Source organism: Halichoeres trimaculatus, unplaced genomic scaffold (assembly GCF_033239565.1).
Source record: "Halichoeres trimaculatus isolate MK-OKI-2021-1 unplaced genomic scaffold, fHalTri1.1 fHalTri1_scaffold_5, whole genome shotgun sequence".
In the NCBI taxonomy this organism is placed as follows: domain Eukaryota; kingdom Metazoa; phylum Chordata; class Actinopteri; order Labriformes; family Labridae; genus Halichoeres; species Halichoeres trimaculatus.
In genome coordinates, this window is record NW_027437183.1 from 9,233,449 (window position 1) to 9,453,909 (window position 220,461).

The window sequence follows — 220,461 nt, forward strand, 5'->3', positions numbered from 1 at the left end:
TTCACATGTAAACAACTTGGCCATGGTTACATGTAGGATCCCCAGAAAAAACAAAGGAGCAAAAATAGTAAAAATATCACTGAAGCCACAAAAAGTTTGGTTTCTATGACCAACAAATGAGCCATACAAAGTAATGATCCACTCCAAATACAAAGATTACAAAAAGAGACTAAAAAATTCCAAGAAAGGACCAAAAAGAGAGAGCTGCTGCAAAAGGCAGACATAGCCAACAGGGCGGCGCCTAGCAATGGAAAGGAATCAAATGAAAAGAAATGAATAAAAAATTGAAGGAAAAATCTATGAAAACAATGAGCTGACTTGGGGAAATGGAAATCTGATCTCTAAAGTGTGATACTTTGTGTCCTGTGTGTGAGACTAATCAAGTAAACCTGTCAGCTGAGCCCATCTGAAGACAGAACTTGCCATGGTGATCATTGTTTACCAACTGCCATCAGAGGGTTGGTTGATGCTGTTGATTTTCAAGACCTTCTCAGTGAAATCATGGCATCAAACTGCCAGCACTTATTACAAAATAGTAAGAGCAATCAGAAAAACGACTGGGCTGTGAAAGTCCTGAGACCCCGAGGAAACTGTCCATGTTAGTTTCATGACTGTAGACCCAGAAATGTGGCTGTGATGGCAAGAGACAGATGAGTAATCCTCCACTAATCTTTGAGAAAGCCCATCAGGAATTAACACTGAAGTACAAGGGGTGATTTTTTGACTTTTCCCTTTACTCCGAAGGCTGCGGAGGCTCCTTGGCTCCTGAGGCTACGCAGGCTTCTTCTCTGTGGAGGCTCTGGACGCTTCTTCGCTCCTTCATTACGAAGGCTCCTTTGCTCTTGAGACTGCAGAGGCTCCTGAGCTCTGGAGGGTCTGGAGGCTCCAAAGGCTCCGAAGGCTCTGAAGGCTCCGAAGGCTCCGAAGGCTCCAAAGGCTCCGAAGGCTCCGAAGGCTCCGAAGGCTCCGAAGGCTCCAAAGGCTCCGAAGGCTCCGGAGGCCACGGAGGCTTCTGTGTCTCCTTTGCTCCTTTGCTTCTTCACTCTGGAAGAGCTCAAGAGGCTGTGGAGGCCCCTTTGCTCCGGAGGTTGTGGAGGCTCCTTCACTCTGGAGGATCCACAGCCTCTGGAGGCTCCACAGCCTCTGGAGGCTCTGCAGCCTCCAGAGGCGCTGGAGGCTCCAGAGGCTGTGGAGGCCCTGGAGGCTCCTAAGCTTCATGGCTGAGAAGCTTTGGGGGCTCCTTCACATCTACACTCCATCCCTCCTTCCCACCAGTTTCCTTCACTCTGGAGGATGCGGAGGCTTTTTCATTACAGAGGCTACCGAGACTCATAGGCTCCAGAGACAAACAGGACAAAAAGAGGAGACAAGAGGAGAAACAAACAGGAGACTGACAGGGGACAAAATGGAGACAAAAAAAGAGAAAAAAGGGGAGACAAAAAGCAGACGGACAGAAGACAAAAAGAAGACAAACAGGACAAAAACAGGAGACAAACAGAAGAAAAATGGAGACAAACAGGAGAAAAACAGGACACAAACATAAGACAATCTGCAAAACCTGGAGACACTTAGGAGACAAACAGGAGACATGACACACACACAAGAGACAGAAAGGAGAAAGTCCGGAGACAGACAGAAGATTAAAAAAAAAAAAGACAAACAGGAGAAGGATGGGACACAAACATTAGACAAAAGGGAGTCAGACGGGGGACAGACAGAAGACACACACGGAATTAGTCAATTAATTAATTTTCAAGTGTGCATGGATGGTTAAATCTCATTGAGAATTTCAGCTTTGAACAACAGACCCCTCAGGAAGCTCTTTTTGGATTTTAGAAGCGCGTGGACATTGAGGGTTACTCCCAGTCTGCCTGTGCTCATTTGTGAAGTGTGCAGCGATGGGTGAATCTGATATAGAATTTGAGCTTTGAACAACAGACCAGTCCAGGAAGCTTCTACAAAATACCCAGAGCTCCTGGAAGTTGAATTAATTCCCAGTCTGTCTCAACTGGGTTGTTGCTGTACTCTGCAAAAGTTGAAACCTGCTGAGAATTTCAGTTCTGATCAACAGACCCGCCCAGGAAGTTTCCACTTGATTTCCTGAGCCCCTAGACATCAAGAGTTGCTCTTCGGCTGTCTCAAATTGATTGTTGAAGTCTGGGGCAATAGTTCGATCCTACTGAGAGTTTCAGCTTTTATCAACAGACCTATCCAGGCAGCTTCCACTTGATTTCACAAGCATCTGAATGTTAAGGAATACTGCTAGTCTGTTTTAGCCTAAAAGTTGAAGTCTGCGGTAATAGTTGAATCCTCCCAAGGGTTTCAGCTTTTATCAATAGACCCATCCAGGCAGCCTCTCCCGAGTTTCACAAGTGCCTGGACATTGAGGGTTACTCCTGGTCTGTCTAAACCTAATAGTTGAAGTCTGCAGCAATTGTTTGATCATACTGAGAGTTTCAGTTTTATCAGCAGACACCTCCAGGAAGCTTTGACTCAATTTCATGAGCGCCTGGATGTGGGGGTTTCTCCCAGTCTGTCTCAGCTTGATTGTTAAAGTCTGTTGTGATAGTTGAACTTTAACTTCATCTGTAACAGCTTTTAAATTCTTATTCTTCAGACATTACTGATCTCAGTGGTGAGTTCATGTCCCATGTAACCAAAAGACTTCATAAATTCAAAGCCTTATTTTGGACATGATGTGAAAGTGACAGATTGGTAGTCATGGTGTATTATAAGATTCGTGACTAATTCAGTGTATCCAGGTGGTCAAAGAATGGGTGGGAAAGGCAGCTTCTGCCAATTTAACAAAAGCAAGACTTGGCCTTGATGAGGAAAACAGATCTCAAAGTTAAGAAATTCAATCATTGATATGAGGGAAAAAAAGACAGTTATAGAATAAGTTGAGATAATGAAAAAAAAAGAGAGAAAAAGTTGTAGTTGGGGCTAAAAGGGCAAATCAAATGATGAAAGATGAAAATATAACATGAAAAGTTGAAATTTTCAGATAAAAGTCCATATTTATATAAAAAGGTGAAACTATCAAACATTAAGTCCATTTGATAAAATTGTCATAAGCATGATAATTTAAAGTCAGATCCAAGAGATGCTAAGTTACCTTGTGGAAACAGGCTTTCAACGAACTACATAAGAACATACTCGTCAGAAAAGAGGGAGGGAATACTTGGTTATGAAACAGCACAAATCTTCCCATCTTTTGCAGCTGTTGTGATCTGACGTAAAGAAATTCAGGAGAAAAGCAGGAGCTGGAAGTTGATTTCCTGGAACAATGTTACATCAAAGGCCTGTGCAAAGCATGAAATGAAACCCTGTGGAACAAAACAGCAGCTACAGAGTCACATTCAAAACACTGCAGACTACAAAGAGAGCTGCAAACCCATGCAAAAAGCTCACAAATCCAACTTTAAGTGAAACTCAAGGTGAAAAGTGAAACAGCTTTAACTTTTAAATTGAAATTTAAGTTGCAAAACTGTAACTCGACTTAGTCTGTCTCAGCTGTGCTGCCTTTCTTTCCCATAAATCAAAGAAGTCACATATGGGAAAAACATGCTGACGTGCTTTTGGTTGTAAATGCATATAACAGCAGCTGTTTTGCATTACACACTCATATATGAGGGGCCCAACAGTTTCACAACAACTTGTCCCGGATATTTCTTGCTGATGTTTGCCTTAACAATATATAGTGTTGTGGATAAAAACATGAAACAGTGTTTTGAGGACACATTTCATCTATAGGCAATCCCAAAAAAAAGTGTTGGGAAATGCACAAAACAGCATTTTTAATAGTTTTGAAAACAGTATACTCTGGAAAATTGTTTGGATGATAACAACACTGAATTTAGCATCACCAAAATCTCTTAACTTGTACAAACCTCAGTCTACCAATGACATAATGATAAGATTATTTTAGATCTCTTTTGTTATCATTGTATTTCCAAATACAAAGATACTGAAAGAATTGTATAACCAGAAGTTTTTATGGATCTTAAGACATAAAAGTTACAGCCAAGGTAACTTATCCGACAGAAACACGACACACTTACTCTTTTACAATCAATACACACCAATGTTGAAGAAATCAAAGAGATCTGTGGTGAAGCTCAGTGAGTTAGCCCGGTGTTTGTAATAAGTGACATATTTTTTTTCAGCTGTAAATCATCTAGAGCAACTACAGTGGTGTGAGATGAAAAAGAATAAAGCCATGGAAATGGCATAGGCCCCCTCTTTAATTTAGGCTTTTGTTTGTTTTGTTTTAGCTGGGTCTGCTTTAAGTCAATGAGGTCCTTAGAGGGTGAGAAACAGACAATGACAATGAACTGAATTTCTGAATGGTATTTTTTTTTTATCAAAGAAATGTCAGTTTTAAGCTTTAAAAAGAAAAAAAGTGCAGTAGTTTAACTTTTTATGTGGTATGAGTGAATAAACAGCCTTTTAAAAACCTTTGAAAGATGTTTTAAAATCTGTTAGTGAACACCAGAAACGTCACACTCTCAGGTTTTAATTCTACATAAGGTTGTCGCAAATGATTTGTAGGTCTATTCGAAAACTTCAAACAACCTATTTACTACACACTTGTTCGCCTTCAGAAAATGTTCCCTGACACTTCCAATCACTGTTATAGGTGTCATATACATAAAGGTACCTTTATTCACTTGTTTTGGTCACCACATTTAAACTTTCTGGAAAGGGGTTTCTCTCTAATCCTGGCAAACAGTTTTCACTGACTCCTTCTTTCTGTTTATTTAACTATGCTCCAGACAATTCTTTGGACTCGGACACTACAACTGTGTTGATAATTCTTTTGTTTCTGGCTAAAAAATGTATTTTGCTTTGGTGGTCTACTCCCCAGGCTCCTACAGTCAACATGTGGATCTTACAGATCTCTGCTCCTGTTCTTCTTGAGAAGTTGACTCATAACCTTAATCAAAAATTGGACAAGTTCTGGAGGATCTGGGAACCACTGCTCTCTCTCTTACAGAAGAAGTAACATAAATCTGTATCTGGAGGACAAGGACTGTGTGCTCTTTAGTTTCTCCTGTATGAGCTATTTGATAACCTGTCTCCTGTCGTCTTTTCATTTTCATTCTCTTTTTATCTACTTATTTCTCTTGTGTATATGTACAGCATAGCGTGCTCTGTTCGTTTGGGGTGGGTTTTTTTGTTTGTTTGTTCTATTTTGCTTTGTGTCTTTTTATTTTTGTTCTATTTTTTTTAATTTAAAATTGAAAAATCAATAATAAAAAAAAAAACAATATAAAACAGAGATTAAATGTGTGTTAATTGTTACAAAAAAACAAAAATTGAAAGCTTTTTTTTACTTTTTATTTTTTTTAACTAAGTCAGTACACATGGGCACCATTAATTACACAAAGCACATCAAGACAATATTTAACTCTTTGTCATGTTTGCGCATCACTTGTAATAGCATCAGTTATCTTTTACTGTAGATCAGTGATGTCCTTCATCTTTGTTCGATACATCTTAAACATCATCCTGTAGTTTCACTGTGTCTGCTTATCAGTTTTGTTTTAATGAACCATGACACACATTGTACCTTTTTTTGAGGAGCCATTTAAGGGGTTCATTTAACAGTACCTCTGAAATACACAAATGCAGTGTGATTACAAACATTGGTTACTACTTAATACATATAAACCCGACTAAGATATCTCATCAATCGTTTTTGCTCTATATTCTAAATCAGTCATTCTCAAAGTCTGGGTCCTGACCCAAAGGTGGGACACCAGAAATTTTTTATGGGTCTTAATTTTCAGAATGTTTACACAAAATTCATGCTTTCCTTAACTAGAATAAGTTTCCCCTATAGCTGGTTATGTTTTCATTGTGAAGGGTCATTGCTACAATGTTTACTGTAACTGCTGGAAATGTGTTAACATGTTGTGCTTTTGTCTGTGAACAACACAACTCAAAAAGTAACAACGGATCTTGATGACATTTTCAAGAAATGTTCAAAATGGGATAAGGAAGAAGTGATTAAATTTTGGAGGTGATCCGGACATCCGTCTGGATCCAGGATTTTTTTTAAAGGGATTCTTTATCATTGTGAGATATAGGGTAGTTTCTATGTGTATATAACTCCACCATAAATGGACGGATTGCTTTGCAAAACAATACAAGACAATGTCACCATAATTTCTGACCGATGTAAAAGTACGATCCAGATCCTGGTAATATTCTGGATACTAAGATCTGGAATATGAAATGTACTGGGTCATCATCATTTTCAACACTGTCAGGAAACAAATTATTGTACAATCCTGCAACTAACACCAAATTGTAGCAGACAGTCTGCTGAAAGGAAGTATAACATTAAAGTAGGACTAAAGAGTTGTGTGACAATCACAATATGCTTGGCGGAGGTCTGCGCTCTCTGAGTGTTTTTCTAGTTCCTACTATTTCACAGCACTCAGAGGAAAACGCTGTCACTGTGTCACCATCACACATATGAAAGAGCTGACCTACTGATTACTTTGATCGTTAGTTTCCAAAAAAAAAAAAAAAAAAGGATTTGATGTCAGATTCAAAATCCCTTTGAGTTTGAAAGTCCAGAGTCGCTGCTGGATCTTGGACGGGCGCCAGCTACAGAAACGGGGCTGTTACAGCTTGTTACAGCCGTACAGTGACGTCACACTGAAAACTAGGCATGGAAGGATGCTGTAACCTTTTTTCTGGATAAACATTGCATCTTAATATCACATGACTAGGATACAATCCTGAAAAGCAAGCAGGCAAACAGCCCAACAGCCTAACAAAGCAGTAATGCATTTGTTAAACATGTTAGGCCTGTTAGCTGGTACAAAAGATGTGAGATGATGCAGAAACATGAAAGAACCCTTTTTCATCTTTGCACAGTTATCCTGCCAATTGGTTTACAGGGTCACCATGGCTTGTTACCCCAAAAAAGTGGGTCACCTGAAAAAAAGTTTGGGAAACACTGTTCTAAATTGCAAAGACACTTTGTAGACACCCTTTATTTTTTGTTTGTTTCTTGCTTGAGTTATTCATTGTTTGACACTGAAAGTAACATTTATAGAAAAATATATCAAACGTTCTGATAACTCAGAGTGAAATCAAGTTGACCTTACAGTTTATACAAGCTGGGTGTGAAAAGCCTCATCTGTTGGTCTTATTTTCATCCAACCTCTCCTGTTGAATGAAAGAGATGTAATCCAGTGTACAGTATGGCTTGCAAAGTCACCTCCAACAGATGGCGCTGTAGACTCAACCAACAAATCAGTTGATTTGGAGATAAATCTACAATAAGTTGCTGTTTTTTTGCGATGATATTTTAAAAATCCCGCAAACATTGTGAAGAAAGACGCTGGGAAAAATTTTAGAGACTTTTCTAGTATCTGCTTTATCTGCCTATTTGGATTAAAAATACTAAACAACATGCATTTTGTTTTGCATTGGGCCCAAAATGTTAATCTTTTCATGCAAAGATAAACAGAAGAAGGTGAACAAGAGTTTTCTATGCTTTCTTGTGAAGGACTACACACTTAATTTCCTAGGATCTCCTTTTACCCCGTTTAAAGCTTGAAACAGTCCTGTCAGCACTAATCTTTTAATTTACTTAACTGTGTGTGTCATGTGTAGTGTGCACGTTTTAGCTCTAAAAACTGATAGCCCCATCCTCTTATTGTTTATGATTAAAAACGTCTGGAGATCAGTGAGACTTCATATTGACCTGCTGGTGCTGTGACCCTGCCTGTTTGTGTTGGTGCCTTGGATCCATCAGGCTTAGGGCGTGTTGGGGGTGTGGGTAGGGGAGGGGGCGACCCCGCAGGGTGATGATGGCGCGGCAGAGGAGCAGTCTGACCTCCCACCGGAGGAGTGGCGTTGACAGAAGGATGGTCCAGTAGATAGAGGCGGCAGCATGCTGAGTGCAGTCGCCGCACAATGCCACAGAGAAACTTCTTCGAGCAGTGGAAGTAGACTTCTTCACCTTCATGTCACCTCAGGGGTGACAACACGAGCCGAACTCACTGAGCCTGAGAACTAAAGTACAGAGGTGAGTACTCTACTATTGGAGTCAGCGACAGCTTCATGAGGCCTGGTGTGCATGTGTGGAGACGCGTCTTTACACAGCGATCAACATGACATTCCTGTCAGTTTTACCACGTCGCTCTCAGACCTCCAGTGTGTGTTGTGCAGCTCATGCATGTTTTTTGAGTCATGCCATCTGCAAACGCACTAATAGGATCGAAAATGAATCATTTAACACCAGATTTGATGATGGCTTGTGCGTAAAGACGCAGCTGGAGTTTTGTTTTGTTTTGGTAAAGCGGTCTGACGGGTCAGTATGCATGATTTATGATGCTGTGTCAGACTCATATGCTGTTTACTGTTAGATTTCAGACACTTCTCAGCTGCTTTAGGCTATAAAGTTGTCTAAAAGTTTACATTATTGGTTCTTTTCAGTGTTGACAAAGATTATTTGAATTGTTCTACATCTGCAAGTTTAAGTCTTCTTGTAATTCCTTTGCTTTAAATCTTTTATGTGACTGATCCTCAAAGACTTAGGAAGGACTCAGTGCGCATACTTCGTGTGACTCTCCAGAGAGCAGAGAAATGACCTCTCCATGTGTTACTTTCTCAGGTCTAACATCAGCAGCGGCTCTGGTGATCAGCCCTGCTCAGCACCTTCAGTAAGGAGATTTATCACACGCAACCTGAAGACATGAGCAACAAGAAGTAAGTGTCTTGAATAAGCTCTGCAGGAGCACTTTTCTCTCTGTGCAAAACCGTCTCACCTTGTAATGATTCAATGAGAGAGATCCTTGAGTAAGGGAATGCAGAAGTCATGGTGAGCTGAGAATAAATGAGAAATAAAGTCTGTTGGAGCTGATAGAAACTGGCGCAGAGAATAAAATAGTTGAGAGCCATTATGAAATCAAAATTGTTGCATTAAAAGACCTGCTAGTCAATATGAAAGATAGTATCAACTTAAATAGTTGTGATGGGTCTCTTTAGGAGTGATCCCTTTTGTTTTTAAGTCCCAATCTGAGAATTTGTCCATGAAACCTACATGGAGCTAGACATTGAAAGTTTATTTCAAAGACAGGATTGGCCTTGTAATTTTTTTTACCTTGAGACAACTATTTGTTTTTTTTAATGCTGCACAATCAAGGCTGTCGTTGGAAAGCCTGACAGTAGTATTTATGGGATTTTCAAGGAAACCAGCTCTGTTTAATATACTTAGTCAAGTCTTTAAAGAAGACTTCTACTAATCTAAGGGATTTTTTTTTACTTTAGGGTAATTAAAGGGCCAGATAACACTGTGGATAGCTCACTGTTTTCTTTATTTACTTATTTATTCATGGATTTTTAAAACACAGGTCCACAGGAACATAAAAAATACAAAAGGAATAATAAATAGACCAAAACATCATCTGAATAAAATCTCGCTGACTTGGCTGCTGTTTGAAAGAAACCACAAATTATCCTTTGCTCTTTCTGAGAGGGTAAATATCTGACAGTTTAACTTGTAGAAAGTTGTTAAAAATTCATAAAGAAGAGTGTAAACAAAGTGATTCTGAATGTAAAGCCTGAGCTCTATCTGCTCTGTGTTGGCCTCATTCATTTTCAGAATGAGTGGAAACTTTTGGTGTGGTTTATGCGACAATTACTGAGACACAAAGCTTTGAATATCAGCCTCATGCACAGTGAAAGCGTCTGTCATACGAAATCCCAGAGTGGGTATTGTTTATCAGAGACTGTAGGCATCTCTTTAGTTTGTGGAGAGATTTAGTGGAATCTGATATCTGATGACATTTCGCCGTCTTTGCCTGAGAGATCACACTTTACAGACACGACTGGATACATGACCTGCACACATTCATTCATATCTCCTGCAGATACCGTACACCATAACATACTCCAGATGCCTTCAGGCTGTTTGATGCTTTGAACAGAGTCAACAGTTGCATCAGCTCGGGTACAGAGAACAGCCTCTCCTCTCTGAACAGATAGAGAACGTCGTCTACATGTAGATTACTGTACAGCCAGCAAGGACGGGGGGCACTGATACCTTATCTGTGAGGTGTCAGACAGATAGCAGCTAATGTACAATCAAGAGTGCAAAGTAACAGCCTGTGAAGTTTTGTTTGCTCGCACACCTTGTTGTGAGATTGTTCAGAAGTTTAGCTATTGATCTCAATTCCTGCAGAACTCAAGTGAGTAAAAATCAGAAAATCCACTGTCAGATACTTTGACGCTGTTAAAAGAACAGACGTTGCATGCATTCCTTTGTGGCTTAATGTTTTTTCAACTTTCTGCTGATGGTGAAATGTCATAACATCAAGAGACCGAACATTTTAAAGTGCAGAATTAGAGGATTATCAAGGAAGAAATTTGGAAACAGACAGTGTTAAATATTAGTTGCTGATGTCAGATTTGTAGCTTTTAGACTTCAAATCCCAAGAAAACAACAAAATCTAGTTCAAAACCTCCAAATGGTCCTGAATTTTGGCATCAAATCTTAAATGCGGCACTATTTCCTAAAAGTGGAAGTCAGTTTGCATCCACACCTGCATCCAAGGATCAAACCTTGAATGAATTAAAGCCTCATTTTATGTGCTGAAGTAAAAGAAAAAAAATCTACTTTTTTTGTCTTATTCTGGCACAGAAGATAACATAAAAAAACACACTCATCACTCTTTCTGTCTAGCCTGAATTGAACCTTTCAAAGGAAAGAAACTAAATTCAAAAATGCTGCATAACGGAACAATTGAAAACACAAGAGCCGTTATGTCTGGGCTGTAATTTCATTCTGGAGATAACAATTTAATCATGAAATCAAAAGGTTATCAATTTGGTAGCCTGTCAAAACCACAAAAGCCTGCCGGCTCATTTAGATTCATTTTATCTGCTACTGTGAAGGCTGCCCTACCTCCCCCCTGTAATACTTTATTCTCTTTATTGGCTGGTTGTTTCACTGCTAATGAAAAATGATTCCAGGAAAAGAAAAGTTGAGATTCATGGTCATCAGTATTCTTAAAAAGACAGCCTGTAATCTGTTTCTCTGCTGTGATTTGACAAAGGAGGGAAGCATTCTGGGAAAAGCAGGAAATCATTTTATTGGTTAGAACTCTTCATCTTTTTCTGCAGAAGTTCAGCTCAGTATTTTGAGGCATGTTTTTTAAATCCAACTTTGGGGTGCAGGGATGTGTGGGTGTTCAGCTCAGACTGAGGGAGCAGGTCCTGCTATGTCCTGGGTTGTTCCATAGGTGGCAATGGAGGAGGTGGTAAGACCGGCTTTGGAAAGAGAACTGAGACCTCAGCTCACTCTCATGCTGAATCATGGAGCGTTTCAAAGATACATGTTCAAAGTCTAAGAAGTCTGATACTATTTTTTCATATTTTCTAAAAGTGTCGCTCCTGTTCAGGCAAATTCATAAAATATGAAATTCATCCTGAAAAAAAGTTAAAAGAAGCCTTGAAACTAAAGTGGAAGTTTTGTAGAGACTAGGAAAACGTTCCATAGGTGAAACAATAGTCATTTCAATTCTCAAATTTTTTTGTTTTTGTTAGAAAAAATATGGAATCTTATTTCCATGCACAATCATTTTAATGCTGATGATTTTTCATAATAGAAGCATTGCAATTTTTTTATTATTTTGGTACTGACCATGTTAATGTCCTCACTGATGTGTACATTTTCTGTCAAATGCACAAACCAAACTGAAGTCTGTCTAGTAACGTCTCACAGTGCATAGGCCACTTGTTTGAAGCTGCAGCTCTATAGATTCTCAGTAATTCAACAACTCTTACAGCTAACGTCTTTAAATTAACGGATTTATCGTGATGTGAAAATGTGAGAGTTCAAAAAATACATTAGAGGACACAAGACAAGGCAAAACTCATGAAATGATGTCGAAGGGGGGCGCTCCTGAGCACCACACGGAGTAGACTCATTGCTGAGAGGCTCCGCCACATCCGCACTAAAACTTGCAAAATTTTAACACTTGACATATAAACCTTCTACTATGAGCATCTCCAGCAGAAACGCGCTAAAGTGGAAAACCCCCAAATTCCAAACTCAACTTCAAGAAAGATGGCACAGCTATTTCTCCAACGGAAATCGTCGCCGGTGCTAGCACTCACCGTGAGCTAGCTAGCGGGTCGACAACCGAAACTAACGGTAGCTGACTCTAACCACTCGCACCCTACGCAGGCTAATATCTTGGGAAAAAAAATGTTGTTTGTAGGTCAAAAAAGTCTGGGTATGAAAGTAATCCTGATAGATTATCTAGATAATCTTGAATAAATTATGAATTTCTGAGGCTGGATCTGATGAGGGATGCAGAGGTTATTTTTTAGCATTAACTGCTCGTAGCTCCAGTTCAAGTGATACCTGTAGTGAGAAATATAGGCTATGCTACATTAGCTTACCTGTGGCTGAACCAAAGAAATACGTAAAGCACTGTGTAGGTTATGACTTCCATAATAATTTTGGCAATCATAAAAATCAGATTATTACTCAGACTGTAATCCCACCATCAACCTCTCTGACTGTTACATCCTCAGACCTGACCCATAAATACTTAATTTTATTTTATTTCATTTAAAAAGTAGACTGAAAACCTCTTGACATTTCTGTTGTAAAACAGTAAAATGATGTTGAATTGTTTCCCAGAACAAACCACTTTGTCTGTGATCCCATTAAGATAAACCGGGGGCTTACGTACTGTGGTATTACTTCAAACATGGCATGTGTGGATTGTGTTATGTGTGTTGGTGGCAACTGTTGACTTTTTGATTGGAAATGGAAAGAACTGATAACCTCTTTTCATACTTACCAAGTTTGGGTTTTAGATATATTTAAATAATATGACAGAAAAGTTGTTTGTATTGTACAAAAAGGGTCGGGGATTTATTTTTCTTCTGTTACAGCATCCCTGATTCTGTAAATACATTAAAATCATTTTCTGTGACTTTACCCAAACATTTTACAAACCTTCTGCCTGTGCTGATTGTTGGGAGACTGGCCGCTCAGTGTGTTTAAGGTGAGGATGACCGAGCATGGAGGCGTCTTAGAGAGCAGCGGAGGCTCTGACAAGCCGACCCGCCATGGGCCTGTGTGTGTCTTGTCACTTAAGTAAAGCCGGCGTAATCCTGTAAGGGCGGATGAGTAGACAGACATGTGATGCCCCACTTGTTTCTTAGGTGGAGGGTGGTGCAGAGGGGGGCCGGCGGGCATTATCCACCAGATGGAGAGGCTTTGTAGTGTGTGTGTGGGTGTGGGACTGATTGGACGTGACACGTTGTGATACTATTCAAGATGTTTTTACCCCTTTAGTTATGAAACACCTCAAAGTGTCTGAGATGTGAATCAGACACAGAACATGGTCTAGATTTATTAAGGTCTCAGTCAGCTGTGTGTTTTTGCGCATGAGCAGCGCCAGTCAATCCGGCCATCACACTCAATTAGCAGAGACTTCCTGTCCTCTTCCTCAACCCCCCCTCCCGCCAGATTAAATCCAGTGCATCGTACCTTAGGACTACGCACTTTGCCCTCCTGAAGGACGGCACATTTCCTCACTAGAGCGTAGTTTACTCACCGGCAAACTGAGCCAAGGGGTCGTTGGTCAATGAGTCTTTAATGGGTGGAGATGAGCGCCACCAGCAGCACCAGACTGAGCCCCAGTCCGAACTTACTGCAGGTGAACGAGCCAAAGCGCTATGGCTCCACGCTGTCGCTGGAGGAGAAATGTGAGCAGTCTTTCTTCCTCTTTTACTACTACAGGATGGAGGATGAGGCGGTGCTGGACCGGGGGGCGTCCTTACTCAAGCACATGTGTGACGAGGAGGAGGTAGAAGGTAAGTTTGCCTCTTTCTTTACATTCAAATGAACTCTAATCAAAATACTCTGATTCCCTCAGAGCTCTGTCAGTCTCTATATATATAAGTCAGATTCTCCTCTTTTTCTGTACTGACCCACTTCCTCCTAAAAGTTTAAGTTCAAAGTAAGGCCACTCATTGAGAGAAACAGGAAGGGCGTCATTAAGCCTTTTAGAGGCTGCCAAATTTTGCTCACTTCCTGCACGTACACCGTGACGGCTCACCTGTTGTGTGAGCTGGCATGGGAAAGATGTAGAACACAGAGCATGTGATCCTGTGTTTACCTCACTAATCCCCACATAGACCTACAGAACAACAGAGAGAAGGAAAACAACCCACCAGTACTTAGAAATATCTCGAACGTAGTAATATTTTCTGTTTTTCAGTTTGTGTTTCTACGTTTGCCACATTTCTTGTAGAAAACCAGCTTTTATTGGCATGTTTGTTTTGGCCTTTCTCTCAAAGCTTTAATAATGCTACATTAGCTTTAAGCTAGCTAATAGAATAATTCAGAATTTGTTTACATTTTATTTCAGCCTTGAACACTTTTTTCTTATTATGACACCTCTAGTATCTGAGGAACAAGTTGAGGTTTGTTTGTTGGTATCAGCTGCCAGCACTCCACAGGTTTCTTACATCAGGTCCAAGAGATTAAAGTGGCAGACATCGTGCCAGGTTTATCGCTCCAAGAATCTCATGTTTTGACATTAGGCAATTGTACTTAACATGGATCCAGCCCCAGCTTTTGAAGTTATGCTAATTTTAGATCTTCTTTCCACCTTGGATAAAATCCAGAAATTAAAACAGACAGAATCATTCTGTTTTTATCTCACCTGCCGGGTGCTACAGATGAAAATTAGCCCTGTGGCTAACTGTAGCACATTTACAGGGGCATCTTATGTTTTAAATCGGTTTTCTTTTTAAACTTTTATCCATCTTCTTGTTTTAACTTTTGTTGAATGCTTTTAAACTATGTTTTGTACGGCGTCCTTAGGTGTCTTGAAAGGCGCCTTAAAATAAAATGTATTTTTATTATTGTCATTATTATTATTATTATTATTATTATTATTATTATTATTATTATTATTGTAGATGCTGGGCTGATGCTGCATTGTCCCTTTAATTGAATGAATAAATAAATAGATAAAAATAAATATGGAAAAATGAATTTAAATAGAGAAAACTCAGCAATACCTGCTCATCGTTTGATTCTTCATGGTTTCTGTAACACAAAATCAGCAATTGACTTCCATTACTTTCTTTAGAATCATTCATTTAGAAGTTATTATACTGTGTAACCTCTTAAGACCCAGTGTCCACATAAATGGATGTTGTATTTCTGCCTCTCAGACCCATGATACTTTTAGCCACATTTAGGGACACTGCCCACATCATCTTTTGGTGATATCACAACATAACACCCGCTTTTTGTAAAAAAAAAAAAAAAGAAGGATTTTAAGTACAACAACACTAATAACAAATCACTAATAGAGAACTCATAACAAAAATAATCAAACTTGCTGTACAAAGACGAAGTTAAGTCATTATTCCAAACAGGTTTTACATATCCCAAATTGCAAAGTGAATTGAAAAAAGCACACCTGACAAAAGCTTTGTCATTGTCCAAGTGAATATCATTATTTAAATCATCACATGGCTACGTTAAGTTGCTGATAGACTATCTAATCAGAACAAAAAGACACAGCAAAGCTCTGTTTTCTCTGGACAGTTGAACACTGCTGCAGAAAACAAACTGATTATGGACAAAGCACAATCAGAGACTCCGAAGGACTCACTTTTCATATCATTGCATCACAATGTGTTTATAAAAAAGAAAAGGGAAAGATATGAGAACTAGCAAATACGAGTTAAAAGACAGAACTTAATTCTGAAGGAAGAATTAACTGTAGAAGTAAACTCTCAGCGTAAAATGATTAGGGATACGTTAGTGTTTAGAGACTGATGAGTGTTAGGGATGGCATTTCAACTTTACTATTCAGTAATCACTGCCAAGTGTTCACAGATCATCTGAACAGTTTCCTGCCGATTTAGATCCATTTTATGACTCTGAAGTTGTAAATTTGCAATTTATTTATTCTAGTTTTAACTGTCAAAGTTTCCGCTTTAACTCAGTTTTTGTGTATTTTTTTGCAGAAGTCCCTCTCAGAACTCTACACCATGTCAGGAGCATTTTCCCTTAGTTTTGAATCTGACAGTGCTGCACCTGTTTTATCGAACAATGTCGGCTATGTCATTTTTAATGTTATTATGTTTCTGGCAAAAAGTAAACAGCTTTCATGTACCATGCAAACACTTTCTGGTGGTAAAAACAAATGGAAAACATCCCTTTCAAGAAAAGATAGTTCTCGCGTAAACTATTTAGAATTTTTAACATGAAAATTATTCAAACTGTCAAAAATCATGACTCTTTCATATTCAAAAAAGAGAGCAAAACTCAATCAAGTCCTGCTCAGATTCTTGTGTTTAACTGCACCATTAGCTGAAATGTTAACATTAAAATGTGAGTAATAAAAGTCGTTATCTTAATTTGAGAAGGTTACAGTATTAGCTTTTGTTGATGAAGCTTAATCTGTGGCCCAAACAAAAAGTCACTTTCAAATAAAACAGTCATTTTTAATTTCACATTTGGTGTAAAAATTGATTGCATAGCTTGGATTGTGAAATAACTTTTTGAAACAAGCTTGAGAAGTCTACTTTGGGTTTCCATACCATTAAAAAACTCACTTAAAGCTCACACTGGTCATAAAAGAAGGGTTTCTGTGATCTAAGTTAAAAACAATAAAACATGAAAAGCCGCTGGAAGGATTCTTTTCGTAACTCGTGGTAGACGTGATTCGTCAACATTGGAATCTGCACAGCAGTGTCCCTCTGGATGGAGAGGTCAACATTTTGTCAGGTGTCACCTCAGCTTGAACCCTGCTTCAATCTCTCCAACTTCCTGTACACAACCAGTGTCTCTGCTGTGTCTGCGTGTGTCCTCGTCTGCTCACTAAATCTCTCTTTTTGAGTCCCCTCCGAGGTCGTGCTCCTCCCCGCTGCTCGCTTGCTGCCGACAGTCTGATTGGAAGACTGGCTGACTGATAAAAAGAGCAAAAAGAGATGAGGTGGCTTGACATTTCTGTTTTTATACGAGATAAAAGTCTGTTAAGAGGATCTGTGGTCTGATGGCTGAATTATCTTTATCTGGCATGGATTAGTCTGTGGCGTCTTACTTAAAGAAAACATTTGAACTCTTGTCCCAAACAGTGTAAATGTCCACGATTGATAGTTTAATTATGTTTTTTTGACACAGCATTGGGTTAAAGTGATACAGATGAATATTCCTTTAAGATTGAAGCTAATTTAAAAGTAAAGGTGAGGAGTATAATCTCCTCTGACTTTATGTGTTTGAAGCTCTTTTCTATTAGCATGCTGTCAGTGCTGCTGTGAGGCTCGTTGCCACAGTACCCACTTCTCTGGGCAGGTCCCAGTGGCCGCAGTTACTGGGGAAACTGGCGGTGGCGTTGCTTCTCCTCAGAAATCTAGCGAGCTAAACAAACCTCCCGGCTAACACAAGAATTGCATTTCATTCAGAGTGTGCTTGGGGGCAGCTCCAAAAGAACTTCTTCTTCTCCTGAAAAAAGAAGAGGAAGTTGTTGCACAATGCTGCTCTGGCAGTGTGCAAATCTTCCTTTCCAGCACCTTGACTTGACTATTTTTTATCCTTCCTCCTCCATCACTGGGCCTGTGCAAACGTCTTCACTCTCTGCTTTATTGCTCATCTGTCTCCTCTAATAGCACTACGCTCTGTACTTCTTTCTCTGTGTCTTCTCTTTTGTTTTGGCCGTCCAGCCATCTGCTGCTGGGTCCTTTAATGCACACATGCTGAGGAGCAAACCCTAATGCGCTTGAAATTTATTTAGGTTCCTTGTTCTTGCTGCTGTGTAAACACTGGAGCGCTGCCACACCAAAACTTTAAAGGGTCTTTGAGGAGTTTGAAAGTGATCTTGAAAAAGTCTCGCTGCTAGATATATGTCTGACCATAATCCACACTTTAAAATGAGATTTTTTGCACCAATATTGCTGGTTACTGGTTACAGGACCGGACTTTATAACAACACCTACAGGTCTCTATGACAGCAACGCCCCAGCTGATTTAGTTTAGTAGTGAGAAGAGATTTCTCTGCTGAAACGATTTCTATGACTAATTTTGTAGTGATGGTGGACACATGAGCCTAACTGTCAGACAGAAAAGGGACAGAAGAGGAGAAGAAAGCTTAACAGGAGAGTGATACAGCCCGAGCTAAAGGCTAATTAGCCTGTAGCTCTGCTGTATCACTCTATAACACATGGGCTAAACTGTTTGTGATAATGTCCATTCCCACCCACAGTCAGCAGTTATTCTGCAGTGGTCTGTTCGAACTTGAGAGTCTATCAGTAAAATGAAGAGTGAGGTTACGTTAGCTCTGATTGGTAGATGACTGGCAGGACATAGCTAACCAGGATTTACTAATGTCACACATTATGGGCAAGTCTTAGAGCACCAGGCTGCTAGCTGCGCTGAATATAAACAGATAATAAACTACTTACAAACTGACAGTGTTAACTTGTTGTCACGTTAGCTTACAGATATGTGGGAGCACTGGGCTAACAGTGTCGCTAACATATAGCCTGCTAATACAACATTTGCTTGATGTCACGTTTCAAACCATAGAGCTATGTAACTGTACTGATAAATCCCTTACCTTGGTGCGTTGTATCCAGTAAAAAGTTGTCTTGAACAAAAAAATTTCTTTCGATCCAATCTTCATTTAATTCCAAAACAAACACACGCCTTGCTAAAAGTAATTTACGACAGTGTGTGGCGACTCCAGGCCAGAAGGTGATGAGGGAGTGCATTTAAAACAGATCCTCCTCATAGCATCTTAAACACTGTATCAGCAGGGTCCTGAAATAAATACTAATGACAGAGATTTCAAATTAAAGTGTTAAAGCTTTAAAGTTCAAAAGGTTAAATCCCAAAACTCTGAACTTTAGCTTCCATAGAGCTGTTACCTTAATGACTATCTTGTGGTTGAATCAGCGTCGCAATACTCTGATGTCACTGGGATGTGAGTTGTGGTCCTTTAGTGTTGCATTTACTGATTCTTATTAATCTTAATTATGAGCAACAAGGATTCCTGTTAAAACTGTTAAAAACCCTGAAAGGCAGTTTTGTCTGTATATTTAGTGTCTGAACTCCAAAAAGGCTGATGCTCCGTACCCCTGTGTGTGTGCCTCAACAGGCCACAAAGGGCCACCTAAAATACAGATGCAGGTGTTAACATCTAGAGTTATAGTTTGAACAGATTGTGTTTGTCTGTTTTTGTGACTTTGATGAATGTCAGAACTCATTTTATGACCAATTTATGCAGAATTTCAGGTAAAGGGTTCACATACTCTTTCTTGCACATGTGTATATATTTTTAAATCATTTCTTTTTATTAGAGATATTTTTAGAGATGTATCAATTTTTCAGCACAACAGTATTAATAAGGGATGTCCCAATACAGATTTTTTGACTTCTGATCCGATTTGATTTTTTTCATGATACGTTTTGCCAATTCCGACCCGATACCATCCAATATCAGAGATCTGATTTCTCTGATAAATCCTGTACTCTGCTGGTTGATGTAAATGTTGTAAATGACGAATCATAGTTGTATCAAAGTGAGCCCTGTTGGTGCCTCCTTGAAGAACACTCACTTTACGAATGTTGCAAGACACTGTTTTACTGTCATTGCTTTCTTTTGAGAAGTAGTCCCACACAGCGGACGTGTTAGCAGCATGGTTTGATTTACAGCAGCCGTAAAGCGTGACAGTGCTGAAAACACATGAAAACTTGATCAATCCCAATCTTGTAACAAAATCCAATGCTATATGATCCTCCAAAAATAGCCATATCCGGCGCCAGTGTGGATCAGTGTATCAGACCGGGAAACCCCTAGTATTAATAGACAAAGGCTAAAAAACTTTGGGTGATATGAAGTTTTATCTCTGATAAAGCTTTTTGTTAAGTTTTTTTGGGCCTTTACTCAGAGAGGACAGTGGGTTGAGCAGGAAACAGAGTAAGAGTGGGGTGTGACTTGTTGAAAAGGATAAAACCCTGAATCTTTCCCTTTGCATCTTGAGAGATGTCAAACTCAGTAGCTCCAAAATGTTTGAGTATATAAGACAGTAAAAGCATCAGGGTTCATTCATAATGTTTTATGCTTTCCTCTAGAAAACTAAAGCATACCTGCTGTGCTGAATCTCAAAGCTCTGTGCTGGGCAGCGCTGCACAACTTTTAGGATAAAGATCTCACTTTATCATGAAATCAACTGATACACAGCTGTCATGTAACAAGCCTCTACCTGTATTTTAAAGGACTTTAGCCTTTCTGAATGGAAACACTGTCAGGGCAAAGAGAAGCACATCTAAGTTAAGTCTTCTGTCTTATTTCCATTTGTGCATCTGATGCTCTGTGTTAGCATGGCATGCAGAAACGTCGGTGTCAGTGAATATAGATGAACCCTTAAAAAACAAGGCATTGTGGTACGAGTGAATAATGAACGCTCTTGTGCTTCAAGAGGGATCATTGTTTGTGGTGTTGAGGGATTCAGACACTTCCTGGTCGAGTCATGTGCAGTGCTTGGCTCAGCGTTCCCCGACGTCTTTCAAAAGCGACGTTTGACACGGAGCGCACAGAGCCTTTTGTTTCTTAGGGTCTTTTGATGTTTACTGTGAAAGGTTGAATTTTAGGGCTCAGGAAGGAGAAACACAAAACACCTGAACATTACAAAGAGTATACAGGTATAGGATTTAATAAAACTGACCTCTTCGTCTGACCTTATTCCTTCTAAATGACCAGTTTTAAGAAAACAGTCATGGTGGAGTAATTAAGGAAAAGTATCAGGCGTCTAACTTTGATTCTTTGATTCTTCCACCAATCTAAAACAGTCGACACGTTCAGAGACAGAGTTCATCTGCTGTGTCTCCCTTCACAGGTCACCACACCATTTACATCGGTGTGCATGTGCCCAAGAGCTATCGACGTCGAAGGCGTCACCGCCGGAGAGCCGGCCACAAGGACAGGAAGGAGAAGTTGACGGAGAACGCCTCTGACAAGTCGGACACGGAAAACAACGATGAGGCCAGCAACAGCATCCTCAAACCTCTCAGTAAGTTCTGATGCTCTCCACGTCAAGGCTGATTAGCGCTCACGTCTGTCTCTGCTGAGGGTTGCTCTCTTTTCCAGAAAAGAGCCCCTGTTACTCTCTGTGACCCCACTGAATCGCTGAGTCCACTCAGTGGGCAGGAGTGGCTGTGCATGTCCTGCTGAGTGACGTGTGTGTATGTATGTGTGTGTGTGTGTGTGTGTGTGTGTGTGTGTGTGTGTGTGTGTGTGTGTGTGTGTGTGTGTGTGTGTGTGTGTGTGTGTGTGTGTGTGTGTGTGTGTGTGTGTGTGTGTGTGTGTGTGTGTGTGGACAGAGCAGGGTGAAGTTTCCCTGGAAGCTGCTCACATGTAATGTCAGTGCTGATGTGGAGTCTCTTGGGTGCTGTGTGTTAGTGCATGCTGTCCTGCTCCTTTGTCCTTGGCTGTAGACATAAGTGTGTCTCTCTTTGTGTCGGTGTTTGAGCATTTATAATATACATTTGTGTGTATGTGTGTGTGTGTGCGTGCATGTTCTCTAGGCTTGCTGAAGCCTCCTCTGTCCCATAAAGTATAAAGTATGACTTGCCCTGAGGCTCGGCCTCTGCTGTCCTCAGAAGCTCAAAGGAAAGAGCTCAGGCCAGTGAGCGGGAACCTCGAGGAATAGATGGAGGAAGGGAAGGTCACGCTGGGTGACTGTTGGTTAGGACGTGAGCAAAGTCATGTTCAAGTTATAGAAAACATTCAAGCTTCATGATTCTATTAATAATCATTTTAAAAATAAGACTCAAAGAGATCCTTAAGAGGGAAAAAAAATCTATAAAATTCATGACTTTGCCTCCCAGCCTGGAAGTTGGGCACCTTCAAAGTTGTTTTTTATCCAGTTCTGTGTGACAGTTAGACAGCTGAGGAGGTAAGACAGTTTTTAGTGTAATTTGGCGTATAAGAAACATACGGTTGGACGTTGTCAGCATAATAACAGTAGAAGATTCCTCAAATGTGTCTAATTGTGGTAAAGTGGCAGAATATAGAAGTACAATAAGAGGCCCCAGCACAGAACCCTGAGGAACACCACATTAGGGATGGGTACCTTTCACATTTGAAACGATACGGTACTGATGCGTGGTACCTGGCAATCAGTATCGGTACTCAATGGTACCAATTTTTGGTACTTTTTTGTGTTTATGCGGCAAAAAACATCACTTTGTTTAATGATAAAATATATCGTTTTTTCATTTTAACATATTTATTCTTCAATATATGAACTTGCAATGCTGTGTTCATGCCCAAAATGGACAATCTCCTACTCTTTCACTCCGTCACAGTCACAAGGATGCATTTAGGTACTCAAACATGGTAGCTTTTGATTTTACAGGAATTGGGACCAGGTACTTTTGACAGAATTTGGTCGGTACCAATAAAAGTACCTAATTTGGTACCCACCTCTACACCACATCACATACAAGCTGTTGCAGACATGTAAGGATAAAATCCATAGACTGTATAAATCATGGACATAGTCTCCCCAACGTCACCCGTCTGATTATGAAACGGAAAATGAAGCACATCGGCTATAGCAGCCATATTGGAAATAGCAAGGGATCTGCATACAGCTATAGGGCGCCTGTTGGTTAAGTGACTTCAGCTGTGCCTCTGATTGGGTGAGCCCATGATCTGAATAACCTCTAAACTGCCGAGTTAGAAAAAAATTCACCCCCAGTACAGTTTGTGCTAACAGTAAAATTTGTGATTCAGAAGAAGTTTTTTGAACCAGGCTGTAAATATGTTAATTTCTGCTTTGAAAACAGCTTTTTTTGCTTGATGTGTATGAGACTCAAGTGGACGCTCAAGAAAGAGCCGATTTTAGCACTTCCGCATTGTCTCATATTCTTAGACCGGAGGTTGGCGGTTGGTAGAAGCACATTGAGAATGTACTTTTTTGTGCAGGATGCACCGATCCAACTTTTCTGATTCTGATTCCGATACCAGGGCTTTGGATGTTGACCGATACCGACCCTATACCAGTGTTAAATAATATCCTGCATGCCCTACTGTGGGATAAGACTGGAAATGATTTGGGTTAAAGCTGATACCGATCCAGCTTTGAGGTGCATGGATACACCAATACACTATACAATGATCGGTATATCACTACTTTTTGTAGCATTTTTGTGAATAAACAATGAAGAATATTTTAACGCCTGTAATTTTACTCTTTGGTTGAGCTACTGGGACCGTGTTTCTAGTAACGACTTGTCCGGGAAAGAGGAGAAAAGGGCAGAGCTCTTGACTGCATGTGTACAAGAGGTCCACGTAGTTTCTTTTATAAAAGCCTGAAATATCCTCCTGAATGGATTCGTCCCTAATACTCACGGTGAATTGTGCAATTTTACACACACTCGTCTGCGCATGAAATGACAAAGAGGACCAAAATGAGCTGGTGCTGGATTTTACAATCCAAACACATCGCTTGATGTGGGGATTTTCTTCGAGACATAAATCCAATCAGAGACTAGATTACAGCAGCTCCATCTGGTTGCTGCTGCTGCTGCTGTCTGTGATGATGCATATTTAACCAAAATTAGGATTTTGGAGCTTTTTTTCTGTCTGGTTTCTGATCACAGTTAAAGGTACTGAACAAACCTTAATATGCAACTCTCAGTTTTAAGCTTCCAAAGTGGTTGAAAGAGTGATTGTTGAAGAAGTTTTATCAGAGCTGATTCCTTTGTTCACAAGGAGTCTTTCATTTAAAATGCAGGCAGGTGAAACTGGTACAAATCCCAGAATAGATGGTTGTAAGAATCAGTGTGTATCTGCCAGCAGATCTTATTAGCCCAGCTTGTTTCTCTTTTTACTCCCAGTTGACCCATTAAACGATGTGCTCGTACCACTTTGTCTGATCTGTTCACACAGAAAAGGGTTTATAGTAATATTACTGTTAGTGGCATAAGCTGAAACAGGTTTTTGTATTGAAAAGCATATTATCACACAGCCACAATTTATTGCTGAGCCCCGGCGTTTAATTCCAACCCAAGCCCTCTGCTTTATGTAATACCCTTCCTCTCCCTCCATGTTTCCTTTAAAGCTGATTCAATTCACAGAAACCTTAAATCTGTAAAAGAAAATCCAGCGCATTTAGAGAAAGTGTTGCCTGTGTTTTGAGATAAGACGGGTCAAAGCTTGGACAGTATTGTTCTTTTTATTGTTCTTGTAGAGTCTGACCTTTCCATTTAGGGGTCAATTGATGATTGATGTATGAATGTGAAGGAATTGACTGATTGTTTGTCCCAGTCCGTATTTAGATTGAGACCCTTTATTTTGCGTTCATGAAGAAATCAAAGGTTCCATATGAAGGAAATTATGGTAACAGTCACTCAGTAGTGGCTAAATTGAGTCTTGTGCATTGTAGTTTCCTTATGGTCAAAACACAAACACACCCGACTAACTCTCTTATTCACAGCCTTTTTTTTTAAGAGCCCTCTGTTTTGGAGGAGAAGGGGGGAAGTTTCGTCTAAAATTGAGAAAAGAATCAGCCCAGTTTGAAAAAGTTTTGCTTGAATGTTAACATGAAGAGTTGCGGCCAACAATGTAAGCAAACAGCTGTATTACTCCAAGTGTATGCGGATTTGTCTCGAGATGATTACATCCAAAGCTTTTGATCCATTTTATCTTTGACTGTGATCTGTATAAGTCTGTCTCTGCCTTTGAGAAATGTAACTTACTTCTACAGACATCTGTCAGGCACGCAGAAACTGACAGGCATGCAGTGTACCTAACGTCCTCCTGTTGTTCACTGCCCTCCTCTGTGCCACTCTCTGCGGGAGATACGTCCGGCCTCAGGGGACGACCCATGTCTGTTGTCTGACTGAAATCCTCTTGTTTGGTCAGATGGACGCTGCAGGGATGACAAGTCCATCCTCCGGCTACATGTGTGTCCACTGCACGGCCGTTTGACCCCTGACTCGTTCTGATGAGCTTGTTCTTTTTTTTTAAAGCAATCCACTTTTTAGTCGGATCAACTGTCCTCTCAAAGTGGATTATAAAGATTACTTAGAAACTTATGCACATGAAAATGGGTTTCATTGTCATCAGATAGATGCTGACTGAGCACGTCTGTTTTAAGTGGAATGATACCTGCTTTTTACAGAACAGTGTTCGATATAAAGAAAAAGATCTGTTTCTTACTGTGTCAGTGCTTCCTGATGCTTCTCTCAGGTCAAACTCACTCAGACGATGAACATGAGCAGACATGAGTTAGTTGCCGTCATTGTTTTCTGATCACTGCTCTAAGCACAGCATGTTTGAGGCTGTGGTTTTACTCATTTTACTCATTGTCTGTGATGACTTGGGACTAATCCCAGTGTCTCTGGAGAAAATGAGATACCTGCTGTTTTGGGACTCTAGCCATGTGTGACTGAGTGAAACTGTTGCAGTGAAGAGAAGTTTTGAAAAGACTCAGTAAAACTGATTATTATATATACTTCCTGAATCAGACAGTTCGGAAATGAGTTTATGAGCAGGAATGGCCTCTTTCTGATATTTTTTCTGTTTGGCATGCTTTTTCACAGCAATTTTGAGCATGTTATGCTAAACTGAAGCTGATACAAGTTGCTGTTTATCATACAGAAACTATTATAAGGAATAAGGAAAAATAGGGAGGAGAATTGTCAGGGATAAAAAGTCAGGTTGATTATCACTGGATGAATGTTAATGAATACCGGAAATGTAACAATGGGAAAAAACAATCCCACTCGCTGGTCCAACTTTGAGGAGGTGCACATCAGCTTAATGAATTGGCATCGACTAAGGTCAGTGTTGGGCAAAATTATTTTTTTAAAAAGTCAGTTAGTTACTAACCAAATTACCCCTTCATATTTGTTATAAGTTACCAGGAAAGTAATTATTGTGTTACATTTTTGAAAATATTATTTCATACAATAGTCTAATACTTTGAGCTGGTTTTGCTCTGAAACATTATGAACATTTCACATTTCATTTATGCTTTTGCCTTTTACATTAAAGACATTGAAGTAGAATGGCAGTTATTACTCGAAAGACCGCTCCAGACTCCCCTTTGTAGCATCTAGCCCTCTAGTGTGGCTTTTTGTGGCGCTTTAGGGTTTGTAACAACAACTTCATTTATGCAAATTAATGATTGAACTCTGGGTCTGATTGGTTTACCATGAAATTGTACTCTACCTTTAGCTAATCATCATCATCACTTATGTGCGAGTCATCATCATTCATTTTTGCTGTGTTCCATTTGTACTTGTAACTGGGAAGTCGGGAGTGGGAATGACGTCATCTCCGAGTTTAGTGTTCCAGTTGCCAAGTCAGAAAAGCTTGCCATAACAGTAGTGTTTCTGTATATTAACATCAAACAATACTATGTATACAGTTGATTTACTGTGACAAACACTACAGAACAAGCAGTCAGAACTTCTAAAATAAAAAGAATATAACAGGAGCTCAATTACTGTTTACCACTGAACTCAGAATTTCCTGCTGGGAACTGGGGGTTGGTATGGGTGCTCTGACTTACAAGTCGGAAATTCGGACCTGGGGAGGGTGGGGTTCCCAGTTGGACCTCAGAAATTCCAACTTCTGAGTACAAATGGACGCACCACTTAGATAAACCACAAACGCTGGTCAAGACCTGTTTTTTATGTCCTACAGATTTCTTGAGCCAGTCTGAAGTTTGTTTCTACTCACCTTATCCTCTCCTTCCCACTCATTTGAACCAAAATCCAGCCAAAAATTAGACACCCAGTGGATGGAGCTCTAAATATTTAGAGTTTTCTTTTAGAGATTGGTCATGTTTTTCACTTTTAGACAGTCTACAAACACTATATACAACTTATCTCCAAATGACTCTGACTTTAATGTACAATTTATCAAAGCATTTGTCAATCAAACAAACTTCATGTCTTTTGTGCGGTTCATTCAAAACATAGTCTTAGGATTTATAGTTTTGGGGTTTTAACTTTGGCTGGTCTTATACAATGTATTTCAAGAGCCTTTCTCTTATTGAGACAACTGAGACATGAATTAAAAATGTCAAACTTTTGGTGATAATGACATTAGTTTTAAGACTTATTCTTGATTGATAGATAGGATGAGAAAGAAGATTGAATTCCTCCTTTAGAAAAATGTAACCACGTTGAAACTGGTCCTGCTGTGATTGGTTACATTTAACTGGGAACATGTGACTGTTCGTCTCATACACCTGCAGACTGCATTTCATTTCAGGCTTTGTCCCTTAAATTCTCTTCACATCTCCCTCACCTCGGCTATCACAACAAAATACCAGAGCTAGATGTTCCTGGTATAAACAGTGTGCTTTCAATGAATCCCCCTCTGGGTGATACTCTGCATTCAGCCCAGTCCCTGTTCTCTGCTGCCTGCTCGCTGCCCTGCATACTGAAATCTCAGACTTAGTGGCATGGAAAACATTTCCTGTATTCTCACTGACCCTCTCTTTAGTTTGAATGAGGTGATGAAGAGCCGGGTTATCACTGCAGGTACAGTAATAGACAATGAAGGAGCTATTAGATCCCATATAGCCTCTTACTGAGCACAGCTCCTCATAAAGGTCAGAGGAGAGGTATTTGTGTAGGATGCATGTCAAGAGTGGGACTAAACAGGCCTTTAGTGGCAGCCACACTAAGCTTTCTGCCGGGCAGTGGGCATTCTTCCTCCATCCCCTATCCCATGAGCCTCTGCTGCTGGGACAAAGTCCTCTTTGTATGCCCATGGCTCTTGGCTAGAGCACACAGAGCTTTGAAATTGCGTTTGAACGATGGGATTTTCATTTCTATCCCTCCTTTTCGTGCTTGCTCTCACCCCTCTTTGCTTTCACTCTGCGCTGAGCCTCACCCCCCTTCCCCCTTCTCACCCTTCTCACCCTTCTCACCCCCAGCTTTCTCTTAGCAACTGCTCGAGTGGGACAGTATTGCATTGACACCAACACTCTGCTTGTTAACACCTTCAGTATTTACTAGAAAGCATAGAAAGAGGAAGCATCGAATTATGAGGCAGGATTATGGTGTACAAGATGGACACATCAGATCATTGATTTTCATTTATAGAAATTAAAAGATGTTTTCCTGAAAAGTGGCCTTAAGACAGTGTTTAATTCAGCTATTTTGAATGTCTTATAAGGCCAAGAAATGTTGATATGGTGATACTCTGACACCTTGACCCTGGCCTGCAGTTATCATTTCACTGTGCCAAAAATTGATATTTGTATCCCGTGTGAGAAGATCAAGTGACGTCTTCTCTCTGTATTTTATATTAGGGGGTATATTGTGTCATTTTAGACAACAAAAAAAGGTGGTGTGTGTGATACACAATGTATTCAGAAGTCAGAAAGGTGAAATCAATCAGTCTTTTTGATACAGTGCCAAACTACGACAAACTTAATTTTGAGATGCTTTCCAAAAACATGGACAGGTGTAGACCTGTTAATGTAGCATTACTGCAGAGACCCAACATCAAGACAAGATCAGGAAAGTGTTGCAAAATTTTTATTGGGTGGTCAGTTGTTGAAACTTCTAAATGTCACTTTGGTGTGACTAATGTTACTCATAAGAAATCTAATATTGCACAAAACATGACTTTGATTATTATTTTATCAGTCTAATAATTAAACTTAAAGTTATTTTAAACTAATTGACCCAAGAATAGAGAGCAAACATTGATGTTCAAGGCATCAAAACCCACATTATCAAGATTGAGAATAAAATATTTTGAATATACTCTGAGAATATATATATATATATATTCTCTTCACGGCCATCTACCCCGGTGGAGGTGCAGAAGACTTATTTTACTTCCAACTCACCTAAAATATGATTTTTCATATTAAAAAAATATTGATATTAAGGGTGTATTCACACCTGGATCGTTTGGGGCAGTTGTTCCAAAACAATAGGCAGCCCCCCCAAAACCCTGGTTCGTTTGGGCATATGTGAACACAGTAATCGCTTTCAGATGCTGTACAAAACAAGCGGGTTGAGATGGCCAAAAAAGGTGGTCTCAGCTGGCTTCCATTCGCCCTGTGGCCCTGTAGCGGTTCCTTTACAGTGAGAACACAAATGCCCCAGCAAACATAACTGTTGCTCACACTGTAGTGATGTGAGCAGTAGAAGTCAAAACAGTAGAAGAAGGAGTAGAAGAATCAACCACAGCAGCAGAAGAAGAGAAGACCGAAGAACTGAGAAAAATGAGTTGTGGGCTAATGTGGAGTGGTAAAGAAATAAAGTGCCTTATGGAAGTGCCTTCATGCAGTCGGGACTCTTGAAAACTACATATGTTGATCATATAGCACACACTGTTACATGGGCCATAAACGCTTATTAGCCACGAAGATAAGGGAAACTCCCTACCTTTGTGGTACGATTTCTGAACGAGGGAAAAAAATGATCGCACGTGGCATTTGTTTACAACTTTGGACCGCAACAAACTTTTGCCTTGTGAACACAAACAAACCAAGTGACAACCACTAAAAATGTATCATTTTTGCCCCTGAATCGGAACAAAGGAAACGAGCCACAGGTGTGAATACACCCTAAAAGTACAAAAGGTACAATGTTTGGGTACCTAAACACATCCATGTGACTGTGAGAGAGTGGAAGAGTAGGCTGTTTTCCATGCTGGACACAAATATTGAAGAACAGATATGCTAAATTGAAAAACTTTGGGATTTTATTTTTTAAAAATTACATGAATTACCACATAAACACACAAAATTACCGAAAATTGGTACCATGGAGTATCGATACCAATTGCCAGGTTCTGGGCATTGGTACCTTATTGTTTCAAATGTAAAAGGTACCCATCCCGAGACAGACATCTGTTGGGGTTAGAGGGGGATAGAAGGAGATGCAGAGAGAGATGGGCAGAGTGTTTAGAGTGATGAGCCTATGGCAACATAACTTGGCTGATTCAGACAGAAGTCAGCTCTCGCTCTAAGCTTTATCAAACAGTAAAGTTTAGGCCAACACCGAGAAGTAGAGAGGGTGTTCCCCAAACCCCAACAGGTAGAAGAGGAGCTTGATAACTGAAGGCTCGACCTACCATGCTACTTTTAGAGACTGTAGGTATGACGAGCAGGGTGATATGGCATCATGAGCTAACAATTTGTCACCATTAGGAGCTTTGTAGGTCAGACGAAGGATTTTGATTTCTACTGTGATGTGCTTTCTCCTCCTATAGTCCCATTCAGTCCTGAATAGAGAACAGGACCAAGTTTAAGAGCTTATCTAGCTTCCTATCATTCACCTGTTAACGTGTAACTGCCTCCAACAACACTATGATGCAGAGTTGCCTCAACAGGTTGCTGTCAGTTGTGAGAAGCTTGTTTCTCTTAATGCACAGGTTTTATTTTTATTATTTGATTTACAAACTGTGCAAATGATCTCAGTGAACAGATGCTCTGTGTGTCTGAGGCTTTGATGCTCTTTCTGCATTGTTTGCATGTAATTTGGACAATACAGGTATTTCCAGCATGTTTGAACTGTTTACTATAATCAGACTAAACCCCTTTATAAATACATGTCAGCTAAATGTTTGAAACACACATGTAAATTATTCCACCTGGGCTGTTATTAAACAGGCTGCAGTGCACTTAAGCTAGTCGCACCTTGTGTAAACCTGTGTGTGTGTTTGTGCGTGTGTGTGTGTGCCAGCAGACAGTTTATCCCCCCACCCAGTAATCTTACAGCTGCTTGTCTGGCTCATACCTGCTGTTGTTGTTATTGTCATGCAGAACACGCAGGAGTAGAGAAGCTGCATGTCTTCACCTCTTTTACTGTTCAGTCAGGTTTTTTCTGACCACCTGAGTGAATGAATGACTCAGTGAGGTGTGTGGGGTTGGGTTAAGTGTAGATGTTTCACCTAGAGAGAGCACTTAAACATTCAACTCTAAAGTTGCCCATGTTGTTGTCCTTCCCCTGTGCAACAGATATACTGTAGACAGGACTCAAACTGTAACAGCAGAGTAGCACTTATTAATTCCCTTAATGCTAAAAAAACTGCTGAGAAAAAGTCTGGAGACTGACAGAAGTGAATGGACTTTGATGCTGCCTGTATGCTTCACTGTAAAACTAGCCTGGCACGTGTTTACCATCTTCAAATTTTGGAAGTTTTACTATTTTTTTGTAAACTGACAAGATTAAAGGCAGATAACTGCTCTGGGGATTAAAAGAATGATAACAGTAAAGTGTAGTAATAATCATCATCAAAAGGAAACTGTTATGCAATCTGATAAGATCAGGCTGATACCTTATCACTTTCGCACTCGTTATCTCTCAAATGGGTTTTTATTTGTATCTGTTTGTGTCAGTTTTGTCCAAAAATGTACCAAAATGACAAGATAGAAGCAAGATCTTCAATTAAAGGACTTCTTGGTGCAGGTTGTAGTTATACTGCAGTGGTCTGTTCAAACTTGAGAGTCTGTCAGTTAAATTATAAAGTGCAATTTCTATATGTTGAATTGTTGCACTCAGTATTTCAACATAATAAAGGGAGAGGCTATGTTAGCTCTGCGTGGTGAGGTTGGAGTTGGTAGATGAGCTCTTGAAGGACACAACTAAGATTCACTGAAGTTACATGTTATAGATACAGGGCTGTGAGTAACTCTAAACAGTCTGCTCACTTTCTGGACACTAAACTACTAACTGGGTCTAGAAAGTTTGATTGTTGTCACTTTTTTAACTAATAGTGCTACACAACTACAAAAAAAAGTACATTACTGTGATGCTTGCACTCTGCAGAAAGTTGTCTTGAATGGAGAAAAGTCGAGGTAAAAGAAGATCTACGATATGTTCATTTGGTACAAAACAGAGTCATGTTCTTAAGACGGTGGGAGATAGTGCTCATTGGAAAGGAAGTCAGACTCCTGGAAAAACACTATCAATTCTGACCACAGGTTTCACAGTGATCAACACAGAACAGGTAGTCCTCAGAGCGCCTTCGAATTAAGGACAATAACCCACCCAACAACAGAGTCTTCCCATTGGGATGGGTACCATCTCATTTGAAACAATACTGTACCAATGCCCGGGACCTAGCAATCAGTATCGGTACTTAATAGTACCAATCTCTGGTACTTTTGTGTATTTATGTGCTCATAAATATAAAATTGTTAAATAATAAAGTCCCAAAGTTTTTCAATTTAACATGTATTCTTCAATATATAACCTTGCAATGCTGTGTTCATGCCCAGCATAGAAAATTGCCTACTCTCCCACTCTCTCACAGTCACAAGGATGTGTTTAGGTACCTAAACATGGTACCTTTTGATTTTATGTGAACAGGTACTCGGTACACATGCACAGATTGATAGGTACTGATTTTTTTTTAATTTAGGGTGATCACTGATCGGCCCATCCTTACATATGAAACTGATCTTATATATCTCTGGGAAGGTCTGACAGCCAGCCATCGTTGCTTTTTGCTCTGAGACCTAAAACTCAGGACACTTTATTGGTTGTTTAAGTTCAAACATCAAGATTTTGTTGTTTCACAGGTATTGTTCAATGATTTTCAATAAAGTAAGATTGGAACAATGAAGGTATATACTGTCAGTTATAAAAATAAAAAAAAAAGTCAGTATCAGCCCAAATTGTTATCAGAAGATCAGGCCTTTTAAAGATCAGTGATCAGTGATCAGAAAATTGTGATTGGTGCACCAATAGTACTGGGTATTACAAATGGAATCGCTAGGTACCTGTTAAAGTACCAACCTGGGTACCCATCCCTACTTCCCATTGAATGAGCAGAATTCTCTGGTCAACATTTTTGATGGACTCCAACTTTAAATTATGTCATGTGAAAAATGTTGGTGACATGGCTACCCTTACTAGAGCTGCACGATTTGGGGAAAAGGTGCGATTTGCGATTAGGTGGAAAATATTGCGATTGTGCTTGCGATTTGATAAAAAAGGTTGTGTCATGATGAGTCTACAGATTTGCTTGGTTATCATGGAGAAAAATCTGAATTGCATGTGCTGACATTGCGATTGCGATTGCGATATCCTCTTTTGCGATTACGTAATTGCATGTGCTGACATTGCGATTGCGATTGCGATAATCGTGCAGCCCTAACCCTTACCTTCCCAAATTGTTTAATTTGGATTCAGCATCTTTGAAAGAGATGAGCTGGTTGAAAGTTCTGTGACTTTACAGTCTGGTACTTGGTTAATAACGTCTTTATTCAGCTTTTAAGGATGAGCAGTCCCTCCATTGAGGCATCATGCGATGGTCTTGTGTGGTCGTTTGCGGGGGACATAATTATCTTTGTGCGCAGATTTCTACATGCATGGGCCTACTTCCATGAAAGGGAGATCTGATTGTTTGTGAGCTCTCATGCAGAGTTCAAATATTGCTTCCACTCATTAGGACGAGCTTCTCCTGGTGTCTGGTCTTTCCAGCGTTCTTGAAAAGCTCTAAAATGTTAAATGTATGTATTAGTTCCTTTTGAGATTCTGTTTGTGTTGCTCTCTGAATATTCAAATGAGAAGACAAGAGGAAGGAAAGCCAAGCCTTGGCTGAAGAATAGGCCAGTTTGTGAACCATTTCCTAATTGTTAATGAGGGGCTCCAGGGCAGCCTGCCAAAGCTGGAGGGCCAATGGCGAAGGCCTGTTTGAACAGAGGGGGCTGAGAGGGAGAGGGGCTAGCTGTGGGGACACGGTCACCAAGGGGGACCCCCAAACCCCATTGGCCCCCTCCTACCTGGTTCACAAAGTGCTGGAGCAGGCAGCAGAGTGCGACTGTCACTTCCACCCGAGACTTTAATGAGGGTCTAGCTGCGTCTTTGGGAGCTTCTGTCGCTGACCAACTGTCATCTGAGGAGCTAAACCTGGCTCAGCTGATTGTGAGAGCACAGGGGGGTCGCTGAGCTCTTTAAGATGTCAAACAATAACAATAACCAGGAGGAGAAGGAGGAAAAGGAGGAAGACACTGAGGAGAAAGAAGATGAGGTCATGGTAAAAATCCCACCACCTCCACCTCCTCCTGAGGTCAACGGAATGAGTCCAGCTGAGGAGGAGACGCAGGTGCCCAAACCCTTACCCAACGGGCACCAATTCCAGCCAGTGACCTGCAGTATTTTTACTCTCTCCACAGTCTCACCCGCAGCAGAGAGGATTCGCTTCATCCTCGGGGAGGAAGATGATGGGCCAGCTCCTCCACAGCTCTTTACTGAGCTGGATGAGCTGCTGTCGGTGGATGGACAAGAGATGGAGTGGAAGGAGACGGCCAGGTAAGGACCTCGGTCTAGGACTGTTCTTTTAGTTTCTTAGACTGTTCCTTCGTTATATGAATGTGAAAAAGTTCATTGCTAAAACTTTAAAGACCTTGCTGATTTTATTTTATGGACAGAATATTTTTCCTTTTGCTGCCTTAGATCACTTGTTTGTTTCAGAACTAACAGCACAGACATCCGTCATCCTCCTCTAACGCTGGGGAACATGCTATGTGCTTTGAATTTGGAGCAGCCTAAAACTTGGTCTCACAGTGCTCCACAGGTTTCTCCTGTGTGGCCCACTAGTGGGATGGGACGGGATAGAGATGGGATGATTGTTTATGCATCATTAGTGTGGATGAGTGAAGCTCTCTCAGGGGGAAACTGGATCTCTGTGCTGCTGTTTGAGGCTCAAAATGAGTTGATTTGTTATAATAACCTCTGACCAAATGTACTGAAGATAGATGTTACTTTTTGGTGCACTAAATAAGTTGTGGAGGAACTTCATCTAAGAACGCTGTTGTCAAAGTCTATCAGTATACTGTGAAACAGCCATTACTTGTGCTAAGGGAGCTCTGAAAGGCTAAGTCTTCTTCAAGCTTAAAGCCATCAGCATCAATTTATCAACCAATCAAGTGTCAGATTTCACAGGAAGAGCCAGAATTCTCATATCTTGTCCGTGCTTTGAAACCCAACCACTAGAAAAACCTGTCAGTCAAAATGCAAATCAACAAGTAGATCGTGCTTTCACATGCTGGGGATTTGGGATTTATGTATCTGATCTTATCAGGTCAACCATCTGGGGAGAAAAGCACCTATGAAAAGTTAATCTACCTGGGATTGCTTTTCAAGGTTCCTGGAAAATACCCTGTGATGTAAAGTTTGCACGGGGGATAAAGTTACATTTTGTGCACAAAAAACAAAACAGAGGAAAAAAAAGTATCAAAACCGTTTCTGATTGTTTCTGATAAAACTGAAGAAGTAAGAAATGTATGAATGCGATCAGCTGAGGAAAAAGGCCAAATGCAAATGATTTTGTGATAGTGTTTTAAATGCTTATAAATGCCAATCTTCAACCTTTTCACTTATTATTCTGCAAATAGCTGCTGAAGTTTCAGACCTGGTCCAGTTTCTCACAAAGTGCACTCAGGGACTCTAAATGGATAAAAGCTGGGAGAAGTGCTGGGTAGTACTGGCTGTTTGCCAGATGAAATGCTGGCAGCCAAACAGGCTGAATAAAACCCTGCTATAGAATCAACTCAGTACCAGTTCACTTTCTCATCACCATGACTCTGAGGGCGGGTGGACGGGGGCTGATTAAAGGAAGACATGATGGAAAAAAAAGTGATGACAGTCGTCCAGCAGACATTTTTATACACCTTTTTTGGGGTTTATATTTGAACCACTGACTCTGAATACCTCACAGTACCACGAAGGATACTTACAATCAACAATCAAAAAGCCAACAAACCACAATTAATTGTAGTAGTGCTGAAAAATCATGAGAGCTGAATCTTAGACCTACTTACTCATTCTACCCCTGAGGGCAAAGAGGAGAAGGGTCAGCTTAAGTGCACAAGTGTTCCCTGAACAGATGAGTCTTCAGACATCTCGTTAAGTAGAAAGATAGAAAGAGACTATGTGGATCATATAGAGTTAGGTAATTCATTCCACCATTTGGGCACAATAGAGGAGAAGAGTCTGGCTAGTGATTTGGAGCCACGCTGGGCTGGGGGCACCAGGCGTCTTTCACAAGCAGAGCGTAGTGGGCCAGAAGGAGTGTAGACCTGGTTGAGGGACCCCAGGTAGGAAGGAGCTGTTCTTGTCAATGTTTTGTAAGCAAGAAGAAGAGCTTTGAATATGATTGGAGCTGCTACTGGAAGCCGGTGAAGCGAGATTAACAGCTGGATGACGTGTGCTGTTTTGGGCTGGTTAAAGTAGTCGGTGCTTGATATCACAAGGACCTGTACCAGAAGGTGCGTGGCCTGTTGTGTCAGGTAGGGTCTGATCCTCCTGATGTTATAGGGGGCATATCCACCGTGAAATTAAAAGTGCAAATTATAAAAACACAAACAATACCATGATCTGAAGCAAGTACAACCAGACAGTAGACCAACAAGAAAACCCAATCAACATGATTTTACCAGACAACATTTTAAACCAAAGCAACACAAGAACCCAACGACATGAACTGAGACCAAGAGGACCTCTAATGATGAGGATGATGAAGAGCAGGTTTAAGCACTAAAAACATTAGGATAAATGAAGATAGTTAAAGAACAGAGAGGATGTGCACAATACAGTCAATAATCAAAGCAATGAATCAAAAGCTCTAAAAGCAAATGAGGTTAATGAAATGAATCACGAGATAAAAACGGAGGTAAATGAAGAAAAGAGGTCCAAATCACAAAAAAAAATCTGAAATAGGTTTTAGGAACTTTTAGGAAAGATTATGTCAGTTATATAATTCTTGTTTGTCTGTGTCAGAAACTGGAACAGCAGAAAACTTTGAGCATTTAACAAAGTAGTGAGGACATTGTTTTGACTTTCAAAGGATTGATACAAGTAAATTAAAGCTTCCTGTTTCAAATGTCACCAATCAATGATCTTTACTCAGTACCATCACCAATTTTTTCAAGATTTAAGACTATAGGGCCTTTATAATGAACTTAATTTATGTTTTAAAACATGGTTACAAAGTGCTCTCAGAAATTAAAAGGAAAATAGAAAATGAATAAAAGAAAAAAGTATAAGTAAACAGTAACAGAAGATAATAAAGCAATACTGCAAATCCCCTAAAAAACAACCACTAGATAAAAAGAAATAAAACTTTAAAAAAGTAAAAAACAACACAGACTAAAGATTAGATAAAAGATTTCAGTAATTAAAAATAAAAGAAGGAAAGATGTCAAGCTGTAGATTTGCTGTCTGGGCTCTCAAACTCTGGAATGAACTACCTGCTGAAATGCAGTCTCTATTGTTAAAAGTCAAGCTTCAACATTTCACCCAGTCCTTGATCAGAATTTTCTTGGACAATTTGATTTAAAGTTCGCTCATGATATGAAATATTAATCAGATATCCTGATACACTATTTTCGGGGTGTTGTCATTGCTGACTTCTCATCCCTTCTCCTTCCCCTCCAGGTGGATCAAGTTTGAGGAGAAGGTGGAGAAAGGAGGTGAACGCTGGAGTAAACCCCACGTGGCCACGCTGTCCTTACATAGTCTTTTTGAGCTGCGCACATGCATAGAGAAAGGAACCATCATGCTGGACATGGAAGCTACCAGTCTGCCTCAGGTTGTCGGTAAGTTGACATGAGATTGATCGAGTCATTCCTGAACAGATTATTTTCTTTATTTTGGGAAACACAAGGAAACAAACTCCAGTTTGTGACTTTAAGATGCAAAAAACTCTTTAACAATTAGATTTGAATGTTTATCTATCCTGATGCTATTTCTTTATGAGTGATACACTTTTGATTTGACCCTTGGTACATATTGCAGCGAGTCTTCTTCGTCATGTTCTGCTGTTTGATACAGTGACACTGATAAAGGTCAGCATCCTCCTGCCTGTGTCACTTTGATTTCACATGCTCTGTGATGTACAGTGTTTAAGAGCTGCTCTGTAGCGTTGCGTGCAGGTTAATGGACTGATGCACATCACACACCGGGGTCAGAGGTTCCCTTCCTTTCTCTTCTTTGCTCTGCAGATCTCAGTGAAGTTCAGCCTCAGCTGTACTTTCCTGTATTTAAAAGTGAGCGATACAAACAGTAGTTGGTAAACGCTTCTATGAAAACTTCCTAATTTGAGAACAGTGAGACCCCGTTTTGTTTGCATGAGAGAGAAGGAAGAAGGCTCACTGTTCAGAGTGATTAATGTGAAGTAATTGAGTGTGCTGCATGGAGTGTAGCCGCTGAACAGTGCAGGGCCTCTTGCTTTGAGGTCGGCCAACTTGACGGATGGGCCATTAACAACGGTAACCCCCCACAAGAGGACAAACTCCCTGAGGCTGCTAGCTGTCAGCATTCAGGCTCCTGACCTCCTTTTCCATAATAGTCGAGACCTTTTTGATTAAGACGTTTCAGGATGCCACTGTCATGGAGGAGTGTTACAGTCTGGGGGGCACTGATTGATTCCTTACAAGAATGAAGAGAAATTTAATGATTTCAGAGAGATGTCTTCTCTTTCTAAGCTTATAGATGTAAAAACAGCCCTTACAATCTTTAGCACAGATGGTTAGAGATTCTCTGATAAAAACAAGATTACTTAAATTTTTTCTCTTCCTTCTTCAGAGCTCATCACAGACAACCAGATTGAGATTGGCCAGCTGAAGCCAGAGCTGAAGGACAAAGTGATGTACACGTTGTTACGGAAACATCGCCATCAGACCAAGAAGTCCAACCTTCGCTCTTTGGCTGACATCGGCAAGACGGTTTCCAGTGCAAGTAGGCTGTTTTCCAACCAAGAGAACGGTAATACTGATGCCAGTTTGGTGCAGTCTTCCTTTTTTTGAAACAACTAAAGAAAAGTTTTAAATAATTTATAAAAAAAGGGTATTTGTGACCCCGAGTGAAGAGCTGAGGTTCATTCTGAGGGCTGTAGAACAACCTCAGTGTTCAATAAAGGATCCAGTGCTGCCCTCCTCTGCATGGATCCATTAATGTGGCTCAAAAAGACTCTGAAATCATTTTACTTATTCCTTTATGTTAGTGTCACTAAACTTTTACTACTTCTAACAAAACCTGCAAGTCTTTGAAAACTAAAACTAAAAAACAAAAAAAAAGGCTCTCTGAGGACTTAATCAGTGATCTTGAAAAAGTCTCACTTTTATATATTTTCCTGTTTATAGTCAGTGATTTAAAATGAGGTTCTCAGCGCCAAAATTGGTTGTTTTTAAATGCTATTTTTAGTATCTGTGCTTGGGTGGAATTAGAATCTGTTTACTGCACATAGACCTAAATTCTCTTTGTTGACACTACAGCAGCTGGCAAAGTTAAAGGTCCCATATTATGCTCCTTTTCTGCAGTCTAATATGGATCATTGATGTCTTCATGAAATGGTAGTAACATGTTTTGGTCCAAAAAGCCAATAAATCAAGAACAGCAGCATTGTTTCCAGGCTCTCATAGCCCCTTTGTTCAGAACACTCTGATTTAGTGGGCGTGGCCTTCATATGTAAATGAGCCACTGCGGATACCGCCCCGCTCTTCCCCGTCACTGAGAGCCGCACCACAAGCTTTGAGTGGACAATGTTTAAAAAACAGCCAAGCTTGTTTACCTTAACATTACAGGCTAAAACAACAGGCTAACGGCAGCTAAAGTTAGCATCCTGAAGCTAACACGGAGACAAGAGGGACACTGAGGAAAAGCTCTTACATCTGCTCCACAGCACACAGCATTTAAAATACTCACATTTCCAGGGTCAGAGGTTTGTTGGTGGATGGTTGTTAATGCACCTGGATTCAGGACCAGTCTATTCACTAGCCCTCTGTTGTACTGTCCAAAGTTGGAAAAGCAGTCGGCCCTGAAGTGACTAGCACACACATGCACAGTTTTACTGAGTGTAGCTGGCACATTTCCTTGATAAATGAACTCTAGCCACTTAGTCTTGTCTTCTTCTGAGATGGGAAGCTTGTGCATGGAACTATGTGGCTGTTTAAGGCCAAAAACAAAGCAGTGATGGCTGCTGGAGCAGCAGCGGGAAGGGGAGTGGGCAGGGAGGGGGTTAGGGGGTATCTGCTCTGGTAGACCAATCAGGTCAGACTTGCTCCTGATTGGTCAAAAAAGGGAGTTGCTGACGTCAGCAAACCCCCAAAATCCAAACAGCTCGTTTTAGGTCAGGATTTTACATTCACAAGCACTACTAAGTACAGGTTTTGTCATTAAATATCACATTTTGTGGGCTGGGAGGAAAGCCAGAGACCCACAAATTTCACAAAAAGACTTAATAAAGTGATTTTTGCATAATATGGGACCTTTAAACAATGAGGAGCAAAATCTATCCTTTTTTTGGAATATAAGGATTTCTTAGATTTATCATGCTGTGCTTGTGGACACTGGAGCTGATCTGTCAAAAAGAAAAAAGACGTCAGAGCAGAAGAAAGCTAAACCTTACCTAACAATACCTTGTGGCTTTGCATCCTGGGAAAAAGTTGGTTTTGATAAAGAAAGATAGTGTTGGAGAAAAGCGTTGCTCTCCAAAACAAATGCGTGCCTTGGCCAAAGTCATGTCCTTTCGACATTGGGTGCTCATGGGAAATGTAGTATTTATTCCAGAAAACGCTGCCGATTCTAGATAGTCCTCACAAGGCCTTTAAAAATTAATGCAGACAGATTTATTGACAGAAAAAACCTAAGGCCTCTTGAATTAATACAAAAATTATCCAATTATGGTGAGATTAAAATCATAACTTAAAGTGATTAACATTTCTAACTTATATTAAGTTTTTAATTCCATTTTATTTCAGGAAATAACATATTTATATTTAGTCAAATGTAACTCTTGTGATAACAGACATTGGGCCATCACTTTGATTTGATCTGAGTTACCTTAAAGAAGGAGTAAACAAAAGAAATCAACACAAAAGCTGGTGTTTGTAAAATGAATGGAGTATGCATCAGTTTGCTCCATCCATGATTTGAATTCGTTTGGTGCCAAAACTCCTTCAGTCCACTGAATAATGAATGTCTGTCAGCAGCCTGCAAATAAAAATACTGTCAGAATATCAAAACAAAGTTTGGTCCCATGGGCGATGTAACTTCAACATGAGAAGTTTGAAACATAAACAAAGTGATGGCCCAACACACTGTGCTCTCTGACTGATGCTAACGTCACGTGTACGAGTGGTCTCACTGTAACTCGTTGATGTGTTTGAAATGTTTTTACGAGCCATGAGTCTTTGGAAAGTGAAGATAATCATTACCTGACAGACGGGTTTATGACTCTAGTAAAATAAGAGCTGCCTCTCTTCATGACCTGCTGTGTCTCAGTGCTCAAATGGAAACTTGTCCTAATAAAGCCAAGCCTCTTATCTGAGTTAGTCCTGAGATAGACGGCTCCATTAATAACTGTTATATCGCAACTTCTTCAGATAAAGTTCAACACCTGGTTTATTAATTTGACTCCCTTTCCGACGACTCATGGTTTAATGACACCACGCCTCTGATTGATAACATCTATGAACGAACGCTTTGTTTTCCTAATAAATCTCTCACTTGGGGCTCCTTAACTCTTCCTGTCACCTCCTCCTCTCCTTCCGTTTCTTCTCCCTCCTTTTTTTTCTGCTGCTCTGGATCGGGTTTGATAACCTCCTGCTGCTACTAAAAGCTCGCAGTCCTCTTGAGAACTCAGTGACCTGCCTGTCGGGTCGCATGTCCATGGAGGACTTGCATACCCAAAGGAGTTCCAGCATGGACTGGCTTAGTAAGTTCAGTGGACCCGGTCTATGTGCAAACTGCAGACAAGTCAGGAACTCTTTTTGAAACCTGACACTCTCCAAAGAAACACTATGTTTTAAACTATTTTTGTTTCCTTATAGATAATAGATCTTAAAATTTTGTCCAATGTTTCAGTTTAAGCTTTAAGCACCGAGCAGTCGAGTGACTTTGAGGGTAATTGGCAAAAAAGAGCTGCGTGTGTAGTGCAGTTAACCTCCAAATATCCGACCTGAAGTGCTGCAGTTTGAACCTAGGCACGATCTAAACTCATCTGTGAATTAATGTATCAGTTAGAGAAGAAGTTGTTTTTGTGAAGTAGTGTCTTTCTTTAGTTTTCTACCCTTGTTGGTTAAGACTATTTCTTCATTCTAGGTGATGATTTCAGATTAAATCCTTTAAAAATCCCCCTAAATTTTAGCTGTTTCTCACCCCGTACAGTTACATCACTTTCACTGGCTGCATCATACTGTCAAGCATGTTATTACCCAGAGTCCTCAGGGGGCAGACGCACGAACCTGAACTACAGTGGCATCAGATTTTGCTCTCATTGAGATTTGCGTCTCATCTCTGACAGCCGCAGCACTAAAGTAAGGTCACGTTCTGGCTGTCAGCTCGCCGCTGCTGGAGCTGACGAGCTGGAACCAGAAGTCAGCAGAACGTCTGTCAGGATGTGTCGTCCACCTGCTTCACATGAGGAGAGCTCTCAGAGGGAGAGTCTGATGTGTGAGATGGACACTTAGAGGATCAGGCTGGATTAGTGAGGTTGGACGTTTAGTATGATAATAGTGTTATGAGAAAGTAAATCTTGGATTCTTGGAAAACAAAGTTTTTTCCTCATTGATAACTCCTCTCTTGTTTTTGATTGGATGTTAAAACTCTTTTGAATATTTTCTTTTTTGACTTATAGTGGTTTTTGTTCCAAACCTGCAAGTGTTGTTATATATTTAGTTAAAATGATCTTTTTGGACTTTATATGAGCCACAATCACCCGACAAGTCCAGAAAAATGTCTGAAGTACAAACATTAAAAGCTTCAAGGATTAAAGGTTTTTATTTATTTATTTGCCAAGACTCATAGGAAATTGTGTGCAGGGCTCTCTCAGAGTCAAGATGTATAAAAGATTTAAATAGAGAAGATAAACACTTTAAATACATAATATAAACAATATACCTCTCTGGATCCCAAAACTGATTCAAAAACGCTGATAAATTACAGCTTTTACATTTTTTACACTACATAAAGACATAATAAAGTTCATCAGCTGATAGCCGTAGATGTCCTGAATCTATAGAGGAGCTGCACTTCACTTAATGGAGAAAAATGAGACCACAGTGAGTAAAATTATGACAGAAGCAGAAAGTGCTTAGGATTCTGAGGGTTAAACAAAGAACATAGAACCTGGCAATCCGTATCAGTACTCAACGATACCAATTTTCGGTACTTTTGTGTGTGCATTTGGTAAAAAATATCAGTTTGTTTAATAATAAAATGTAGTTCCTTTTTAATCTAACACATTTATTCTTCAATATATAACCCTGTAATGCTGTGTTGATGTCCAGTGCGGAAAATCACCTACTCTTCCATACTCCCTCACAGTCACAAGGGTGCAGTTAGGTATCTCAGCACGGTACCTTTTGATTTTACCTCAATCGGTTCCTGGTACTTTTGACATTTTGACAATTCTGTCGGTACCTATAAAAGTACCTAATTCGGTACCCATCCCTATTTAACCTCTTCAGACCCAGCGTACACATATGTGGACATTACATTTCTGCCTCTCGGACTCATGATACTTCATTTTTTTATACTTTGACCTATCAGCCACATTAAGGGACACTACCCACATCATCTTTTGAGGAAATCACATTACACCCATTTTAGTGAAGAAAACAACATATTTAAGTACAATAACACCACTAACAAACACATTATAGAGAACTTATAACACAAATAATCAAACCTCTCGTACAAAGACAAAGTTTAGTAATTGTACTTATTAGGTCTTCCTAATCTAAAATAGCAAGGTAAATTAAAAAATGCAGACCAGACAGAGGCTCGGGTTTTAAGAGGATAAGATAGAAACAAAGCCTGAATGGCTTGTGGAAAAATGTTTAAGCAGGGTAAAAAAACACACTTGTTTTGTTTTTTATATTAAGACATTATCCTCACTCTAAGAGACCTGCAAAGAACATGGTTCTAACTTCATTTTATTTTTTTACCCCTGCGTTTCAGCCTTAATTTCTTTAAAAAGAAAAACTTGAAAAAATACTTTTTTCTGGGCTTGTCGGCTGAATATGGCTAATATTAAGTCTGGGACAATTTTGACCAAGAAGCATGTTTTTTTTAAGCATAGATTTCAGTTTTTGCATTGTGTGAATATGTTTATGGTTTTAGGAGAGGCTGCATACTAGTGCTGCACGATTTGGGGAAAAGGTGTGATTTGCGATTAGGTGGACAATATTGCAATTGCGATTGTGCTTGCGATTTAATAAAAAAAGTTGTGTCATGATGAGTCTACAGACTTGCTTGGTTATCATGGAGAAAAATCTGAATTGCATGTGCTGACATTGCGATTGCGATTGCGATAACCTCTTTTGCGATTACGTAATTGCATGTGCTGATTTTGCGATTGCGATAATCGTGCAGCCCTACTGCATACATAAACTTACAAAGATATTGTCAGTGCTTTGAATTATGAGGAGTGTTTTCAGTCTGGAGGTAGATGCAAGTTTTTCAGCTGACTTCATGTTGCTGTTAAGAAACATTTAAGTGATTTGTCTTCAGGTTGCTTGTAGAGTTGTAGAAGCTTTGTTCCTTTGTGGTTTTGCTTTGATAGGATAAAGTTTTCTTCTTGCTTTTGTCTTTCAATTTTCATGAATTTCATGATTCTTATGGGCGCTGCATGTGGAGCAAACTGTGCCATTGTCTGTCTTTCCTCGGGTCTCTGCCGTCCCTGATTTCCATCAGTTCTTAGTTCTTGATGAGAGAAAATCATGATCTAACGGTTCAGTGTTTGTTTGTTGGAACAGATAGTCCAACCACAACTCACAAGAACCTGACCTCCAGCAGCCTGAACGACATTTCTGACAAACCGGAAAAAGACCAGGTGAGTAGACCTAAACATGCTCTGCTGGTACAAGTGTGTGTGTAAACTGTGTGCTACCTGTTGGCTGAGTTTGGCAACTAAAATCCTCCTGTGATTGTATCCTGTTTATACTCACTTCAAGATGATGATGGTATTGAAAAGAAAACAACACTAAACTTATGAGATGTATTCCATCATGTAATGTCTGACAGTTTCTCCTGAATCACTTTACCCCAAAATGTTCTGCCGTGCTTGTGGAAAAAACTTTGTCACTTTTAAATTCCCAAATTCTCATTTTAGGGTCTGAGTGGATTTATGACTTAAAAAAATTGGATTAGGCACAAAGAAAATTAATTTCACAGATCATGGTCTCCAACAGGAAGCTGCACTTGTCATAAAAATCTCTGCACGTTACATCAACGTTATTGGCTCTGTGGAATAGTGGGATTACCACAGTTAACAGGAGCCGTTTATTAATTTAACTTCATCCTGGACTGGGAAGAAGAAGAGAATTAGGTCAGACCGACCCAGTAAGACTTCCTGTGGGACAAATACAGTAAGGAGGCAACAAGACAGGAAGTGAATCTCCTAAACTGAAACTCTTTCACACCCACTCAGTCTATAAATACCGTTATATCATCCTTCAGTGGACACACGTCTGTCTTGGCACAGATGTTACATCGCATTTTACACAACATTTAGTTACGCTCTCTCAGGTTGTAAGACTTTAATCTTTGATTCAGAGAAACTTTCAAAACATGTAACTGAATGGTATGAGTATTTTCTCCAAAATCAGCAGAGTGTCAGATCCACTTTAACACAGATTATTAACACAATCCAAAGGACTACATGAGAGTAAAGACGACTGAATGCTGAAAAGACGATGAGTCACGAGTTTGATTTATGAGTCCAGTGTTGTCAGGATTAGCCATGAGCAGACAGTGGACGGGGTTTGTAGTTTTAACGCAGGTTTAACCTCAACACTTAATCATTTACAGACAAACCAAATGCCAACAGGGCTCAACAGCCTGTGATTGGATCTGTACGGATCCTGCCAGCTAAAGGTCAGAAGTTTATAGGATTTCAGCCCTCAAAGATTGAACACAGACATTTGACCGTGCATGGACGGCGTACGATCAATGCTGAGTGATCCAGAGAGAGCCATTAACTTTATCCATTTACTTATTTCACCATTATTCATTTTTGATCCTTAAATGATGAAAAATATGGTGGTTGTTCTTTTCAGTCCTGTAATCATTTTTTCGATTTTTAAATGATCAGAATCACAAAACTGCCTCCACAGCATATTTTTTAATCCTAGGATTGTATTCAAACAGACTGTTACTGACCTCACTCTGACCTGAGGAAATGTTTAGGATTAAATCCGTTTAACCCTAATTTTTGAAGCCAGATCTAACATCAACCAATCAACTGACTCTTGACTTGTTGCTCTTAATCTTTTCCCAAGTGAATTTTTTATTTAAAGCATGTGCCGCAGTTTCAGTTGCATAGAACTCTACTCTTAAAATACCATATTAGCGTAAAAGAAGCTGTACATAAAGAGGAAATGTTTCTATTTAGCGTTTTTGTTATTGGACAAGCTTGAAGTAAAAGGAACAGTCCTCCTGCAGTCTTAAAGGTTTAACCATGATCTGGAGTATCTTGTCAGGAGCACTTAATCCACTGGCACTTCCAAGCAGAGATAGTTTTTATGTGAGGAGTGAATTTGTCTCAGAAATAACCTTGGAAAACTATGATTTTTACACTTAAATGTATGTCTGGGCTGGTGAAATTAGGTTTTTAACAACAAGTGTTGATTATTATGCTCATCACACAGCTGGAGAGTGTCATATTTAGTACAGGAGTGATCAGAAAATTCAGATAACATTTAGAGCAGTGATATCTAATGCAGTGTTTCCTCAAATCACATCATGACATATTTGGTGACAATGTTTAGGGAATACAATTTTTTTTAAATGTGGTTTGTTTGGATTAAATCTCTGTTTAGGGATGGGTCCTTATGCTTCAAGGATGTCATTTAAATATCTCAGCTCAGTGTAATTCTTAGATATTTGCTTCTCTCAATTAGAGAGTGGATTTTCACTCCTGTCCTGTCCTATCCCACTCCTGGTAAAATGACTCCCACTCCTGTACTGCTCCCGTTTTTTATCCTTCTTTTAGTTTTTAGGCAATACATTGAATTTGATTTTATTTTCTCCCTCTTCTTTTTTAGATTACTGTTGGCTACTGGGAAGTGTCGTTCTTTTCACTTCCGCTAGAGTGTAGTCTTATTGGAAATCAATAATAAAGTTGACTTCCATCCCGGGGGACACAGGATTCCCGTGGGATTCCCACAGGAATCCCAAAAAAATGTCAGCCTTGACTCTCAATCCTCAGCTGAGCAAATGGGGCATAATGCATTACCTGTCACCCCAAGCTTTGTTTTCAGGCTATTTTTATGCAAAACCTGACTGTTTTTATAAAGTTGAATAGATTAGCATCATTAAAAAAAGAATAACTCCAAACTTAGTTTTCATTTCAGACTGACTTGTCAAAGAATACCAATATGTCCCTTTAATGCCGACTCGATGCTGCACCTTTATCCTCTGATTTCATATTCATACTCCTCCTTTAACCTCACCACAGTTTGACTAGCTGGTCACCTGTTAGCACTCGGTTAAAGCCGTCAGTTCCTGAAGATAAAGTGACATTGTCGTCAGGCATTAATTCCCTCAAAGGGTGAATCGTTAAAGCTTGTGGAGCTCAGCAGGCTCCTGGATTCTTCTTCATGAATCTCCTCATCTCCACGCCACAGAGACGTCCAGCCTTATTTAACAGCACAGGAGCGTCTGCGTTGGTATTTAAGCTGAATGGGCTTGTCCTCTTTGATATAGGTTGTTTATTCACTCTGCGCTGTCTTAAATTACTTGCTGGTGTGAACATGACATTAAATGTCTCCTCCTTTGTGCTTCCAGTTGAGGAACAAGTTCATGAAGAAGTTGCCGAGAGACGCCGAGGCCTCCAACGTGCTGGTGGGGGAGGTCGACTTCCTGGACTCGCCGTTTGTCGCGTTTGTTCGTCTGCAGCAAGCTGTGATGCTGGGAGCCTTGACAGAGGTTCCTGTTCCCACAAGGTAGATGAGATTCATGTCTGAAGTCCAGGAATTCATAAACAGTGGCTAAGCTTTAATGTAAGGGGGAGTTTCCATAGAGATGGTTACAGCTGTGAGGGCTGAACTACAGCCGCTCTGAACACACGATGTAGGCTTTAAGGAGGCTGACAGTGGATTCATAGTACGTATACCACAGAGACGTAGTGGTTAAATTCATAACTTTGCTCCCAAATGGATTGAGACTCGATCTCGAACCAGTTCTTGACACCCAAGGCTGCTCACATTTACATGAAAAAGTTGTGCAACGGTGGCGTCATCTGAAGGCTCTTCTCTCCAGTGTTCCCCCTTCCTCTACATCCTGTTGTAACCAAAAAGCCATGAAGTAATTTTATTGTCTGTACATCTTTCCCCATGCTGTGGGGAATTTTTCCACAGCAGTCTGATGAATGAGCCAGTGTTGTATAGAAGAATGTCTGTGAGGACTTTCTCAGTAATTATGACATGTTTAATATATCAAAAGCCATGAAGTGATTTTATTGTCTGTACATCTTTAGGGGAATCTTTCCATAGCAGTCTGATGAATGAGTCAGTGTTGTTTAAAAGAATGTCTGTGAGGATTTTCTCAGTGATGCGGATGTGTTAAATATATCACCGTAATGACCCTGCTAAATTTAAACACTTGTAACATTTTATTGTTTCATTATTGCATGGAAAGAACTTCAGAAAGGATGGCTGGTGGATGGCATGCAGCAGCTTCTTGCATCACTCTGATAATATGACTTTGAGTTTAACCTGAGCTTTCTATGATTTGTGAGTGGTTATGGAATTTGGTCGCATTGCGTATCTACTAACTATGGCTTAGAAAAATGAAAACAAATGCAGAAAAAGTTAAAGAATCCCAGAGAGACCGGGTGGCAATATCTACCTTGGCCATTTTCTCTTCCTCCTCAGTGTACTTGCAGAAAGAATTAGTGCTAAAACAGTCATAAAAATGACCCCATTCAGTGTTGAGTCTTGATTTCACAGTCGTACTTTGAATTCATGGTTCATTCCTTATTTCTCTGGTAAGGTGGGATCATGATTTTAGGAATAGACCCTAAAGTTTGTGCTGATTCTAGCGCCCCCTGTTGACTAAGCCGGGCCTCTTATCTCTTTTTCAGATCTTGTCCTGTGTAAGTTATGTTTTGAAATAGCCGTTCATATCACTCCCTCTGAATCTTTGCTGTGGTGAATATAAAAAAAACGTTTGATTTAGCAGCTGCTGTAGCTCAATTTGCACAAGAAGGACCATGTAACTTTTTTTCGATATTAAAATGAGATCAAAGTAACTTTAAAGTAGAAATAATCAATCTAAATGCTGATGTTTGCTCATAAAGAGGCACAAATGTTGATTTCTGTGCGTTTCAAAACAGATCTCTGAGGTTTTAGTAAAGAAAAAAAGGGTGTTTACTCCTAATATTGGAGGAAAAAGATTTTACAATACAAAACCTACCTTTAACTTTCATTTTAGACTTTAACCATTGTTGTATTTCTTTATGAATTTATTTTTCTTTATTATTCTTTACATCTAAAAGTAGGGATAGGTACCTTACACATTCGAGATGATACAGTATCGATTTGCGGCATCAGTACCCAACAGTACCAATTTTTGGTACTTTTTTGTGTTTATGTGGTAAAATATATTTATTTGTTTAATAATAAATTTTCAATTTATTCAATTTAACATATTTATTCTTCAATATATAACCTTGCAATGTTATGTTCATGTCCAGCATGGAAAACCACCTACGCTTTCACTCCCTCACAGTCACAAGGATGCATTTAGGTACCTAAACATGGTACCTTTGGATTTTAAGTGAATGCCCTGGTATTTTTGACTGAATTTGGTCGATACCTATAAAAGTACCTTATTCAGTACCCATCCCTATCTGAAAGTTAGTCTCTTCTACTAACAGAAATGTTTTGCTCTCTTTACAGGTTTTTATTCATCTTGCTCGGACCCAAAGGCAAAGCAAAGTCGTACCATGAGATTGGCAGAGCGATCGCCACACTGATGTCTGACGAGGTTCGTTTACCAATACCACACCTCATCTGTAAAAATGTTGAATATAAAATTTGATATTCATTCACAGTAGTCATGGAAATGTTTATATCTACGACCTAAAGAAATCAAATGACTTTCTTTAAAGTTTTTCAGAGTTTGTGCACATTACCTCTCACTATTAATATAACCTGAATCCCAAACTTTAGTCGGCTGTGTGTGCAGGATCCTGCTCTCTGCTTTATTAGTTGTCACTCCAGATATCACACTCTGCTGCTTGGTGAGATCAGATGCTTTGGCAGCTTTCTTTCCCACTCGAACACCTCGCCCTCTCTTGCTCTTCAGGTCTTTCACGACATTGCGTATAAAGCCAAGGACAGACAAGACCTGCTGGCTGGAATCGATGAGTTCCTGGATGAAGTGATTGTCCTTCCTCCAGGAGAGTGGGACCCTGCCATCAGGATAGAGCCCCCAAAATCCCTCCCATCCTCTGACAAAAGGTCTGAAAACAAGCCCAGCTTTGCACTTTGTGTTTGTTGTTTTTACCCCTTTGGAGATTTATAACAGAAATTCAGACGTCAGCTCTGTCTTTTGATATCTTGGAATAAGACATTTTTCTGGACTTTTTGGGTAAATATGGCTCATATTAAGTCTAAAAAGACAGTTTTTACTATTTTTACTTTTTACTTTTAACTTGCAGTCAGTTGTTCTAAAGACTTGTGTAAAATATGCAACAGGATGTCAAACTGATAAACATTTATGCTCACACTTTAGAGCCCTCCATTTTTTTCTGAATCAAAGTCGAGCAAAGTTTAACAGTTAGAAATTAATCTGACTCCCTGTTCATCTTTCTTTTCAATCCCTCAAATCTTTCTGTTAGCCTTTAAGCAGATCATGACAAGTGCCAGTAGTGAGGTTTAACCGCTTGAGAGATTTTAGTGTTGTGATCTTATGTGGACCCACAAGTGTTCACAGGTTCTACAACGGCCCCCGCTGGCTCTGCTGGTCATTCATTAAATGTATTTCTATATGCACACAAAGAACAGACTGCAGTAAAGTCATGCATGCATAAGCTGAGATAAGCTCTGTGACCTACACCTGTATATATGCATGTATAACAAGAGTTGGGCTGTAGAGCAGTGTCCTGTAGAGTGTGTTTCAGGTTAAAAGTTATCAACAGACTTGATTAAAAGTTTAGATTTAAGAACTAGTTTGTGGTTAAATCTTAAAAACGGATTGCCTGCAGCTCTGTCTGTGTTAAACATTCATGATGCCACCTGTTCTGCATGCTGCGTTCGCACTAACTATCAAGCATTATAGAAAAAGCAGCAGTTGCAGAATCGCTGAAGTGTGTCCATAAGTTCTGCACCATGTTTAATTATTAAAGAGGAGCAGCAGGTTTTATTTAAAGAGACAGTTTAACTCAGTGAAGTGACGTCAGAGCGCGAATCAATCAACAAGAAATAAAGAGAGGCATCATCCTGAATCTTACTGTTTATTCATCTGAGCATATCTGGATAACTCAGATAAGATAAGATATATATACTGGCTTCAAGTGATTGTTTTATGTTATGACTTGATAATCAGAGTTTTAAAGAGCCACTGATTTTAAAAAATGTGTGCATTTCAGAAAAAACATGTACGCAGGAGGAGACTCTCAGATGAATGGGGACATGCCTCATGATGGAGGTCATGGAGGAGGAGGAGGACACGCTGTGGGGGATGAGCTGAAGAAGACTGGAAGGTACAAAACCAAACATTTGATATACATGAAAAATACATTTTTTTCTTGAAGGTATGTTTATTGTTTTTTCAGTTACTTAAAGGTGTTAAATGGACAATAGTGTTTTAGAAACAGGCATATGAAGTCAGATATAGATATGTTTATCTTTAGCCAGTTTGCTTTAGAAGTTAATTTGTCCCTTATCCATATTAAAAAGATAGTCTTCCTTACAGCATATGTAAAAATATCACAGTCTGCTGGAGCAGGCACCATCACTAACACCTCGACACAAGCAACCCAAGAGCAAAGAGCCAGGATTCATACACAGAGCATGACCATGATTTTCTTTCTTACAATTTATTGAAGAATACCATCCCAGTGAGCTTGAGTTTTGGGACAAAACCAAATGTAGTTTGTTGAGGTTCCTATAGTGACACAGTTTATATACAGAGATGGATTTTGGGGGTTCATTTTATGTCTTTGGTTGGGAGAGATCTTCTTTGTATGATTCCATATCCTCACAAGTATTCACACACAGTTAGTTCTGCCATGTCCTTACAGCAGCAGCACATCAGTCTGACATAGGACTTTATAAAAACAGATCATCTACTTTTTGAATAATATTTTTGTATGATAAATCCAACTGCAGCTGTAGTTTGGTGGTAGAGTGGGTTGTCTCTACATCTGAAGGTTGACAGTTTTAACACAGCTCCTGCAGTCCACACACTGAAGTGTCCTAGAGCAGGACTCCCAACCTTTACAGGAAGTGTGTGAAGGCATATGAAGGAGTTGATTCTGATGGGCATTTTACAAAGTGTCTGCTGCCATCAGTTGGTGTGAATGTGGATTGTTAAATCTGATGTAGTGGGAGAGTGTTTGGATTGGTTTTAAGGACTATCATTGTACTTCATATGTCCATTTCCTGTCCATATTTTTGTGCCAGGGAGTCATGGGTTTAGATTACCTATGAAACTGTAGAATGGAACTCAACTTATTTGTTTAATTTATTCATTTGTGAGAGTGAAACATTTAATTCTTGGTTTTGTATGAAAATACTTGAGAAGAGAATGAGAAAAAGTTCATCAAGACTGCAGGCTTAACTCTACTTAACTAAATCGCTTTGAGTCTTCCATGTGTTGTTGAAGAAGTGTTGTGTTCCTGTTTCCAGGTTCTGTGGGGGTCTCTTACTTGACATCAAAAGAAAAGCGCCTTTCTTCATCAGTGACTTCACCGATGCATTTCACATTCAGGCCTTGTCGGCCATCTTGTTTATTTACCTGGGAACTGTGACCAACGCCATCACCTTTGGGGGTCTGCTGGGAGATGCAACAGAAAACATGCAGGTAAGACACATTTAGACCTTATGAGCGTAATAAAAGTGTTGAACATGTAGGACTCCCTGACTCTCCTCCTCGGTGTGTGCAGGGTGTGTTGGAGAGTTTTCTGGGCACAGCGATCACTGGGGGAGTTTTCTGTCTGCTGGCCGGCCAGCCTCTCACCATCCTCAGCAGCACTGGTCCTGTTCTGGTGTTCGAACGGTTGCTCTTCAACTTCAGCAAGTAAATGTTCGACTCCCTTTTTTTTAGGGGTCCAGGATGAAATCACAGAATTATCCTTTTTCTTTACCACTGACTTTGGTTGGTTTCTCTTAAAAAGCTTTTCTCTAGTGGGGTGAATTAAAAACAAAACAATCAAATATGTTTGAAATAGATTCCCATTTTTTTCACACACTGCAGATTTTTGGGAACATTTCTGAATCTCTGTCATGCTTTTGTGTTTCCACTCAGAGACAATGACTTTGACTACCTGGAGTTCCGGCTCTGGATCGGTCTGTGGTCGGCGTTCTTCTGCCTGGTGCTCGTGGCAACTGATGCCAGCTTTCTGGTTCAGTATTTCACACGGTTCACAGAAGAGGGCTTCTCCTGTCTCATCAGCTTCATCTTCATCTACGACTCCTTCAAGAAGATGCTTAAACTAGCTCACCACTATCCCATCAACTCTGACTACAGGATGGAGTACGTCACTCAGTACGACTGCCTCTGTATGGCTCCTACCGTCCTAGGTGAGAGGAAGCAGAATTTCTATATCTTTAGTCTTAATATGAAGGGTGTGATTCTACTGGTTGCATTTTGTTTATCACCTGACTTTTGCAGACTTTAATACGCTTTTCTTTGGGTGTTTTCTAAAATTGTATTTATTAAGGATGATTTAACGACAGCAAAATATTCATCTCAAGGTGGATACTTTTACAGTTTGATCCACAAAAAAACAACAATATTAAATAATGAATTAATTTAGCGCCAATTTTCCTCAAATGCAGTTCCAGGATACTCATTGAAAAAGTCATTTTTTCCAATACAAAGATTTCATAAATGACATTCAACTATTCCTATTATTACTAGCTATTTTTCCTTTATAGCAGTAAAACATGAATAAAAAGTAGATTTTATTATGAATATATAACTAAAAAAATAATAATTTATATACTTAAATATTTATTGTAATATATTAAAATAAATTGATTATAATATATTTTTATTTATGATTTATAGTTATAAAAAATTAAGTTTATTTCATGATATTACATTATCTTATATTATATTTTATTATATATTATATTATAATATATTATATTAAATTATTTTATATTGTATTTTATGCAATCAAATATTTTCTTTGTTCCAGTCTTGGTTGTTGAGTTTGAGGGTCAAAAAGTTTGTCCCAGTTGAAATAGTCTTGGTCAAATATGATCTCTAATTCTGCTCAAGTCTTACACCAATAAGTGTTTACTTTGGGAACAGTTTGATCCATTTTTTAATGAAACTGTTGGAAAAACATCCAAGAGCCTCTCTGCTAAAAAAATGGAAGTCTACCCAAGTGTTAATCTTAAATTTTGGAATTAAAATTGTAAAATAGACTTGATATGAGCTGTATTCACCTGACAAATCCAGAAAATTTCTCATTTCAAGATATTTAAAAACAAAAAGGACATCTGAATTGCTTTTAGAGAGTAAAAAGGGACACAGTTTCTGTTATGAAGACTAAAAAAAACACAATTTTTCTGACCTCTTTGGCAGAACTATTTACTTCAATTTTGACTTAATATCGTAATATCACTCGCTTGAATTTCTGTTTTTGTCGTTTTTCCTGAATTTGAGTCAGAGATTCGTCAGAATCAGGTCTAATGGAAAAAGCTCTGCATATAAGACTGTAAAACACACCAAGCCTCTTTAATTTCTTTTTAAGGTAAAGGATATAGGATGCTTAAGGGAGAGGGGGGGGCTAACTTACCTGTAATCCTGTGCTGGCTTCAAAAAACATGTTTGGCTGACACTCACTCACACTCACACATACATACACACACACCAATGTGCTATTCCCAGTGCTGCTCACAGGCTGGTGTTACTCAGACAGTAAATCAGAAAAACGTTACGTTGTAGCATCACCAATCCTGCAGCTTGTCTATCTGGATGTTACAGTTGATTTATTGGCTCAATTCTTCTTTTTGGAGTATCTAAATTGCCTTTGGTGCAAACAACGTACTTTTTAGGAACTGTAACGTTACAGAAACACCACACTAACGTGCTGACAGTGTATTCATACTGTATTCAACATCTGGTCCGCAGAGTCAACATGGATCTGGTTCAGGGTTTATTGAAAAGGTTTAAATCTTGTACTGAAATGAAGTTTGTTTGTTTTGCAGAGAACAGTACAGAGGTCATTGGTGATTCTTCAGAAGGCACTTCAATCTGGTACTGGAACAACACGGATCTGGTGAGTGTTTCTTCTGAATGGTTTGTATTTCTGACATGATAGTTCCTCTCTGCCAATGTGTTGTGTCTCAATAACAGCCCTGTTAGAGATTTAGATTCAACTGACGGCTCTTTAAACAACAGTCTGTGACTTTTATCTTGAAACTTTGACAAATCTCATTCAGTTTCATCCGTTTGTCAGCTCCACGATTAAAAAAGGACTTCTGATAAGCTCATTGGTTTCAATTTGAGGTCTCTGTGACCCTTTAAGTGTGTCGTCTAAAACAATAACAGCCTGATAAAGTTATCTTTATGCTCTTCTCTGCTTTCTTGGTGACAGTTGTTACATAACAACTCTAAATCTGAAATTATCAGCTCTTTTCCCAGAGTCAGTTGTTTCTGTCTCGGCTTGATTCTCATTGTTTCTGTGTAGCCGCCCAACGCCACGTGGTCGTCCCTCACGAAGACAGAGTGCTTAAAGTACAACGGAGAGCTGGTGGGGAAGTCCTGCGATTTCGTCCCCGACATCACCCTCATGTCCTTCATCCTCTTCTTCGGCACCTACACCTGCTCCATGTGTCTGAAGAAGTTTAAGAGCAGCCCGTTCTTCCCCACCACTGTGAGTCACAAAGCTGGTTTCACCTCAGTCGTAAGAATGAATACAAATTCAATACGTTTGAACAACTATTCACAGAGATACATCTCTCATGAACTGTCCTATAGGTGAGGAAACTCATCAGTGACTTTGCCATTATCCTGGCTATCCTCATCTTCTGTGGAGTTGATATTCTTGTAGGAGTCGATACTCCCAAACTCATAGTGCCAACTGAATTCAAGGTGAGGCCTGTGTGAAGAAATAGTTTAGGTGCATTTGGTTTTGTTTCGTAGTTTTCCTGTCTTTAAAGGCAAATTACTCATGATTTTTATGTATCTGAAGCTTTGAAAAGTGAATATTCTGTTGTGTAAAACCATTTGTGTCCTTCCCTCACAGCCAACAAGTCCTAACAGGGGCTGGTTTGTGCCCCCGTTTGGAGGAAACCCCTGGTGGGTGTACATTGCCTCTGCCCTTCCTGCCCTGCTGGTTACTATTCTGGTCTTCATGGACCAACAGATTACTGCTGTGATTGTCAACAGGAAGGAGCACAAGCTAAAGGTAGAAGACTGTTTACTGACAGGCTGTTTACGCTCATAATCTCCTTTCTGTGAGTTAAACATTGAAGAGTTGAGAGTTTATTTCACAGCTAGGGAGATTTTCACCACTACAATTGTTTTTCCTCAAACGTCATCATAACAAATGCTCCTCTAGGATCTTACAAGCAAATTAAACTCACTTTGGATGTTTTTACGGTCAAAAAGACGGAGAACCCTTCAACATTTCTTTCTGTCGTACCTGATTTATGTGAAGTGAGGATTTTCATGTCCTCCTCACAACAAACCACAGCTTGTACAGGACACAGTCTACCTTCACACTGGAGTTAAATATTGGAGTCATTCTTCCCGCCTGGGTGAGAGATGTTTTGCGGCAGTGAATAAACGCAGCTCGGTTCAAAAAGCAGCAACATGAGATGTTCAGAGGGAGAAAAACCTGAAGATGAGTGATGTGTTATTTGATAGCAGCTGTGTGAGAAGGATTACTCAGAAATCTGTCATAGAAAGAAGCAGAACTGCTCTTTTTGTGAACATACATGATGATTTTTGTGATGTTTAAGCTCTGCACACTGAACACGTGCTCTCTCCTGGTGTTTGTTGTCTGTAACAGAAAGGGGCAGGTTACCATCTGGATCTGTTCTGGGTGGCCGTCCTGCTGGTGGTCTGCTCCTTCATGGGTCTGCCGTGGTACGTGGCCGCCACAGTTATCTCTATCGCTCACATCGACAGTCTGAAGATGGAGACTGAAACCTCGGCTCCTGGAGAGCAGCCGAAGTTTTTGGGTGTGAGGTAAGACTGGGGTCAAATGTTACCACGATAGATTAATTTATGATCATGATTTTAGATTTACATTGGCATCTGAATCTCTATCAAGAAAATACACAAACAATCATGTAAATTGCCGTGAAAGATTTTAGATCATTTTCTCAAGAACTGATGATTTGCAAACAAAAAAACGCTTTGCAAAGGGAAGATACACAACCAAATACAAAGGAAAACGCTGCGACATGATGCAAACACCACAGAACACTGGAAGTACAGCAACAATGGAAGTTAGAAGAGGTCACCTTTAGCAGTTTAATAACCAACAATTATCCTAAAAGATACAGAAAAGTTATGAAAGTAAGAAAATAAAAACATGATTTTGTTTTTTAACCTACGCTTTAAAAGATATTTATTATATTTACTGGTCATGTGTCATCATATAGAAATATGAGTACCAGTCTCACAAGGTGAGACTCCCAAGAAGCTGCTTTTATCATAAAATACTGAGCTGCTGTTTGCATTATCATTATGTTGTGATACTGATGTGGCTTTTGCCTTCATATTGTTTGTGTTTTTCTTTTGTTTCCCTTTTGCAAAGTGTTTTTAATTTACAAATCATATGACACACTGTCATCCTCAGTAGAATCGGAAACAGATATTTGAAAAAGGGAGCAGATCACTAAATAAAACTGCACTTTTTACTTTAATTTGAGTAATATATTATAATGGGGGAGAACAAATTGATTGAGATTCAGACTCAGACAACTTTATTTATCCCTCAAGGGGCAATTCATTTTTGGCTTCCCAGTGTATATGCATTTAAACGGTTAGTAAACAGCATAGATAAATAATCATCAAGGAAACATATGTAAGCAGGCATGGGACGGATAGAGATGTCGGACATTATAAGTAGCCTACATATGCAAATCGTAGAGCAAGATAAAAAACAAAGTAAGATAAGATTTAAAAAAATCTATTTAAAAGCTTTAAAAACAGTGAGAAAGCAGATAAGGCAAAAAAAAATAATATCCTCTACAAATAGTCATTTAAAGTGGGTGCAGTCTGTATTTAGGAGCTTAATAGCAGAGGGAATGAAGGACTTTGACTAGCGATTCGTTTTCCTTTGGGGACACAGAATTGAACACAGAAACACAGAAATGGAAAATGATGAAACAAAGAGGAGCCTTGAGTTTACTAATTACTGGTGATTTGAATGTATATGATGTCTCTATAGCACCATCTGTAGGTGGGACGCCAAAGTGCTCAGTATCCTATGATCACTTTACACCTTACTCTCAAATCATGTAAAGTAACACCAACCTTTTCCAGAAAGAAGAAATCAAGTAGGAGAAAATGATCTGTGAAGGAATATAAGAGCTGTTTATAAGCTAATAGAGTTTTTAATTAAAGATTAGTTATAAATTATCAATAAAGTCCTCATTGTTGGAAAATGTTCCTCTGTAGTTTTGTACACAGCCACAGCAACTGCAGTGAAAGCCCACTTCTCTTGTTGGAGGTAATGACATGAACTGTTATAAGCTGATTTGGATTGTGAGTAAAGCCAAACTTGAAAAACATTTAAACAGTAGATTACAGCTGGGGCTGATAATCCGGATTTGTTGTTTACTGTTTATTTCTGTTTCCTGTGTTTTAAAATGCAGGTTAACTAAAGAAATGAAGTTTACTGGTTTACATCACCTGTTAAATCAAAGAAACATGACACAGCAGAGCTTGAACAGTCTCACTGCTCTGAGTACCTTCCTTTAATAAATGACAGGCAGTATTTTAACATGTTTCTCTGCTCTCTTCATGTTTTTGTTAATTATAGGAGTATAAAGACACTCTTCCTGTTTTTGGAGCATGTTCTGTTTGTGTTCGTGTCTGTTTGGTGATGTCCTCCACGGCCTCCTGATGTGTCAGCTGTAAGCTGAGCTAACAAACTGTGGTCTTACACGAAGCTGAAACATCTGTTCTGACTGTGAACTTCCTACAAACCTTGTTCCCAACGTCAGACTCTGGGTATAGTCATCTAAATCCTGTGAAGATTTGTCATGAATGATCACTTTTTGTCCCTCCTGTTGTTTCTTACAGGGAGCAGAGAGTTACTGGTGTGATGGTGTTTATCCTGACAGGACTGTCTGTATTCATGTCTCCTATTTTAAAGGTAATTCAGAGTGTTTTTATGATCAGTATCTGTTGATCAATATTGGGTATACTGTGAAGCATTATCAAGGTAATTTTAGGGCTGACTAAGGGTTCTTTAATCAATTGATAGATCATTTCAATCATATCTGTTTAGAAACTTTTTTTTGTGTGTGTTAGGCTGTGATGTTAGCTTTAACTGGATTGGGGGTTTAATTTGGGTTTACACTGAAGTGGATTTTCCTCCCCTGTGTGTTTCCTAGTTTATCCCCATGCCCGTGTTGTATGGCGTCTTCCTCTACATGGGGGTCGCATCTCTAAATGGAGTGCAGGTAACATTTGGATTGATTTTTTTTTTATTTTTTTTATTTTTTCCGAGGTCAAATAAATAACACAAACTATGATGGATTATTTTATGCCTATTTATTCTTCTTTGTGTCTGTAGTTCATGGATCGTCTCAAGCTGCTTCTGATGCCAGCCAAACACCAGCCGGACCTGATTTACCTGCGACACGTCCCCCTCAGGAAAGTCCACCTCTTCACCTTCATCCAGGTCCTGTGCTTGGCCCTGCTCTGGATCCTCAAGTCCACTGTAGCTGCTATCATTTTCCCCGTCATGGTGAGAGACATTTGTTAGAAGACTGCAGCAAGTAGATATTGTAAAAGCAGGAAATGACCAATGTGTTTTTATAATTTTATCTTTCCAGAAAAAAACTATGCTTTTAACTAGCGTTTAGTATTAATCTGTTGAATGAGACCCTGCACACTTCAGTCTTTCAGTATTTTGGCAATGCACTCAGAAGTTTGCTCGGCCTATGTTTTCAAAAGTCAAATATAAATAATTTTAAAGTTTTTTTTTCATAATTTATGTGTTGAGCAAAAACAGATTCATTGGAAAATCTCACAAGGTCTGAATAAACTGAAGAGTTCAGGAAAAAGTAGCTCACAGCAGTCATCCTGACCTGATCAGACTGAATTATGGCGATACAAAAACACTGTGACATATCAATGAAACTTATCCTTTGTCCTCAGAGGACTGTTACTGTCAGTGATAAGACACTGAGGCAGTAACGTTTTATATAACTACTGTTCAGGGTCATTAATCCCAACATCTTATTATACAGCTTACATGCTTTTGACACAGTCCAAAACACATATTTTACTACAATCATGACTGCATTTTATATTCCTTAAATCTCAACAAACAGTGACAAAACTGTACTGTTTCTACCTTCAGATCCTCGCACTGGTAGCCGTCAGGAAAGCGATGGACTACATGTTTTCCCAGCACGACCTCAGCTTCCTGGACGATGTCATCCCAGAGAAGGACAAGAAGAAGAAGGAGGACGAGAAGAAGAAGAAACGAGGGAGCTTGGACAGTGACGCTGAAGATGTAAGGAGTTAAAAGCATGAAGTTAAAAAAGCTGTTTATTTCACATCACCCAGTCTGTCAAGCTCACTGCCATCAACCTTCCTGCACTGCAACCATCAACATTTTCTTTTCAGCATGCAGATTATTTTAAATTAATTTTAAGTTACCTGTTGATCACCTTTATTCACTGAACTGTTTTTCAGGAGAAGCAGCTCGACATCAGTCTCTGTATGGTTCTTGAACTTGTTTTTTTGACAGAGAGTGCAAACTTGATGTTGCATTAGCACGCTGAGCCACTTAAGAGTCAAACCTCCTCAAAAAGGATCAAAGGGAGAATCTTATCCTGAGCAAGTTTGAGTGGCAGTATTTTTCTTAAGAGTCTGAAAAGTTTCCTGCGGTAGCACAGAACTGAAGAAGTTTAATACAACAAATGTCATCAGTGAGTCTGAGGAATAAAACTTGATCAAGCCTTTAAGTAACAAAACTATGCATGATTTATGCTAATATTTTATTTGATTGACATCGGTATCGGTCAATGCTTAAAGACAATGCAATGTTTTGCTCTTCTTGCTGGACGTGCTTCAGATCTTAGCCAGAAGTTTAGGTTTTCAAAAACACATACACAGTATTGTCAAAGATTTCAAACCATATATTATTATTAAAACCATAAAGTCATGGCTCTGCAGGTGGATGTACTAAAGTGATCTTCAATAAGTAGTACAGGGTGGGCCAGAAAGATTTACCCATCGTATATCTCCATTTTGTTTGCTTAGCTTTTGTCCTAGAAACTTTACATTTTGGATAGTTTCTCTTAAAAGGCATAGCTTTTGATGTTCCTGAGTTCATTTGTTTACTCCTAATGATTGTCGAGTATGGCATTGAAGGGTAAGCGTGACCAGACAGTGGCCTTGAAGGAGGCTGAACTGACAACAATGTATATCATGAAAAAGGTGAATGTTTGTTGTAAGACTGTCTACAATGTCATGAAACGATATAAGGAGACTGGCAAAACCACCAGCAAGTCAATCCCTGGAAGAAAACGTTCAGTCTGGACCAAAAGGGTTGTTGAGATGGTGAGGAAGAGAATCCCAATAGCAAAGGAACTGAACATCTTAAGAACTTCACTGAGAAGAATTGTCAAACAGGATCTTGGACTGAAAGCTCTAAAAATGCAACACAGACAACTGAATTCAGCCACTTCTTTAAAAAAACAGCTTGACAGGGGGAAAATGATGCTGCAGGAGATCCAGAGTGCCGCAAACAAAGTCCTGGTTTGGACTGATGAGAAGATCTTCACCGTTCAGGCAGTGGTCAAACCCCAGAGTGACAGGGTTTATGCACACAGTGCACAGCACCTACCCGAAGGCTGCAGAGCTCATTTTGGTCGTCAGAAGCCAGCTGGAGTCATGGTGTGGGCTGCTGTTGCATTTGATGGCTCAAAGTCTCCTTTGGTCTTCATTCAGGAGGGTGTGAAAGTGAACAGCCAGGTGTACCTTCAAATGCTTGAAGAAAAAGTGTTGCCTTGGTGTACCAACGCGTTTGGAAATCAGTTTGTCTTCACTCAAGATGGTGCACCAGCTCACACATCCAATGTCACACAGACCTGGTGCAAGCAACACTTTCCTGGCTTCTGGGGCAAGAACATCTGGCCCCCGTCAAGTCTGGACATCAATCCAATGGACTTTGCGATCTGGTTTATCCTGGAGAGGGAGGTCTCAAGAGTATCTCACAGCAGTGTCACCGCTTTGAAGACAGCTCTGATGAAGTTATGGTCAAAACTTGATGCAGAGACAGTGCGGCGCTCATGCCAGGCAATGCCAGGTCGTCTCTAAGCTATGATAAAGGCAAAGGGTGGTCATATTGAGATGTTAATCTTTTTGGTGACAGAGAATAAAGTATAGAAACTGTGTTCAATGTTTGTTATGTTTGTCTGCAAGCATTTTTGGATAGTGCTGAAAAAATGATGGGTAACTCTTTCTGACCTTATTATTTTATGTTTTCCTGTAAATGATAATATCAGTTCTCACTCCAGGTTAAATTATATGAAATTTTAAGTGTGTGCGCTGAAGCTTGTTCAGAAACATCTCCCAGAGGTCCCGTCTCAGGATGTGTGTTTCCTCTCTCGACAGTCTGACTATCCTTACAATGAGAATGTTCCCAGCATTAAAATCCCCATGGACATGATGGAGCAGGAGCCCTTCTTAGGTGATAAGACCTCTGACAGTGAGTAAACCCGATCAGCCTGCAGCACTGGAGGAACTTTACTGCTCCTTCTTGATCCTGTCTGACTCCTGCTCGGCCTCCTCATCCAGCCTCTCTAACCTCTTTCTCTCCGTCTAACAGTGGATGCTGTTACCTGTTTTTCTTTCACTCACTGCATGGAGCTGACTTTTATTTTCTTCTTTTCGTCTCTTTTGTTTCAAAACCTGCATGAAGTTAACTCATATTTCTTTTTCTGTCTTGGAATATGATGCGTTTCTATAAGATAACATGTTGCCTCTGATTCTGTCTCTGAATTCCCTCTTTGTCTAACCTCCATTAGTTTACAGCTTTAATTCTGAAGACACAACACTCACTGTGAGGCCTTTGGATTTGATTCAAGTGCTTTTAGTTGAATATTAACCACACCAGTTCTAATAATTTCATTAGCCACTCACATTAAATTCATTATTTGTCTGTAGTGAGTTATGATGCTCCTCCATGTGTTTCTGTGGGATGCTAAAGCTTGAGCTTGGGCGAGCACACCCTCTCCTGTCTTTCATGTGTGTGCATGGAAAGCGAAGGCAGGAAGAGCAGCAGCAAAGACCCCCAGAATTTAAGATCTGACACATTATTTCACCAACGTGCAAACTAAAGTCCTTTTATGTACTTTTCCTTCCACAGGAGAGAAGTCCCCTTCATTCCTTGAACGCCACACATCGTGCTGAGCAGCTTCGCTACTACCAGGCTAACTGTTTGTCCAGGTGAGATCATAGACTGTAAAAAAAAAAATGACATCCACTTGCTTGGCTCGAAGTGAGGTTTCCACAAAAACTGCTCCCCCTGGTGGCTGGCTGCAGTATAGGTTAAAAAATCCATCTTTCCAGCCATTCCAGATGGGCTGTGGTCCATCAAAAATACACCTCTTAGAAATATTCCCCACCCCCAATTGTTTTGGTGATTTGAAGATATCATTTGGCTGCCTTGTATTTAAGTTCTCTTTTTTCTGAAAAGTTTTGTTTTCATTAGTTATATGAGGTTAAAAATGAGGCTTTACTTACATTTAACGATTATTGACAGCTGCCGTTCTTGTGTATTTTTTTCAGGGAATACAAAATATGTCGGGAGGTAGAGTCAAGAAGTGATTAGACTCTCAAAGAAAAAAATATATTTATTATTTTTGTCAACCGGCTCCACTCAGATTCTCCCAGAATCCCTCATCGTCTCGTCTGCGCAGACTCTGACTGCACAACTGTAGAATGTCTGCGCCTGTGACGGGGGAATTTTGTCCTCAAAACTGTACAATGATAAATGGCGGAGCCACGCTGTCCACTCTATATACAGTCTATGGGTGAGATGTTAGCGAGCGATTTTAGAACCATTGATATTCAACAGGTTTAAAAGGTAAAAATATAACAAATCATAAAATAACTGGGGCTGGTTTTCCTTTATCTGAGACTTGACTGGTAGCAAAGGTCCCAAAAGGTCAGAAGACAGACTAACAAGCTCATGTTTGATGCTCGTATGAACTTTAAAGGCCATCAAAGATAATTTACTTATCGTTTATGTGGCTAAAGAGGAATTTTTCAGTGGCTGACAGTAAGGCAGTGTTTCAGCTCTGATGTATTTTGTCATGCTGCTCTCAAAGGTCTTGAAACCTGAATGAATCAGACGCTTTCAATCACTTAGGAGGAGCAAGAATACTGTCAATGCAGCATCACCATTCTGGTGTTTCAAACCTCCGAACCAAAAGCCACCATTGAATGTGATTTTAATACTTTTAGATGAGAAGTACACAACTTGTAAAATTACCACATAGTCATTGCTGACTAGATCAATGCAAAATTGTATTGCGTCATATTTACGCACTCTGCTGAAGAGATTTGAGCCTTAGAGGAAACAATCAGCCTTTAAGAGAGACAGAGCAAGCCTTGTTTTTTGGGCAGATATTTAGAGAGATGATTATGATGCACAGGAAGAGATTATGTTTCTCAAATCAAGCCCACGACCTCCAGGATCCACGGCTCGTACGCACGGGTCAGATTTTGTTACTGCCTTACCCTATCTGCTTTACGACTCTCATGGCAGCGCAGTCGGAAGAGGATTAGTGTTTGGGTCAATGTGTGAAGAGCAGCTGTGAGCTCAGCACATCTGCGATGTCGAATAACAAACTAAAGGATTTTCTTTTTTAATTGGTTGCCAACTGTGAGATCAACTCAAGAGTTTGTTTTTGTTGAAATTACTGGAAAACTTAAAGACAGAATGTATGTCAGCGCTGACTTCTTGAAAAACTCTTGTTTCTCGTATAAAAAAGAAATTGGGATGACACTTCATTTATAAAACGATCCTCCTGTTGTCACTCAGAGATTCTCTGTGGGTAAATATCTCTTCCACCTGAGCCTGATTCAAACAACAACAAATCTGAGTGAGTCAGAAATAGGACAGTTTCATCTCGTGCTTCTTCGAGGACCTTGGGCATAACAGTTGTTTCGGCACGTGTCTATTAGAGTCGGTAACATCTGACAGGGCATGAATCGCAGTGATGACATTACTAAGTAATCCTGTCTCCACTAAGATTGAAACCAAATTGCTTTGAACTCAGATGACCTCACGAGTAAGCAAAATGGTCGACTTTTGTCCTCAGAGTGCAAAACAGAAATTTTGTCATGTGCTCTGTGGCTGTTTTTGTCAGTCACACTCATCTTAATGTCTTCACGATGTAAAGCTTTAAGCTTACTGTTCCATATTTTTCTTATAGCGTTTTAGGTCGCATGTTCTTATTATTGTTTCAACTTTTATTTTCTCCAGGAATATCTTTTTTGTGATGCAAAATCTCTTTTAAAATTTAAAAACAAGCAGTGATCACAGAAGTTAATAAATTAGCAGCATCCAGCATCAAAACGTGCCAGTGCTCGTCAAGTCCCTGGATTTCCTCTTTGAGGGTCAATAAAGTATTATCTTAAATAATCCTTAATCCAGGTTTTAAGATCTTCTATTTACATCACAGTCACATCCGTGTCCTGACGCTGCTTTCTGTGTGTTTCAGCCCTGAGATGAGTCCGCTGAAGTCTGTGCCTCAGATTAGAATAGACATGGACCCAGATGATGATAATTCATTTTACTGGAGGAGCCGAGGATCAGAGACGTCTCTGTGAAGCATCGAACCCTGGCTGAGCAGGTGAATCCTGCAGCACCTGAGAAACAACTTCTTCCTTTTTCTTCTTCTTTTGTTTTTTTTTAATGTAAAATGTTGTTTTTAACTCCAAAATCTTTTCTATGATTGAGGGACTTTGGTCTGAAAGCAAAAAGAAAAAGGGAACTACCACAGACAAAACCGGTCTAACACAATGACATTTGGGAAAAATGCTGTTTTTCTATTAATGAAGCTATTTTAAACTTTTCTTTCCTCAAATTTTTCTCTTTGTATTTTTCTCACAGTCTCAAGTCTTACTCAAACACTCTTAGATATAACTTCCTCCTTCTCTTCTATGCAACTCTCCTCACGCGTCACTGATCCACAGTAAAGGCTGCAGCTCTCTGACCATGCATGGAAAACCCTCCCTGCTCTTTTTTTATGAAAACATATAAATATCCTCCATCTGAATTTTTATATCTATAAAAATACTCTAATAACATTTTCCTGTAGCAGGAAAATTATGTTTTTATAGCTCTACCTCTATGTTTTAGGATAAATGCTTATAATGACAAAATGACACGTTGATTTTTGACGCAGCATGAGGTTTTGATATTTTCTCTGTCATCTAGCAAAGAGTTAAAACCATTCAAGAGATTCACTGTATTATAGCTCGTACAGACGTGTGCAGGTAGATATCGTCAGTTAATTAACGGTGAATTAACAATGCATATATGTATGTGCAGATGAAGTACATATTTTTATGATCACTTTTTGATGCTTCAGCTTCTGAACTTTTCTTTCATGTCTTCACTTCAAACTTTTCTTACTCATTTTAATTAATCAACCATTCCTTTTGTTTGTTTGTTTGTTTCTTTTTTTTTTAAGAGTACATCATCTGTGTTTTTTTTCCTTGTTTCCATTTTGTTTCTTCATTTTGTGGGTAGCAGACAGTAAAGCATTTCATAATCATCTGATATTTTCAGCCAAACTGTAACTCTAACTAGGAATGCATATCATATGATTGCTTGTGCTGCACAAACTACTTTACCTAAGTGACTTATAAAACATCGAGCCAGACAGAAACTCTTACAGTAACGATCTAAATAGTAAAAAGGGAATCAAATCCATGTCCCCGTCATGCTGTCTTACAGTTTCAGTCCAGTCTCAGTTATCGTGATAACATTTTATAGCTTAGAAGAACTGAAATATATCTTGTAATGTGAGACTTTCAAGCCATTCTTGTACCTCGAGTTGTTGCTTACTGCTGGCTTTAGGTACAATCCATCCTATTTTAGAGCAATTACCAGAAAGTTATCAGTCAGCAATCTTTCATCTGTAAAAAAAAAAAAAAAAAAAAAAAAAAAAAAACACCGTCTCTTGTTTGGTAGAAGCTGACATGAAAACATTTTACACAACTTCATTTTTTGTACGCTGTATACCCCCTTTATTCCACAGCAGTAAAAGACTCTTGAAGATCCCCGGCAGTACAGGGCAGAGCGAGCACCAGTGACAAACATATGATACTGATAAAATCAGACATAACATGAAAGGAGGAGCTGGTGTGGAAGTGGGTTGTTAAGTTTGTAGGGCAAGCAAAAAGATTAGACAGGCTAAAAAAAAAGGTGTTGCTTAGGTTTTTGACGAGCATCAACACAAATATTCAGAAGATTTTGGGGAAGAGAAAGGAACACTTTTTTAAAAATAAAAGATCTGAGTGAAAAATAACCAGCATCAAAATACTCTGACTTCATGGCTCATTAGAAAATAATTTAAAAAAACACAGCTTAATTGATAACTAGAGGTTTGTTAATATTAAAGCAATGTGGTTACAGCTAAAGGTGTTTTCAAATTTGTCACACACAGTTCTATAAATGACTTAAATGGGAAAAAAAAAACATTAGTGTAAAAGACATCCTCCTTTCGGGATATTAACTTTTGATTTTGTACTTTTACCTATTGAATTCTTCCAAAATGATTTTTTTTTAAATACCATGTGTCCTATAGTTTTACAGGGTCATCACTTTAGAAAAATCCCAGTCAGTAAACAATAGCTCTTCATGTGCAAATGGCTTGCAAGCTTTGTGTTTATGTACTCATGTTAAAGAGGGGGTATTACGCTCAGTTTTTCAGACTTTATTTTGTCTCTCTGATAGCTTTGTGGTAGTTTTCACAATTTATGATTTTGGTGACTTTGAAAACCTTAATTTCAGCAATTGTCTCTTTAAGACACTTTAAAACACTCCGGAACCCAACATTCCGGAACCAAACATTCTGGAACCAAACATTCCGGAACCCAGCGCTTTGGACCACGGCATTGTGGAACCCTTTTAAATTGTTTCAGTACAATAAAGATGTATTTGAAACTCCAAATTTACTCTTTTAAGGAGATTCACCAACTGGCGATTTCGTGTTGATCTCCCTGAAATCTTGTATGACAGTTGAGACATCCAGCATATAATTAGTATTTGTTTGTAAAAAGCACGATACCACCTCTTTAATGTCAAATCTTCACGTCACAGCTAACACCCTTTGTTGTATTTAAGGTGCAAAAATCCCAACTCTGTTTTAACACTGTCAGTCAGTGAGTCGAGCTTCTTACATGCGACAGATCCACATTCAGCCAGTATTTCCTTCACAACAGTGAACCAGAGCAGTTTACTAGCATTTCAGTATCTCTGCTTTTCTCTCTGAAGGTACACTGAAGCACTTTCTCAGTTGATATTTGAGTGTAAATGTGTCACAGATTTCATTGTCGTCACCACTTTAGAAGGATCATGAAACGAGCCGCCTTCCTCCTCTGAAAATCATGTACATACGTTACAAAGGCATGTTGGCTCGAACCAAAATGCAACAACTTTTTTTGTACCATCATGTTTGTTGTGTTTTTTTTTTGTTTTTTTTTTAGTTTGTTTCAGATTATTAACAGAGACTGTTTCTATTTCAACACCACATCAGTGTTCAAAGCCGTCTATAGCAGAGTGGAGACAAACGGGAGTCTCACTGCGTCAGCCAGTCAGATGACAAACTACAACATTCAATAAAAATGTGTTAATTTTAGTGATCAGAATACTGATTTTTGTTATTTTATCGTTTTTGATTAACTTTTTGTGACTTTTAGAAGAAGGTGAGATGGTTTATTTTAGAGTTTATATTTTTCAAATCAAATGTATATTGAAAATAAACAGAATGATCAAACAATAATGTGTGAGCCTTTTTATTAATGAGGAAAACACTTATACTTGGAGCTGAAACAAATAAACAGCTCAGCTTAAAGCTACTGAGAGGGATTTTAAATGTGTGTCCACTTTGGCAACCCCTTGTGGATGAAATATGCCCTTTTAAATTTAAAGGTAGGGTCTGCAGGAATTTTTCTTACTTGTTAGTAAACATAACATTTAAACTAGGTTCCTCCTCCTTGGATCAGTGCCAGCAGCAGCCCACACCCACTGCCTCTAACCGTGACTACGTGGACACATTCACTAGCCCGGCAACCACCTGCAGCATTTTGGTTTGAATGATTCTGACTTCTTAATGGGTTCAACACGCCAAGGTAAGGTATTTATCAGTACAGTTACTCAGCGATATGATTTGAAAGGTGACATCAAGCAAACGTTGTTGAAGCTGCCAAATGGGGCACCATCGGCAGCCCGGTTCTCCGACGTATCTGTAGGCTAACGTGACGGCGACCTCATCCTCACTCTTTACAAACTCCACCTGCTGCAGCACTGGTAGGAGGTTGGTATCCTGCTCCTGATGCACTCCACCTCTTGAGCCTCCTTCCTTTCTCCGTACCGGCAGCTGTCAGGAGCACAGTGGCAGCAGGATAAAGCGTCAGCGTTGGCATGGCGAGCTCCAGTGGAGCTCCTCCACTTGGAAGGTGTATAGCTCCAGCTCTTTTGACAGTGCCCAATCTGCCCTTTTTGCTCCTTGAATGACATTAATCTCTGGAGGGCTGAGTGGTCTGACCTGGCAGTGAAAGGCAGGCCACACAGGTAGCAGGTAGTACTTGAAGTGGCTTATTCTCACAGTGGCCAGAAGTTCCCTGCCTGTCACACAGTAGCACCTTTCTGCTTTGTCAAAGGTTCTGCCAAAGTAAGCCACCACTTTCTCCCCTTCTGGTCCCACCTGGCTCAACACAGTTCCCATATCCACATAGCTGGCATCCGTGTCCAGGAGGAACAGTAGGCTGGGGTCTGGGGGGTAAGGATTGATGACTCTGTCAGGGCTTCCTTGAGGCAGCTAAAAGCCTGCACACAGTCTGGGGTCCAAGCAAACTTACTGTCTTTCTGCTGCAGGGGGAACAGGGGTACAGATATTCAAGAGAAGCCATGCCCAAACTGCCCGGTGTAGGACGCCAGGCCAATGACGCTCTTCAGCTCCCTCAGGGTGGTAGGAGTTGGCCAGTCTTTCACTGCTTGCACCTTTTCCTCCAGCGTACTAATGCTCTCGCCTCCGATCTTGTGCTTGTATCTACAGTGGTGTCCGATGCAAGGACACTAAAGCCATCTTGAAAGAGCTGCCACGGATCAAGATGTCGTCCAGATAAACCAGGCATTGCTGTTGAGGTACATCAGCCAGCACCTTCTCCATTAACCTGTCAAATGTGGCTAGGGCATTACACAGGCCAAAGGAGAGGACCAGAAACTGCCACAACCCCCTGCCAGTACAGAATGTGGTTTTTGGTCTGTCCCCTGGGCTTGGGGGCACCTGCCAGTAACCGCTGCGCAGATCCAAGGAGGAGATCCAAGAAGAGCCAGAGACAAAGACTAGAGATTCGTCAATACGGGGCAGCAGGTATGAGTCTTTTTTGGGCATGCTGTTCAATGATCTGTAATCCACATAGAATCTCATTTTTCAACCCTTCTTTTTGTTTACCATCCCAGCCCCCAAGACCCAGGGGCTGTCAGTGGGCTCAGTGATGCCAGCCTTTAGCATCCCGCTGATTGCACTGTTAGCAGCCACCTGATGCACCAGGGGAGGGCGGGAGCGTGTCTTAATGGGCCTTGCATCCCTTGTGTCTATGGATGTAGGTGCAGGTGAATTAGAGGAGCTGTTGGATGCAGATGTAGATGATGTTTAACAAGGTTTGTTTGGCAAAGAAGGCAGCCAAAAGATTCACAGCTACTTCGCTGTGTCATAGTGCAAGATAGATATCCTCTTTGGATACGAGAAGCCAGTGAACAGTTTTTTGCCTCATTTAAGCCCATGGCATTAAGTTTGTGGATTTTTTGACAAGTTGATTTGCCCATCAGCAGGCTCTTTCATTCTGAGTGGTTTCCATACAAAGCCACTCAATGATAGAATCTTACAAAAGTTGTTTACATTCAAATATTGCCTCCATAAGAGGACTATATTCACGAGAAATAACTCTAAACATTCAGCTTCTGGTTTAAAAATTCTACACATTTTTATGAAATTTATTTTCTGAACACATTACGTGGTGTGTTATTTATTCGACATACCACTTTAGGGTCAAAGCAGAACGATATGAGCTCTCACACCTTCAAAAGAGCTCCTCTGGTCTACCACTATGACTGATTCAGCAGCTCCCTCTAGTGTCTAAGCAGTTGTATCACAACAACAACAAATGTGACCAAACAAACATAAATACTTTTAATATCTAATAACACAGAGAAAAGCTAAAATCAGGCCCTGCAACTGAGAAGGGTTAATTCCCTTTAATACTTATGGAGCCCTAGACATCAGGCTCAACGAGAAACTGGAAGGCTCCAGGTCAGCTGACTGTGCGCTCCACTGGCCCACTCAAGCCAGTTTAATAATGCCTTTAAAATAACACATAATCACATTATTTTCATACAATAGCAAACTGTTTTATTGGGGATTGGTGTAAGATCATGCCATTATTGATTGATTTAACAATAGTTTCACATTTGTCCCTCTGCGTAATGAATGCAAGACACCGCTGCAGACAGCTCTGCTGCTCCCAAGCAGGGATTTCCACTACAGTCATATCTGTTCTCTAATGCATAGCTGCCTGAGGGACTGAAGATCATATCCATTTAGTCTCTGGGTTTTTTTGACTTGACCCTTTTGCAGAGATTTTTAAGATTCTCTGATTATTTAAATGATTTGATGGACTTTAACACAATGAAAACCACAAATTATCTGTCATGTTATAAGTAACATTGTTCTGTTTGCTCTCACAGCCTCTTTGGTGTTTGGTGAGTCTCTTCCCATCTTTGTAGTGTCCTTCTTACACCCACTCACGTTACCAACTTCATGATAATTAACTTCCTTAGATGAAAGATGCTTCTCCAGGTGTGTTTTAAAGGCATTTCACAACTTTGAAAGTGTTTTGTTGTCTCTGTCCCAACTTAAATGAAATGTTGCTGGCATCAAATTTAAAATCAACAAAAATCTTGTAGTTTTAAAATCTCATATGTTGTTTTGCACTTATTAAATATTGGCTTTAAAATAATTAGTATTGAACTCTGTTTCCAGTTTGTTTTTTTTCCCCAACTTTCAAGTCACATAACATCACAGTTTCTCTAGAAATGAGGCTGTTCACGGAATATTGCATTTATTTCCAGTCATGCATGGTCAGAATAATGACTTAACGTAGAAACTCCAGTGAAATCAGAATGATGGAGATGTTGTTTGTGACTCTACTCACTCAGTGGGTTGGTCTGTCCCTTCTCTCCTCCCTCGTCTGTTGATGTCACTCAGAGGCAGGACTTCAGGACTCCACTCTCAGAGCTGAAACTTCTTCCCACAGAGCAGAAAGAGAAGAAAAGAGAGTTCACAGGGGAGGAAAAGCTTCTCTTTCTCTGATGGTGTGGACTTTTCAGCAGAGACATGAGCCTGCAGTGACGAACCTGCTGAAACCAACAGACGGACAGACATGGACAAACAGAAAGGTACTGTTGCTTATTCTATTGTATACTTACATCCCAAAGTTTATGAAGATGGCTTCAGATCACTGGACATTCAAGACACCACCAAAACATCCACAAGTAAACAGAGAAATTTAAAGACATCTCAAATCTGGGATACACTTTGGATAATTTCCAAAAGTATTGTCATCACTAAAAAAATGTTACAAAAATTTAACGCATTTATTTCAACCTAAAAAATAAATAAATAAACGTTTTAATGTATAAAACTCAGGGAAATATAACACTTCCTCAGAGTTTATCATGAACTTTGAATTTTTTTTTTTCTAGGGTGAAAAAAAAATCACAAATTATTTTTCTAGTGATGTTTCCTGCTGTATCATGTCTGTATACTAGTATGTGTATTTATGCATTAAATTAACCACAGAAACTTTACCAATATATCTGTATATATGGAGCAATGAGTAAGGAATAAATACATTTATGGAGGAATAAATGAGAGAGTGAATAAATAAACAAATTGCTAAGTAAATATTTTAAAAAGACTTTAAAAAAACCTATAAAGAGATAAAAGGAGGACTTGGGTTCACATAAATAGATTAAGTATGTACACAGGAGTTTGAAAAAAGACTCTTTTAAAAGATGTCCTATTACAACTTACACGTCTGATGTGACTATATAGAAATTTTAAAAAAGCGACAAATTAAAACATTTCCTATGAGATTAAACATTTTCTTTTTCAAAACAAATATCCTCATTTCTGAATGCTCTGAATGTTGTTTCATTGTAAATGTTTTGTGGGGGATGTTTGTTTGTTTTTTTCTTGTTAAAACCACAAAGATTAAATATAACAATACGTTTCTGTTGATAGGTAAAAATTCAGGTTGATAAGGACTCTCACAGTTTCTCCGAATTAAAATCATTCCAAGAGTCAGAAAAATGATAAATAATCTCCCCAGCTCGTTGATGTCATGAGTTCCTCATCTTTATCTCAGTAGCGGTATGTAAACTGAAGCAAAAAAACAGTTAGAAAGGCCCGTCTCTCCTCCTCCATCCTCCTTCCTCCCTCCCACCCCTCCTCATCATCATTCCCACTTCCTCCCCCTGCTGCCCTCAGGAGACAGAGCTAATAGACTGTTTGGATTCACACTGGCAATTTGGCATTTTTCTCCACTTACATACGCTCTGACCAACTGCAGGAGCTGGATTTAGGAAAATGACTTCATGAGTAAGCTGTGTCCTTAAAGATAAAACCAGTGTACCAAGATCAGTTCTGTGCAAGGCCAAGACCCAGGAGACCAGGAGACCAGGAGACCAGGAGACCAGGAGACCGGGACAAGATGGTCTACTTTAACCTTTCAGACCCAATCACTGCAAGCAGAAAAGAAATACAATTTAAGAAATCTTGTTCAGACCTTTCATACTTTATCTCAAGAGATTGGTGCTCAAATTTTCCAAGTGGGCAAAATTACATCACACGACATCACATTTTAACTGTAGAAATTACTTTTGTTATCAGAGGTTCTTGTTTTCCTTAAATGAATGCTTTATTATTTAGGTAGTAGATGTCAAGTGTTGTCACATCTTAAGTCATATATCTTCATTTTTGTAAACACTGTGTTAAATGCTTGTGTTTTGATTGATAATACAGTATATGGCAGATTATAAGGGCTGGAATTTTTGTTTATTTCATTTTATTTTACTTTATAAGTTTAATATTTCTGACTTTTGAGGAAAATAAGTAAAAATTCAATTGACTGAGAAACCTGATAATTTAGCAGGATTCTGAGATCAAAGTTGAATCCTGGTTTTGTCAGACCTCTGAAGTTTCAGTGTTGCTTTCCCTTCCTCTGACTTATAAGCCAGAGTTCTGACTTTTTTCTCAGAACTCTGACTTTTCTAAAACATGCTTCATATTAGTTTAAACATCTGATTCATTTTCAACAAACCATGTTTTGTGTATCTTAATTTTAGAGCTAATGCAGGTGATCTGAGGAATACCATGATTAATACACCTACTAAAACAAACTGAATGTCACTGAACTTCCTAATCAATGTCTTTAAGGATTGATCTAACAAGAATAGTATCACAACTAAAAAAGATTTGGATATCATATTGTCAAAAGCGTTATTTAAAAGCATTCATTTTGATTTCATGGTTGTATAAACACACAGAACACAAAGGCTGAGGTTATCTGTCTTTCATTCAAATGGATGTCATTTTTCATGTGTGTGTGTGTGTGTGTGTGTGGGATGAGGGGGTACAGGCTCTGTGAGTGTGTACTTGTGTCTGTGTGTGTCCAGCAGCATCAAAGTCAGAGACAGGAAGTAATGTTGATGGTCAGATAAGCTGCGTTCAGGAACACAAACTCTGAGTATCTGAGTGCAGCAGCAGTCCTTTGTGCTGTGGAAACATCCCTGTGTCTCCTCAGCACACAGACAGTCTCTTTCTCTTTTTGTTGTTGTTGTTGTTCATGTGTTGTGGGTGTGTGAGGTATGTGCAGCTCAGTGTTTAAAACAGCAGTAGGCTGATAAACAGAGCTGTAAGGCCCTTAAAAGCAGCAGAGAAGAGTTAATCAGAAACTTTAACCTTCATCTCCCACTCTGCTCTGAGTGTGAATGGACTCGCTCTGTGTGTGTGAATGGAGCTGAAACACAATCAGCGCCTGTTTCTCTGCATGTCTGTCATTTTCATCCCTTCTGATGAGAATTAACATTGTTTTGACTTCATGTCAGTCAGTTTCTTGAAGTGATTCCTCATAAAATTTTGTGAAAATAAAATGTTTCCAGTTTTAGGGAAATTTCAAAGACTGGTGTTTAACCAATAACCGCAAGATTTTAGGATTATGTAACCTTATGTATACAGTTGACATCCAGTTAAACATTAGCAGCATTCAGCATCTTATCAGTGTGTATCCTGTCACATCAGTTAACATGTGTGAAGGCCACAACATCCTGGTATTTGCGATGGGAAACTTACCTGACAGGTGTGCTCATTGTGATGTTAGGATCTTTTTATTCACAGAGAACAAATCACCTTAAAAGACAACAGCTGCATTGATCTTGAACACACCTTTGGTTTTATATATAACACAGAAGAACTGTGGAGATGAGTGTCTATATTAACCCACATCTGGGGGAATATTTGGTTTATACGTCTATGGTAAATGACATGAAGAGAGAGGCCTCTTTAATAATTTCAGCCCTTCACTCTCCTGCAGTCACAACACGGAGTCAGTGTTCATTCAGCGCAGAGACAAAAGCTTCATTCATAACATGAACACTGACTTCAGGACAGCTCAGTGTTTTATCAACCTGCTGACGACAAACTGAACCTCACTTACTTTCTGTTTTTGACTCACGAAACTCACAGGACACATGCCAAACTTTTTTTTAAATTACTCATTTAGTCTTTTTCCTTATAATATATGGATACAAAAAGTTTTCTATAAAACATTGTTCTGAAAAAAACTAACTTAAATGTTTCAAGAAAGTTTGTCATAATTTGAAACAACTATTAAAAATGTAAACAGGTCAACATTACAAGATTTAGCGTATTAGCAGCCAAACATCTTCCACATATTGCATCACTATATCCAACTTAACCATGTTTAAGCTTATTTAAATATGTGCTCAATAGCATTAGCAGTCAATGCACCACATATAAACACATATACATTTGCACCATGTCACAGTCCTATCATTTAGGATATGACTGCTAGGCGCCACCCTAATGGCTGCCTGTTGCAGCAGCTCTCTCTTACTTGTTTGTTTCTGTTAATTTTTTTGTCTCTTCTTCGTCATCTTTGCATTCAAAGTGGGTCATTACTTTGTATGGCTCATCTGTTGGTCATGGGCACCAAACTAGTTTTGTCTTCAATCATATTTTGACTACTTTTGTTCCTGTGTTTGTCTGAAGAGCCTATATGTAACTACAGTCGCATTGTTTGCATGTGAAATCAGCTGTCAGCAGCCTGTAGCATGTCAATGCTAATTGGTGCAAGGCCTGATGTTTTCCCATAAGGTGAGGAGAAGGAGGTGAGGACGACATGCTGGTACTGAGTTGAGAGCTAAGAAGTGACGACATCGACCTGTCCTTCCATCCATCATTATTGTGAACGCAAGATCTATCTCCAATAAGATGGACAAGCTAGCTGTGCAGAGTAGCATCATGCTAGTCACAGTCGGCTAACAGACCTAACATAAACACCACATTGGAAGAACTTCCCCTGCTGTGAGCAGACAGGATACAAGAGTCTTTTTGCACTTTCTATACACTTTCTTACTTTTGTTTTCTTATATTGTTGCTGTAACTCCTTAATTTCCCCTCAGGGATAAATAAAGTATATATTTATTTATTTTAGTAAGTCGAATGAAAAAGGCTGGTGTGTGGAAGCTCACCGTATGTTTCTGGGAGCATAGACAATGAGTCTTTCATGAGGACAGATAGTGAGTGTGTAATCTAACATGACTCACAGCTCTGCCGCTCTGTCAACAGTCAGGTTCACGATGACTCAGTCGGGCTGAGATAAACTCTGACAAACTGTTTGCTGGTGGTTCTGTTTTAATTTCACGTCTTAATGAGTCCAAACAGACAGACAGCTGAGGAGTGTGAAAGTCCAGCTGTTCACCTGTCTGTCTAATTTTCTGTTTCTCTTTAGTGCTGACGAAGCTGATCTGTGACCTGCAGTCCTTCCTGTCTGTTCTGGATTCAGAGAACTTGAGTTATATCGCTCAGGCTCAGAAGAAATCCATTTCAGAGCTGCTCTCCAGACTGCAAACACACGACACTCCTGGTACTGATTCAGTAGTTTTTCGTTTGGTAATATCACCATAACATCATCCTATTTGTGCTATTACTATGAAAGTATTTCAACTGGGAGATGCAGGTGTTCACTGACACAGACAGGTTTGGTTGCTGTCTTTCTAGAAGATGCTGAGTACATGATCATGAGCTGTCCATCTTCATCATCCCCCTCCAATGAGCTGACAGATACACCTTTAACAGGTAAACACTGAGGGTATCATTGATATCCTATACAAGATACACAATTACATTGAAGATGGACCGGTGTTTGAATGTCTTGAAATGTGTGATATTAATGAATCAGATTTGTTTGTTTTCTCCAGAAAGTGTTGGGTCCTATGAGCTGGTCTCAAAGCGGGACTCTTCTGCGTGGCTGAGGAACTCGGTGAGTCAATGTACCAAATACGAACACATCCTTTTTAGTGTATGTAGATATTATACTGTGTAGGTATGCATAGCCTCCACGACATCACTCATTTGCTTATTGACAGTGAAAATGAAGCCTTGAGTCTCGCATCTTGTAACTAAAGGCTAGTCCCAGGATAGCAGCTCAGCATGAGACAGAAAACGAACTGTCACAATCTGTTGGTTCTCAGGAGCCAGGAATAACATGATCAGTGAAGCTAGAGCTCAACGGTCAATAACTGAGGCTAGATTCACAATTCATTAGCTTGTGAATTTGCAGTGCCAGAACAGTTGGTGATTGAAACATACCTGATAAGTAAGTCTCTTCTCTAGCTCTGAGAAAAAAAAACCCATAGACCATAAAAAAATGGACGTCCGCTTGCTTGGCTCGAAGTGAGGTCTCCACAAAAACTGCTTCCCCTGGTGGCTGGCTGCAGTATAGGTTAGAAAATCCAGCTTTCCAGCCATTCCAGATGGGCTGTGGTCAAACTTTAAAAAAATAATACTCCTCGTAGAAATGTCTCTCACGTCCGATTGTTGTGGTGATTTGATGTGAAGGTATCATTTGGCTGTCTTGTATCCAAGTCCTCTTTTTTTCTGAAATGTATGTTTTCATTAGTTATAAGAGGTTAAAAACTAGGCTTCACGTAAAGTAGAGTCAAGAAGTGATTAGACTCTCGAAAGAAAAAAAATAACTATTACTTTTTTTCACCCAGCTCCACTCAGATTCTCCCAGAGTCCCTCACAGTCTCTACTGCGCAGACTCTGGCTGCAATTGCTACCAATGGCTGTGCCTGTGGCAGGGGTATTTTGGCTTCAAAACCATACAATGATAAATGGCGGAGCCATGCTGTCCACTCTATATACAGTCGATGGGAAAACCCAAAATATGCTAGCTGACAAATACAATATGTACGTACAATGAAAAAAACACTGGAGGAGGCAATGAAGCATCTGACAAGTGCAGAATTTATCTCACTGACAAAGTTTGAGATCAGACTTCTTGGGTGGCCTGTTAGGGCTGTTAATCTTACAAATAGACAGTTTATTTGTCTGGATTTTCAATCCAGATATCCCACCAACAACACAAACACCGCTGAGCGATTGAAGCAGGAGGATTTTAAGAGAATGCACTGAAAAAACTGAAATCTTATCAAGTGTTTTTGTCTTATTTAAGGTAAAAATTGCCTTTTTAAACTTGACGTGAGCTACATTCAACTGATGAGGCCAGAAAAATGTCTTGTTTCAAGTTGTTTAAAGACAAAAATGAGGTCTGAATTGCTTGTAACAAGTGAAAAAAAAAACTGCCAATGGAACAAGAAAAATTTGCTTGAGACCAGAATAATGTCTTCATACTTCCATTGGCTAATATACTCGTATCTAGTCTAAAAATACATTTTCTACTGAAAATACGATGAAATTACTTGATGAGATTTTAGTTTTTTGCAGTGTGCAGCACTAGTGAGTAAGATTTTGGGATGAAGCAACCAAAAAAACAACAAAAACAAACAAATCCCTTCTTTGTGGCTGTGTTCTGAAGTCATACATTCAAAACACATCTCACTTTGTTATTTGAGAATTGTTGGTAAACCTGCAACTGGAATTATAAAAGTTTTTCTCACAGTTATAGCAAAAAATGTTTGGATAAACTCTTAGAATGACTCTCATTTGGGGCAAGCCTCGAGTGGCCACTTAAGGAACTGCAGTTTTTTTCTTCTCTTTTATTTTTTAATGAAAATTTCCAAAGCTTCATTTTCCATAGGTCTTAGCTTGGTTTGGACTCTCTGTCAGTGCCCTGACTCCCATTTTGGGTCTGAATACTTTCTTAACCGCTGCAGAGGAGCATCCTTTATGTCTTAAATGAAAAACACATGACGTGAGGTAAATTTAGCCATTCCTGAAGTTCAAACCAAACTTTCTCTGAATCGGATTCACTTTACACATGTTGTTTTTTTGCTCTCCTGCACTTCTTGACCCTTTGGATGGTTTCCCTCGAGGTTAAAGAAAAGTGGTCGGGAAAGAAAAAAGAGCTTTTTTTAAGATAACAGGAGGCGAAGGAGGAGGAGGTTAGTGATGTGGGTCAGTAATGACAGACTGCAGTCCTCCTGAGGTTAGGGAGGAGATGGCAGGGTTACTCTGTGTGTGTGTGTGTGTGTGTGTGTGTGTGTGTGTGTGTGTGTGTGTTGGAGGGAGTGACAGGATATTCAGTGTTTACATATGAGGCCATCTCTCCTCTATCTGTCGTCCTATTGGCTGAGAGCTCTGCTCCTTTTGGCAGAGAGAGGAAGTGGTCACTGATGGCGGCTGATTAGCATCTGGCCTACGTGATGGATGGACAAACTTGCACTCACAAACACACACAGCAACCTGCTCTCTTGGGAAATTTTGTTCATATGCATCTAATTAAAAAACATGTTGTGCTCAGTGAGCGTTTAGCTCCAGTTAAACTCTGGAGTATGACAGGAAGAGTTGGAGAAAGTTATTACTGATTTCTTCAGTGTATAATCGTGTTTTTCTAACGTTACTCTGCAGTGTTGTTCCCTTGCTTCTCCTCACCCCGCCTTGTTAACCAAATGTGCTCCAATTTGTTTTCTTCATACCAGAGATGACTTTTTGTCTCCTATGATTTTAGATCCAGGGTCCTGTAGTCCCGCCCCTTCCACCAGGAGGCTTGGGAAGTGATGATGATGAAGACACATATGAGGAAGCAGAACCTTATATAGCTGACACCACCACGTCTAACACTGGTATCTACACCCCCAATATAAACACAGACACACACTTTTTAAAACCATTTTTACAATAACGTTCATGAAACGTTCTCATCCTCATCTCAGAGAAGGCAGATTCAGACAGCAGTCACTATGAGTCTTATGGGGAAGATGATGATGATGATGAACCTGTGAAAGACAGAGCTCACTACATCCAATGGAGCGCCTCTCAGCCCTGCTTAAGGCCCGCCCCCGAGTCTCGCTTGTGTGGTTACCTGTGGAGGAGGAAGTGGCTCGGACAGTGGACCAAACAGCTGTTCATCATCAGGAACGACGTGCTGCTGGTGAGTGGAGGGAGGAACTGTTTTGTTGTCCTTAACTTGTATTGTTTCCTCTACTATTCCACATACCTTAATTCATATCACTATTTTGTTTTTTTTAATAAACACAAGTCAGGTTTAAAGTTTGGATTTTTAAAAGAAAGATTATTTTTATCTTTTTTTAAATCAAGGTCTTTTTTTATTGTTTTCTCACAATTATTCAAAAACTGACATGTCCACATCAATAATGTTGCAGCTTAAACTGAAAAACATAGCTCCAACAAAGCTCTTTTCCCCAACGTTCCTTACATAAAAAAGTGTAAATAAAACAGATTGACCAAGACAAATTGAAGTAAATACAAAAATGAGACAATTTAAATAAAAAAGACAAATATATGCATTTACATGTATATATAAATACACATATATACACGTAACTATACACACATATGTCCACATATACACATGCAATGTACAATAAGAGTTAAAAGATACATAAATGAGTAATCAAAAGGGTACCTAAGGTGTATAGGGTCATCAGCTCTAACACATTTTGCCCTTAGCATTCATTTTTCTATAAAAGTTAAAAAAGGCTTCCAGATGGAGTAAAACTTTTGGGCACTGCCTCTGTGGTGTAACTTATTTTTTCAAATGTCAGATGGTAAATAACATCATTTATCCATATTTTAAAAGTTAGAGGGTATTTCTCTTCCCATTTAAACAATACCAATCCACATGCTAGGAGAGTACCAAAAGCTATCATAATTTTTGCCTGGCGGCTGAGATGTAGATCAGGTGATATAACTCCAAAAATTGCTGTTGTTGAGGAAGGTTTTAAGGGTTTCTTCAAAACACCTGTAAAGGTTGTAAATATCAGTTTCCTAAATCTGTCTAATTTTGGGCGAAACCAAAACATATGTGAGAGGATGCCAGGTGCTTGTATGTGATCAAAAGCAGGAGGCATTTTACATAACTTGCATTTTACATAACTTGACTTTGGACCAGTGGAGACGGTGCAGGATCTTGAATCGAATCACAGCATGTCTTCAACAAATAGAAAAAAAGGGTTTATTTTTCCTAAAACATCATCCCAGACTTCCTCAGAAAGTTTTATCCCCAATTCTTCCTCCTAACAGTTAAACATTTTTTTTTAACTTGCCATACATTTAAAAAAGAAAAGAAAAGAAAGTTTCCCTGGCCATAATCATCTTCTGTGTGTTTCTGGTGTTTCTGACAGTCCTACATTCATAGGACCAGATTTTACAAACATCATCACATGTATCTTCAGGAAAACATGAATTCAATGATGATTTTCTTTGATAACTACCTGCTAAGGTCCTGATGCTGAGCCACCTCTGCCATGTTTTTTTTTCAAACAGACTTAGTGCTGATATCTTTTTGTGTTTAACAGTGTTATAAGTGTGCTCAGGACCTGCTGCCTCAGCTGGAGTTGAGTCTTCGAGGCTGTCAGCTCGTCTACAAGTCAAAGAGTAACAGGAAGATTCAGCACCAGCTCAAAGTGGTTCTGCTGGGCTCGGAGTCTCTGGTACTGGGATACAGCAGCTTCCAGCAGGCCGACGAGTGGAGGAAGGTCAGCCAACACAACACAGCTGGTGCACATATCACCTGTCAGATTTAATGTGTCTTTACATGTGTTAAATGTGACTGTGTGTGCAGGTGATGGAGGAGGTGAGTGCACAGGGTGAAGCAGAGACCCGAAGCTGCTCATCCCTGAACAAATCAGACCGGCTACTGTCCTGCAGGGTGAGAAACACACGCACAAACACTGTAATATCTATGCTGTAAGCTGATCACTTGGCATATGATCACAAATTAAATCAGAATGAAAACTTTCAGACCTCATTTGTACATTATTTTTCATATATAATGGATCGTGAGTTCACTTTGTTTTTTTCTGTGTGTGTGTCTTTAGTCCAGTACAGTCCTGTCTGAGTCAGAGGAGGAGAAACCTTCAGCTCCCGGCAGCCTCAACAAACACAAAGGTACTGAAAACTTTCAGCTGTAAACTACAGAGCTGACTGAAATTACTGTCAATGGAAAAGTTTAACAGGCATGACTTCTGCTGGAGAAAGATTGTTTTCATCAGAGAAGAGAAAGGACCCAAAGTTATAAAACAGCTCACTCCAGACACTGTCAAGGAATGAGGCTTTGAAAATATATTTGTCTAATCTTTCTTTCCTGAAAGTTGTTTTTTCTTTTTCAAAGTTAATTGGAATACTTTGGGTGTGCTAACTATGATTAAATCAGTGTAAAATAGGATGCTTTTGGGGTTTCCTGAGCATTAATGAGCTACATGTGGTGAGGACAATAAGGGCATACGAAGACCATCAGTCTTTCATTTGGAGAAATGTGCCACACAATCACAAACATGGTGAAGTCCAAAACCAATCCAACACAGGGAACATGCTACAGATACCTGGACAGGGCAGAATCAAAATCACACAAAGCCGGTAAAGAGCTTCACAAGTCACAGAGCTACGATCCAAGGCCCTGATTATTGAGCATGACATAGACTTGTACGGAGACTAGATTCTCAAGTTTGTTCCAGTGGTCAAAGTAAAACAGGTAAAGCTCTCAAAAAGCTTCAAACTCCTTGATTTTATCTCTTCTTCAAGGACTACAAGTAAGACTGGACAAGTGACCTCTGACCTCTGGCTGTGTTTGATGGACAGGTTTCCTGAGTGTGCTGATGAACTGTCAGTGGCAGAGCTTACGGTGTCAGGTGGAGGCCGATGTGCTCAACATGTTTGGTCAGGAGGAAGAGGAGAAGATGGAGGTGAAGACAGAGCGGTCACCCCAGTACACCGTCCAGCTCAGAGGGTGTGAGGTCAAACCTGGACCTGACACTGACCACTCCTATAGGATCACACTGAGCATGCTCGGTGACCAGGTGGCTGTGCTAGAAGTAAGATGATGCAGCGGGAAAGCAGAGATTTGTAATTTTCATCAGTTCATAAAGTTACTGTTTCACATGGTCATTCCTTTTCAGGTTGGCAGTTTGGAAGAAAAGGAGCAATGGTTGAAGCTGCTGCAGGATGGAGTTGCCAGTCACAGCCACCCTGACACAAACAACACAAAGGAGCACACAGGTGGAGCTCTCAGGTGAAGACTTTTCTTATTGGTGAGATCTAACTGACCCCTCCAGGTCACAACTGTACAATGTTAATTATAACCAGGATTTCACAACATTTAGATGAAATGTTTCTCAATAAGTCACTGTTTTACAACTTAACAGACTTAAATGTAATGTTCACAATTAGATACTGTAGCCTTACTGTGAAATCAATACAGGCACAGTAAAATACTGTGAAAGTAATGCCCCTAGTAGCCAGTGTTTTTTTTTTTCATTTACAGACAAAAATTTTACTGTGCAACTAGCTATAAACAGGTTAAAGAATTTTGCAGCAGCTTTACTTAAATGTTTGAGTATACGTGAATTACTTGTGCTTTCCAAAACATGTCTTTTTTTTCTTGATTTTCTTTTTTTTGTCAACAATATGAGGAAAAAAGTTTGACATTACTTGACTTAATCTAATATTGCACAAGAAAAGTTGAAATACTTAAAAGACAAGAAAAATGGCAGTTGACCAAGTATAGGACCCTGAGGTACTCCACATGTGATTGTATGTGTTTTTTTTTTCTTTTAAAGCTATGGTCTGCGATCTGAAACCCAGTTTGGTTGATGAGACACATTTGAAAAACGCAGCCCCCCCCTCAAGATCCTGCCCCCCAGCTCGTGTCGCCCTTCTTCGCCTCCGAACAACACGCCCCCTCTGACAGAGCAAGAAGCCGGCCGGCAGAAAATATAACAAACAAGACTGTCATCCTCCTTGTGACACACAGTGGTAGCTTTTTCAATTGGACCGACGCGATCAAAACCATGAATTAGCTGCCGAAGCAGGTCTGGCGTTGCCACTGCCAGCTGATCAGAGCAGAGCCGACTGTGGGCAAGGCTTTACCTTTCTCGGCGTGCCTTCACCAGCTCAGTTTACAATGCTAAAGATGTGTGGCTAACTTATGCTAAAATCTATTGACAGAGCCGACCCGTTCCGACCAGCAGCGTTCACTCATTAGCCAGTACAGGCACAGACTAACCAGAGTTACTCAGCTGACATCTCCCCCTGTAGGAAACAAAGTCATTACCTGTTCAACAGAAAATCAGCTGTCTCGGCATCAGTCTTCAGTCCCAAATCCCTCTGCAGCTTTTTCCACCGGTCATACATTTCTCCAATATTCAGTCTCCATTGGCACCTGTATAGCTCATAATTCTTCCTTGCTTCAGCCTTTTCCTTGGAACTTTTTCATTTTCTTCCCTTCGCTGTGGAGGGTAACAGAAACAGCTTCCTGGTTTTGGTCTTCTCTGGCTCTATGACACTTCGGTAGCTGAGCAGCTAGTTGACGTGAGAGGGGTAGTGGGGAAGGACGAGGTGGGACCATGGGCAGTACGAAGCGAAGCGAGGGAGACAGGGGATTGGATGGACTAACGCACAAATCCGAAATGAGGGAAACAGCGGTTCAGATTGGTTAATTATTAAGCCGTTTTTCAGCTGCTGTACTGAATGGATTTTTTTTCCGTTCTTTTTGGTTTTTATATTGCGTAGATCGGACCATAACGGCCTCAAAACAGTGTTAATAATAATTACCTAGCTTTAGATCGTAGACCATAGCTTTAAATGATGTTTGAGTATACGTGAATTACCTGTGCTTTCCAAAACATGCCTTTTTTTCTTATTTTTCATTTTTTGTCAACAATATGAGTAAAAAATGTTTGACTCTACTACACTTAATTAAATACTGCACAAGAAAAATTGAAATACTTAAAAGACAAGAAAAATAGCCGTTGTCAAAGTATAGGACCCTGAGGTACTCCACATGTGATTGTATCTGGGTTCAAAAGACAGTGGATAGAGCAGGAAACAGGGTGAGAATTGGGGAAGACAAAGAGGGAATAGGCCACAGGCTGGCTACGAACACAGGCCAGCCACTCATGGGGCGCAACCTAGGCTGCTATCTGTGCGCTGTAGCTACCATTATTTTTAGCTTATTTTGTTGTTTCCTCCTCAGTGGACTGCAGACTCGAAGGTTTCCCACTTCTAACACCTACATGGACGACCCTTTTCGTCTTGGTGGAGAAGTCAGAAGCCAGCCCATCTATTCCAACACCTCTATACTAGAGCACATGGTAAACACACTGAGACACGGGGTCCAAAATCCTCCATTTTCAGTATCAATTTGTACAATAAAATTTTCAGCCAAATGTCATAGATAAAATGCACTGTCCTGCTCAAGACAGGTGTTCACAGTCAGTATTTGTCATCTTTCAGCTCAGCAGCTCTCAGGAGTCAGTTCGCTGCGGCTCAGTGTCCTCCAGAGACTCAGTGACCTACAGCAACACTGTCTTCACCACCCAAAGTGAGTTTCATCTGAGAAACAAAACCTGAACAGAATACATAAAACCTCAAAGTGTCTTTACCTAACTTTTTTTCTCAAGAATAAAAGATATTTTTTACTGGAGTTGATGGGGTTAGAAGGAAAACAGTAATTCAATAAACCATCCGAGTTCAGAAAAAGATACTTATACTAGTCTGAGTAATGAATTTCGCAGGAGGATTTCTGTTTGTCTCCTGTGTTTCATAAGCTTTAGCAATATATCTATGGTTTTGACAGAGTTAAGGCATCTTGTACTTATTTGTATTGGGCTGTTTTCACTCATGTAACCCCTCCTTTTGATATGATTATTTTTTAAATATTGAATTGTTTTCCAAAATCCTCCTCGCCACAACTTCAAATTGTTTTTGCATTACAGGCAGGAAGTCAGCAGACGTGGAGCGAGCCGTTCAGAAGCTGGAGCTGACAGGGAAGAGGCCTGTTCAGCTAAGGGCGGGATCAGAGATCAACCTGACGTCTGTTGGGAAGCAGAACAAACGCACGTCTTTCAGACAGTCGCTGGCTGTCTGCACTGAGCGCGCTCAGGTAGGAAAAGAGAACCAGGTGGTTCCTGTTCAAATAACCGTCACGTCTATAAAAAGAGTCAACAATACATTTCATTAAGGTAAATCCAAATTTTACTGCCTGAAAAAGAAAGTCTACATTGTATTTACAATTAAGGAAAAAATTCACATACATCTCCACTACAGTATTCCTGCTTTGGATCAAAGGTCCATGAGTTACCTGTATGCGTGCACCATTTTAAAAACTAAGCCTTGTAATCTGCTCTGACCTCTTGTGATCCCTCCAGACGAGCTTCTTGAATCCTCTGCTGCGACGGACAGCTTCAGCAAAGAACTCTCTGAGACGAGCTCCTTCAGCGCTGTTCATCGAACATGGGAAGGTTTTCCAAAGAAGGAAGGTCAGAGTCACACAAGCTGCACTATTGAACACTCTGTTATCTTATTACTGACTCCTCTGTCATTGTTTTCACAGGAGTGGGAAACCAAAGCCGCCGCTTGATCATCAGATGGCCATACCAGCTTAGGTGCCTCTAAACCAGCATTTTTTTTTTAAATCAAACTATGATCTGTTTTTTTTTTTTTTATCTAAATATAAACATGTGTGGGTTTTTATTTTTATTTTTTGCCAGTTGATGAAATGTAACGTTTAGTGTTCTTTTAGATTAAAGGCTCTTGTTGGTTCTTTTTAAATAACATCCATCACTGTAATGTTTTGGTGCTTTAGAACTCAGTGTGTTATTGATGTTGATATCAATACACTTCATCTTCATTACCAACTTCATCAAAATATCTTTAATAGCTTCTTAGCCAATCAGAGAAGAGTGCCTCTGATTAGAATCAAGCAGGTGTCTATGCTGGTAAAAAAAAATATACATTTTTCAGTGTATTTCAGTGGTGTTTCAACTTGTTTCAGGACTTGATTTTCTAATATTGTGTTGTAAATCTACCTGGCAGCACATGAATCTAGATTTGTTCTGTCATGTCATTCATGCTGTTATAACCAGCCGTGGAAGATGTACTCAGATACTTAATTTCACAAAAACTTCTCTCATGCTGTGAAAACAATTTCACTGAAAATAAATTCAGCTAACATTGAAACCCTGAGTTGATTAAGGTACCTTTACAAAGTTTTGGAGTAAAAGTGAGGAACTACATTCCACCTCTTGTTTTATCTTAAATATTTCTGTACATACACTTAATCCATCAACAAGATGTGATTATACACAGCTGACTACAAATCTTTGATGATTTATGTTGATTATGAGAACAGTCACTTATTTGTATACTTTTTATATTTACAGTACTTTTTTATAATCTCAGGACATTTTTTCTGTGTTGATGTTGGGCTTAATGTTGTCTGTAAAGTATTAAAAATCGGAATTTAAGTTTAATTGAATTTCTAAGTTGTGCTTAAAGACAGAGGAAAGAGGCCAGAGTGCGGGACCAAGGTACGTTTTATCAGTCTGTTTCCTGGGTATAAAAGAGACAAGCAGAAACAAGAAATCAAGCTGTTTTTCCCTTTTTCTGTTTTGTGCAAAAAAAATAAAATAAAAATAGAAATAAAACAGGACACGACCTGTTTTTTTTTCCTTTTCACAAAAAAAAGGAAAGAAAAAAAAAGAAAATAAAATTCCACTCTTTATCTTATCCGATTCTTGATGACATATTCAGAGTCGTTTCGGGCATTCGAGAGAGAAGCGTCCGCTCCCTTCGTCCGCTTGGTGGCGGTAGTTAACTCTGAGTCTCGCGATGATTCCCTAGTTTCCTCAGCAGAAGAAGAGTTGGAGACGAGGGTAAAGATTTCCTGACGGCTCACCGGGCTAACTCGCTAACATAGATAACCATCAGTCTCATCATCAGTTTTATCCGGTTTACAGGTTAGGTAGACACCTGAACTAAAGGTAAACCAACAATATTTCATCTCATTGTGTTTGTGTGCTGAATTATTTCACCTTTTTTGCTGTGAACCTTGATTAAATAAGCCGCCTGCTGTTAGCCCGTTAGCAAGGCGTAGACTGGACTGCAGCTGTTAGCCGGTTAGCTGCAGAACGAAGCTAACAGGAGGAATTCAGCGGTCTCCTGAGTAGGGAAGTCAGCTGATAGTGTGAAATACTTCTGCTAAAGATGACTGCTTCTGCTGCATGACTGTCATGGTGTTTAACGGCTCAAACCAAAGCTGAGCTCAGAGTTTAGCCTAGCTGTGTGTTAGCAAAGCCGCCGGGTGCTTTCTTTTGTTTGTTAATGAGTCAAACGGTCTGTGCTTGGCTGCTTTTCACCGAGAGATGTCTGAGCAGGGACTGATTCGATTTCGGTTTTGAGGAAGCGTTTACTCTGTGTTTTATGACTCTAAACGTGTCAAGTATCCATTTAAATCAGGTGAATTTCCCTGTTTATCTCCCGTCACAGTATCAAGATGACAGCCGCACCTTACAACTACTCCTACATCTTCAAATACATCATCATCGGTGAGTGTCGGACTGTTTATGATAGTGAGGTCTGTTTCTCATTTTGAATCTATAAAAAATGGCGTCTGTGCTCTTAAGTCTCATAACGACAAAAAGAAAACAACATAGACACATAATCTGTGACTGCACAGTGTTAAATATTGTGTCCAAAGACTAAGTGAGATATTGTGTCTTAAATTTGAAATATGGAAAAAAATTGCTTTCTCACTTAATCTGGAGTCAGCAAAGTTTTTTGCAATGCTGGAAAATGTATTATGTAAAGTACATTGAAGGATTAATGAGCCACAGCTGTCTAAGCTGACTGTAATGTCACCACTATAACTTAAGGATGTATAGATGACCTAAGTAACAGCTTAAGTTATTATACATTTTTGTTAAAGCTGTATAATATATGATTTTAGCAAATAAAAATAAACAAATTAAAGAACATTCCTGTCTTTTTAAACATAATAAACTGAAAGAAATATTCAATAAAATAAATTGAATCATACATCAAAATAGAAAAAAAGATGAAAAAAGCAGTCTGGTCCCATCAGTGGAGAATCATCTCCTCGACAGTCATTACATCTTGTTTCAGTGCTGCATGTTTTAATGGAAATGATGTTTTCCCTCATTTTTTTGCATTATAGTTATTTTGAAACATAAATATCTAAAAAGGGACACAGTTTTAAACATCTGATTTCCATTTTAAAGTGTAGTAGTATAATTTTTTATGTGTTGTGTACAGGATGTATAAAATTAGTATAGAGGAATGCGAAGCCATGGGGTACTTCTTGGCAGTATTCTCACAGCATCAGCTTTTGAATTGATTTTCTATCCTCCAGACAGCGAGAGGTTGGAGCTTATTTCTATGAAAGTTGATTTGCAGACTTTCCACAGATCAGTGGTCCATTACAGGCTGACTTGTTTTCTTTTATTATCCTCACAGGCAGTCATGTGTATAGCTTACCACCAGACAGCCTCTGCTTCCCTTTCATTTATTCTTTTGATGCCTATGTGCATTGGAAAAAAAAGTCATTTTGGATCTAAACCATGGTCTCATAATCAAACTAATCAAAGGAGGAAGTGCTACATTAAAATCCAGTCTGACCTCTCGTGTTATCTCTCTTCAGGTGATATGGGCGTAGGGAAGTCATGTCTGTTGCATCAGTTCACAGAGAAAAAATGTGAGTCCTTTCTCCTTCTGCAGTCATGCACATCACACTTCCTTCTAGCCAGATTCAACAGTTTTATCTCTCTCCTTCTCCTCATCATATTCTCTGCAGGAGTTGTTCAACTCCTTCTGTTTCCACTGTTTAATTAGTCAAAACTGGCCCTTCTATGTCAGTTGTGTCTGTGTGTTGCTGTTGTTGATGACTGTCATGTAACGATGTATACTTTCTGCACAGTCATGGCGGACTGTCCTCACACCATTGGGGTGGAGTTTGGAACAAGGATTATGGAAGTCCACAGTCAGAAGGTGAAGTTGCAGATCTGGGACACAGCTGGTCAGGAGCGCTTCAGGGCTGTCACCAGGTCCTATTACAGAGGCGCTGCTGGTGCTCTTATGGTGTACGACATCACCAGGTACTGATGGTGGGAGGGGGTACTGGAGATCATATACAGACACTCTCTATGTTAATCAGAAAATTTAGATTTTTAACATTAATTGATTTATCTTTTGGTCTTGTCTGTGATCAGGAGAAGTACCTATAATCACTTGAGCAGCTGGTTGACAGATGCTAGAAACCTGACCAACCCAAACACAGTGAGTCAACACACACAAACACACCCTGTTTGTCTACTGAAGGACAAACTTAAAATCATTTGCTTATCCTGTTTCAGTTTCCACCACCTCTAGAAATTTAGTTTGTCAAAGACGCAAAAAGAAAAACATTTTTTTCTCTCACTGATTTAACTCGCAAATATGAACATTAAGGTTTTGTTAACTTTTTAAAGAGTTATCATATCCCAAACTGGGACTCTCTGAACACCAAAACTTTAAGGAAACACACAAACACCTCATTCTTCCAGTGTCAGGTCAAGTCACAACTGCAAATATTGCAGCAATTAAAAACTAGGGGGGAAAAAGCAAAACAAAACAGGCTTTATGCTGAAAAATGAACCTTTTTTTAAGTAGAGACTTAAGTATATCAACATTTTAGAGTACTTGATCTTGTTGCATGATTTGACTGATTATAGTTTATAGTTATCCAAGTATTTTAACTGTTTTTCCTTTCTAGTTTCTCATGAGTGTTTTTCTTTCCAGGTGATCATTCTGATTGGTAATAAGGCTGACCTGGAGGCGCAGAGAGATGTGACCTATGAGGAGGCCAAACAGTTTGCTGAAGAGAATGGTGAGGAGTTTGTCTTTGTTTGTGTGAAATTACAGTGCAAACATTGCAAGTTACAAACAATAAAAGAAGGCTGACTGTGGTATCCTCTTCACATTGTTGATTAGGTTTGCTGTTCCTAGAGGCTAGCGCTAAGACGTAAGTTCAAAAACCTTTTCACCTCTGGTACATTAAACACAATTGGCTGGTTGTGGTTGTGTGTTCCACTTTTGTAATTCATCGGTTTGTAATTTTTTTTTGTTTGTTTGTCTTTAGAGGGGAGAATGTGGAAGAGGCTTTTCTTGAAGCAGCAAAGAGGATTTACCAAAACATCCAAGATGGCAGTCTGGACTTGAACGCTGCTGAGTCAGGAGTCCAACACAAACCGTCTGCACCACAAGGAGGCCGCCTTAATGCCGACAGCCAGCCGGCAAAGGAAGGCTGCAGCTGTTAACCACAGACAGAAAGCACAGACCAATCAAATGGACGGACGAAAGGACAGAAATGGTCGTATACAGACACAGAATTCTACTCATCACACAGCACTAACATGCATCTTCTTTCCTGAGTGCAACACAAAGGATTTAGATGGATTCCATTTAATCTAACCAACCTGTTGGGCCTTGATTCAGGCTCCAGAGCAAGGTACAGGCATACTCCACTCAGCTGAACTTTTACTAACCTTTAACAATACAGGACACTTTTAATCAAGTACCAAAACCACAATTATCTTGTGTGCCACCTCTGAATCTCTCTCAAGTTTGGATCAGTATTTCACGGTTCACATACCAGGATCATTATGTTTACTCAAGTCTATCGTTTGGACCTCAAATCAGGCTTCGAGACAAGATATAGCTCTTTGAGTTGACTTGCTATGTCAAACCTGAGTTGGTCTGGAGCGCATCAACAAACATGTATCATCAACTTACACGAAAACCCTAATGATGGGACTACTCTCACTATCACATCCCTTTCAAGCCTGGACCAATCCGAAGAGTTGTCGACCAAATTTGGGACTAATTTTATCTGGAAAGACCCATTTCCCATGTCTTAAGCAACCATAAAGGATTCAAGACTCACACCTGCAGATTTTACTTAAACTACGCCTCACCAAAACCTGTTGCTGTAGGTAATATTTGGACATTGTGAAGGATCAAGCACTAGTCTTGGCTTTGGATTGTCTTTCACTTGTTCCAAATTCAGACCACCTGAAGCAAATGTTGAACCAACAGGAAGCAAAGCTGAAGCGTTCTGTGGCCAAAATGGGAAACTTCCAATCCAAGAAGTTTTATTCAGTTTCGTCCAAAACTGACAAATCCAGCAAGGTGTGCCCAAATTTTGGCTAACGTTTTCTGGAATGACCTGACATCAATGTCAAAAAATGGTTTGAGGCTTAAAACAAACCAACCTAAAGCTCTAAATGAACTACATTTCACTCAAACCTGTGCTCTTATTCCAAATTTGGACATTACCAAGGATGGAGCCATAACTTAGGCTTAGGATGGACCATTCCTGATCTCAACCAATACTACCCAAAGCTTCTCCCAAGCTTAAACCAAAGGAAAGCAAAGATAGGTCCAATCACCAAACAGCACTCTGGACCAGGACTTCAGTCAGTCAGTCACAAGTCATCTAAATTTGGACTGTTTTTCCCCAAACACAAAGCCCCAGGTCTCATGTGGTTAAAAACACACAAGTCTTAAATTTGGACCAACTCCAGTTTCAATGTTCCTCCGCCATGGATACCATCCATCATTCCGGGCTTACTTGGCTCAGATTTTTAGATATTTAAAATCAGAATAACACCATCTTTGGCTCATCTTCAGAGAACCATCTCTCTTTTCTCATGGCATGGACTCAATGCTGGAATTTGGACAAACTGACCTCCAAAAAGCACTACACTTCTTTCGAATTAGTTCCAATATTCAGATTCCTCTGGACGACTACAACAAGATGCTCTTGATCCAAACTGAGGACCAACTCTGACTCAAACTTTAAAATGTAGACCAGATTTTGTCATTATGTGATTCGCGGTAATTTGGTATCTCCCATGAACAACTTCTGACACTCATCCGTGGGTTTGAGGATTTATAAACCTTGTATGTGTCTTATACTTGTGTGATGTCTCATAATCCTTGTTCAGCTGAAAAAATTCTTCAACATCCATTATTCAAAACCCACAGATTTAACACAGAGTGGCCTGGACATCTAAACACACCTCTGGGATTCTCTACTGAACAGTTTGCACTTGATAGTTGGTAACGTGGAACAGAAGACACATTTATTCTGAGATTGTTCATGTGGAACAGAAACTATTCAAACCGTTGGTCCTCCAGTCTAAAACCTTTCGTTCTGCTTCGACTGCAGTCCAAACATCTTGAATGCAGAATAAAGAGGAACTCTGCTGATTTTGAAAATGAGGATCAGTTCACTCATCATGCTTGATACCACTCAACATCTGGAAATACTTGCATGATGAATGCTTTGTCTTCAAAGCTCACATTATGTCTGAAAAATGACCCTGAAGATGCATTTGGCCTGGTCGTCACGGCTACCCCAGACAGTAAACATGGAGCCTGTTGGTTCAGTATTCAAGGGGTTCTGCTTAGATTTTAGGACAGAGACCCAGTTGTTGAAAAGATCGGTCTAAAGAATCAAGATTTTGAAAACCCAGGACTAGGTAATCCACTTTTGTCCTGGTTTATAGCAGAAAAACTTGGATTGGATCATCAGACACAAAATAGAGAATATCAGTACTTTAAAATGCGCTTCATGCTACACGCTCTGTCCACAGGGGGCGCCATATACTAAACAAACTGAAAAATTCTTGATTTAAATTGTATCTTAACGTTTGATGTGAACCACTGTTTGGCTACATATTTTTCATCAATGTCGGTCTCATCCACTATGTCACTTTGGCGATTCAGCAATTCATAAGCAACACATAAGAACTCTTGAGTGTCCCCATCACTAGAGAAGCGATCTATTTGTTCGATTTGTCTGGAGTAGCTTAGCCTTACCTGACCAAAATCTGGAACACAAACTGGCCCTCGTAAAAAATACGCTGCAACTCTGTGCAAGCAAAATTGGACTGACATTGTTTCGACCTGGCTTTACTTAGAGCCTGGATTAAGTCTGGTTAACAAGCTAACCCGTAAAGAAAGCTAACAACAACATCTGTGGACAGGAAGTTCAAATCCTCCTGTTAACTTAAACCACAGTTTCTGCATCTCCACACTTTGCCTTTTTAAGATCTAATATATTTTAATTTACAAAGAACTTTGGCGTGTGTTTGAGTGATGATCTCCTTGTGGAGAGATTAGCAGCCAATTGATGAAGGTGATGATGAAGAATCTGACTTACCTGGACCTGAATGTCTCTACTGATCTCTATGCCGATCATGAGTTCAGGATAGGCTTTTTAAAAATTTTCTTCCTTTCTTCTAATGTGTTTCCAAAAAATAAAGGCCCTATAATTTCATTGTTGTAGCTCCCCTAGTGGCCAGTTTTATCATCCCTTTTGGTGAAGCACTTGCAGAGGGGGTAAAAATTGCACACATGGAAGCAACACATATGCTTTTAATTTATTTGTTTGTTTCTTCTGTTTTTCGATTGTTAGCATTAGGCTGCAATAACTGGTAACTTGAATGTGTTACTTTGGCGTCATGGATTTTGTTGCTAAATTGTGCGTTGCAGTGAAGACATGTCTTTCTTTTTCATGTTGCACGTAAAAACGTAACCAAATATTTGTTGTTTTTCAAAAGATGTAAGAAATAACTGCACATGTTGTGTAAAACAACAATCAAATTCTATTAAAAAAACAATTCCCCTGAATTCAGAAATAATACCAGAGTGGAACTTAAATATTTTCTTTTAGAAATAATACAGTTCAACCCAAATATCCAGAAAATTAATTGTTTTCAGACATGTTCCTGATATTTGCTTGATGCAGTTCCCTCTTGTGGACATTTTTTTATAAATCTCTGACTGACAGATGCAAAATGGCACAAGCTGAAGCAGCATAAATTCCTGTTTTTTTTCTGCCAGTTTCTTGTTTTGTTTAATTTTCTTTAGCTTTAGGCCAAGTAGTGCTTGCTTAAGTGTTCTTGTTTTGTCATTATCACCATGTTGTTGTATTGCAGTGAAGACACAACATATTTCTTTTTTGTCATACACGTAAAAACAAAACCAAATGTAAAAATAAATCTGAAAAATAAAACACTGTATTCCCTTAAATATACATTTCAGGAAATTGGAAAAATCTTTCTCTCCAAAAAAACTTAACTTAAAGAAAAATCATCAAAAACCCTGAGCCTTGGTTTTCTATGAAAACTGTTTGTTCATATCACAGCTTCCCCTTGTGGCCATATTTCCCTTGTGGTAAAAGGTTTCGTATGGTGAAAATGGCACAAGCATGAAGTGTAAAAGGTAATTTAAAATTTATTTCAGCCTTTTTTATGTGTGATCGTTTTTGTTTTAGAACTGCACTTTACATGTGCTACTCTAATTTCTTATGTTATGTTTTTGCGTTGCAGTGAGTATGTTGAAACTGAAACAAACATTTATTTATTGAATGGTAGATCCTTTTCTAGAGGTAAAAATTAAAGATAAACTTCCATCCCCCTAGCAAATGTTGAATTTAAAGTGGGTGCAGCAAAACAACTAAAGCCTTGGTTTTAAGAACTGCTTAAAGTTTCCTTTCAGATGTTAATAATTGCTACTAATTAGATGTTATATCAGTGTGGCCCCAGTGGTTTAATCGCAGTATAACCAAATTCAGTCAGTATACTTTGTTTTTTAATTAAGAGGCATTCCATCGCTAACCAGCTAATGTGCATAAACACACTAATGCAGCTTGTTGTTGTTTTTTTCTTTTACTTTTACACAAAGTGGTTTTCAATTTTGTCTGGAGATAGAAGAAAATCCAAAACTGGGGAACGGATGCGTTTAGTGTCCAATGTTATGTTAAAAAAATTGGGAAAAAATGATTTAATCAGCTTTATCTCTAACGGAAATTCCTCAAGCCTGATTTGTTCAAATGCAAAAAGAAAGAAAAGTCTGCCTGTTTGTCCCAGCGAGTCCCAGGATGGGCTTCAGATCACCTGGGTCTTAAAGAATGACTCACTACAAAAGGAGTTTTTTTTTTATATATATATATATAATTTTTAAACCGTATCCAAGAATTAATTAACTTTCCTGATTTATAAACTACTTCCAAAATTTACCTTTGTTGTTTCGTGGGTTTTCTCAGAGATAATCATCTGGCCATGCTGAATTTACTCATAGTTTCTGTGGTCATAAGAGAGATTTCTGGGTAAAAGTTAATAAATAAACATTGAATAAAATTAAAAGTGGGGAAATGTTTTAAAATGAAAAGTTAAACCAACCAGTGTACTTAAATTTTTTTTTCAGACAAATATATCGCATAGTGCAATTTTCTATTACACAGTTTTTTGCTCATAATCATGACCAAAAATTATTTCGTTTTATTTAGAGGGCAATTCGAATGAAGTAATGCTATGATTTTTTTCTTTTCATTTTTGTAATTTTGACTCGTGAAGAATTAATTATTGAACTGCTTTAACGCAAAAATTAACAGAACTATTACAACAGTAAAAAGAGCTCTCCATGCACCTTGGTACTTTGGTGCCAGGTGATTGCAGAAACTAATCTAGAAACCATCATTTGGACCAGTTGTTGTTTGAAAAAGCAAAAAGATAAATTATAGGAGAAAGGGTGGACCACAAGATTTGAAATCATCGAACTCTTTGTAAAAAAAAAATTGTTTCTTTTGCCATTTTACTTCCATCTGCCCGTCCTTTGAGATTGTGTGTACATATCAGTCAAAACCGAAGTGCTGTTTGTGAAACACCTCGACGCTTAAACCCAGAATCTTTGTTTTCTGTAACTGGGTCCACTTCTGTCCGAATGTGGCGTGATCATGTTTTGTTGTCCTCTGATTGGTGGACAGCGGCCTTCAAGAACTGAGATGCTTGATTTATGAATGGAGCCCCTCCTCCCTCGCTGTAAAAACCCTTCAGACCCACAGGTTTTCACATGTTCTGTTGCTTTTCACCACTTTAAAACCTTACGACACAAACACTGAGAGATAAAACCCGTCTGCATGATCCAGAGGGTTCAAGAGTTCATAAGAGGTCAGCAGAGGAGTCGCCTTAAGCTTCCCTCACCAAAGGAAAAAGAAAAGCATTTAAAACTTCATCTTAAAAATGTACTCAACCTAAAAAGACTCAGCTTTTGGACTGTAGGAGGCAGAATTGGTGCAGTGTCATCATTTCCTTAAGTCTCAGAAAAAAAAAAAACGTCCTTGCAAAGAGAAAAACGCTGCTGTTTGAAAATGTATTGATGCTTTTCACAAACTGATGGAGAGACTGAAATGTTGAACCTAATTATCACACTTCTGACTGTAACACTCTGTACATTTCATTCTTCATGTTTTGTCTCTTTACTTTCTGTCTGTGTGCTTCTTCATGAACATGATCTTTGATTATTTATACTCTAAATCTGATTTTCATCAGCTGTACCTGCATTGTACGACCGTGGGGATTCAGTTATTTGTAAATAAAGTATATATACTGTATATACTCTATGGACTAGACGCTGTGTTTTTTTTTTATTGTTTTTTTGAGGGGTGTGATGACTTTATTCAATAAGACACAGGAAACGTTTGGTGCTGAGTATTGAGGTCGTAATCCTTGCTGCTGTTTTGACTGAATGTCAAACCAAGGTCCTCATGAGTCAGAAAAATTATAAGTTGGGTAAAAATACTCTCAGAAAGTTAACTACTTTCCTTTACTGACACACAGGCTGACACCAGGACCTTAAGTTTGTAACACTCAAAAGATTAAATATTTCCCATGCTCGTCACAGTGAAGTTTTCATATCCATTTTTATTATCTTAACACAGCAGCTTCTCGCGCTGTCAGGGCTACAGCTGAGCCATCACAACTGTCATACAAACCACAACAATGAATCACAGCTGCCTGTCAGTATCAGGGAATAAAATAGTGATCTTATATTTAGATGTAACGTGAACAAATGATCAGGAAGTTATTCAATAAGACTTTCTTTTGTCTCTTTACCTCAGTGTTTGCTCTCTTGTTTGAGGTTCTTTCATTTTGCAAACAGCTATGTTGAAATCTGGACTAAATTATTTACTATATTCATCTTTTTTATTTCACTGATCATCTTAGTTTTTAAGTGACAGGTTTAACGTACAGTCTCTGAGTGGGGAGACCAATGACAGCTGCAGGTCTGAATTCACACTTCTGTCTAAGTTTGATTCTCCATCAGAGATCCTCTAATACGTTTTTAACATAACTTTTTCACACCTCAAGAACTAAACATGGACAAACAGTTCTTGAGGCAGACAAACAGGTGAAGTCATACAGTTTTACATCCATCTCTCCCAGTTTTCAATTCAAAAACTAACACCTTCCTCTTTTTAAACCCAGAGTCTGTTTTTCAAATTAAAATACCAATTCATCAAGAAACTTTCATTTTATTTAATCCAAAGATGAAAGGAAAAAAAGTGATGTATACTGACTGAATTTCTTCATTTCCTTACAAGTTAAATTCTTTTATTGTTCGACTAACAGGACGCGTTTACACGGACCGCAGGTGAGTGAAAACACCTGATTAGAAAATTCGACACAGTCTCAGTTTAAGAGCAAGTGATGAAGAAAGCTCCAAAGACGATGTGAAGTCTTCGACATGAACAGTTGACATTCAGAGTGTGTGATATTCCAGTGGGGGTGTGTCCTTAGCAGAGTCCTCTGACCTCATGCAAAGCCACAGTCTGATTGGCTGCAGAGAGTATGACATCACTACGTGGTTCTGTTCTTGGAAGCGGGCTCTGTCTCCTGCTCGTACTCAATCTCTACGTATGCTCGCTTCTTCCTCGCCACTGATCCATTGGCCGGTGATTTTCCTTTCCATTTTGCGCCCTTCTTCTTCTGTTTCCCCTCCACCTCCATCTCTTCCTCATCCTCCTCTTCTTCTTCACTGGACTCGTCCTCGTCTTGTTCTTCCTCGTCACTGCTGGCCCTCAGTTTGTTCATCTCCTGAAAGAGGAATCAACAAATTGATGTGAGAGGAATACTGAAACAATGACCACAGTTTCTTGTTTTATATCATGTTTCTTCAATTTCTGACACTAAAGCTTTTCTCTCCACATCTGCAATTCCAGTTTCTTCTGTTTGCTTCTGGGGATTCACACTTTGTAATCTGTCAGTCAACATTCTGGTTCAGTTTGGTACAGTTCCCAGTTAAAGTAAATCTGCAACAATGTGGATTGTTTTATCTAGCAGCTCTAAAAACTCTACTAATCTGAGTTAATTTACCTCAAAGTCACTCAGGTCACTTTCTTCTATTTCATCCTCAGCCACAAACTCCCTCTGCCCAACGTCCTGCAAACAGAGAGGAGACATGTTCAACAATTTCAGTCTGAAAATAAAATTAAACCAACAAAAGCATCAAGTGTAGAAGTGAGCACAATCAGCAGTTACAAGGACAGACTTCTTTACCTCGTCATCTTCCTCTTCTTCCTCCTCCTCCTCTGACTCACTCTCTTCATCCTGCTTCTCCAGAGCTTTGTCAAAGGCGTGGACAGGGAAGTTGTAGATGTCTCCATACTACGGGAAACGTAAACCTTTTAGTTCAACTGAATCCACGTTCATTGGAAGATGATATGAGCTCAAACAGCAATACGACTCATTCTTTCACACAGCATCAGCGTTACAAATCAGTGAGCTGAAATCCTCCTACCGTTCCCTGTTTGAGTCTCTCCAGCAGCTCCTTCTCAATGGCGTTATCCAGCTGTGCAGCGATCAGAGCTTTCTCCTACAAACACACAGAAAGAAGAGGTAAAGTCAGCTTTAATGTCCCTGACTCTGAAATATGCTAAAGATTCACAGCACGAGAAGAACACCCACCTCTTTCCTCTTCTCTCGCTGCTCCACCTTTCGACTGAGGGGAACCAACTTTCTCCTGAAACACAGGAACCAAGTGTGTTTACAGTTGGAGTAGTTCATAGTTGAGAACGTTTTTCATAAATGAAAAAAAAAATTAGCTTGAGAAATGGGCAGAAACATAAGATTAAAAATAATCAAACTCTTAAAAATCAACAGTAAGGGTTTTGGTGATATTTGCTTTTAAATTTGAGGTGAGAGGTCAAATTTATTCATAAACAATTAATTTCTGCAGCTGTTTTACCTTCATTTGCTTTCAGAAAGCGAAGCGTCATTTTTAGACAACAGGTGGGCGGATACAGACTAGTATTCTGCTTTAGTCTGTCTCCATTTTTAAATGAACTTGTCTGTTTGATGGCAGTATAAATGCATGAAAACACTGCTTCATGAAGTAGATAAAGTCACCCCCTGTAGTACTTACTGTCTCTTGAGGACCAGTTTGCGCATACGGATCAGGTACTGAGTGATTTTGGTGAAACGTTGTTTACATTTGTGTCGGATGAATCGAGGCCAGTAGATTAAATTCTCATCAATCTGTTCCAAAGCTTTCTCGTAGTTTTTACTCAGCTTCACCTGAAAACAAACAAACACACGGATAAAGGTTAAGTGAGCACACAGCATGTCTGTGAATCCCTAAAATATAAGCCCAAATAACTGCTGGCACCTGGTGTGATCTTTGTTATGTAAAAGGTAGATTAAAAAAAAAAAACTTGGTCAGATTAAAACACAATAATTTGTATAACCAATGAGATCCAGAGAGGGCATTCTACATCCTGCTCACCTTTTCCCACATTCTGGCGGGAAATGCTGCTCTCTCAATCACCTTCATGTAGAGGAAACACTGACCTAAGGCAGACGCAAAACAACTCTTAATTTCAGTGTTTCTGGAGGAGAGTTTAACAGACAAATAAAACAGAGTATTGTTTAGCAAACAATAATTGAATGCATCAAATTCTAAAGGAATCTGTGTTCACAAATTCTCAATACGTCAACCAGTAAGTTCATTACATATTTTGCTTTTGCCTAATTACTGTCTTTAAATATTGTTCTAGAGTATAAAAAGATTAAAAGTATCAACACTTGTGAGATGTCTATACCTTTTTCCTCTCTGATGGTGGCGTACTGACTGTTGGCCAGCGGGCAGGATGAACGGTTACACAACCCTGTGATGTTGTATTCATTACGACAGAAGTTCTGACCCTTTGTTCTGCAGAAAAGATGAGAGACGACATTCAATGGTTTGATATCCTTAGCTTTGGTATCAACTTTATATTTGATCCAAAACATTCCAAAACATTTTTTAGACTATATTATCTGTCCATAAATGTGATAAGTCTGATTATTGCATTAACGCAAGTAACATGCAAAGCACATTCAAGAAATATCAGGAATTAAGAAAACTAATCATTAAAAATAACACGTTGACTGAAAACATTTCAATATTTGGGTTCACATGATGCAAATCTTGACCAAACCATGAAGATGATGATTATAGAATCACTTTTCCATTTACTCCATCCCTTAACAGTATTGGTTATATCTCCCTTAGTAACTACAAAGAACAGTACCCGATAATTTGACCAAGAGTGGTGAAGTAAAATCATACATGATTTCCCAATACTGAAACATTAAAACAGACGGTTTAAATTTAGAAAGAGGGAATATGTATAGTATATTGATAACAAAGACTTACTTGACTTTGAAGGAGCAGAACTGTTTGTTTCCAATAATATCCCAGATCACCTGTATAAACCAGATGAAACACGTTATAATCATAACTTGAGCTTCACGCAGAGCCTTGATAGAAGTAAATATTGATGACATATATTCACACAGCCCAAATCCCCCCCCGTGGCTTTAGAGATTCCTAGTGAGAACTTTTCCATGTGTAACAATGTAGACTTAAAATACAAAGAACATGATGTGTAAGGTGTCAGAAAAACAGGGACCGATGCTGGACACGAAAGTTGTCGAAACCTGGCTGTAACCTAAACACAAAATCCACGAAACTAAATCATTGTGTTTCGGTCAAAGTCCTCAAGGGTATTTCTTTTCTTACAGTAAGGATAAATGATCTAAAATACTAAACTTTTGTGGCTTGATCTCGTGTACAATCAGACGTTTAAACAGGGTGCAACCAGCTAACTGACATGGTTCAAGTACAATTTGAAATGATAACGTTATAAAATTATATTTAAAGAATGTAAATTATTTGGTTCAAAGTTTACTATGAAATGAGTGGATGTACAAATTAAACACCTTACGTATTTTTTAAGTTGTTACCGGTAGGCTAACATTAGCATTACACCTTCTAACACTGAGGCAGCTTTGGATAAATATGTTTTCACACTTACGTCGTCGTGCTGCATGTTTGCTTCCTCTCAGGTGTTTCCACAGCTTCAGCGATGAAACTGCTGTATATTTGTGGCGATAATGTATAAAATGTAAGTGAATTCTGATTATTTTTTCTATCTACGAAGCCACATGGACGGTCAGGAAGCCACCATTTTTGTTTGCATGGCTGAAATCTCACGTGTCTCGGCGTCAACGGAAAGAAATCTCTCGCGAGACTTGATTCTCAGATACAGACGTTAAGAACAATCTGGTAGTTTTCATGTTTTTAAATCATACATTTTTTGGCTCGAAAAAGGAGGGAAATCGTATATTGATGTGTGGAATAAATCTGATTTCAAACCAAAAAAGATAAAACACTAAAGTGTTTTTCAAATTGTAACGAAAACTGTGTTTTCACATTAGTTAGTCAATAAATTAGTAAATTATTGAATTACTGTCCCATTTTAAACCTACTTCCTAGAAAAAAACCCTCAATTTGGCTGGATCCGTTGAAGCTGATTATTGAAAATAGTTCAGATTAATTTTAGAAAATTACTAAAAAAGAAAACATTATATTTAATCATTCAATTATAACTAATCGGCTTTTGTATGTGAAGTGGTGATTTAATAGAGATATATCCCAAGAGCCTAAGAATATTTGCAGTATATCACTTGTACCATTTTCTGATATTTTATTAACCACGGAATCAATTGATTCTTCAATGTCTTTCAGTCCAGGATCAGAAGGGCTGAGGCGCTCAGCGTAACAAGGTAAGGGCAGCACCTTTCACAGATAATCTGTGATTCAACCAATCATCACGCTCATGAACTGGAAGTGATCATGCTTTTAAGATGGCGCAGAAAGGTTCTGATACACCTCTCCACCCTTTTAGATCCTGGTGTCAAATTTATTCACAATGGCAATTTGTCTTCCTGCAAAAAAAGATAGTAACAAGAAATATTAAACAACCTATTGTCCATCTCTGAGTGTATCCTTAAACACACAACAGGAAAAATGAGTTTTTAAACCTAGCTGGAGAGGTGCATTGTGGGAACGAGAGTGGTAAAATTGAAAAACAGCGTCCCCCTGCGCCCCGGAAAAATACATTCAATGAATACTTTGAGTTAATGCAGTTACTAACTGCCCCATTGTTTTACTGCAGTTTTTTAAATAGTTATGAGGATGACAGACCTGTTCTAGCTTTACAAAAGAAACTTTATCTTCATTTCCTGTTTAAAATGATGTTAATGGGACTGAAAGTATTGATTTTTAACAGTTAAGAATCACATTCTACAACCTTGTACACCATGCACACTTTTCACAATTCTTCTGCAGGGGTTGAGGGGTTGGAAAAAACATTAAAGCAATTTTGTGTCTGTCCTCTGAAATTTCTGATTTGATTTTAAGAATCAGAAAAGTTAAAAATATTGTAAACTATTAAGAATACTACGTTGTCCATAAAAGCCATTAACTGTAACCGTGGTGTTAGTTGGCTGTTATTGAATAATACATGCAACAAACTTTGATATGAAAGTTGAAGTTTATGTTATGTTATGTTATCAGTAATTTTTTTGTTCAACTCTACTACTTTGTGGGTTGATAAACACAATGAATGATTTAAGATGATACTGTGATGGTTGCTTTGTTTACATTATCTTTATTTGCTATTTCCTCATATCTCTTTCACTGATAACTGTTTTATTTCTATGTTTCAGTGACATTAATTTGTGTAAACAATGGAAAGACACCTTGATATAAAAATGCACAGCCAAAGTCCAGAAATAACAGATGGAGCCAGAAGTGAAAAAACAGAGAAATGGTTTATTTCAGTAAACAGTGTGAGCTTCTCACTGCTATACAACACTGGCATCTGTAGTTGGCACTCTTTAAAGGGACAATCCACCCAAAAACAGACTTCACACCTGCCATCATTTATCCTGATAATAACTGCTGTCAGATTTGTTTTTAGGAGAATATTCTTCATTTTCTATTCTTTTTGCTTAATAACCCCTCCAAAAAACACACATAAGCCTCTGGGACACACAATACAAAATAACAGGGAAAGAAAACTAAAAAAGAAAAGAAAAGAAACATAAAAGGCACCCAAAGCCACAACAGACAGAAGTCAGCCGAACAACTCAAAACTACTGACATGCAACTCACATCAATTTACACTGAGCTAGAATATAGGCATGCAAAAACAACACTGCTCTGAACAGGGGCTGATCAACAGCACACACACACACGCACACAAGCGCACACACTCACACGCACACTTTCTTTCTCTTACACACAAACACAGATTGGTGTTTTTCTGTAAAATACCAACTGCATGTCAGCTCCTGATTGACAACAACTGATTTCCAAGTCACCAAGGCTGAGGATCCACCCAGACACAGGTTCTATTCCCCCCACACAAGCATCCAGGACTCTACCCACGGTTCAAAAACCCTGGAGCCAGATGCATTATGGGAAACACTCTCATAAGATCCAGGTCTATGATGAAGTTTATAAATCACTATCAGCTGATTTTAAACATGTTGCCTTGATGACAGTGAGGTGAGCAATTTGGACTGGTAATTCAACCTAGAATAAGAAACGCTTTCCAATTGTGGACTGAAACTGTTTTTAATACAACAACAGAAGTCTGGAGAAGACAAAACCAACTCAAAGACAGATTGTGAAGATTTCAGACCTCAGAGCTTTAACAATTTTGATCCTGGGTTATTCTAGAAAGGACTGTTGCAATGTCTAGAAAATGAATTTAGAATGTAGAGATCACAATGTCAGCACAAGTGTCCTCTGTGGCATCGACTTTCAAAAGAGAGTGTGTACGTACGTACCAACCAAACAGACTCTTGAATCAAAGATTTTTAAAAAATGTTCTAGAATGTTCTGCTCTCTGGGGTTTTATTTGTGTATCTTTAAGAGCGAACTCTAGAAAAGACCTGAATGTACAGGTTGTAGAATTCAGAAGTATTTGTGAACTTTTTTAATGCAGATTTAATCCAAAATAATGAGGAAAGGAGAAAAATCAACCACAGACTGGGAACAAGTACATCTAGAGCAGAGATGAAAATTTATTTTGGAAAATTAGTTGAAAATGCTAGACTCTATGATCCGGTCTCTGGACTAAGAGCAAAAATATCACAGCTGTTGTTGACTGCTCCAGTTAATAAAGAAAGCCAACATGCCCTTCTGACAGCTAAAAGCTTTGTGTAAAACAACCATTCAAACACTTCTGATTTAATGCATTCTAGAACTTAAAACTGATTCTTGGACAGTAACGTCTGATTAATTCTGGAACTGTAAGTAATTTTACTTGACATGTTCTGGAATGCTCCACTAAGGCTGTTCCCTCAACAACAGGGTGTGTTCTAGAATGAAAACGTGAGGGTCCAGAGATAAAGTGTTAGTCTTGTTAATAATCTTAATCAAAGATGAGAAGACATGAGGTAAACGAATACTAGATTCTAGAATAAGAACAAATGTTTAGAAACCAGATGTTGTGTGCTCTGGAAACGTGAAGTGTAACCTGAAGTAGTGTGTTGTCAATAAAGAAAATGAGTTCTTCTCCGAGCGTTGTTTCATGCAAAAATGGTCATTTTAGAAAATTAAAGTGATTCTAGAGCAAACAGGGGTTTAACAATGAGGATATTTTGCACAAGTTTTTTGCTCTCATTTCAGTACTTGAGCGGTTCTTTCAAAGAAAAATGTACCAGGGAACTTTTCAAAATGGTTTCTGTTAGTGAAAATAGGAGGCTTCTGGCTATTCTAGAAAGGATGCAGGAACATAAATCCTCCAGAATCTGAACTAAATGTCTAGAAATCAACACCACAGGCTGAGACCCTGGGGAATCTGTAAATGAGGGTATCATGGCATTTTATGGTATTAACAGAACATGTTCTCTTTCTAGGTATTCATGTTCTAAAAAAGTGTATGAATTCTAATCACGTAAAAGATTTAATTAAATTCCAGTGCTAATGACACAGACTCAACACCAGGATGTTTCTAGATTTGAGACGGTGCAGATCCAGAATGAGATTTCATCTGGTTTGAGAATTTTGACTCCATGACAAACATTGTGTGCAAGATTTCCGAGTCCCTTCAGGCACATGAGATGTGGATCAGGCAACATGGCTGTTTATGCTAATGGTAACGATGCCTACAGTAGTGGGTGGAGCTACATATTCGAGAAGTTAAGAAGTGTGAAGGTGAATTGTTATGACAAAGTCTTGTGAACCCACCCTGTTAAAAAGGAAAGAGGGAAGAGGAGGGTGTTGTCAGGAAGGTAAACCCTAATCCGTTGTGAGAAAGTATCATTTTCACAAAGGAATGCAGAGATTTGTCATTCAGCAAACAGTTTAAGAACAAAATGAATCACATACACCCATCAAACTGATTCAGGATTAAATCGTAAGTGAACTTGAATGTTTTTTTTTAAAGCAGCAAACAGCAGTTTTTGACAGCTAACCAGAATATAAACAGTATCCACAGAACAAGAAGAGGTGGGCTGGATAATAAACAAGGCGACCTGTGTGTCAGCTGGTAGAAACAAAAAGGCAGAGAGAAACTATACAAAACGCTGATATAAAAGTAAGAGAAGAGTGAGCAGCAGCATTGACCTTTACCATTTCTTGCCCATTAAAAGTGTTTGAAAATCTTTCATTGATGGGACAATTTTTCAACTGGTTTATCAAACATCTTAAACAGTTTTTGAACATTTTTGGCACAAATAAAAAAAAAATCATCCCAATCATCTGTTTTAATTCAAGATAAAAAAAGAGTTTGTCAGCATGTTTAACTCTGCTGCTCACACTGAACCTGAGCTACAGCCACAAGCGCTACATGTGGCTCGCAGCTCACTGGTGTTACTGGGAAAGCTAACAATGCTACCGGGCCCTTCAAGTGTAACTGATGCAGCAAAACAGCTCAGCCTGAAGTCATTCTGGGTAATATAGGAATTAACGTCAAAATGAGAAGGACAAATGATAAAAGAATTGAAAACAGAAAAGAGTCTGTGTTCTCTGGTTTTTCTGCTGTTTCCCTCTGGCTTTAAAGGAGGCGTGGTCAGGAAGAGGCTCTCTGATTGGATAAGAGTTTCTTCTTTGTGTCCACTAATGTAGTCCAGAAGTCCCATCCCTTCATTAACCCAGCAGACTCAGACGTGTTCATCTCCCTCCTCTGAAAACTGAGGTCTGTATCGGTCTGTCAGGGTTTCAGGAAAAGGGGGGAGAGCTTCGGAGTCCTTTGAGTTTGGTCCAGGAGGGGTGTCAGGATTGTGTCCTCGTAGATCTCTGGACAACTCTGACTTTACAAACTAAACCAGATTCTTCCTCAATTGGTTTTGGTGCGTTTCCCCCACAAATACTGTAAAATTAAACGCAGGTTTAAGATATTCCAAACATCCCAGGTCTTGGTCTTCTTCTATGTTGTTTGAAACAGTTTCAGCAGGCGCCAGGTGAAGAAATCTGGACAAAATCAATGAATGTAAAACGATCTGAAACACCTCACGGAGTCTTCTGCAGACTTGTAGCTGGAGGATCTGAGTTCGTGAGGCGTTTCATGAACAAAACAGTGACTATCTTAGACTTCAACATAGATCTTGTAGAGTCTGGATACTTTAGCTGTAGGTTTCTTTACTGGTGGGGACTTGGGGGCTGTAGTGGGTTTCACTGGGTCTAGGCAGGTCTCAGTAAGTCTTTTTGGGGCCTGGTTTTTCAGGTCTTAAGAGGTCTTGACCAGATCGTAGACGTAGATGTGGAAGTCGTCATCAAACTTGATGAAGTAAACAGATGGCTTGGCCTCCACCTGGTGGATGACCATTCCCGACCGCTTCCCGCCGTCCTCCTTGGCGTACTCCACCTGTTTACCCACCAGACTGTCCACCACCTCGCCGGGCTCCCGCTCCGTCGTCACACTGTCGTCTACAGAGACACAAACAGAAAGGGAGATGTTTAAAAATAAACTTATGCAGACAAAAAAGTAAGAGTGTTTCGAGTTAAGAAACTAAACTGAAGCACAGGAAGTTCCAGCCTGTTTTTCACTCACTGGAGTCGGGCATGATGCGGAGGTCTCCCTCCTTGTAGTCGTCCAGCAGCTGGTACATGTAGAGCACTGGGTCCTTCTCATAGGTGATGTAGAACCATGAGGTCATGATGGGAGCTCGAGCCAAAACCATCCCCCTCCACTCCTCCTTTGGCCCGTCTTCTGTCTCAAACATGTGCTCCACCGCTTTCCCGATCATCGTCTCTGCTAGCATTGAGTCGCTCACACGGGCCGGGGCTGCCCCAAACAAAGAAAAGTTAGAGGACTCATCAATTATAAGGGTACAGTTTTGCTTTTTTTTTTAGTAATTTAGACGGATGAAAGGACATGGAGGCTGGTTCTATAAGATGCCAGTGTTTTAGCTTGGTTGTTTTTAACAGTTGTTTCCTTAACGTGATGTTAATTCATTATATTGTGTTTTATTGACTGTGCTTTGTCTCTTGTTGTGTTTCCTGTCAGTAGCTTTGTGTTTTTGCTGCTACCTGTCTTGGCTAGGTCTCCCTTGAAAAGAGGTTTTTAATCTCAAAGGGACCAACCTGATTAAATAAAGGTTAAATAAATAGACATTTACTACAGCTGACATCCCAACATGCACCTCAACTTACTACAAACCTTGATTTGTTAGTGTTCGTTAAAGTGTGATGTTTTAAATGATGTTTTTTATCTATTGTAAAGTCTCTTTGAGTGTCAGGAACAGCGCTTTATAAATGTATTGTTATTATTATCATTATTATTATGTGAAGGAAGGTTTTTGTTGCCTTACCCACTCTGTCAGGCAGAACCTCCAACCCCACCACCCGCTCATCGCTGTACAGCTCCAGACCATAGATGCAATCAAAGCCGTCATATTTGATCAGGTAGAGTGAGGGGTTAACAGGGACCTGGTCCAAGACTGTCCCTTTCCACTGGGACGACTTACCTGAGTAAAATAAACAACAAAACCAGTTTAGTTAGCTGAACCACAAAACAAATAGAGGTTATCTTTTGTCTGTAGTGGCTTTAAACTGTTGACATCAAGCCTTAAAAACACATCCAAATCCAACTTACTGCCCTCCTTCCAGATGTGCTGGATCCTGCAGCCCACTATGTTCCTTCTGGGCTGGGCAAGAGTCTTACTGGGACCAACACTGGTCTTCTGTTTCCTTGTGGGAAATGACAGAAGACGATGTTAGTGAGAAAGGCACATAAAGGTAAGGATAAAAAAAAAAAAAATTCTCCAGTTCTGATTTTATGTTTTCATTTACTCCCCTTTTATCACAAAAAAATGAATATAAGTAAAATGTTTAAAAAAAGCAGACACATCCATCTCTGCCATGACACCAAATCTCCACTGACACATTGATCATTTTGTTGTGTGAAACATGAGAATTTGTGGTTGACCACAGCCTGGATAGGTTGCTTTTTGAGTGTTCAAATGTGTTACATGCGCTTAGTGAAGTCTGGATCAGGTATTGACAAGGCATTGTCAACCAGAAGCTACAAAAATGAGCGAATCAAGTCAGCGCTGCACCTCCAGTTCTTTTACCCGTCAGGGAGTGAAATTGCTGTTTTTGTCGATGTAGTCTGGTGGCTTTGAGGAGAGTGATGTAACAGCTGACAGATTGATGTCTCAGGTGTTGAAAAGAATGTCTCTCTCACAAAAAGGTGTAAATGTTTCTGCAGGGGTTTTTTCTGTAATGGTGTCAGACATTTCAAATAATCTGAGCCGGCTGAAGCCGTAAATAAGCACTCTGATTGGATATACTTGATACCAGAGGCGATACTGGAGCCTTTACAGCCTGTTTTCTTTATCGCAGCTGTTAAAATGAGTGAAGTTGCTTTAAATTGTCATGTCCTGTTAGATCCGAAAACATTTTATAGAAAGGTTTATAAACACTTGATTTCTGGTTTCCCTTTCATCAGCACACATCCATCAGACTTACTTGTGTGTGTTCTTTTTCTTCATCATGTTTGCAGAAACGCCTGAATGTCCTGAAACACAAACATCCGGCATTAATCACTGTCAGAGAAGGTGTGTTCAAGGACTATCTGACATCAGAGCTCAGTGAGTCAGGGGAATATTTCATTTTGACTCAGTGGATCTAGATATACTCTCAGCATGCTTCATCTTCATCCGTTTCATTTCATTTGTGAGTGACTCACCCCCGTCTGCTCTGGGCCGCGGGGCCGCTGGGCTCTTGAATGGGGTCTTCATTCATCCACCTGAGGGGGGCAGCCAGCCAGGCTGCTGGTCTGGGTTAAATCCTGGGAGTGGATGTGTGCAGCACTAGACCCGGGTTGAAGAGGGGGGGTGAGGATGGAGGGAGGGGCAGGGGGGAGGAGGGTAGGGAAAGGAGGGAGGAGGAGGTGATGGGAAAGGAGCACCAGGAATTAGGCTGGGCCCTGGGCAGACTGCATACAGGCTGGGGACAGACTAAGACCTGCGAACGGAGGTGACGTCTCAGCTGATGGACTGGATGAAGAAACAGAGTGTTCAACCTGGAAAAAAAAACAAAAAACAAACATCATCAATGCACAACTGTACAAAAAAAATGACCACAGTTCACTTATTTTGTTTTTAATTTCCTGTTATTAAGGACTGAAACCCACATTGTCACGACTGGACAAACTGTTAAAACCTGGTAAGTCATACTGTTGGTATAATATCACATTGTGATAACAGTATCAGAATATTGCGAGAATGTGTTGTGTACTAGTGTTTTGTGTGTCTTACAACATAGTAGCATAATAATATTGTAATACCACAAAGCACCAGTGTAGGATATTATATTGTGATAACATCACATTGGGAAATAGTATCACAAACATATTGTTACCTGATGACACTGTATCATGATAGTATCTGCTTGTGATAATTTAGAATCATGATTTATTGTATCCTCATAATATAAAGAGTCCTAATGTTGGATCCTGATCAAACTTACAATGTCAACTTTATTGTCCCCTGAGGGAAACTTGCTTTGCAGGCAGGCAAATATCACAAAAACACAGTCACATTCGGATATTAGAAGTGTAAAAAACATTGGTACAGCAATATATCGCGATACTTTGACCTATAATAAAATATTGATGTTTCCACACCCAATACCAATATCTTTGTTAAAATAAAAATTCATTTTTTAGGTGAGTTGGAATTACAATAAGTCTACCGCACCTCCACTGCGGTAGCTGGCGCCAAAGAGCTACTACTACTAAACTGTACAATAAATATAATCTCAAATTATATTTAAAATATTTTACTCCTTAACTTGATGATGTGGGTTTTGAAGTAGCAAATGTCAATGTTGTCCCTCTTTTCTTGGGTCAGTTAGTTAAAAATAATTTTAATTCAATTTTTAACAGTGTAGTAGACTGACAAAATAATAATCAGTCACGTTTCGTGCAATATTAGATTTTTATTTTACTTTTAGATTTTAAGTGTATACACACTTCATCTGACTTTTTTATTATTTCAAACACAATAAAATAAAAAAGTTTTTCAAACAAAAACTGTGTAGACAAGCGCAACATATCACAACATTTCGATATTGTGATATTATCGTATCGTGACCCAAGTATCATCATGTGTCATGTTTATTTGTGCAATGGCTTGTGTTATGAATCAGTTTTTCCTTCTAACTGTAATATAATATCATGTCATAAAACTACTTTTTAAACTATACTGTGATACAAACTATGTCATAATAGTTAAGTGTCATGACATGATTATTGTAAAAGTTGTGTAAATTGCTCTGCTAATACTGTGTACTGACTAAAGCCCTCTAATGGAAGCATGGTGAAGACTAGTGACAGCAGAACCTTAAAAGGCTTGACTATCAAAGTTTATTTATTTCATTTCATTTATTTATTTTTTAATCTCCAAGGCTTTTTTTAATCTCCCCTGAGTTTATCTATTACTCACAAGGCAGCCATTTTTGGGGCTTAATAAAGCCAAACATGAAAATACTGCAAAGAGAGTAAAAAGTGGGTAACAAAATATCATCAGAAATAAATAAAAAGCACAATCTTTTTTAAACTAGGAAAATTAATTCAAGACCAGAATTCACTAAAAGTCAGAACAACAACAAAACATTTCTTGTAATATCCTGGTCTCCATAAAAAACCAGGCACAGACACCAGCTCTTCAACTGAGGGTTTTCTAAGAGGTCCACTGTACACAATCCAGGTCAAATTCTGTGTATGAGACCATTCATGATTCTCCTAATGAGTTAATTATCAGTGAATGGTTTCTTTTCACAAGTCAGAAGTCGGCCATCTTTTCATTCATTCCTCATGACTGCACTTAAAACCAATCAGTGACGTTGAAAGAATATTTAGCCCATGTAGACATGTTTTTATTAACAATACTATACAGATGTGCTTTTACTAACTTGGTTGTACACATGTGCTCATTGTTGTTGGTATGAATTGCAGGACACTTGAGGGGGGCTGGGGATTCCTGGGATTTTATGGAGCACCCAGACTGTAGAGTGACCACAAGTGAAGTTAATGTTTATACCCAATAATAAAAAGAAGTAACTGTGTAACACGAATAACGCAAGTCAGCATTACTTTTTAAGAGTTGAGGTGTTTCAGTCAAAGTGAGGAAGGTAAACAATTAAAGGAAGGAAGGAAGCGAGATTTGTGTGTCTAACAGTTTCTCTACAGATAAGTGAAGGGGGGCTGATCACCCACTTGATGAATGCCAGTCACAGACAGAGCCAGAAGACGGCCAGCAGCCAATCAGAGGGGGACAACACCTGGAGAGCCAATAAGAAGATGACTCAACCTACATTCTTTAGAAAAACTCTGTTAGTGACTATATATTGGTGCTGAGAGAGAGAGTCGGGGTCAGTCTCATGAACTGTCTCTGCAACATGTAGGGAACAGGGAAATGAGGCTGCACCAGAGATCTCTGTAAATGCATATTCTTGACATATTGTTAATAAATTTGTGTTCAACTGAGAACCAGGACGCCTCCTGATCCTTCCCCATCAACGAACTGCGCGGAAAGAGGTGAGATGAGATTGGAGTCAGATTAATAATTTTAGTGTATTTTGGTCAGATTGATAGCGTCACATTTCCAATAAGAAGTAGTTTAAGTATTTGAGGAATTTAGAACAAAGACATCATTTGAGAGTGACAAACTATCTGTGAGGTACCCTGTCAGGATCGCAGTATGGGAAACTAACTGAGGTGAACAGTAAAAAGTACCCTGTAAGGCAGTGCGAAAATGTACCCTGTCAGGATAACAGTGTGGGAACATGACTTAGTGCACGGTTAAAGGTACCCTGTAAGGCAGCGTAGAAAAAGTAGCTCTGTCAGGATAGCAGCGTGGGAAGATACTGAGCACCCAGTTAGAGGTACCCTGCAAGGCAGTATGGGAAAGCAGAGTAGGAGTGACACTTAGATGTATGTCATACAACTCACCTCTTTTCCAACACGTTTAACGTTTGATCCAAGTTTGTGTATCAGGTTTCTTTTCAAAGAAGGGGACATTAAAGAGGTCTGAGGCAGCACCTGGATAAATTTTAATCTTTTCCTCCGTTGAGCTCTGTGACTAACAAGATTACTGTTTTACAAAGATGTCCTGCCCTCCGCTGCAACCACAGGTCACAGGGTCATAGGTCAAGCCTCCAGCTGAGAGCAGTGAATTTTTCAGCGTTTTTTGCAGAGAAAATCTTGCAAAGGATGAAACTACTTCCCCTAGAATGATGAATGGTGTATCAGTTGAATATCTGCAGCTGTGGCTTAGTGAAGACAGCTGTACAAGAGTCTGAAATATTACAGCTGGATCTCATTTCTCACTTGATTTTAATTTCTTATTTATAGTTTTTTATACAAGAGGGACTCATGCTGACAGAAGCTGATAAAAGCTTCATCAGCTCTCGTCTGCAGAGCTCTGAGTCGTGTAAAAATGGTATTTCACATTTTTAAAAGCAACAGAAGAAACCAACCAGAAAAACCAAAAGCAGAACCAGGATAAACTTTATCAGCAGCAGCAGCGGCAGGGAGGAATAAAATTCCAGATAACCAGAAACATATTCTGTCTGACAAGGTCACACACGCACAAACACTGCTGGGAAACAACACAAACAACATTAACAGGATGATTTCCCTCCGAAACACACTCCTGCTGTTGTTCTGCGGATAACGGCATCTTGTTGATAAAAAGCAGCGATAAACATGGGGGATTTTTGCCACTGCTGCATGCTGCAAGAAAATGAGCACAACTGCAACACAAACCACTGAACCACACAGCCTGACACACATGCAGCGTTGCAGTAACACACAACCCAACAGCCGCACAGGCTCTGATCAGACCAGGATCAGGCCGGGATCAACCAAACTGAGGGGGACACGGGGGAAGATTAAGGCCGGGGAGCCAGCAGGAGGTACAGATCTGATGTGAGGGATTAAAGCTCAGGACAGAGAAAACTGATCGTTAGACGACCCAAGATGTATAGATGCTGCTGCTGTGAGCAGTCACAAGACTACAAGGACAAAACTGTGTCAGACTTACTTATACTGCACAGTAACACGAGTTAGTTGAGCTTTATTTGTAAGCAGGGGCTAAAGCTTGAAATATTATCACTGATTTCTTATTATTAGAGCTGTAAAACATCAGAAATCCAGTGTCTACCCTGTTTAATATATGGCAAGTCATCATGATGTAACCCATTAGTTTTGAAGCTTGTCGTCCACAGGGCCATATCGGAAAAGCTGAACTCAATCTAGCTTTGTTTGAGATAGATGAGGCAAAGAGCAAAACTTTTAATAAAATGAAATAAAAGTTTTGCTCATAAAAGGGCAAAGCTGACTTGTCTAAAAATAATACACAGTTTGTGTCGATTGAGAAATGAGCTATTCAGGCCCAAACTGTTTTTTTTTTGCTACCATATATGTTTTTAACACCGTAAGAATCTTTATTTTGGTGTGTATGCAGTTTCCAGTCTTTCAGCAGGCAGCCTTAAATAGAATCTCAAAGAACTGCAGTTTTGAGCACTTCTGCAGTATCAGACTCTACCTGAACCTCTCATAAATTTATAAAATGATGTTTTGTCAGACAAAAGATGCCCAGCACATGGGCACACAGCACATGTATCATAGAGTCCCAAGTAGGGATGGGAATTGATTAGATTTTGTCAATACCAATTCTTTATCGATCCCCTTATCGATTCCTGTTGTGAATTTTCTTGGTAAAAAAAGTAGCTTTACATGTTTTTATGTGTCAACAACATTTAATTGAGTTTATAATGTAAGTGAATAAAATGTAACTGGTCCCTGAGTCTGGATAATTCTGGGCATAATTATACAGAAACAGGTAAAAATTGCACACAATGTGACGTTGGTGTACTGTGTTGTAATATATTAATAATTCAAATAGGCCACCTAGTGTCTCAAAGTGGTTACAGCAATGGTTTAAGTTGTTTGGAAGCTTTCCGTAATTATGAAGTCAGCCATGAGCTTTTCAATTGCCTGTTAGCTTTTGACATTTGAAATTCTCAGTATTTTTTTTTTTTTTACAAAGAGTTGATGTGATATGTTTCTGTGATGAAAGTTGAAATTCTATTCTGAAGCTGAAATTATACTGATGTATGCTAACTGCTAGCATATCAATGCAGTTTCTCAGATACGTTAGCATCAGGCTTGCGCTATTTTGTTATTTTGGTCAATAAGGTGATTTACACCATTTTGAATGTACTGAATATGAATCTCCTGAGAGAGGGTAATGTACATTTTTTATGAAGTCAGTTCTTCAGTAAAACTTAAAGCTAAAAATCCTGAATCAGAGTTTTCTTAGGAAACGTCATCTAACTGCTAAGCTAAGATAGCTGCAGCAGACTAGTCGACGTAAGGACTGGCAGCTCCGGCACAATGTAAAGAATTGATAAGGGAATCGTTGAGCACAAAGGCTAACGACGGATTGAAACATTTCTTATTGATTCTAAACAGGAACCAGTTTTTGATTCCCATCCCTAGTCCCAAGTGAACCAACCAATTTTTACCAACCCATTAAATTGCAAGTTTTTTGACAACACACATAGTCTTCACAGGCAATGACAAACTTTTGGGGACCCCTTTGGAGCAACAAGCAATTTATGCTAACAGGCTTTCTTGTCAGAACTTTGTTTTTGTTGTTTTTATCAGCTGTGAGTCAGATTGTGAACAAAGGCGGGAAGTGAGTTCACATTTGGAGGCTATATCTAAAAGCTCATCTTCTGTTCACTATTTGCATAGAGACCTCAGTTTTAACACATTAACCAAAGCTTCATTTTTGTGGAATAACAGCAGATGGGTTTCTGTTTAGCTTTGCCAAATTCTGGTTGAGTTAATTCTTTTATAGTTTCATAGCTCTATTGCCCAGGAAAAAACCCTTGGCTCCACCAGCTCAGTGTGCAGTGAGGTGATCATTTGGCTTCACATCTCGTAATGAGCTGAGGTGAGGTACAGTGTTCCACACAGTCACTGGTGTCTACCTGTAAAAAGAAGCTTTTCTTCTTCTGCTGCAGCCAAAGCTTGGTCATCAAGGATCTGTTGGGTCTCCACATGTATTGAGAATAATCTAGACTTGTTCTTGAGGGAAGTGTCTTTTCATGGATAACTCTGGTCATAGTCTGGCTTTACATTTATCACTTAGCTGAAATGAGAAGATGCTTTTTAAAGAACCTTCCTTGACACATTGGTCCAGCTAAGAAATCCACCATACCTGTAATCTGTCAAAAATCCCATATCAGAAAAAGGAAATGACTTTGGGCCATTTTTAGTCTGAAGAAAAACCATTAATATACTCTATGAATTATTCAGTCCTTTCACAAATTCATTTTTACATCAATATTATTCCTTAACAGAACAACTCTTTGTGTTCCAGGAGTCACATCCATTATGTGCGCTGGGCTTTAAAGCCAGTTTACACAGAGACCAAAGCATGTAATTACTGCCACAGACCTGTCACATGATCCACAGTCACAACAAGACGCTGTCAGGAACATCAGAACCCAGATCATCATCTGAAACTGTACACTACTCAAGAAGGAAATCTGAAGGAAGAAGTCACAAACAAGGATCCCAAAACTTGCAGCAGGGCCTTTTTGAAACTGCTGAGGGAACTACTCAAAATGTAAATAGATTAAAGCCTTTTCATGAGGCTGCTGGCTGCTATAAGCTTTTCATTTTGTGTGACAGGAAGTGCTCTGACATGTCTCGTTATGCAGATGTGATGTGACATAAAAAAGCTTTCTGCCATATTTCACAACCTGAAGTGTCCAATCATTCAGAGTGAAGCTGTGTCGTCTTCTGATGATGGATGTTATGGCTTTATTTGTGGCAGCTGTTAAACATGAATTCAGCAATCTGGAGACATCAAATTGAAACACATATCGCAAATCCTGTCAGAAGGGGGTACGGGAATTCATAGAAGTCAATGCACAGCCAGGTAACCCCTATTTCCTCCTTTATGATCACTTAAACGATCCGGAATCAGCAGACTACAAACTGTCCTTTGAAAACATATTTTTGTGAAATGTTATGAAATGCCTTTGACAAACTAGAAATAAATAATCATAAAGCAATATCTTTAATAGTATTCGGTAATGCAATGCCCGGGCGGTTAATTCCAAATTTTACTCACCACATGGCAACTCGTCATAGTGGTACTTGGGTCACTGACCTCGTACTTGACCTGAGCATCTTGTAATCTTCCAATAATGACATACTTACATGTATAGTTAATGAGTTGTCATGCAATTGGTCATACTGCTATTGTGGGCACTGTAGCAGGTAAAGTATTATGCTGTACAATATCATTTTGAATTGTAACATGCTGTTTGTAGATTTGATGTTAATGACATGATGAAAATAGAGCCAGAAAATGTTGCCTACAAAGGTAATTACAAAACCGATCAGTGTATAAAGTGTTTTCAGTGTTACCAGGCGAGCAGCATCTTGATGAATAGAAGGGGCTGGTCAAATTATCAATATAGTAGTATTTCGTAATCCTTGATTGCGCTACAGTGGCTGTACAGACGAAACTACATACTAATATTAATGTTTTCTGACACTGATCCCGCTTTTTATCTTTCAGGTGCATTTTTTTTCTATTTTCAGGTATTCAAGTAATATTATCCAGCAGTTTATCAAGTGCTGTGGTATGGTTGTATTGTGATATTATCATTAATATATGTATTGGTAATCAAAATAAGTTATCAGCCAGTATAAATAATACAAAAAGTCTTTAATTAAAGCTTTAAAGCTGTAAACAAAGACACTAACTCATTCATATTTGTTAATACCATCCAAATTAAAGCTCTCCAAAGTGACCTCATCTGAGTTTAACTGACACACACCTGCAGCTCACTGTCTTGCTTCTCCTGCATTTCATTGTTCAGTAGAGGCATTTCCTCCATACACATTTTACAGGGCAGCCTCCAATACCATAACATCAGGCTGTAAGTGATGCTACTCTAACTACCTCTGGTGTAGTGATGAGTTGCTACTTGTTTTGGATGATGATGAGGATGAAGATGAGCAGGCAGAGGTCACACTTTACCCTCCCTTAATTACCTGACGATCACATAAACAGCCCTTCTGATAACACGCTGTAGTATTAGCATAAGTGGAGACATAATTGGTCAAACCCCTCATCAGACGGCAGCCATATTGCGCCAGTATTTACAAAACCCGCATCGGAGCAAAAAAAAAAAAGGCGCAAGCGAACAAAGGGAGAGGGGAGGTCTGTGAGGGGGAGAAAACACTGGCGCTAGGCTAGCTGGTTTGCGGTAAAATGTGAAAGCAGAATACCGGCCCGGTAAACGGCTCCCTCGGTAGTGTCAGAGCCCGCAGATACTTACCGATGCAGTAATCAGTGTCGCCGCATAATCCCGATCAACCGCCGTAGCTCCAAATTGATCCACTCTGCCTCCGTTTGGTTCGCTGCTGCGTCAAGTGAGCTGTGCTGGGATGGAGTGGAAACGGAAGTGAGGCAGGGTAGTTTTCAAAATAAAACAAACGTTTTACATAGACCGAGAGAAAGAATGCATTCAATATGTTAAATAACGGTTTCTTTTTCCTGACATTTATTCGATCTGTTTCTAATGTTAGTCAGGTTTTTTTTTTTGAAACGCATACTGTGTGCTTGCATACCGTCAGCATCTTTTTGTAATACTGTTCTAACAAACAGTTTTTTACTTGTCTCTAATACTTAATTCAAATACTTTGAATGTACAAACGCAACTGTCAAGGAAAGACTCATAAATTAAAAAAAAATCATAAAGAGCGCCTGAAATTAATATACATTAATGTGAACATAATGGCTCAATCAAAAGATCATGAAAAAATTATATAAATAATTATATGTAAGATTAAAATGCACTCCATTTTACATTCTATCCTATTTCATTTTCATTTTTTTTTTTTTTTGTATCAATGGGTAACTGAACAACATAATTATTTTCTTCCTAGGTCAGCAATTTTACCCTTAAAATTCCACTTTGGCTGTACAGTACATACCTTGATGTCCTTTTTTCTGCAGTTATGGACCCTTTGTCAAAGTAGAAATATAGAATTTAGTCTGAATTGTTTCCTGCACACAACACGAACATATTTTGTTTTACAACAAAGTCAGATGGTGTGTGGTTCGTGTAACGTTTATTGTACAAGTCGACTTTTATTCTTTAAAAGTACTACCCGGAAGTGTAATTTGACATGCTGGTTATCTTGACAATAGTTGTTGTGCGGGTTTGCGAGCCTCAAATTCTTCCACCGCCGAGTCCCGCCTTTCTTCTCTTTGCTAAATAGTAATCCAGGTGGATAGTCCTATCGCTGTCCGTTCATGACAAAATTAAGACGGCATGTCAGTCTGTTACCCCTAGAACGGACGCCATACTGCAGAATCAAGCAGTCAACAAGAGTATTACTCCTCAGTAAAACACTGACAATTTTACAATTTACCGATACTGTACGCTTTACACGCTGCTAGGCTAATCTAATACTATCTGCATTGTAGTTTGAGCGGCGGCACGGCAGGGGGCCCTCTCGCCATAGAACGGCATAAAACTGTTTAAGTATGAGCCGACTCAGAGTCAGATATTTCTGCCTTGAGCTGTGTGTTACAGAATCGGAATAGCGGAGAGAGCTGATCTGGGAGCAGCCACCAGTCAAATGTGATATACGTCAGGGGAAGAACAGGAAAGGGCGCTCCTTTTCTATGACATAGAGCACCCGTGGGCGGTGTTCACTACTTCACCATAGATGAAGGAGTAGCTGAAAAAAATGCCGCCCGCTTAGTGAATTCTCGTGATAAAAACGAAGTGACAATTTGTTAAATTACAATCAGAGCAGAGGAATTTAGGCGAAAACCCGAAGCCAAGCCCCCTTCACAGTTTACCACTTGCATTAACGTAACGCACCGAGCTAAGCCGAACTCCATGGTAGGACATTCATAAAAGACGCAGTAAACCCTGGAACTGGCAGGAAAACGTTTGGAGGATGCCGACTTCTTCGAGTTGGATGTGAAAATCGTTCCGGCAAGATGTGAGATGAACCGGGCGAAATCAGCGACCGAGGCCAACGACATCATGTTGGTCCGGAGCTCGGTAAGAAGTGCGCTAGCTCGGTTCGTTAGCACTGTCGGCTAATGTGGATCTCCCGAAACACATTATTTAACGGATAGCTAGAGAGTTGACAGCTTCTGAATTGTGAAGGGCATACAGTTGTGTAAGAGCAGAGGTGTAATTTCCATGTGAAGATCGTTTCCAGCTCGAGATTATACTTGTATTTTAATGCTACTAGCTCAATCAGCTAACTAGGCAGAATGTAAGCGAATTGGATGTTATTTCCATAGATTAAATGAAAAACTCAATTAAACGTTCGTTTTTTTGTACTGAAGGCTTGTGATGATTACAGGTGACGCTTAACAGCGTTCACAGAAGTTATTCAGAACTGAAGTGTTACCTGGAGACAGTTTGTTCTCTCCTGAAACTGAATAAGTTTCTTGTCAACATTGAAGTAGAGACAGCAAACGTGCGGTCGAATTTTCGTTTTCAGTTTTTTTGTATCCTAGTGTGTGTTTTCCGTTATAAACCTTGGAGTAAAGGCTCCAATCACCTACAAAGTCTTACAACAGTTTAGATCCTTATTTAATCCTTGCATACTTAAACGAAACGCACGCTTAAATCAATGACAGATTCAATGTTTCATCCTCACCTTATTCAACAAGATTAACCGGTCCCCTGTAGGTATTAGTCACGACCATACACCAAGCTATCTTTTTCGTGAACTCTCTGTTTGTGTTAACTCTGACGCCCCCTGTGGCCAAAAAGACACCGCTCATTTCGTCGCTCATTTCTACCTGAATAGAGCCTCATAACTTGGCACTGCAGTTTGCTTTCTTTCTAAAATATCAATTGTGATATCAAAAACACTGAAAATAAATTCATAGACATGGTGTGTTTGTACATGTCATACCAATTTCTGACTCAAAGTCGTTTTACGTTTAATAAAACACAACATCTTTTTTACATCACTTGGTTCAGCCATTTGTCCGCAAATATACACAAGGCCTGCATCTCTACATTGTCATTTATCGACTGAACGTTGGCTCATAGTTGGCTAAAATTTGACCTCATTGAATCAGAACAGTATGAAAGCATGGCCATGAAACCCAGACTTATACATGAGTGAGATAACATTTGATTGTGTACCTGCCATGTATTCCTTATTTATTGCAATATACTAAGGTTTTTGTTGTGCGCTTACTGCATATGCTCAAACTGGGATTCGTATTTGTGGTCATGCAGCTATACCGTTCGTGTATTAGTTGTGTTTTTATTCAAAAAAAATCTCATCATGCTATCCATCAGCAGTCTTTCACTGTCAAATGTTTCAACCTACTGTAAAGTTCTTGATCTGGTAACTTCCTCCTTCCACCAGTTTACAAACCTTTAAAGTTACTTAACTGTGTACCTAACATGAAAAAACTTTGATAACCTTTACGGATTTGTTATAAGAGAATTCACTTCACCAGAATCATACCTCATTGTGACTTTTTGTTTGCCAACTTGTAGATAGAATTGAACGGAAGGGAGGGAGAGAAACAGACAAATAGCCGCTTTCATGCACACACTCCCGAGGATTTCAGGACAGGTTGTACTTTTTGAGATTTTTCATTGTTGAATAGCCCTACACATCCCTTACAGCAGGAGATTTTCCTTGTTTGTGGGGTCTCGGGGGGCAGCTCATGATAACGAAAATGACTGTGGTTTTCACTGTGTAACCCTTGCAACATGACCTGACTTCTTGAATATTTGTGGGCTGTGAGGAAAGTTTTGGATAAGGTTTGGGTGAAGAAGTCTGCCTCTTGCATTCACACATGCAGCTCATCAATTCTGGTGATTTTAGTAAAAGTTTTGTGCATGTGCTTGGACGGAAGGACCAACACAACTCATTTTGACATGTGAGTTTTGAGTTGTACTGTAAAAATCTGTAATTAGTGAAGGGTCAAAACTGGTGCCTTGATGTCTGGTTATCTCACATAAATGAACCCTCCACTGAGAGAAAGTGCCTTGGCAGATAGTGGTATCATACTTTTTCCCTCGCATGAGGCCATTTGTACTTCAGCGCATGTTTTTGTCTACAAAGGTACTCCCTTACATCAGTGAACAATGATTAACCAGCATGTCATTGATTTATTCCTCTGTCCTGTACATTAGTTCTGCATTTGAATGTTGGCTGAGGGTGAAACATGGAAATTAGACATTTTACATGACGCCCTGACACAGAACAGCTTTATATAAGGCCCCTTTGTTCTGTAGCTCATGTTTTAGTGATAAAGTGATACATATGAGTCTTTGAACTTTCAGTGAAAGCATCATGCAAATAACAGTAAACATGTCCACAGCAATGATCCAACTGTTAACAGGGATATAAAGGTTGTAATTCTTTCATCTGTAGCTATTACCCTCTGAGAGGAAGATGTATTCAGGTACCTTTGATCCCACAAAAAGTGAAAGGCCTAAAAATATTCATTTTGAATTAATGTTACTCAGAGACACAAGTAAACTCCTACTAGAGGAGCTGAGACAAAAAACGGACGGTGTGTCACAGTAAACAAGACATTCAGAAAATCATTACAGATCATTTCAGTCAACTTCAGCTCCTGAACACTTTCATTTTACCTTTATTTAATGTTTTATTTTGAACTGAACTTGGCCAGCTGCTCTTATAACAAAGAGGATTTTTATATATATCACTGACGGACTAACTGACTGACTTGCTGACTTGCTGTTGCTTGCCTTTAGTATAAACCAGTGTGACCACTTCCTCTTTTTACTCTAAAGCCACAAAGCTGTGTGGTGACTTTTTTGGAGAAGTTAGAGATACAGTCAGAGTGTGAGGATGTGTTGTTGTAAAGGTGAAGATGGTGGAATCTTAAATAACAAAATAAGATGTAAAAACTAAAGCACCAACCTAAGTGAAGCAAGGGGAAGTGATGTTGGTATGGCTTCGCATGTTTTCGACTTATTATCTCTATGCACACAGCTGTTGCTGCTCAGTTTTAATTTACAATCTGTGAGAATCCGTTATTTACTCTTTCTTTTATGACAGTTTACTCTTTAATTAACCATAATTAAATAATCATAACCATCATTATGCATCACAAACAGCCATAAATCTATTTGATTAATTGCATGAAATTACCAAAGATATAAATTATTTCATTTAACAAAGAGTGTTTTGCAACTCAAGCATATCTGGCTGCAGGCCAAATATACCATCATCTAAGCAACAACAGACTTAACCTGTTGATTTTATTGTTTTGGAGCAAAGAGTGTTCCAGCTCTCATTTAAATCAATGCAACACAACAGATATCTATTGTCTGCACCTTTTTATGATGCCTCACTATTGGCTGATAAGACGATATCCATCAAAAATAGATATACAGTGGATATTTTGATGCACGTGCATCCCAGGTTTTCTGAAGATTTTCTACAAGTGCATCAAAAACTGACTGAAACTTTTGCACACTTTGAGAGAAGTGTGTGCTCGGAAGATCTGAGTAGATGAGTTTTGCACAGGATGTGGGTTTTTGTCTCCTCGGATGAATACTTAATGCTTCTGCCTCTCTCCTCCCCGCAGCACGGCCGCGGCCGAGCCAGAGTGACTCATGCGGTGGTGGTGATCTTCCTGGAGTTCTTCGCTTGGGGGCTGCTGACCACACCCATGCTAACTGTGAGTAAACACACCTGATCATCAGCGTCACCACACACACACACACACACACACACACACACACACACACACACACACACACACACACACACACACACACACACACACACACACACACACACACACACACACACACACACACACACACACACACACACACACACCACCACCTTTATTTAGACAAAAGATAGGTTCACTGGTTTTCAGGATCTGATTTTTGGAGTCTCTACCTTTTTTCGGGTATCAGAGGCTCAATTAGCTCACTTTCAAGTGTTTCTTTATTTAGCACTCACATGATATCTTGAACATTTAAAGTTTTTGGTTAATCTGTCTGACTTCTTAAGTCATCATGGGGTCTCAGCAGTCACATTTAGTCAAAGCAAAGTTTTCTCTAAAATTAAAGTCCTTTATTCTGTTTCCATTGTGTGTTTCCTGTCAGGCCATGAAAGGTGGGCTGTCACTTTGGATTAATACTGTTGTATTATCGAACTCCAGATGTCTCTGTTCAGATTTTTACGGGGATTTTCCTGTTTTCTCACAGAATAAAAATCTTTCCTGTCAGTGTGAACGTCAACAACACCACAGTAACACCAGCACACATATTATTCTCTGAGTGTTTCTTTGAGACCGCCTTGGACTAGTGTGAATGTTTCCTTTAACAAGCAGACAGGATGACAGCGAACAATACCGGCCCTTGAAAATGAAGCAACAGCCCTCTGTGCTGCATTTTTGAACCATAAAACTTTGGATGATAATCTGATTGTGCTGTATGAAAACGTGTGCTGAGAACTTTAAATCTGTCACATGAAGCGGACCAGTAAAAACAGCGTCTGTTTTGTGCTGCTGCATTTCTGTGAAGTTAAACATAAACATGAGATGAATCAGATGTTTGCTTGTTGTGGGGAAAACCTCTAAAACTACTTATGTAAAGTTGCAAGTCGTGTTGCCTGGCTCAGAGTTTTTGATTCACAGCAACAACTGAAGGCAATCTAGCTCACAGGAATGGTTTGCTCTTGTTATCCCAGATTGTTTTTTATTTATTATTTAACTTCTATTTTTTTCTTTCTGTTGGAGACAATGTCATACTTTTATGAAGTGTCTTTAGCAACCGATCTACAGGGTTACTTTTAAAGGATTAAATGGTACATATTGAGAGGATTGTGAAACCTTGAGTTAGGAGCTTACTGCTCTGAGAATCACCTAAATGTCAGCATGTACTGTCACATTTGAATTACCCTGCTTACGTCATGATGTCAATCATGAGGAATGCTGCTGAGCAAATATTTGATTCGCCCGTGTTAGAGGTGTGCTGAGTACAGGATGTTTGATTACGCACGCTTTAGAAACGTGGGACTTAATTAGCTACTTACAAATAGTCTTTGCATGTCCATGACTGCAAAAGTAGAAAATAAATCCTTCAGTGAGAATTTAACCGGTAAAGTTTTGGAGTGAAATTGGTCCTTCAGCTGGACCTGATGATTAAAAGGCTAAGAACAGTAAAGGTCATTGAGTGTAGCTTCATCTGGACAGCAAACACATGAGAAACAGAGCTGGAGGCTCCTCCAGTGACATTTGGACCCCTCTTATTGGTTCAGTGTTCACGGCTATAGAAGAGAGCCACAAGTGTAAACTTATGGTATTGTTGCACTAAAATAAGATACAGTAAGTCTTTTGTAAAAAATAGGAAAACAAAACATGTTATATAAAATGTCAGTCCCTGAATGTGTTGAATAGTTGCAGCTCTTCATCTCTTTACAGCTTCAAATCATCTCAAAGCTGAGAGAAATGCTTAGTTTTTACTTTTTCTTGTATCAGCTTCTACTTTTTATACTTTTGATTATCAGTTTTGAATCCAATAATTGCTGTCGATATAAATTGTTTTCAAATTCAAATATTTTGGACTCCACCATGAACCCAAAACAGAGGCACAAACAGAAACGGTTCATTTTCACACATTGAGAGTTGAGGTCACTCTGTGTTGCTGATTTTAAAATTTGGGATGACTGCTTCTTCATTCATGTTTTTATGCTAAGCTATGCTTAACATCTCTCCTCACCCACCTCTGCACTCTCCTTAGAGATGAAACCAACATCTAACTGACTACATTTGTACAAGAAAGTAAGTTTTCCAAAAATGTCAGTCCTGTCACATAAGGTCTGTGACTTTTGTTCTGAGGTTAAATTGATAAATAGATCCGTTAGTGAAGAGGGCAGAGCTCAGTCAGTGTGTCCTCTGCTGACTCAGCAGTCTGTATCAGCTGAACAAAGGAGCCACATTATGTGATGTGAATGTGCAGAGGACACGATTAATGATGCTCCTCTCTGGTTTATCTTCTTATTCAGTCACACTACTTTCTGATTAGTATGCATTTTTGCACGGTCACTTGTGAAGTGTGTGAGCTCGCACTGAACATGTGAATGTGGGAGTTTGTGTTAGAGGTTGGACCGGTAAAATAACTGTAAGAGTGTTTGTAAGGCTTGACTTTGTGTTGTTGTTTCAGGTCCTCCATGAGACGTTTCCTCAGCACACCTTCCTGATGAACGGCCTGGTTCAGGGTGTGAAGGTACGACTACCATCACAACACCTGCTCAAACATACTATATAAAAACAGAGATGTTTATGTGACACTCAGATCCAACCCTTCTCTCTTGACTCTGACACCTGAATGCAGAGAGCCTGCAGAAACAGAGAAGTGACCTGACACCAGAGCTCTCTGTGTCCAGCATTTAAAACCTGACTGTGAGGGATTCACTTGCAGCTTTGTGATGCCAGGGATGCAGTGACCTGCTGTGACCCACTGAATGAAAGGAAACACTCAATTTTAAACTGCCAAAGAAACTTAATATGGTGTAGTCAAATTATGGATCTCAGAACAAGTTAGTCAGGATGTAATGTGTAACATTAAAAGACTTGAATGTGTCAGGGTCTTTAAGTTTTTTTCATCATCAAAATGTGCTCAAGAGTTTTGTGTTTTTCTCTCACCATTCATGGACTTAAAAAGAGATTAAAAGAGATCATAAAAGGTTTTGACACTAATCTGAAGAGTAAGACACGTTGTTCTGTGTTCCTGTGCAGGGCTTCCTGTCGTTTCTGTCGGCTCCTCTCATTGGCGCACTCTCAGACATCTGGGGAAGGAAGTCCTTCCTCCTCATGACGGTCTTCTTCACTTGTGCTCCCATCCCCTTCATGAGGATCAGCCCATGGTGAGTCACACACTGTGTGTTCATGACGGACGGGCAATTCTTTTGCAAGTGCATGAATAAATAAGAAACAGACAGTTATTTCAAACTTTGAAAGCCATGAAACATTGAGTTAATAATAAGCATCCTGGGTGTGGTGTTCCCAGATCTGATTTTAAAAGGTCTGTATTATCAGACATAGTGATAAGCAGTCAAACATTTTGTTAAAATCTCCTAACAAAAAGGTGATGCTTCCCCAGGTGTTCTTGCTGAATTAACTGATGATTTAATGGGCAGGTTATCTGCACAACACATTAGCAAACAAGATTGACTTTCACTTTAATGTTCTTGGCTTGAGTTCAGCTCTCACTTAATGGAGAGAATTTAAGCTGTAGCATTGATTTTGTGAAAAAATAGCAGCTAGCTAGCACACAACACGTATTTACTGCTAAGAGACAAAAACATGAGCAGATGCTTTTGTCTTTGTTCTGCCACAGCAGTATGTGTTTTTGAATTAAGCTCACAGATTCATTCCTCATTCATTGTCTTAGAAACCATAACATGCTTTTAAGTTAAGATATTTGAATATCCGAGATAATGTGTTTATTGTTGTAGTTGTGTTCCTTAAGAAAGGTGAACTCCTTTAGTAAAAGCCTGATGGATTCTTCACCTCTCCTGACACACCCTTCTTGTGTCTTTTATAATCAGATCTTGTGCAATCGTATATGTCTACAAATAGATCAATTGAAATATGTAAACTCTGAGATCACAACAGGTAATCATTTGATTGGATGGTAAAAAAGGGAACTCTCATATGGTTAGTCTAGGACACACTCGTGTAGTTCATTCTCCTCTTATTGATCTCTGTCAGAAGGAATCCCACGTCTTTCTCTTCTCTTGCACTGAGCTCATGCACACCTTGTCAGGTGAGAAAGAGTTTTAGAATTCTTTCTCATGACCTCCTTTCATAATAAAGGTTCCCGTGGAACCAAAACCAGGCCAAGTCTTTTCTGCATAGGTCATGTGGCCTTACAGCTTATATCACAGACACAAGTGAAAGTCTGGAATCTTCTTTTGTGTCTAAAGTGCTGCTTAAACAAAATAACTTTTAATTAGCTGAGTTTTTTAAAATGATTTTGGCTCCAACACAGTGTTTTCCAGTTTCCACGCTGTTGCCAGTCACATGCTGTTCACTGGGGGCTCAGGCTCTGAGAGGATCGCTCAGAGTTGGCAGAGTTAGAGGAGGCTCTGCTGCAGCTTTTTGGAGTTTAAACCGTCACATGTTGTTCATGTGAGCGGACGAGCATCAGCATGAAGGCAGCAGAGCGGGGCGCAGAAACAGCCAAAGCATTGAAACACACTCTCCACTCCTGCTGCTCTCTTACAGCCCCATCTATCTGTGTCGCATCCAGAGAGCACAGTGTATTCACTGTTAACTCAAATAGGTCTTAAAAATCCTCTTTCCTCCTCTAACAGATTACAAAGAAACAGCTCTTTACAGCAAGATGCCAGCTCAGGATTCAAAATTATCAAAATTATCAGGCTGAGTATTTACAGTGTAGTTATAGTCTCCCTATTTTTTGTAAAGCAGCTTTACAAAACCTAATGATGTTAAACACGGATCATAGGGTCAGTGAATTGTGCTTTACATTTTAAAAGTCCTGAAGGCAGAAAATGTGCTGAAGTTTTCTGTCTTTCAGTAAAAGGCCCAAAGACACCACAAACATCTAGTACTGATTAACAGGAGAATTATACACAAAAGAACAAAAAACTTTTTTTTTTTTAATGAGCGTTTATCTGCCGGAGTCTTGACTGAAGAAATGGTACAAATCACAATTCACTCACAAATCTTCTGCTCTAAAAACAACAGAAACTGTGAAAATAAATTTGTTTGGGAGCATTTTCAAGAAGAAGATGACATCAGTAGATATCAGTTTATTCTGCAGAGCAGTCCATAGTGGAAGTTCTCTACACAAAACCACAAAAGTACCATGGTCTCTAATACCAGAGCCAAAAAAACAATAAATGAAGTGTGGTTTTTTTCTTAGTTTTCTAAAACTTCTCTAATTTTTACTGCTCTTCTGGCAGTAAGTCTCCTCCTAATGCTGAACAGTGAATCGTGTTCTGCTTTCTGTCCATTTAAAATCTTTTCAGTCATATTGCCTGAAACAACTAAACACATTTCTCCAGCTCACAGAAAAGAAGCTGAAGATAGACAGGGAATCTGTGCAGTGAAAACACTGATGTAACAAATAACACTTCAGCTGATAGTCTGTGATATTTGATTAACTGTTGCTTGTTTTATTTTGAATGTTGTCAACGCCCCCTGTCTGGACCAGAAACCCAAACAAGTCTCCAATAAAAAGACGCAAATGAACATTATGAAAATCATGTAATTCTCCTGTAAAGTGTGTTTGTTGAAGCACAAATTTACATCTGTAACAAGCCTCTTTAGCTGCTGTATGGTCACAGACTCTTAAGATATTTTCAGCTCTGAAAAAGTCCAACAAAAACTTCTGCAGTTTTTTAGTGTTTTAACATCAGGTTCATTTTAAAGGTTCCTTCAATCTTTCAGACGGAGTGTATTCATTCTGTGTCTGTTTGTGTTTTTGTGCAGGTGGTATTTTGCTCTGATCTCAGTCTCAGGGATTTTCGCTGTGACCTTCTCGGTGATCTTCGCCTACGTCGCCGACATAACAGAGGAGCATGAGAGGAGCACAGCCTACGGACTGGTAACTATGCTGCTCATTCATAAACAAAGAGAAGAGACTTCAGCTTCCACAGAGCAGCACAAACTGAATCGGAGGTTCAATGTGGTGCTCTAAAACTAGACTGGAAGTGATTTAACGTTGGCCATGAAACTATGCAGCATGGCAGACCACGTACTTACTGTAAGCATATTGTGTGTGAATATAATAGAGGTTCTGATCTGTGCTCTCAGAGCTGTTTCATTGCGTTTCCTGCCATTATGACAGTCTGAACCAGGGTCAGAGGCAGGACAGGAAGTGCCGGTACAGATGGAGTCTTTGGTTGTCTGAGTGCTTTATGTAGAGACAGCATTGATCATGTCCTCACATTATTAAATCAAAGCTGCTGTTGCTGCAGTGCATTCTGGGCTCTTTGCTCACTCAGTTTAAAGGAGTCTTTGTGTTTTTGGCTCTGTCTGACCAACACATGCTTATAAGTCACTGCACACACATTTACATTAATTGGACCTGTTATGTTTAATAAGCGCCGTTGTTTCTGTGGGCACACAGGTCATGTGACGGCAGCGTGTGACCACAAATAAAAACTTCACATTGTTTGATGAATAAAAGGGAATCAAAGAGTCAGAGCCGCTTTGTGTTAATACATTAATGCTTCACATTTTAAAGAGTACTATACACACTCACACAGCATCAGCTGATTTTAACTGAGTCTCAAAGCATGCATTAATCAGCCTCAAACAGGAACTCTACAGGACTCCAGCAGTAGCCACTGATCAAATCATTATGATCATCTGTTTTCTTCAGAGCTGCAGAGAGAAACATGAGGGAAGAGGTGTTAAATTAAAAGAACATGGTGTTTGGTGCTGACAGTGGCAGCTGGTGCTTTTTATCCAGGGGTGGATGGTGGGCTGCAACAGAAACCAAAATATACATAACAAACATACAGGGTTCAGTAACAGTTATTGTGTTTTTTCAATTGAAATATAGAGTTAGGCTTTATCTGTATTTTCTTAGCAAGATTAACATCCTGAGTTATTTCCAGAGTAGGTTAATGAATCCTTCAAAAAAGTTTTGGGTTTACCTGGGGTGTACTCTCAGTGTGACACTTCTAACAGCTAAAATACACCAAATGCGTCTGCAGTGTGTCTCCATTCCGTTGCGGCAAACGGATCAAATAGGTTTCATTCAAATCAATGTGTCAACTCCCACTGGATCTGTTCTGTTGCAGTACGTCTGTGTGGCTGGTCCGTGGTGTTTCAGGTAGTACACAGCCTCCTACCTCTGATGGACATGGAGCTATAACCTGTAACTTTAGCGTAGGGAAGATTGATCGGGACAGGAAGTTGTGAACTACCTAAAAACACCCAGTGACTTTCAAAATAGAACAGACCGTGTCATAATCAGTTCGTATTTAGCTTCGCTATGATGATTAACGGACATAATGAGTGGAGTCAGACCAAGAGTCAACAGGTTTGAGGTTTTACAGCCCAACATGAATGAAGAGAGACTTATCAATGGAGAGGAAAGCACAGGAACTTCTTGGTCTATAACTCCAGCTGTCTGTCAGTCATGTAGCTTGTGGAACTGTCTTGTCGCACTGTAGACGTATCTGGTGTATGTCACAGGGTGTCCGTGGGGTTTTAAAAAGTATTAAAAGTTGATAAATCAATTTTGGGAAAATTAAGGGCCTTAAAAAGTATTAAAAAGTCTTAATTGTGGTTTTATGAGGTATTAAGTTTCATAGGTATTCAAGCTTTGACCCAAAAAATATCCATGAATATTTATTTTCCTCTTTGCGACTGCCCCCTGATTGGGACATTCAACATTCAGCCGATAAAGTTCTAAAATAGAAAAGAATAGAGTTACTTTATTGATCCCAAACTAGAAAATTGTTGTGTTAACAGCAGAAATTGATGGAGTCAGTAGAAAAATACAAAAAGACAAAAGAATAGAATAAAAAAAAATACATAAAGACTCTAGTTACAATAAGATACAACAATAAGGATTGTGAGCGGTATAAACACCAGCTATAAATAATGTAATTTCTAGTTCTATAAAGATAAATTAAATACAACATTAAAGCAAATCACACTATCTCCGGCACATGTCCTAAATTTTAAGAATGATTAAATAATTTCTCATTTTCTTCAGCAAGTTGGCCTTGAATAACTCCTGTATCCTGTTGTGGGAGTGTTGATAAACCTGCCTTTAGTTTCATTTGTTCTTTCAAGCTTTTTTCCTCCTTAGCTTACATCATTTCTGTATGTAAACTACAACTGTTAAAAAGTGGATGCCAACAACAACTGAAAGTTGCGATAAAGTCTTAAAACTTTTTTAAAGGTTTTTGAAAAAGTCTTAAAAAGGTATTGAAATCAACCTCAGTATTTTAGCATAGACCCTCTGTCAGGCACAAGAGAGGCTGGAGATGTCCTTATCAAATGCCCGTACCCCCTTCAATTCCTCTTATTAATGCAAGAAGCAATTAATGACGATACTAATGAATAACTTAAAATAATAGCCGTTCTTGCCTTGTAGATGAGCAGAAGTTTGATCCATGAGATCATAAAAGTTTGCTGTTTAGCTCCTTCTCTCCCTCTATGCTGCTTTCGTGCTGTGTGGTCTCACGGTTTACCATAAAACTTGTTTAGACAGTTCACATATATCACACTGAATGAATGACAATAAAACAGAAGTTTTATGACTTAACATAAAGTACAGGCAACTTAGCGTTCATCAAAGAGGGAACGTCAGGCTTATTAACTGTCAGCATTATCACGGCAACGTAACCAGACTCAATATAGCTACATGAATTACTGCTCTAATGCTGCTTGTTAGAAGGTAGTATGTAAATCATCTTGGGAACACAACCCACAGGAGCTCTTTTCTCTCAGTTAAACACAGAAGCAGTCTGAGAAGTAAAGCTAAAATCTGTCCTAAGATAACGTGTGAAATGAAGACATTTGAATTCCAGTATTTTTTCTATTATCTCCAGAAGTGTAAACTCCCTCTTTTGAACCGCTCTTGATGTCTTTTTTTATCTCAATGACTTCTTTTGTCTTTTGTTCCAGGTTTCTGCAACCTTTGCAGCCAGTCTAGTGACAAGCCCAGCTATCGGGGACTTTCTCTCTGCCAAGTACGGAGACAGCCTGGTGGTCCTGGTAGCCACGATAGTTGCAGTGGCCGACATCGCCTTTGTGTTTTTTGTCGTCCCCGAGTCACTGCCAGACAAGATGCGACTGACATCCTGGGGCTTCCCCATCTCCTGGGAGCAGGCTGACCCCTTCGCTGTGAGTTTGTTGGATTCATAGTATGACAGGGAGAGGTCAGAGGTCACTAGTTTGGTGGTTTGTTTTGAGCTTACCTCATCACACTGTAGGTCAAAGGAACATGGTGAAAATATCAGAAGATAGCGTCATTATCAGACTCGCCTTGTTTGGAAAGGATGAATGACAATTATTTTATCTTAACAGACAAACGAAGGAAACAATAAGTCAAGAGGAGAATGAAGGAGGAGAACGTATTGATTTTGTGAAGTGATCAATGTAATAACTGATTAACTGTCTGTAAAGGCACAGGGAATAGACAAGGTGACACATTAAGTCCTTTCAAAGCTGCTCTGACCTCTTCAGGAGCTTTGTGTAACTAGTCTTACAGGTCTCAGCAGATCAGCTGATTGATTGACAGGGTATTGATGAGCTGTATTGATTCTTCTTTTTCTGTCTGTGTTCAGTCTCTGCGCCGTGTGGGGAAGGACAGCACCGTGCTGCTGATCTGTGTCACAGTGTTCCTGTCCTACCTGCCTGAGGCTGGGCAATACTCCAGCTTCTTCCTCTACCTGAGACAGGTAACATGACCATATGGGCCAGGATTTGATTTAATGACTTTGTTTTGAACCAGAAAATGAATTCGAAATTCCATGTGTGCTTCCTCCACCTGTGAAATGTGTTTTTCATACGTTAAGCTGCTGTAAGATGTTTTTTTTCCGTTTTAGGTGATCGAGTTTTCACCTGCAGCCATCGCTGGCTTCATCGCCATGGTGGGGATCCTCTCTATAGTCGCTCAGGTAAACAAACAACCGGCTCACACAGAGTAGTCATGCAGGGAAGATATTTATTTTAAGTATTGCAGAAAGAAGTATAAACACAACACAAATCGGTTGAGACTGGCCACACCAACTCTGTGGAGGATTTTAAGCAGGTTTAGTGCACATTTGATCAGGGGGCATGATCTGATTCACTGCTTCTCAGAACAGATTATTTGTGTAATCCTGAGGCTTGTGGTGTTAATAGAGAGTACTAATTGTACTCCTCAATGAGTTTGAGCCTTAAATATTTGAGATTCCAGGTCATTGACGGCAATAACCAACGAGAGGAACAGACCTGGAAGTGTCATCAACCGGATGTTACAGCTCGCAAGCATGGCAGTGAATGTAAACAGAAAGAAAGATGCGCTTGTGGCATTATTTACCTTTTTTATTTTTAGCTAACAGAACACAGCCCAGGACAGCCAGCTGAAGACGTCAGTCGCTCTTTTGAAGTTATCTTTGTTGATACAAGTTTCTATGAGATCTCAGATCTGTGAAACTGTTACTGCAAACATTGAGTGTGTGGTCTGGTAGTTTTATATCATCTTTTGAGAGGGTTGTAATGCTATAAAAAAGATTTCTAGATCAGATTCTTAAAGATATTTTGTGTCAGAATAAGAATTGGAGAACTTCATGATTCCAGAGGTAACTTAGTTTAGCCAGCTCAGCAGATTAACAACAAATGACAGACGAAAACTATTCGTCGTAACATTCAACACTCAACATGTCGAAATTAGTTCATGCTGAAGAAATCATGTAGAATACATGAGTTCATAATCATTTTTGTTGGCAGTTTCCCTGGGACTATATTGTGACCTTCCTCTCTCTGTGTCTCTGTCAGACTCTGTTCCTCAGTGTTTTAATGAGAACCATTGGTAATAAGAACACGGTTCTTATGGGTCTGAGCTTTCAGCTCTTCCAGCTGGCCTGGTACAGCTTCGGCTCTGAACCATGGTGAGTAAGCATGTCTGTGTTTATCTTTCTATGAAATCTCTATTCCTCTTTGTATCTGGGTTTGGTGTACTGCTCCACTCTCTCAGAGCTCAGTTTGTTTTTAAATCTCTGTTTCAGGATGATGTGGGCAGCAGGAACAGTAGCAGCCATGTCCTCCATCACATTCCCAGCGATCTCTGCTCTGGTGTCTCACAGTGCAGCACCAGACCAGCAAGGTACGTCCACCTGTCTGTCAGCCCGTCTAACTACCAACCCATCAGTCTACCTGTCTGATTCCCTGAATAAGAATCAGGTCATGAAGATGTGTTTCCTCTTCTTTGGGTTGTTTTACTCAGGTGTGGCTCAGGGGATGATCACAGGTATCAGAGGTCTGTGTAACGGTTTGGGACCAGCTCTCTACGGCTTCATCTTCTTCGTCTTTCACGTGGAGCTGAACGACATGGAGCCAGTGTCAGGAGGGACCACACCGACAGACAACACAGAGGTACAAATACAAATGTTTATAGGGTGTCTGATCCAGTGTGAGTGTGTGGGGAAAAAAATATATGACAGTATAGTTAAGTTGTGTTCTAGTCTTGGCTTTTTCTCTGTTTGTTTTCTCAGGTGACCGTGACTGTATTTATTTTTCCACCTCCTCACATCCCGTCATCATACCCACACACTCACACACACCGAACTGACACTGACTTAATGCAGCTGAGATATTTTAGGAGTCAGTCTGCTCCACAGGGAGCAGCTGGTAAAGACTTGGAATTGATGATCTGCCTCTTCCACTAATTAAAACACACAGTCAACCTGATGAGAGAAAAACAGAGAAACCCTCAGGATTATTTTGTTTTATTTAATTCAATACTCTGACATATTTTTTTCATTTTCTGTGTCTGTCGTGTAGAAGTTGATGGTCCCCGGCCCTCCCTTCCTGTTTGGAGCATGTGCCGTCTTATTCGCTCTCCTCGTCGCCGTCTTCATCCCAGAGAACCACCAACTGGGTGACGTCAAGAACTGCTCCACCTGTAAATCCACCACCTCCATTGCACATGCTCAGAACAGCAACCCTCTGGCCTCGTCCCCCAGTGACACGGAGGACATCGAGCCTCTCCTGCAGGACAGCAGCTTGTGACTGACAGGCTAGCCCCGCCCCCTTTAGCATAGATGGCCTTTTATTTTTTTATTTCTTCAGACCCAGTGAATATTACAGAGTGAGGTAGGCAGCGATCACACTGACTAGCTTTATTTCTTCACATGATGGATTGTATCTAATCCCTTTGATAAAGTGGAAGTGCACATATAGCAGCCAAATGTTTCACTCAGAGCTACTTTTTTCTCTGTTACACCCCCTGCTGGTGGGAGACGTGCATAAACATTAACACTTTAATAAAGTTTAAAACCTTTTATTGAAAATTTGGCATCCTTCTTTGCACACCTGGTGCTCGTGGCACTTCTCCCAGGTGTGTTTGGGCAGGTGTAACAAAGGGCTTGGAACCCTTAGTGGGATGTACCTCAGCAGCAAGCAGGATGCCTCATGAAGTCTCATCACAGGAGAGAAGATGAAACAGAGCGCTTAATAATGAGCACTTTAGAGTCTGTTATTCATCACCATGATTTTATTTTGTTTTAGGGCCTTTCAGTAACAATTAACAATTTACTGCAAATAGTTTTTATTCTAACAAAGGTATTCTGTAATGAGTTGTATAAACACTCATGAGATTCTTGGAATCTCTTTAGGGCTGTGACAGTATCGTCAGTTTTGCAGTATCCCAAGAACAGTACGCTGTTGTGTAGCAAACGATTTTTAACCACAGAAAAGAGGTTTATTTTGTTTCTTTTTTTAAGTTAAGCATTTCACTTTTTAAGGACATTTTGTATTTCTGAGAGATGAGAATCAGCTTAAACGCTTGTGATTCATTTGAAGATTTTGTATCAGACAACAGGCTTTGAAATCACCCTTTATTTTTTTTATTATTATTTCTTTTAGTTGTCAGTCTGTTTGCCGCCTAAACAACTCGAGTCAGCTGTCCCTCTCTGTGTACCTGATGCACCGACCTCTACTCGTTAGGTCTGCGGAGGTCAGGAAGTCAAACGCTGAACAGGAGCAGCAGTGTGTTGAAGTCACTTCTCAGTCATAAAACGTCATAAAACTTGGACACACGTAGCATTGTGGGATATCGGATAAGAGATGTGACTGATGGGAGTCTGAACCCTGCAGGGTGTAGCGTGGTTGTGTTTGTATGTCCACCATCGACCTCAGAGTTCTCCTGAAGTACTGATAAGACGACGAAGACCAACACGCTGGTTACTCGCACTGAGCATGTGCAGGATGACCAGATGGTTTGAGAGCAGAAAGACTTTTAGATATATTTGGAAAATAATTGAAACAGTTTGAAGTGCATTTAGCTTTTTCTCATGTGGAGTCGGATGGTGTCATGTTGAGGAAAACGGATTTGCGTACTGGATTTACAACCCCCTGCTATTGATTTAACAATCCCTCTTGTGTCTCATGTCCTCACTCAAAGTTTTCTTATTTTTTTAACTGTTGTCAAAGTTTTGGAAGGTTAATGTAGAGATCATCTCCTCAGCGCTTGTTGCCATTAAGCTGATGATAGTCCAGAGTCAAGTTTGAACCATAAATTGGCAGCCTGTAAAACCATGCCTGAAGCCTCTTTCACATGACATTTTCTAGATAATATCAGGATTTTAAGGCCCTGATATTTGAAAAAATGTCCTTTGCACATGCTCCTTATGTTAAAGGATGTTATGTATCTCAAATCTGGAAATACTGGAGCGTGTAGGAGTTTCAGTTTTTCACTGATATGATTTTGACACCAAATCACATTTCATCCTGAATTCAACAGCTGGAAACAACTTCAGATTTCTATGATGATGTAAAATCCTCCAGGCTGATTTGTTTTCCCTCCATGACCCCCCGGCTCCTCTCGGCTGATCAGTCTCAGTGTCAGATCCATCACCTCTTCTTCTACATGAGTTTATACTTGAATTAGTTCATCTAGTTGGATCTTTCCCAGCTGTGGGACTTGAAAGTGCTCCTCCCACCCAGCCTGCAGACCCGGGTGGGTAAGACAAAGCACTCCTAGTTACTGATGTTCAAGTTGTCTGTGCAATGAAAGCTTTGTTGCTGACTTGATTTTAAAACCTCAGAGTTAGGATCACAGAGAATTTGTGTTCTCTGAAGCTGTTTAGGACAGAAGGTGCCATGTTGTTGTTCAGTTTTTCTAATCTTTGAGTATTTTACTGTTTTTTGTGTTCCTTTTAAGAAGTCAAACTAATCCATTCCAAAAAACATTGTCCCTTCCCAACAACGCTTCACCCAGAGATGAAATAGTTGATAGTTCTGCCAAAGGTCAAATGAAATGTCAGAGTTTCCATGTTTCACTGTGTTTGAACATCTTTCCCTTGGTTCTCCTTGTACGTCATAAATACAGCATCCGCTACAAAAACACCTGAGAGTCCTGATGATGAGGAAGATGATGGTGTGTAGCGTCATGAAGCACAATCATGTTACAACAGAGACAAATGTCCACCTTGTACACCTTTTGTTTTCATCTTCAGGATGTTTATTTACCTGGAGCCCCTTGTCAGCTTTTTAATTTGGTCTTGTGATTTATCTCTGGGCTGCTGATCGTGTTTCTAAAAGATGTCAAAAAACAGAAAGCTAGATCCACAGATATTTTCAAACAGGAAGTTAAAATCCTGCCATGTTGATTATAAGTCCCTGGAACCACCAGTGTCATAAATTGTATCTTGAATTTCTGATATTTGGTGTTTATTGGACCCTGTTTTCAAGCATTGATTCTGTTAAAATCCTAAATTCTCTTAAACTATTTTAGGTCCCTGACTCTTTAGTTTCTGCAAATTTTGCAATCAAGGAAAACTGCACATACAGGATCTTGTTGTGGATTAGTAGTTCAGTAAAATCCTGCTCGTGCACCAAAGAGCCCCAGCTTGCACTTTGATTTGTTCAGTTAGCGCCCAAACCAGAAGAGAGAAACGGCTCCTGATGCTGGAGTTGTTGATTAGCTCTGAATTCCTGTCTGATCTATCAGCCTGATTCTTGTTTCATGGTTTAAAGCCTCTCCACTTCTGACTCTTAAGTTTTTACCCACGTTTTATTTAGTCTGACCTTTTCAGCTGGGTCAATAAAACGACTCGGCCACCCGGTTTTTGCCACTAACAGAACAATGACTGAAGCTTTTTTCCACGTCAGCAGCTGTTACTGAATCCTAAGTTTACTGAGAAGACTTTAGTTAATTAGATAAAGTTACTTATGCAGTCTGTGTCTCCACATAACCCCCTCCCCCCGTCAGTGTACATGATGCAGGACGTTTGCTGATTTCTGCACTTTAATTTCTCTGAACGTGTGCCTCTAATCATTCATGTTCATATCTGTTTTTATAAAAACAAAGAGACGCTGGACGGCGTCGACGTGTTGTGTATTTGCAGTTGCTTTCTTTTATCTGGAGAACATAATTTTGAATAATATCTATGATGATAATAATAATAAAGAGAAATGTATGATGTAAAATGTGCACTTCATTGTTCTTATTTCCAGTTTGTTTCTCTTGCTCTGATGAAAAACAGGAAAATGCTTTATTCAAGTTACAAAACTTTATTTGTAAAAGTCGACTACAGCACAAACAGAAACTTAAGAAAATAAAATTTAATCAGACCCACTTCAATCAAAGCGGCACACAGAAACACACTTCAATATAAATCTACCATAATACAAACAATAGAAATACAAACTCAAACATATCAAACTTTTTAAAGGTCACTATTTGGAGCAATTGGAAATAAAATCAGCAAAAAGTGCTTACTTTCACAGTGTATTGCAGAAACTTATCAAACTCAATGATGAAACTGAAATTGCTTTAGTTTTTAGTTGAGTCAAATTGTTCAAACCTGTAAATCAGCTTATTCTCTGATAATCAATCTCATACTTCTTTGACGTTCAGCCATATTTGGTCACAGTATTTACATCCTTCAACCTTAAAATCCACATCATTACAAATAACCTGCATAAAAATCACCAAGCTACCTGCATAAACCAAAAACACACCAGAATGATTCTAAAATACCCGACAATCAATGAGGAACATGAAATTTTAAAAGAAGTTTTCAAATTGTTCAAGTCAAAAACCAAATGTGGAAAGAAAACAAAATGTTGTTTGATGGTACCTTTAATTTTCTTATCTGAGATGAAAACTTGAAAGGTAAGTAAAATCTGCACACCTTAAACTGCTCCAATGCACACTGTAAGAAGAATATCAAAACTTGGAGAAGCTTTAGCTAGAATTCAATTTAGGGCTTAAAATCTCAACATTTCAAATCAGAAATGTAATATTTCAGTAGTCTAGAACTCTTTAAGCTATTGCCTCAAAATAACTCTTGTTATGGTCACAATCTTTCAATTTTATTCTGAATAAAAGAACTTTAGTCTTGTTGCACACATTACTTATATGTTCATGCTTTCTGGTGTAATTTGAAATCTCACCCTTTTTTTTCCTCAATCCAGCCTCACTCTGCAATCTGTATTTCACAAATTTACAGCAGCTTTATATAAACGTTAAATCTTGTGAATACATAACTATTTTCCATTAATTCTTTTATTTAATATATAGATTGTTTTACTTTCTTTAACTTTATGTTTTAAAATCCCAGCTTGTATTCTTAGGATCCTCCATCATACCCTAATCTGTTTCCATCTTTGTTTTAATTACTTGACAATCTAGAGCAGGGGTGGCCAACCTAAACTGCATGTGGCTCTTTGCCTTTCAGTGTCCGGCCCTTCGATCCATTCATAAAAAAAATAATTCTAGATAAATATATAGTTATGAGTAGTGGTGTGCTGATCAATCTAAAATATTTATGTATTGATGCCTATGTTGGGATCAGTATTGATCAATACTTAGGTGATGAGATTGATACTTAAGTTTCGGTTTCTCTTCTCTACATGTGCTCCTCTCAACCGCTCATGTGCTCATAGCCAGATAGATGGATAGATGAATGTATTGCTTTTCATTTTATGTCATTTTGTTTCTGTGTGAGAGGAAGTTTGTGAGACCACGTGTGTGATGTGGCTCTTTGTTGTATCACAGTAATTTTTGTGGCTCTTGGTCTCTGACTGGTTGACCACCCCTGAGCTAGAGTTTTCTTCATAAGCAGAAATTTAAAGTTTTGGGGGGAAAAAAACAACAACCTTGAAAAGTGATTGAATGGCATCACTCTGGTGTGAAACTCTCCTGGTGCACACTCATGACACTTCCACAGAATCCACAGAGTTCCCCGTGTATGTTCATCATTATTTGATAAATGTTAATTGTTTAACTGCATAAAGTGCTTCTCTACCTGCAAAAAAAGTTTCTTTATAAATACCCACGTTGGGTCTGAAACAAGAACTTTGAGTATCCCCAACATTAAAAAGTGCTGCTTCAAAACATCCTCAGTCACTCACACTCTTCATCCTCTTCATCCTCTTCCTCACAGCACACAGGAAATGGAGACTTTTGTGGTAGAGTAGGGGACGGTTTCTGGGGAGGGACAAACAACATGTCATGTCAGCCGATTCATCTAAACATCATTGAAGAGTTAAAGTGATATTTATGACCTCAATTATAAAGAACACAAAAAATACAAAGCCTGAAAAATTATTTAACATAACAAAACATGACTTGACGATAATAAACAAGGCAGCAGTCTCACCTCTGTCCTTCAGCGAGCTGATGTACGCCTCCATAAACTCCTTCTCTCCGCTGTCTTTCTTCTCCTCCACTCTAGAGTCTCTCCACCTCCTCTTTTTCTCCTCTTCTTTCTTCTTCTTCTCCTCTTCTTTCTTCTTCCTCTTCTCTGCACTCCCCTGGTTGTCATATAGTCGGATAAACCTGCAGGAGCAGAGGCAAGACTCATTAAAGTCTCATTTTGTAGCTTTGAAAGTCAGCAGATCTTTTAAAATGTACAAAGCATTGCAAGAACAAAAAAAAACAAGTATTTCCTCAATGCAGTATCAGAAAAAAACATTGTTTCATGAGAAATACTCAAATTGTATCAGGAGGAGTTCCGCAAGGCTCATACCTGGATCCTCTAAACTTTGATTATTTTGTGCTATGATGAGCCGTCATAATTTCTGGACTTCAGCAGATGATGTTTTCAGGAAGTTCCCCTTTAGTCTTTATTTCTAAATTTTTAAAAGTAACCCCATCATGGTCCCAGCAGATGTCAGTCTACCATGAGTCTGCTATGTCTCAGATTGAAAGAATAGCTGTGTGCATGTGTTTGCGTACTTGATTTCAGGGCTGTTGCACAGTTTGGTTGGGATACAGTTGAGCTCATCAGCGCTGACAACAATCATTTTAAGCGTGGAGATTTTGCTGAGACAGTGGGGGAGGTATGTCAGGTTGTTCTTATGGATAAACAAGGTGACCAGCTGCTCCAACCTGCAGACACACACAAATCATGGCAGTATTTTAACACACAAGCAGCCCGTGGTTAACAAGTACAACCAATAAGAACAAGTGGATGATATAAACTGATTATGTTTTGATGATGTCATCAGTTTTTACCTGTCCATGTCCTCTGGTAGGTCAGTCAGACGGTTGTTACTCAGGTCCAGCAGCTGCAGACTGCTCATCCTCAGAGCACAGATAGGGATCGACACAAACTTGTTCTCTGCAATGTCCAGGTGGACCAGCTGCTTCAGGCTGCTCAGCTGAGAGTGACATCATCAACACAGGGACATCATCAACACAGTAATGTTAAGTTTGACCACAATGTATGGATAGGTGCCAAACCTCAAACGGAAGTTCGGACAGGTTGTAGTTTCCTGCGAGTTGGAGCTTCTCCAGTTTCTCACAGTCCCCGAGCTCCAGAGGGACTTTGGACAGACGGTTGTAGCTGACGTTTAACTCCCTCAGTTCTGTCAGTTTACCTGAGGACAGAGAAGAAGAGAAAGTTTGTTTATTCAAAATAAGTTAAAGTTTCACGCTCCCTCCCCATCTTGGTGGGAAATGTACACTCACCAGCCACTTTATTAGGCACACCTGTCCAACTGCTTGTTAACACAAATTTCTAATCACCCAATCACATAGCAGCATCTCAATGCATTTAGACATGTAGACATGGTCAAGATGATCTGCTGCAGTTCAAACTGAGCATCAGAATGGGGAAGAAAGGTGATTTAAGTGACTTTGAACGTGGCATGGTTGTTGGTCTGAGTATTTCAGAAACTGCTGATCTACTGGGATTTTAACCCACAACCATCTCTAGGGTTTACAGAGAATGGTCCCAAAAAGAGAAAATATCCAGTGAGCAGCAGTTCTGTGGGCCAAAATGTCTTGTTGATGCCAGAGGTCAGAGGAGAATGGACAGACTGGTTGGAGCTGATAGAAAGGCAACAGTAACTCAAATAACCACTGGTTACAACCGAGGTCTGCAGAAGAGCATCTCTGAACACACAACACGTCCAACCTTGAGGTAGATGGGCTACAGCAACAGAAGATCACACTGGGTGACCCTCCTGTCAGCTAAGAACAGGAAACTGAGGCTACAATTCACACAGCAACACCAAAACTTGACAATAGAAGATTGGAAAAACGTTGCCTGGTCTGATGAGTCTGGATTTCTGCTCCACATTCAGATGGTAGGGTCAGAATTTGGTGTCGACAACATGAAAGCATGGATCCATCCTGCCTTGTATCAACGGTTCAGGCTGCTGCTGCTGGTGTAATGGTGTGGGGGATATTTTCTTGGCTCACTTTGGGCCCCTTAGTACCAACTGAGCATGGTTTAAAGTCCACAGCCTACCTGAGTATTGTTGCTGACCATGTCCGTCCCTTTATGAGCACAGTGTACCCATCTTCTGATGGCTACTTCCAGCAGGATAACGCTCCATGTCATAAAGCTGGAATCATCTCAGACTGGTTTCTTCAACATGACAATGAGTTCACTGTACTCTAACGGCCTCCACAGTCCCCAGATCTCAATCCAACAGAGCACCTTTGGGATGTGGTGGAACAGGAGATTCTCATCATGGATGTTCAGCTGACAAATCTGCAGCAACTGTGTGATGCTATCATGTCAATATGGACCAAACTCTCTGAGGAATGTTTCCAGTACCTTGTTGAATCTATGCCACCAAGGATTAAGGCAGCTCTGAAGGCAAAAGGGGGTCCAACCAACCAGCCAATCAGAGAGATTTAAGAGAATTTAAAAAACTCAAATTAGACAGACTTCCTCTGAAATCCTGATCAAACTCTTCTTTTATCCTCACCAATCTCAGGTGGCAGCTCTGCAATGGAGTTTTTGGGAATCTCAAGCACAGTGAGCTGGGTGAACGCTGCCAGGTAGTCGGGCAGTCGACAGATCCTTGTGCCAGCAACATGCCACTCTTTCAGGTAAGTCATCCACTGCAGCTCTTTGGGGAAGTCCTGTGAAGAAATAAATCTCATGGTACCAGGTATTTTCTCACAGATTAGAGTTCTTAGAATAAATGATTCAAGCCTGAACTTGTTTACTTACCATCCAACGATCTCCTTCCAGCTTGAATACCAGCTTACTCTGCTCCACATCAGACTGATCCTGCTGGTTTTTCTGATCGGGCTGCTCTGATTCTGACAGATGAACGAAGAGGAAAAGGTAAACATACAACAGTGCATCATCTGCATAGACAAACATACAGCAACCATTTTGACCTGTGCAGGGCTGTATGTTTTGGTGTTACTTGTACACCAGTCTCTTAACTTTGGATCAGCTGTGTTTACCTGTGCTCACCTGTAGACATAGCTCCTCACATATGTGCACCTGCATATCAGTTAGCTTACCCGTGCAGGGCTGTATGTCAGTCAGTGTGGATCTCTCCAGGTATTGATGCAGCTGGGTGCGCTCTTGCGCTTTCAGTTTCTTACAGTAGATACGATACTGCCACTGCTGGTCAATCCTACACACACACACACACACACACACACACACACACACACACACACACACACACACACACACACACACACACACACACACACACAGAAGTGTTAATTGAGTGTGTGTAGACTTAAATTGGAGTCATGTTTGGATTCAGACAGACTGGATGTTCTTGTTCATTCTCCAAACTCATGACCTTTCTGCTGTCTGGAGGCCAGACACTGACCTGCTGTACCACAGCACTGATGTTAGGATAAAAATAGCCCCGTGTGTGTGTGTGTGTGTGTGTGTGTGTGTGTGTGTGTGTGTGTGTGTGTGTGTGTGTGTGTTTGTGTGTGTGTGTGTTTGTGTGTGTGTATGTTCATATTACTAAAATCAGCTGTGACTTGCTTAGTACATGACTAACAACATTCTGCAGAGCGTGAGTCTGACTCAGAGGTTAAAAAGCGACTCTTATTGCTCAGGATTTGTTGACAGCTGGTTTGGGGATTTGTAGAGTTGATGTTTTGGCTCATATCAGAGAGTACAAACTGATCACAGAGAGATATTCATGTGCATTTTTGTGATACAAACCTTTACTTCTACTTTTTTTCCTTTTCCATGTATCACACTTTTTCCTCTCTGTTTTACTCTTGCTGCTGTGCATCAGAACTTGTGTGAATGTGTGTTTTCATAACCGACAGTGACAGCTGACGTGCTGTAACTTTACTGCTCTGATCGTCTTACTTTGGAAGTGCGCTCTTCTCGATCCTCTCCTGCTCCTTCTTCTGTCTCTGTCGGTGTTTCTTCTCCCGGACCTCCCAGATTCCTCTGAGCAGAGCGAGGTCACAGACCGGGACGTCCAACTTCCTCCCCAAACCCATCTCTGCTCCTGGAGGATAGATGGAGGAGGAGCAGCATGCTTTTATCTCAGGATTAAGACCTCTTTAAATCATATTGTGACATTAGAAGTATGCTTTTGAAAAAACAAGAAAAATCCAAGTTTAGGGTTTTAATGATCAAAGTTATTCAAATATAAAAACTGAGACACTTGTTATTTTTTCTTACTTAGATTTCTATCTCTGCTTTTTCTGTAAGTAGTTGTAAAATACATACATTTTCCCCTCAGTGGCACATTTAACCAGTAGATACAAACGATATTGGAAGCACCAAAAGTATTGCCAATATGTTGACTATAAAAAGTTTTATTCTTTCAACATATTCACTTTAGTTCTCAGATCATTTTTTGCAATAATAAATCAAGTGGTTTAATTCTATCAGTAATAACATGCAGAAAATGTTCAGTTATATAAATTTAGTTTATTTTCATTAACATTTAAAGAGAGTTGATGACAATAAGTTTAATGTCTTTAAATCTAACTGATGAATAAATTCAATTCTACATGTGCCGCACACTCTCTCTAACCCCAACACAGCTGAGGCAGATGTCTGTCTAACATGAGTCTGGTTCTGTCCGATGTTTCTGCCTGTTAAAGGGAAGTTTTTCCTTGCCATCATAACTTGCTAAATGCTGCAAAGGTCTGTACTCATGGTGGATTAAGATGAGATAAGACTTCTTATCTTGTTTTGATGTTGGGTTTCTGCTAATCAAATTTTATTAACATTTACGGGTCTAGACCTGTGAATGTTTTTGTAGTGTCTTGAGATAACACTTGTTATGATTTGGCGCTATACAAATAAAGACGGATTTATTGATTGATTAAAGAAATAAAGTATGATGATAAATGCTAAATATGATAAAATATAATAATCAGATCATATCCAATGGAAAAAAGAAATAATCCCCAAAACGCTTACATTTAGAGATGATATCAATTTCTCTGCATCTAATTGAGTTTCTCCATATCTGGGGATTCACAAATGATACGCAGCCAAGAACTCATCCAGGAAGCTTCGGACCAGAACTAAGATACTCTTGTTTTAACCTCTTTGAGATATAAAGGTTGTAGCATCGTTCTAAACAGTTTAAGTTCTGCTGGCACAGTCGCTTCTTCAAGAGGTCTGGCACAAATCTGAAGGGGTAAAGTGTTTGTAGACAAAGCCTCAGAAAAGTTAAGCATTTCTCAAGTCCAAGTCAATATTCCAAACATTACTGCGTCTCAAAACCCTTTACTACATTAACTTTCTCTTCCCTTGTTTATTGCCTACACTGTATTAGCTTTGTGGTTTTTGTTTTGCAAAGTTATGGCAGCTCCTAACACCATCTCTTGCAATGAGGTGCATGTTTGTTCCCTTCAACCTAGTCTTCGATCCAGCCTAAAATTAAGTTTGTGGATCCCTTTAATAAACACCTGATAGAGCATAGATTTATTTTCTCTTTAATCTATGTGTAGGTAAACCTGTTGTCCTACTCCCTGTAAACCACTCTGACTGGTTTTTAGTTACAAGATGAAATTCATCAATGATTCCCAGAGGATAAACCACAGCAAACCGTGTTTCTTTACTGCTACCAAGCATTCAAACTATCCATAGATGTGTAACACCTCAGATTACATTGACACACCTCTGAAACACATAGTTCAGTAGGTGTGTCACCCTGAGAATGCTGCCCTGCTAACCATTAGCATTTTGCACATGCTAGCTTAAAGTTACAGCATTATAAAGAGAAAGATAAGTTAGCAATAGACTTCTCATGAATCCTCTCTGGTGTTGTATCCGCTGGCTGTTTATGAAGCAACATTCAGACTCTAAGAGCTGCTAATCCGTCACAAAGTCATGTTTCCGGTGTGTCTCTGTTTATTAAGTGACATCCCTAAATTTAATTCCAGTTTGAGGTTACAGTCTGCATATCTGACATCAAACAGGGATTTAAAAAAAAAACCCTCCTGTGTGTTCTTACCTGTGAGTCCCCTTTCACGTCCTGTGCTCTGTCGCCAGCTTGTTTACTGGGATCTCTGTGTGTGTATAACAGTGTGACACAACATGCTATTTTTACCTGCTGAGATATGACCTCTGGTGGGTGTGTGTGTGTCTGTGTGTCATATGATGCCCACTGCCTACTCACATTAAAAGCTTTTTTGTGTCTCAGTCCCATCATGATTTTGATTAAATATGATCTCAAATAAACGTTACTGTGAAGAGAAACTATCTCATTGGTTGATAAAGCTGTAACTGTGAGTCATCACAGACCTGCTAGGGACAAGTCTTTGTCTTTTTCAAAGAAGACCCTACTTATTTCTGTCCGACAATGTCAAACTACATTCTGCATGTTCTACAACAGAATGGCTCAGTAGTAGATCATAGACTGTAAAAATAAATGGACGACTGTTTGCTCTGCTCGAAGTGAGGTCTCCACAGAAACCACTCCCCCTGGTGGCTGGCTGCAGTACAGGTCAAAAAATCCATCTCCCCAGCCATTCCAGATGGGCTCTGGTCAAACTTTAAAAAATTAATGCTCCGCGTAGAAATGTTTCTCACGCCCCATTGTTGTGGTGATTTGAAGATATCATTTGGCTGCCTTGTATCCAAGTCCTCTTTTTTCTGAAAAGTTTCGTTTTCATTAGTTATACAAGGTTAAAAGCGAGGCTTTGCGTAACATTTAACAATGATTGACAGCTGCTGTTCTCGTGTATTTTTTTACGGGGATTTCAAAATATATGGAGGTAGAGTCGTGAAGTGATTAGATACTCCAAAGAAAAAAATAATTATTATTTTTGTCACTCAGCTCCACTCAGATTCTCCCAGAATCCCTCACAGTCTCTACTGTGCAGACTCTGGCCGCAAACTGCTACAATGGTGGCGCCTGTGATGGGGGTATTTTGGCTTCAAAACAGTACAATGATAAATGGCAGAATCATGCTGTCCACTCTATATACAGTCTATGGTGTAGATCATTTTAGACAAACTACTAACTCTATCTAATTTTAAGTGGTGTAAAAGTGTGAAAAAAATGTCCTAAACAGCCACCATAGAGAGGAAAAACTTCTTCACTTCCCACAAAGATATGTATTATTGCATCCAACTTTGAAACCTGCATTCTTCCTGGTGGCCAGCAGGGGGGGACTGTTCTGGCTGAATAAGTCTAAGGGGCCGTTTACACGACAATGGGTGAAATGCAAAAGTTTTGTTGCGTTTTAGCCTCGTGTTTACACGGAAACAGCGTTTCAGCCGACCTAAAACGCAAACTTTTGTAAACAGCCTCCAGAGTGGGATTTTTCTGAAACGCTCCTGACACCGTTGCCGTGTAAACAGTTAGCCGGTGTTTTCAGTGGAAACGCTGACATCACACTCTGCCTCGCGCACGCGCATTCAACAGGCCAACAGTACAGTTGTTACAATCCTCAAGAATTACCGTGTTGTGCTTGTTCTGCTCAATCTGCTGAATCTGCAGACTGTCTTTCAACAAAATCTGCATCTGTTGCTCCACTTTTTTAACTTAGTATTCCCCAATACACCAGATGACAGGCCCAACTCTACTTCAGTGGAGATCCCCCAAAAGCGGCTCTTGGACAAGACAGTTATAGCACCACCTACAGGCCTGGCATGCTTACTACGGCGTTTTCAGTCCATCAGCGTTTCCATGTAAACGCAGATTTTTTCCACTGCGTTGTAGTGTTTTCAGATGAAACGTTGTCGTGTAAACGGGGTCTTACTGTACAGAGGTCAATGAGAAAATTAGCCTAATCCTTACTGATATGTAAAATGGTATTATGTCTCATGTTCTTCCCCAGCATATTATCCAGCTCCCAGTCTCATAAGAGGATAAACAACATGTATTTGTCTTGTTTGTGAGAAGGTGGGTAGTTTCTTTCAAGATGTTATTGGCAGAAGGAGAACCAAAGCCAAGCTCAGATAGTTTGACTGTTTTAAAAATAAACTTGGATTACTTTTATGATATTTTATGAACAGTATGTTCTTGATGTTGTTTAGTGTTTGTTTCAGTAACAAAAATCCTCTTGACAGCTGTGAGTGATCCCGTTTGTGTTGTGTTTCATCTATAAATATCAGCATATGACATTAACTGTCAACAAAATGTACACACATGTACATCACATGTGGTCACTGTCTTTAAATACTTGCACCCTGTACATTAATTTACACACTCTCTGCAGTGCTTCAGGGACTAACTGTAGTTTTGTCTTAATCTAACCAGGGTTCTTTTAACTTTGAACATCATCAGCTGTTCGTACAATGTTTAAAAAATTGCATGACTTTTAACACTATCTACAGAAGATGGTAACACTTTAAACACTTTCTCTAGTCTTTAGACTCTACCTGCAGTTCTTGAAGCACTTTCTACAGCAAGTCACAGTATCAGTGGCGCTTTAAACAGTCTGCATTGCTTAAAAGACTATCTGTAACAATTAAAAATAATTTCATTAGTAACTCGAACACAATCTAAGGTATTTTGAAATGTATGATCAGAACTTTAAACACCAGCTGCAGTACTTAAAATGCTACTTGTGATTCTCTGACTCTAAACATAGTCGTAACTACTTGAAGCAACATCTTGAGCCCTTTAAGCACCATCATCATTTTTTCAAACTATATTATCAGGACTTTTAAACACTTAGAAGTACTTTCACCACTGTCTGCAGGACTTAAAACATTATCTACAGTACTAAATGACATCTGAAGAACTACAAACAATCTGCAGATCTTGAAAAAAAAAAACATTCAGTACTTCTAACACTATCTGTGATTCTTTAAATACAATCTGTAGTACTTGAAATACTATCTTCTGCCTTTTAAAAACCATCTATCAAGCACTTCAAATATTGTCTAAGGTATTTCATGAGGCGATAATACATTTACAAAACTGATACACTTCAATATTTTTCAGAGAAACCAGCATTAGCAGTTTGGTAAATGTCATTTGAAGCTCTGCAGACAATCATAAAAGTATTACAAACACTATTTAGTAGTAGTAGTACTGATGACACTGTTAAAGTATACCATTTCTGAACAGAAACATTTTACGATGTTAAAAATTTTAAAATATTTTTTGTTTAATTCTAGCAAGAATTTATGTCTGGAGCAACTTGTGAGTTAGCTCAGGTCAGAGGTCAGCGTCAGTCTACTGTAGTTCTTTGGTTTGACCACATGAGGGTGCTGCCACACAGACAGCTTTCACCCATAAGGTTAATAACTGTACCTGACCTGCCTTATCTGATGTTTTTTAACACTTACTCTATGGAGAGACTAAACAAAAGGATTTAGCTTAGCTCTTCTTTTAAGTTCCTTTGTAAATTTTGAACATATTTCTATGTTGTGTTGTTGTATAAGTTTGGCCAATATTTGAGCAAATTGTACAGAAATAAAAAAGAATAATCTTTGCTGTGTTCTTTTTGGCTGTCTTGAACAGTGCTGGGTTAGATTTCTGTGTGAAAGATTTTGTTTATTACCAACTGATTGAATATGAGAACAATAATTACTTTACTGTTGCCATGTCTTAGGCCTTTAGAGGGAAATGTTTGTCTTTCAGCAGCAAACTGCTCCTCTGTATTGACCAAGTTGTTTTCTTTTTGGCAGGCTCCATAAAGAGACTTTCTACAGCTTTACACACTATGAAAAAACTGTGGTTGAAAAACTCTGTGTGTGTGTGTGTATAACTTACCATAAAGCTCTGCTAAGCTGAGGGGAACTGCAGATACAGCCGATAATTCACCACAGAGTCACCATCACATTCTTACAACTTTGTTTTATGATGTATTGTTGTTACTGACAAACGCACAATGAGAGATTTGGACTCAGAGGCCACAGATCCCTCTTCTTCTGCTGTTAATCCAGTCAGCTCTACCAGCTCAGTATCTGTTTAATACAATCAGGGAGACAGATGTCTCACATACAGGACAGTGAGTTGAGCAAAGAAAGCTTTCTGCAGACCCTCAGACACACTGATATTAAAGTTGAACTCAGTGGAGTGGACACTTAAACTGAAGAAGAGCGACAGATGTTTGGTTTCACTCTTTGTCAGCGTGAAGTAGCAAACTTTAGAGGACGATGACTGAATTATCTGTCAGTCACAAAGAGAGGAGAGGTCTTCCTGTTGGTCAGCGTGGTCAGTGTCACATAGCACCAGTGTGTGTGTATGTGTGTGACACCCGTCCTATCATACCCCCCAAAGGATTGAAATATCAAACATGTGTTATCACCCAACTGTTGCACACACAGGCGCAAACACAAGCTCCAAAACACACACCCTTGTAAAATGGGTTCTGAAGTTCATGACATCATAGTTTAAGGAGATCACTTTCTGTTTGTACAACACACACACACACACACACACACACACACACACACACACACACACACACACACACACACACACACACACACACACACTCAATGGTGACATAATCAGAAACTCAGATCATTTGTCTGGGTCAGTTTTCCATTCCTATACAGTACTGAGAACCATTTCATCAAGTGAATGCAGGCGGACACACACACACGCACACACACACACACACACACACACACCCACACACACACACACACACACACACACACACACACACACACACACACACACACACACAGAAAGCAGAAACGTGTGTTATTTATCTTTGACAATCCAGGATTTGACAGCTGTCAGAGCGCTGACAGATTTTGCGTGTGTGTCAGTGTGTTTGCATTTTCATGTGATGACAGTGGTTGGTGTGTGTTTTCATACGATGACAGTGGTTGACATGCACTCCCCTCTGTTTGGGAGCTTTAATTTAAATTTTCTACAATGTCTGCTCCCGCAAGTTTTACAGAATATCAAAATTTGAACATGATAAAAACACATTTTTATGGGTACAAGAAACAAGAGTTATGTTTTGAAATAATTGATGGTGATCTTTTTAGGTACTCCAGCGTATTTTGCATTCAGAGATGAAGAAACTGCAAAACTTTCCTCTTTGTGTGTTTTATTTTTAAACATTCAAGTAAGTAATTTAAGAAGCTAAGATGTAAAAAATCATAGAATCACATCTTCGGATATTTCTGAAATGAGCTTTTTTTCTGTACTAGGTTCACTACATTCTTTTAAAGGAGCAAACTGTTTGTGGCAAGTCTCAGTTTCACTGTAAATAGTGATGTACACAGTGGCTTAATTCTCGTTCTGTGAACAGTATGGACCCAAAAAAGAAACAGCTTCTTTACAAATTTACTCTGACTGTGTTTTTCGTTGCATGAAGATCCAGTCGATCACTTCAGATGCATTCCAGGAAGCTAGAAAATCTGAACTTCAACTCTGTTAATCATGATTGATGTTGAAAAGATTGTTAGATTTTCATGCATAAAGATTACCGTTTACAAAAATAAGTAAATCACCCTCAGATAACTGTCAAACCCAGCTGGCATGTCATTTTGTTGGATTGTGTTCCTCCTACCTTTGCTCTCACAGCCTGATCATACCTGTATGGTCAGTTTTTAGTCTAAAATCCTAACATTACAGTAATATTTGTACACCATGGACACTGCCACTCTTCCTGTCGGAAACAAAGGTCAACAGGCTCTATTGGCCAATCAGAAACATGAGTTTAATCGAGTCAAGCAATAAAAAAATCTGATACTAAAATTAGGTCGTTCACACCTCTGATCTTTTCCTCCATCCCTCTGTGCCTCCATCACTCCCCTCCCCTCGCCCCGTCTCTCTCTCAGTGCAGTTAATCTCACATCGTGTAGGAGAAGAGATATGGACGAGAGCTGCAGACAGAACAGAGACGGACGGCAAGGCTTATAGACGCTTGGGTGAAGCTCTGAATCAAGGTTTGTGTTTGTTTTTCTTTAAGTTAAAAACATTTCAACTGTTAAGCATCAAAGTCAGTTAAAAGGTATTTCAATGTTAGAGTAATATTCTATGTTAAATGTATACTCAGCTCTGGTCTCAAATCTTTGGTTACAGCTCTGAGTATCACCTAACCCAAAGAGTGGTATATGTTTTTGCATGCAGGATCATGAACACATTTAATTGTCTGCAGCAGCTGTGAGAAGTGAGGAGATGTTTTTGAGTCTTGTAAATGAAACATTACTGAATATCAAAGTTATTTATTCACACTTTTTTATTTAAGGCCTGGTTTATTGATTTCTACCAAAGTAGTGACTGATGTTTTGTCTGCTGATAAACATTTATCAGTTAACTCCTGCATTTAGCAGATGGTTGTATGTTTCATTCGTAAAACATGCTACAAACTAGGAATAAGACTGTTAAAATGAAGTTAGTGGGCAAGATTCTTTCACTTTTAAGAACTGGAGCAATTCTGATGAATATCTGTACGTTGGACAGGTTGTTATTTTGCGTGTAATGAATATTTCAATGGCTTTCAACTAATATTTTACTTTAGCACAGGATCTTAAGCCTCTGGTATTGGAAGCGCTTAAGCTGTATTATCACCATATTTCCTGGATGATTTAAAAAATTTTGGGACTCTAACTTTATGGGATATTAGTTTCGCTCTGACAAGCTAATTTCATGTTTGGGTGCAACTTTATGGCAGCTTAATGCAGAGAATGATTAGGGCCACAGATTCTTTTTTAAGGTATCAGTTTGAATAAACATACTACGACTTTAATGTTAGAATTCTACAATTCTAAAATCTCAGAGTTCTAGAATTCTGACTCAAATTCTAGAGTTCTAAAATTTCAGAGTTCTAGAATTCTGACTTAAATTCTAGAATTCTGATTCTACTTCTGTTTCTTCTGAAAGGATGCTCCTCGAAAAACGCACTCCTACAAAACATTTACTTTCAAGTAACTAAAATGTTATGATTAAAACACGTTCACTCATAAAGTACACCTGTCTTCCATGACATCATGACACCTTGGCTGAGAGTGTGTACCCCCACCCCCCATGGGTCAGATCAGGACCAAAACAGCCGTGACCTGATGAGACATGGACTCCTTTATGACCTCTAAAAGTGTGCTCTGGTATGTGGCGCTAAGATGTTAGCAGCAGATCAAGTCCAGACCAAGTCAACGCTTTGAGCTCATCGTGTTCATCCATTCCTCCTTCTTCTGTTGCTCTGTGGTCCAGTCCTGATGGACACCATGAAAGAGCTCCAGCATCAGCTCCTTTGATGAAGCCTTCACACAGAAACACACATCTTTGAGCCTTGGCTGCTCATGACTCTGTCACCACCTCCCCTGGTGTCCTTCCTCAGTCCACATTTGGTAGTTACTGATCCCTGCAGATCAGAAACACGCCACAAGAGCTGCATGTTTGGATATGCTCTGAGCTAGCCGTCATGTTTGGTCCTTTACGTCTTCATCCTTTTCACCACCCTATACCATTAACCCTAAGAACAGACTGTTCTCTCTGTGCCGAACAGTTCAGCCCGCTGACAGGGAACGCTGTAGAGATATTATTCCCTCTATCTGTCAGGGGTCACAATGTTGGCTGATTGGTGTATGTTATTACAGATGAAATGCCCAACAGTATATACGGCTGTTAAAAATAACTGCACACGCTGATGGGTTGAGATTAATTGGAACAGATACAGGACAGATGGGATAAACTCTAAAAGACTTAAACCAGCAGAGCACAGTGAGACATCTGCGCTGAAGTTACCTCAGAATGGAGAAATAATAACATCATTGTTCTGTCTTCTCAGATGAATCTGGCTTTGATCCATGACAGGCTGCACATCAAGACCTTTTGGGAGAAAAGGATCGACAATGATTGTCATTATGCCGAGACTGAGGAGCAGAGGAAGAGCAAGAGTGCCCTGAGCAAGTAAGAAACAACACAAGACGTCAACCTTAGAGCACCAGAGTCTCAGGGTACTAATGAAATAAAACGTCAACACAGGAAAAGCTGTATTAAAGCAGGAGCACTCCAGGGCTGTAGGTGGAGCCAGGTATCACTGCTTCAATGTTGACTGACCCGAGAAGAAGACCAGAAAAAAACTTTTTTATGGCAAGGAAAAGCTTCATAGTGTAATCAGGCATTTTGGTCATTGTTTCAGCCAATGTTACCATCTTTAACGTCAGATCGAGCAGGAAAGTCTCCTCAACCTCCATCCTGATCAAATCACTGGAGCCTGAAAATTAAAGCTCTGTTCACAGTTTTACAGTTTATCAATCTTTTGTTGCAAAATTCCAGCCTTTGTCATGCCCCAGTGAAAACACTACACTCTTAAACATGTAAATATTTATTAAACATTGGAAATGTTATCACTTTCTGCTGCATTTGGTCTTGTATTAATTTTCGTTTGAATAATTGGCTGAAGGAGGGAAGACACTAACGATAACTTGCACCACTATTTCCATTGTGAAGGTTAAAGCAGCTAGAATCAACTGAACAGATGCTGGATCTGCTTTTGGCACCCAACATCAACAGCAGAGCTTCAAGCATGTCTCACAGATCTTAAACCAGTGGTCACTACTATCCTGAGCTGAGTTTCTCTCTCCTGGGGACAATGATCTGTGAAGATCCCTAAATGTGGCACCTGGGACCAAACTCTGGGTGACCATGGTCTCAGTCGTGGTGAACATGTGGCCATCTGGCCAATAGACACATCTAAAAACAGACCATCTCATTACAACAGCCTCTCATCTCTCAGCAAGCTGGAGGACATACCGTCGTGAGCACTCAGCAGACAGTCTGGTTGTTAAAGGTCTCAGTAATGATGGTCTCTAATGAGCTGTAACCTAAACTCATCGCGTAAACTGAACCATCAATAGTTCAAAGATTTATTGTCTGGAGAAGTTCTAACTGTTATCACACAACAAGAAGAGGAAAGAGCAGATTAAGTACACTGTGCTTAATCCTACGATCACTTTGACAAACCTTTTCTAGGATCTGATTGTCTGGTGAGCTCTGGGAGTGGTACGATTCCACCTTTTTGTACTTAAACACTGCACTGAGAAGCAGTAAAATAACACTGAGGAAGTGTAAGAGTCACAGCTTGTGACCTGGCTGACACAGAATAACAGGGATACCTTGAAATGGAAGTATGTAACAGCCATATATCGACTTATAGCGGATCCACAGCAGCAGGCCATCTGCAGCAGCAATCTGGAGGAGATACAAGCCAAGAGAGGCTGAAAACTCACCAAAAGACAAAATTATTTACATAGAAGAGCCTTGGAGATGTAGAGTTAGTAAGATGCATTAATATGACATACATGCATAAAATTAAATGGAAAGAGAGAGATGGAGAATTGACCTTGGGTTGTCAGGTCCCCAGCTACTCTAAACTTCTGAGCCTATAGCAATATGAAGAAGGGTTGGTTCAAATAAGACCATGTAACTATAAGCTTTATTGGAAAGGAAAGTTTTAGGCCTACTCTTAAAACTAGAGAGACCAGGCCCTGACTTGTAAATGATTTCAAATGAGATTTGTTGATAATCGAGAGCTCTACCTCCCATATTTTAGTAATCTGCCAAGCTTTCTTACAAAAATACAGCATTTGACTGAAGTTACAGTCCATTAACAGCTATAATAACAATAATATCAACAACACAAAAAACACAAGTTATAGCAGTTGGACTCAAACAGCTTGGGATGTCAGGTGTCTTGGTACTAGAAACTCTAGAGCCTATAGCAGCATAAATAGGATCTGGTCCAAGCCTGAGGCAGCCATAAGTGAAAGCTTTATCAGTATTAAGATTGTTTACTAATGCCTTTATTGTCAGGATAGGACAGCGAAAAGACTAATGAACTGTAAAGATAAAGTGGGCAAGTTTCCTTTACAATGGTTGGTAGATGATTCCAGAGAAGAGTCCAACAATTGACGGCCTTCCCTTCCATACTACTTTTGGAAACTCTTGATACTACAAATACATCTGCCTTCAGTAATGTACTGCACTTTAGGGTTTCTTCATGTTTTTATTGTGAGGAAATGATAGTAAATTGAGTGGGCAACTGGGAAAGCAAGAGTTCCAACGACTTTAGCCTCTCTCCACTGTTAGCACTGAGCTAACCAGCTCTTAAAAAAGAAAGCCTTCTCTTAAAGGTAGAGATGGTGTCAGTACCCCATACACAAGTTGGTGGATGATTCCAAAGGAGTACATCCTTGTGAATAATAGCTTCCCCTCCCATACTACTTTTGGAGAGTCTTGATACCTCAAACAGGTCTGAAATCTGGTGGTCCACTCTTGTGGTTGAGGCCTAAAACTGGTTGGGAGAGTTTTTGTGCTGCTTTCTGTTGTTTGAATGGGAAACAGTCTAGTCTGTAGTTATTGTAATGGGATGTTCAGGCCTATAGTAGCCTATATAACCTCCAATTAAACCTTCACCCCTTAAAGTTAAATCAACTATTAGCCGTATCCCTCTTAACTCCACTCTTCTCCTCCTCGATCCCCCTGAACCTCACACCACTTCTCCAGCCCCTCACACCTAATCCCCCTGCTATCCATTACTCTGTACCCCTAATCCCCACCCTATCAATACCGTGTATCTCTTAATCCTCTGGCTATCTGTTACCCCGTGCCCCCAAACTCCACAGCCATGGACTCCCCGATCGCCTCTAACCCCGGCTCTAGTCCCTGCTAATTGTGTACGTTATGTGTGACCTGGCCAGAGGCTGGAAAAACATGTTGCAGAGAGTGGAGGTGATAATCACAGAGCGATGACTGATGGAGGCCGGCTGACACACAAACTGCAGTCACAGATACACCGAGGCTCGAATTAGAAGATATTCTGTTCTTAATGATAACATCACGACTTCTTCAGCCAGGGGGGAGAGGCAATTAAATTCTTCACATTTCATTGATGCAAAGTTTCCATTTTAGCCTTAAGCTGGGACTTAAAATATATCTTTACTCATTAGGCTATATATGGAACTTTAAATGTGTGAGCTTCAAGGTTAAGCTGATGTAGGAAGAAATCTGCAACTGTTGTCATGTTATAAGAAGATAAGATGTTATATTAGGTTCCAACAGGAATACATGTTTTTTAATCAACAATCACATATTTTCTGGCTCCTTTATCTGAGGGATATTTTGGGGTTTACATGAAAGAAACTCCAGGTATAGTCTCTTTGGGATGTGGGATCAAAACCAGTCCTTTTTAAATAAAAAACAAAAACAAAAACATAAAATCTCTTCATGAAATGATGATGCAATCTTCCAGTTAACACACTAAAACATTTAGACAGGATTCTGCTGCAATAGCAGGTAAAACAGATCGTATAGAGAGCAAAAGAAGGAGGAACATGATCCATTTTTCCCTTTTAAAAACTTTTATGTGTTTTAATTTGTGTATCTCTTTTCTTTTTCTCTGCATCTGTCTCTCTCTTTTTTTTTCTATTCCCCTGGCTGGTGCCTATTTTGTCTTTTGTCTTTGAGTCTGTTGTCTCTATTTTCGTCCTTCAATTTTCACTCCATGTCCTTTTGTTGTTTAAATATTGTTTTATTTTTGTTGATTATTTGTGTCTGTCTGTTATTGTGTGTTGAATCTCTCTTTTTGTCCTTCTGTCTCTTTGTAGGTCTCCCCGTGTCTTTATGTCTGTCTGGTGTCCACCTCTCTGTGTGCCATTGTCTTTTGTGTCTGTCAGTCATTGTGTCATTGTGTCTCTCTGTGTCATTGTGTCTCACTTTGTCCTCTTTGTTGAGGTCAGGTGGATTGTTGGCAACTGATAGAACAAATGGAATAATCCAGAAAACGCGACAGGAAGGTGACGAAGAGACAGTGAGGACAGCTGATAGTCAGAGTTATATTACACACAGCACACAAACCCACAAATACACAAAGTGAGATGTGTGTTTGATCCACTTTGAAATAAAGAAGTGAAGAGAAACGCTGATGTGACGGTGATAACACCCCAGCTGTCACTGAGATACTAGATCTGCCTGAACTCAGCAGCACATAAAACACTAGATATGACCTCAAGGCTGCTCTTACTCTCACTGCGACGGCCAAAACATCTTCAGATTTACAGTTTCTACATGAAAGAAGCCTTTGAGGAACCTCTTTTTCAAAGGTGTTACAGGAATCTGTGATCTGACATTATTCATCTCTGTAGCTCTCTAAAAAGAGGGATGTGGATCATCTTGTGACGTTAAATTGTGATATTCATACTGCAACTTTATTCCTGTAATATGTCTACAAGAAACCAATCCTGGATTATTCTGTTCCACACTTGTTTCTTTATTTCAATAAAGCTGAACTATCTCTTGTGTCAGCTCTCCTGTATGTGTGTTTTCAGGCTGAGGGGGGAGTGGGTGGTCCGTTTGGAGAACCGAACCAAACACCTGAAACTCAACGACAACTACGTCAAGAAGGTGAAGACGGAGAAGCCAGCAGAGCCGACAGCTGAAACAAATGAAGAAAATGTGTCATCATAATGTTTAGAGAAATAAAGAGACTTTTTAGAAAATAAACGTATCAGCTTAATTTTTCCTTTTTTTAAAAAAGAATTTGCCAATCAATTTGTTTAAAGAGGAGAAAAGTTGTTTGTTTCCATAAAGTTTGACTCTGCAACCTGTAATAAAAGTAACCTCATCAAACCATGATAATTAACCACAGTTATGTGTAGCAGATTTTGATTTTCAGTTTTGAATATTTCTGTATTGCAGCTTCAACCATCTTGAATTTTGACACCATAAATGATATTTGGTCGATGGGATGGTGCTGTTGAGGGTTAGCAAAGATACTTTCTAAATTAGTTAGCTAAGTTACACCCTAATTCATAAAGATGTGATATTTTTTATTCCTTGGGATATGTTGTTTCATTGTTTTGAAGTTAATGCTAACATATAGTTGGTTCAACAACTGTTTATGGCAGACAAAAAACAGCCCAGTGTTTAATTCATACACTCAGTCTTCTACTGAAGGCACCTAGCTAGCTATTTCATTTTTTGGTGTGATCCAAACTTTGACACTAATTGTGTTTTTTAATTTTGTGTGTAGTGACAGTGAAACAGGAGACAGTTTCTGTAACGAAGGACTTGATCATCGGACATTGCTAAGCTAATTTAGGCTAACTCCTTGCTCTGGATTAAAACATTTCAACAGGCGACAAAAAACACGTTAAGTGTTTATTTAAAACATTTTAAGCATTATTTGTAAAAGAAAACAAATAAACATTAAGATTTATTGCTCTGTGTTCACATTTAAACTCGTACAACATTTTAAATAACCATTTCTTTCAGAATAAAATCTCTTTACATGATAACAGTTGGTGCAATATTTTCAAAATAAAAGTCCCCTTTTTTCATCCATTAAGTGACTACTGCTGTGACGTATTTTGGTCAATAGAGGCTGTGGATGGGTAAGATAGAGGTGTTTTTGGTCATTTCTAGCAGTTTCTCTTTAAGTGTCTGTTTCTGGATTTCACACCACACATATCGAGAGTTTTCCACAGGAGGAGGCCGTCCCGTCGCCTTCCTCTCCACTTTCTCTCCTTCCTCGTTGCGTTGGACATAATCCGGCACCAGGGCCACCAGCGTGTTGAGACACACCCCGTCTGTTTTCCCATGCTGCCGCCCGTTGTGCTGCAGGCTGAACACGCCCAGCGTGTTAACATCGTGGTCGTAATACGCTGTCGGCATGGCTTCCTGCACCACCATGTTGGCCGCCCAGGTTACTGCATGGGTCTTTAATGCAGCTGCCATGGGGAGGTGGATGGCTGGAGCTGCAGGAGGGAGAGATGGTCAGTTGACAGGTCTTAACAGATATTTAAACAAAAAGGAATAAAGAAATAGTTGCTACACAGGACAGGCTTTTTCTCTTGAAATATGTGTGTAAAAAAAAAAAAAAAAAAAAAAGTGGTGAGACTTGCAGCCTCTGTCGTAAATATCAATTCAGTCAACAGGACATGAGTTTATATCAGGTGAATAGTGACTCACCTTTGATGACCAGGACCCAGATCTTCTCGTCATTATGTGTAAACACCAGGACAAGTCTCTGCACCACGTGACGACAGCTCATGTCAATCGGTAAGGTGGTGGGGTGCCAGGGTTCCTGACGGTACCTGAAAGAAAGAGGGAGAGGCAGTCGTAACCTTTATCCCCACACTTCACATTTATAGCCCCTAGAGTCTAATACTTGTCCAGCTCAGCTCGACACAAAAAGAAAGTTGCGGAGAGTTTGATGTCATACTTGATTCCGCAGTCGATGAGTCTCAGGATGTCTCGTCCTCTCAGAGTGAGAGCGGACTGTCGGTCCCACCAGCACGCCTGAAGAGACTCTTGATCAGCTGCTGCTAGTGTCTTTAAACTCCCACCTAAATCACATAGAAAAACAGGTGAGTCTGTTTTCCTTTATCAACGGGTTAAAGATGACGTCTTATGTTTTATTCATAATTGTATGAAATAAACTACTTCAAACAAGTTGCCACTTCACAGATTAATGAAGTTGTTTGGGTTACATCAATGAGGATGAAAGCATGTGTGTGCACGTATAACCTCTGACCTGTGACCCTGGCCAGGAAGATGAAGCGAATCCACTGTGGTCCCTGCTCCTGGATCAGCAGCAAGGTGATTGGCTCACACTCAAAACCAGCCTCTTCTTTCACCTACAGGAAAACAGACATTTGAGTAAGTCTGAATTGGAGACTAAACTGCAAAGCATGCAGGCATCTTTTCCTGATCAAGTTCTGTTTATCTGTATGTCTCACCTCCCTCTGCAGCGCCTCCACCAGGCTCTCTCCCACCTCCATCCTCCCTGCAGGAAGATACCACTGCTTGTAACAGTCCTGCTTTGCCTCCTGCACCATTAGCACCTCTCCCTGAAAGAAGACACGCAGACACATATGAACAGGATTTACCATAATGCACTATCTTGTAGAGGGTTTTACTCATGTTGTTTTTTATACTATTTCTGAACTGTAACTTTATTACCATGTAATTTCCTCATTAGCTGAGTTAGGCTAGTAAAACAGTTGAAAGAAACAAGAGGACAACATACAAAGAAATGCTCTAAAAGTGAGTTTTCAGAAATGATTTCAATGGTGTTCCGAAGTCTCCTTTAGTTTTACATCAACGAACTGCACCTTCACACAGCTCCCTCTGGTGGCATTGAGGGCATACTACAACTTTTATAATGCACACTTATAACCTTGTCACATTTTGAAACCTACAATGAAAGACTTCACAAAGACATGAATAATAAAAAAAATTACTCCTCTGTAAACATGATACCAAGAAATTGGGCAGAAATGCAAAAATCCTAAAAATGTACATTAAAGTTGAACCACACCAAAGGACGACTATCAGGAATAAAGTCACATCCATAAAAATAATAATATCTGATAAATATAAACTCAAGACAAACAAACACTTATGGTTTCTACAGCTTATTTTCTTAATTTTTAGATGGATTTATATTCTACACAATCCCAGATGTAGATAATAAAAAAATACAGACACGGGACACAAACAGGCGAGTCAGGACAGGTAACCTTTTCATTAAAGATGACAGCAGCAACGATGTAGGTGACGTTCTTCCTCAGAGTTGCAGGTTTGCTTGCGTCCATACCAACATCACACAATGTAACCTCTGACCCCTGGCCGCTCAGCATCTTCTCCACCTGCTCCTCCACTTGCCGGCGCTCTCCTTCTGTCACCTCCATGTCTGCAGGGGCAAAGACATACAAAGAGCTTGCATATACCGGTAGTTTCTTTGTTGGCACAGTTAGAATTGGAGCTCCATACAGAAATAGTCATAAAACTGATGGGGACATAATTAAAAGAAGCACAATAATGAAATTAAAAAAAAAAACTCTATTTTCTTTTTATCTGAGAATTTTAATCAATTTATTGATAGGGTTTTTGAGAATATAAAGTGTTTTTGTTTATAAAATTTTTGGTGGGATTTTTTTTTTTATTTGAAAGGTGTACAGATGGTACCACTGTGCTGGTATAACGACAATAACTTGATCTATGTTTGACTTCTACCATTAAAACAATAATAAAAACATTGTTACGTGACGAACATACTGTCACTTTTGTAAGATTATCAAAAAGTAATATATTCCTTTTCTGAATCTCTCCTGGGCTGCATGGGCTGGTAAATCAGATAAACTCATTGAAAGAGGACTCCGACCAAAGCTAACGTCAGCTAATATAATCATGAACCGTTCATTTCCCTCTTATTGGATTTTTTCTTCAACTATATAAGAAAGTTTACGATTTTAACCACAACATGGCAAAAGAAATAAATTAGACTCACAAACCTCACTGTGTTTATAGATCGTGTAATGTTTCCATTCAGAGATTCTGGGCTGAGTGCTGCTGCTCTGTTTTGACATTTGACACCGGTATTCTGACAGGAAATGTGTATCTTTTCCGGTTAGGGGTTTTCAAAACAAAGGCATTTTTGAGGTAAAAACAGGTGCTGGACAGGTAGCCAATTTTAGATAAGAAACCAAAAATTTGACTTTTTTAAAAAAAAATAAAACTTTAGTATTTAATAACATTGACAAAATTATTCTACATTAAAATTTTCACCTGTTTGTATCTTGTCCTGGTCATGTGCTTTTTTAAAATATATATAATTATCTATTTTATTTTGGGGCTTGCTTAATTCATGTCCAAAAATTAACTGTCAAATCGGTAGTTATTAATTGAAATTCAGGAGGATGTGAGGTAAATCTGCTATTCAATATATTAAAAAAAAAACAACAAAAACACAACATTAAGAAGTATGACAAAATGGGAAAAAAATACATTATTATGAAAAAAAAACATAAACAACATTGAAAACTTAATGGACTTAAGACAGTGAACAAATAACTCCTTTTATAAGATTAAGCCCATAATAAGTAGAGAAATCTCAATACTTTGGATTTTAAAGATTAATGTTGGGGGTGAAATGGTACTTTTACAAAAAATAAGAAGTAACTTAAAACAAGATTATTTCAAAATAAAATTATTTTATTAGCTTACAAATGGTACATTTACAAAAAATAAGAAGTAACTTAAAACAAGATTATTTCAAAATAAAATTATTTTATTAGCTTACATTTCACTCAGTTTACTTTGTTGACAAGCACTTTGCAAACCAGTGTTATTTATAGTGCTTAATGAAGAAATTATCATTATTCTTGAAAACGCTGTTGAGGGGCAACGGATCCTCTCTTCAAGAAAAAATTTCGGTGACTGTTGGTAAAAAAAAAAATCTTGTAGAAAATAAAGAATGACGTGAAAAGTGTCAAATTATACTCATTCGCTTGAGTTATCTAGTGACAGCAATTTGCAATCTTATTTTGAAAATCAATACCGGAAGTTTTAGTTTTGTAGTCCTTTGCTTTAGAGTGGTGTCGTAACGTGGAGTAAGGTCAGATAGAGGCTGTTTAAATCAGCTAACACCAGTTTTTAAATGCAGTCAGCGTACTTTACAGCTTTATATCACTGACAGTAACTAACTTTTGAACCGCTGACGGAAACAAACTGCTCGAAGAGTCTAAATCAAAGGTGTCAAACAGGTAAGCTAACCCTGTTTCACTTTCACTGACCAGTTTACCAGTCCAGCTAACATTACAGTCAGTTTTATACTGTGGTAGTAACCTGACAGTGTCTGTGTTTTACTTATTTTACTGATGGTTTGTGCCATTTTTATTTACTTCAGCGGTCTTTTTGATATTAATACAACAGCTGCTATTATTGAAAACACACCCATGTGCTCTTGTACTGTGCTTTGTCGGCATCTCAGGTGTCATCTTATTTCTGTTTATTGGGATCTACTTTATTTCATAGATAGCTTGCCATTAATACCTATTAATTTTGCTTGTTGTTATGTCCTATATAACATTTTTCCAGTATTGTTATTGACTGCCTCTCCTTCTTATTTTTAATGCTGTTGTGAAGAGTTGTATGACTTTATTATTCAAACATCTACCAAAATAAAGTTAATTGGCATAGTCATTTTGGTTTTACAAGCCAAGACGAATGAGGAAGACGTCCTTCCAGTAATATTGTCATACTAAGGAAATATATCTATGTTTTTGTTTTATTTTGTAGAACTGCAGCAGTCGGATCATCTGAACTCAGTGTAACGTCTACTACAGTAGAACATCAGATCATCACTCCGTCCATCCAGCAACAACTCAGGGCCAAAACCTCCAACGAAACCTCGGACCAGCCCATCAGAGCTCTTCTGTACACCATCAATCAGACGAGCATGGGTCTTTTTTCCCTCTGGTGAGATCAGCAAAAAAAGAAACTTGGAAGCATTAAAGGGGTGCTTTGGGGTACTCCAGTTTTAACCCCTTGACTCATTCAGGATTCAAAGAGTCTGTGTATCTTCAGTCTACTCACAGTGAGCAAAACCCTCCACAGTCACTACCACAGCAGCACCTAGTGAACATTGGAGATCCTCCAGCTGAAGACACTCTGCCCCTGACTCAGTGTTGTGTCGTTGCTCTCATTTCCCTCTCAAAGAAAAAAAATAACCGAGGCAGAGTTTGTGCAATGGTTCGGCACAGTAAACTACAGAAGCAGGTCTTGGCTCTGTATCGTCAGTTCCTGCGAGCTGGTGTTGACAAACCAGGTTTCATCCCTCGAATCCGGGATGAGTTCAGACAGAACGCTCAAATCAAGAAGACTGACGTGATGCACATTGAGTATCTGTACAGGCGAGGACAGAGACAGCTGGAACAGCTGAAGGATGTCAACACCAAACAGCTGGGGTCCTTCTCCAAACCTGAAGAGAAGAGCTGACTTCTAATCCCCTATGATAGTACCCTGATAACTCCAACATATACCTCACAAAGACTCTGTTACTGCTACTGTACTCATTTTCAGCGGAGACAGTAATGCTCTGCATGGAAGAAACTGATGTGATCAAGAAAAAAACATGTGTTATACCAGCTGTAATACAGCAAGTATCAAAGTCAAAATGTTGACTGACTGTTAAGTAAATTAACTTGAATAAACTTGTTGTTGTGAAAAAGACTGATGTGGAAATAATTCATAATAGTACTCTATCAGTGCTTACATTCAGCTTTAGTAATGAATAAACTGAACTTAAAACTATATGTCAGGAGAAAAGATCATAAGAAAGGATTTGCTGGCAAGCCAGTTCCCTTGCTGGCAAAAATGATACACTGCTAATGTGTTCACAAACCGCTAAAACAATCCAAATATTGTGAAAAAAAGTTCGTACTGGATTATATATCTTAAAGAAACAACTAGTTTCGTGCAAGATTGCAGTGTTGTTATTACTCAAAATACGGAAGTGTGTAACTAGAAAAAAAGATTTTAAAGTGTTGATGTGCTTCAGGGAATCAACAAAATTGTAAAGATTGAGCAGGTGAGGAGATAATGTAGATCTGTTGTCTTAGTTAAAGCTTTTGTAAACACCATGTAACAGGTAAATGTCTATTGTTGTGTTTCTGCCTACAGCAAGTTTCTAATTGGTTTGAGTCAGAGCTATCTCCATTAAGCTGGTGGAAAGTCCCGTTTCCACCAAGCAGACCGGTTCGGTTCGTCTCGGTACGACGCACATTTTGCGGCATTTCCACTGCCTTATACCGGGACAGATTCCCCAAAACCGAGACGAGCCGGCCTGCTTTTTTGGGACCCTTCCGTATGGGTTATAGCTCTGGTTTGGGTTGAACATACTGTGGCCGCTAGAGGCAGCAGCGTTCCAAAGAACAGTGACGTATCCGAAATACACTAACGAAGAAGAAGGAATGTCAACAGGAAAAGGGGAAAAAAGGGTTGACATCCTATTTTCAAGGAACTTCCCTCTTTTTATTTTATTACATAAAAAGGGCATTTTAGCTGACATTCTCCGTTTCAAAACATCTTTAATACTTTATTTATTGCGTTAAGTGATTTTAGTTTTTTATTTTAATCGGTCAGTTGTCTTATTTTCTACATCATGTCGGGTTCACTGACCTCAGGAGGAGAGATGAGCAACGGCCAGTTATTTCAGCAGGTAAGGACATACAAAGGGTGACACAAAAACGGGGGGTTCTTTTAGTATTAAACAGGTTACGATGAATCATTTAACTACTCGATTTCTAATCCATTGATTTTGTGGAAATTGAGCTAGGTAAAACTACAATACATTGAAAGAGATTCACGCGACAGTTGTGAACAAGTGTTAATGTGGAAGAAGTTCAAAACCTACCATTTAAATTACCAAACGAATTCAGAGTACTTTTTCGCTTATAAGCACATACTTAGTTTTTTGGTCAGGCTCTTTTGAACACTATTGATCACTTTAATTTGATTTATGTATGAATGACGCCTTATTAATAAGCCCGCCTTGCTTCAGTGTAAATATTATAACAAGCTTTGAGTATTTATGGTCAAATGTATGTTGTTGGATTTTTTTTTAAACTTATTTTGTGGCTTTGATTCAAATTTCAGTTTCTCTCTATATAAAACTCTCTGTACACAAAACTAGTAAGGATTGACCCTTGGAGGATAGTAAAGGTTAAAATAATCCATTTCTTAATCCTGATCTGTATTGTCTGTTCAAATTTAAAATCAAGGGAGTGAGTCAAGTAGAAAGTAGATACTTAAAACAACAGATTAATGTTGCAGATATCGGAAACTGATTTTCAGTCCAACTAAAAAGAATAAGCTATGTTCAAAGATGCCAGAAATAGGAGTAAAAGTTTGAAAACACTTGGCCTTTACTCTTTCAAACAATCTTCCTCTTTCCTGCAGATAGCGCTGCTGCGCTGGCTGACATCACAGAGTGAAGAGGACCGAGGGCTTTTGGCAGCAGTGACAGGTGTCCAAGTCGCCAAAGAGGTGCTGAACCGGTTCACTGGTCAGGACAAAGTGGACGCTTACAAGGTATCCGGTTCAGGTTCAGGCCGCGCTGTGAGCTCAGTGTGGATATAACCCTTATTTCATCACAGAGACCTAATGAATCAGATTTATAGAATAACTTGTAGCTGAAAGTAGAACTGGCTAATGACAAAACTCAGTTTTATAAACATGGCCAGAGACAGAAAATTATTTTATCAACATTTTAATTAAAAAGAATATACATCAACCACATGGAAAATGATATTGCCCTGCATCATGTGTCCAGGTTGAAGAACACTCAGACTCATGTGTTTTGTTTTGTGTTTGTGTGTGTCTGTGTGTCCTCAGAGAGAGTGCATCCTGGGTATCTCTCAGTTCATCAAAGACAACCCTCGGGCCACGCAGGCTCAGATCAACGAGGAGGTGAAGAAGAGAGTTCTGTTTTTTGCGGCTCAAGTTCAGGCTCTGGAGAAAGCTCCTCTACTCTGAATGAAGTTATAAATATTTACACCAAAAAACAGATTTTATATCCTCAAGCTTTATTTTAATTTTACACTTTAAAATCTCTTTGTATTCTTCTTTGTATATGTGTATAATTGTTTCCTGTTTTATATGATTACCTGAGTTTTTCACTGCTTTTATTAGAAGTCTGTATCAAAACTTTCAATAAAGAGAGGAACTCTCTATGGGACCAGTTGAGATGTTGAGCAGATGGCATTTTGAAAAACAGCTCAATCTTCTTTAAAGTCTTTGTGGATCTTTATGTCGTGAAATTGAGGAATTTGTATTCTCTTGTTTTTTCCTGTATTGTTGCCTTAAAGCAGTCTGTTCAGTTCATTTAATCTTCCATGATGCTTTAAATAAAATCTCATGTCAACACACAACCTTTCAGTGCTATTTCTTCACACTGAGATGTTCCACTCCAGGCTGCAGTGTGTAAAAAAATGCAGAGCTGCTTCAAGTTTCTTCCTCCTTCCTTTGTAAACTTTGAGGATTAACTACCTTATTCTCCTGTTACATTTATTTATTTTTGTTCCACAGAAACACCCAAAAATTTAAGAGTATCTATGCATGTACACACAATTGCAGGTGAGGGTGTTTTTCAGGGTCCGTGAAAATTATACTGTCTTATCCAAAAGGAGTAAATTATTTTTAATTTAATTTTCTTAGTTCAGCCATGAACAATGTAGCGCTGCATCAAAACTTTCTCCATCCAAACGTCCCATTATTTCCAATGAGCCCAAAGGCCCAATGCTAAATCCACAGCGCCCTCTGGTGTTCAAAAATGCAGTTACAGTCCATAACAACACGGAACTTCCTGTCTGTAGATTTGTTTCCCTCGACAAAAACACCAGCTTTCAAGATTTCATCATTTTCTCACCACAGCTGAGGCCACAGCAATAGAGACTTTGCTGCACGTGACTTATTGATGCGTGAAATCAGAGACTTAAATAATATTTCGGGCTGCCTGTGGAAGCTACAACCATGAAAACACGCCCTCAAATTTTAATGGCATTTAATGACGAATTTACAGACACGTAACACACCTGTAAGTATAAATCATAGGCTTTATAATCCATTAACCTCACTCGGGTGACGTTTTTGTGGAAACTCCCAGCATGCATTTGTAGTTTCGCTTTCCCTTTTGCATTTTAACGCTCGGACGGTTTGCGGAAGACGTTACAGTAAGTTTGACATTTCACATTCCTTTTTTTGTGTCTTATATGTTGAGAAATGGCAAATTACAACCGATTAAAAGCTTGATTTGGAATGATATTTAATTTTATTTATGGTAGTTGAATGAATGGAAAGGCGTCTAAAATCGAAAGTGTTGCTCTTCAGTTTACCCTCCAACTTCGTGCGTTGTCATTGTGCTGCATGCTGTTCCTGCTGCAGCTTTGACTGAGTTTTAAAATAACCTGATTCATGAAGTATGTTGGTATAAAAATAGCAAAAACAGTATTTTAGTGTGCTTTATTATGTTTGATATTTGATGGAGCTATTATTGTACATGTTTTGTGCTTAGAACAGACTTATTTTAAGGGGGTGGGCTGTGAGGTTCCCTTTACATGTCAATTATCAACGTGTTGCTTCACATCCTATGCGCTGATAACAGGCTGGTGGTCCCATAGCTAATCTTTGAGTCTCTGTTCACAGCTGGGTCTTATTTTGATTAAATTACATCTTCATTCACAAACAGAGCAAAGGTCTTGTTTGTCACAGTATAAATACTCTTGTCATTCTGAGTAAAGCAGAACGACACAGAAGATGGAACCAAGCTGACCAACCAACCAAACTACGAAATAGTGTTTACTTTTATGGTGTTTGTAATTTTTTTTTTTAACAGGTGAGAGGATAGTCTCCTGCTTTCCTTGTCATCATGTTCCCAGCTCCTCTCCTCCTGCTCCTCCTCCTCCCCTTCCCTCCCTCATCAGGAGCACAGCTGCCAAATAAAAAACAGGCCCAGGATGCTCCCATCGCCACCAACGGCCAGCCTTTCCCCTGGGACCGCATGCGACTCCCCACAACCATCTCCCCCATCCACTACGACTTGACCATCCACCCAAACCTCACCACCCTAGACTTCACAGGTGTTGCTCGCATCCAGCTTGACGTGCATGAAGACACCAGCATCATCATTCTCCATGCAAAGCAGATGCAAATATCCAACGTGCTGCTGCTCGCACCTGAAGGCGTAAGGCCACTGCAGGTGTTGGAGTATCCGCGTTTCCACCAGCTCGCCTTGCTGTCCGACTCGGTGCTGACTAAAGGGAGGAAGTATGAGGTCCAGCTGGCGTTTGCTGCCAACCTGTCTGACAGCTTTCATGGTTTCTACAAAAGCAGCTACCGCACCAGCAGTGGAGAAGTCCGGTAAGGGCATGTATAACTGTTTTTCTTCTAAAAGATACTATTAAAGGGTTTTAAATCTGATAATTCTGTTTCTCCGGTCAAATATGCAACAGAAGCCGATTGACTATCCTGTTGGTCTTACTGTACATGCTGTACATAATCTAGCTTTTGCTTACCTTTTATTCATTTGCATATCTAGGGTTATGGCTTCAACACAGTTTGAAGCCACTTTTGCTCGTGGAGCCTTCCCGTGTTTTGATGAACCTGCCTTTAAAGCCAACTTCACCATACGGATCATACGGGAGCCCCGCCACATAACCATATCTAACATGCCAAAGGTACGCAGGATTTAATTATCAGTTTGATTTGAGCACAAGAGAGGAGCTATTTCAACAGAGTTTTGATTTTTCCTGTCTAGAATTTTAATATTATAACACATGACTTAGAGGAGTAACATCATGATTTGTGATTTTTGTTCCTGTGCACTTTTGTCTCTAAGGTGAAGACAGTTGATTTGCCCGGTGGTTTGCTTGAAGATCACTTTGACACCACTGTCGAAATGAGCACTTACCTCGTGGCCTACATCGTGTCTGACTTTCTATCTGTCAGCAAAACCACCCAGCACGGTGTCAAGGTAAGGAGGAAGAAAACAGATGCTGAACATACCAACATTTCTGCTGTATTGAAGACATTTTCTTTATTGTGGTCTTTCCTGATGTCCAACAGATTTCAGTCTACGCCGTACCTGAGAAGATCGACCAGACAGCCTTTGCTCTGGATGCTGCCGTTAAGTTGTTGGACTTCTATGATGATTATTTTGATATTCCTTACCCACTTCCCAAACAGGGTCAGTGAAAATACATTACTGTTAATTATTATTCATTCATTTCCTGAAGTATCTATTTTTTTCTTTTTTTTCTTCTTATAAACTTATGTTGTTTAATATTGTATTCTACAGACCTCGCTGCCATCCCTGACTTCCAGTCTGGTGCGATGGAGAACTGGGGCCTGACCACTTACAGAGAGACTGGCCTCCTCTTTGACCCAGACAAGTCCTCAGCATCAGACAAACTGGGCATCACCAAAGTCATCGCACATGAGCTCGCACATCAGGTAGCTCACCTGTAACTGTTTCAGAAGTTTATAATTTACCTGAGTCTTCAAGGTTCTTGCTCATTAAGCTGTTTTCTCATGTTCTTCTCCCTGTTCAGTGGTTTGGGAACCTGGTGACGATGGAGTGGTGGAACGACCTGTGGCTTAATGAGGGTTTTGCGAAGTTCATGGAGTTTATTTCTCTGGATATCACCTACCCAGAGCTGCAAGTGGTGAGAGCAAAGCACAGAAAGCTGACTTTTTATTCAGTCTCTGAATTCATTTCCTTTCCTGATCCCATAACAGAAAATATTGTTGTATCACAGTATAAAAGTACAGAAAAGTTTCACATTAAGGTCTGTAAGCATGATGTAAACACTCTCTTTCTCTCAGGATGACTTCTTCTTGGGGAAATGTTTTGAAGCTATGGAGGTAGACTCCCTGACCTCCTCCCACCCGGTCTCCACCCCCGTGGAGAACCCCACACAGATCCAGGAGATGTTTGATGATGTGTCATACGACAAGGTCAGCATTTAGAAACAGGACTAAATGATATATTACAACTGTGTGTAAAATAGATATTCACAAAGATGATTATAACTGTGCAGTTAAAAAAAAAGAAATCCTCACCTGTGTTTTTCGTCTGTGTTAGGGGGCGTGTATTCTGAACATGCTACGAGACTTCCTGACTCCTGAGGCGTTTGAGATCGGCATCATCCGATACCTGAAGCGCTACAGCTACCAGAATACCATCAACAGCCACCTGTGGGAGAGCCTGACTGATGTGAGTGTTCTGTGAGATGGTAATGTCAGAGTGTCTGGAGCTACAGAATAAGATAATTCATCGAAAGCTGAGGCTTATTTGAACCTCAAGCATCAATAGTCTAGTTGTAAATAACTTGTTGGCTTTGTCTCGATCACTGTCATGCCTTTCCAACAGATCTGCAACTCCGATGATCTGAATGAAGGAGGAAAAAAACACCGAGAGTTCTGCTCAAAGAGCAACCTCCAGTCTGCAGCCTCTGTAAGTTTAAAGACTCTGTCCATAATGTGGGTAAAATCCAAATCTGACCGGAATATTTTGAAGGAAATACATGCATTTATATTCTATCAGGGTGTCCGCGGGGTCTTAACAAGTATTAAAAGTTAATAAATCTGTTGTGGTAAAATTAAGGCCCTTAAAAGTATTAAAACTTCTTAATCATGATTTATGAGGTATTAAATTGTATTGGTATTCAAGCTTTGACTCCAAACATATCCATAAGTATTTATTTTCCTCCTTGCAACTGTTACAAATTAACCTTCAAAGATAACCACTCCTGGTGATTGGACGATCATTCTGCTCACACTCGTCACACTCATTGCAGACCAGCGTGAGGATCTGGAAAAAGCTTTAGCATCTCAAAATATTTCTCTCTAGATCATAGGAGTTTCTCAAGCCTCCTGAGAAAATTTCTCAGACTTTTGATGACCTGGGATCTCGGATTCATACAATTTAGAGAAAGCTTCCTCCAGCTCCCCCTGATCTCAGTTGATTTGGAACAAATTTTCTTTGTTAAAATCAACTTTTTACTGGATACAACGCTACGAGATAAGGTAATTATCAATACAGTTACGTAGCGCAGTTGTTTGAGATGTGAAGCAAGCAAAGTTGTAATTTTGTGAGGCGCGGCATCCGCAGGCTAACGTGACAACAAATGCACATGTCCTAAATTTTGACGATAATAAAAGAAAATTCTTGTTTTTTTTTCTGCAAGTTGGCCTTGAATAACTGCTGTTACTTTTTTGGGAATGGGAATGTCAATTGATCTGCCCTTAGTTCCATTTATTCTTTCAAGCTTCATTCCTTCTCAGTTTACCTAATTTATGTTGCAAACTACAACTGTCAAGGATCAGTTCCTAACAACGGCTTGAAGTCGCAATAAGGTCTTAAGACTTTTTGAAAGGTTTTTTAAAAAGTCTTAAAAAGGTATTGAATTTAACATCAGGATTTCAGCATATACCCTGCCTATGGTTGTGTCTTTCTTTGCTTTTTTTTGCTACTGCTCAAAAATAAAGATACATCCCACTGAATGAGAACTGTCTGCATGTAAAGTCATCTATTGTGATATGTGTTTGTGCATACTCAGAAGTGGTTCTCTGGTGATGAGCTGGATGTGAGGACTATCATGGACACCTGGACGCTGCAGGAAGGTTTCCCTCTGGTCACTGTGGAGGTCAGAGGTCGGGAGGTCCGGCTCAGTCAGGAGCGGTACCTGAAGACGGACGACCCCTCCCTCACTGAAGGGTAAAGACATCTGTCGTTGTACAGGTCTCATCATGAAAAAAGTCATGATTCAATTCTTTATTTTTTTTTTCTCTGATTTTTGAAAGATTCCTGTGGCAGATTCCTTTGACCTACATGACCAGCGCTTCAAGCACCGTCCACCGCCACCTGCTGAAAACAAAGACAGGTGAGTGTTTCTCCAAGCGTGCAGAGGCTGATCTGTTCTTTTCTTTCCACACATATGAGCTTTGACACCTGTGTTTACTCCTCCACAGGTGTGCTGTACCTGCCAGAGGAAGTGGACTGGGTGAAATTCAATGTGGACATGAGTGGATACTACATGGTCCACTACGCAGGCGAAGGCTGGAACTCCATCATCAAACTGCTGCAGTATAACCACATGGCTCTGAGCAGCAACGACCGTGCCAGCCTCATCCAGAATGTCTTCCAGCTGGTCAGGTTGGTCCCATCAGTCAAGTTTTAAGACAGGAATCTGATTGGTTTGATTTCATCATGACCTGGGGACTAGATGTCAATTTTTAACTCAATGTGTTTCAGTATTGGGAAGGTGAGGCTGGACACGGCTCTGGAGCTGTCTCTGTACCTGTCCAGAGAGACCGAGAACATGGCGGTAACTCAGGGCTTTGGTGAACTTGTACCTCTTTACAAACTGATGGAGAAGAGAGACATGGCTGAACTGGAGAACCAGATGAAGGTTAGTGAAGCCAACTTTCATAAGGACAAACTCTGGGGCTCAACCTGAATTGAATATGTGATCTTGACGTATTTCTCAGGGCTACATCGTGGATCTGTTCCGCGGGCTGATTGATCGCCAGGAGTGGACTGACTCTGGATCCGTGTCTGAGCGAGTCCTGAGGAGCTACCTGCTGCTGTTTGCCTCCGTCAGGAACTACGCTCCGTGTGTGACCAAAGCCACGCAGCTCTTCAAGCAGTGGAAGGACTCTGACGGCACCATGAGGTCAGGGGTCTGATCACATTACCAACACAATGCAGTCATAGTAAAATGGTTTATCCACAGCGATGAACTCTTTCTGATATGTTCTTCTCGTTGTCAGCCTCCCTGTCGACATCACCATGGCCGTGTTCATGGTTGGAGCTCGGACACCAGACGGGTGGGACTTCCTGTTTGAGAAGTACCGCACTTCACTGCAGATGTCGGTTAAGAGCCGCATGAAGGCAGCCATGGCGTACAGCCCACTGAAGGACAAGTTGAAGTGGTGAGAGCTTCACATTTCTATTTTTTTAAGTTATTTTGGTTTTTTTTTTAGGAGAATGCGGCAACATGGCCACAGGCTGAATTTGAACCATAGACTGTATAAAACACGGACGTAGTCTCGCCGACGTCACCCGTCTGTTTCTGAAACGGAAAATGAAGCACATTGGCTATAGCGGCCATATTGGTAGTGGCAAGGGCTTCGCCTACAGCCATAGGGCGCCGGCTGTCACGTGACCCTCAGCTGTGCCTCTTATTGGGGGAGCTTCTCCTGAACGGCCGCTTTAGAAAAAAATTCACCCCCGTACAGTGGGAGCCGGTAGTAAAATTAGCGACTCAGACAGGAGACGTTTTTTGAACCAGACTGTAAATAGGTTAAATTCTGCTTTGAAAACCGATTTTTTTTTTTTTTGGCTTGGTGTGTATGTGACTTCCGCTGCTTCCGGAGCCAGCCTCAAGTGAACACTCGACGAACAGCAGATTTTAGCACTTCTGCATTGTCTCATATTCTCAGATCGGAGGTTGCTGCTTGAGTTGAACCCAGGCCACCCACTTGAGGCTGAACCTCATGGGAGGTGACCTAGACCACTAGGCCATCTGTGCCCCTCCACTCCTGTCTTTTAACTAGCTTGTCAGTTCCCTTCTCATTTTTCATGTCCGCAGGATGATGGAGCAGAGCCTCCACGGTGAAGTGATGAAGACCCAGGATCTCCCTGACGTGATTGTGTCCATTAGTAAGAACCCTCATGGATACAAACTGGCCTGGGACTTCATGAGAGCCAACTGGAACACCCTGGTCAAGAAGTCAGTGAGCCCCAGAATACTTAACACATGAAAATGCTCAAAAACTAATGAACAGATCTTCATGAAATGTTCAGGAAATGTTCAAAATGGGACAAGGAAGACGTGATTAAATTTTGGAGGTGATCTGGATCACTGTCTGGATCCAGAATTTTTTAAAGGGTTCTTTATCATTGTGAGATAAGGCTGTTTTCACCATACGTGTACATAACTCCACCATAAATGGTCAGATTGCTTTTCAAAACTAAACAAGACAAGGTCACTTAAATTTCTGACAGATGTTAACGTACAATCCAGATCCTGACAATATTCTGGATACTAAGATCCAGAATATGAAATATGTTCTGGCTCATCATAATTTTCAACATTGTCAGGTAACAAATTATTGTACAAACCTGCAACTAACATCAAATTGTAGCAGACAGTCTGCTGAAAGGGAGTATAACATTAAAGTAGGACTAAACTGTTGCGTGATAATCACAATATGTTTGGCAGAGGTCTGCGCTCTCTTGAGTGCTTTTCCAGTTTAAGAGTCAGTTTATGGCTGTATTGATCGGGCAGAGCTCGGAGGAAAGATTAGTGGATGACATGCAGTAAATGTTAAGGAGCAAAAATCGGATGGCTGTGATGATTTAAGTCATTGTGTATAAAGTACACACCTGGCTAAACTGCCTGGTCTCAAATTTAGCTTGTCTGTTATTGAAATATTTTCAAGTCAAACCATTTGTGTTGGTATTTCAACTACAAACTGTTTACCTAGCTGCAGAGAAAAAACTAAAATCAAAGCATGCGTTTATGTCTTATTACAAGCTAAGACACTTTATTTATCCAATTCACAGATTTTTTTAACCCTTTACAAGCAAATTAGGTTTCATTTTTGTCTTTTAAAACCTTTAAATAAGAGGTTTTTCTTGTGAATGAGGCTCATTTTAAGAGAATAAAACATCTTTTGCTTCAAATAAAAAACACTTGCTTAAATTTAGACTCTTTAACGTGTAACTGTCATGTGATAGCTAAGTGTTTTAATCTTCTTCATAAAGATTCATGGGGAGTCAGTAAAAAGCATTTTTAAAAAGCTTTCTCATTGTTATTATAACTCCAGTCAACAGAGCTTCAACATTTTTATTTTTCTTCTGAAAGTGTTCTTAACAGTAACTGTATTGTGTCTGTGTTTGTGTTGTTGTGACAGATTTGACCTGGGCTCCAGCACCATAAATTATGTAGTGACTGGAGTGACCAGCCAGTATTCAACCAGAGAGATGTTAGAAGAGGTAAGTAAGGCTGTGTGTCTGTTTGAGAGTCTGTGTCGTTATTGTGATGCCAAGTTGTGATGCTGTCCTGCTGCACTGAATTAACATGTGCTGCATTTGGTTTATGAAGTACAAGATAAGTCCATGAAAGTCGTATCAATCATGGTGTGTGTGTGTTTTGACTAATCTAACTAATGTGTCCTCAGGTGAAAAGCTTCTTTGGCTCCTTGACTGAGGAGACGGGCTCAGAGATGAGGTGTATCCGGCAGGCCTACGAGACCATCGAGGACAACATTCGCTGGACGGACACGAACATCCCTCTGCTGCAGGCCTGGCTGGACAAACGCAGCCACAGAGCTGTGCATGACGACTTATAGCTACAGGAGAAACAGGATCATCTCAATCAGACAAATGGAAGCTGGTGTCAAGACAACGTTTAAAGTTAGATTTGTGTTTGTACTGGAGCACAAATCCCAACACCAGCATCTCCTGAGTTTTACCTAATAACTTAAAATGACACAAATAAAAAGACCTGTATCGTCACTGCAATTATCCAAACCAGACTGATCAGACCTAGAAATTAAATCTTAATGTGCCTTCCCCACTTTTCTGTCAAACAGGATTCTCAGGTATGATGGGATCAAAGTAGTCGTTGATTTCCTTTATGACAGTTTTCATCATTGGTGTGGTTCAAAAAGTTTCCTCTCGTGGTTTGTCTTGGAGCATAGTTTTAATGAAAGAGCTATGAGATGTCTTTGTGTATGTATTGTTTGTTGGGATGTGTGTGAAGTTGTAAAAATTACTTTCTGTTTTTCTAAATGTTATTTTGAGTTGAGCAGCATTATCACTGCAGGAAGAAACAATGTGAATATTGTGCAAAAAAAAAAAATCAAGTTTTGCACATACAGTACATCTGATTGTTAATTTTATGAAATATTTCAGCACCTGACCACTCCGTATCAACTTACAAAACAAGAAAGGTTTTAAAAAGTTTCCTTTACAGTAAGAAGAAAAGAGAAAACTTGGCAAAATGTGGTACTGGATCACACAATCTGCTGTTTAGAGCTGTGACATGATTTCTGAGACCAACGGTCCTTTGTGGTAGCATTCTTCTATCTATAATTCTTTAATACATGAAAAAAAGCAAGTGCACTATGTGAAATATATTGTTACACGAGACGCTTTTTTTTCTGTGCTTCTGTAAAATCGCTCCTCTTTATTGCAGAAGAAGGATTGTCCAGCCCAAAGTGTTATTTTGTAAGAAGGATATACACTGGTTGAATAAAAATGTGTCCAAATAAAGTCATTTTGACTAGGTTTAACTGTGTGTTTCTTATTTTGAGTGAGTAATCACCACCTCTTAGCCTTGACAGTCTTTTGTGGACAGTCCCTTTTAATTCACTTTGCAGTAAAAAAGGCAGCTTTAGCCTGTATGGCTTATTTCCAGCTGTAGTCCCTGGCCAGTTGCAAAATAAGCAGCCTACAATATAATCATCAAAAGTTAACAAAAGATTAAATACAAAAGAAAATACATAAAATGTATGGTTATAAAAGGCCTAAAACAAAAGGAAGAAACATGCAACTTATCACACAAAATGAGAACAGACACAAAGCAATTCATGCATTTAAAGGTTAGACTGAGAAAACAAAGGGTGAAGAAATAATCACAGAGGCCACATTCAACGCACGGATAAGACATTACATTAAGACATTACATTAAAACAGACTATGTCACATCCAACACAGGTTTTCCCATTTGACTGGGATTAGTCTGAAGTTAAACTGTAGTTCTCTGGGATTCTGCTTGAGGCTGGCTTCAAAATACAGAAACCATGTACACACCAAGCAAAAAAGGGATTTTTACAGTATCAATAATCATATTTACAACCTGGTTAAAAAAAAAGAAAGAAAAAAAAAAAAAAAAGCTCAAATAGCTTGTTCATTCTCGTTGACTTTAGGGGTGGGCGTATTGATCTAAATATTGATAGTATCGATACCAAGATGACTATTGGTACCAGATCGATACTAGCTTGATGAGATTGATAATGCAGTTTCTCATATGTTGTCCAGCACTTTACTTTCCCCCATCTGCTGCTTCTCTGTGCAAACGGAAGGGAACTTTTTGTTATTTTGCACTTGTGATTTATTTTTTCTAAACAAATGTGGTGATAGAATAATTATTTTATTGCTTTTATACAGTTAAAATGTTGTTCTGTTGTTGTGGTTGGTTAAGAATAAAAAAAATATTGCCTAAAATCTTCATGCTGAATTTTATTATCATGATCATAATCAACCAACTCAAGGCAAAATCACAAAATTATTCAATGATCATTACATTTCATGTAAGAAGTATCAATATCAGTATCAGTATCAGCGATACTAGCCTTGTATTTACTTGGTATCGGATCGATACCAAAATTCCCAGTATCGCCCACCCCTAGTTGACTTCAAAACTCTGTATCAGAAACAGATGAGTTATGTCACAGATTCCATGTCTATTTATCTTATGACCTATTTCAAGGTCATTTATCTTTGGTACCCTGTAAAGACACTACTGATAAGATTCAAGAAGGGTGTAAATGTAACGTACACTTTCCGTAATGTTAATCCAGTGACAGTTTTTCAAATGGATGTTTTATTTGGCTGTTCAAAATTTGTAAAAAGAAAGCTAGAAAATACATTTTACCAATACAACCTTATTTCTACAAAAGGCAGAGCTTTATGTCTGTAAATGTGACATTTGGAAGTTTTTTTTTTAATGATAGAACTTTATCTTAAAACTACTCCTGTAACATAAATGCTGCTTAAAACCTGGTCATGCTTGTGACGTGTTCAATCACGTCACAAGCAGCAAAGATCACATTTACAGTTTTGTGGGGTCATTTAGTCCATGTGCATGTTTCCATTCTGTGTCATAAACACACACATACACTATGAAGTCAGCACAGGATGAAACCAAATGATAATTACTGGTAAAACCTTTTTTAATGGGTTAAAAAACACTGAAGGCAGTTTAACTTGTCCTGGTACAGATCTTGCAAATGAAGCCCTGCTGTTCTGGAGGAGATTTGTCAAGTTTAGTAAGACCTTAAGTGATGTCATCAAAGGTTATCTTGAGTTTAATGATTACATATTTTAACAGACTTCCTGGTTGACATAGACGGAGGTGTGTATGGCTCCTGGTGGATGTTTGCTTTCTGACTGGACCGTTTGAGGAAAACAGTACTGAAATAAAGCTGTGACATTTTCATCAGGTAGAAGTCAAACTGCTTAAAATTAACCCCTTACAGCCTGAATAAATTAATAATAAAAATAGATTGTTTTATGTCTTTTTGCATTCATACAGATGTTAAATTAAGTAGAGATTGGAAATTTGAGTATAGTAAACACAATAGTTATAACTAAGCTATATTTTATATATAGACATGAGGAGTTCATCTCCTGATCAATGTATTGTGACATAATGGATCTGATATGATCTTTGGTATGTGTAGAATATGAATCAATAGGTAATAATGACATACAAAGGTCATTTCAGCTACATCAAGACCTGACAGGGTATGTCACAAATTTACGACTAATGGCATCAAGGGGTTAAGAAGGAGGAAAACTCTGTAGTTGTCGAAGAAAATGCTACAAATTCATGCCCTGGTGAAAGATTTCTCACCATATGTGTTCATGTTCTTGGTCTACGAAGGACAGAAAACTGTATCAGCGCCGTGCTCACGTTGATACTGTGGTTGCTTCATGTATCTCTCAGCTGAGGCCTTAAGAAGTGATGTAGCTGTCACTTTAAGTCACATAATGCTGCCATAAATCCCTCTCACGGACCTTTAGCACATTGTCATAAAACACACCATGGTAAATCTGATAAAACACACACACAGAAACGGAATACACGACAATTAAATCAAACATACTGTAATTTATTTTGTGTAGGAGGTAAACACAAAGTTTTAAACCCTGCTTGTGAAACAAAGATTTAAAGTTTTGTAGGGTTTGATATTCTTGCTTGGCTTTTCAGTGACAGCCACACACACGGACACATATATAAACCTCCCCCTCATCAGCACACCCTCAACAGAAACTGAACTCTGCTCCTGTGAGCTTTACCTCACACACTCACACACACACACACACCTGAGGAGAGACGCCCCAGAACTGAAGGTAGGAGAATATCCACATTTATTCATATTTCTGCTTCTTTGGGACATTTTTTTTAGATTGTTGTAACTCAAACAGAGCTCATCAGGAGCTGTTTGTTTAGTGTGTTTACACATGCTGCCTCTGGTCCAATGTGCTTGCTGAGCAGGTGTTGTGAATTTTGACCTCACCTTCCAGTGATTTTGGCTCACTTTGGAAACCCTTTCAGTGTTTGAAAACTGGGAACAATCAGAAGTTATGTTGAGGAGTTTTGGCCTCAGAGATGAAACAGATTATTTTCTAATAAAAAAAAAAAAAAAAAGCAAGATCAGAGATATCCAAATGTGAATTTTTTTCACCTGAGGTTAACTGGGGTACCTGAGGAAATCCTAGAAAAATAAAAGTCAACTGAGGCTGTTTAATAACTGTATGAGCATGTTGTTCACCTGTGATTCAGTCTGCTATGATAATTATATTTTAGCTGTTGTCCTGTGAATATTCTAAACGTTGTCTTTTATGAATCTAAAATAAGACACCTTAACTTTCAAAGTCTTTTAGAGGATTTTTGTGGCTTTACAAGAATAATCGATGACATAAGTTTCACCAACCTCACTATTTTCTCATCATCACAGATGACCACCTCATGCACACTCAAGCAGAGTGGAATTAATCAAATCATTGCATAATATCAGCAACCAGTGCAGTGCAATACTAAAGACTGATAAACCCAGACAATGTTGATGGATGAGCTGTTTCCCTTCATGTCCTTTATGTTCCCGCCTTCATGAAGGGAGATGGGCAATAAAATAATCTCAGTGTAACGGATGAAATATTTATGGGTCTTAGGTCCAAAGTGTAAGTCCCAGTAAATCCAGGTGGAGAGTATAAGAGAGCAGCGAATGGAAATAGCTTTCCAAGGCAAGCATGTGTAAAGTTTTAAAGAGAGGTGAAATGATCTTTTAAATAAAACAATTTTCATTCAACTTTTAATTGAACATTGTGTCTGTTTCCCCCTCAAGGTCTGTGCTGAGTGTCTGACTCTACTCTCATTTTGGTGCATCAAGTTTCATCCCTGTGCTTTGAGCATGTCCTTTGAAATTCCCATGTTAGAGTAAGAAACTTTTATTTCACTTGTGTTTGATTTTGGTAGTTTTTCACTCATCCTTAACAAATTTTATATATGATGATTGAAAAAGTTTGTTTCTGCAAGAACATTTCTCTCTCTTCTTTCAGTCTTTTAAAAGTGGGATAACAGTTTTATTTTTTATTTGTGTGCATAACTGCAAACTGCACAGGTGCAGAGCTGGGAGGGTTACTTTAAAACTGTAATCCAGAACATTTACAAGGTACCTCTTAAAAAATGCAATCAGTATCTTACTCCAAGTATCACAATATTAAATTTAAGTAATTTTTGTTATTACTTTGATACCAAAGACAAGAGAGTATAAAAGATGTGTCATCTGTTCTGTGTACTTTTTCAGAGAAACATACAATGATGAAATCTCCTTTTACACGTTTATACATCAGGAGTTCATATGCTGAATTGTAAAAAAGGAAAAAATAAAATTTAAACTATAAAGCCAACTCAGGCTGCACCTACTGATTCCAAATTATCAAAGAATTTGCCCCCACAACAGTATTGTTTAAAAGTTGACAGAAAAATGCTTTTTCAAAGCTTAACAAACTTAAAATGTTGCATTTGTTCTCACTGTGTGTGTCTGTGGGTAAATAATCCCCATTTATATCAAATAGTTCAGTATTCTGATTTTTTTTGTCTGTACTGTAATGGATTACAGTTACCTTTTTTATAACCGAATAATGTAACCCTGTTACATGTTATCCGTCACTCCCCAAGCCTGCACAATGTGTGGCTGAAGCAACCTCAGACTTGTAAAAAGAACTGAACTTACATTAAAATTAAAGAATCAGAAAAATCCTATCACAAATCAAAAACAGGCCTAAGTGCTTGAAATGTCTACAAAACTAAAAGAAAGAAAGAAAGAAAGAAAGAAAGAAAGAAAGAAAGAAAGAAAGAAAGAAAGAAAGAAAGAAAGAAAGAAAAACTGCTTTGGTATTGATTTTCTGTCAAATGCTCAAAAACAAAAGTATATCTAGTGACATTTCACCAAACAACATCTGGACCGTGCATAGGCTGCTTGTAGAAAGCTAAAGCTCTGTACATTCTGCAGAAACTCAACAGCTGTAACAGCTGATGTCTGTAAATGATCGGATTTATCATGATGTGAAAGTGTGCTTCATGAACATCCAGTGTTCATTAACACATCAGAGGACACAAGACTGCATAAAAGTTAAAAACTAGTGCAGCAAAGTAAAAATCTAAAGCAAAAAAAAATCTTCAGGTATGCAGGTTAAAAGGTTAAAAGTATTTTGGGCTAAAAGTATTGCTTGCAGGTCAAAATAATCTGAATATGAAAAATAATCGTGATAAAATCCAGATCTGATCCTGAAAAAAAAACTGACATATTTTCTCCATATGGCCCCTTAATGTAGACCATTTTCCTTGAAAGTAGCAGTTTGCTAATGTTTACGTTGCACGTAACACTACAAAAAACTACCAGTATCAAGAGATGATTAAGAGACAGGGGAGGTTTGATTTCAGCTGTCTATAAAGATGGAACAGGGGGTGGCTATAGCTCAGTCCATAAGGACTTGGCTTTGAAACCGGAGGGTCACTAGTTCAGCTCCCAGCATGGATCGAAATTAACTGATAGCTGGAGAGGTGTTGGCCTAATTTCCTTAGCACTACCAAGGTGCCTTTGAGCAAGACACTATAACCCCTTATATGAATTTCCAAACTGTAACAAGGATATCTAACCACACTTAGTGACTGTTTTTAGAGAAACCACATAAATAAAGAAATATTTAACAAATAGAACATTAAAGCACTTCAAGCCATTGCATGTATTAATTATGTTCGAGGACCCAGGATCCCCAGTATCTCTATCTCCTTAAAACCTAAAAGAAATGAGGATGCCATTGTATAATTTCTCATGTTTTAGTATCCCTTCATTCATCATCTCCATCTTTAAACCATCTGTAACTCCCTGTTCTCCTCTGTTTTGCACTAATATCCATCTTTGTCCCTCTCCTCTTCCTCTCCAAGGATCTTCCTGGGCTTCCTGGGCTTTGGTCTCACCATCATCTTCTGCACCACCTTCTGCAGGGTGTGTGGTCGAATAAGAGAGGAGCAAATTGAGATGGAGGTCCAAAGACGTGCTGGGCAGGATGGACGTAACATATACTTCATCCCTTTCCCTAGAAACCTGTCTCATGACCCTGAAGACCCACAATACAATGAAGAGAACCACACGCCACCACGATACAGCACATCTGTATACAATGGGCCACCACCTTCATATCATGAGGTAAAAACAAAATCACTTGTCAAAAAGTAAAACTAGACATGGTTGCATTTAGGACTCCTGCTCTAATGTGTTATTTTCTGTGTCTTCCAGCTTGGATTTAAGCCTGAGGATCTCCCCCCGGCTTACACAGAAAACAGCACATCTTCTCACATAGACTCGTTTCAAGCAAGCACAGACACATCACAATAAGCCAGGATCCTCCTCACGCTCTGCTTGTGTTATGGACATTCCTGATGACTGAACTACCACATGGACTCTTGTGAGCTGGCACTTTATCATGTTTTTGAGTCTTGTCCTTTTATTGTGGTAATAAATGTGATTAGCGCACGGGGACAAAAGCAGCTGTAGAGGTGGCACCATGTTCAAGCCATGTCTTTATAAATATACAGCACATTCTCCCAGAAAATAAAACACTAAAGACCTAAAATAGATTTTCCCCGACTGCTTCCCGACAACTGTGCAAATAGGAAGAATGTTAAATCAGTTCACCTCAAACATGTGTTTCTATTCATGTCAGCTTCAGGATAATAATATGAAAAAAAAAAAAAAAATTAAAGCTACTTGGGTTGACTGAAGTGAAATTAGCCACTCTGATGTTAATAATCTGGAAAAATCCAAAATCTTACCAAGTGTTTATGTCTTATTTTCAAGAGAAAATCCCTGTTAGGCTTAATATGAGCCACATCCACCCAAAAAGTCCTGAAAAATATTGTCTCAAGTTATTTAAAGTAAAAAAATGAGGCCTGAATTGCTTGTAACAAGTTAGATATTTCTAAGTTTTCTTGTTCCATTGGCAGATTTGCTCATTTTTTACTTTAAACTTGAAACAAGACATTTTTCTGGACTGACCAGTTGATTGTGGCTCATATAGAGTACAATAAGACATTTTTTACTTGAAATAAGACAAAAAGACTTGATAAGATTTCAGGTTTTTGCAGTGTAGACTGCTATTTCAATTTGTTTCAAGTCGTGTCAATCACCACAAAGTTAGCAGGTTTTGTAAGGTGTAGGTTAAGATGCAAGTATGAATCTACTGACATGATCATGTGGCCACTTGTAAAGCATTTCTCAATGTTTTAAGTCACTTTAACTTTTTTTCCTCTGTTTATCCTTCATAAACTGATAAAGGACAGAGCCAAAATAGTTGTTTAAGTATGAGCAACGTCATCCACTGTAGATCAGTTTTTAAGCACATTGTTGACGTCAACCCTGATTGAAAATGTCTTAAAGTTTTATTTTCCATTAAGATGAATGGTTTACAGATGTTTTTAGGCCCTATCAGGTGTTTGCTCTCATGGAGCGCTGTATTGTTCATCCAATGTGTAAGAAACTTTACATAGCTGCACAAAATGACTTTGTACATGAATGTAAACTTTGAGATACACTGGACTGAGCAGCAGCCTTCAGAGGTGTAAACAGTTGCTCAGGGAAGTGAATCTATCGATGACTTTATGGCGTCATGCCTTACAGTCACATGGCGACAAACTGATGGTGAAAAGAAACCACGTGTTCTCAGGTCGTCAAAGTTGACCGTGATTTTCTGTTTTCATTATTTTCACTGTTGTTTTCCTTACCTCACAGTTTAATCATTGGATCCCAAAATGTTTACCTGCAAGCTTAAGACGTTTTCCATATGACAGGAATGACTGTAACAACATGAGAGCTGTTCTGGAGACTATGGTTTGATATTTAAATTTAAGTCGTGATGATGTAAATGAAATGTGTAGCCGACATGAACAAACGTCACATACAGAATATCTCAGACATGATTAAGTAGCTGGTCTACATTTAGTTCTCTGAAATAAAGTAATTCTCAGGTACAGTATAAACTAAGTCTACACAAGAAGTTAAAATGTTAATATGTTTACTTCTGTATATATTTAATTTTATATCTTATTTTTGTAAAGAAAAATATTATAATGAAGATGCATTTTGTGCATATGATGTGTGTTTACCAACAGACAATAAATACAGCACTGTGATGAAACTAGTTGTGTGTATCATTAGTGCTTTTTCTGGGTAACTTTACATAACAGTGGACTCTATGGACTCACCTGTGGGTCTCATCTCAGCATCACCTTCACAAATATCAAGACTGGAGCTTGCTTTTTATTTTTTTGTACACCAGCCCTTCAGAAATTATAAAAAACATAAAATCATATACATATATAAAATCATCTATAACAGCTTTTAAATTTTAGTTTTTGCATTGCAGTGCCTCCACTGTACACTGTTCTGCTGAATAAGATGTGATGTGAGAGGGTTTTTTTTTGAGCTCCTTTAAGAAGCTTGTTGGAGCCTGGTTAGTAAAAACCAACCTGAAATGTAATTACTGGTCAGTATTTACAAAAGTGCTGAGCCCCAAATGTAAAAAAAGACAAACAAACTGAGTTGTTCTTACAATATGTGCTCGGCATCTTGTTACATTTTGTGTCAGTTATAATATATTTACTTTTTTTATATTACTTTTCATGTTGTTGTTACATATCCAGCTCTAATAAGAATTAGCAGTGACCTGAGCCATGCTGAATCCACTCTTTAACCAAAAGTTTGACCTTTGCACCTTTACGACCTCAGCCTGGGCGAAACCTGGACATAGCACCATGTGTGCACTTCCTATTATTAGGAAAGTAAGCAAACAGGTCAAATCAGATAAAGCAGTGGTTTAATTAGGTTTGAATGTGAGCAATAAAAGCCAAAATGATAAAGAAACAATTGTCTACATAGGGCGCCGGTGTATCCTAGCCGTCTTGTTTGGGTGCCCCATGAGGAAAGCCCTCCGGTGGTCAGCACCTTTCCCCAATGTCATGCCCCACTCCTGGAAAATATAACTTAAAAGAAAAAGTTGTGTACATAAAATCTGACCTTCATTAACCGAAAACATTAACAAGTGGAATAAATGACAAATACCTGACCTATGCTCCTAAAACACAGAAACAGGAGGAAAATTTATACACAATAAATATCTGCTGCTAAAGGCGCTCAAAACCTAGAGATGATTATTTTCACATGAAAAGCAGAGAGTAAACTGTGATAGCTGAGTCTGACTTCATCCAATCAGGAAGCAGCAATCCTGTTTGAAGTGACTAATCAGAGGCCACACCTGCATCAGAGCTGATTCACCTGCACACACCCCACAGCACGACAGGAACACCTTATAAACACATGACCCAGGGTCATAACAACATGATTGCTTTCTTCTACTGTAGTGTTCAGTCTGGCGCACCCTGAATTTACAAGCTCATCATGTGAGCGTCTTTGGAGGGTAAAAGTTAACTACTGTTCATAACGGCACACACAGGTTTGAGTGTTTCTTACATTCATAACTGTAAAAGTTATGAGAAAAGACCCTCAGACTCACTTCTGGAGGGTAAAAATAAAAAATGAATACTACGAACAACAAATCTGTCCGAACCACCTAACTGTTGCTCTCCAGAAATACATCACAGTCTAGAGGGTCTGTGCCAACAATGACTGTACACAACATGTACAGTCAGAAATACAGCCCTAGTATGGTCCAACGCATGTCACAGACATCCACACATGATTTGAAATCCTATATATGTCAAAAGGTTGAGGATATGACATTTCTCTCTGTGTTCAGGCAGCTGGGCACGGCGTCGTGGGCCAGCCTCTGCAGGGAAAAGTCCTCTCCTCTTACAGATACTCCCACTCTGACTTACACAGCGCAAAGCAGCACACATATGTGCGAGGTTAAATGTCCACATACATGAGCTGATATATGAGGGTGTCATTTCTGCTGTGATCGTTTTAGGGTGCAGATATGACACATGCAGCTGTTCTTGATTCACGAGACTGAACCCTGAGAGACAGCTGAGCTCTGAGGGTCTCAGCATGGAGTATTACAGAGGAAGGCTTCCTGTAGTTCTGTGAGACAAAGGATTGTGGGTTTTTTTTTTTGTGTTTATTTTCCAAGTTTTCAGCAAAGACACCCTAAGTACCAAGTTTAGCAAGTGGATGGGTAATGTGTGTGCCTTGCAACAAATGTCAATAGTGCTCAGCCTAGCATCAAAAGCTTTCTCCATTTCTGATGATGAAAAAACTAAATTAAATATTCTGAAATTTTAATTATGACATTTTGTTAAATACACACACACAGCCAAGCAAAGAAAGTGCAGAATTGGTGGGTGAATAATAAACACTGCTGCAAATTAAACACTAGAGGGCAGTAAAGGGGTGTGTGCTTGTGCTCACTTCAATGGTGTTTCAAAGTTCAATTTGCCATTACTGACCTGTCTCACAACACTCTGTCTTTTTTGCCTTAGATTTTTAATCACCCAAAAGAAAACTACATGTAAAGCATCTTAACAGCATCTGAATAGATTCTGTGAAATAACATGGACCTTAATGATAACCATACACTTTTTTGTATACGTTTGAAGTTAGCTTATTAAGATTACAACATAACAAGGCTGGTAAGGCTGGAATAATAACCATCTAAATTATTAATCATGTAACATTTTTTCACTAACATCACTTCGCAAAGTAACTTCAAGAATCAATGGGGAAAAAATATACATTTTTTTAAAGATGTTTTGATGTTTTATTACATTTAGCCTAAAGAGCACTTTTTAAATCTGAGGCAAGGAGTCAAGGCTTCAAACCCTCTGACCAGTCCTTCTTTGCACAGGCTATCAGGACCAAACATCCAAAAAGACAAAAAAATCTGTTTGGCTTTCTCCATAACTATCTCCTCCAGCCTCCTCACTCTTTCTTTTTCTATTTCTGAGTCTTTTCTCGATCAGACTCGTCTGGTTAGGCCACTTGTTTTTTAACTTTTTCCCATTTTCCTCCTCCTGCTCCCCTTTCAGGTCCCTCTGCGGGCCGAAGCTGTAAACACTTGACCTGTAATGGTTTCCTGAACAGTTGGGATTCTGTCCTGCAACTGTTTTTTTTCTCGGGCTCTGTTCTAACTTGCCCGGGCTCTGTAAAACAACACGTTATGTAGCTAACAGTTTCCTATGTGAGACATTTGGAAACATAAACACAGCAGCAAACATCTTTTTGCCAAGTTAAGACATATTATGGCATGAAGTCACACCGTCTTTGTGTGATGTAATCTGAGCTTCTTCTTCTTCTGTTCTTTCTTTCTTACTTCCCATTCACTACTTACGTGGCCCCACTCCCCACATACATGAAGAAACAAAAGAGTGCACAGTAGTCTCAAACAAGAACGCAGAGTGCAACTAGAAACTTTAAAACTGCAGCTAGCTAAAATACTTAATATGTGGCGTAGCAGGCTGTATTAGAAGGCCAGGGAAAAGAGTCAAACTCCAACAAGCATCTGTAATACAAGGATGTTTCATGGTTATTGTCATAATCACTCACCGGCCACTTTAGATACACCTTACTGGTAATGGGTTGGACCCCCTTTTGCCTTCAGAACTGCATCAACTCTTCGTGTCATAAACTGCGTTTCCACCAAGCAATCCGGTTCGGTTCAATGCAGTTTAGCACGGTTTGCTACAGTTAAGCCTGATCCCATTTGCGTTTCCATGGCAAACTGTGCCCCCTCGTGGAAGGCGGCGTGTAAGCTGGATGCCGAAAGCCGCATCTGATAGTAATAGCGTGACGCCACAGAGGCGCGACACAGATTGTGTCCAAAATCGCTCATTCACTACTCACTGGATTAGATGTAGTGTACTTTATAGTCCATTCAATCAGCTAAATTAAAGCAAAATTTCGGACACTACTCACTCACTCGCCACTGTGTCACCGCTGACAGTGACGTGGTTACTCTCACATCGCCCACGGACGGCTGGGGATTTCTAGTGATAATTTTTCTCAAACACTGCAAAACGGTATTTATTTCAGTGGTAACTAATATTGTACTTAGCGTATTTTACACAACAGTCAAATGTAATAGAAACATATATTAGACAGAATTTTTTAAACGAATAAACTATATATTTGCGCAGCAACTTATGATGTGTCTGAGAGTACCAAGGTCCACTGAATGCATCACCCGCGATGAACGGTTTAGCGGTTAACGTCCGTGTTTCTTGTTTCTCTGCTCGAAGTTGTGAGACGCGTTCGTCATAAAGTTAATCAGAGAGCTCAGTGTTTTTCTGTAACAGTTTTTAATGTGGTCTCATGTTATCAGTTATTATTAATCATGTAATCAGCCGTTTCCTCTGTTTGAACCGCAATGCATGATGGTATATATTGTTCATATAGTGAGCTTCGCTGATAGGCTAATACACTACTTTTTCAAAATGCATTGTGGGATACACTGAGTGGACTATATAGTAAATGACCATCCTCACTCAGATTTCTATATAAAGAGGACTATAAAGTGAATAGGGAGTGATTTCAGACACAGCCACAGTGTACCCCGCTAATAAATCCAACGAAGAAGACAGACATGACACAGTAAACAAAGAGCAATGATGGAAGACATGCAGCAATCTGTCTTCTTTGGGATTGGCATGTGGCCCTTTGATACAAGGTGCAATCAAGCATCGTTTCAGAGAAGACTGTGTGCCACCAGGAGAAAAACAACCTCTGTCGCGTGGTAAGTGACAATTCTTTTGCCCAATTAACGGTCTGCAGTGTTGTAGCTCCACCTCCCAAGATCGGATCGGTTTAGTCTGGTAGCCATACAGAAGGGTGCCAAAAAGTGGGACGGTCGGCACGTATCGGTTATTTGGGGATCTGTCCCGGGATCAGTCAGTGGAAACGCTGTAAAACGCGTGCCATGCATTATTATAATTAGTTTAGCTCTGAATACATCAAATCACATCGATACTCTGATAAATTGGACATATGGCTTCTGAATCATCTACGGCGAGCCAAACTGAACCGCTTGGTGGAAACGGGGCTATAGATTCAACAAGGTGCTGGAAACATTCCTTGGACATGGTCATATCACACTGTTCTTGCAGGTTTCAACAACCATGCTGTATTTGAAGTCCCTTAAATCAACTTTCTTCACTATTCTTAGGCTCAGTTTGAACTTCAGGTACTGTCATGTGATTGGCTGGTGAGATATATATGTTAACAAGCTGTTAACCAGGTGTACCTTTATAGGTGGTCATTGAGTGAAGATAAAACTAAACAGTATTTTGTTAGTGTTTTTCAGTAAAGAGTAATTTAATTTAAAGTAAAGAGTACAAACATCTTTGAACGCAAGCCTGTTTTTTTTTTTTTTTTTTTTTTTTGGCATATTAAAGAAATATTTCATCTTTAAATGTAGAAGTTTCTTCTTTCCAAAGAAACTTTTTTTTATTTTAAAACTTCATTCAGATACCCTCTACATGGGACACATACTGACCCAAAGGTATACCAAACAGCACTGTCATAAATGAAACACTTTTTTTTTCCAAGAACTTTTTTCACACTCAGGCAAAACAATGTTGGGTCCTTCACACTTCATTCACTCTCAAAAAAGAGCTTGAAACCTTAACTACGATAGCACAAACAAGTTTATTGAAAGATTGTTGCAGTTAGGATTTAACTATTTAAAAAACGGTGAATATAGACATAGGAATGACACTAGATTTCATAAAATCTTTGTTTCAAGAAAAGTGAGTTGGGGCAAAACAAAAAAGTACACTATCCACACACTTTCCTTCCCGTTTCTTCTTGCTCCTTCTCTGTTTTGGTGTGTGGATGTGGGGGATGGGATCAGTAGCATGGAGGGGGTGGTTTTGGTATGCTAAAGCTAACTGTAGAGCCTCCCTGAGGTGTCGTGGTCCTAACCTGATGAAACATCAGTGAAGGATCGCGTTCATTTGACACCTGGTGATTTACTGGCCCTTGCTGCCCATCTATTTTCACCTGTCTTCAAGCTCTGATGCTGAGGGACGTTTGGGGCCATGTAACTTGTTAGTAGAGCATCAATGTTGGGATGAGGGTTTCTTTATTTCATTGTGTCAGTAGAGCAGAAACACCCTGTACTTATCTGAAATATGTCCACTGTGGTTCAGCTGACTTTTTATTGTCTGATCTGGACTTCAATCTAAACCCTGTTCTGTGCGTCTGAATAATGCATGGCTTCTGCACGTGCCTCTTTGGAGATAATGACCCACATGTGGGCAGTTGAAGAGGTCAGTGTGTTCACTACAAAGACGTCTGTTCATCAGTGCTTCAGAAATCCTGCTGGCAGACAAACAGGCAATTTAAAGTGCAAGGAACAATCAGACACATAGGATAAGAAAAGCTCTGGATTGAAATTTAACTTGAGATTTATTTTTGAGTTTCGATTGAGTGATTTGTTGAGTCTGGATGTTAGTTCTGCTGGTCTGGTTGAGTTTTTCCAGCATCCTGGAACAGATTTAGAAGTAGAAAACCCCCTGAGGCCTGCAGATAATATAAAAAGAATGGTAGGGATGTTTTTATTCCTGTGCATGCGAGCGTGTCCGTCAAATAAAAGAGTGTCAGAGCGTTAGAGCTGCAGGAGGTATGCGAGGAATGTTTGCCGACCCCCTGTTGACTGATAAATCTGCACAGTGGCTTCTGTTAGCGTTACGACCCGTCTCTGTCCTCACACCTTCCCTCTGTTCGTCTTATTCTGTTCTCCACACTATTCTGACACATGAGCACACGCTGAAGACGTCCCTGGCACAACAGTGCTGGGGGTGACGTTTCCACCGAGTCTTCCCCCACACTGTTATCTTTGTCTGGACTTCATCACCATCACCAGTGAGGCTGTGACTATTTATGAACACACGCTGAGCTAACAAGGCATGTGTGCTTTCTTTAGTCCAGCAAAACCCCCACAACAGAGTGACAACCCAGAATACATAAAGGTGTCTTAATGTTCGCACATTAACATGTTACTCTAAGACGAGGAGGCAAGGGAAAGACTTGTCATACGTGTTTATTGTGGCTGCCTCAAATTTTGCTTACTTTAAAGATGCTGTGAGGAGGATCCATTTTAATTTCACTCCCTCCCCACCTTGTAGCTAGAGTCTCACACACACTGTTGTAAATTACTTTAAGTGAGGTGTGTGTTTGTTTTGGAATTAAATGGAAATCAGATCGAAAAATTGTTCTTAGTTCAGGACAACTTTTTACTGGATACAATGCACCAACTTAAGGTATTTATCGGTACAGTTACGTACAGTTTGAAACGTGACATCAAGCAAACATTGTAGTAGCTGGCTATATGTAGCGCTATCGGCAGACCTGTGCACTAAGGGTGTGTAGACTAACGTGACAACAATTAAACACTGTCAGTTTGTAAATAGTTTAGTAGCCGGCTATATGTTAGTGACACTGTTAGCCCAGTGCTCTAAGACTTGTCTGTAATGTGTAACGTTATTAAATCATGGTTAGCTATGTCCTTCCAGTCATCTACTAAGCAGAGCTAACTTAACCTTACTCTTCATTTTATTGATACTCTCAAGTTTGAACAGACCACTGCAGAATAACTCCTGCATGTGGGAGGGAATTAACATTAGCACAAACAGTTTAGCCCCTGTGTTAGCCTTTAGCCTCTCTATCACTCTCCCTTTAAGCTTTCTTCTGCTCTTCTGTCCTTTTTTCTGTCTCACAGTTAGGCTCCAGTGTCCACCATCACTACAAAATTAGTCACAGAAATCGTATACAGCAGAGAAAAACACAGATCTCTGTATTTGCCTCTTCTCACTGCTAAACTTCGTCAGCCGGTGTGGTGTTGTCATAGAGACCTAGACGTGCTGTAAATCAATCTGGTCCTGGTCGACCTGACCTGGAAGCTAGGGAGTAGAAATTTTAAGTAACCTGTCACCAGCAATGTTGGCGCTGATAATCTAATTTAAAGTGTGGATTAAGATCAGGCATGTATCTAGAAGGGAGACTTTTGAAAGATCACTTTCAAACTCCTCACAGCCCCTTTGACACAACTTTTTGCTTTGATTTGATCAAAACACACAACTTAGACCTTATGATCCACCTGTTGAAAAACATACGTTAGAGTGCCATCTTGGCTGGTTAAAACATGATAAATTGCTCTCTTTAGAGGCAACTTTTATGTGCCTTTTTTTCTTTTTCCTCCTGCTCTCCAAAAAGTCTGTGCACGCTACTGAGAAGGAGCCTTCAAATTGCTGCTGTGATGCAATCTGTCTTCAGGTTTGTCCTCTGACTTGGAAAACAGCATCTATCTGAACCACTTGTCTCATTAGAGATCTAAGAGGGGGAGCTGTCATTCCCAGCTGTCACTGGGTGAAGGCAGAGTGCACTGAGGCCAGTCTTTAACAAAAAAGAGACTGACGCACACACCTGAGAGCCATTTAGAGTCACCAGTTAACTTCACAGGCAGCAAGGTGAGGATGTCACTTTAACACCACATGGGTCTTGGTTTGTAACTCGGCTGGAGCCTTTCTGTGTAGAGTCTGAACATCCTCTCTGGATTCACTTCGGCTTCCTGCCACAGTCCAAAGTCCCACAGGTGTGAGTGTGAATAGACTGATGAACACAGACCCCCAAAGTGCCACCTGTTGTGTTTCTTCCATACTTTTTTGGACCATCAGCATCTTCTTGGAGCTTTAACTATGAATGAATGAGGATGGGATGGGGAAGATAGCTTGTGGAGTTAAAACAGATATTGTCTGACTGGGGTTGTTTTGACAAAAAGTTAAGAGACCTGGTAAATTTTTAAGCTAGTTGGCCAAAAGAAGTCAATACTATCTGTCCTGCATGGAAAAATAAGTTTCAAGCGCCCAACTGTTGAAAGGTTTTGCAAATATTGAAAAACAAACTGGCTGAGGTGACTTTCCTGTTTATACCTGTCACTCAAAGGTTGTTCCCTTAATGAGCATGTAAGGTGAATAGCCTAAAAAGCATTTTCTGCACTGTTATGAAAAGCTAAAAAGCCTAAACTAAAAAATGCTTTAAAGATGTTTAAATTTTTAATGATGCTCAAGTAAAGTCTGGTATTTTAATTTGAGTCCTCATGGGGACTGACTGGCTTCTGGATCCAGCCTTAAGTGGCCACTAGACTGCAGATTGACTCAACCCTGAAAGTAGACCCTTCTTACCCCACACAGCATCAAATCTGGAAGAAAAAGAGCCCAGATTCAGGCAAAACTTTGAAAACATGTCCCTGCCGTCACTCACTGTCCCACATTAAGTCTACACACTTAAGAATTTCACAAGATGGTTTTTAAAGAAATGAAAACACCAACATTAAAGCAGGAGGTTTGTACATTGAAATTAAGGTGACACCTCAAACAAAAAGAGTGGTACCTCCCTGAAATACAGCATGTTTGTTCTTGGGGATGGGCTGAAGCCTCAGGAATTCAAGAGGGTCAGAGGTCAAAGGAAGGGATGGAGGATTTGGTGGCTCAAGAAGGAGAAAGGTCAGAGGTCAGGGAGTGGGTATCATGTTTCACTACAAACCAGTTTATTACAAAAGAAGTGTTTTAAGGGATTGGGACAAGTACTTTAGTGCATAATGCTCTGGGGAGTGTTTTAAGAGAATGACAAAGCAACTTTAATTTTCTAATGAAAAAAATGTACAATGTCTATTATTCTAATTAAGAGAGATAAAAATCTGGAGACATAGTCTTAAAAAACATGGAGCTAATAGGATTCATTTCTACAGGGTACACGGGGTCTTGGGTCTTGTTTTTGAATCCAGCAGCCGTCTGAACTAAAGTGTTTGTATTGTCTTGACCAACTGAAGCTTCTTGCTGGAGGACAGTGCTTTAAAAATGATGATGTATCAGGGAGGGTTAGGATTTTTCCAGCCTGTGAACGATACCACCAGGAAAAACAAGTCAAAAATAAAAGCTCCACTATGGCTGTTGTGAAAAGTTTGCTTCCTGACTGGCTCATGTTTTTGACCAAGTGCTGGCAGAAAAACCCAAACATACAGTTTACCATGACAGGAAAAAGGGTGTGTACATCAAAGCAGACAGCACTGAACACTCTTTTTCCAAAGGTGTAAAAATAAACAGTAAAAATAAACTACTGTTAATATTTTGAACATAACCTAAACCTGTGCTGGTCAATGTTTGACTTTTGTTTTTCTGTGTCAGTGTGTTTGTCCATTGTTGAGGCAGGGGTGGTAACTGCAGGGCTGACCTGGGGAGGGGTGTTTGTTGCCGATCAACATTCCAGTGTGTGTTCTTTGTGTGCGAAAGCTCTGGGTGCCTTTACATGTGAGTGTGTGTGTGTGTGTGTGTGTGTGTGTGTGTGTGTGTGTGTGTGTGTGTGTGTGTGTGTGTGTGTGTGTGTGTGTGTGTGTGTGTGTGTGTGTGTAAGTGCAGTTCAGCACAGGTAAACATGCATCTATTTAAGAGGGACCACCAGAGGGTCGAGTCTAATTCTGCCTGGATACAAACAGAAAACTTTATTTGTTCAACATTTTTAGACATTGCTTTTAGCTGTTTTTGAATAAAGTAATTAACCTCTTTATTTTTTTTTTCTACTGTCAAGTGAACAGACCGTGATGCAACAGACTGCACCAACAGACACAAATCAAACACATCTCTCTGTGTTTTATACACAAGATAAGCTGAGGCTTTTCTCTTACACATTTTAAACAGCATATGTATTAAAACGGCACCCATTTTTTCCTCTTTATACGGTGGTGACCAACATTACTAGCACACCTGGCAGATCTATAGATGTTAACTTATATTGCCCTCTGAAGTATGTTGCTAGGCTGCCTTTTGCAGCAGCTCTCTCTTCTTTGTCTGTTTTTTGTCATTTTTCGTCTCTTTTTCGTAATCTTTGTATTTGGAGTGGATCATTACTTTGTATGGCTCATTTGTTGGTCATAGACAACAAACTTTTTGAGGCTTCAGCTGTATTTTCACTACTTTTTCTCCTGTGTTGGTCTGGAGATCTTACATGTAACCATGGCTGCATATTTTACATGTGAACTCAGCTGTTAGCAGCCTGTAGCATGTCAGTGCTAACTGGTGTAAGGCCTGATGTCTTCCCACAAAGTGAGGAGAAGGAGGTGAGGACGACATGCTGGTTCTCCGGTGTAAAAGCTAAGAAGTGACGACATGGACCTGTCCATCCATCCATCGTTGTTGGGAACGTAAGATCTATCTCCAATAAGATGGACGAGCTAGCTGTGCTAACCCAGCAACAGAGGATATACCAGAGGACAGAGTAGCATCATGCTATTCACAGACATGGCTAACAGAGGTAACATCAGACACCAACGCCACATTGGATCATAATCTAATTTCTTATGGACCTTATTGCACTATCTATACACTTTCTTACTTTTGTTTTGATTGCTGCTGTGACTTCAATTTTGTTGTATTAGTTGCAATGGCAATAAAGTTCTATTCTATTCTATTCTATTCTATTCTATTCTATTCTACTCTATTCTATTCAATGATCATAAAACGTGCAGATGGTTCCTCTGAACGCAACAAATATCAGATGAAATGAGTCCTACTGTTTTTATCAACTTTTAACTGTAATATTTGTTTTGTCCACATGTCTCAGGCACAGTGTGGATATGTTTCCAGAGAACTTCAACACTAATTTCAGCCCATGCCTTCTCCAACTCAAGCCAAATGCTTTCCTTTGAATGTAAAATAGATCTGTCCATTTTATTTTCCAGCTCACCCAAACTTGATGGATGGACTCGAGGGTCTAGTCCATAATTGTTTTTCCTTTTTATTATGAAAATGACCAAATCACCTTATGATAGCTCTATACTATGGAATTTTGAGCATAATGACACCTTGGTGACTTTGTAGATATTTCTTTTTTTTCAGGTATTTTAAAAGCCAATTCAACAAAAAACTGAAACCTCTGAGTTGAGATTTCAGGCCATGATCCTTCAGATGGAACGAATAAATTGAAATCAGAGATGATTGGAAAATTTTGTATAAAGGTCAAATATATGATGGTTTTATTTATTGAGACAATAAACTGTATAGAAATGGATGCCAAAACAGGTTTTGAAAAGTGAAGCTTGGATATTCAGACTTCCCCAGGTGACTGGCTCCTGCAGGTTTCTGGTCTTTCTGCAGCCAGCCTCCAAGCTGAATCTCAAAGAACTGCAGTTTTTACACTCAGTCATGACCAAAGGATGATTAATGATTCAAGAATAAAAGCACTGGATGGTCTTCTTGTCTTACAGCTGCACATTAAAGTCTCCTGCACTCAGAGCACTTAAAGCTTTCACTCGGCAGACATCTAGCTCACGTTTGTAACACAAGACTGAGAGAAAAGGGTTCTTGGATGTGATTAGCTCGTGGTCTCTCTTGAACTTGTGAACGTTTATGTTTTTAACGGAGAGGCTCTAGCCTTGAGAAAAGGAGAAAACTGTCAAAAAACAAGTTCTGTCACTTTTTTCTCTAATGTTTCCAAACCTGGCTGTGACCCCTCGGCTGTTAGGCTTGACAAACCTGCTGGACTGACACTGAAAACATTCCTCTGTGACACACAAACATACATGCTACAGAAGTTGAAATATCAGTGTCCGTATTTCTATCACTTGTGCTTCAAATCTTGATATATCCAAGATTTTGTCAGATTTTATGCAATTAAATGTTTTGATTTCATAAATTAATCTGTAGAGTAAATAATCACATTATGAGTAGACACATTTGGAGAGTGGTTATTTTGTTAATCCTGCATTTGGAGCCAGGTAGTAGCTAATTGGCTTACACTTCATGAGAGCTGACAGATTCTGTGTTTTTAGTCACATGGGCAAAATATTCTCCTGAATATGCGTCTGTGCAAGTTTCTACCATAACACTGAACATTATTTTTATGCATATCCTCTAATATATAACGTACAGATTAACAAGGGTCATAGCAGACTTCATCCTTGTTTAGATATGAAGCTGCCTTTGCATTGATTAAATCAGACGTATGTTAACCATCATAGAAATTCCACACTGCCGAGCCACAGAGACGAGTGGGGTGGGGCGGGGTGGCAGAGGTTGCATACAATGCAAAACATTTACGTAACAGGTGTGTTAAATACCTCTCCAATACCAATCCTTTCTGATTGATTCAGTTTGTTGTCATTGTCCTGTCGTAGGTTGATCTACTCAGTAAATCAGTAAATTCAAAGTTGAACGGATGCTTAGTGGAAGGGAAGTCATGTCTGCCTGTTTTTCTCACTGTAACTATCAAAACAACTCAACAACTCGACCGTATTCAATTCAGGTTGACAGGATTTGTCCTTCACAATCACTAAATGCTGGTTGTCCATTGCGAGTTTTTCAGCAGTTGTACCTGAGGCTCTCCCTCCTGAACAGAATCATGTCCCTGCAGCGTTTGAACAAGTAAAGTAGAAACACGTGTTGTGTAAAATCTGCAGATGACAGCAGAACTCAAACAGAGTCGGACACCACATAACTGAAATGTCTGTGTGTGCTTGACTTACTGAGTGACAGTAACTGAAGCCTCCTCGACTGTGACACCCACGAGACCTGGTGTACAAATAAAGCCTAAATCACTCTCAAAGCACAGGTCTGTTGTGTCTTGGCTTCAGTGACACATCAGCTGATGAGGTTAAAGGTTCAGACGATAAAAATAAAACTCTGAAGACAATATACAGCAGGGATGAGTAGATGCTTTCAAATATGCACAAAAAAAGTTAAACAATGAAAAATTGCAATGTTTGTGTGACAATTATCTCATCTTTAAAGTGTTTTTCAACTAATTTCAGCAGACCCTGGTGTCATTTTCATCTTCTACAAAAACAAACAGAAACTAAAGTCAGTGCAAACTTTGCTCGGGAAAGAATAGATATGTGGATCCTATCCATTTCTAACTACCCTACAAGGGCTTTGCAAGCTCATTAAATGGATGGACAGTGAATAGTCAGTGGTGAAACTGAAAAGTAATTTTGCTTAAAATGTCTATCCCTAATGTGCAAGATGATAGGAATCAGAAAATAAACTACACCAGAGAAGAAATAAATCAACACAAGTAGTTTGTACAGAGGGAGAAGCTTTAGTTTTACCTAAATTACAAAAAAAAAACACACATACACACTATAGATGCACAATTTAAATATTTAAGGAAAGTTTTTTTTCTTCTTTTCTTTGCTTATTGGGGGGCTTTTTGTCTTAATGAGAAAGCTTGAGACAGAGAAGGAATTATAGAGAGACAGAGGACAAGAAACTGATCCCACTACCAGCGCCACAAGGACTGTAACCTCTGCACACGAGGCCCCAACCGTGCAAGACCATGCAGATTTACAGAGATTGTAAAAGCAGAGAAAAAAAATGCAAGAATAAAGCAGGCAAATACTTCTTAAAATGAAGCTCAGCATGCTGAAAGACTTCCCTCATTCATTGATTATTCATATCACTCTGTGTTTGTGTGTCGTCCTCTATCTCCTCTGGATTTCCTTCTCACCTGATCTCAGATGTTTACTCATTCAAGTATCCATCAGCCAGGCTGTGACACAACCTCTATCAACCAATCATCTTGCTGTTACTGAACTTTAAATCTATTCTCTGTATATCTGTGACCCTCCTCCACATCTTATCATCAGAGTCCAGGTTTAGTTCCTCAGATATCTACGCTTCATTACACGGAGGTTTGGCTGATCTTTAATTAGCCTAATCACCCCATGTAAGATATGAAGACTCCTGGCTAGTGCTTAATAACAAAGATATCTTTTTCTGAACCTTGTAAATTAAATTATTGATATCTTGGAAACAGCAGTCTCACCTGATTACAGTAGTGGTGATGATGAGAAAAAGTGAAACACAAATTATTCAGGTGTGCGACACTTCACTGTTTTCACTTTATCCTGCTCTTTTAAACACTTCCATTCACTTCTAATCAGCGCGCTGACAATGCAAAACAAACACTTTGATCATATCTGTATGCACAGCAGGCTCAGTCAGTCCAGCTCAGGCTGATGAAGGTGTAAAACTGTCTGAGATTCCTGGAGGTGGTTTGATTTATGGAAGATTTAGCTCCTCCTCAGGAATGATCTCAAGGCTATATGTCCTGTAACATGAGAAGACTTGGAGATTAGAAAGCAACAAAACTTTTTTAAATGATTTTTTTCCCTTAAATTTTACAAAACTTTACTCAAATCAAGCAGTTACTCTGTTTTTCCTTGCTTTGCCTAGTTTGTTCTGTAGTTCTTGCTCCCTGCACCTTTGTGTTTCCCTCGGGTTTGATTGCACTCCTTAGTTTTGTTACTATGTGTGTGTTAATAGTCTACAGAAGAGGATTAGGGCTACTGGAAAAAAGTCATTTTTTTTACTTACTATGTTTTTAAAGTCAGAATTCTGAGAACATAAAAATACGTATTAAAAAAAATTTTTTTTTTTTTTTTTAAAATAGTGGCCCTAATTAGAGGTCAACCGATATGGGTTTTTTGGGGCTGATGCCGATGCTTTCCAAATTTGGGCAGCCGATGCCGATATGCATAGTAGATTTTTCCAATTTGATATTCAGGCCGATTGTTCAATAAATATATATTTATCACATTTTTGTGAAACGCAGCAATTTCTGAGCAACTAAAAGAAATCTATTACAACAAGTGGTATCCAGTCCTCTGAACATTTATTCAGCTTTCAAAAAATGAAATATTTTGTCTGAGTAAACACACAATGTAACAAGCAGTAGTAAAAATTCACACTCTTCTTAAAATGTCAAAAAAGAAATTTAAACGTATTAATATAATTTGAACAAAAGTATGTAATGTATCCAAGTGGTTCCACAAGTTTGAGGTGCTCATCTTTTTTGTGCCTGATCAAAAATTGCGTCATTTTATACAACGGATCAAAAATCGGCTTTTTAAAAGAAAATACGGCCGATGGCCGATAGAGACAAATGTCCAAATATCGGCCCGATATATCGGCCGGCCGATATATCGGTCTACCTCTAGCCCTAATCCTCTTCCATAATAGTCTCTGTGTTTCTTTCTGTGTTTTTCAGTTTGTTGCATGTCTGCCTTGTCATGTCATGTAACCTCTGAGCCTCTGTCTTCTTTGTGTAAGTTTTTGTGTCTCAGAGTTTATGAATTTAGTTTAATGAACATTTTCAGTATCTTAAGGGCTCTTTCTATATGTGACATGCAACTTGTGGCTTTCTTGAATGTCACGGTTGACATTTGTTGAGTTACTGCAAACAGATCTTTGTTCTGCTGCAGTAGCAGAAAGATTATGAGTGAACATGATGGTAACATATAGAGGCACAGTGAGCCTGTAACTCATCTGCACTCTGCACACGGTGCGGCAGTAAACTGAGTTGGTTTCTGTCACATTCTTTTTCAAAAATGGAAACCAAACTCACACCTTTCCCACAGTGTGACATGTGGAAATGTTTCATGTTTCTTTAACACAGGACAGTAAAGATACACTTCAGTGTCTGTGATTATACATGTACTGTTATTACCACAGAGCTGGAGACAATGGGGGCTCACATCTGATGCAGTGCAAGGGGGCGGTGGGCGTAAACACATTTACAAGCTTTCTTTCTCCTTACAATGAATAGTATTCACTGGCTTCTTGATTTTAATGAATTCAAAAGACTTGACATAATGGCATGCTCTGTTTTGAAAGCCTTTTGTTAGTTTTCTTTCCAAGAAACTGATTTTGATGAAACATGAGCTTGTTTTATGATCAGAATGTCACCAAAAATGTCTGAAAGCTTTGCAACAAGACGAAAAAAATAAGAAAAGAGATGAAAAAACTACTTTGAAGCACGTGGTGTCGTCGCCATGTGCTGGACTCAAAAACTATTCCCATCCACTCCAGAAAAAGGGGGTGTGGCACTCTGCGGGCCCACGGGCCACTCTCTTTCTCTCCCTTTTTGCTGTGATGGAGTGGTTACATAACATCATCCACCGTCCAGCCAATAGGTAGCCCAAGTCTGACACAATCATCTCACTGAGCTGCCGTGCACGTGCATGTGTTTTAGCTGGTGGTGGGGGGGACGCCTGCATGCGTGTCTCTCTTTCTGTGTCTCCACGCCCCCCATCCTTCATCCCAGTCCTCCCATAGGTTCGGTTCAAAGGTAACAGAGCGACCGGGGGCTCTATAAAGATCCACTTTGTTCCCTCTGCCTCTTTGCTCGTTTCATTTCTTCGGTTAGTCTCTTTTCCTTCAACAAACGCCAAAATGCCCAGCAGGAGGAAGAAGAACAAGCGCCGCATGAGGAGGTTGGTAAGTGGTGGCGCGCGCACTTTCATCACCACTGCACGATCAAAAATTAAATCTCTACGACTTAATATGAAGAAAACACGAATTTAAGCTAATGGGGGCAATTTTAGATTGAAAATGTTGCTAAAATTGATCACGTGGATTTTTTTCCTTTCCTCGGTGATAATTTAAAAGTCAGTGCGCCTCTTCTGCGTTTATTCTAAAGACTAAACCTTGTTTTGGTTCGCTGAACCCGCAGCGTCGAGTAACAAAGATGGGAGCGATGAGGAAGGCTTGTATTTGTGCCTGATCTTCATGCATAACAAGTGCTTCGACCAAATTCTGAAGCTAAACCCAAAAATACAATATACAATTACAATATACGTGTAAAAAAAAGGAAAAAATGGAATGTTTTGATTCTTTAATTGTACATTTGATCTCATCAGATTGTGTGATGTTAATTATCTTTAATTAGCGATGGCCACGATTTGATGCTGCTTTTTTTTCACGTGCAGAAGGAAAGGAGCGCTCCAAGCACCGTGCGTAAAACCACGCGTAAAAGCAAAGCTGGATCGAAAATATCCAAACAAACCAAATGCACGGGAAAAGATTCGTTAGGAATAACCGATTGAATTGCTTTATCGAAATAATTAATCAGTTGCAAAAGTAAAGGACTCCACGTGCTTCTGGCTCCACTCCAGGTTAGTACAGACAAATAAACTTGGCAGAAGTCCCGCGCGCCTCGTGCGTTCTCAGCTCGCTCTGCAGGAGCTGGAGACCCAAGTTTGGTGATCATTTCATGGTTTTATGTTTATTAAGCGACCAAAAAAGTATATATCGACCAAAATTTCAAACATATGTCTGCTTTGTAAACTTCGTTATGCTGATGCAGCAGCCATTCTGTGATGATTGACATGTGTGGCCCCACCCCCTTCTCCCCCCTGCCCACTTCTCTTAGGTAACTTGGACAAATGTACTCCTGAACATTCAGTGCCCAGAAGCAGTGGGTGTGGCAAAGAAGGGGAGGGGTCAATCCTGAGTGAAAAAGTCACAGGGAGACTCCAATTTCTCAGGGGGCAAAGGTCACTTCATCACCAAGCACTGCTTTCCATTAATCCTTCTTCAGTCATAAACTAATCGTTCCAGACCTTTCCGAAGGGTCTAATTTCAGCTTTCTTAAGCCCACCCCTCCAGTGTTTGCTCTCATGGAGTTTGTTGCATTCTTCCTCATCCACCTCATCCCCCTCTTTTAGCCTGTCCCTGGCTGGCTGGTCCCTGACTTTCAGCACCACAAAGCTGTATTTGGTAGTGTCTGACTGGACTAGGGGAAATTGCCAGATAGGGGTCTGCACAATCTCTCAGATTCTCTCCGTCTGTAAGTGACAGATAAGCATGACTTAAAGCTTTCTGTTATCACTCATTCCCTTTAGAGATATGAGCGCACAGGAAGGAACAGAGCTTCTGGTCACTTGAAGAAGCTGGAAGCTCCTGTCTGGCACCACAAACACTGAGTGCCAAAGACAGAAGGCCTCTTTAATAGAAAAAATATGTTTAATGGAGAGTTTTCTGAGAGTGGAGGATCTGTGAGGTTGTTTTGACGGCAGCTAGGTGGATAGACACCAAAATATCCACACACACGCCTCGTTGGGGTACAGCGCTGTGAATGCCGAACTGGCTGCCAGCCGAACAAAAGCATTTTCAGGGAGTGATTGTAACCTGATTATAACCTGATTATAATGTGATTAGGCCTACTGTCTGGCCCACTGGACACCCAGCAGAGCTGCTGACTCGTACGGTTTCCGTTCCCGCTTCACCACACCTGTCAGGACCGCTCCGATTCAACTAATTAGCTCCCATTATCTAACTAGCTTTTTTTTTTTTTTCTTTCGCTGGGTCCAATCCCAGTTACCCAGCCCCACCCTCCACTGGTCTGCTGTCCTAAAACCTCAATCAAAAGCCAGAGGGGGTTTTGTTCAGGGCTGAAAAACATGTTGCATCTGGCTGGTGTGGCATGCGCGGTATTCCTGCAGACAGAGAGGTGTTAGAATGAGCCCCAGACTGACAACAACATGATCTGAACAATACGAGGGTCCCAAACTTGTTTAAAACTATGAAAAGCTTAAATAAAAGTTTAAAAGGTGCCCTTAGTTGTGATTTATGAAGTTATACCATACTAAGTTATTTGTGAAGTTTCCAATAGTTAGAATCAAGTCTTTTTCTACATGACAGCTTCAACGTCAAGATAAAACATAAAAAAAACCTCAAAAAGCAACTCCCACAGTGAAAAGAAGGCAACATTCATTAACCCCCATCATCTTTTGCTTGTCCCCCCTGCAGCAGGCCCAGAGGAGAGCCCTCGAAGAGCAACACGCACTGAACCCCCCAGCAAAAGCGAGCCCAGGGATTGCAGTGTGTGCGCCCCCTGCAGCTACTCCAAAGAAAGTGGTTAAAAAACCAGAACCAGCACCAGCTCCAGTTAAGATCCAGGAGCCTGTTCCCATCGCTGTCCCCATTGTGGAGACACCTGTAGTAGAACCAAAACCAGAACCAGAACCAGTCATCACAGAGCCTGTTGTAGAGCCCGTCCCGGTCAAGGTACCCGAGCCTGAACCTGTGGTGGTGGAACAGATTCCTGCAGAAGTCGAGGCTGAAGTTGAAGTTGAAGTCCCGGCACCGGTGGTTGAAGAAGAACCAGTTGTTGAGACTCCACCAGCACCTGCAGCAGAAGAAGAACCCAGTGTGGTCGAAGCTGAGGTCGAACCTATCATTCCTGAAACAGAACCAGAGGCTGAGGTAAGAAGTGCTTCGTTTTGGATGGATGATAGAGAATTTGTTTCAGAGAGGTGAAAGTGTGCTGTCTTTGTGAGTTAACCCTGGTTAAACATGGACTTCCTGATTAGAAATACTTTGATTATAAGCTCCTCAAGCTTTTAGAAGATCAGTACATGTGCTCCAAAATCTCTGCCATCTTTAGGGGCTTGGAAAGAAAAAGGTTGCATGGACCATCATTGGATCAGGGGAAGTCCTTTGTGAGAAGATCTGGAAGGTTCATTTCTGCAGGAATTTAAAGAAGTGGGTTTTTTTTACCTTCCTGTAAATAGGATGTATGTGTAAGAGTGATTCTCTCTGCCACATGGCGTGTGCGCTGTGGTGAGATTCTTATGGGAGAAAGGAGGCAGACATGGTGGGGGTGGGAGGCGCAGGGAACAACGTGTTCCATTTAGAGGAGAGGAGGAAAGATTGGAGGCTATACCATTGGAGGATTGAGAGAAGCCTCCAGATAATTGTCCTCTTTAAGACATGCATCCTTCTATGAGCCATTTATTTTCTCTGATAGTTATTTTCTTCTTGATGAGGCTAATTGGAATATGAATGCATGAGTTTGTTTCCAGAATACTTGTCTTTTTTTGCTGCAGTAATTGCATAATGAGTTTTGAAAGCTTTGTTGACTTTGCACCTTTCAAAGAACATTAGCTTTTAATTTGGTTTTGAGTTTAGGGGATAAAAGAAATGGTGGAAATGATTTTCAGCTTTGATGTTACATTGTTGTATCTTCACTAAAAGTGCAGCAGTTATTGAAAATATCTTTACATTTTTGTGTGTTAAAAATCATAGCCACACATCTTTGTTCATCATACATGTAGGCATGGTGTGCACACTTTGGGAACAGAATGTTCTGTTCCAGGCAGGAGACTACAGGCCATGTGCAGACTCACACACACACACACACACTCTACACACTGCACATACATGTACGTCCGTGTGGGGCAACCCAGTGTACATATGTGTGGAAATGCACACACACACAAACACACATGCACACATATTCATGGTCATTGCTCCCTGTGAGTGAGTGTTGACCACATATGGTGACATGTTTGTTGGTCACATTTTGTGAGCTTGCATGCTGCACAGGACTCAGGGTGTAAGAGGAGACATGATGTGTGGATACTTGGGATGAGTTTACTTCTGAGTTATCCCGTGGAGGATTCGTTTGAGGATGTGGTTGTAACCTTTAGATGTTATGCTCCAGCCCATAAAGTGATACAGGACCAATAAAAGAAGTTCCTATTGGAGGTGGCAGCCGATCACTGTATGGCTCTCGAGCTGTGGCAGTATCCACCTCCTCCCCTCCTCCCCTCCTTTGTCCATTACTCCCACCTTCGCTCCCTCCCTCCTTGATTCCCTCTCTCCCTCGCTGACGCTACGCCACCTTTCATTTTCCTCCCTTATTGCTTCTTCTGCTCCTTCACTGCTTGCAGATGTGCCAGACTCTGCTCAGACGCTCACAAACACAGATGCCCTTTTTTTGCAAAGCTGCACTTTAGTCTGCATTGGATGTTGCTGCAAACACACGCAGCAGAGACAGAAGTTACTTGGAGATATTTTACACAGTTACTAGAAAGAGTTTGCCACATGTCAGGCTGGCGTTAGAGTGAGAGTTGGATGTCAGTCGGATGTTAGTTGATAGGTTATCAGAGGAATCAAAGCAGGCATAGATGGGGCTCGTGTTCAGCTGGCTTTGGGGCCAAAAAGAGGCGGTCCCTCCGCTTCTGGCTGTTACCACGGAGACTCAGGTGAGTGCAAAACCCACCACCCAAATCCACCCAAACTGGCTTAGTGTGGTTTATGTTTCTGTGGGAGTGGGTGTGTCTCCCACTCAGGCTGAACATTTTGTACCAGCTTGCTCCGGTTCCCCCCTCCTTTCCTCATTCCCTCATCATTCTCCCTTTTCACCCTTCCGCGCCCCCACCACCTCTTCTTCATTTCCTTTCTCCTTTCCCTCCTCCCTCCTCCTCCCTTCTCCTCCTCCTCCTTTCTTCTCCTCTGATCCTGGGGTTTCTGTGTGTACTCTGCACATGCACTTGTTCATCCATCACCGGCTCTTTGCTGGGAGTGCTGGGAGCAGAAAGGAAGGGGGTGGAGGTCTAAGTTTGGACATGGGGGGTACATGCGTGTGTTTTCTTTGTGTATCTGTGTGTAGTTGTGTGGTTTAGCCTTTGGTATTTGGTGTGCTGAAGAGGCGATTACAGACAGCTGTCACAACCTTTTAAAAGTTTGTGACAAACCCACAGTGATGGCATGACTCTGGTCACGTTAGCAGTTAGGTAACAATGAAAGCGCGACAGATTTGTATTTTCTTTAAATGCATTTGTTTTGATAGCATGAAATAGAAAAAAGTGGGTGAAAAAAGTGATGTAAAGTGATATTTTTAACATTTTGGGACTTGGTTTGGAAGTGTTATCACCTCGTGGCAAAGCATGTGGACACCCCACCCCCATCTCCTTAGTGTTCCACCTTCCTCTACAAATATGCACCCACATGAAGCTCACCCCCTCCCACATTTCCTGACCTTTTTTTTTTTTTAAGTGTTTCCTCTTTCCTTAATTTGGAGATGCCTCATGCAACATTTTCTGTCTGCGTTCCATTCAAACTGGGTTATTTCCCAAAAAGCTAAGATTTGAAATTTATTCCCTTAACTCTGAATTCTATGTTTTTAAAGAGCACATGTAAGAGTTTGTGTTCTTTCTACAACAAAGACACTCTTGCCTTGCCTGTACATCATGTCCCTCACTCAGTGTCAAAAAGAGCTGCTCCTAGATCAGCTCTCCTTTGTGCCGTGTTTGTCTCTCAGTGCAGCTGTTACAGCTCGACCTGTACACAGATCAGATTTGTACACAGTGTTCTGCTGCTGGGACAGTCAGGAGGGGGGCGTGTAGTCTTAATGTACACGTGTATATGTGTGTGAGCGTCTGTGTTTTCCTGTAAAGCAAGCGACAACATATAGAAACCCCCCTCTTCCCTCCTCCTCCTCCTCCTCCTCCTCCTCCTTTCCCCTATATCATCCCCACCTCAGGCTATAGCTGGAGCCAGAGTGTGTATTTACCCCTCTTTACCATGCGCACATTTCTGCCCACTTTAGCTTTTATCTTCAGAAAAGTTGTTAAACCCCCCAGAGGACGGGATTCTTTAGCTGCTGTTGAACGTATAGAAAGAGGTGGAGCTGGTGGAGTAAGAGGACGGTAAACACGAGAGTTTGCTCTCTATTATATTCAAATGCACTTTAACCTGTTCATGAGGGGGAGCCGACTTGTCCTACATGGAAGACCGGCTGGAGCGAGACAGTCTGAATAATTCACCATCAGACTGTTATGATTTACAACATTTATGTGATGCCACTTTGGCTCAACACACTTGGATGCACACTGGGTGGCGCCAGTGTCTATTTGGTGGTAAAACTGCAAAAACAATCAACTTCTGCTGTTATCTCCTGGACAAAAGTGTCTGAAAAGTGTTAATCTCACAAGATTGTATCACTGAAAGTAAAAAAGTGAAAGATTTCATTGTTTTGATTGGTGTGGGCTGTTAAATTTAGTACCTGATGACGGAGGTGGTTTTATGAGGAGAGAAACAGGCGTACCAGCCTCCCCCTTACGCAATTGGTTGTTACATTTCCCAAAGGATGTATAATTTTCCTCTCCATCTCCTAAGCTGCACTCAAAAACACTATAAGACTAAATGTGTTTGTGTGTGTGTGAATGCATAACGCTCTTATTTTGGAAACCTTTTCTGGATCCTGCAAAGACTCTTATTTTCAGACACCCTGGAGTCATCACGGCAGGAGTTTGGCTGAAAAAGTGTTAGAGTGTAGAAGTTTATTCAGCTCAAAAGAGATTTTATTAGATTAAAATCCTGCACATACTTGTTTTTTAAATGTTTTATGCGTATTTAAAAGATCTCTTTCTTCTTTTTCACAGATCACACCCCCAGCCCAGGTCCCTGTAGAGGCTCTTGCTGAGACAGAGGTAAAAGAAACTTGCATGTTTTTTCCACACAAACACAGAACAAAATGTCAAAGTTTGAAGGAGTTTAACTCAACATGAGAGCATTTAAGTGAAATCTGCTCCTATTTTTGTCAGAATATCCAGCAGTGTCGTGTCTGTTCTGTTGACATTAAGTCAAAATCAATCAATAGTGTGACTGTTAGTTGGCCACTAAAGCTAACCATGAAGTCCTTATGTAAAGTATTAAACAATTCATGTATTCAGTACAACACTGAGGTCACTCACAGTTTCCACTCTGCTTTTATAACTTTCCTGCCGCACTAACTGGACAAAAGATAATCCTCTCTATAGAAAAGTGTTTCAAAAAGTTTCTGTTACTCAAGCCTCACACCTTACAAATAACCACTTTCTGCTTCAGACCGCGCTTTCTTACGTAACACTGGTCTCACATCACAACTAGCTCACTTCTCCAAATGTTTCCAGGAGAAAAAGAACAGACACAAAGACAGGTGTTTGGATTAGTTTTCATGAACTCTTACTGAAAAACACATTTTTAGAGTTTTAGGGACAGCTCATCAACTTCTCAAAACAGCTGAATAAGCTGTTTGGTATTGGCCAATTGGAGGAGATCTGGCAAATCTCTCATGGGTGCAACCCACATGTCACGCGACACTTAAGTCCTACTTTAATATTATACTTCCTTTCAGCAGACTGTCTGCTACAATTTGGTTTGTACAATAATTTGTTACCTGACAGCGTTGAAAATTAGGCTGATCCAGTACATATTTCATATTCCAGATCTTAGTATCCAGAATATTGCCAGGATCTGGATCATACTTTTACATCTGTCAGAAATTTTTGTGACCTTGTCTTGTATTGATTTGCAAAAAAAAATCAAACAATTTATGGTGGAGTTATTTACACATATGGTGAAAATGGCAATATCTCACAATGATAAAGAATCCTTTACAAAATCCTGGGTCCAGATGGTGATCTGGATCACCTCCATAATTTAATCACTTCTTCTTTATCCCATTTCAAACATTTCCTGAAAGTTTCATCTGTTTGTTACTTTTTGAGTTATTATGTTCTCAGACAAACAAACAAACAAACTAACAGACAAATGGTCCCAAAAACATAACCTCCCTGGAGGAGGTCACAAAAAAGAATTTTGCTACAAGAAGTCATTTACTAAGCACAAATGTCTTTGTATTTTGTGCTAGGTTTAGTTTAAAAGTTCCCAAGAAGTAACTGAAATAGAATTTGAAAAGTGTTTTTATTCTTTGTTCTCCAGATCGTGACAGAGACGACGGTTATTGCCACAGAGATCGAACAGGTAGGTCTCACCAGGGGTTCTTCTGGCTCAGTTTTTGTCCATATTGTTGCCAATGAGACCAAAACCACTGACATATCAATATCGGAGTTTCTGTTAAGTAACAGTGGGAAGTTTTCACAGAGGGTTTATGGTTTAAATTGATGTTTAAGCCTTATTAGAGATGCTAATCCCATGATAGATAATACACAAGTGCACGGCAAAAAACTGAAATCTTATCAAGTTTTTTTGTCTTATTTTAAGTAAAAGTGTCTAGTTATACTTGATATGAGCCACGTTTGACTGGTTAGTCCTGAAAAAATGTCCTGTTTCAAGTTATTTAGAGGCAAAAATTAGGTCTCGATTGCTGTAATAAGTAAAAAAAACTTAGGCCATTCTGGATTAAGAAAAATTTGCTTGAAACTAGAAAAATGACTTAATAAAAGTAACTTTTCTCTTGTTCTATTGACAGATTTTTTTTACTTTTAACAAGCAATTCAGACCTCATTTTTGTCTCTGAATAACTTGAAATAAGACATTTTTCTGGACTGGAAAAAGACATTTTCTACTGAAAATAAAACAAAAACACTTGATAAGATTTTTTTTTGCAGTAGTTATCTCAGCACGGAACAAAAAATAAGAGCTGAGTAGACAATGGTTCCATTCTGTACATGGAAATATTAAATTATTAATTAACATGAAGCTATACTGATTAAGTTGTGCAAATTTGGTGCACGGTCAACAGTGAAAAGTAACTTTGATCCTTTTAAAAAAAAAAAAAAAAATCTACTATCTTATAATATCTAATAGTTATTGGGAAATTTTCCATTTTGAATTTGGTTTGATTTAGAAATCTAAGCTGAATCAGTCAGTAATCTTTTCTTTTGTTGCATGTTGCATGGTTTGCTTAACATGTGCCGTGTTTGCATGTGCAGACGCTTGATGTCTGCGAGCCAGAGACTGAAGCCGTGGCTGAGGCCTTGGCAGAGGAGGTCGCAGTCATCGAGAGCGAGGTGGAGGCGGCCGTCACAGAAGAAGCCCCTGCACCAGAGCCCGTACCTGAAGTGACTGAAGCAGCAGCAGAGGTGGAGGAAGAAGAAGCGCCCGTTGTTGATGAAGAGGTCACAGAAACAGTAGAGGAGATCATCGAGGTGACGCCTGAGCCAGTCGAGATCGCCGTCTGTACTGCGCCTCCACCTGAGGACGAGGCTGAAGACGTAGAAGTGTTGGCTGAAGAAGACGCACCTGTGCCTGAAGAGCCTGTTGCATTGACAGAGGTGCAGCACTGATTCAGACACCTCCTTCTTTTTCTCTTCAGATCTTTTTTCCTCTTCACCTTGGATCTTTGAATGTCTCATCTGTGTGCAGTGTGTGGTGTTCACTCTTCACTGTTTCGTATTACCAACTTGGTTCTTTTTAAAACAATACATTTCAATGGAAAAAGATCTGATTTTGTTTGAGCTTCTTAATTTTCTTCTTCTCCTTTTTCTTTTTGTTTGATTACTGTCTCTTTTTTTATATTTTTTCCTCTGAAAACATAACAACAAAATCTAATAACATACTTGTTTGTTTGATTTAGGATGCTCCTGTCCCAGCTGAGGAAATCCCTGAGGTAACATCAACTTTTATTGAAATCTGTCTTATCTATCCAAAAATAGCAGCATTAATGAAATTGGATTGGAACTTTATGCTAAAAGATGTCCATTTCTCTTGTCTCACCAGGTGCCCGTCACCCTCCCAGAGGCTCCGGTTGAAGAGGCAGAAGCCCCCGCACCTGAAATAGTTGAGGTAAAAGCCCAAGTTTGATCAGAAGCTTCAGAGGATGATGTTCATCATTTCTTTAATCTTCTTTCATGTGGGCTGTTGTGAGGAAAATCTCTCTGATCTTGCTTTCTTTGTGTCTCTCCAGGCTCCTGCTGCAGTTCAGGAAATCCCTGAGAGCTTTGTTGACGACTTTGTTGTGACAGAATCTGCATCAGCAGTGGAGGTCGCCATCGCCGAGTCTGCTGCTGTAGAGCCGGTGAGAAAAAACGACAGTTCAAACTAAAGCATCTCAACATTTCACTAAAGGGCTGTAAAAACTATCAGTTATTCTCGTCTCTCTTTGTTTAGGTGATTGAGGAAGTGGCTGAAACTCCCATCGTCCAATCAGAAACTTTGGATGTGACGCCCGCTGAGCCTGAGCCCGTTGTGGCCCCTGCAGAGGAAATCATCATTGTGAGTCACTTTTCACAGCCTGGTTCATTTTTTTGTAGATTTGTTTCACTTCTCATCAACTTTGTTTCCTCTCTACAAGTTCTAAAAAATAATCTGTGTGTTACGTCTCTTATTAACTTTCTCTCTGCGTTTTTTTTTCCAGGATACCGCCATCGGACAGAAGTGTTTGGAAGTGATGGCAGAAGAGTTCAAGACAGAAATCTGTGAGATGCCGTGTCAGATTCAGGCGGCTGTGGAGTCAGTTCAGCTCAATGCAACAGTAAGAAAACTGAATAAGCGTTCATATAGGAGTGGGACGTGTTAGTTTACAGAGCACTAATCTGATCTGATGTGTTGCTTCCTGTGCAGGAGATGAAAGTGGAAACAGCCCTGAATGGACACATGGTTCCAGAGGTTTCCATTGAGAGCTAAATACATCTCAATCAGCTTGGAAGAACTTTATGTTTTTGTAAGTTTCTCATTCAGTCTTTCATAGCTCCATTTTGACTGTAAAACTTTAAATGTCTTACGTGATCTCTTCTTCTCTGTCTCTTTCAGATTCCCCTTTGGTCATTTGGACGACTCAAAGTTTCACAGGGAGTTACCCAGCAGACCTTTTTTTAATTTTTTGTAGAGCTTACGACAGAACTGCCAGGAAATTGAAGGGACATCCACACTCTGAAGTGCCTTTCCGGCCCTCGTTCCTGTCAAAACAGCAAACCAGATGTCAAAATGCCAAAAAGGCAGCAGAACAGACTGTTGTTATTGGTATGCGGAAATGAAAACAAACATACTTTGATTCATTTTTCGGTATTTGTCCCCAAAAGCACGCACGGTGAATTTGCATCAGGGGTGGAAGCAGGCGAGCTCGAGAGATGAGGATTCCTAAGACAAAACAAACGGCAGTGCCTGAAACTTTTTGTCACGTCCCGTCTCCCCAGAACATCTGCTTTCACTCTGCAAACACTCACTGCATGTAAAAACTTAAGAACCGCTGAACGTGGCTCTGGTTTGTACCTGAGCCGCAGTTTACAAAAGCGGGCGGGAACACTTGTTCTGTTCATTTTTTTGTTTCACATTTCAAACTCACTGATCGTCCTCTCCGGGCCCTTTTCACTCTCAGAGACACATCTGCAAACTTTTCCCTCGCCTCCTTTTCTGTCCCCTCCTCTGTCTTCCTCACTGTTTCTAATAAGTGCCGATTCTAAGCTTTGCGTGATGCTCAAAAGCATCCTGGAGCTTTAAAGTTGTTCGATTTCATGGCCATCAGTGCTGGAGAACGACAGCTGGAGGGGATGAGTGGAGGACTTGTTTTTTTTCTGTTTCTTTTCACTTTCTCCTTTTTTTAATTTGTTTTGTATAGACTGCATGATGTGATACAGTTTTGTGTTCAAAGTCTGTGCTCTGGAGGGGAAATGAAATGCGAGCTGGTCGGGAGTATCACTGTTGGGCAGGGCTGTTGATGGGCCGACTTGATCCACCTTTGAAATAAAGCTGTAACTCATCATGATGCAGGAGTGTTTGATTTACTGTCTGTCACGCTGAAACCAAGAACAACACGTTGAGGATTTCAGTCTTTTTCAGATGAAACAAATGAAGAAGAAGAATGAAGACTATTCATACCATTTTTTGTTTGGTTATGATGATGCATTTTTTCTTATTTCCAATTCTGCATCCGACCAAAAATACCCCTCAACAGTCACTGAAAACATAGCTAACCTTTTTTGGCAGTATTCTAAAAATATTCAATTTTTACTTCTTCTGTAGACAGTATATCAACAGAAACAGCTTCCTTTTCTAGTCAAAGACAGGTCTTATCAAAGAAACAAAGAGTACATTTCCTAACCTGGAGCACTGTCCAGTCCGGGTTGTATGAAGGTTTTTAGCTGCTGTGTTAGTCAGACTGAGACTTTTGAAGCCAAAGACTCAGTATTTCTACGGGTGAAAAAGTGGCTGTGGCTCAGTGGTAGAGTGGGTTTCCTGATCCAGAGATTGGAGGTTCAATCCACATACACAGGATCAGAGATGAATTAATTCTTTGGAGCTCTTCACAAAGCAGCCTCTGCTATCAGTGAATGAAGAAATGAATGGGAGTAAATGATTAATGAACTGTATATAGAAGGTGCTTTCTTCAGTCTCCTGACCACTAATAAACACTTTTACCTGGGATTGACCACCCAACTAAGACAACCAACTTTACCGCTGAGCCACAGCCGCCCCATATGTGACTCCAAGTGGTCTGAGTGCTTAGACAACGAGCAAACGAGCTACACTGCAGTAAGCATGCCAGGCCTGTAGGTGGTGCTATACCCGTCTTGTCCAGAAGCCGCTTTTGGGAGATCTCCACCGAAGTAGAGTTGAGACGATCTTCTAATGTATTGGGGAATACTAAGTTAAAACGTGGAGCAAAAAAATGTACATTTTGTTAAACAACATTCAGCAGATACAGCAGATTGAGCAGCACAAGCACAACACGGTAGTTCACGACAATCGTAACAACGGTACTGTTGTCCTGTTGTACGAGCGCGCGCGAGGCAGTGTGACGTCAGCGTTTCAACTGAAAACGCCGGTTTACTGTTTACACGGCAACGGTGTCGGAAGCGTTTCAGAAAAATCCCACTCTGGAGGCCGTTTTCAAGAGTTTGCGTTTTAGGTGGGCTGAAACGCTGTTTCTGCGTAAACGCGGGGCTGAAACGCAACAAAACGTTTGCGTTTCACCCTAAAACCGTTGTCGTGTAAACAGCCCCTGAGTATAGTCGTTTCCAGTAACTGAACTAACAGTCACAACTTTTAATGCTACAATCTCTGTGGTGCTAGTTTGAGCAGGTTTTGAGTAACTTTCTCGTGATTTGCAACTTAGACATGCAAACACTAGGCAAGGCAAGGCAAGTTTATTCATATAGCACATTTCAACAAGATAATTCAAAGTGCTTTAAAGAGAAAACATATTAAAAGAAAACTATTAAAGTTCAATTTAAAGGCAGATAAAAAAAATAACAAGATACAATAAAACAAAAACAAAAAAGAAAGTAGGTGAAAATAGATTTTAAAACCTAAGCATAAAGTTGCAACTAGCTCTTCTGCTGTTGCCCGGATTGCAAGACAAGATGTTGCTCCACTTTTTACAATCACAGATGTTTTTTTTTGGATCCAGTAGCTCCCGGGATTACTCTGCAACTTTGATTATTTCCTCACTCTTGGGTTTAATCTGAGGCAGACAGCTTATTGCCACAGTGTCAACTCCTACTGACTATAATAATTGTCATCAAGTGGTTTTGATCAATGAGAATAAAACATTCAACAGACTGGTAATCATGTTTTTTCCAACCGAATCTCCAACAGCCTTAGCGATGCTTTAAGAGTCATGATACCAACTTTTTCATCCACATTTCTGAGTAAACTTCGCTGTCCTGTCAGCTGTGATTACACAAGTTTAAAATAAAATCCACCTTATTAAATACCTGTTTATCATGGATGATATCAACAGAAACACACTTCAGTGAACTAAAAAAAAACAGTGTCAACAGTTATTAGCACATGTTCTTATCCTTTACGTATAAACTCAACATTTACAGAAACACACTGATAGTGTATCGGTCAGCTTCTTTCCCGTCTTTCACAGAAAATGTGGCAGCAGGGATGGCAGCCATTTTAAAGCCAGAACCTCTGTGGTAAATGACACAACCTAAAAATGGTGGCTGGGAAGTTTCAGCTCAATGGTTTATCAGGTTTAAGAGAAGTCCACAGGAGACTCATGTCCTCAGCATAGGATAAAAATTAGTTACCAGGTCTTATGATATAATATTTCTCAGTAAATCGACTGAGAAAGTTTGAAATGTTTGATATGAGTTGGCTCCAAAAAGCCTTACATAAAGATAGTGCATACTTTGACTCCATGTACATGTTTTATTAAAGAGCCTTTTCCATAAAAACAAGATGTTATGGTTGTATAACAATGGCAGAACTTTCTGTTAGAGCCCCAGGAAATAATAAATAAAACTACTTTAATGGCTTATTGTGGCTGAAAACAATAA

At 39.6% G+C, this 220,461-nt stretch overlaps 12 protein-coding genes and 1 non-coding gene across 15 annotated transcripts; 8 read left to right on the forward strand and 5 right to left on the reverse strand.

Annotated features, from left to right (window-relative positions):
• Positions 1-7,897: 7,897 nt before the first annotated feature.
• LOC141790897 (electrogenic sodium bicarbonate cotransporter 1-like) lies at positions 7,898-69,375 on the forward strand. Its single transcript, XM_074671049.1, has 27 exons — positions 7,898-8,050; positions 8,639-8,733; positions 13,787-13,860; positions 20,908-21,081; positions 34,183-34,318; positions 37,445-37,605; positions 38,594-38,746; positions 44,767-44,843; positions 47,798-47,955; positions 49,912-49,999; positions 50,321-50,475; positions 51,606-51,719; positions 52,867-53,041; positions 53,124-53,257; positions 53,486-53,760; positions 55,402-55,472; positions 55,884-56,069; positions 56,174-56,287; positions 56,442-56,603; positions 57,210-57,388; positions 59,456-59,528; positions 59,770-59,838; positions 59,952-60,125; positions 60,744-60,899; positions 63,008-63,101; positions 63,762-63,841; positions 66,124-69,375. The coding sequence occupies exons 2-26, from the start codon at positions 8,720-8,722 to the stop codon at positions 63,803-63,805; spliced, it is 3,210 nt and encodes a 1,069-aa protein (XP_074527150.1). The 5' UTR covers positions 7,898-8,050; positions 8,639-8,719; the 3' UTR covers positions 63,806-63,841; positions 66,124-69,375.
• A 3,015-nt stretch (positions 69,376-72,390) lies between these two features.
• On the forward strand, positions 72,391-87,826 carry LOC141790842 (actin filament-associated protein 1-like 2). The gene is made up of 17 exons (XM_074670952.1): positions 72,391-72,492; positions 72,901-73,091; positions 77,729-77,863; positions 77,998-78,075; positions 78,198-78,259; positions 80,912-81,026; positions 81,117-81,334; positions 82,722-82,901; positions 82,988-83,074; positions 83,244-83,313; positions 84,004-84,236; positions 84,321-84,433; positions 86,396-86,513; positions 86,656-86,743; positions 87,138-87,304; positions 87,570-87,680; positions 87,755-87,826. Exons 2-17 carry the CDS (start codon positions 73,076-73,078, stop codon positions 87,779-87,781), a joined length of 1,818 nt encoding a protein of 605 aa, XP_074527053.1. The 5' UTR covers positions 72,391-72,492; positions 72,901-73,075; the 3' UTR covers positions 87,782-87,826.
• A 1,170-nt stretch (positions 87,827-88,996) lies between these two features.
• On the forward strand, positions 88,997-98,665 carry LOC141789977 (ras-related protein Rab-14-like). Its single transcript, XM_074669592.1, has 8 exons — positions 88,997-89,183; positions 89,689-89,747; positions 90,860-90,913; positions 91,136-91,313; positions 91,428-91,494; positions 91,996-92,083; positions 92,188-92,218; positions 92,336-98,665. Exons 2-8 carry the CDS (start codon positions 89,696-89,698, stop codon positions 92,511-92,513), a joined length of 648 nt encoding a protein of 215 aa, XP_074525693.1. The 5' UTR covers positions 88,997-89,183; positions 89,689-89,695; the 3' UTR covers positions 92,514-98,665.
• Positions 98,666-99,050: 385 nt separating this feature from the next.
• mak16 (MAK16 homolog (S. cerevisiae)) lies at positions 99,051-103,626 on the reverse strand. The gene is made up of 10 exons (XM_074669590.1): positions 103,400-103,626; positions 102,739-102,788; positions 102,143-102,252; positions 101,827-101,891; positions 101,467-101,618; positions 101,010-101,064; positions 100,843-100,917; positions 100,602-100,709; positions 100,419-100,484; positions 99,051-100,139 (listed from the first exon to the last, which is right to left on the reverse strand). Exons 1-10 carry the CDS (start codon positions 103,412-103,414, stop codon positions 99,903-99,905), a joined length of 933 nt encoding a protein of 310 aa, XP_074525691.1. The 5' UTR covers positions 103,415-103,626; the 3' UTR covers positions 99,051-99,902.
• Positions 103,627-104,117: 491 nt separating this feature from the next.
• On the reverse strand, positions 104,118-104,219 carry LOC141791156 (small nucleolar RNA U13). The gene has a single exon (XR_012598302.1). It is a non-coding gene; the product is annotated as a small nucleolar RNA U13 (small nucleolar RNA).
• Positions 104,220-105,181: 962 nt separating this feature from the next.
• spinb (spindlin b) lies at positions 105,182-120,362 on the reverse strand. The gene is made up of 7 exons (XM_074670525.1): positions 120,259-120,362; positions 111,572-111,907; positions 111,352-111,400; positions 110,477-110,571; positions 110,193-110,348; positions 109,433-109,666; positions 105,182-109,308 (listed from the first exon to the last, which is right to left on the reverse strand). The coding sequence occupies exons 2-7, from the start codon at positions 111,621-111,623 to the stop codon at positions 109,109-109,111; spliced, it is 786 nt and encodes a 261-aa protein (XP_074526626.1). The 5' UTR covers positions 111,624-111,907; positions 120,259-120,362; the 3' UTR covers positions 105,182-109,108.
• A 1,237-nt stretch (positions 120,363-121,599) lies between these two features.
• mfsd14bb (major facilitator superfamily domain containing 14Bb) lies at positions 121,600-141,086 on the forward strand. 2 transcript variants are annotated; one of them, XM_074670274.1, is made up of 12 exons: positions 121,600-122,001; positions 125,550-125,636; positions 128,137-128,199; positions 128,712-128,839; positions 131,433-131,547; positions 134,592-134,810; positions 135,254-135,367; positions 135,515-135,586; positions 136,449-136,561; positions 136,679-136,776; positions 136,897-137,045; positions 137,454-141,086. In XM_074670274.1, the coding sequence occupies exons 1-12, from the start codon at positions 121,945-121,947 to the stop codon at positions 137,679-137,681; spliced, it is 1,443 nt and encodes a 480-aa protein (XP_074526375.1). In that variant the 5' UTR covers positions 121,600-121,944; the 3' UTR covers positions 137,682-141,086. The 2 variants fall into 2 exon arrangements, with proteins under 2 accessions (XP_074526375.1, XP_074526374.1); XM_074670273.1 differs by having other exon boundaries at positions 121,608-122,001; positions 125,544-125,636.
• Positions 141,087-142,999: 1,913 nt separating this feature from the next.
• Positions 143,000-150,845, reverse strand: lrrc2 (leucine rich repeat containing 2). The gene is made up of 10 exons (XM_074671115.1): positions 150,780-150,845; positions 147,215-147,359; positions 146,392-146,507; positions 146,090-146,181; positions 145,842-145,998; positions 144,364-144,500; positions 144,136-144,281; positions 143,857-144,009; positions 143,279-143,457; positions 143,000-143,106 (listed from the first exon to the last, which is right to left on the reverse strand). The coding sequence occupies exons 2-10, from the start codon at positions 147,349-147,351 to the stop codon at positions 143,057-143,059; spliced, it is 1,167 nt and encodes a 388-aa protein (XP_074527216.1). The 5' UTR covers positions 147,352-147,359; positions 150,780-150,845; the 3' UTR covers positions 143,000-143,056.
• A 4,216-nt stretch (positions 150,846-155,061) lies between these two features.
• Positions 155,062-161,720, forward strand: LOC141790962 (protein FAM240B). Its single transcript, XM_074671133.1, has 3 exons — positions 155,062-155,185; positions 157,027-157,148; positions 161,567-161,720. The coding sequence occupies exons 2-3, from the start codon at positions 157,027-157,029 to the stop codon at positions 161,703-161,705; spliced, it is 261 nt and encodes an 86-aa protein (XP_074527234.1). The 5' UTR covers positions 155,062-155,185; the 3' UTR covers positions 161,706-161,720.
• Positions 161,721-162,447: 727 nt separating this feature from the next.
• On the reverse strand, positions 162,448-165,633 carry nudt18 (nudix (nucleoside diphosphate linked moiety X)-type motif 18). Its single transcript, XM_074670800.1, has 7 exons — positions 165,536-165,633; positions 164,762-164,934; positions 163,979-164,089; positions 163,774-163,876; positions 163,462-163,585; positions 163,209-163,333; positions 162,448-162,994 (listed from the first exon to the last, which is right to left on the reverse strand). The coding sequence occupies exons 2-7, from the start codon at positions 164,930-164,932 to the stop codon at positions 162,612-162,614; spliced, it is 1,017 nt and encodes a 338-aa protein (XP_074526901.1). The 5' UTR covers positions 164,933-164,934; positions 165,536-165,633; the 3' UTR covers positions 162,448-162,611.
• Positions 165,634-166,592: 959 nt separating this feature from the next.
• On the forward strand, positions 166,593-168,192 carry sdhaf1 (succinate dehydrogenase complex assembly factor 1). Its single transcript, XM_074670557.1, has 2 exons — positions 166,593-166,786; positions 167,322-168,192. The coding sequence occupies exon 2, from the start codon at positions 167,772-167,774 to the stop codon at positions 168,018-168,020; it is 249 nt and encodes an 82-aa protein (XP_074526658.1). The 5' UTR covers positions 166,593-166,786; positions 167,322-167,771; the 3' UTR covers positions 168,021-168,192.
• A 3,430-nt stretch (positions 168,193-171,622) lies between these two features.
• Positions 171,623-180,851, forward strand: LOC141790575 (endoplasmic reticulum aminopeptidase 1-like). Its single transcript, XM_074670556.1, has 19 exons — positions 171,623-171,754; positions 172,417-172,940; positions 173,119-173,257; positions 173,419-173,553; positions 173,646-173,766; positions 173,878-174,032; positions 174,131-174,244; positions 174,405-174,536; positions 174,664-174,795; positions 174,952-175,035; positions 176,141-176,298; positions 176,385-176,464; positions 176,553-176,736; positions 176,836-176,992; positions 177,072-177,256; positions 177,354-177,515; positions 178,175-178,315; positions 179,502-179,583; positions 179,769-180,851. The coding sequence occupies exons 2-19, from the start codon at positions 172,450-172,452 to the stop codon at positions 179,937-179,939; spliced, it is 2,823 nt and encodes a 940-aa protein (XP_074526657.1). The 5' UTR covers positions 171,623-171,754; positions 172,417-172,449; the 3' UTR covers positions 179,940-180,851.
• A 25,101-nt stretch (positions 180,852-205,952) lies between these two features.
• On the forward strand, positions 205,953-217,903 carry LOC141790594 (uncharacterized). 2 transcript variants are annotated; one of them, XM_074670585.1, is made up of 12 exons: positions 205,953-206,158; positions 208,472-208,927; positions 212,893-212,940; positions 214,214-214,255; positions 215,167-215,508; positions 215,811-215,843; positions 215,954-216,019; positions 216,141-216,251; positions 216,344-216,448; positions 216,591-216,707; positions 216,797-216,896; positions 216,986-217,903. In XM_074670585.1, exons 1-11 carry the CDS (start codon positions 206,114-206,116, stop codon positions 216,857-216,859), a joined length of 1,428 nt encoding a protein of 475 aa, XP_074526686.1. In that variant the 5' UTR covers positions 205,953-206,113; the 3' UTR covers positions 216,860-216,896; positions 216,986-217,903. The 2 variants fall into 2 exon arrangements, with proteins under 2 accessions (XP_074526686.1, XP_074526687.1); XM_074670586.1 differs by lacking the exons at positions 205,953-206,158; positions 208,472-208,927 and adding an exon at positions 210,357-210,711.
• The last annotated feature ends 2,558 nt before the right edge of the window (positions 217,904-220,461 follow it).

Bases quoted from the DNA above. Each gene is read 5' to 3' on its own strand.
- LOC141790897 (XM_074671049.1), top strand. The intron at 13,861-20,907 runs GTAAGTTTGCCT...CTCCCTTCACAG, and splicing joins TGACGAGGAGGAGGTAGAAG to GTCACCACACCATTTACATC. The intron at 53,258-53,485 runs GTAAATGTTCGA...GTTTCCACTCAG, and splicing joins TTGCTCTTCAACTTCAGCAA to AGACAATGACTTTGACTACC.
- LOC141790842 (XM_074670952.1), top strand. The intron at 81,335-82,721 runs GTGAGTGGAGGG...TGTGTTTAACAG, and splicing joins TCAGGAACGACGTGCTGCTG to TGTTATAAGTGTGCTCAGGA. The intron at 82,902-82,987 runs GTCAGCCAACAC...CTGTGTGTGCAG, and splicing joins AGGCCGACGAGTGGAGGAAG to GTGATGGAGGAGGTGAGTGC.
- LOC141789977 (XM_074669592.1), top strand. From the start codon at position 89,696: ATGACAGCCGCACCTTACAACTACTCCTACATCTTCAAATACATCATC. The intron at 89,748-90,859 runs GTGAGTGTCGGA...ATCTCTCTTCAG, and splicing joins CTTCAAATACATCATCATCG to GTGATATGGGCGTAGGGAAG. The intron at 92,084-92,187 runs GTGAGGAGTTTG...ATTGTTGATTAG, and splicing joins ACAGTTTGCTGAAGAGAATG to GTTTGCTGTTCCTAGAGGCT.
- mak16 (XM_074669590.1), bottom strand. The intron at 102,253-102,738 runs GTAAGTCTTTGT...TCTTTTCTGCAG, and splicing joins TTCTGCTCCTTCAAAGTCAA to AACAAAGGGTCAGAACTTCT. The intron at 100,918-101,009 runs GTGGGTGTTCTT...GTGTGTTTGTAG, and splicing joins AGCGAGAGAAGAGGAAAGAG to GAGAAAGCTCTGATCGCTGC.
- spinb (XM_074670525.1), bottom strand. From the start codon at position 111,623: ATGAAGACCCCATTCAAGAGCCCAGCGGCCCCGCGGCCCAGAGCAGAC. The intron at 109,667-110,192 runs GTAAGGCAACAA...TGTTTGGGGCAG, and splicing joins GGTTCTGCCTGACAGAGTGG to CCCCGGCCCGTGTGAGCGAC. The intron at 109,309-109,432 runs GTGAGTGAAAAA...GTGTCTCTGTAG, and splicing joins CCGCATCATGCCCGACTCCA to ACGACAGTGTGACGACGGAG.
- mfsd14bb (XM_074670273.1), top strand. From the start codon at position 121,945: ATGAACCGGGCGAAATCAGCGACCGAGGCCAACGACATCATGTTGGTC. The intron at 134,811-135,253 runs GTGAGTTTGTTG...GTCTGTGTTCAG, and splicing joins AGCAGGCTGACCCCTTCGCT to TCTCTGCGCCGTGTGGGGAA. The intron at 135,368-135,514 runs GTAACATGACCA...TTTCCGTTTTAG, and splicing joins TCTTCCTCTACCTGAGACAG to GTGATCGAGTTTTCACCTGC.
- lrrc2 (XM_074671115.1), bottom strand. From the start codon at position 147,351: ATGGGTTTGGGGAGGAAGTTGGACGTCCCGGTCTGTGACCTCGCTCTG. The intron at 146,182-146,391 runs GTAAGCTAACTG...TTCATCTGTCAG, and splicing joins TGACATACAGCCCTGCACGG to AATCAGAGCAGCCCGATCAG. The intron at 143,458-143,856 runs GTACGCAAACAC...CTGCTCCTGCAG, and splicing joins TGCAACAGCCCTGAAATCAA to GTTTATCCGACTATATGACA.
- LOC141790962 (XM_074671133.1), top strand. From the start codon at position 157,027: ATGAATCTGGCTTTGATCCATGACAGGCTGCACATCAAGACCTTTTGG. The intron at 157,149-161,566 runs GTAAGAAACAAC...GTGTGTTTTCAG, and splicing joins AGCAAGAGTGCCCTGAGCAA to GCTGAGGGGGGAGTGGGTGG.
- nudt18 (XM_074670800.1), bottom strand. From the start codon at position 164,932: ATGGAGGTGACAGAAGGAGAGCGCCGGCAAGTGGAGGAGCAGGTGGAG. The intron at 164,090-164,761 runs GTTACCTGTCCT...GTCTTCTTTCAG, and splicing joins CTGTCATCTTTAATGAAAAG to GGAGAGGTGCTAATGGTGCA. The intron at 162,995-163,208 runs GTGAGTCACTAT...TCCCTCCTGCAG, and splicing joins CTGGGTCCTGGTCATCAAAG to CTCCAGCCATCCACCTCCCC.
- sdhaf1 (XM_074670557.1), top strand. From the start codon at position 167,772: ATGGTTCGGCACAGTAAACTACAGAAGCAGGTCTTGGCTCTGTATCGT.
- LOC141790575 (XM_074670556.1), top strand. From the start codon at position 172,450: ATGTTCCCAGCTCCTCTCCTCCTGCTCCTCCTCCTCCCCTTCCCTCCC. The intron at 174,033-174,130 runs GTAGCTCACCTG...CTCCCTGTTCAG, and splicing joins CACATGAGCTCGCACATCAG to TGGTTTGGGAACCTGGTGAC. The intron at 176,299-176,384 runs GTAAAGACATCT...GATTTTTGAAAG, and splicing joins GACCCCTCCCTCACTGAAGG to ATTCCTGTGGCAGATTCCTT.
- LOC141790594 (XM_074670585.1), top strand. From the start codon at position 206,114: ATGCCCAGCAGGAGGAAGAAGAACAAGCGCCGCATGAGGAGGTTG. The intron at 216,449-216,590 runs GTGAGTCACTTT...TTTTTTTTCCAG, and splicing joins CTGCAGAGGAAATCATCATT to GATACCGCCATCGGACAGAA. The intron at 216,708-216,796 runs GTAAGAAAACTG...CTTCCTGTGCAG, and splicing joins CAGTTCAGCTCAATGCAACA to GAGATGAAAGTGGAAACAGC.